Source organism: Procambarus clarkii, chromosome 22 (assembly GCF_040958095.1).
Source record: "Procambarus clarkii isolate CNS0578487 chromosome 22, FALCON_Pclarkii_2.0, whole genome shotgun sequence".
Lineage (NCBI taxonomy): Eukaryota > Metazoa > Arthropoda > Malacostraca > Decapoda > Cambaridae > Procambarus > Procambarus clarkii.
The window spans coordinates 41,713,599-41,975,766 of NC_091171.1; the positions used below are offsets into that span (position 1 = coordinate 41,713,599).

At 42.0% G+C, this 262,168-nt stretch overlaps 7 protein-coding genes across 18 annotated transcripts in view; 5 read left to right on the forward strand and 2 right to left on the reverse strand.

The window, feature by feature from the left end:
- Window positions 1-6,309, forward strand: part of oaf (out at first) — a 14,793-nt gene extending 8,484 nt beyond the window's left edge. The window contains exons 6-7 of one of the 2 annotated variants that reach the window (XM_045745286.2): window positions 1,960-2,161; window positions 3,967-6,309. In XM_045745286.2, the coding sequence (XP_045601242.1) occupies window positions 1,960-2,118 (159 nt within the window). In that variant the 3' untranslated portion in view covers window positions 2,119-2,161; window positions 3,967-6,309. Of the gene's footprint in view, window positions 1-1,959 lie in introns of both variants that reach the window. The other variant, XM_045745276.2, reaches the window with a different exon arrangement.
- A 6,544-nt stretch (window positions 6,310-12,853) lies between these two features.
- Window positions 12,854-52,465, forward strand: LOC123761327 (uncharacterized). The gene is made up of 12 exons (XM_045747284.2): window positions 12,854-13,044; window positions 17,127-17,304; window positions 22,489-23,731; window positions 29,501-29,696; window positions 32,025-32,157; window positions 33,954-34,057; window positions 37,329-37,368; window positions 39,118-39,261; window positions 46,979-47,070; window positions 47,372-47,549; window positions 48,669-48,752; window positions 49,811-52,465. The coding sequence occupies exons 2-12, from the start codon at window positions 17,140-17,142 to the stop codon at window positions 50,702-50,704; spliced, it is 3,273 nt and encodes a 1,090-aa protein (XP_045603240.2). The 5' UTR covers window positions 12,854-13,044; window positions 17,127-17,139; the 3' UTR covers window positions 50,705-52,465.
- A 2,990-nt stretch (window positions 52,466-55,455) lies between these two features.
- LOC123761336 (interaptin) lies at window positions 55,456-73,302 on the reverse strand. Its single transcript, XM_045747296.2, has 6 exons — window positions 73,091-73,302; window positions 71,953-72,075; window positions 70,025-70,235; window positions 65,678-65,867; window positions 64,035-64,913; window positions 55,456-58,369 (listed from the first exon to the last, which is right to left on the reverse strand). The coding sequence occupies exons 1-6, from the start codon at window positions 73,161-73,163 to the stop codon at window positions 55,691-55,693; spliced, it is 4,155 nt and encodes a 1,384-aa protein (XP_045603252.2). The 5' UTR covers window positions 73,164-73,302; the 3' UTR covers window positions 55,456-55,690.
- Window positions 73,303-76,978: 3,676 nt separating this feature from the next.
- Window positions 76,979-101,147, forward strand: LOC123759999 (epidermal retinol dehydrogenase 2). Of its 5 annotated transcripts, none has more exons than XM_045745341.2 (10): window positions 76,979-77,052; window positions 77,590-77,738; window positions 90,182-90,327; window positions 91,073-91,162; window positions 91,338-91,445; window positions 93,227-93,358; window positions 94,909-95,038; window positions 97,267-97,381; window positions 98,165-98,290; window positions 98,866-101,147. In XM_045745341.2, the coding sequence occupies exons 2-10, from the start codon at window positions 77,726-77,728 to the stop codon at window positions 98,915-98,917; spliced, it is 912 nt and encodes a 303-aa protein (XP_045601297.1). In that variant the 5' UTR covers window positions 76,979-77,052; window positions 77,590-77,725; the 3' UTR covers window positions 98,918-101,147. The 5 variants fall into 5 exon arrangements, with proteins under 5 accessions (XP_045601297.1, XP_069184994.1, XP_045601288.1 ...); XM_069328893.1 differs by having other exon boundaries at window positions 76,987-77,392; XM_045745332.2 differs by having other exon boundaries at window positions 76,987-77,738.
- Window positions 98,890-180,568, reverse strand: lsn (vacuolar-sorting protein SNF8). Of its 4 annotated transcripts, none has more exons than XM_045745374.2 (7): window positions 180,429-180,568; window positions 178,719-178,854; window positions 169,989-170,136; window positions 104,893-105,058; window positions 104,615-104,750; window positions 103,738-103,921; window positions 98,890-99,462 (listed from the first exon to the last, which is right to left on the reverse strand). In XM_045745374.2, exons 2-6 carry the CDS (start codon window positions 178,818-178,820, stop codon window positions 103,739-103,741), a joined length of 735 nt encoding a protein of 244 aa, XP_045601330.1. In that variant the 5' UTR covers window positions 178,821-178,854; window positions 180,429-180,568; the 3' UTR covers window positions 98,890-99,462; window position 103,738. The 4 variants fall into 4 exon arrangements, with proteins under 4 accessions (XP_045601330.1, XP_045601320.1, XP_045601311.1 ...); XM_045745364.2 differs by lacking the exon at window positions 98,890-99,462 and adding an exon at window positions 99,523-100,299; XM_045745355.2 differs by lacking the exon at window positions 98,890-99,462 and having other exon boundaries at window positions 99,523-103,921.
- LOC123759991 (uncharacterized) lies at window positions 137,904-165,646 on the forward strand. The gene is made up of 8 exons (XM_045745298.2): window positions 137,904-138,403; window positions 159,871-160,004; window positions 160,241-160,378; window positions 160,631-160,730; window positions 161,874-161,968; window positions 162,135-162,312; window positions 162,462-162,683; window positions 163,054-165,646. The coding sequence occupies exons 1-8, from the start codon at window positions 138,364-138,366 to the stop codon at window positions 164,160-164,162; spliced, it is 2,016 nt and encodes a 671-aa protein (XP_045601254.2). The 5' UTR covers window positions 137,904-138,363; the 3' UTR covers window positions 164,163-165,646.
- Window positions 180,569-180,851: 283 nt separating the features above from the next.
- On the forward strand, window positions 180,852-212,779 carry LOC123760022 (protein Spindly). 4 transcript variants are annotated; one of them, XM_069328897.1, is made up of 12 exons: window positions 180,852-180,909; window positions 183,623-183,845; window positions 185,845-186,009; window positions 189,174-189,341; window positions 190,252-190,431; window positions 192,545-192,754; window positions 193,988-194,149; window positions 197,205-197,269; window positions 207,006-207,196; window positions 208,461-208,634; window positions 209,457-209,617; window positions 211,835-212,779. In XM_069328897.1, the coding sequence occupies exons 2-12, from the start codon at window positions 183,678-183,680 to the stop codon at window positions 211,964-211,966; spliced, it is 1,776 nt and encodes a 591-aa protein (XP_069184998.1). In that variant the 5' UTR covers window positions 180,852-180,909; window positions 183,623-183,677; the 3' UTR covers window positions 211,967-212,779. The 4 variants fall into 4 exon arrangements, with proteins under 4 accessions (XP_069184998.1, XP_069184997.1, XP_045601389.2 ...); XM_069328896.1 differs by having other exon boundaries at window positions 180,858-180,930; window positions 211,835-212,110; XM_045745433.2 differs by having other exon boundaries at window positions 180,869-181,047.
- The last annotated feature ends 49,389 nt before the right edge of the window (window positions 212,780-262,168 follow it).

A 262,168-nucleotide genomic window follows, 5' to 3' on the forward strand; every position in this document is an offset into this window, starting at 1 on the left:
TCTTACCATGTCATGATGTAGTAGTCTAGGGCACCAGCTTGGGAGTACCAAGTGAGCAGGTTCGAAGAGCATTAGGAGCCGTGAGCATCACGGCTCCTAATGCCGGCACACGCAGCATGAGCTCGCAGCACTGCTGTTCAGCTTGTGACCACAGCATCGCCTAATAATGTCAAAATATATATATAACTTGTATTATTTAGCCATGATAGTATTACAGAAGAGCCTGAGTGTGATAATGACTGTGCACAATGTTCAAATATTAGTGATTCAATGCTGTTCACAATGTTCACAGCGCTAGCCACAGCACCACAGCATTATTTCGTCTATCTAGGAATCTTCAAACGACTTCTTAGGTTCCTTTGCAAAATAAACTTGTGGTCAATTATGTATGTACAAGATTTAGTGACCAGTATTGTGATAACAGCAGGATTGTGGTGGTGATAAGCACTGTGCTTAGTATTGTGGTGAGGGAGCGAGGGAGAGAATCGAGGTAATCTCACTGTGTGGCAGCCACTCTTCTTTTACTCATCATTCTAGCTTAGTGGTACGCTATGGTGAACACATTTGTACATGGGTATATACAATGTGTGTGTGTAGTGTAGTAACAGCAACAGGAGTATGTTGGGAGGAGCTATTTTGTTGATGGAGGTGACGTAATCGTAGCGTCGTCTGCTGGCTGCTGTGTGATTTCTCATGCAGTGTATCGTGGCCACTGTAAGGTTTGGACACAATACTGGCTTACTTGCATAGTTCTGGTGAATAAAACGTGTAGATAGGTATACATAGCAAGTGTACATAGTGTAATACAAACAATAACAGTATGGTGGGAGGAGGAATGTTGGTGAGTAAGATGTTGGAGGAGTGAGGGAGAGACTGGATGTTGGAGGAGTGAGGGTGTGGCAGCTGACACTCGCGGAGTTCTGAGTGTGTTCATGGTGAATGTATATAGTGTGTGATAGTGTATAGTGTGTAAATAGACTATATATATACATAAATTAGCATAATACAATGGAAATATGTGCCGGATATGTGTACACATGTCATGCACGTAACAGTGTCTTCGGACAGTACGGATGTTCTACTGCCATAATATAGTGTATGTGTTCATTATACATAGAATTGGCACGTAAAAGTATATAAAATGTATTTGGAACTGTGCGCAGAAAATGAACAAAAATATATTCGCGGCAACTTGCACATCCTGCCCCGAGTGACCTACTGGCCCTGGGGGCATATGCCATGGGCGACCAGGGAATGATGACATCACGCACGAACTTACGAACCCCATAGCAGCTAAAGTACTTACAGTTTTGACCTTCTGTTACTATACCCTTACTCAGGGAAGGGTTTTTGACACTTAAAAAACAAAGTAATTTTTTCCAGAGATTTTATTTCCTGTGCACTGCGGGGGGGGGGGTTATCATATTTGGAGGTTGCGCAGTATTAAGACTGTGTGTGATGGAAGAAAGATAAATGGTAAAATAAATCTTAAATTATGCAGTTAAAAAAATGTTAAGTTTAATGCACAATAGAATAGCATAAAGATCATAAAAGCAGAATGAGAGAATAAACTATGGTATGGTGACTTTTTAAGGTGTAGTTCAGGATTCTTTTGAGAGTAGTTAACATTCTTTGTCTTAATTTTCATGTTCTTGCTGGTGACTGCCCGCTTCTTGCCCACCTTTTCCTTTTCATGTACAGGATTTTGTAACTTTTTCCTTCTTTAGATGCAATTTTACTTCTTACTAAATTTGGTTCAGCCTTAAACTCCACATGGAATTTCTCACAAGTTCACAGTGTGTGTGACATTGTCACATTAGTTAAGAACAGATAATTCTCACAGCACTCGCCAGAGATGCTCACTCATGTGATTGCTCACCATAATATATCTTAAAAATGATTAGACTTTAAAGTTTTGTGTATGATAATACTTAGTGGACAATTGTTTTTCTATTTAAGGTATGCATTGCATGGTATCCTTGTGGCCTGAAATACTGCAAAGGAAGGGACAATTCTGGCAAAGCTGTGTCATACCGCTGTGGCATTCGCACCTGCCGCAAGTGTCGGAACTTCAGCTACTTTGTGCCGCAACGACAGCTGTGCCTTTGGGATGACTAAATTGAATTCTCGAAGTTGATTAGTTGCTTCAGATATGTCCCTGGTAAATTACTGGTGTGAACCATGCTGGAATTTATCTGGGATATTATTAGCTGCATACTAGTTTTTGTATCGGTTTAGGTTTTTGCTGCTAATTATATCGTGCCATATTAAATTTTATTTTTGTACAGTACTGTAGTAGCTTTTATTTTTAATAAATAAAAAAGCATTTTAAATAAAAGATGGTATTCTTTATACAGTATTTGTTTAAAGAATCCACCTTTTTATAATTTTTGTACAGTACAGTATAACTAAGGTTTTAACAGAATACTCCTAGTACAGTCTCCCTCTGTATTGTAACTTTTATATAACACCAGTGTTGCTTCCCATGCATGAAAGTTATATGTTAACCTAGTTCTCAACCAATTTTTTTATCTTTTTAGTTATATTGAAGTGTTATTTAAAGTATATATGGGGAATCTTCATGATTGTCTGTAATTAAAATGAAAGAAGGTCAAGTAAAAATGTTTATTAAATATTTGTAAAAAATAGAAAATGAGAGTATCACTGGTTGTTCAGGCAGGTTTACAAGCTATCACAGTGAGCCTGAGAAAACACACTTTGGCTTGCCTCTGCACGCAGCTCAGCCAATGAAAATAGGGTGTGGGGCAGTAGCTAATGGTTGTAAGCATTAGTGCAATTGGTGTCGTGTTGCAATTTGTCTAGTCAAAGGTCTTTTTAACACCATTTTTGAAGCCATGTGATATTCACATTATAGAAATATAGCTGTTCTTTCTAGATCAGCATAATAGAACTGCATCAGGGTGATGGATAGTTATTTTACTTTACCAAACTTTACTTTAATTAAGAGTTTAATTACTAATAATAATTAAATCATTGTTGGGGACAGGTAGCCAGTTTATACATACAGTACATGTTAGGCTTATATCGAGGTCCTCACACGGTCGAATTACTGGCCCTCCCCAGGGTGCAATCCCACAAGAAGCTGATTAACTTCTGGATACTTATTTACTGTTAGGGAGACAGGGACATTAGGTGATAGGAAACGTGCCCAACCATTTCTGTCCTGCCCAGGATTCTAACCTGGAATTCTCGACTGTGAGTTTAGAACGAACCCGACTTTACTACCGGGACCCTAACTGGCATATACACCACACAAAGGGACCATCCACCCCCCTTGGTGGCCGGTGCCTTGATGTGGTGAGGGGACTCACATTTGCCACCTGCAGGTAAAGCGACGGCCTCGCTTCCTGCAGGTTGATGTTCAGTTCCCAACCGTCCAAGTGGTTGAGCACCATTCCTTTCTCCTCGTCCCATCCCAAATCCTTATCTAGACCCTTTCCAAGTGCTATATAGTCATAATGGCTTGGCATCTTTCCCTGATAATTCCCTCCCTCCCCTCTCCTGCTTGCTGGAGCAGTGCACAAGCTAAGTATGTCCCTATATGTTGGCCATGTATGGAGACCTGGACATGTCCTTATGTTCCTTCATCTGAGAGTTGAACCTACCCAGTGGTCTCCCTGTAAGGGGGGGGGAGGCAACATGTTGCTTATGTGAGGGAGTGGGGATAACATGGGACATTTAGTGTGACCCCACCTCAACCAATTTGATTGTCTAGCTTAGCCCTTCCTAGTTAGACATCAGGTCAAGTGAGCATTGTGGAGTTGGTGTATGTATCGGTCCCTAGGATACTGTTTGACCCCTCAATGCTTACTCATATATACTGTTCCAGTTACCCCAGGTGTTGCTTGCCCATGTGCTCTCCATGGTGATGTTGGGCGGCGAAGTCTTTTTCAAATTACTTGTATGTATACGTACAGTACTTCTAACCCTCTTTCCTCTTCTCAGAGTCGTGAGGTGGATGACCAGGTCCCCGAATCAGACCATGTTGGAAGTTTGGACTCCATGGCTCCAACTGTGGTGGGCCTAAACCTGGCTTAGTCTCAGACTATCCCAAATGACCCTTTCTGTTCCCCTCCTATTTGCTCTTTGGCAGGGTTGAGCTCAAAGTGCCTGGTGGTGAGTACCTCTTCACTGGGTGTGGTTGTGTCTTTTATTGGGACAACTTTGCTGTTTACTCCCCCTGGTTCATGAGAGTTTTGGTACCGTTGCCACATTTGTGTGTTTTTCTTCTATCTCTGCTGCATTCCAGGATTTGGCTCTACTATGTGGCCTAGGTATTTAAATCTTTGTCATGGACATACCTGACCTGACTTGCACAGCCATTAGCATTTGGTTGACTGTGGATTCCCAAGTTACTTTTAACCTCGCCCTGGACTGGCATTCGTGTAGTTGTGCCCCTTCTCCGATATGTGGCTAAAAGTGTTCCCTGTGGCTCTCTGACCATCATTTCCAACCTTCTTTCTCACTTGCCAGGTTAGTGCTGCTTCTTTACTTCCTCCTTCTCTTTCCTCAGTGCCCTCTTTCACTTTTCCACCCCATCTTTTCAGTCTTCCTTACTTGTCATTTGCCTTTCCCACAACTGTCTGCCCAACTGATGTCCACCCTCCTCCCAGTCATCTTCATGTTGTCTACTCTTGTTCTCCTTCTCCAACTGAAACTATGTTGACCAGTGCACAGTACATCGCTACTAGAATGCTTATCTAGCTACAAACAGAAATCTGGTTCCTCTCCCTTTTACTCTTCGGTGGGTAAGAAGGCTTCTGTCCTTCCCCAAATTTCCCCTTCCGCCTTGGTTCCTGCCTCTCCTCCCATCTCGGTAGGGGAGTAAGCCGATTTAGCTATGGAACTTCCCGTAGCCCTTGAATCTCCCTCTGATACTGTCCCTGATGAAGTGCTCACTGCTGTTTGTCATTGTTCGCCCACCCTCCCTACAACAATTGTCTGTTGCTGGGTTCCCAGCCATATTGGTATTGCCTTAAATAAGCGTGTGGACATAAACACTAAGGGGGCTATCCACACTTGTCATTCTTCCCAAAAAGCATTCCTCCTTCAGATTTCTAGCTAATCATTCATTCATTGATCAGAGATTATTGGCAAGGTCGTTGGTCTTTTGTTACAGGTAAACTGAGTGCTCATAAGTGCAGCCTGTCCTCTTGACCATCCTCCTACCACCATAATTGGCGGCAGGAAACGGCTCTGGTTAAGTTACATATTAGCCATACGTGATAACTTGTAGGTACTTGATGGAATGCTGCCCTGTCCCCTTATTATTTGAATTGAATTGTTCATCTTAGTCATGCACCTCATTGTAGAATGTCCCAATTTTCAGGATGTCTTGCGTGTCTTGCTTCCCAAATGTCCTTTGTGATCATTTGTCCTTCAATAGAATCCATAGTGAATCTGATATCTTATCACTTGCCTTATGTACTTTTGTTCCTGTATTGGCATCCTCAGTAATATTTAACACCTTATGAATATCCAGTGTCACTGATGATGCTACATAAGTCTCCCCCTGCTTGGTGATGCCTTTTGATAATTACTACTTACTAATAATGTCAAGAAAGAACTGACTGCTGCTTCTGCAGCACAAGGGACCAGGAACACAGGAAATATTCCATAAATATGTACAATATGAAATCAAAATAATAAGTCAATGATACAAAATTATATATTATACAATGATGATACACAAATTAGATTGCAGTCCCCTTTTAGGTTGAAGTCATTTCTGACTACCTCTGACTCTTCAGAAGAACTGCCCAAGGTCTAGTGAATCCATTGTTATACGAGGCACTGTACTACTGTTAAGAGCATTCACAGATAATAGCTGTAACTTCATACTGCTCTGAGGGCTACAGACTAGTCACTGATCTTTTAGATTATTTTACAAATAGGCCACAAACACCCTTGCTTGTCTGCTTGTTTTATAAGAAAAGTTACTCTAATAAGTCAAGAGAAATTGTGTACTCTACAGTAACACTGTGACATTAACATTAAAGTATGTAGAGTGGTTATATTTGTTATTGTTGTTTACTTATGTTTCAAAATTGCAGGCAAACTTAGATAGGTCTCTTTTTTTTTTTTTTTTTTTTCCCAGTGAACTATTGTTATATGTAATGACATGGTCATTACATATAAGTGTAATACTCATTACTGCAGTTTTATAGTGGTTGCCCAGGTAATATTCCTGTGTTAAGAATTATGTACAAATTCTCTCAACAAACATTACAAACAAAATTTTATGAATTTTGTTGTGTTATGAATTTCTAATAAAAATTACCTATAATATATCTGAAGTTTAAATGTAACGACAGTACTGTACCTATATTTATGAGGATCCACACTAGCAGTTTTCCTATCTAAAAGAAAAAATGCATCCCATCCTTCAAAATTGATAGAACCTATACCCAGTGGGTACAATATCTAAGGGCAATGCCATTTCAATGCCAAATCATTGTCATAAACATTGATTCAATGTTGAAATAATGTTAATAATGTTGATTCAGCATTGAACCAATGTCACTCTTGGATAATTAGCCTATTGATTATTTACTATGGATAGAAGAATATAGACCTGCATGGAGAAACTATTCATGTTGTGTACAGTTGAAATTCTAAAGGGCATAACACAGCAAAACTAACTATAAACCTATAGAAACCTGTACTAGGCCTAAATTAGTAATCCTAGCCCTAACATATGCAATATAGGCATATTTTAGTACATGTTTTAGGCCTAGGAAAGTTTGTTTTGTTGCCCTCTAAAAAATTTATAGTACAAAACAATTTTTTGTGCAAGTCTATATTTTGTATTTGATCCATAGTAACCACCCAGTGGGCACAATATCAAAGTGTTATGTTGAATTTACTAATGTAAATTCTCTTGGATACCGTGCTCACTGGGTATAGGTACCATCACCCGGATGACAGGTGGAAATAATAATCCAGTAATTAAGTACAGGTATTTTATCTGAATTTAACAGAGCCACTAACACTAGTGGCATTGGTGAGGCCAGGAAGCTGATGGCATCTGAAAGGTCCCCTTCCCATAGGAATATTGGTTGTTTATTCTTGTTTTTCTTTGACCATAATATGAGAAAAAGTGTTCCATGTTTTCTTTGTTTTATTAGCTTAGATTTCTTTCTTTTAAAAGATGAAATTTATCTTCATAGTAGGATGTCTTGGCATTTTTTATTATCTTAGAAAGCAGTGAGGAATACGGCTTAGACAATTCTCTGGGAATGACCCCTAGCCTGTGTTTCTTTTCATATTCATGTTTTTTTTTTATTAATTGATGTAAGTATCCCTTTTGTGGGGCAAGAATTGTTGGTCCTTTTAGTTGTGATGTTAGTAAATAAATGACAAAGAGCATTATAGAGGCTTAGTTATGTGAAGACATGTCTGCACACCTAAATTGAAGTCAATTAAAATTGATTACAGAGTTCAGTTTCTCACTTAATATTACCAGCAGCAGCAACAAATTTACTGTGGAAGCTCCAGTATGCAATCTAAAGCTCATTTTCTTGGTTTCAAGAGGTTTAAAAATACATATTGGTTAGGAGAAATATTGGGTATTTGTCTGTTGTATCATCAGTGATTATGCCAGAGTTAGTGGAGAGGTTATGTTAGTCCAAATGTGGTCAAGGGTGGAGGCAGTCATTCAAGTAATTCTGGTGAGTTTAGTTATCATGGGCAAAAGAATACAGTTTGAGGAAGCTAATAATGACATCAGGCTGGCATATGTCAATATTGAAATCTCCAGTTAAAATTAAATGTTTTTTGTTAAACTTGTTACTTAGTATTAATATAAAATTAAGTTTCTAATATTGGAGTTGAATTCAACTACATCAGTGGTAGTACAGTACTAGTAATTCTGTAGGCAGCTCTCAAAGGTAAGTTGGCATTAAAGCCCTTCATTTTGAGCTGGGAAAATATATACTCTCCATGATTGTCTCAAGACTCGGCAAATATCTGCTATCAGAACTATAACACACTGTCTTCAGTTAACACACAGCCCCTCTATTTAAGTCCCTTAACATGCTAAACATATGCACTCCACACATTCTCATGTGATATCTACATGTACAAAACCTTGTTCCTAAATGCTAATCTTGATCTGAAACTTTTCCTTCATAGGTGTAATAGAACCCATGAGCACCACACCAGAAGTAAATATTTCTTTCATATTTCCAGATTCAAACTAAATCTGTGCTAACACGCCATGCAAATAAAAGGAAATAAAAGGGCCCAGTCTTTGGAACTCACTCCCTAATGAATTAAAAAAATTGTCCAACACATCCCCTTGTTCATAAGTAAAACCAAAAAGTACCTAATTTCATCCTCAGTTTCCTACCTTGTTCTTCAAACTTTCACTGTATCTTGTACTACCCACTTCCCCAATATTAGTACAGTACTTAAGACATATCTTTACCAGTGTAATCACTTCTATCAACTTACATTGTAGCTATTTGTTATAAAACCTTGCTACAACATACCTTTTCATCTTAACTGATATGTTAGATTAAGGACCTGCCAAAAAAGCTATGCGTGTTAGTGGCTTTGCATGAATGTAAAAATACCAATCTTATGCAATCTCACCAACCCATTGTACCGTCTTGCAAATAAATTATTATTATTGTAAGATAACTTTTGAGCACAATAGCTCCTTGTGGTAATAAATTACTATACTGCCACTTTGTTTAGGTCTACAATTGTGCATAGACGAATAACTAGAAATATTATACAGAGTTGGGTTGGGTCATCCCGGTACGCCCTCTTGTGCAACTTTCAGTGAATGTTGGATTCTGACTCCAAGGTCCTTTTCTTCATCAATCTACTGCAAGGTAATGTTAATTTTGTAGTTGTGACATGGATTGTTATGTCCCGCATGTAAGGTCTTGCACTTTAAGATATTAAAAATTATTTGTCAGTCTTATGGCCATTTGTGGAGTTTATGTATATCTGTATGGTCTCAATATCATTTTCACTTCCCACTTTTTACTGGTCAATTTGTTTTTTATGTATAATGCAAGTACTAGTAGCATCACTCCAAAAAGACAGCACACACGGCTTTCCCTTGGTTGTTTAAAGAGAGATTTGGCTAAAACTTTTGATAATTTTGAGTACACATACTCAGTAATAGCTTATGTAAGTTTAGTTTAGTTCATTTATTATGTACCCCATACCCAATATGTGGGCAGTAGTGGAAAGGGTTACAGTGGCACATAATGGGCTCAGGGACTGAACCCCACAATTCATGAACTAAGCAAGTTAGTCTTGATGAGTAAGTTACAGAATTCAATGCACATCATCACAAACAGTGGGCTCGAGCCCAACCACATGTACAGTCTCTAAATTAAGCAAATGACATGTGGAGAGCTATAGTGTCATAATTGATATGATTAGCCTGCGTACTGCCCCTTACAGTGGGCAGTGGTGGAAAGGTTATGTGACATATGATTGTTACATTGTTGGGTAGATTAGATACACAGTGTTTAGTGGGTTTTCATGTTTATTTAGTAGTCTTAGTTACAGCAGTCGATTGTTGGCAGTGTCGTAGATGTTGAGACGGACCCTCTAGCAGCACAGAGAGCCGAGTGTGACTAGAGTCGCGGAGTTCAATGCGGACGAGAGCGCTGAAACTTGATGAGGCTGAGAGCTTGGGAGCTCGATGGGGAACAAGAGCATGAAAGCTCGAAATAGGTCGAAGTCTGGCTGTCTGCTCTGTGTCAAAGCTGAAGTGTCTTAGGGTCGGTTGGAACAGAATACATTTGAGTGCTACATTCTTGAGGTTGAAGGTGTGGGGTAACTCGAGCATTTGTACTAAAGTTAACTTTTTTTTTTTTTTTTTTTTTTTTTTTTTTTGAGATATATACAAGAGTTGTTACATTCTTGTACAGTCACTAGTACGCGTAGCGTTTCGGGCAGGTCCCTGGAATACGATCCCCTGCCGCGAAGAATCGTTTTTTCATCCAAGTACACATTTTACCGTTGCGTTAAACAGAGGCAACAGTTAAGGAATTGCGCCCAGTAAATCCTCCCCGGCCAGGATACGAACCCATGACATAGCGCTCGCGGAACGCCAGGCGAGTGTCTTACCACTACACCACGGAGACTGTGAGAACTGAACCATTGTTGAAATTATACTGATGATTACTTGACTGATTGATGAAGATTAAGCCACCCAAGAGATGGCACGGGTATGAATAGTCCATAAAATGATTACTCATTTCTTGATTGCTTATACAGTACTGTACTGTGTTATTGGACCACACCTCACCTCATCGTCCTCCAATAGGTTTGAAGGAATGTTAACTAATTGGGGAAGAGGTATGAGTTTTGTCATTAGTGCTGATGAGAGTTTGTGTTAATCTCATTAAGCTAATGAGAGTTTGGAGGGAGTATATTATTTACATAATATACTCGCTACAGTTACAATCACCCACAGTTACTACCTACAGTTAGCAAACTAAAATATGAAAAAATATACAAAAATGATAGTGCTTAAATTATTGTTAAAAAAGAATGTATATTTAATATGGTCAATAATATACAATGTTTCAGGCATAATTCAAAATAATTAAATTGGGTTGTTTAAAGGTTTGATGAGGTAGACACTTGTTACTAAAGAAATTTTCATGAAATTTGGGAATGGCTTCAAGCTTAACAAGCCACACTGTAGGATTGAAAACGGAAGATGCTTTTACTCTCATCTATATGCAGTTGTCCTCAGGGAGGAGGTAATCACTTCAAAATCACTGCGTAATTAGTGCTATTATCTGCTTTCTATCCATGGTTATGTTAGGTTAAGGTTACATTACATTACGTTTCATGACATTTGGTTATGTTGATATGATGTATTATTCTCAAATGTGAAATGTGAAATTCCAAAACTATTTGAGTATCCCCTAGAATTTCATTTACAGACAAATTCTTCAGACAGCTTCAAACAAGATAAGTTAAACATGTACTATATTACACTCACAAATCACAATGGTGTGATGCATCAAATGAACAAATCCACAAGGGCCATGATGAGGGTTCGAACCTATTCCCGGGATGATCCCAAACGCAACTTAGTCTACTATGCCATGACATAGTTAAAAGAATTGCAACCTGGAGTGCTACTGCCTTCACAAGGATCCCGGTCTGTGCTTCAGAGAAGCTGCGGGATCCTTGTGAGGTCAGTAGCATTCCAGGTTGCAATTCTTTGAACTATGTCATGGCATAGTCGACTAAGGTGCATCTTGGATCATCCCGGGCATAGGTTCGAACCCTCATCACGACCCTTGTGGATTTGTTCAATAGACTATGTATTAAACCAAATATTTATTTATACAATAAAGTTATAACTTCAGAATATTCTCTGTTTAGGACAACGGTTCACTTGCCAGTTACAAGTAGATTATTACTGGAACTGTAATATGCTTTCAGACCATCACAAATATCTAGATAACTATCCAGTTGGTTTGAGGGGGGTGTGGTTTCTCATGGTAATGTTTTTGGTCAGAGGACGAGTTCATAAATATAAATGTCTATCCATTCCAGGTTGAAGGGGAGAGGGGGGACAGGAGGGAGATGTGAGAGGGGAAGGGGAGATGATAGTTTAAAGACCTGCCCAAAATGCTGCGTGGCTTTGCAAGAATGTAATGCTCAAGCACAAATGTTATGTACTCTCACAACCGAATGTACCATGTTGTATGTATATAAGTAAATAAATAAAAAAAAATGAGAGGGGAAGCAGGAAAGGGGTGGAATTATCATGGAAAAGCGCCAAGCCATTACTACTATATAGCACTTGGAATGGTACGGGGGGGGGGGGGGAATGGTAAGCCAACCCCTTGGACGCCGACTTTCATGAAGCGAGACCGTCGCTCTACCGTCCAGTCCAAGTGGTGGATAAGGGGAAAAAAAAGAGGGGTGGTAGGGGAAGAGAAACTATTTTAGGCACAAACTGGGTACCTCTCTTAGTATAGGGAAGCGAGATTTCATCCATAGGGTTATAAACACACACAACTGCGTATACGCTTAAGTCGAAAATGCGTAATCGCTGCTGAATTGCAAGATACAGCTCAGTGCAATCATTAAGACAAATGGGAGACCTAACAAGCCGCACTCTTCCTGTCCTTGTCAAGGCCACTATAGATATAATGGCCCTCAGGTAATCCCAGGGAAACAGCCTACCCGCAGAAGCAATAAATGCCAAAACATTGCTGTATCAAATCAAATCAAATGTTTATTCGGGTAAAAGGACATGCATACAAGATTACAAACATAATATTGGATTTCTAGAAAGAGCTAGTACTGTACAGTACATATAATGCCTGAAGCCACTAATACGCACAGCGTTTCGGGCGATATACATCTTTGTAATTCAAAATCCATCTTGGATAAAATCAGGACGAATGGGGAGGACCTTCGATAAGCCGCTGGCTTCCTGTCCTCGTTAAGGCCCCTTGAGATGGAGATACTAGACGAACTCCTAGCTTTCACCTGAATTAACCTGAGGGGCCACTATAATACGAAGACACTAGGAAGCCAGCTTTTGATCTATAGTGTAATCCTTCATACAGAGCAGCACATTGCTGGAGGTACCTAAGCATTCATCGGATTTACCTCATGTTAATAATAAGTACGGTAATTATTAAAAGAAGGCACCAAGCCCGGAAGGCTATGTAGCACATGTTAATAAGTAAATAATGATTACAAAAAAAAAGACTACAGGTGTATTAAGAAGTCTCGGGTCTTGCAGAAGGTGCTGCTCGGGCGCCTCCTTAGTCTCTTCAACTTGCTATACATCTTTATAATTCTTCAATTACTTATATATACTGTACGTACATATATTATTAAATCCACGACTCTGTATATCCATATACTAATACACTTGTTTTGTGTTTTAAACGTGTATAATTGGTGGTGTGGTAGTAATTAGGTGGAGAGTTAGGACGATGGCCTTGTGCGTGTACCAGGTGTAGTGAGGTGGCCGCTGCTGGGGGGAGTCACGCCTCGCCTTGCCCTCTTCTTCAGGTAAATATACCTGTACCTGTGTCCTGTCTACTGCCACGTGATGAGCCACACTCCCAACTATCTCCCTCCCGCCCGGGATTCCCGAGTGGGAGTCAAAAAAGGGACCAGGAGCCACATTAGCTCCACTTTTGTTAGAGGACGTTTCAGGCCCAGGGCCATCTTGACCCTGGGGGCCTCTACCCAAATTTGAATTGAAATTGTGTGTATTTTACCTCAATAAACTTATTTCAGAGGGATGAGGTAGCTCAAGCTATCCTCGCCCCGTTCAGTACAACGTGTTCATACGTGTATAGACACACATCACAAGCTATAAACATATTACCGAATATTCTTGAGTGATAAATGTATACATTTCTTCCTTTACGCGTGTAATGTGTTACCAGACGTATACATACATACTTATACACTACCCAGATGATGGGCACTGGGGGTCACTTACCCAGATGATGAGCACTGGGGGTCACTTACCCAGATAATGAGCACTGGGGGTCACTTAGCCAGATGATGGGCACTGGGGGTCACTTACCCAGATGATGGGCACTGGGGGTCACTTAGCCAGATGATGGGCACTGGGGGTCACTTACCCAGATGATGGGCACTGGGGGGTCACTTAGCCAGATAATGAGCACTGGGGGTCACTTAGCCAGATGATGGGCACTGGGGGTCACTTACCTAGATGATGGGCACTGGGCGGTCACTTAGCCAGATGATGGGTACTGGGGGGGTCACTTAGCCAGATGATGGGCACTGGGGGTCACTTACCCAGATAATGAGCACTGAGGGTCACTTACCCAGATGATGGGCACTGGGCGGTCACTTAGCCAGATGATGGGTACTGGGGGGGTCACTTAGCCAGATGATGGGCACTGGGGGTCACTTAGCCAGATGATGGGCACTGGGGGTCACTTAGCCAGATGATGGGCACTGGGGGTCACTTAGCCAGATGATGAGCACTGGGGGTCACTTAGCCAGATGATGGGCACTGGGGGTCACTTACCTAGATGATGGGCACTGGGCGGTCACTTAGCCAGATGATGGGCACTGGGGGTCACTTACCTAGATGATGGGCACTGGGGGTCACTTAGCCAGATGATGGGTACTGGGCAGTCACTTAGCCAGATGATGGGTACTGGGGGGGTCACTTAGCCAGATGATGGGCACTGGGGGTCACTTACCCAGATAATGAGCACTGAGGGTCACTTACCCAGATGATGGGCACTGGGCGGTCACTTAGCCAGATGATGGGTACTGGGGGGGTCACTTAGCCAGATGATGGGCACTGGGGGTCACTTAGCCAGATGATGGGCACTGGGGGTCACTTAGCCAGATGATGGGCACTGGGGGTCACTTAGCCAGATGATGGGCACTGGGGGTCACTTAGCCAGATGATGGGCACTGGGGGTCACTTACCCAGATGATGGGCACTGGGGGTCACTTAGCCAGATGATGGGCACTGAGGGCCACTTACCCAGATGATGGGCACTGGGGGTCACTTAGCCAGATGATGGGCACTGAGGGCCACTTACCCAGATGATGGGCACTGGGCGGTCACTTACCCAGATGATGGGTACTGGGGGGGTCACTTATCCAGATGATGGGTACTGGGGGGGTCACTTAGCCAGATGATGGGCACTGGGGGCTACTTACCCAGATGATGGGCACTGGGGGTCACTTAGCCAGATGATGGGCACTGAGGGCCACTTACCCAGATGATGGGCACTGGGCGTTCACTTACTCAGATGATGGGTACTGGGGGGGTCACTTATCCAGATGATGGGTACTGGGGGGGTCACTTAGCCAGATGATGGGCACTGGGGGCTACTTACCCAGATGATGGGCACTGGGGGTCACTTAGCCAGATGATGAGCACTGGGGGTCACTTAGCCAGATGATGGGCACTGGGGGTCCCCTTACCCAGATGATGGGCACTGGGGGTCCCCTTACCCAGATGATGGGCACTGGGGGTCCCCTTACCCAGATGATGGGCATTGGGGGTCACTTACCCAGATGATGGGCACTGGGGACCTCTTACCCAGATGATGGGCACTAGGGGTCGCTTACCCAGATGATGGGCACTGGGGCCTCCTACCCAGAAGATGACCACTAATTCCCTATACCCAGATAATGGGCATTAGGGCCCCTTTCGGTAGGCTGGGCACTGGGGCCCCTTACCCAGATAATGGGAATTTGGGGACCCATACCTAGATGATGGCTTCTGCCTGTCTGCTACAGGCTTACCCTCAAATAGTTATGCACAAATTATTTATTTACCTGAATTTACTTGAAAGCTACTAACACACTAGTGGCTTCGATGAGGAATGGAAGCCGGCGGCTTGTCAAAGATCCCCCCATTTCGTTCAGTTGGGTTCGTTCTTGACTGGCAAAAAAAAAAAGTGATGAGTTTGAATCCCAGGTGGCACAGAAATGGTTGGGTGCATGTCCTTTCACCTCATGCCCCTTTCCTCCTAGCAGTAAATAGGTACCCAGGAGTTAGTCAGCTTATTATGGGGGGTTGCATCGTGGGTGGGGTCAGTAATTTGACCCTAGGGGTAGGGGGGTTTAGGGGGGTACCTTGGTATAAGACTAATATTTACTGTATGTATAACCAGGCTTCCTGTCCCCTGACATAATGGATTATTATTATTTGCCCTGATGATTTTTGTCCAGTTGGATTATAAATTTTAACAGGTTTGGCATTTGCAGCTTTGGCAGGTAGATAGTTCCATGGGTTTATAACCATGTGGGTGAATGCAAGAGTATATTAAGACTTTACTCCTACACACCTTTACTTATTTGTTTTTTCCAAATTATTTAAAGTTTTGCCTGAAATGTTTTGTGTAATAGTGGCTTCATTAGTTTGTGTAACAATGGTAAATTCAGGTAAATTCCTGTCCCCACAATTGTATATTACTTCTATGTAACTGGATTATACCTGGATGGGGTTCTGGGAGTTCTTCTACTCCCCAAGCCCAGCCTGAGGCCAAGCTTGACTTGTGATGTTCTTTATACACACATTCTTTTGAATAAAAATTTGAATTTTTAAGGCATCTCCTGTTTTCAGTCCTACATTGGGGTTTGTTGACCTTGAAACCTTTACTCATTGTCTGTATCACATCTGACCTACTGAAGAAATTGTCTGGATGAACATCCTCCAAATTGTTCAGTACAGTATTTTAAAGGTTTCGATGAGATTAGCAGTGTTGTTAGTTTTCAACCATTCACAGTAAGAGAGTTTGGTTCAAAAATGATTTTAGTCGTTGTGGAACTTTCTCCAAAGCTGCCATGACCTGAAGATGAGGTCCCCATGCTTGGATACAATAATCCAAGTGGGGGTGCACCAGAGATGTATATTATAAGTATAATTTGAAAGGGGAATTGAATCCCAGGCATTTCCAGTGGGAGGTCGAGTAATTATCCATTCTACCAAGAGATCTCTTGTGAACAATATGGCAGCATGGGGACCCCTAGAATCCTTGGTTAGAGTGCAACCCTAGACACAACTTGCCTTATGGTTTCAATGCAGCCCTGGACACATCTGGCTATATGGTTACAGTGCAGCTCTGGACACAACTGACTGGCTTGGGTACAGTGCAGCCCTGGACACAACTGACTTTGGTACAGTACAGTCCTGGACACAACTGGCTTTCTTGGGTAGAGTTCAGCCCTGGACACAACTGGCTTTATTGTGTACAGTGCCACCCTGTACATAACTGGCTTTATTGTATACAGTGCCACCCTGGATAGTAGTGACTTTTTTGGGTACAGTGCAGCTCCAGACAAAACCTGTGGCTTCATAGTGACTTGTTGCATAATAGTGGCTTCATAGATTGTGTAACTCCTGTCCCTACAATTGTATATTTACTCTTATGTTCTCTGTACACACATTCTTTTGAATACACATTTATTTTATTAAGTACGGTGCAGCCCTAGACACAACCAGATTTAATTAATTTGGATAATTGAGACATTACTGTAGCCTTTAGTTTGTTTATTTTTAATTTTGTAAAATAAAAAATGTTTTCATCAACATATTTAGTTAATAAGGATTTATGATACATTACTAATATTCTTCCTCTTATTAGTTCTAGTTAGCCAATGATGGAAAAAGAAACAACTTATAATCAGATGTATGAACCATCCTACAAATATTGTGTTGAACGGAATTCTGAAGATTTACAAAATGAAGAAGCAAAGGGTAGGCCTACCGAAGAAAAGACAGCAGTGGCTGTTAAGATTACAGAAGCACCATATAATAATGAGGTAATAGATTTACTCCCATAGCAAAAATCTTATTTGGTAATAATACGTAATAATACTTTCTATTTAAAAAAATATACTGAAGAATATGTTACATTGGTTACAGAGTACAGTAAGTATATATATTTATTTAATAAGGCCACTGATATGCAAAGCTTTTCAGGCATACAGTAACAAAATAATAAGTTAGGTTGCTCAAAGGTTTGATGAGGTAGAGAGTACTAAACAAGAAACAAGCTAACATATAAATTGATCAAGAAATTTAGCAATGTAAGGACACGAGCTTCAAAGCCGTATCCTAGAGTACAAACTATTGAAACCCGTCCTTCCTGCAATGGAAAAATAAAGGCTCCTAGGGTATCTAATACTAACAGTAATTGGTTTTATGAGGGTCGGTGAGGTACCTAACTGGTTCGACTTTCTCATTTGCTATACGTGACTGGTTTTTCTGAATGTGTGTATTGCTATTTGTATGGTTATCAGGTGGCTTCTTTGATGGTGTCCCATCTGTGGTCTTCTTTTCAGCAACAGTACAAGGTTTCTTGACAAGCTTTCTATCATTTTCTTTCTCTTCGTCAAGTTCTGTCGGTGTCGGACAAGGTTATTTTGTCCTTTCTCTCTTGGCTTTTTCTGGCTTGGCATGTCATGCCAAATACTGTCGCTTCTTATCATGCGGCGTTGGGTGAGCCGCTGCTGCTTGTGTTTGGGTTGGATGTCACTTCCGCCCCGTTCCACGTGCTCTCTCTTGCGTTTTTTCACCTCCAGCCTGCTCATGCGCCGCCTGAGCCTTCTTGGTTTCTGGACCAGTTTCTTTTCTTTCTTTTTTCACTTTGGTGTGTGGTGGTCCCTTCTGTTCATGATTGTTTCTGGAAAGCTTTGTTTTTGTTGGCTTTGCCTCTGGGGGAGGGGGTTGTGTTGGGGGATCTTCATGCTCTTCTCCGGCACAAGGGGTCTAGTTTGTTTGGTCCTGGTGGTCGATTTGTTCATTTGCAGCCGCTCCTTCTTTTCTGGTGAAGAATGAGATGGCGGACCTCCGGAGGGTTCCGTTGATTGTGGATGCTTGGAAGGTTCAGCCAGAGGTGCATCATGTGCTGTGTTCAATTAGTGGCTTTGCACCGCTTCCTGCAGGCCACTGGTTCTGTATCAGTGGATATGCTCTGGATTGATTCGAGTTCCCTGGCTTCCTCTTCCAGGGCACGTGTGTCTTAGGTTGTCCACTGTCATTAAGTAAAGCCAGCCTGTAGTCTACCCTCATGCTCATGATGTTAGGAAGTAGTGTATGCCGCTGTTTCGGCTGTTTTTGGCAATACGTCTTGAGACGATATTCGGGTGCAGGAGTTTTGGAGGTCGAACGGGGTCCTGGCTACCAGGTATCTCTTGAATGTCCCAGGTCCTCTGTGACCTTGTGTTGCTTTGGGATGCCTGTTGTGGCCATCTGTCTCTTCCTCGCATTGAGACCTGCGGTGCTGCCACCTCTCTGGTAAGTCCCTGTTTTTCCTTCTCTGTGGGTAGTTAGCTTTAGGGAGCCAATGGAGCTTCCCACAGAAAACCAGCATTGAATGTAATGAAACGCTAGATTCTGGGTGAGCCCCTGAGGCTCCCTGACTTTCTTCCCTCCCTCCCTCCCTCCGGTCGGTGGCTTTCATCATTCAAAAGATGGAGAGTGGGTAGCCGGCCTCACCCTCCCTACTTGGGAGGGATGGCCCTAGTGAGCATGGGGGCTAGTTGGACAAAGTGTTTCTTTCTGGGGGAGTTCTTTTGCTATTTTGAGAACGTAGGTCGCAATGTTCAACCAGACAGTGGTCTGTTTTGTTTCTCCTACTTTTCTGGGTACCTTTCCTGGTCAATGGCAAGTATGATATACTTTAAATATAGTAACTGAAAACTCACACCCCAGAAGTGTTCACACTTTAAATATAGTGTTCATTGGCCATTGCTCCCTGCATCTCTCTGAGGGCGGGGGGGAGGGGGGGCAGGATCTGGCTGTGGTCACCGGTAGGCAACAAGAACTCTGCGACTAATGACCTCAAATAAGATAGCACTATATCAGTAGGATAGCTTCAGGGTTCCTTTGGGGACTCCCCCAGAATCTTGTGTTTCATTATATTCAAAGCTGGTTTCTTGCGGGGAGCCCTGTCGGCTCCCTGGAGCTATCGAACCGATGCGATATATTAGTCTGGGGCATCAGTCAATTGGAGTTCAGACTACCGGGGACGAGCCAGAACCTGGCCCCCTCAGAGAGGCAAAGGGAGCAATGACCTATGGAAACCCCCATGTGGTTGGGGGCATTCCATGTCTGCCATCAACGAGGGTTAGGCACCCAGAAAGGTAGGCATAACAAAACAAAGGCCACTTGGTAAAAAAATTGCAATCGAAGACCGAACAGAGAGGCAGAACTCCCCCAACACCCAAGGAAACAAGCAAACTGTCATAAACCGCTGCCGCACCGCTACTCATACTCAGGAAAAGGAGGGAGCCACAGACCCCCGCGCCGGCTGCTCACACCTCCAGTTCGTTGGCTGATGTGATCTGGGCCGGTTGTCAACTCTGGCCTCGATTTCTTGGCAGTGTTTTGCCTTAGTGGTGTTCTCTGCTGTTTTGTGATGTGGTGGCCAGGTGTAACTTCAGTGTACTGGGGGCTGCATGCGCTTAACGCTACCTTCCCTAAGTGCCCAGTAAGTACTACCCTTGGGTGCTAGCGTTGCTTTCCATAGTGCCTTCGGGATTCCACTTCTGTAGGGGTTCTTGCTGCTTAGCATTTACCCTGCCTTTGGGCCCATCTGGGGTTTTATGGCCTTTGTTTGGCCTTATGTGGGGAATTTTATTCAGCAGGAGTTTATTTGAGTACTGTTTAATTACTAGTACCTTGAGATTACCTTGAGGTGCTTCCGGGGCTTAGCGTCCCCGCGGCCCGGTCGTCGACCAGGCTTCCTAGTTGCCGGACTGATCAACCAGGCTGGTGGACACGGCTGCTCGCAGCCTGACGTAGTAGAAATCTACTTTAAAATTAAAGTGGAATGTATAATACAAATGGACTGTACAGTATTACATTGACTAGTTCTGCCCTGGAAATCCCCGTCGGGATTCAGTAGACCAATGGATGTGTCTCCTGAGTTCCAGCTCGCCTTGTGCGAGTTAGAAGGTTGCTTTGTGCCCTGCCTCAGGGTGATAGTCACTTTTTCTGTGGCGAGCCCCTTTAGCTCCCTGGAGCTATACCGGTTTGATATGCATATATTAGACCGTGGCAACAGTCAATTGATGGAGTTCTAGGCCTACTGGAGACCAACACTAGAACCTGGTCCTCTCAGATGAGGCATGAGGAGCAATGGACTGTAGACACGTCCATGTAATTGAAAGCAGTCTATGTCTGCCATCTACCAGATCAGGCACCCAGAAAGGTAGGAATTCCAAAACAAATACAGCTGGTTAAAAAATTGTAAACCGAAAGAAAACTAGCAAATAGAACTCCACAATCAAAAACAAGTAAACAAGCATGACGTCATCACAGCCGCCGTGCAGCCGTCCCTGCAACTCCCCCCTCCCTGGGAGGGGGGGGGGGTCCCAGACCTTTGCTGGCTACACCACCTCAATTCAGAAGGCTGTTGTGTTGGTGGCAGTTGATCGACTCTGGTTCCATCCTTTGAGCAGTGCTGCAGAGCGGTATTGTTCTGTGTTGGTGGTTTGCAAGCCAGAAGTAACACAAGAGTATTGGGGCTGCATGCACCTAGTTGGCTCTACTGGATGTACAGGCTCCTGGAGGTGCACCTCTTCGTGTCGGCATGGGCTTGGCGTCTCCCGATATATGTAGGGCCCTTTCCCAACTGCGGAGCCATGGGTCCCGGCTCGGTGGGAGACTTACCATGGGAGAGTCATCCTGGTGGGCCCCTTACCTGGTTGATACCTGGTTGATGGGGTTCTGGGAGTTCTTCTACTCCCCAAGCTACTCCTACTCAGCCTGTTAGAAGAGTAGCTGGAGAAGAGTAGCATTGTGAGTACCTGTAGTATTGGACCTGTGAGAAGAGTAGCATTGTGAGTACCTGTAGTATTGGACCTGTGAGAAGAGTAGCATCACACCTCCAAACTGGAGGTGTGAGAATCTAGTGCAGTGGGTCTGGGGCTTCCCCCTCCTCCTCCCAGGGTGGGAAGGGCTGCACGGACAAATGGTTCAGTGGTGGTTTATGACGTTTGCTTGTTTACTTGGGTGTTGGGAAGTTCTGTCTTTGTTTGGTCTTTGGTTGCAATTTTCTTACCAAGTGGGATTTATTTTGTTATGGCTTCCTTTCTGGGTGCCTAACCCCAGTCGATGGCAGACATAGAATGCCCCAACCACATGGGGGTTTCCATAGGCTAGTGCTTCTTGTGCCTCTCTGAGGGGACTAGGTTCAGACTCGTGGTCCCCGATATGTTGAACTCCAACTGACTGATGCCCGAGACTAATATAACACATATCAGTCTGATAGCTCCATGGAGCCTCTGGGGCTCACCCAGAAAATGGCGTTTCATTACATTCAATGCTGTTTTTTTACTACCTACCTTGAGGTTACCTTGAGGTGCTTCCGGGGCTTAGCGTCCCCACGGCCCGGTCGTCGACCAGGCCTCCTGGTTGCCGGACTGATCAACCAGGCTGTTGGACGCGGCTGCTCGCAGCCTGACGTTTGAGTCACAGCCTGGTTGATCAGTTATCCTTTGGAGGTGATTATCCAGTTCTCTCTTGAACACTGTGAGGGGTCAGCCAGTTATGCCCCTTATGTGTAGTGGAAGTATGTTGAACAGTCTCGGACCTCTGATGTTGATAGAGTTCTCTCTCAGAGTACCAGTTGCACCTCTGTTTTTCAACGGGGGTATTCTGCACATCCTGCCATGTCTTCTGGTCTCATGTGATGTTACTACAATACAATTATATTCAATTTATTTTCTGATAAATTTTTATGTGTCATTGATATTTTTTGTTTGATGTATTTTTCTTGCATAACACCTGAGGAAGGTTTGTGGAACTCCAGTTGAAAAAACACTAGGATAGAATAATGTCTCTTCTTTTAATTCATACCGTAGGTTTCATTTAATAACGTAATAATTTTTATTTTGTATTCCACAGGCAACAGCAGTAAATTTTAAGTGGGTGGATACAAATGATTCTACCCTATATGATCTACGTCAAAATAAATTTTAATTTATTTTATATTGCAGAAGGTTTGGTCACAAGCAATGGGACATTCTGATGATGAGAGATATCCCACTGAAGGGAGACATCCTCATAAAGAAGTATGTCAACATAAAGACAGGCATCTCCATGATAAAAAACAATTCCATGAAATGGAGCTTCCTCGTAGAGAAAGACAGCTTCATAATGAGATACATTCCTATGAAGGGGGACATTACCATGAACAAAAAAGTCACCATGACATGGGAAGTCCTCACGAACATAGATATGGCAATGAGCAAAGAGAGAGCCCCATGAAAATAGACATCCCTAATAAAGTCAAACCACCTTGTGAAGTCAGACAGCCACATGAAGCTAGACAGCCCTGTGAAGATGGAAAACTCCATGAAGTCAGACAGTCTTATGAAACCAGACAACCTTATGAAGGCAGACAACCTCATGAAATCAGACAGCCTCACCCTCATACACCTAAACAGCCCCATGAAGATAGAAACCTCCATACACCTAAACAGCCCCATAAAGATAGAAACCTCCATACACCTAAACAGTCCCATAAAGATAGAAACCTCCATACACCTAAACAACCCCATGAAGACAGAAACCTCCATACACCTAAACAGCCCCGTGAAACCAGACATCCCCATGAAATCATACAGCCCCATGAAGATAGAAACCTCCATACACCTAAACAGTCCCATAAAGATAGAAACCTCCATACACCTAAACAGCCCCATGAAGATAGAAACCTCCATACACCTAAACAGCCCCATGAAGATAGAAACCTCCATACACCTAAACTGCCCTATAAAGATAGAAACCTCCATACACCTAAACAGCCCCATGAAACCAGAGAGCTTTATGAAGCCAAACAGCCTTGTGAAGTTAGACAGCCCCATGAAGATATAAAACCTCATGAAGACACAAAATCCTATGGCAGCATACCCTCTCACAGTGACAGACATTTCCATGACAGCAAACATTCCAATGATGACAGACATTCCCATGACAGCAGACATTCCCATGATGACCGACATTTCCATGACAGCAGATATTCCCATGATGACCGACATTTCCATGACAACAGAGATTCCCATGACAACAGACATTCCCATGATGACAGACATTCTCATGGTGACATGCATTTCCATAAAGGTACATGTTTCCATAAGAGTACAAATCCCCATGAGGCCAATGATTTCCCTGATAAAGGACAGCACCATGGAATTGAAAATCTACAAGAAATGAGTTATTCCTTAAAAATCAATAGTGGTAAGTATAAGTGTAAAGTATACAGTTTGAAGAACATGTCTATATATTTGTTATCTACTAATTAGGTATCCTCAGTAGGAATACCATAAGTTTTTCACCACTTTGGTTTCAGTGCAATTTTCTTGACTAAGGATCTCGATAACACAGTTGGGTTTGTTCTCCACTTGCAATCAGGAATCCCAGGTTCGAATTCTTGGTGGAACAAAAATGGTTGGGTATGTTTTCTTTCACTTAATGCCTCTGCTTACCTAACAGTAAATACTGTAGGTACCTGGGTGTTAAGTCAACTGTTATGGAGTTGCGTTCTGGGGAAAAGTTATCTTGAGATGATTTCGGGGCTTTAGTGTCCCCGCGGCCCGGTCCTCGGCCAGGCCTCCACCCCCAGGAAGCAGCCTGTGATAGCTGACTAACTCCCAGGTACCTATTTACTGCTAAGTAACAGGGGCATCAGGGTGAAAGAAACTCTGCCCATTGTTTCTCGCCGGCACCCAGGATCGAACCTGGGACCACAGGATCACGTGTCCAGTGTTCTGTCCGCTCAGCCACCAGCTCAGTAGGGTTCAGTAGAATTTATGCCAAATTAGGATGGTAAAAGGAACATTGAGAAAATCAATTGTAACAATAAGGTGACTTAAACCAGTGATCACGATACTCCCAGCTGTGCACCTTACCCTTGGGACTTCTTTGCTTCATGTTCTAATCTTGTTGTTGGTCACTTAGTGTGTCTTTTCTGTGGGGAGCCCCCTTGGCTCCCTGGAGCTATCAGACTGAAATTAACTAAATTAGTCGGGGGCTTCAGTCATACAGAGTTCATGCCTACTGGGGACCACGAGCCAGAACCTGGTCCCTCTCAGAGAAGTGCAGGGAGCAGTGGCCTATGAAACTCCATTGTATGAGAGTACTATATATTCAATACAATACAATACAACAATACAATTTTATTTAGGTAAGGTACATACATACAATAAATATTTACAAGGATTGTTTGACTTATAGGTATAGCTAGTACATACAATGCCTAAAGCCACTATTACGCAAAGCGTTTCGGGCATGATAAACTTAAATGACAAGCTTAATACTAATTGAGCATAATGAGTAGAATGAAAACAAGAAATGAAAACATAGATGAAAAAGCAGCACAAATACAATTATGTCGACAAACAGCGCTCTTTAAAGAAAAAAACAGACATTGGTTGACAATAGAAGGGTAAGGTAGGTTACAGGGAATTTATTAGGTATAGCTTCGCTTTTAACTTAAACTGGTTGAGAGAGGTACAGTCTTTAACATGGTTGGGAAGGTCATTCCACATTCTGGGCCCCTTGATTTGTAGAGCATTTCTAGTTTGATTAAGACGTACTCTAGGAATATCAAAACTGTATTTATTTCTGGTGTGATGCTCATGGGTTCTGATACAACCTTCTATGAAGCTTTTGAGATCAGGATTGGCATTATAGTTTAGCGTTTTATATATGTATAATACACATGAGAGAATGTGCAGTGACTTAATGTCTAACATATTCAGAGATTTAAGTAGGGGTACCGAGTGATGTCTGGGGCCAGAATTGGATATTGTCCTAATAGCAGCTTTGTGTTGAGTAATTAGAGGACGTAAGTGATTTTGGGTAGTAGAGCCCCAAGCACAAATACCATAGTTGAGATATGGATAGATAAGGGAGTAATAGAGAGTCACCAGGGCAGGGCGTGGTACATAATATCTGATCTTAGAAAGAATGCCCACAGTTTTTGAAACTTTTTTTGATATGTTTAGAATGTGTCCCTGGAAATTAAGCTTGTGGTCAATGAGAATGCCAAGGAATTTGCCATCTAATTTGTTACAAATTTGGGTATTGTTTATTTTGAGATTTATTTGATTAGAGGATTTATTGCCAAACAGAATATAGAAGGTTTTGTCAATGTTAAGGGTGAGTTTGTTGGCAGTTAGCCACAGATGGACTTTATTTAGCTCAGTATTTACTGTGGCATTTAGAGCAAGGGGATCAGGACTGGAGTAAATGAAGGTTGTGTCGTCAGCAAATAGAATTGGTTTGAGGTGTTGGGAGGCATTTGGAAGGTCATTAATGTAGATGAGAAAGAGGAGAGGGCCAAGTATGCTGCCCTGGGGAACACTATAGCAGACATTCATGTCTGCTATCGACCGGGGCTGGACACCCAGAAAGCTATGCACCCCAAAACAGACCCCTCCTGGTAGAAAAATTGCAACCTGAGGCCAAACAGAGGCTTGGAACTTCTTCGAAGGAAGACAGGATAACAAGCAACATGTCATAACACCATCCACCCCCACTGAGCCAAACTCCGGACCGCTAGTTCGACGACTGAAGCCAACTGGGGCGGATGTTTACTTTGGACTCGATGCCTGTCAGGATTTTGACCCTAGTGGTGATGCCTGCTGTGCGTTGGAGCGTTGCCCAGGGGTCAAGTACCCAGGGCTGCATGCGCTTAGGGCTCTCCTCCCTAAGTGCCCTGTAAGTATATCCTTTGGGTTTCAGGGTTACCTTCCCTGGGGTATTCGGGTTCCCAGACTGAGGTTTCTAGTTTTCCTTTCTGGTATTCACCTGTTATGTTACTGATTTCCTTGCCTGCTCTGCTCGACCGGCTTCCAAGCCTTCGGATTTTCTTCGTACTTCGTCCGTGTTAGCAATGGGGCTTGTTTTCTTCATTCTTCTGTGATATGCAGTTACGACCAGTGAACAACATACTCCTTTAAAACAAAACACCCTCGCTCCACATTTTTTCCAGCTTTCCTGTCCCTTGGCGATTGTTCATTCCTCTTGCATTTTCTCCACTGGCAAATATGGTAGATAGGGCTCCCCCCGGGCTCGTTTCTGGGTGTTCTTTGGTTCTCGGATTCGTCCTAGGGAGATTTTCATCCTCTCGGTTTGCCTTTGCGGGGGTTGGGAGGCTCTCAGCTCATGCTTCCTGTGAGAACCGGTTTTGAGAGTCTCAGCTCGCTTGGTGGTTGCTTGAGTGGCTGTGCTGGAGTTAAACTTCACCAGGGTAGTTTCCCTACTGGGTCGGGTTTGGCTTCGGCATCTGTTCTGGTTCCTTTGGGGCCATCCCTTCCACTGCTCTCATAGTCGCTGGGTTCGTCCTCTGGGTGCCTTGTGTTGGTTGCTGTGTCTCCGGCTGTTTCTTTGGGTTTCGGGGCCTTGGCACCTTCCAGAACCCTCTCACTCGGTGTGTTCGCAGATGTGTCGTTTCGACTGGGATTTTGTGCAAAAGTGCTCCCCAAGCCACCCAGGGGTGGTGGGCTCTGTCAGGCTCACAGCAGGGTATGGGTGTTTGCAGCGGTGTGCCCTTCGCAAGCGATGGATTCAGCTAGCTTGGGGTTTTCCGTTGTACCCCGGGCTGTTTCGGGCTGCACCCCTGTGGTTCCTTGCCTGAACAGCAACGAGTCTCTTCAGTCCTTGACTCTTTGGGGCTGGTCAATTTGAGTGGCTCTTCTGCTCTCTCAAAACTCTCCGTACAGTTCACATCTGGTGTGTCCACGTCCTGGTGGTCGGCCTGTCTCGGTTCTTTCCTCTGTCCACGGCCGGGACGATTCGACGCCGTCTCCTTCCGTTGGCTTTGCCGGATATTCGGGTCCCTGGTAGTGGGCCTCTTCGCGTTGGCGTTATCGTGGCATCTCTCTGTCGGTGGCACCCCTCCCCAGCTGCGAGGCTGTCGCGGTTGGTGCTTTTCAACAGGACTGGTCGAAGTTGGGGTATTTGTGCCTCTTTTTACCAGGTCCAGCTATTGCTCCAGGTTCTGGCTCGGCTGGAGTACTATTAGGGTAGTATGGAAACTCCTTCTTGCCCCTTGGTTTCGGGAGCTGCTTGCTTGGTGTCTGAATCTGGGGCATTTTCCACAGCTCCGCCTCTTCCGGCAGATCGGACTAGTACGGTACCTTGCTGATTCGATCTCCTCTTCCACTCTACGTGTCTGAGATTTCTGACGTGTGTATATCTTTGCTTGGTTGGTGATCAGGTGACTTCTCTTAAAGTGTCCCACCTGCAGTCTTCTTCATGGCGACAGTATGAAGTCTCTTTATGTTCTTTTTGTCATTTCCTTTCTCTTAATAGGTTGTCTTTGGTTTCTGATCGTGTAGTTTTGTCCTTTTTTCTTGGCTTTTTCAGGACTGGCATCTGCTACTAATATTGTCGCCTCCTATCGTGCGGTGCTAGCAGAGCCACTCCAACTTACGCTCGGGGTGGATGTCACTTTTGCTCTGTTCCATAAGTTTTCTTGTGCGTTTTTCCACCTGCAGCCTGCTCATCCACCTCCTGAGCCGTCCTGGTCCTTGGACTGGGTGCTCTCCTTTCTCTCTTCTCTTCGTTTGTGGTGGTTTGTGGTGGGTTTGTGGTGGCCCCTTCGGTCCAAGACTGATTTCAAAAGGCTTTTATTGACTTTGGTTTCTGGGGGTCGGGTCAGGGAGCTTCATGCTCTCCTCCGGCACAGGAGCTTCTGCTCTTTTGGTCTTGGTGGATATTTTGTTCGCTTCATGCCGTCTCCTTTTCTGGCGAAGAATGTGACGGCTGGCTATCCGGAGGGGTCCATGGGTAATTGATGCTTGGTTGCTCATGCCGGGGTACATCATGTGTTGTGTCCGGCTTTACGCCGTTACCTGTGCCTCGTTCCCTGTTCCAGGGCTCGGGTCTTTCAGGTTGTCTGCAGGGTTATTAGGTCTAGCCAGTCTGCGGTCTACCCTCGTACCCGTGATGTTTGGAAGTTCGCAGCTTTTTCTACTGTGTTTGGAAACATGTCTTAGAATGACATTCGGGAGTGGGGGTTTTGGAGATCGAAGAGGGTCTTGGCTGCCCATTATCTTGTTAACCTTTAAACTGCGCAAAACGTCATATGATGTGTGACATTGAAGGGGGGGTATAATTAAAAAAATATTTGAATTATGTAAAAATTACTTACAAATGTTAAACAAATCTCCAACTTATTGGCTTCAGATTCATGAAAATTTCATCAAAATATTTGATGGCCTGCAGGCGCATTGCGCTGTTCAGTGGTTAAGGGTTAATGTGCCGGGCCCTCGCAGTTTTGTCGCCTTGGGTCGGCAGTTGCAGCCAGTTGTCTCATCTTCGTCATGAGTCATGTGCTGTGGCTGCCTCCCTGACCAGTCCTTATTTTCCTGCTCTTTGGGTAGCTAGCTCCAGGGAGCCGACGGGGCTTCCCACAGAAAACCATTGTTGAATGTAATGAATCGCTATTTTCTGGATAGAGTCCCGGGGGGCTCCCTGGCACTCCCTCCCTGCGGTCGGCGGTTTTGTTTAAATTTGTCAGTCTCTGAACTAGCAGTCTGGCAGTCACCGACCCCCCCCCTCCTCCCCATCCCAAGGGGGGCCTCTACTCTTCATTAAGGAAAGGGGGAGAAGATTTGGTAGTGATGATAATAATGGTGTGTGTATACAGTATTTGAGCTAGTTTATGCTTTATAAAAATATACTATGCTTTTTTATACAGTATAGTATAAGAAAATGTTAATCTTTTTTATGTAAATGCTGTACTTTTCTATTTTGAATGAAAACATGAGTGCAGATGAGAAGTCACAATATCGTGGCTGAAATATGTTGACTAAACCACACACTAGAAAGTGAAGGGACGACAACGTTTCGGTCCGTCCTGGACCATTCTTAAGTCGACAATGGACCGAAATGTTGTCGTTCCTTCACTTTCTAGTGTGTGGTTTGGTCAATAACATGAGTGTTCATAAGTATAATTGTACTTTTAACTTTGTCTCAGAGTTCGTAACTTTTCACCAGATGTTGTGGCTTGGACAATTAAGGAAATACACACTCTTATTAAAAGAATGAATCACATGGCCTTTAATGTAAAGAACAAGTCCTGTTGGGCCGCAGTCAAGAGTGTCGATTGGGAGAAAGTTGCTTTTGATCCTTATTCTGCTGAAGACTGTAAGACAAAGTTTCGATTTTTACTGAAAAGAATTGGAGCAACAAAGTAAGTCACATTGGGTTCTGTAGTTTTGTGTTACGTATTACCTAATTGTTGTTACCTGCACTTACTTTACCTGAGGTCCACCATTTCTAGTGGCCTTTACAGTGAAAGAAGGCTGGGGGGGGGGGGGCATGTCAAAGGGTCTTTCTTATTCCTGAAGATTTGTCCAGTTGAATTTTGAACTAGTGTAGTATTTTGGTATTTATCGCTTTAGCAGGTAGAAGATTCTATGGATTTATTACCCAATGGGTGAAAAAGCAATGAAAGTGTTGCATTCTTGTAAAGCCACTAATATGCATAGCATTTTGGGCAGGTCCTTGAGGTAAACATTTAAAGTAATAATAGGATCATTGTAACAGAATTTTAATTCAACATAATAACTACATTGCAAATTGATATACAGTAGTAGATCATACTTTGAAGTTGCCTGTTTTAAGTACTAAATTGGTTTTAGCACAAGGTGGGGAAACTATGAGGATGAAGTACCTTTTGGTTTTAATTTTGAATAAAGTATAATTTGAACAATGTTTTAATTCATTAGGGAGTGAATTACATATACTGGATCCTTTTGTTTGCATGGAGTACTTGCACAGATTTAGTCTGACTATAGGAATTATCAGGGAGATATTTATTTCTGATGTGATGCTCATGGGTGCTGTTACAGTACATACATCTATCAAAGAAGAGTTTCAAATCCAGATTAGAATCAAGGAATAAGGTTTTGTAAGTATAAATAGTACATGAAAATGTGTGGAGTGAGTGTATGCTTAGCATGTTTAGGGATTTAAACAGAGGGGCTGTATGTTGTCTGAAAACAGAGTTTATTATAGTTCTGATAATACCATGCACAATAAACATAAAAAAGAAGAAAGAATAATGAAAGAAATAATCCATAAAGGAGTAAAAACCACAACTCCTAATGAAAACAAAGACCTAATCATATTCTATAAAACAAAGAAGACTACCGACCTCCTCATTAAAAACAGCCCGAAGCCGACAGAGAACCCTTTACAGCAGTCAAACATGGTATATATTTACACCTGCCCCCACGAAGGATATAGTCTTCAATCTAAGTACATAGGTATGATGTCGACCAAGCTGACGAGGCGTTTGACCTGTCATCTTCAATCACGTGCCCCTGAAAATCACATGAGACAAGCCCATGACATCACCCTAACAAGAGAAATGTTGAATAGAAACATTTGTATAATAGACAAAACCCAAGATGTAAGAAGATTACAAATTCTCTAAGCAATCCACATAAAAATAGAACAATCCACCATAAATACCCAAATTATGGAACTATTCACTCTACTCACCATGAGAGTAAGAAGAAGACCGGAACACGAAGCAGACACTGCTCAAAATGCCATGCCCGCTACACCTGATTAATCTTTGTAGATGCTTTCTCCCTTTTTTTCACTTTATTTGTCCACCATAAAGGGCATAAATGTACCACCACTACCAGTTTCCTGTCCCTATCATGGCCACTAAATAAATATTAGGCCTCGGGTAAATTTATTAATAGTTACTTTTATCATGTGTATGATGAACTTTTCTGTTTTGCAGACTGAGATATTAATAAATGAACATTCATTTATGAGCAACATAAATGTTGCTCATAAATGCTCATTTTAGTGTCTTTTCAATTACAATTATAATTATTAAGGCCATTACTAATGCTATTGATGGTATTGTCATTTTCATTTCTTCATCCCCATGGATATGAATACAGTATTGTCTGTAATGTAATTCTTATTTTTTTCAGTATTTTTGTACAATAATGATAAATAAAGATTAAAACAATATTAAAGATAAAGTTACAATAGAGATATGTAACTTTATCAATTCTGATATAAACATGACATAATATACAGTTTATGTCGATACAAAAAGTTTAAACGAGGTGTGTGTTAGTCTCTAACTTTTCCGATTCTGTTACTCTTTCAACCAATGACTTCAACGCTACATCTTATTGGTTGTATTAACCACTGCACTGTCCTCCTGTTTTTGGCAAAAACTTCTTAGTGCAATTGTCAAGGACATATTTTTGTTATTTTTATAAATGTTCAGGTAAGGTTAATGTTAAAATGTTTCAAAACTCAACTACAGTATTTCCATTTCAAAACACAAAAGAGTAATGAAAACATTAAAAAACATTAAAATATAGCCTAATAAAAAAATTAACACCTCTGAGAGCACTTATAAACGTGCACAGTGTAGTGGTTAAAATATAGTCGCATAGAATGGTGGTGTTTTCTTCAGATTTTGGGTTAGCTAAAAAGAAAAAAATCCATTTATACGTACAGTACTTATTTTTGTTATTTTCAGAACTATGACAGCGCTCCTCTCAGAAATGGAGGGGAAGATTGCCAGTGGAGAGATAACAAAACATCTAGTTTTACAACCAAAGAATTTGTTTATAAAGAATTTTTTAAAAGTTAATAAAAATATTGAGCCGAAGGTAAGTATTTAATTTCTATTATTAAGTTTTATCTGTTAATATAAAATTTGACAATTTTTCATGCATTTTATGACATAAACTTTTTATCCTAATAACATTTACAACATTTCTTGTTGTAAATTTCTTTTCTTGATCACTATTGCAGAAATAAAATTAAAATGTAGGAGAACTTCCTCTTAATTTCTTAGATATTTGTTGACCAATTTGACTTTTATGACAAGAAAATATAGATACAAATAGATATAGAAAATACAAGGCTTTGGTTGAGAGCCTCAGGAACCCAAGTTAACAAATGGAATGCACAAGGCAGTGATGTGGAGGGGGTAGACTCCATACATGGTTTCAAATGTAGATACAATAGAGCCCAATAGGCTCATGAACCTGTACACCAGTTGATTGACAGTCGAGAGGCGGGACTAAAGAGTTCAACCCCCTGCAAGCACAACTAGGCAAGTACAGCTGGAAACTCTCGCACAGTAATGTGAGCCGGACGTAGGCTCATGGGGCCCCAGACCAGCTTGGTGAACACTGGTCACAAAACCCCAACTGAGATCAGAGGCTTCTGCAAGGCCATTGAGCAAGGGCAGAGGAAGGCACCTGGGAACCAAACCCCGAGGAGGAAGCTGGCAATGCAGTAACTGGCAAAGTGCTCCCAGTGATTGCGGCTGCAGTAGAAGAGCAGCCGCTGCAGCCGTTTTGGTTTCTCCAGAGAAACCAAAACAGCCTCTGAAGTCAAACCCTGCCCGAGGGTAAAATGAGGAGGGCAAAGTTGAGGCTACTGCACAGCTGCTTGAGCAACCTCCCAGTCATCCAATGCCCACTCAACACCAACAGATGGAGTTGCTGGAGGCAGAGACAGCGAAGTCGACTGAGAGTCCCAAACAAGGCCTAGCCAAGTCTGAACCAGGGACGGAAGCAAATGGGACTTCCTCCAGTTCATCAGAAACCTGAGCCTGGCGAGCTGAGAAAGAACCAGATCCCTGGACAACAGACATGTTGACCAGCTGGGGGCCCACACCAGCTAATCATCGATTGTAGGCCAGAACCCAAACACCAAAAAGACATGGATGAGACATCTCAACCCAAGCCAAACAGGTAAAAACATGAGGAGCCAGGTTAAGCCCAAGCAGCAGGACCTGAAATTGGTATGCCTATCGCCCCACAACAAAGCCAAACCGTTCCCCTGAACCCTGGATATATAGGGAAATGCCAGAACATGTCCTGGAGGTCCAGAGAAATCATCCACATGCCCAATTGAAGAACGAGACAGACCTAGAACAATGTGGTCATCCAAAAGGAGGGGCAAGGAATGTACCAGCTCAACCCATACAGATCGAGGATGAACCAGTGATCCAGAGAATCCTGTTTTGGGATCAGAAACAGGTGGGCACCCCACCAAAGGGACGGGGTCATACTGACCACTCACAAAGACACCAACTCTAAAATAACCCAACCCAACAATCTATATTCAAGTTGGTCCTAGAGGTCTGGTGCAATTCTGTAATGCTTGGCATCTACAGTATTGTATCTACGGGAATCTACTGAATGGCCTACCAGAGACGGGCATTAATTACACACAATGCTTAGTTTATTATACCCTCTGTACTCCTTATACAACCATGTATTTATTACTCCATCCGAGTGGCCCTTGCACACCTCGTAGTCATTGCACTTTACTCATTTATTAACCTTGTGTGTGAAATATGCTAGGCTCCGTAATACCTTTTGCAAGTTCCCTCGTCTGATTTTTAATTACTTTTTGTACTGTATATGATAATAATTTTTTTCTCTTCTAGAACTTGTTTTCTGCGGCTCATAAGGCATGGGAGAATTTACCATCAACAGAAAAGGATGCTTATGCTAAGTTTGTCACCAAAGCTAACAAGAATGTCATCCCATCGTAAGTTTATACTTTGTATAACTTTACAGTCTGAATTATTATCTAATTTTATTAGATAACATATTAGTTATCTAATTTTTATTAGATAACAGTGCCATCATGGTAACATAATCAAAGAAGAACATGGTTTGTATATTTTTAAACTGTAGCAATAATAGCAGTTCCCCATGGAGCAGTAGTAACACAACACACTCGCCCCGAGCTTCACAAGCAATTTGCTCTAGGTTTGTATCCAGGCCGGGGAGCATTGACTAGGTGTCAATCCTCGCAAATTTAATAAGTCAATATTGACTTATTAAATATGTGCATAGGTGACATACTTAACATAATAGATACCCTTAAAAAGATTCATAGAAAACACCGACCGTACCTAACCTACTTAGTATGTTAAGATAAGCATCTTATTGCTTCGTAATTACAATTATTACCTAACCTATAATAGGTATTGGTTAAGTAATAATTGTAATTACGAAGCAATAAGATGCTTATCTTAAGATACTAACAAGGTTAGGTAAGGTCGGTGTTTTCTTTGAATCTTTTTAAGGGTATCTATTATGTTTAGTATATCACCTATGCACGTAGTTAATAAGTGAATATTGACTTTACGAATTTGCGAGAACGGGTTGCAATCCTTAACTGAACACCTCTGTTCACCCAGCATTGAATGGGTAACTGGTTGTTAAACACTTGGATGGGTCGTATACCGAGGAAAATTAAGATTAACCCTTAACCCTTCTGCTGCTCTGCTAAGAGCCTTCAACATTGCCAGATGCAATAAATAACAAAATTCAAATTTTAGTTTTTTTCGTCTTATGAAAGTGTTCATTTGTGTTTCCCGATCACAGGAAAAAAAAATAAAAAAAATCGTAGATGACATATTTTGGCTGCAATAGGGCGGGGAAGTCTGGCAAAGTTGAGGCGTTGACAGATTAACCCTTAACCACTTAACTGCGCCAACCAAGTATTCTCGGTAGGTGGCAAACTGTGCTAACCGAGAAAACTCTTTTTGATTTTTTCATATCCATTCTAAATGTGTGCGAGGTTGGTTGTGTACGAAATGAACTCTTAGGACCTCCAGTGAGAGGCAGCCATCTTGGAAAAAATCCCAGAATGCCCTAGGGCTGCTGGCTGGGTTAGTACTGAGTGAGCAATCATGGGTGATGCACGCGCCTCTGGCTCCCAAACACCTGTCCGATGTGGTGTTGAAAGATCGCGCGCTGTCAGTGAAATTCAAACTTTATTGTTTGAAGAACATAAGGGTCATAATATTGGTGAAGCTATGCGCAATAAGGACCTAACACAAGGCTCGGATGCAAGTTATCCAGCACCTATGAGGACGATACAGCGAGCGTATTCAATTGTAGCTCTGAGCGCCTTCTTTGCCCACCTATGCTATGCAATCTCCAATTTATTTAGATGATACATAGATGAATCGTTTTCTGCATTCAGTGATGATGCATTTGATACAAGTAGCATAGATGAACAGTGTTAGCGGCTTCCATGGTGGTGTTTTCCATTGATATTTTCAAGAATAGCTGAATTTTTTCTTGACTGAATGACACCCGTTGAGACTTGCTGAATCTCTTACAGACTGATGGACACTCTTTGAAGCTGGCTGAATCTCTTCCTGTGTGGGACCTTACAAAGCAATCTTTTCACGACTTCCTTACAAATTGATCTTTTCCTGTAATCTTTTCAAGACTACCTTACATTTTACAAGCTTGGCTACATACCACCTACAGGTACTAATGTCAAGGGTGTACGTGAGTTCGTTATTTGCAAGCACAAAGAGCGAAGAAACAGGAAGCGAAAATCTATCTGTACCTGGTGCAATGAGAGCGAAGTCACGCTGTGTACCATGGACTACTTCGTTGATTATTACACACTTCCGAAGTACTGACTGTGTAATACAGTGTTTTACTGTGTAAATAGTGTGTGAAACTGTACATATTGTAATTTTAGTGAATTTTTAACACGTAATATTGCTACAATAAACATTTATTGTGGGCACATTACTGACACATGGATCACAGTTTGATGGAACATTATGAACGTTCTACTGTAAATATATTGTAAAGGTCACAAATATGCATCATATACGATAAAAAAGCAAATAAAACCGCATTGGAAATACATAGAACAAATAATTGAAAATATATTTGTGGCAACACCCGGTGCCTGAATGACCTGCGCGACCGTGTCTGGGCGAGTCACGCACGGGCGACCAGGCCCTGATGACGTCATGGCGCACCTTGTCCAAGTCCCCACAGCCAAAGTAAGTGGAATTTGGTATTTATTTTTACATAGACATGTTCAGGGAAGGGAACTTATCATTTTACGAAGAAAAAGAATTTTTTGGGAACACTTTATTTAATGCACACAGGGGGAATTTCACAATAAACTCGGCACAGCACAGTAGTTAAGCTGCCTGCCTTATGGCCTTAACCACTGGGCTGCTCGGCTTCCAAATATGGCACCCCCTCCCCCCAGTGCGCAGTAAATAAATTCTCTGGAAAATATTCTGTGTTTTTTTGAAAGTGTCAAAAACCCTTCCCTGAGTATGGATATGTTAACAAAAAGTTTAAATTGTACTTACTTTGGCCGCTATGGGGTCCATAAGTTCGCACGTGACGTCGTCAATCCCTGGTCGGATTGATGCGACATACGCTCCCGGGGCCAGTAGGGCGCTCGGGTCAAGATGCGCGAGTTGCCACAAATATATTTTTGTTAATTTTTTTGCACACAGTTCCAAATACATTTTATTTGTTTTTTCGTGCCAATCCTATGTATAATGAACACGTACACTATATTATAGCAGTAGAACATCCGTACTGTCCGAAATTTTTTTACAGTAAACTATACTGAAAACCTATATTCTAAATATATAAAAATGAAGATCATATGCTATTCTGAGAGTATAATAACACCAAATGAACAATTGGTGGCATTTTATATTTTTGCAGCTGATTTCAAAATCTGAAGTTTCCAATATTCAATTTTATAATTATTTTTTATTTTCTTGTTTTTCAAGTTACACTGGTATCATTTAGACAAAGTTGGAGCATTTGCCTAGTAGATTATGCACAAAACATTTGAAAAAGTTTCAGAAAATTTTAAATACCCAGCTCAATGTCACACATCATATGACGTTTTGTGCAGTTTAAGGGTTAAAGTTCCAGTTTGAACTTATTACAGTGACACTGTCTATGATATAAAGAAAATGAGTAATGTAGTAAATAATATTTATTAGAGTATTTATTTTTAATTCCAGAAATGATGAACCACCTTGTATTCCAAAATCACCATTTGAGGTAAGTACTGTTTTAATGTTTATATTTTATGAGAGCTTTTTATCTACATACAACTTATTGGTAATTAAAAAGAAATTATGCAAGCATGTACTATTGCCTTCAATTTTATTTTAATTAATAATTTGCAGATATTGTACTTGATGAACTACTACATCAAATTGTATCTTCCGGTAATAGTAAATAGTATATTGTCCTGGGTTTGTATCCTGGCCGGGGAGGATTTACTGGACGCCAATCCTTAACTGTATCCTCTGTTTAACCCAACAGTAAAATGGGTACCTGGTTGTTAAACGATTCTGCGGGTCGTATTCCAGGGAACATAGGATTAACCATTGGGCTTCTCAGCTTCCAAATACGGCGCAAACCCCCCCTCCCCCAGTGGGCAGGAAAAAAATTCTTTACTTTTTTTAAAGTGTCAAAAACCTTTCCTAGAGTATGGATATGTTAACAAAAAGTAAACTTTTGGGAAAAAAGTAAAATGGGATCCGTAAGTTCGTGCGTAACGTCATCAATCCCTGATCGCCCGTGGCCTTTTCATGCAACTGATTATTATTTAGTTGCTTCAGTTATTTTCAGTTGGGCATGCTCCTGATCTGGCCTGACTACTTTCAAGCTAAGCCTCTATTGTTTGGTGCCAAGCTTATGTTCTGGTGCCAATAGCTTATGTTCTGCTATTTCCTGAGTTTACTCACCATGAGTTAGCAGTTCACATTGGGTACTGGATTCACTTGGACATTAAAAAAAAAAATCCTAATTTTTATGCTCCATAGCTTTATATATGAAAATTAAATTAAATATATGTGAAAAGACCATATTAAATGTTCCTTACCATGGTGGGATACAAGGATGTTGACAGTGATACAAATCCTGAGGTAGAATCCTAGGCTCTGGCTCATGGGAACTGTTCATGCCTTAATTATCCATTGAATTAAGTGGTATTTAATAGGCCTGCAGTACTGTATTGTATAATGTGATGGTAAAAGGACTAGGAGCAGTGGCTTAGGGCAGATGGAATGCAAAGCACATATAAATAAAACAAAAAAGTAAAACAAATTCAAATAAAACTGCTATGTTGACAGCTTCACTGTGTAGCAACTGCAGGATAAAGTACAAAGAATGGAAAATTTTAAATACTTTACTGGAAAAAAATAACTTTAACAAAATTACAAAAATAAAAATAGTTCCTCCAAGACTTGGCTTTATTACAGTGTGCAAAATGAAAAAAAACAATCAAACAGACAAGTTAACGTTACGTTAGAGAACAAGAAATAAATGGTGCTGAAAATACTGAATACTGGGTACAGTACTAGGCTGCGTAAATCTACCACCACACAGGGTAGTGTGAGAGTATTTCCAGCAGGTTTGAGCACTGAGAATATTCCGACTGGTGGAGGCTGACTGGCTTCTATATATACAGGAAAGTGACCGTCCAGGTGGCCCTGTTGTCTCGATAATTGGAAGCCGGCAGGTGCGAACTATTAAGTTGCTTGTTCACCAGCTAGTGGCGTGATCCTGGAGACACCATATGTGCTGGGGGGGGTGGGGTGGAGTGGTTGACTCTTGTCTAGACGTATAGTTGTTGTCGTTCTTGCTTGTTAATTCTCTATTCTTGAAGATGCAGACGTTACATGGTTGAACAGGTGATGATGGAATAGGCTCAATCTCCTTTTCTAGGGAGATTCTTGTGACAATATGTACAATGTTTGTGATTATACAGTATATTAATTAAATAATTTTAAATTTTTTCAGATATTTTATAATCATCAGTGTGCAAAGAATAAGATGAAAAACTTGGAGTTCAAGAAATTAATGAAAGCAAAATATTTCTCTCTTAGCCCAGCAAAAAAACTAAAATACATTAGTTTATCAGCTCAGGATCTTTACATTTATGAGGTAAGCATTAATTTTTTAATATTATAAATTTGAGTGGACCCTCATGTATAAAATTTGTATATAAGACATGTCATATAAAATGAAGAGCATCTTGATAAAAAAAAACAGCAATGAATGTACATTAATGAAATGCCATTTTCTGAGTGAGCCCCTACAGCTCCCCCTGGAGCTATCAGGCTGATATGTGTTATATTTGTCTGGGGCATCAGTCAATTGGAGTTTAGCCTACCAGAGACCACAAGCCAGAACCTGGGCCCCATCAGCGAGGCAAAGGGAGCAATGGCTAATGGAAACCCCCATGTGGTTGGGGGCATTCCATGACTGTCATCGGCACCCAGAAAGGTAGGCATAGCAAAATAAACCCCATTTGATAAGAAAATGGGACCATGAAACCAAATAGGGAGACAGAACTCATCCTACAACGTAAGGAAACAACTAAATGTCACACCTCACCGCCACGCCGTCTGTCCATGCAACTACCCCCTCAGAATGGGGAGGAGAGGGAGAGCCCCAGACTCCCCACACCAGCTTCCCAAGCAAGCCAGTCAGAGGCTGAGCATCAAAAAAGGAAATGAAACTGCCAACCAGAGGGAGGGAGGGTTGCCAGGGAACCTCCAGGGCTCACCCAGAAAATGGTGTTTCATTACATTCAACACTGGTTTTCTGTGAAAGAGCCCTACAGCTAACTGGAGCTATATCACCAAAGAGAAGGAAAGAGTGACTTACCCGGGAGGCAGACAGCACTCGCTTCTCAACTCCAAGTCGAGACAGCTGGCTGCAACCTGCGACCCAAAGCCACACATGGGTGCCTAGGACCAGGAACGTTGACGAGATAACGTGCATCCAGGACCCTGGTCGGCCTCCAAAATTCCCGCACCTGAATGTCAACTCAGGACATATTGCCGGAGAGGGCAGTAAAAGCAGCAAACTTACAAACATTGTGGGCATGAGGAGAGACCACAGGCTGGTTAGATTCAATGACCCTGCAGATGGGGAACTCAGCTGAGCCGAGTTCCAAAGCTCAATTGTTCCCTGTGTCCTGGAACAAGGAACAAGGGAAACCGGATTAACCCAAAGTGTATCCCCATAAACAGGTGTGCCAGTAACGACGAAGAGCCGCAACCGGACACAAAACATGATGCATCCCCGGCCTGACCAACCAAGTATCAATTACCCAAGGACTTCTTTGCAAAGCGGCCGTTCTTTGGCTGCTTTTGAAGCGGCCGAAGAACTCATTCTTCTCGTTCTTCGCCAGAAAAGGAGGCTGCAACCGAACAAACCTACCACCAGGACCAAAAGAGCAGAAACCCCTGCCAGAGGAGAACATGAAGCTCACCAACTTGACCCCAAGAGGTCTATGCCAACAGAAAGAGAGCTTTGGAAAAATAATCGTGAACTAAAGGGGCCACCACAAACTGAGGTGAAGATAGAAAAGAGAGCACCTTGTCCAAGGACCAGGACGGCTCAGGCGGTGCATGAGTAGGCCGGAGGTGAAACAAAGCACAAAACTGCTTATGAAACGGGGCCGAAGGGACATCCACTCCAAATGCAAGCAAGGGCGGCTTCGCCAGTGCCGCACCATATGAGGCGACAGTATTTGGCATCAAATGACCGTCCTGAAAAAGCCAAGAAAGAAAAGACAAGACAACCAAATCAGAAACAGGAGACAACTTACAAAGAGAGATAAAATGGCTGAAAGAAGGCCAGGAAATTTCATACAGTACTGTCACCAAGACGAAACTAGCAGGTGGAACACCATAAACAAAGCCACCTGATCACCATACAAATGGTGATAGACCCACATGAAAAAAAACCAGACGCGAAGAGTGGAAGAGAAGACCGAATCAGCCAGGTACCTGACTGGACCGATCTGCTGAAAGCGGAGCCGCAGAAAACATCGCGGGTTTGGACACCGAGCAAGCCGTGCTTGAAACCAAGGCTGGGCCATCCACCAAGGGGCCAACAGGACTACTCTCCTCCTGGTAAGTCTCTCAACAAGCCAGGACCCAAAGCAACAGCTGAACCGGGGAAAAGAGGTACAGGTAACCGCTCCTCGACCAGTCCTACTGAAAGGCATCTACTGCGACGGCCTCGCTGTCGAGGAATGACACCACACAAATATTGGGAGACACTGTGACCACGCCGAAGCCAAACCTACACGGTGGATAAACCAGCACGGCGAAGTTCAGACTTATGCACAACTGCTCGAGTAACCTCTGAGTGTCTCGGATTCCCCCGTCCCTCCCCCGAAACAGCTGAAGGCAGCACTGCAGCCGCAGCAATGACTCTGGAGGGAAAGACAAAGAAGCGGTCCGGCAAAGACAAGGAGTCCCACACAAGACCCCTGGGGCGGAACCAGATGGGACTTCCTCCATTTCACCAGGAACCTGAACCCAGCAAGCTGGGAAAGAACCACACCCCTGGTGAGCAGACAAGCAGACCGACTGGGAGCCCACACCAACTATTCGTCGAGGTAGGCAAAAACTCGAATCCCAAGATGCCGGCTCTGAAGGCAACGTCAACTCAGAAACGGGCACCAATGGCCACCTTTACAGGAGGAGCCCCCAAGCTCTGGCACGACCCTTTTAATTAAGAAGGCCGAGAACAGCCACCCCGGAGAACCGACAAGTCCGACATAGGACGACAACTAGAAAAAGCCGCCTGCAGAAACTGTGTGACTGCAGTCTCCGTAAAAAAAAAAATGGTGACGATAACCTAAGAGCCAGGCCCAAGCAGATTCCAAAGAGAGAGTGAGCAAAGTCTGACGGCACATGAGGCGAGAAGCAGAGAACAAACGCAGCCTCCTTGAGAATCGGCGCAAACAGTTTCAACAGTGGGGTTGAAATCCTAGCCGCCAAGGCCAGCGCACCAGATAAAGGCTCGGCACTCAACGCTCCCATATCCTCCTCAAGCCAGATCGAGACCAGCTTGAAAAAGGAAAAGAAGTGCAAAATTGAGGCCCACGGGCGCACAAATCCTTGGCAACCAAAGACGCCGAAAGGGTGGAACTGCACGTGCAGCTGCACCAGGCCAATCCAGTGGAATCACAAGGGTGAACAAGCACGCATTAAGGTGCTCAAACTCACCCCCAGGTAAACCTGCAGAACGGTATAATTTTCTCACCACTCAAGCATGTTGGTCTGACAGAACCCATGCCACGCCCCCAGTGAAAAGAATAGGCAGTCTGCCAGCTGCGGAAAACTCCGGAACCTCCAAACGCACCCAATATGGGGAAGAAACTGAACCAGGGCAACACCTTCCCACCTCACCACTAGCCTTCTGCTGTTTAAGAAGAACTCAGCCATGACCGAAAACACATCTCCAACCCAAGGTGGAAAGGCCACCGAACTTTCAAGCCTCCTCTCTCCACATCCAGATCCTCTTCCAAGAATTTCACCGTCTCATCCTTCTTTTCCCTGCCATCTTTTCCAAGCCCTGTGGACATCAAAGTGAAAGTGAAAATGGGGAAGAAGAACCGAATTCAAACAAGGAAGGATCCATCACAGAATAAAAATCCGGGGTCTCGCAGGAGATAAGCAGCAAGCAACTCCTGAACCTCCTTTGATGAGATACAAGTGGCAAAAAACCTCTGGAAAGAGAGAGCCGAGGAACCCAAGGGAACCCGGAACCAAACCCGGGGAGGAGCCGACCCCAAATCATACTCACACAGGGAAAGGGGGGGTGTAAGAAAACCCCTTCCCCTGCAATAACAAGTCCTGCGAAGAGGGCACCAGCACCCAAGTGAGGTCAAATATGGCCCAAGCCCTTTTAAGTCAACTTCTCCCCAGTCCCGGAATTCTCCAAATCAGGACCCGGGACTGAGTCAAGGCGGAAATGCAGAAAACAAGGGGGGCCTGCTGGTGAGACCGAGAAGCCTCGGCAGGAGGAACCGGTTCGAATGCCATCGTCCCCAACCCAAATGGGGCAGCCTCTAAAGCTGCCCTAGTCTCAATACCAACTAAACTCTGCCCCGACTCTGAAACCCTCAGACGTTTGGGAGCCGGAAGCAGGGAAGGGGGAACAGGATGAACAACAGGGGAAGGACCAGGGAACGCAAGACTGTACCAAAGTCGAAACGACTAACGCTCCCAGGTTCAGGTCCCTATAACTAAAATGGGGCAGCCTTAGGGCATTTGGGTAGGCAACCAACCTAGTGCGCTGCAGCAACTTAAACCGTGCATGCAACGTGGATGCTGCCTGAATTAGAATATCAATATCATCAGAATGCGTAAACTGGAAAGCAAACAGAGCACGATTCGCAAGACTCCGGGTCAGAGGTGTTGGTGACCCAACAGGCAGCACGACGGAGGCAAAAACAGTGACTGTCACCCTAAGACAAGAGCACACAGCAACTTTCAAACTCACACGAGGTGAGGTGGAACTCAGAAGATGCATCCTTAGGTCTAATGAGCCCCAATGTTGATTTCCAGGGCCCACAGGCTGACTGTTAAGGGAAGCTAAGGCAAGGTACTGCAAAACTGGCTGGGCCCAAACTAACAAGGGAATCTGCTAAGGCTGAACCCCTGCGACGTGTCCAATCCTGTGACACGGCCTAGATTGTCACATGGCCTCCCAAATAAAAGAAATGGACCAATAGCCAAACCAGGCAGACACCCCTCCATGCAAGAAAACAAAAATATAAGAAAAACCCAGTAAAAGGAAAACGTCTCCAAAAGGAACAGAAACCAGCCACCGTGTAGGTAGGCGAGCTACTCAGTACCAGCAAATGATACCACTTCCAACCCAAGGCCAAACAAAAGCCACGAAAACCCCAGCTGGTCCCAAGGGCAGGGTAAGAGCCAAGCGGCAAAGATCCCTACAGAAGCAGTTCTCGAAAGTTCTATGGAAGGCAACCCATAGAACCCAAGGGTTGTACTTAACAGGGCATCCAAGGAAGAGAACCCTAAATGCATGCAGCCCCAGTATTATTCAAAGTACACCTAGCTACCATGCCTCACACAGCAGAAACACACCACTAAGGCACACAACTGTACTGGAATCTGAGGCCAGAATCAACATCTGCCCCAGACAACATCAGCCAACAAACTGAATGGCTTGGGTTGCTGGCAGGGGGAAGGGGGGCTGCTGCCCAGACAGGCAGTGAGGTGTGATATTTGCTTGTTTCCTTAAGTTGTAGGATAAGTTCTGACTCCCTGTTTGGTTTTCAGTAGCATTTTCTTACCTAGTGGAGTTTGTTTTCTTATGCTTACCTTTCTGGGTGCCAACCCCAGTCAGTGGCAGACATGGAATGCCCCCAACCACATGGGGTTTCCATAGGCCATTACTCCCTTTGCCTCTGCAAGGGGGGACCCAGGTTCTGTCTAATGGTCCCTGGTAGGCTGAACTCCAATTGACTCATGCCCCAGATTAATAATACAACACATATCAGCCTGATAACTCCAGGGAGCCGTAGGGGCTTCCCACAGAAAAAAGTGTTAATGTAATGAAATGCCAATTTCTGGGCGAGCCCTGGTGGCTCCCTGAAGCTACCATCTTTGATGCAGGTGCCATCAGTTGCAGAGTTCTCTGGCTTACCAGGAACCCAATGCCAGAACTTAGTTCTGGCATTGGGCCCTTTCTCACAGAGGTGAAGGGACCTGTGGCATTTATATATTCAATTATTTATGCCACCACCGAGGAAGGCATCCAGAAAGTCAGCGAGTCAAAACAAACCACATCTGGCTGCCTTCGAGACCTGCAGGCTCAAAAAACCAGCGTTGAATGTAATGAAACGCCATTTTCTGGGTGAGACCCGGAGGCTCCCCGGAGCTTTACCAGACTGATATGCTTATGTTAGACTTTGGCAACAGTCATGTGTATGGAGTTCTAGGGCCTACTGGGGACTACGGCCAGAACCTGGCCCTCTCAGAGAGGCAAGGGGAGCAATGGCCTATAGAAACCCCCGTGTGGTTGGAAGCATTCTATGTCTGCCATTGACCGGGTGAAGCATCCAGAAAGGTAAGCATTCCAAAACAAACCCTTATTCTGATTAAAATTGCTACCAAAAGCTGAGCTAGTGGATAGAACTCCCCAACAGAAAACAAGCAAACTAGTATGACGTCACACGTCACCGCGCCGCTGTCTGCACAGCTCCCCGCTTCCCGGAAGGGAAAGTCCCAGACCTCTCATGCCGGCTTTCATTACATTCAACACTTATTTTCCTGGGGGGAGCTTCTTGTGGCTCCCTAAAGCTAACTACCCACAGAGAAGAAAGAAATGGGCACAAACCAGGGAGGAGGGAGCACAGCAGGTATCACAACAAAGAAACCAACAGCCTAGAAGTCGACCCAAGGCCACATAGAGGTGGCCTTGGCGACCCTGGGCTCCATAGTTCCTCATCAACAAACTGGGAACTTAAAATATGATGTGCCCTAAGAAACATGGACAGTAACACTGGTTGGTTCACCCTTTTGTGATGGTTAGCATAATAATACATGTAAAAACATGCATCATCAGGTTTTCTGTACATAATTAACCTTAAAAGTTCTTCCTATTTTATGTATCATTGTATCCAAGAGTGATATTCATTAGCCCTGCTCTACTGCAACTGTAAACTTAATTGATGGGATTAACGGTAACTCTGGATAGAAAGATCTTTTACCGTGTTTACATTAAAGATGTAAAAACTAAACTACAGTGGCACCTCGACTTATGACTGCTCCTACTTACAAATTTTTTGAGTTACAATGTAAATTTCGTCGGAAAATGCGACTCGACTTACGACCTTTGCCTCGACTAGTGACTTTGTTGATATGCGTATGGGTCGACCACGTGGTTTCCTGGTGGCACGGCCGATCCCACCTCAGTTTACCAGAGCCGCTCGCTTAGTGACGATCGTGCTTGTAAAGAATTTCATTATTTTGTGCTTTTTTGTTTTTTGAACATAAAAGTAATTGTTATATATCATGCCATGGGGTCCCAAGAAAGTCAGTGGTAAGGTTCAACCTAAGAAAACACACGTGAGGATGACCATAGAGGAAAAACAAGAGATCATTTGTAAACATGAAAATGGTATGAGGGTTGTTGATGTAGTGGAGGATGTCCCTTCCTCATTTATGAAAAAAAATGTGTGCAGTATGGGAAGAATTGCAAAGTTTTTGCTGAAAAGTGTCACCCAAATCAAGCTGTAGTAGGCCGTTTTGTTAACCTTTTTAATGACAATGTGATGTCTCACGTCAGACAAGTGTTACAATGTAGGTAAAAACAAGTGTCGCTAGACAGGTTTTTAGTGAGAAAACAAGCAGTGAGCCACAAGCAGGTCCTAGTGGTATGCAGGCAAAACGTAGGAGAGAGAGTACGCCAGAAAAGTCATCACTGCCTGATGTTATAATGGAAGGGAACTCCCCTTCCTAACACTAACACCTCTCCTCCTCCCCTCCTCCTCACCGTCTTACATACGCCAACAAGAGTCCTCATTCAAGGTAAGATATACATACAGTACTGTATTGTAGCTAGTTCAAAATGAGTGTTATTCGGTACAAAATGCATTTTTAAGTTAATGTTTTTGGGGGTGTGGAACGAATTAATTCAATTTACATTATTTCTTATCGGAAAATTTGTTTCGACTTGCAAATTTTTTATTTACGACCCATCTCTGGGAACAGATTAAATTCATAAGTTGAGGCCCCACTGTACATTAAAAGATGTAGTGCCAATTTATACTGTATAGTACATGTATATCAGTACCATATCTGGATATGTTATTCATTTTTTCCAGCTTGAAGCTTCCAAGTATCGTGAAAGACATCCTGAGTGGATTTGTAATATAAGAAGAGGACCCAGTAAAGAAGAGAGTGAAATGTACCTGAGGTAAGTGTTAAAATTATATGAAATTTAACTTCTACTATCATCATTTAACTTTTGTAATATACTGTACTATACCTGGTAGTGTAAAATAGGAAAAAAAAGTGATCACATAACCTATTTGGGTATAATTAAATAAAAATAATGCTTGTCTAATAATAGGAATTACATTACTGTATATATGTATATATAGGCCCTCTTATCTCAGCACTCTTATCAATTTCAGTGTACCATATCCATTCAGTACATGTATTAATAATTTTAATTTATTTTATAGTACATTTTCAAATACTTCATTGACCATCAGGTACATTGGAATGCCATCTCGCCCACCAAGAACGGCTTTCTTGTGTTACTATTATGAAATGCTCAAGAAAGGCAAGTATAATAATGTCCAGGCAATGCTGCGACAGTTTTATGCCTCTGAGGACTTCAGAAAATTATCTCCTGATGAGAAGGAGATGTACAGAAGAATATCTAAGGAGGTTTGTAGTTTTTATATTGTCAGATAAAAAAATATCTTAAATACAGTAGTGTCATTTAATAAAATATTTACTTAAGAGTGGTATTAAAATAATGGAGGATACTGTATTATAGATCCTTTTCAAAATTTATTACCAACTAGCTGTACCCGGCCACGCATTTTTGTGGCTCAGTCTGGTTAAATGGAAAAGAAAGAAAATTTTAAGCGCATGTTTCTAATATGTTTAATTTCACAATGCTTGTGTGTATACAATATTTTTTGTTCCATTATCTGTAGAGATATAGAAATTGTCTGGCTTGCCGACTCTAGAACTCCCGACCCTCCCCCACCATTTCCCGTCCCCTTGTTCACCTCATTATTCCCCCCCTTCCCATTCCCTCGTCTTCCCCGCCATTCCCCCTCTCCCCTGTCCCTTCGTCCTCCCCACCATTTCCCGTCCCCTTGTTCACCCCATCATTCCCCCCCTCCCCTGTCCCCTCGTCCTCCCCACCATCCCCCCTCCCGTCCCCTCGTCTTCCCCACCATCCCCCCCCTCCCCCCTTCCCGATGTCCCCTCGTCCTCCCCACCATCCCCCCCTCCCCCCTTCCCGATGTCCCCTCGTCCTCCCCACCATTCCCTCACATTAAAAACACTGTTTAAAAAACATTTTTTACCTGTCACAGGTGTGATGTCTATATACTGTAGTAGGTATATAAAAACACGTGTGTATTCGAATGCAAAGGTGTGTCAAATTTTCAAAGCAATCGGTGAATCACTTTTGGAGATTTCCCTCACATGAAAAACAGTTAAAAAAAAAGTTTTACCTGTCATAGGTATAACATCATTATACAGTAGTAGGTATATAAAAGCACGCACGCATTTGAATGGAATGTTGTGTTAAAATTTCAAAGCAGTTGGTGAAGACCTTTCTGAGATGTAAGATTTTGAACAAACGAACATTTAAATTTTTATTTATATAGATTTAAGATTTCCCACTTTTTATATAATACATTTATATACTGGTTAAACCTGTTGTAAAGGGTTAGCTTTTGAATGTTATTCTATTTAACTAAAGAAAATTTTTAAATCAAGTAGCTTTAATCAGGTGAATGCATGTGCTCATATAGCGTTCATCTTCAGAGACAGGAAAAGTATGTTGCCGAGTTTTCAGCATGGAGAGAAAAGCAGGATGTCAGTGATCAAATACTTGCAGACAAATTCTTAGTAAGTTCTTTTATTTTTACCATTTACTTAATTTCATGTAATTAGGATATGGACTGAGCACTTTTCAGTAGAATCACTGTACATCTGATGTGTCTGCAGTAGATTGCCTTTTTTTTCCCCCCCCAATATTTTTTTATATTTTCCCAAAACACCCCCCCCCCCCCCCCCCCAATATTAATGTGTGTGTGTGTGAGAAGAATGTAAAAATTGAATGTGGATTAAAGTTATGGTATTGAAGTGTTGGATGTGTTATTGATAAAAATATTCATGTACTGTACTGTATTGCACAATTAACAAGGATCACCGAACACAGGGTCTTATGACAGAGTGGATGCTGCTGTAGATGATTATTGGAATGTGGCGGTGTTTGTTTATGTATTGGGTACACGAAGCATGTTAGGTTCCTAGCGGTCTCCCTAGGCTAACTGACCTTTTCCAGTATGCTCTACAACAGTTGCCTAACTGCCAGGTACATATTTACTGCTGTGTGAAATAGGTTCAAGGAAACATGCCCAAACATCTCGTACAGCACAGAAATAAAACCACGAACCTTTTGATTGAGATGATGTGTTTAATTTCTTTTTCTTGACTGATGTCTCCCAACTCCCATGAAAGTGGGGTAATAATAATGTATTGTACAGGTATGTATGTTTAACTGTACTTCTACTCAGACTATATGAAGTTTACAATTCAGTTCATATTTTTATTTATTTTTTTATTTTTTATTTTTTTTTTTTACTTTTTTTTTACCTTTTTTTTTTATTCAGACTTTTTGTGGGTGATCCTGTATCTTTAATTTGGGATATATCCAGGCCACGTGGTCATTTCCCTCTCATTCCTTGAGGATTTTGATAAATTGTTCTTTTTATATTGAATTATTTGGAAGTGAAAATGAGAACTATCTGTGAGGAGTGGAAGAGGAACAACAAGAGTAGGAGAGTGTGAACATATGCAGTATCATGGTTTGTAAGTGAGAATAAAGTATGTAATTTCTTGCAGACATAACTAATATTCTATATAAATGTGTGATATTAATAAGTATTCATCTCTTTTCTTAGAATAAAAAGCAAATCATTGAAGCTCCACTTATCCCTCAACCTTTGAAGAAAACTTTGTCCAATTATGTGGGGGAAAATGTTTACCAGGGCCTAAAGAGAAAGATCTTTACAAGTTCAAATAAAAATTCATCTGCAGATTCAGAGGAAGAGCCACTTCATGGTCCATGTAAAAGTGCATTGTCTGGTACACATAAAAATGTTTTTCCTGGTCCATATAAAAGTGAAATACCTGGTCCATATACAAGTGAAATACCTGGTTCATATATAAGTGAAATACCTGGTCCATATATAAGGGAAATATCTGGTCCATATATAAGTGAATTTCCTGGTCCGTATAGAAATGCATCTGCAAATTCAGAGGAAAATGCACTTTCTAATGTAGATAAAAATGCTTCTACTAGTTCAGTATATTCCCGCCAAAAACAAATAGAACATGTGCAGTGTCCTAATATCATTAAAGAATCATCATGTATTTCAAAACAAATTTTAAGTGATAATAAAAGGGCTAAAATGGAAACAGAGATGATGGGTCGAAATAAAGAAATTAAAAATTTATCTTCCATTGTAACTTTAAATGATTTCATTAGGCAGTTCATGCCTAAACCAGAAGAAGATTTGATATCAAAGATAGATAAACTGAAACAGTGGAAAATATTATCTAGAGAACTTCAACTTAATAATGAAGAGGAGCCCATGCTTAAGGATTGCTTGAAGCGATTAAATGATAATTACGAGAGATGTATCTATACAGATGTTTCAAGGTTAAGTACAGAGTGCAGGAGAAGATTTTTTAGTTCATATCGACATATGTTAGAATATTACTTTGGATATGATATTTTTGAGAATATGTATCCCTCCACAGAATATCCACCTTTAAAATATCCTATATTTTAACAAAATTTCCTTTTGTTAAAATAAAAACTGAAAGGCCTAATAGTAAATAAATACTGTAGTAATAATGTTCCAGTGATTTTAAAAATACTTCATTGTATGTTGAACTGCTATATTATAACAAATTATTTAAATAATATAACCTTTGAAATGGTAAATAATTATTTATAATATTTTCAAAATATAATAACTTATTATTATGGGGGCCAAGCACTATATTAATACACTTTAGTAGTAAAACGGACACACTGTAGCCTGTTATTTTGGTTGATCTTCTGGTTATTATCGACTCTCTTTTATACATATACACACATGTATAGCATTTATGATGTCATCTTTATTATTTTTAGAAACTCATTATCTTTTAACATGACAGAATTTTTAAGTTACAGCAGATTGGAAAATAATTATGTAATATATGTTGTAAATAAGGAATGCACACTTTAACATAATCATTGCTTTTGACTTCAAATTTATGTATTGAGCACTAAGGAACAATCTATTGTTGTCATATTATAACTGGCAGATTTAGGTGTTTCTCAATACAGTGCACTTCTGTTAACTATTTATATTTTTTTCATTTTACTATCAGTTTCACATGTACAGTACTTTCATGAAAAACAATATAATTCTATGCTTTATGGTACAGGTATGTAATCTTGAAAGCCATTCACTCGTGTGTGTGTGTGTGTATGTATGTATATATATATATACTGTATATATATATATATATATATATATATATATATATATATATATATATATATATATATATATTATATATATTATATATATTATATATATTATATATATTATATATAATTATTTATTTATTTATTTATTTTAGTAGCAGTCTTTCTTGTAAACATATGTTGTTGAATATGACTGAAAGGATACGATTAATAATTCTAACACGAATCTTCACAGTATTTCTTACATTTTTCTTCACTCTTGAACAGTGAAGAAAAACATAAGAAGAACACTACTCAGCCTTGCATACTAGGCTGAGTAGTGCATTCTGGCTATAAGGTACGACATATAAGTATTTTTTATTGTAAATTATATTTAAACCTTTGTGTACAGTAGATGGCAATTTTTCTACCATTCATTCATTCTTACCACCAGCACCATTCCCACCACCAGCACCATTCCCACCACCAGCATCATTCCCACCACCAGCACCATTCCCACCACCAGCACCATTCCCACCACCAGCATCATTCCCACCACCAGCATCATTCCCACCACCAGCATCATTCCCACCACCAGCACCATTCCCACCACCAGCACCATTCCCACCACCAGCATCATTCCCACCACCAGCATCATTCCCACCACCAGCACCATTCCCACCACCAGCATCATTCCCACCACCAGCACCATTCCCACCACCAGCACCATTCCCACCACCAGCATCATTCCCACCACCAGCACCATTCCCACCACCAGCACCATTCCCACCACCAGCACCATTCCCACCACCAGCATCATTCCCACCACCAGCACCATTCCCACCACCAGCACCATTCCCACCACCAGCACCATTCCCACCACCAGCACCATTCCCACCACCAGCACCATTCCCACCACCAGCACCATTCCCACCACCAGCACCATTCCCACCACCAGCACCATTCCCACCACCACCATCATTCCCACCATCAGCACCATTCTCACCACCACCATCATTCCCACCACCACCATCATTCCCACCACCAGCACCATTTCTATCACCATCACCATTCCCACCACCACCATCATTCCTACCACCAGCCTCATTCCTACCACCAGCCTCATTTCCAACACCACCAGCCATTCCCACCACCAGATCATTCCCACCACTAACATCATTCCCACCACCACCAGCCATTCCCACCACCAACATCATTCCCACCACTGGCATCATTCCCACCACCGGCATCATTCTTACCACCAGCACCATTCCCACCTCAGGCACCAGTCCCACCACCATTCCTACTACCAGCCCCATTCCTACCACCTACACCAATACTTGTATCAAGCATTTTGTGCCAAATATCGATCAAGTAGATTGTACAGTACAGAAATAGGAATCACAATTTTGCTGTTGATGCCAAAACATACAAATTGTGTTATACAGTATAATTATATCTTGGTTTAGCCAATTCTTTTCATAGTTACAGTACTGTGTGTTTGTGCTGCAGTGCTTGCTTCAAGTCACAGTTTGATCTCTGTTCAAACTGTATGGTCTATTGCAATTTATTAGAGAGATGTTTTAACACCAGCATTCCGAATACACTAAAGAGTCCGTACTCTGACAGTAAACGTTCTAGTAATGCTAAAATGTATCAATCATCTAAAAATTCCTGAAATTCACTTAATTTATGAGGAATGTTGAAATCATACAAATTTGCATATTCAGCACTGTGATGCAAATTCAATTATTAAATCCCATTTTGTTTTGCATCTATATGCTAGCAAGTTCATTTGCAAACATTTAATACCAAGTTTATAGTAATAACCGAAAAACTGAGAAAACTTTCAGTAATAGGTATTTATCAGAAGAAAGCCCCCTAGCCATTACGACTATAAAGCACTAGGAAGGGATATGAGTACGGTATATGGATTTGGGATAGGACAGAAAAGAACGATTCCCAACCACTTTAGGTCTTGCCGAGTGAGTGGGATCCTAAGATGCTTGGAACGTTTGTTGTCGGGAATGTGCCAACAGGTAGGAATGCTAAAGCGTTAAAACCATTTAAGCAGAGATATAGTATAAATATGAGTAGCACATATAGTCAGTGATCAATTTGAATATTTCTTGTGAATAGGATAAGGTCTGTGTTATTTTTATACCATTAATTTTCATGTTTTTGTAACAAGATACTGCATATGTAGGACATGCTTCTTTTGTGATTGATAATTATGTCAATACATCTGTTTAATACTTAATATCATATCAAGTGTGCTTAAAGTTTGCTTGATACAGTGCCATTAGTAAAGAGTTAAGTGCATATACCTTAATGCTGATTTTTATCTTTGTTAAATTTATTGATTTATGGAAATCTATATTTTTACATTATAAAATTCTTAATGTCCGTGACGGGCGTTTCTATATTCCTACTTATGGTAATTTTAAAATACATTTTTCTTTTACCCCCATAGACAGTATTTTATTGTAACCCCTATTATTCAGACTCAATGATACTATATGAGTTCATTTATCCAGAGCCTGTTTAGTGTCACCTTTGAGTTATCTGGTTAAAATAGTCCCAATTTTGGTCTGCCATATCTGGACAGAAATCTAGATAACCGGGAATGGCATCAGGCCATACCGTATTAATCCTGTACAGAAGTTGCTGGAGGCGTGGGGAATGGGAGGCATCAGGGTGGGTGGTGTTGGGGGATAGTCAGGAGGGACTATTTGAGGAATATGAGGCATGTGGATTACTGAACAGTATAACAAAATTATATTTAAAACACTTCATTAAGGTATAAAACCAACGTTGAATGTATTGAAACTCCGTTTTCTAGGCAGACCCGGAGCTATTCAGGCTGATGAGGATATATTAGACTTTGGCATCAGTCAATGTGCATTGAGTTCTAGGCCTACCAGGGACCACGAGCCAGAACCTGGCCCCCCTCAGAGACACGAGGAGCATTGGCCTATAGAAAGCCCCTTGTGGGCGGAAGCATAATATGTCTGCCATCGACTGGGTCAGGCACCCAGAACAAACCCCTATTCTGGTTAAAATATTGCTACCGAAAGCCGAACTAGTGGACAGAACACCCCAAATGAAAACTAGCATGATGTAACCACATCGCCATGCCGTTGTCTGTGCAACCTCCCCCCACACCCGGAAGGGGAAGCCCCAGACCCTCACGCTGGCTATCCATCCTGCAGTTCTGAGGCTGGATGTACAAACACGCTGCCGACCAGAGGGAGGTAGGGTTGCTGGGGAGCCTCTGGGGAGCCTCTGGGTCTCACCCAAACCCAGAAAATGGTGTTTCATTACATTCAATGCTGGTTTTCTGGGGGTGGGGGGAAGAGCCCTGTCGGCTCCCCCGGAGCTACTTACCCATAGATAACACAAGAGGGACAAACCCGGGAGGCAATCGCCAACACAGCAAACATACAAACGTCACGGGAACAAGGATAGACCGCAGGCAGGTTGGCCCTAAGGACCCAGCGGACAACCTGGGAGACCAAAATCCCGGAACAGGGAAGGGAAAGCGATCAACCCAAAGCGCATCCCTGACCACCAAGGCCGTGGCGCGCTGGAAATGGCAGAGAGAAAAAAAAAAAAAAAAGTAAAGGTAAATAAACATTGTATTTCTTTCATATTCACTTTATTTATGAGAAGCCAACATAAAAATTCAATTTGACGTATTAACAGTTCTTCACTACAAATATCAAAATAGTTACATAACGACTACAAAATCATTAATTAGAGTATGTATAGAAAACCTGCTAATGCTGTCATTTAAATAGTATGTTACTCTTAAATTAAAATTGCTACTCTTCTCACCTAATTGGGCTTGCAGGGGGGGTAAGTTTCAACTCTGATCCCACATGATGTATGGGTTCTTGAACCTACTGGGCTCTTATCATATTTACATTTGAAACTGTGTATAGTTTATGCTTCCACCACCTCACTTGTTAGTGCATTCCATTTGTTCACTATTCTGAAAACAAATTCTTTCTAAACAATAACCTGTCAAAACTACCCTTCATTATGTTTCAATAAAGCTCTTCATTATGAAAGTCCACTGTAAAATTATTTAATTTACCACTAAATAAATTTTTAACCTACTGTAATTTGCTCTTTACCTTGTAATAAATTAATGACAACTTTATTTAATTTGAACTGTAATAATTGCAAATACAGTACAGTATATCTGATTTATACTGTAAGACCGGAAATGAATTCTGCAAACTCTTTCTACAAATAATTTAACTATTGAAACTTGTCTAGCCCTAGTCCAAAAGGATAATTTTCTTTTCTTTTTTTAAATATCATAACCCCTGAATTGCCACAGATTGGCTCCCTTAAAAGCTTGAGCACCTGAAAGTATTTCATTATTACTTAAATAGTTTTTAGACACGTGTTTATTTTTTCCCTTGCCACTACGAAACTTCCCCACACGAGTTCTGTTCATGCCACGTACATTCGTACAAGATTCGTAATCACTGTTCATGAACTGTTTTTTATTTCCATCATTTTGAATCCTAGTATCGCATTTACTTCTGACCTTCTTCTTAGTAACGTAATTAGTATTTAGGGAACCTGATTCATGCTTTATAGCGTCTTTAGCTGCAACATTAACCTGGTCAACTTTATGAACTTGAGGAGCCATTCCACTCTCCCAGCAGCTGTCTGCACGACTCTCTCCTCTATCTGACGTACTCTTAAAGTACACAACTTTCTTATTTTTTTCTATACAATCTAGAGGTGTACTTTTAGTTTCAGAACCCATGAAATTATTTTCATGGCTGATATTTTTATTGCTTATGTCATTAGCAAAATCATCAAGCTTTTTCCTGAACATTTTATTGATGATGCTCAGCTTGCTATTTAAATCACTAATATTTTGGCTTTGTTTTTTGCATCTTTCCAAAGGGTCATTATTTTCCGGACATGCTCTCGATTCTGATAATGTCGTAACATTTTTAATTAACTGATTTTTATTTTTCTTATTCTTTGTGAACTCTCTCTTTTTAGGCTTTAGGTTGTGCTTTAAATCCCTTTCTGGCTCTACATCTCCCAAGGTTTCCTTTGTTGCTTTAGTTTCGTAACCTTTACATTGCCACAGATTAGCTCCCTTAAAAGCATGAGCACCAACTCCCACAAGTATTTTAGACTTTCTTCCTGGACACACCCTTGATTCAGCTAAATTCATTACATTGTCAGATAACCAGTTTTTTTCCTCTTCAGGGCTAATATTTTTGCTAGATAATAAATGTGAATCCTTAATGAATTCTTTCTTTTTAGGCTTTAAGTAGCAATTTTTTAATTGTCCTTCTGGTACTACATCTTCCAAGGCTTCCTGTCTTGCTTTAGTTTCATAGCCTCTACAATCCAACAGATTAGCTCCCTTAAAAGCTTCAGCAACTGCAAGTATTTCTTTAGTTTTTAATTTACTTTTGGCCATTATTATTGAATCTTTCTTTAAGTTACTGCAAAACTTCCCCTCATAATTACTGTTTACATCATTTTCCTTTAGAGCTGATTTAAATTCAATATCTATGGATGTACCATTCCTACTGTCACATTTGCTTTTGACCTTCTCTACATTAACATAATCTATATTTGAGGATGCTAATTCATATTGTTTATTGGTTACTCTATCTTCCACATAATCCTGATCACCTTCAAGACATTTCAAGTCACTCTGCCAGCTGTGAGTGATGTACTCTTCCTTCTCTGCTTTACTGTCAGGGTTCGCAACTGTTCTCTCTCTATCTACCAAATCCAGTCGTGTAGTTTTTGTTTTAGAGTTCATGATACTACTACTATCACTAAGTCTATTTTCATCAATACCAGGACCTAAATCTTCTACAAATCTATCCGGATTTTTCCTAAAGAGTTTATGTATACCAATAACTTTATTCATTATTTCAAGACTATTTTTGCTTCTACGTTTACTACGAATTTCTAGCGATTCACGGGCCTCTGGGTAAATGCTAGATTCTGAAAATTTTATAACATCAAGATCTAGCCAAATTTTATTTTTCTTGTCGTTAAAATTAGCTGTACTCTGATTACAAAGTAAGTGTGAATTTTCATTCTGCTTCTTAGGCTCTGTTTCTACATCTTCCAAACTTACTTGCTCTTTCTTTTCCTTATCCTGTTCTTCCTTGTTATTTATTTTTCCTTTTTCTTTGTCATTTATTTGTATCTGGTGTAAATCATTTGGTATATTCCCATCTTTGTAATTTGTTACTTCTATGTTACCTTCACTTTGTTCAGGTATATTCTCTCTCTTTTTCTTCTTTTTCCTTCCATGACTTTCTGCATTAGCTGCATCACTTATAAATATGCTTGTTTGATTTATTTCCTGTTTCTCACTTTGGTCTCTGCAACTTAATTTCTTTTTCCTTTTTTTAACAGACTTTTCCAATTGTTCAATATTGTCCCTCTCTGGAAACTGACAACCTTCATTCTCTAACAATTTTGCTTTCTTTCTTTTCTTTTTGTTACCTGCCACAGTTTCTTCTATATCACTTTCCTGTGAAACAACTTCATCTGCGTAATTCTTATATTTTTGTTTCTTTTTTCCATGTTTTATATAACACTCATCTTCATGTGTAATAGTGTTGTTTCTAATCATACTTACATCTTCAACATTTCCTCTATCAAAAGAATTATTGATTTTCTTATACTTCAATTTAGGTGACAGGCTTTCTTTTTCACTACTTAATTCTTGTCTTTGTTTCTTTTGGCAACATTCTTCTACCTCCACTTTATCTTCAAAGGATGACTCGTGTTTTCTTTTACTTCCTTTTTTAGTTCTGAATGTTTTATGATCCCTGTTGTGTGTTTCCTCTTCCTCATTTGAACTATTAATACAAACATTAATTCCTAGTGTCTTTCTCACCACTGGCTTGTTCTCTTCCACATTTTCTTCAGCTGGCAGTTCTGGCAACACTTTATTCTTTGAAGCTGCCATTTTCTGTGCAAAATAATCCTGTAATAAAAAAAAAAACTTACTAACATAAAATGCTTATATCTTCTTTTTCTTTTTTTTGCAGAAAATCTCTTAAAATTTCAAATTAAAACGTTTAAGATGAAAGCAACCAATTTACACCAATACACTTCAGAGACATGTGTTGGATACCATGCATAAAATTCAATTATTGCTTAAATGGTTATGCAGGTAATACATGGGTGACCAAATTAACCTTAGCTGTGGAGCTTGTGTGCTCAGTGACCTCACAGTCGCAACACCGGGATAAAACTCTGATCACAACACCCAGGACAATTAGCTAATTCGAGGATGCATAAATTTTCATTGCATACACTTATGAATAATTTTTTTCTAATCTGGTCTTAAGAATAATTTAAATATGAATCTTGCAGAACAATTTCATGTAGATATTAATATCAGTAATCTTTGTTATAAATTGAATTATAAACAACTCTTATTGTTAGTACTGTACAGTAATTTACAATTTGTACGATGACTGGAAATGAAAACAATAATTAGTGAGAACAAGATTTAAGATGTGTAGTTATAGTGCATGAAGGAAGGACTGCACAATGAAATCACACGAACGTAATATATCCATGAGAAAATATTGAGGGCATTTTGATTGCATTTTGTGATAGGATTGAACTCTCATCCCTGGACTCTCCAGGCAGTCAGTAATACCTTGTTCCTACCTTGATGGGGTTCCGAGTTCTTCTACTCCCTAAGTTTGCCAGGCTGAACTTGTGAGAGCTTGGTCCAACAGGCTATTGCTTGGAGAAGCCCGCAGGCCCACGTATCCACAACAGTCAAGCACTTCTTGCAGAAAACTATCCAGTTTTCTCTTAAAGATGTTCTTTTTTGTTCCGGCAATATTTTTCATACTTGCTGGGAGGATGTTGAACAATTGTGGACCTCTGATATTCATGCAGTGTTCTCTGATTGTGCCTATGTCACCTTTGTTCTTCACTGGGCATTTCCTTCCACATTGTTCACTCCAATATGTTGTTATTTTACTGAGTAAATTTGGGACTTGGCCCTTTAGTATTTTCCATGTACTGTATATATTATTTGAAACATCTCTCATCTTCATTATAGAGAGTATATTTGGCAAGCTTCGAGATGATCCCAATAGTTTAGGTGTTTTATTGGGTCTGTATGCTGTATATGTTCTCTGTATTCCCTCTATATCAGCAATCTCTCCTGCTCTGAAGGGAAAAGCAAGTATTGAGCAGTACTCAAGATGAGACAGCAAAAGTGACTTAAATAGTACAACCATTGTGATGGGATCCCCTGGACTTGAAGGTTCTCGTAATCCATCCTAGCATTTTTTTTGGCCGACGCAATATTTGCTAGGTTATGCTCCCTAAACGTTAAGTCGTCAGTCATCATTATTTCCAGATCCTTTACATGCTGCTTTTCTACTGTGGGTAAATTTGATTACATTTTATACCCTGTATGTTGTTTAAGGTCCTCAATGTTACCATACCTTGAGGTTACCTTGAGGTGCTTCCGGGGCTTAGCGTCCCCGCGGCCCGGTCGTCGACCAGGCCTCCTGGTTGCCGGACTGATCAACCAGGCTGTTGGACTGGTTGATACCATACTAAAGTACAGTACCTGAAATTTTTCACTTTAACATTGTGTTATTTTCTGCTGTCCGGTCAAAAACTTTATTAATATATATTTGTAGTTTTTCAATGTCTTCAACTAAAGTAATTTTCATGCAGATTTTTGTGTCATCTGCTAAAGATAATATAAAGCTCTTACTTATATTTTTGTCTATATCTGATATGAGAATAAGGAAAAGCAGTGGTGCAAGGACTGTACCCTGCGGCACAGAGCTTTTAACTGCATTTGAATACGATTTGATTTGATTTCCTGTTACCCTTTGCATACTATTTGAAAGAAAATTTAGTTCAACACCAAGGTATGTTTGTGAAAAAGACTGCTTGGAACCACACGCATTAAAATCAATTTACAAACAGAAGAGATGTAAAATTTGCTAAGGAAAGTATAAGATGGTTTGTTTTCTGGCAACTAAATGACTCCCGGAACAAAAAAACAAGAGCTACAAGTTGAGGATAAAGGTATTAACACTTTCGCCCGGGCATGACGCAGCATTGCGTCATCCGTTTACTCGCGGTAATTCCGGGGATGACGCAGCATTGCGTCATCCACTTTAAATAATCGCCAAAAATCAGGTTTTTATCTGATTTTTTGGGGACTGGTTTTAAAATGCGCGCCGATGTCTTCCCATTTTCTTTGTTGAGCCTCATGGCCCTCAGGCAGCTTGGCACATGCCGTGGGCCCATTGTTTTCGCTCCACTGTTGTGCCAATGTCGCCTCCCCTCGCATCTTAAACGTGTGAACATTTCGGCTATTTTCCGTGGCTATATTTCTTACTACGGCTTTAGAAACTATCTACGCTTACTCCACGATGGATAGTGATCATGAACAAGGCCCTTCCAGGAAGAAAATTGTGAAAGAAAGGCTTGAAAAGGGCGGGAATTGGGAGTGTAGCTGGAAGGCGGCTGAGCACTCACTCGCGGCTAACGCGTGGCCCGTCTTCAACTCGTTGGCGGTTGGAACGTGACCAGGTTTTTTATTTTATATGCTAATGTTCCTCTAGAGAATTCTATTGCGAACCCATTGAGACCAAAATGAAAGACTTAGGATAAAAATTGAGGTGACCAGAGTGAAAATAGTGAAAATATTTTATCGCGTTTGCGCGCTCCTGGGTAACTCGTTTGCACTTTCTCTGTTTGCTGCGGGTAATTAGCCGGGCTTTTGGAGTTTATATGCATTTAGTGCTGTAGAGAATTCTATTGCGAACACAATGATACCAAATTTAATCTCGTAGGACGAGAATTAAGGTGGCAAAGTTGAAGAGAGTATACACTTTTCAAAATTTACGCGCACTCCCGTGACACCCTGGGTCCCATATCGCACAGTTGAGGGGTGGCGAGCGGGGTGCACCAAAGTGTTAAATATGCCAAAACTAGAAAATAGAAGAAAAAGAAGCAATATGATCACTACATACAAAATAGTAACTGGAATTGATCAAATTTATAGGATAGAATTCCAGACTTAGAACTTCAGGAACAAGATGTCATAGATTTAAACTAACTAAACAAAGCTGCAGAAGAAATATAAGAAAATTCACTTTCGCAAACAGTGGTACAGTTGGAACAAGTTTGGGAGGCCTAAAACATCAGTACAGTACTGTAGTTTCAAAGCATTATATAAGAACATAAGAATCAAGTTAACTGCAGAAGGCCTATTGGCTCATACAAGGCAGCTCCTATTTATATCCACTTAAACTCACTCATGTATGTGTCTAACCTACGCTTGAAACAATCAAGGGATCCTACGTCTATTAGATTACGCTGTACAGTATTTGGTTCCACAAATCGACAACCCTGCTACCGAACCAGTATTTACCCAGGTCTTACTTATATCTAAACTTATCCAAAACAAAATGATACAAAAATCAAGAGGGAAATAAACATGGAAAGAGTTATGATCACTTCAATACGATATAAATAAGGTTTTGAAATGGTCAAAAGATTGGCAGATGCAGTTTAATGCCAGCAAATGTAAGGTTTTGAAGTTAGGTAATGATGATAAGCTTTAGATACAAGCTAGATGGTGTTGAAATTGCAAAAAGGATCTAGGAGTTATGATTAGTAAGAATTTAAACCCAAAAAATCAATGCATAAATGTTTATAATAAGGCAAATAGGACACTGGGATTTATTTATCGAAGCATTAGTAATAAGACACCTGGTATTGTTCTTCAGCATATATCTTGCTCTTGTTAGGCCCCATTTAGATTATGCATTTCAGTTTTGGTCACCATACTATATAATGGATATAAATTCACTAGAATGCGTCTAGTGTAAGATGACAAAGTTAATCCTGCAAATTAGAAACCTGTCATATGAAGAAAGATTGACAAGGCTTAAATTAGTCTCTAGAAAGGCGAAGAATTAGGGGTGACATGATAAAGGGGGTTACAAGTGGATGAATGGGCATAACAAAGGGGATATTAATAGGGTACTAATTAACTGCTCTGCTATATATATACTGATGCAGGATACTAACTGCACCTCCCAGTAACGAACAGCAGTTCAGCGGTTTCATGTGATTTAACAGAGGATATGATGATCCTAATTTTATCTGTGTTATCTCTTCTGTATAGGTTTATTCATAAATATTGAAATTCCAATAAAGAAAACCAGAAATGTTGCCATTTAATTACTGTATTAAGAGTGAATAACAAACTTATTTAAAATATAACAAACGAGTTGATTTTATCTTTATTTTCCAAATCATGATCCAAAATACATATGCATTTCAGCAGCCGTAACAAAATATTGGGAAGGGAATTAACAAGGCAAGATAACTAAAAAATGGAAGAATAAAGATAGATTATACAATAGATCAAATGTTTGTGCATACCAAAAAAAAAAAAAAAAAAAATACAAGGCAAGATTATAATGTCATATGGAGCATTAATACCTGGAAAATATTTTAGCATGACATTTGTGGAATTTATGGGAGGGAGCACACCAACGTGCAGCATGTCTGGCTAATTAGCCAGCCCATTTTCACAATTCATCGTAATGTACAAAATCCACCATCCATTTCCTAACAAGAAATGCACAACCACAAGACACCCATCTAGTCTAACCAACTGATACAGACGTGGATTTTGGTGAGCCACTACTTTTCATGGCACGTTTCATTAGGTACGTTACCTTAATAATGTAGCTGAAAAGTCATGTCTCGTTGCACATTTATTGCACAAATGTGTAAATACAAGAAATACTAGTATTTAAAATCAGCCAATTATCTATAACTTATTGATAAAAGAATTGCCACTACAATAGTGTGGTTATTACTGTAACTTATACATCACTTTGAAATCACTACAGTTTTTCAGAGTAGCAGTGTGGGGTCAGAACGATGGGGGTGGTAGTCCAGGTATGATCAGGACAGACAGTGAGGGGTGGTAGTCCCTAGGGAACCGGTGGCTGAGCGGACAGAACACTGGACACGTGATCCTGTGGTCCTGGGTTTGATCCCGGGCGCTGGCGAGAAACAATGAGCAGTTTCTTTCACCCTGATGCTCCTGTTACCTAGCAGTAAATATGTACCTGGGAGTTAGTCAGCTGTCACGGGCTGCTTCCTGGGGGTGGAGGCCTGGTCGAGGACCGGGCCGCGGGGACACTAAGCCCCAAAATCATCTCAAGATGGTAGTCCTAGGTATGGTCAGAACAGAGAGAGAGGGTGGTAGTCCCAGGTATGGTTAAGTATGTAATTATCAAAAGAGCACTAAGCTGGGAAGGCTATTTAGTATCATCTGTGTCAAGGGATATTCATAAGGTCTTAAATATCATTCGGGCTGCCAATGCTAGAGCATAAAGGCATAAGACGAGCGATGTCAAAAGTATCAGATTTGCAAAGGATGTATGATCAAGAACAGGGACCACCACAAGGGTGGTGATCCCAGGTTTGGTCAGAGAATAAACATTTAGGGAGGATAGGGTTATCCAAAGAGGTGGAAGCATCACAAGGTTCTCATCTTTATTTTTCAAATTATGATCCAAAATACATCTGCATTTCAGCAGCGGCAGTAACAAAATATTTTGCATCTATTGTTATCCTTCTTCATTTGTCTGTTTCCTGTTCTTTTTCTTCTTTTTCTTTGGATTATCTGAATGCTGGTTGTCAATATCTTCATGACACATTTCACTGTTGACTTTATCCTGCAAGAGACTACCTTGTGTTTTTTTATTTCTATTCTTTGGTTTTCCATCTGGGTCCGTGCTGTCCTTATTGGCACATTCACTAGACTCCCTTTTCCTCTTTTTCTTGACTTTATCTGGATGACTAGACTGTTCTACAAATTCTAAAACAGATTCTTCTTCATTAAGTGTATGAATATTATCTCCTAATGTTGGATCTCTCTTCTTTTTCTTTTTCTTCTTCAAGTGTGATTCACAGATTTCTTTCATTTCTACTAATTTTGAATACTCAGCATCAAGTTCATCTTCAATTAAAATTTTCTTTTTCTTTTTGCTTTTCTTTTCTGTATTAACTTCTGCGGGAGAATCCAAACTCTCACAGCTCTCATTATTCTCACCTTTGCCTTTCTTTTTCTTTTTTCTTTTCCTCTTTTCACCTTCTATACTTTCCTGTAATTCCTTATTCTTTCCAAATGTCTCTTCAGTACCTACAACACACTGCTCCAGGCCCTCTCGTTCCTTCTTTCTCCTCTTCTTCTTTTTTGGATTTTCTTTATTTTCTTCTACTTCCAGAGTTCCTCTTCCTATTTTACTTTCCGTATCTTCTGCATTTCTTTCAATGTAATTTACAGAACTATTAGGATTGACTTCTTCATTCTCAGTATGCAGATCAAATCCATCTTCAGCTCTTGCTTCAAAATCCTCTTTCTCCTCTGTACAAGTGTTTGTCTCCATGGCTGAGGTATTTGCAACTGTTTTTCTTTTTAGTGCAGCCATTTTCTTTGCAAAGTAATCCTGAAATTAAAATATATTATCAGCAAACAGACAAAAATTATTCTCAATTTATGAGGTTCCATATCTTCTTTAAATTTATACCTTAGTATTTTTCAGCATTCCCTTCAGTGTTCCACCATCAAACTTGATTTGACGCTGTTTCATGATTTTTTTTTGTGTCAATATTTTTGTTATTTTCAATATCCAATATTATAAATATTTTTATGTCAAAGTTCCTCTTACCCCAGTGTGTGGTCAATGTAACCACAGTCAGTATTGCTGCTGCACATGGCTTCAACTTGTAAATATTGATATATCAGCAGAAACACCAGTGAAATTATCAGAATAATGAACCAACCAATAAATATGCCAGACCAAACCAACATATGAAGAAAACACATCACAGTAGGTCTGGTGGATGTCTCAGAAAAAATCATTACTACCCTTGAACAATGTATACCATAGTACTGTACAAGCTTAGAAAAACATTCATAAAAAGTAAGTGCCTATTTTGAATATGAATAAAAAAGCAAGATCAGAAAAAATAAGAAAAAATGTAACATCATGAAAACTACTTTATAGAGTGAACAAACAATAGGGTTTCATTCCGTTCATTCCACATTCCCTTCTGAATCTTAAAATATTAAATTTAATTTTTCAAAAGATTAAATTTGAGCTATCCAAAACTTTGTGCACATTTTATCCCAGCTAGTTGGAAGTAGCAATAGTAAAATTGACAATACAGTATTAAGGTTACAAAGCAAGCTGATGAAATGTCGACTCACCTGGACACTGCAACCCTTAATGGTAGTAACACCATTAAGTTTATCTACATGCCCAATCTCATCAACGATGGAAGTGGATTCTTCAATAGACTTTGCTTTGGCTATTTTTGCCCTCTTAGAGCCCAGAATGCAGGCAATGTCATCGTCATTGTAGCGACTTAGGTCTTTACCTCTCGTAAACTTGTGGTAGCTGTAAAGAGTTAATACAATATTAGTGCAAATAGTGTCTCATGAATTAATGCAGCATATTAACCAAACATTGTGCAGTGGACCCATATATAATGCACTAGTTGTATAACATGTTGTTTTCCAGGAATATAAGTACAGTGGTACCTCGGAATACGATTGTCCCTGTATGCGAGATTTTCGGAAGGCGAGGTGTATTTACTCCAAAAATTTGTCTCGGAAGGCGATGGTTACTTCGGGAGTCGAGTTTGAACGCGAGTTTGTTGATACGCGTACAGCCGACCTAGCGCGTGGTCGTTCGGCGATCGTCGCCCCTCTGCCCCGCTGCCCCTCAGTTCACCATTGTCTCGCGCGCAGTGACTACCCCCACATCAATTCTTGTCGTGAATTTTCAGTGTTTTGTTGGATTTTTGGTGATTTGTCTATACAATTTGTTATTATATATCTCACCATGAGTCCCAAGAAAGCCAGTGGTAAGGATAAAGGCCAGAAAGCTCATGTGAGGATGACAATAGAGCAGAAACAAGAGATCATTCGAAAGCATGAGAACGGTACACGTGTTGTTGATCTTTGTAGGCAGTACAACAAAGCGACATCAACAATATGCACTATACTTAAGAAGAAAGATAAGATTATGAGTGCTAATGTGGCAAAAGGAGTAAGAACATTAACGACACAAAGACCACAAATACTTGAAGAAGTGGAAAAGTTGTTATTAATTTGGATACACGACAAGGAGTTGAGGGGTGATAGTGTTTCGGAGGCCATTATTTCTGAGAAAGCCAGGGTGTTGCACGAAGACCTTCTAAAGAAGACCCCTGCAACGAGTGATGCAGAAAAGAAAGAGTTTAAGGCAAGCAGGGGCTGGTTTGAAAAATTTAGAAAGAGAAGTGGTATCCATAGTGTTACAAGGCATGGGGAGGCAGCCAGCTCAGACAAACCAGCCGCTGGACGATTTATTGACGAATTTAAAGAGTTTGCAGAGGCTGAGGGATACCTACCGCAACAAGTGTTTAATTGTGACGAAACAGGACTGTTTTGGAAAAGAATGCCTAAGAGGACATATATTACCAAGGAGGAAAAATCCTTGCCTGGACACAAGCCTATGAAAGATAGGTTTACGCTTGTGCTGTGTTCAAATGCGAGTGGCGATTTAAAAATTAAACCCTTGCTAGTGTATCATTCTGAAAATCCAAGGGTTTTCAAACAGTATAATGTGCAGAAAACCCGTTTGTCTGTGATGTGGAAGTCTAATAAAAAAGCATGGGTGACTAGGCTTATTTTTTCGGAGTGGGTGAATGAAGTGCTGTGCCCTGCCATAGAAAAATATCTGCAGGAGAAACAATTGCCACTCAAAGCCGTGCTTCTCCTTGACAATGCTCCTGCTCATCCTCCAGGCTTGGAAGATGATTTGATGCCTCAATGCAATAAATTCCTCACAGTTAAATTCCTTCCTCCTAACACCACTCCTCTAATTCAGCCTATGGACCAGAAAATCATAGCGAATTTTAAGAAACTGTATGAAAGGGCACTTTTCCGGAAATGTTTTGAAGTGACTGAAGCCACAAACCTCACCCTCAAAGAGTTCTGGAGAGAGCATTTTAACATTTTTAGTGCTTTAAAACTCGTTGACAAAGCCTGGCAAGAAGTGACTCAAAGAACCCTGATCTCTGGCTGGAGAAAATTGTGGCCTGAAGGTGTGAGAGAACTAGACTTTGAGGGGTTTGAGCCTATAAATGATGCGCCTATTGTTGAGGAAATTGTTAGTCTAGGCCAGAAAATGGGCTTGGAATTGGATGGTGATGATGTGGAGGAGTTGGTGGAAGAACACAACGAAGAACTGACCACCGAAGAACTCCTAGCCCTTCAACAGGAACAGGAAGCCAACACAGCAGCGAATGATTCTGCAGTGGAGGAGGAGGTGGTGGCAACAGCACCAGCGAATGTCCCTTCTGCAGTAATGAGGAAGGTGTGTCAGATGTGGGAAGAGATTCAAACAACTATTGAACACACTCACCCAGACAAAACTGTAGTAGGCCGTTGTCTTAATCTTTTCAATGACACTGTGATGCCTTACTACAGAGAGAGCTTGCGAAGAAGGGAAAAGCAAGCTTTCATGGACAAATATTTGGTGAAGAAATCGAGCAGTGAACCTCAACCAGGACCTAGTGGCACTCAGGTTAAACGTCCCAGGGAGAGCACACCAGAAAGGTCCTCACTGCCTGATGTGATTATGGAAGGGGACTCCCCTTCCAAACACTAACTCCTCTCCTCCTCCCCCCTCCTCACCATCTTCCATACGCCTACAGCACTCGACAGTAAGGTAAGTAATAACTGGAACATACTTTTGTAGGTTTATTTAGATGAATTAGGTATAAAAATTTAGTTTGATGTGGGGTTTTTGGGGTAGTCAGGAACGGATTAATTCATTTCCCTTTATTTCTTATGGGGAAATTAACTTCGGAATGCGAGTTTTCGGAAGGCGAGGCGTCTCCAGGAACGGATTAAAATCGTATTCTGAGGTATGCCTGTAAATGTACTGGTTTCCATATTGAGCCAGAAGGAAAGAGCACAAAAGTGGCAAGCTATATGTAGAGCTTCCCCTTCCCCAACTAACAATTAAATATTTATTTTATTGTATTTATTTACAAGAAAGTACATTGGGTTGTGAGAGTACACAACACTGGTGTTTGAGCATTACATTCTTGCAAAGCCACTAACAGGCATAGTGTTTTGGCCAGAAAACTAAGTATTGTATATATAAATACAGAAACACAGTATATAAATACTAAAACCTCACTTTTGCAACAATTATATTAAAAATATACAGTACTGGTATTCAGTACACCGTACAGTACTGATATTCAGTACACCGTAACGTCCAAAATTTGGTCCATATTGCCCCCAGGCCCAATCTGGCTTTCGGAATACTGTAATTGTTCATTTTTTTTGGTTATCACCAAATTTTGAATATTTTTTATGTACATGTACACTCAAAATGAAAACTAATGATGGAATTTTGTTTAAAATATGCTCACTGGCTATCCCAAGTGAACATACGACCTTACACAGTCAGCTGGTGGCTGCCGCCCTCAAGGCCAGAGTTTTCACCAACTGTTTCTCCTAGTATTGTGTACACTTGCAAAAATTTTAATATGGCTCCAATTGTATTTTTAAGAAGTTATCATTCATACCCTAATTTTTGCCTAACTATGGACCAATTTCACTGAACTCAACTTTAATTTCATTGTATCATCTGATGGAAATCCACCAAGAGAACCTGGTAAGAGATTTTACCCTCGTCTCCAGTATTGCCCTGGTGCCGTCCCTTATGGCATATTTTTCAAATCTAGGGCCATGTCTCCCAAATGGTGTGAATGAACCAGGTCCACCGAGTATCCCATACGCTAGGGTCATGTCTCCCAAATGGTGTGAATGAACCAGGTCCACCGAGTATCCCATACGCACAAAGATTACATACACACATCACATTAAAGTGATGTCTCAATGAGAAAATCAATAAGGGCCATGAGGAGGATCCAAACCTATGCACTGGGTACTCCCTGGCAGGCTCTACACCATGACATGGTCAAAAGCATTGCAACTGCATCCTCTAGGGTTCCCGAGGTTTCCACTGAAGCCTCGGGAACATTTGACAAGAAACAAAGGTTACTGGACCATGAACTAGAGTGCATGTGGACATTGTGAAACCCTGATTAGTCTTCAGTGGCAGCCTCAGGAACCCTAGAGAATGAAGTTGAATCCCAGGGTGCAATGCTTTTGACCATGCTGTGGTGTAATGAACAGGAGTGTGCCTGGGAGTATCCAGCACACACATTCAAATCCTCCTCATGGCACCTACAGATTTTCTCAAGAGTTCAGTATCACATACCAAAACTTTTTTCTAAAATATTTTATATGAAATATCTTGGAAACATTTAAAAAAGTAATCAAAGACAGATGGTTTCACAGCTATTTTCAGTATAGCTTTTCTGGAACCATCACAAAACTAAATTCAGATCTTCATTAAACAAAACATGCTACTTCCAAAATAAACATTTCTGGCACCTCAATTAACGTAAACTTTCACCTCCATTAAATGATAAAAATGAATGATGACAAATAAATTTAAAATAGTATTGAGAAATTTTAGCCACTCACTGAACTCTAGCTCGAGAAACTTTTGATCGAGCTTCCAAGGATTTCACATCCTTCTCTTCCGTTTCTTCATCACTGACGGCAGAACTGTTGCTAGCCGAGTTAGTCTTGGAATTAGCAGCACTGTTATGCTCGCTATTGAGCATGGCCAAGACATTTTCGAAGCCTTCGTAGTGTTTAATCCACTCATCATCTTTCCCCTTGTACCCAAGACCTGGAGAAATATAAGTCAGGGCTAAAAATACTGCATAAATGTAAAATCCAAGCATAACTTTATTCAAATATGTGTACAGGTATTAGAAATATAAGGGAAGATTATTCAGGGTAAATTGTATTTCAAATAAAATCAATGCATTTAATTGTTAAAGATGCTTGAAATATATCTCATTATATCAACACTATTGTATTTCTCTTTTTCCTACAGTGGGGAGGCAGCATCATGGCATGCAAGCCACTCACAATAATTATCAACAACGTAAAATGCCTAGAGCAACAGCACAAGATCCTGCGGAGATCATGCCAGATATAGGTTGTGTCCGATTTCCACCTGGAGATGTAGGAAAAACAGGTCGGTTCATCGAATTTAGAAGATTCAGTGCTAGACAATAGGAGGTGGCCTTTATTCACGTGAGGGGTGGGAGACGGGAAACAGGCATACAGTGACGATTGCTTGTAGTCAACCCCAAGCAAGACCAGATGGGTACCTGCTCCACTCCACAGTGACTCTGGGAGGTGTACCCCCATCTATGAACATGCAGGCTAGTTGTACAACTGCCCTCATAGTATAACCAGACATCACACATCGACAAACAACACACAAATTCTTAACTGCTGGCATGATTCACACAAATTCACACAAATTCTTAACTGCTGGCTGGTTACCCTCAAGGTAACTTATGATTCCAGATTCATAGACACCCAACACAATGGTATTTGTGTCCACTGATAGGTGAAACCAATGCTCAATACACTGCCTGTGTAGAGTTGCTCAGCAGTCTAGCTGTGAAAACCCGTTCTCTCACATCTATACTTAGGAAGTATAGATGTGAGAGAAGTATAGATTAGTCAGGAAGCTAATGGCCAGTTCAGATCAGGGCACTGTGATGTGATAGTGCCATACTCTGGTGAGAGTTGGGAGTAGTGACCTAGATTGGGCTATTTAGGAGCCTTATTTGGTCAGGTTTGATGTGGAGAAGAGCTTAGAGGAGTTTTTATGAATGATCTTAATGGAGGCATTCAGTGATGGATTTAATGTTCTCTAGTGATGCTTAGAACCAATATTCCCTGCAAGAGCTTCTTAAAACTGACCCTACCTAAGTTAGTGCAGTGTATTTCCTCCCTGACTGTACACAACCTGTTCTGAGCTAGTTGGAACTTACTTTAGAAATCAACCAAGGGAATTAGTTCAAAATATTTCAGAATATTATTTTCCAACTATTATCAAAATTGTCTCCCTGCTTGTATGCAAACAAACAATACATCATTATTTAGTTTTTCTTATGAAATGGTAGATCTGTATTTAAAAGTATATATAGAAAATACATAAAAAGAAAACCATTTACCCTTATTTTGGCCCAGACAATGGTCAACATTAATTTTTACATTAATCTGCATTACATTCCGATGTAAGTTAGGACAAAACAAAAAGTATGCAAGTATATTTTTTTTAAACGAATATACTCAAAATTATGAAAAAGTAAAAAAAAAAAAATCAAAATATAGTACAGTATATTCTGTGAAGCTCTTTATGCTGGCTAAAGTACTATGACCATTGGAGGTACCAAGAGCTGAAGTTTGGCTGCGTCAATTAGATTGGAAACATCCATGTATTTAGTAGCATATTTAAGTATGAACATGCAACCTTAATATTAAAGGTATTCAGTTACCATAATTTTGAGACGGGAAAATCCAGTACTGTATAAGCAAATTACCTTTGTTGTCGTCTTTACACCTGACAGAAATGTGCTCTGTATGCCCTTGCTCTTCTCGTCCCAGACCTTTGCCTTTTGACCAGCCCATCTTCTCCATCAACTTCTGACCAAACTTTTGGTCATCTGAAATTAATTTTGTTCCAAAATAATTCATAAAATACATATAGGAAACATCAGCTGATATACAGTATTTTACCTATAGAGTGATACAGTATTGCAAATGGGGCACACAAAAGTTCTGTACAGCTGAATAACTACTTTTTTCCTTACAGTCAAAGGTTGTTTGATTATTCATAAGATTGGTTTGGCATTTTTTTTTTACTGGATCTCCTAGTTGCTAAGCAAATTGAATGGGATCAAAGAGCTACTAAATGTTTCATCCATCTACATCATCGCTACTCTTTAAACACCAGACCCAGTCCAATCAATCCTATCTTACCTAATGATCACAATGTATAATATTTGTGGTTGGGTCTACTATTATCCATAATGTGGGTATTAGTGGACCCCATAGCCATCCTGTGGTCGGTAGTGGACCCCATACCCATCCCATGGTCATTAGAGGACCCCATACCCATCCTGTGAGTAGTAGTGGACCCCATACCATCCCGTGAGTAGTAGTGGACCCCATACCCATCCCGTGAGTAGTAGTGGACCCCATACCCATCCTGTAAGTAGTAGTGGAAAACATTACAGAGGCACACAATGGGCTCAGGAACTATAGTGGAATAAAGTCATTTCGGTAACCCTTAATATTTTCTGTTATTTATATATATAAGAGTATATATAGCATAGAGTTTCGGGCACATCCTTAATCCTAATTTTTCACTGGAATATGACCTGCCAAATCCCTTAACAACCAGGTACCCATTCACTGCTGGGTGAATAGAGGCTACAGTTAAGGACTGGCACCCAGTCAATCCTCCCTGGCCAGGATACGAACCCCGGTCAAAGCGCCGGGCGAGTGCTTTACCCCTGCACCACAGGGACCCACAAGGAATATAATTCTCAACATTTCATGTTACAAGGTGTTGATGTTAATATAGTTTAGGCTGCCCAAGGCATACCTCTACAGCCGTGGGCTGCTATTGACATAGAGAATTGTTATGAGGAATTAGAGAGTAAGATGTGCCCGTACCGTTGGCCCAGAGTGATCCCCTGGGGTTGAGGGACCACCTCTGCTTCCTGCGTGGTTCAGCCAGCATAGACATGATGGTAGAGACTCCCAGCAACCAGCAGCAGGAGCAGCAGGTAGAGGGGTGGCAGCAGCCAGCAGCAGCAGGAGCAGCAGCTGGAGCAGCAGCAGGCCTCACCACCACCGCGTGTACGGCTCCCTCGCCCCGCCGCAATAACTATAATATATACCAACATCTCTCTTCTTACTGATTGGCCAGATAAGAATATATATAATATGTCGAAATGTGATTTTAATGTTAAATAATTATTTATTTATTTGTTTACTTTTTGATTTATTGACTTATTTATCTATTTATATATGTATATACAAGAAACTACATTGGTTTTATGAGAGTATTTATTTATTTATTTATTTATTTATTTATTTATATATATACAAGAAGGTACATTGGGTTTGTGAGAATACATTGGATAGTACAGTATTTACATTCTTATAAAGCCACTAGTACGCGCAGCGTTTCGGGCAGGTCCTTAATCTAGCAGATAATTTTAAGTAGGTAATTTCTATCAGAATTGATAAATGATAAAGATACATTGCAAGAGAAAAATGAGATGAGAGAGCTAAGTAAGTATATTAAAGCACATTGTTATATTAAAGCTCTGATTGATTACATTGACAGCTTGATTAGTAATTTAAACAAGATTAATAGACACCATACAGCAGATTGACAGCACATATAAGACAGCAATGATAACAATGGTAAAGATGACGATACAAACTGAATAGATCGAATACTAATGACCCAAAGTGGATAACAAAGAATTTGAAGAACCTTATAGGTAAAAAGAGAGCTTGGTACAAAAGGATTAAAAATGGGGAGGTCACTTTAGAACAGGAATTCGTACAACTGGTTAGAAATGTTAAAAAAGAGATAAGGAAAGCAAAAAAACTATGAAGTTCACATAGCAGGGCAAGCAAAGACAAATCCTAAAGGGTTTTTTTCAGTTATATCGTACTGGTTGATGGGGTTCTGGGAGTTCTTCTACTCCCCAAGCCCGGCCCGAGGCCAGGCTCGACTAGTGAAGACTAAGACTAGTGAAAGGATAGGTCCATTAAAAACTGAGACAGGTCAAATAACAGATAGTGATGAAGAGATGAGTAGTATTTTTAATAAATATTTTGTACCTGTATTTACTAAAGAGGAACTTAACAATATGCCTTCAGCCGAACAAGTCTATGTGGGTGGGGACGAGGACAGGTTGACGAGTTTAACAGTTACCAGGAAGGATGTTCTTAAACAAATAGTAAAACTCAAACCAAACAAATCCCCAGGGCCGGATGAAGTGTTTGCCAGGGTGCTTAAAGAATGCAAAGAGGAGCTTTGTGACCCACTGTCAACCATATTTAATAAATCAATAGAGTCAGGCAGAGTGCCAGAGTTTTGGAAAGTTGCTAATGTGATACCAGTTTTTAAGAAAGGAGATAGATCACTTGCGTCTAACTATCGACCAATTAGCCTAACGTCTATTGTGGGAAAGTTACTCGAATCTATAATAGCAAATAAAATTCGTCTTCATCTTGAAAAACATAAATTAATAATTGAGTCGCAACATGGTTTTATAAATGGCCGTTCATGTTTAACAAATTTGTTATCTTTTTATTCCAGCATTGTTGAGGCAGTTGATACTGAACCCCCAGAGCTCGTTTAGCTAAGCAAGTGACAATCTTGTGAAACTAGTTACACAATTGTTAATGTTATATATCCTCGTACTTTTAAATCAAATTATTTTATTATGGTTTATTTTATTATTTAATTATTTCAGATGGTAATCTTGGGCATAGTTATTTTATCAAATCACCTCATTTTTTGGGGCCACGTGAGCAACACAAAAGCAAACAAGCCTGAATGGTCCCCAGGCATGTATGCAATGGTCGTGATAGTCAATTGGTTAAAAAATTAAGGTCTCCTGTACACCAGTTGCATAGTGCCCCTGGCAGTATGGGTTCGAGTCACTTCTGGGGTGTGGAGTTTTCAGTTGCTTATATGCCTGGGCACCATTCAGGCTTGTTCGCATTTGTGTTGCTCATGTGGCCCCCAAAAATGAAAGGATTTGATAAAATAACTATGCCCAGGATTACTATTAGAGTGCCATCGGGATGATGGGCAAATAGCCTCGGCTACCATCATCTTCTGTACGGTCGAGTGGTTAAGGTCTCCTGTACACCAGTTGCATAGTGCTCCTGGCAGTATGGGTTCGAGTAATTTCTGGGGTGTGGAGTTTTCAGTTTATGGATTCTGGCTCCCAGGTGATACACATCATGCCTGGTTCTGTTTCAGCTTTCAGGGAAGTGTTTATAGTCAGGATGAACATTGCAGTGCAGAGTTTTATACATGTAGAGCACACTTGCCAGGATATGCTGTGACTTGAACCATAAAACATGTACATGTTAAGTATCCCCTAATATCCCCATCTCACAGGATGGCTAGTCATTCATGTTATTTTTATTTATTTATTTATTTATTTATTTATATAAAAGAAGGTACAATAGGTTTGCGAGAGTACAAAACATTGGTGTGCTTACATTCCTGCAAAACCACTAACATGTATAGTGTTTCGGGCAGCCCATTAATCTAACAGATAAGTTTATTAATTTCCATATAGCAATTTTGAGTTTAACATACTACATATGAATTGATGACAATTATTACACCAGGTGAAGTTGCATGTCTTAAGTACTAATATTGGGGAAGTGGGCAGTACAAGATACAGTGTGAGTTTGAAGCACAAGGTAGGAAACTATGAGGATGAAATTAGGTATTTTTTGGTTTTACTTTTAAATAAGGCGTAGGTTATCAGGAGAGAACGTGAAATAAGAGGCTGATCTATTAGTCTGCACTAGCACACTATGGGTAGAGCACAATAGTATCTTCCAATATTCATGAGTGTATGAAATAGTTACAGAGCTCAAAGTGCCTCATACCATGTAGTCTGAAATAATTGATAACAGGGCAATCACAGATATAGTGTTGAAGAGTGAGTCCCAGCTCTTGTTTACATACATTACAATTGGAATATTCACCGTTGTAAGACTGAGAACAGGAGCTGCTTTTTCACCCACAGGGTTATAAACCCACGGAACCGCTTACCCGCCAAAACCGTAAATGCCAAAACTGTGTTGAGTTTTAAAATCTACCCGCAACGATCCTCAGGAGCAAATGTGGGGACTTTCGACAAGCCGCCGGCTTCCTGTCCTCGTCGAGACCACTAGGGTTAGTGGCCCTCGGGTAAATCAGGTAAAATCAGATAAATCAATTCCTGCAGCTTCCTGCCATAGATATCGTCTCAGCCTAATTCAATTAATGCGAAAAACTAAATTACGAATATTGCAACAAAATCTAAATCTACGTTATAAATATACCCTTTTTTTGTCAATAAATCAGTTACTTTATTATTATTATTATTATTATAGATCATGCGAGTTCCCATAACCTTATACATGATAGGCCTACATGCAGTTGAAAACTGTTGCACCAATCTCTGTATAAAAGACGTTTTCCTCATAACTAGTGAACATCACACATCAAGCCCCACGAAATTTTAAATTAAATGTAACACAACATACTTCTCAAGGTACTTTTATCAGAGCTTTGGAAGCTGTGATTGGCCACAAACGGGTTTTCCTGCTTAAAATTATACTGTGTAAACAAAAAAAAATGACTGGATAAAGGCTTTGTTTCTAGTCATATTTCTCGCCTATATTATAGAAGCACATATAAAATATAGAAGCACAAGTCTAGAGAACTGATAACATTAACAATAGCACCCATCATCGCCAAATTATTCGTCAGTTAAATGTTTGGTATTGTGAATGCCTATACCTCCATGCAGGTGAGGCGAGGTACTCAGTGGACCTTGGGCCGCCGGCCAGTGATAACTGTTGAGCCTGGGACCACCTGGCTGGTATAGCTGTGTTGATCCTGTGACCACCTGGCTGGTATAGCTGTGTTGAGCCTGGGACCACCTGGCTGGTATAGCTGTGTTGTCCCTGTGACCACCTGGCTGGTATAGCTGTGTTGAGCCTGGGACCACCTGGCTGGTATAGCTGTGTTGAGCCTGGGACCACCTGGCTGGTATAGCTGTGTTGAGCCTGGGACCACCTGGCTGGTATAGCTGTGTTGAGCCTGGGACCACCTGGCTGGTATAGCTGTGTTGAGCCTGGGACCACCTGGCTGGTATAGCTGTGTTGAGCCTGGGACCACCTGGCTGGTATAGCTGTGTTGAGCCTGGGACCACCTGGCTGGTATAGCTGTGTTGAACCTAGGACCACCTGGTTGATATAGCTGTGTTGAGCCTGAGACCACCTGGCTGGTATAGCTGTGTTGTTCCTGGGACCACCTGGCTGATATAGCCGTGCTGTTCCTGGGACCACCTGGCTGGCTGATATACGTATGTATAGAACCTGTGTCCCCTTGGCTGATACATCTGTGTTATCCCTAGACTCTCCAGACTGACTGATAGAACGGTGTGTTGGACCTGTGTCCGCCTGGAGGCCACCTGCCGACGGTAACTGGATTACAGCATACCTGTGGCCCCTCCCTGCCTCCCACACGGCCTTGTGGGGGCTCCTGCCATCATGGACCCACGAGGTAAGGCAGAACCCAGCCAAGGCAGGGAATTATCTGAATTGGCATCCTATATAAAATGAAGAACCAGGGTGAGAGACAAGTCTGAGGATCTGAGGGTTGCAACCCGTTCTCGCACTTTCTTTAAGTCAATATTGACTTATTGAATAAGTGCATATGTGACATACTAATTTATTGTGAATATTTTAGTTTACCTTGAAAAGCTTCATAGAAAACACCGACCTTACCTAACCTTCTTAGTATGTTAAGATAAGCATCTTATTGCTTCGTAATTACAATTATTACTTAACCTATGAGGTCTGAGAGTGAAGAGTGAAGAGAGTGATCTGAAGAGTCTGAGAGCTAGGTCTGAAGACCTAGCTAGGGTGAGAGCAGCCCATCTTCCTGTTTAGATGGTACTTATAGCAACGATGAGGACCATTCGAACATATATTGATGTAAAAAAGACAATTGGAAAGTAGAAATCGGTACTATTGAATTTGGACAAACCGGAAAAGTTTTTGTATTGATTTTGCATATAAACGTAAGCTAACCTAACCTTCCTAGCTCTAATACACGCTATCTCAGGTCTAATATAGTACATTTTTGAGCTATATTAGGTTTAGGGATATTTAATTTTGGTTTTTAGCTTTATTTTTTGCCGAACTATAAAGTGAATAGTAGCAAATTCTACTGTCTTATTATCAATTAAGTCTATGTATGTACGATGGCCCACATAGTCGCAAAAATAACTATTTAAACAGAAGGATGGGTTGGTGAGAGACACGTCTGATGACCCAGAGTGAGAGACAAATCTGAAGGCGCTGGGTGAGAACCAAAGTCTGATAACCCAGAGAGATAAGCGACAATCGGAAGGTGATAAGAGACGAAAATTGGATTAGGCTACTCCTCCCCGTCCCATACTAAATCCTTATCCTGACCCCTTCCCAGTGCTATATAGTGGTAATGGCTTGGCGCTTTCCCCCCTGACAATTCACTAGCCCTATTACTATTACATGCATGGATAAATGTTCCATGCATGTACTGTTCTTTTATAATAATAGTTAACGGCTCCGAAATGTTAAAAATGCCGTATTAAGGATATTTCCAAAGTTAATTCGGGGCGTGAGAGGTTCATCTTGACATACAAAATATAGTTTGTTTGTGAGTCTAAGGTTCGGGAGGGCAGACTCTTTAGGCTAGCTTCATCCAATTTTCGAAGATGAATCATAGGGGATATGGGAACGTCAGAGGCCAGTCGGGGTCGGCCCTAGTGCCACCCTTTAATAAATATCGGCATTTACAGCGACCTCTGCAATTTTCTTGAAGTTTGAAATAAAATGAGGGTTGTGGCTTTATGAACGTGTTATCGAAACCAGTCCACAACTTTATAAGAAAGTAGAATTCAGTTATACCCGTAGTAGTCACAGTTTAAATCACCACAGTACAGATCCGCCATAGTTGTTATAATATATAGACTTATTTTCTGGCAAATTAATTATTTACTTGAATTATGTGTATAATGAGATACCATTGTAGGAGTACCCAGTGGAATACTGAATCATTTGTCAGTGATACACTGTACTTTAATATTATTGTAGATCCTGCACAACTGGACCTTTTTTTACTGATCATTATATTGTGTGAATGTTATATGTGGTGTTGGATTGTATGTTGTATGTGGTGTTGGATTGTATGTTGTATGTGGTGTTGAATTGTACGTTGTATGTGGTGTTGAATTGTATGTTGTATGTGGTGCTGGATTGTATGTTGTATGTGGTGTTGGATTGTACGTTGTATGTGGTATTGGCTTGTATGTTGTATGTGGTGTTGAATTGTACGTTGTATGTGGTGCTGGATTGTATGTTGTATGTGGTGCTGGATTGTATGTTGTATGTGGTGCTGGATTGTACGTTGTATGTGGTATTGGCTTGTATGTTGTTTGTATGTATTTGTCCATAAGTAAACTGGTGAATGTTAATGAGGGTTCTCTTATCCGCACTTATTACATATTTGTACTCTTGTGATAAAGGCGATCAGGTCACCTGGGATAACTCTGGGGGAGACTCAGGTAGATTCGCGAGCTACACTCACAGGGCACATATAGTCGTGTTTCACGTAGTTATATAATTATAATAATTATTATTATTATATATGATTATTATAATTATAAATTATAATTATAATTATAATTGAAAAAAATAGGGAGATGGGAGGAGAAGGAAGACAAGAAGGTGAATAGGACGGGAGAAGGGGGAAGAGGTGAGAGAGGGGATGATGTTGGGAGAGAGAAGGAGAGGGGGGGGAGGGATGATGACTAATCCATACACTAGACAATGAAGAAACGACGACGTTTCGGTCCGTCCTGGACCATTATCAAGTCGATTGTGATAATGATCCAGGACGGACCGAAACGTTTCCGTCATCATATCTTCAGCCACGTTATTGTGACTCATCGTCTGCAGGAGAGGGGAGTAAAGGAGGGATATGAACAGGGAGATAAAAGAGGGGAGAAGGGGAGAGATAGAGAAAGAGACACTGGGCCCAGCTGGGTATCCCAGATAGTTAGCTATAAAATCGGCATTAAAGCTTTTATAATTGACGTAATCTGTATGTTCACCCTACTTCAAGTGGCAGAGGATAATAATATTAATAATCAGGAGTAATAATTAATAATTATGATAGGAAGAGGGGGTGGGAGAGGGGGCTCGAGTGCTTCGAAGCCTGTGAAGCTGCAACTAACCCGTCCCTCCCCGTCAACAATTAATTCTGTTCTGCTTTGGGTTCTGACGCCGCCCGGACAAGCCTAACCTGGGGACACGTTGAGTTATGCATAGGTTTGCTTATTTATTTATTTATGATTCTTGTCATCCTAGGTATTCACTGGTTCTGTATGTTCCCTATCATCCGAGGTGATCACTGGTTCTGTATGTTCCCTATCATCCGAGGTGATCACTGATTCTGTATGTTTCGCTGCCATCTTCTGATGTGTCATTCAAGCCTGGTGAGCCGCATTAGCCTGGGAGCTGGAGTCCTTACATTGTCACATTATTTCCTCTGAAACTATCTACGTGGTTAAGTTATTTTCTCTGAAACTATCTACATGGTCAAGTTATTTCCTCTGAAACTATCTACATGGTCAAGTTATTTCCTCTGAAATTTGCTACATTCTGATACTATATTTCCCCTTGCAAATTTCTTGATAAAGACATTTATCTTGAAACTAGTTGCATTATTGTTATTAACTCGTGCTTGCTCTGTAGGGTCACTATTTAAGGTAATGGAGTGCCAATCAATGGGGGTTAGGCAAGGACAAACATATCAGTTGTGACACTAGTTCTCCACATATGTCAGTTCCTTAATTTAGAAACTGTACTTGTGGTTGGTCTCGAGCCCATTGTTGATGTGACGATGTGCATTGAATTTTGTAACTAGCTCATCAAGACTGTAACTTGCTTAGCTAAATGAATGCGCCTCTGTAACACTTTCCACTACCGTCCACAGGATGGGGTACCTGCTTGAAGGGGTTCTGGGAGTTCTACTCCCCAAGCCCGGCCCGAGGTCAGGCTTGACTTGTTAGGGCTTGGTCCAACAGGCTGCTTGGAGCGGCCCGCAGGCCCAAATATCCACCGCAGCCTGGATGGTTCGGCACTATCTAGTTTTCTCTTGAAGATGTCCACGGTTGTTCCGGCAATATTTCTTATACTCGCTGATATATTATACTCTTATACTATTCTCATACTCTATATTATGCTATAGAAACTATACTACTTATACTCGCTGGTGCATAATAAATGAACTAAACTAACTAAGGCGTCGTGCCCTTATTGAGGCGTCCCCTGTTCAGCACTGCCGTGGGTTCACCTGCGACGCCAGTTTGTTCCGTCCTGTGGGTGCACAGGAAGTAACACGCTGGCGAGCCACGAACTATAGGTGCCGAGATGTAGAGTGCGGCGCCTCGATCCTCCCCCTGCACAAGTTGGAATCTGTCCCCTTCTCGTCCTGGGATGCAGCCGCCCACCAGCTATAGGCCCTGGTTGGCTGCCCTGCAGGGTTGGGGGCTGTGCGTCAGTGGCCTGCTGTGGCCTGCAGGCGTTTAGGGAGCTCCGCCGGACAAGGCAATACAGTGTTACAGTATTTTTTTATTTATTTATATATACAAGAGTTCTTACATTCTTGTACAGCCACTAGTACGCATAGCGTTTCGGACAGGTCCTTAATTGTATATTCCCCAGAATACGACTTGCCAAATCGTTTAACAACCAGGTACCCATTTTACTGTTGGGTTAAACAGAGACTATAGTTGAGGATTGGCGTCCAGTCAATCCTCTCCGGTCAGGATACAAACTCAAGACAAATCACTCGCGAAACGCCAGGCGAGCGTCTTACCACTACGCCACGGGGACAATTACATTGTTAATTTACTCAAGGTAGCACTTTCACCAATGGAATTCCGCATTGTTAGACTACCCTATGGAATATACACATTGTTAAATTTACCCATGTCACACTTTCCAAGTTTAATATACAAGGTTAATCTTACGATGTTAAACTAACTCAAGTCATTTTCATTCAACAAGTTACAGTTCATTCTTAACTTACAACGTTATGTTATCACAAGTTATTTCACCCAAGGTAAAACTTTTACCAATGTAATTACCCCTTATTATACATTCAAATTTATATAATTTATAATTTAATTGATTAATAAATAAATTGACTAATATACTTTTATCACAATAGCGTATTTGAATCACCGAGACGAAAATGTGTAATGTGAATGAGTCAGTATTACGCACATAAATCTTTTCTCAGCGGCGGATGTTTAAATCTGGTATTAACTAATTTCAATCATGTACTGTAGTTGTAATACAAGTTCTTGTGCCACTGACCCCTCTGTACTGTTGGCAGGGAGGCTGCCTTTATCTGAAGTGCTCTCACCGACTTGATAATTCATCCTCATTTGTCACTTAATTATAAAATGTATGATACTATTCTATAATTATATTCTTATGTGCCAAGATACATATATTTCTTTGTATGAAGAGGATATTGATTATCATAATTGTGAAGAGATATATTGAAAGCCTCTCGAGCTTTTTAATGTGGAAATTTATATTGTTTTATGAGAAACTCGTTACATAACTTTCTGGTACAAGATATTCATATTCCTTATATTTTGTTAAGCTCGGTATTATTTAAATGCGTTAATCTTCATCCTATCTACCACATACTCCTATTATACTTACATTTTGCGTTAGGCTCTGTATTATATAAATGCCTTAATCATCAGCATTGTTTCTACCACATAATCCTATTCCTTGTATATCGGATTAGGCTTCATTTTTACATGAATGCGTTTATTTACAGCATTCCTACCCGAATATGTTTTAGTTATATGGACATGGACTGCCTTGATCTAACAACGATACATGGGACCACGATACACCTTGGGGGGTAGAAATAGCCTAAGCTACTCTATCCCTTTGAGATGTATTTTTTTTCTAGTCTCAATAAACTTACTTGAACTTGAACTTGAACTTGATACACCTTTTTAAATAAGAAACAAATACCCATGTAACAAACGATTTACTCAGTTGTCTTAGTGCCAATCGTCCCCACTTAACAACTTCCTCAGACCTTGAGAGTCAAGTTGGCTGTGAAGAGTCTGTATTATTATTATTATCATCTTTATTGACAAAATTAATTACAATTTTGCCTAATCTGAGGATTTTGATAGTCTTATTAAATTGAGGTTAATGCTAGTATTCACTGTCACGCAGGACAGAGGGTCATACATAAGACAATAGGTCTAAACTGTAGGCTGAAGCACATATATATCACGGTTACAATCAATGTTTTAATGTGTGGATATGTGAAAACAACTTTCTATTGTGCACTGCCACACAAGGGCAGGGATGGGTTCATAAGTGATTCAGCTTAGAATATAAATAGAAATTGTTCTTCATTCTTTAAAATGGACAAGCAAATTTTGGGTAAATTGTTAGGATGTCGTCCAGAACACCTGAGTCAATAAAATAGTTACACAGTTGGTGGTACAATAGGCCAGGAGGTCTAAAGTCCTTTACGGTTTCACATTCATCAATATAGTGTTCTAGTGAATGAGTCTGGAATAGGAACGAGCAATGTCTGACCCAACACTAGCGTTGCCTCCCATACCAGTCACGCTACGGTTAAGAAGTAAGGTGTTACGATTAATTAAGAAGGAAGACGTTACAGTTAAGAAGAAAGCTGCAATCTCGGTAACTTGAAGACATTGAGCTAAAATGCAGTGAGGTGTGACTTAAGGGAGCGTCCTCAGCTTACTGGAGGCTGGTTCATGGGGCCTGCCGCCCGCTAAGCTGGGAAAAGCTTCATGACTAAACCCAGTCCAGACGAATTAATGTGTCGTCGTCGACATTCCTCGTGCTCCTTCATGGTGTGGGATCGAGGACCAGCGCCGTTCACAGGGGCCAGCGCCGTTCCAGAGTACTAGCCCCGTTCACTAGTACCAGCGCCGTTCACAGGGGCCAGACCGGTTCACAGGGGCCAGTGCCGTTCACAGGGGCCAGCGCCGTTCACAGGGACCAGACCGGTTCACAGGGGCCAGCGCCGTTCACAGAGGCCAGTGCTGTTCCAAGTACCAGCGTTGTTCACAGGGGGCCAGCGCCGTTCACAAGTACCAGAGCCTTTCACAGGGGCCAGCGCCGTTCACAGGGGCCAGCGCCGTTCACAGGGGCCAGCGCCGTTCACAGGGGCCAGCGCCGTTCACAGGGGCCATCGCCGTTCACAGGGGCCAGCGCCGTTCACAGGGGCCAGCGCCGTTCACAGGGGCCAGCGCCGTTCACAGGGGCCATCGCCGTTCACAGGGGCCAGCGCCGTTCAGAGGGGCCAGCGCCGTTCACAAGTACAGCGCCGTTCACAAGTACAGCGCCGTTCACAAGTACAGCGCCGTTCACAAGTACCAGCGCCGTTCACAAGTACCAGCGCCGTTCACAAGTACAGCGCCGTTCACAAGTACAGCGCCGTTCACAAGTACAGCGCCGTTCACAAGTACCAGCGCCGTTCACAAGTACAGCGCCGTTCACAAGTACAGCGCCGTTCACAAGTACCAGTGCCGTTCACAAGTACAGCGCCGTTCACAAGTACAGCGCCGTTCACAAGTACAGCGCCGTTCACAAGTACAGCGCCGTTCACAAGTACAGCGCCGTTCACAAGTACAGCGCCGTTCACAAGTACCAGCGCCGTTCACAAGTACAGCGCCGTTCACAAGTACAGCGCCGTTCACAAGTACAGCGCCGTTCACAAGTACCAGCGCCGTTCACAAGTACCAGTGCCGTTCACAAGTACCAGCGCCGTTCACAAGTACCAGTGCCGTTCACAAGTACCAGCGCCGTTCACAAGTACAGCGCCGTTCACAAGTACCAGCGCCGTTCACAAGTACCAGTGCCGTTCACAAGTACCAGTGCCGTTCACAAGTACCAGCACCGTTCACAAGTACCAGCGCCGTTCACAAGTACCAGTGCCGTTCACAAGTACAGCGCCGTTCCTAAGGACTGGCGCCATGCTCGCGAGGATCAACGCTTAAGGCCTATAAATTCTGAATTGGTTAAGTGCCACCTCGTCCTAGGCACTCGACACAACATCAAATTGTTTGGTTGTGTGATAATGGTATGATAGCTATCCCTTTGCCTAAGCTACTCTATCCCTTTGAGATGTATTTAATTGTCTAAACAAGCGTACGTGAACTTCTTCAAGGGACAGACACGTTCATTAGAATACTGTAGAAACATACAGGCCTTTTCATAAGTATTTCACAAAATGATAGAATAGACCTATGTATGCTTGGACATTTGTATCCACCATAACAATATAATAAACTATATTAACCTGTATTTGCGGCAGCTCCTATTTATACCCACTCAACCTCAGTCATTTATTGCAATGATTGTTGCATAATTGTATGCTCTCTCGTGCTTGTGGCCGTGGTTGCAAGACGCACTGATCAACATGGAAAGACTTGGAGAGGAATAATTTATGCGAATATTCTCAAAAAACATTTTTTTTTAATGTCACAAATTGAAAAATCACCCTGCAATGACGCTCAGACTCCCCGGGCGACCTGAGGCAGTAATCCTCAGACCACACCCATGCCTCCACCGCCCCCCAACACCCGCAGAAATCATCATTACCAGTCATGCTCCGAACCTGACCAGCCGGCGACATGCTCAGCCATCTGGTCATTAAGGGCTAAGATCATTTACTCCGTGGTGTCAGCGTCTTCCCTATACGCGCCGGCGTCCCGCCACCTTGCGGGATGGAGGAGACCAGCGGCGGGCTCAGTGTGAGGCAGAGAGGCGCCATGGTCAGTCCTGCAGAGGAAGTCGTCAACGATGGACACCCACATGACCCCCTCGGGGGGAAACACAGTGTAGGCCTACAGGAAAATCACGTTACTCCTGGACATTCACAGCCTACAGGTTTCATTAGGAGATATCTGACTGATGAATTTATTTCAAGTAAGTCGTATTGAAAAATGTTAATATTGGATTGTCATTAAATTTCAAGCCATGAGAATGTCATATGCTTCATGGGAATTCCCGATGAAATTAATGAATTTCTATGAAACTTTCTTTCTTTTTTTATGAACAGGCTTAGGTATACACAGCGGTGTGCTGCTACCCTATCGCATAACAGTGTACATCAAAGGCTAGCTATGAGTTCATCTATAGTATCCCAATCTCACAGGATGGCTAGTCAGTTTTTTTCAGTTTAGTTTAATGTATTATGTACCCCATACCCATCCTGTGGGCGGTAATGTAAAGTGTTACAGGGGCACATAATGGACTCTGGGACTAAACCCCAAAATTCATCTAGCTATGCAAGTTACAGTCTTGATGAGCTAGTTACAAAATTTAATGCACATTGTCATTAAGCCCAACAATGGGTTTCGAGACCGACCACAAGTCGTTTCTAAATTAAACAACTGACGTGTGTGGAGCGCTAGTGTCACAATTGATATGTTTGTCCTGCACACCGCCCCCCATCTAGTGGACAGCGGTGGGAAGGTTACAGTCACCCACATTTACTACCAATAGTTAGCAAACTGAGCGTACTTGTCTAAAATTTCTGGTAGCAGATCTGAAATATTTGACACATTTCTTGTACATTTGTTATAGAGTTGTCTCTAAATTCACGGATCTTTTCGCACTCCATCACATAGTGACGGAGGGTGTGCGAATAATTTTGTTGACACAGTTTCCATTTGGTCAGGTCTACATCAGCAGATAATGAACATTCCCAGAAATACTTGTAACAGAGTCTAAGCCGAGCAGTGGTAACATCTAGGAGTATGCTGATTTTATTGAATGAATCAGATGTGTGACTTTTCTTGCATGATAGTATGATTAGTCATACATACACTCATACAAGACATTTGCCTTGTATGGCGTTTCGCGAGCGCTTTGTCCTGAGTTTTTATCCTGACAGGGAAGGATTTACGCGGGGCGTCAATCCTTAATTGTAGCCTCTGTTTACTCAACAGTAAAATGGATACCCGGTTGTATTTGGCGGGGTCGTATTCCGGGGAATATTAGGATTAAGGACTTGTCTGAAACGCTACGCGTGTTAGTGGCTGTACAAGAATGTAAGAACTCTTGTATATATAAATAAATAAACATGGAATCAGGAGAGATGCGAGTCTAATCTACTAGCCTCCAGTAGTAAACTCTGGGCAGAGCACAAGAAAAACTTCCAATATTCGTGAAGGTATAAAGTAGTTACAGAGCTCAAAGCATCATATCTTAACAACCCACAATGTAGGACTGAGAACAGGAGATGCTTTTTAACCCAGAGAAATATAAACCCATGGAACCGCCTACCCGCCGAAGCCGTAACTGCCATAACTGTTAAATTTTAAAGTCCAACTGAAAAAGATCATCAAGACAAATGGAGGTACCTTCGACAAGCCGCCTGCTACCTGTCCTCGTCGAGGCCATTATTGTTAGTGGCTCTCAGGTAAATCAGATTCCAGTAACATATAACATTTGGTCTGAAATAATTGATAACCGGACAATTACAGATATAGTGTATTAGTGTGTGAGAGTATGTCCCAGCTCTTGTTCACATAGTTTACTATTAGAACGTTCACCATTGTGGGGATTCATATAACAAGCATCTCGAACAACCCATTTATGATTTGACGACTTATACTGAATTTTGTAACTAGCTCATCAAGATTGTAACTTGCTTAGCTAAATGAATTGTGGGGTTCAGTCCCTGAGCCCATTATGTGCCTCTGTAACCCTTTCCACTACAGCCCACAAGATGGGTATGGGGTGCATAATAAATGAACTAAACTAACTACAAAAGCAAAGTGAAACATCTGAAGGCATGGTAGAAACTTCATACATAGCGAAACTATGTATGAAGTTGATAAAAAACAACTTAATATTGGAATATGGAAACATTTTCAATTTAAGAGCATAAGAAGTTAAATTTTTGGTGTAAGATTTTAATTGAAGGGCTTCAAATTTTCGGTTTCGGGCATCACATTTTTACCGGAGCTCTGTACTGAAAATGAATATTGATCATATAATGCACCTCTGCATTTATTTAAATACTGTATCCTCAAAGAAGAGCAGCGCTGCCCTCACTAGGAAAAATGAACAGGCACTACCAAAGCATCAATTATATGTAAGATAGAGATCTTCAGGAGCTTTTTGAAAATCTCAGCACTTCCAAGTTTTTCAAATCTAATTTTATGCTTTACAAGGCGTGGATTCCAAGTGAGAGCTGCATAAATAAATAAATAAATAAATAAATAAAAATGTTTATTCAGGTAAGGTACATACATACAAGTGATGTTACATTAATGGATTGATATATAGATAGAGCTAGTACATACAATGCCTAAAGCCACTATTACGCAATGCGTTTCGGGCAAGAAAAACATTAATATCTAGAACTTAATACTAATTGAGCATAAAGAATAAAAAGTGTTGAAAACAAATACAAATAAAGATAAAAAAAAGGGGGAACATGACTGAAAAAGCAGCACAAATACAATAGGTTGACAAACAGTGTTGATTAAAAAAAATCAACACTGTTTGTCAATATTCTAATACTGGTCTCACGCAGGCTGTATAGATTGTTTTGAAAGCACCCTGGTTAGGGTTTAAATGTTCATATGTTCAGGGTTTAAATGTAACTCATCCTTCTGTAATAATTGTATTTTTAATAACTATTTCTATAATAACTAATAACTAATAATAACTATTTAATAACTATTTTATTCATGCCCGAAACGCTTTGCGTAATAGTGGCTTTAGGCATTGTATGTACTAGCCCTCTCTATAAATCCATCACTCTTTGTAAAATCTCTTGTATGTATGTACCTTACCTAAATAAACATTTGATTTGATTTGGTCGAAAGAAGATGTGTAGGTACTCGCCTAGTTGTGTTTGCGGGGGTTGAGCTGTGGCTCTTTGGTCCCGGATCTCAACTGTAATTGTTTTTTGGTGGTTGAGTGTTGATGAGTGTGGGTGCAAGTTGGGTGGGTGGGATTTGTGTGGGTAGTAGGTTGAGGGCAGGACGAGCAGGAGGTTGGTGAGAGTTGTGTATGTTGGGTGGGTTAGGTATGTGTCGTAGATGGAGTGTGGTTGTGTGGGTGGGTTGTGTATGGTTGCAGTGGCTGTGTGGTGGTCTTTGCATGGGGTTGGCTGGGTAGTGGGGGGAATGTGGGTGTGGGTAAGGAGGGGAGTGAGTGTGAGTGGGAAGGCGGAGATGGGCATTTTAGATCATAGGTGGGTGGTGGTGGGCCTGTTTAGAAAGCGTGTGGGTTAGGTGGGTGGTGTTATTTTGTATGTGTGGGGGTGGGGGGTGGGCAGATAGTGTGTATATGGATTGTGAATATGTGCGCGTGTGATGGAAAGGTGACAATCATATCCATGCATTATCTACACCAGGCAAACCTTGGATACTTGGTTAATATTTCTACTAGTACATCATTAGCAAATATTGTAAACATTCTTTGAACATTTGTGAGAGCAATCTCTAACTAGTTACATGTCGTCACCTGGCATCACACAGTAATGTAGGCTGGGCGAACAGTGGAAGACACTCTATTAGCAGAGTAAGCATTACAGTGACATCTATAGGAGTCTGCTGATTGTATTATACGATCCATAGCTATCTAAATCTTAAAAAATGACTTGGTATATGTAAATTTCCTTTTTGCCGATGATAATGATTGTATATATGATACTGCAGTTCCTCAGAGGTCTTGATATAAAAATAGGATCCATATTACTGCAACCCGTTCTCGCACTAGCTTATAGTCAATATTGGGTTATATAATAAGTGCATATGTGACATACTAATTGATTGTGAATATTTTAGTTTAGTTTTACTGACAATAATACTTTGGTTTCATATCTGTATTAATCTTGCAGTATTGTATCTACAGGCGCCAAGATAAAGGTCTGGGAGGTGATGGTCGTCCTCACTAGCTTTATAATCCTCAATGTGAAGGCTGTTATTCTCCTCTTAATGGATGTTTACCGCCTCATCATACCTCCGGGGGAGAAGTCACTGCTTGGCCAGCTGGTGGTGGTGAGTACAGGTGTACAGGTACTAATATTGGGGGAGTGGGTAGTACGAGATACAGTGTGAGTTTGAAGCACAAGGTAGGAAACTATGAGGATGAAATTAGGTACCTTTTGTTTTTTTTTTGAACGGGGCATGGGTTGGACAATTTTTTAATTCATCGGGGAGTGAGTTCCAAAGACTGGACGCTTTTATTTGTATGGAGTGTTTGCACATATGAATACAGTTGGTGCTGGTGAGTATAGGGAAGCACTCCTGGCCTGCTCCTCAAACATTAGCTTCTCAGTTGCTTGCAGCAAGCTAGAGGATCAGCTCTAGGGTTCTCACACCAAATTTGATTTATTTGGTGCCGCTCTGGGTACAGAGTACAAATGAACAAATTTGTTCAAATTTGAACAGTGTAGTGTAAGCAAGAGTTCTGCCCCCTTTAGTACCCACAGCGGCACCACATACTCAGCAGTGACAATAGTGGGTGAGCAAACAGCAGGAGCAGTACTGAAGGAAATGCCGACGAAAAGACACTGATACTAATAGCAGGTTTGTATGTATGTAAGTATACATACATACATATGTTGACGTTATTGTTATATATACAGAACGAATTATGTAATCCAGAGGTGTGCAGTTAATCTGGATTAAAATATATACCAAAATTAATATTACAATATGTTTTAGCCAATGGAGAGTACAGTGTTGTTGTTGATGACGAATGCTGATGATAATGATGTACAGTACTACCCGTGATGTACAGGTGACTGGGGCCGGTCAGAACCTGGGCCGAGAGTTGGCCTTGCAATTGGCCCGTCTGGGGGCCAAGACAATTCTTTTGGATATTAATGAGGTAAATGTTGATCGGATATCGTCCGTATTTGCTTTAATACACACACACATTCCCGCCATACTTGTCCTTATTGTATGCATAGTAAGCTAAACCTGAGAGTAATATGTTAAAACCTACCTTTGTAGCAAATAAATTGGGTTTAAATCAGGATTCCATATGATATGGTGTTCCACAGGAGGAGAATAAGATGACTGGAGACATGATTGAGGAGGCTGGAGGCGAGGCCCACACCTTCACCTGCGACGTGTCGGACCAGGAGGCTGTGGCCGCCGTCGCTGCCAAGGTCAGTACTGGCACGTCACGAAATTGAAATAAGTTTATTGAGGTAAAATACACACAAAGGGATGAGGTAGCTCAAGCTATTCTCACCACGTTCAGTACATCGTGTTAATACATACATATAAACACATCACAAACAATAAACATATTACCAAACATTCTGAGAGATAAACATCTACATTTCCAAACGTCACGAATGTTGTTATAGATTCAGCTACTTGGAACAAGTTCCAAGTAGCACGGGCTATGGTGAGCCCGTAGTGGACTTACCTGGCACAGGAGCGGTGCGCACGCCACGAATATTTTCATGTTTTATATTTCATTTTAGTCATACGATACTTTGCGCAAGTTATAAAGTGGTTATACCTCTTGGGTAAAGTAATTGTTTATTATGTAGAGCTACTATGTAGATGGTGTGCCAGGGTCTTGCTTTCCCATCTCCCTGTTCTGCCCATCTCTCTCTCTCCTTCCCCCTTTCTTTCTCTCCCTCCCTCTCTCCATTCGTCTCTCTCTCTTTCTCTCTCTCTCTCTTCCTTCGTCTCTCTCTCTCTCTAGCTCTCTCTCACTCTTCCTTCGTCTCTCTCTCTCTCTCTCTCTCTCACTCTTCCTTCGTCTCTCTCTCTCTCTCTCACACTCTTCCTTCGTCTCTCTCTCTCTCTCTCTCACTCTTCCTTCGTCTCTCTCTCTCTCTCTTTCTAGAAAATAATACAAAAAAATTAAAACCTACTGAAAACTCTATGGATTTCAAGTCATTAAAATCGCAAAAGGGGGGGGGGGAATAGATGCCGACATTCCTTAAAGGAAATGTAGGCATCATTTCCTCAATGTGGCCGTCCCTCATTATAGCCTATGACATTCACGACCCACCCATGTGTCTTCTTGAAAAGTTGGGTAAAGCTAACCTCTGGCCTCCAACTTTGAATAGAGAAGTCACAGACATTCTCTTGTAGAGTAGTTACAAGAAGCATTTCAGGCATGCAATTCTTAATGGGTATAAATGGTTTTGGGTCCTGGTAGTACAGTCGGGTTCATTCTCGACGCACAGTCGAGAATTCCGGGTTCGAATCCTGGGCGGAACAGAAATGGTTGGGCACATTTCCTTTCACCTAATGCCGCTGTTCACCTAGCAGTGCGTAGGTACTCGGGAGATATAGTCAGCGTGTTGTGGGGGTTGCATCCTGGGCGGGGTAAGTAATTCGACCTTGGGGGGGGGGGGGGGGAGAGGGAAGGACCTTGATATAAGCCTAACGTGTATGAATACACTCTGGCTTCCTGTCCCCCGACACAATGAATTATTATAAATAAGATGAATACAAATGAGTAGACATATATGAGTGGGTTTGACTTGGTATATGTCGGAGCTGCCTTGCGTGGGTTATTTATATATGTTGTTGGGGGGGGGGGAACTGGAACCCATACTGCCAGGAGCACTCTGCAACTGGTGTACAGGACACCTTCACCACTCGACCATCACGACTGTTCAAAAGATGATGGTAGCCGAAGCTATTTACCCCATCATCCCGACGGCACTCTGATGATAATCTTGGGCATAGTATTTTATCAAATCACCTCATTCTTTGGAGCACACATGAGAAACACAAATACAAACAAGCCTGAATGGTCCCCAGGCATATATGCAACCGAAAGCTCACTCCCCAGAAGTGACTTGATATTTTGCTGGTTTGTATGTGATTACAGAAGTTGAATCTCTTGTCTATGTACTTCATTTGACAGCTAATGAATCTGATGACTATCATACGAGTATACATTATTTATTCTGTACAGGTGAGGAAAGAAATTGGTCACCCAGGATATGTGTTTAACAATGCTGGAGTGTACGAGCACAAGCCATTCCTCTCCCATACGCCTCAGGAGATTAAAAGACTTGTTAATGTTAATCTTCTTGGAAATCTTTGGGTAAGTGTAACAACTATCTTCAATTATATATTGTTCCACCAATGTAATTACTTCTCGTTTTTAAGTATCGAAGCTATAGTCTTTTAAGATCATTGTTTCATTCTCTTTATGAAATCTTATTTGTGTCTTGGCATTTATTCTTATTCTGGTAAGGGCTTAATGAGCCATTTACTGTATTTTATTACTGTTGTATTTGCTTTCATAAATTCATCATTTCTTGCATCTCAAAGAGGGATGAATCTTAATTCATTTATTAATTTTGCAACTGGATTAAAACTATAAATACGTATACTAAATGGAACATCAATTAATTTATGTAAGACAATTGCTTTTGCATTAAATATTAAGTTTTAACATAACCCACTGTGCCTTGTATATAAATAAAATTAAATACTTTTAATGGGTGCCCATCAATACATGGAATTATTTCAGCGTCATCTGAAAATCTGACGTGGAATCAATGAAAGAAATGCAGCTGTAAATACTAGTATAAGTGGCCTTGTTGGTGTAGAAGGAAAGCAAGATATGCATAAAACCAGATGATGTCTCCATGGACAAGATAACACGGGTGTAATACTTTTAAAATGTGAGAAATCATCACATGTGGATGATGTGCACAATAATAAACTATAGTGAAGAGAAAGGTTTATAGTACAGTATATAGTATACTATATAATAAATAGTATATAGCACCAGATGATGGAAAGAGCCATGACAACTTTGTTGTATAAACAGTTACACTGCCAGCATAAAAACTATAATGGTTATAGTCTCGTGTTATGAATAAAGGGGTAATGTGTATGACACGGCACCATTTGAAAGAGTATAGAAAATAACTGACAAACTAGCAAGTATCAACATGGTGGATTTCATAACGTTTTGGATCCAAAATTTGAAGCAAGAAAAATATATGGTAGGATACAGAAAACTGCAGAAGGTATCCTGAATTTACCCAAACATATATTTAAATTGAATTATGAAATTTAGGCCTATTCCTATAGCCGAGTACTGGAACTGTAAAACAATCAGTTTGAGTACATAAAAGTTGATAGCAGTGGAAGGTTTTGTAAAACAGTCTGAGTAAGATTAACATAATGTGATTATTTGTATGTAATGTAAGTCCTATGTTATCCACAGTCCAGATACGGGCCATCTTAACCTTGGCTCATCATCAAGGCACTTCCTGAACAAATCCACAAGGCCCGGCCTAACACTTCCTGGTCTAATACATTCTTCCTACTTTTTAACAATAGAATATACCATAACATTAAACTGGCACTGTACCCTTTCATTAGTTATTATACTGTAGATATATTTTTCTTGGTTCAGTTTTCTAAGATCACACCATGAAACATCATTTTCTGTATCATTCAACATCACAGATAAGGCAGGGTACATAAAGAATTAAATATCATACGTGTATTAGAGAATTGGTTCGTCTTGGATGATAATTAGCTGCATTGTCAATTATCTTTGTTATTTGTATGTTATGAGTATTATAATTTTTGAGGCCATGTCCTAGATACTGTACTTCATATTCTTTTTGGCAGGTGACAAGAGAATTTCTCGGACATATGATTAAGCACAACCGTGGCCACATTATCTGCATATCCTCGGTGTTGGGATATATTGGCCGAAGTAATGTTGTACCATATTGCTCATCCAAGTTTGGAGTTAAAGGTACTTGTAGCCCTAATATTTTTTTTAATATAAGATTTGTTGAGCAACTATCTCTCCCCTTGGCATAACTGAAGTGATTTTTGTCCATTACCAATTTATTAAGACATTTGCCCCAATTTTTTATTCACTGTGCAGTGTACATTTCACAAACAAAAATCTTTAATTCAAACCTTTAAATGTTATTCTTGTTTGCAATGGTATAATTAGAGCTTATAAAAAAATTGAGAATCCATATTGCTAGCACTTATTTTAAGCACTGAACACCACACCACACGCGATATTGTCCAGGCCCAGAGAAGCCACACAGACAAGTACAGTAGCTTTAAGTTCCACACAGATGTAAAGAGATCAACTTAGGGAAATGCCAGTCTCGTTACATATTTACTGAAAGGAGTCATCTATCACCATATTTCATCCAGATTGGAAGGTTCCTGTCTTAATCCTTCCTTCATGGTCTGACTTTGTCACATTGTTGATCACGTGTAAATTTCTTAAATACCCCTCTTTACAAAATTTTTTATATACGAGGTCAATTTCCTTGTAAAATTTGACTCGATATTAGAGTTTGCCTCGGTTTCCGAGTTTGTTGATACATGTATGGGTTGACGAGCACGTGGTTCTGCTGGGCACGGGGCAAGGCACACTCAGTTTACCAGTGTATCCCGCCTAGTGACTACCACGCTTGAATTCTTTGTGAAGAATTTCATTGTTCTTCTGCTTTTTGGTTTTTGAACATAAAAGTTATTATTATTTATCATGCCATGGGTCCCAAGAAAGTCAGTGGTAAAGTTCAACCTGAGAAAATAGTTGTGAGTAGAGAAAGGCCCTTCCTCATTAAGAAAATGTATACAGATTGAGAACTGCAAAGTTTTGCTGAAAAAAATTGCAGATAAAGCTGTAGCAGGCTGTTGCATTAACCTTTTTAATGACAATGTGATGTCTCACTATAGACAAGTGTTAAAACATAGGGAAAAACAAGTGTCTTTAGGCAGATTCTAAGTAAGACAAGCAAGCAGTGAGCCACAACCAGGACCTAGCGGTATGCCTGCAAAATGTAGAAGAGAGTGTACCCCAGAAATGTCCTCTGTGCCTGATGTTATAATGGAAAGGGGGAGTCACCTTCCAAACACTATCACTTCTCCTCCTCCCCACCTTTCCTCATTGTCTTTCACATGCCAACAAGAGTCCTCAATAAAGGTAAGATGTAACTTGTACATAGTGTAGTACTAAAAAATATTTGTACAGTAGTATTATGTATGAAATGTATTTGTAAGTTAATATTTTTGCGAGTGTGGAACGGATTAATTCAATTTATATTATTTCTTATGTGAAAATTTGTTTCGGTTTATGAACCTTCTCTGGGATTGGATATATACTGTTCATATATATATATATATATATATATTTACATATAAAGAGAGAGATATACAATCCAAATTAAAACTGACATTTAATAAAATAAAAAGTATGAAATTAATACAGATAAAAAACTACTGATTACAACCACACCATAACTGGGGTCCATCGTGAAAGACTACTCAAAGGAAATTAAACCAGCTTTTGTACGACTGTGAGAATAGGCAGCATCTGCCCACACTATAGTGCATACAGAACAGCAGAACAAGAAACTACTTATGAGGGATGAAACCTTCACACCAGAACTACTACCTCGATTACGCTACCCCTACCTGAACCAACCCATCCCGAAAGAAGAGCACAAGCTCAAGCTCAAACAACCAGCTAAGCTGGGAAGGTAAAAGGCCCTTGGTATACCAAGGGCCTTTAATTTAAGGTTATGTGCAAATTGGGAAAGTCTTTAAATCCAGTGCACAAGCCTGGACATGCAGCCGACATAATGACATGGTCTTCAAACATGTCATGTTTGACCATGTCCATGACAAACATGGCATGGTCTTCAGATAAAGTGTACATTGTGTTAAGTGGGAGGGTGTGTGAGTTGGGGTAAAACACTATCAATGCATCAGCTAAGAGTATAAAGTGTATTGAGCTGAAGCATCAACAATATAAATTTTTTTTTATTTTATGTGACGAGTGGTCTTGTACATTTAATTTACACATCTTTATAAAGAAGTTAGATAAATGACATGTAAATATAATTTACATAATTTTAAAATTATTTAATGAAAGATTTGGTTTGTTATGAACTTTATCACATGTTAGCCTCAGTTGTGAAATTGCTACCTGGTACAGAGTGCATATTACTGCAGGAATGACGGAGGCTCTCGCTGAAGAGATGAGGATGGAGAGGCGTTCTGGAGTGAGAGTTACAGCAGTTCATCCATTCCTCATATCTAATATTGAAGATGTTGCTCCTAACCTCAAGTAAGGAACACGTGAATGTGGTATATTCTGCATCACTCTGACATATTACAGCTTTATTTTAACATTAAATAATGTAATACTATACTGATTTTTTAAGTTGCTACCATAATTCTAACATCCTCCGCACATTACTGCTTTTGTTTCACATTTAGCATTTTTCCTTGCAATGTAACTGATTATTTTAGTTGACAATGGCCTCAGAGCAATGAAAAAAATATAACTGGAAATATTTAATACAACTAAAATGTTATACAAACTCCACTCAAAATCCAGTTAAATTTTCCAAATTTGTCTCCAAGCCAAACTCTGGGTTTGTCAGACTTGACTGAAATACAACAGGTCTTCATCTAAGAGACAAGGACTTTTGCCAAGGTGACTGTCTTATAAATAGCTCTGTCCAAGTTGTGGTTTGAGGTGGCTTTCATGACTACTACTTTCAACATACTCCTCTTGTTGACCACCCTTACAGCATATGATTACTTCCCTGAGTTACTTCAACTCATTTGTATTTCCAGCATCCACCAATGTTCTCTTGTCCTATTCTCTGTTTAAAAAGGCTGTCCTTGTCCACACTGTGTTGCAGGAATGGTGCTACAGTAAGAAAAATAGTTTAAGAAAAACATTACCCAAGCAAATAATGCCTTCAGTCTTTTATTAAATTTCCAGTTCATAAAATCTGCTTGCCTCTTCTATTCGTAGAATGTATCATTTGGGATACTTTTCTTGATATATCTCCTCTTAGTGTCTCGCTAATGTATAGTTTAAATTTATGTTTTTGTATAGGTTTCCATGGCTCTTTGAAATCTTGGAACCCAGCGATGCAGCATCAAGGATCATCAGGGGTGTCAGGAGGAGTCAAGAGGAAATATTTCTACCAGAAAAACTGAAGCCCCTCATGGTGTTCTCAAAGTGAGTCAAAGGCATTGAAATTTTTGTCATAAAGTTGCATGGTAAATATTCTCTTTAAAAGAGCACGGAAATCATTTCAAAATTAACCAAGATTTCAAGCACAATGATCAACCCCTTTGCTGTGATAGTCAGAATTGTGGGGTTATTTGAGTTAATTTATTTGGTTTAATTAGGACAAATGCTAAATCATCTTTACTTTTCTTACCTTTTCACCTTCCCTTTTTTATCTGGTCTATTTTTTCCTCATTCCTATTTTTCTTCCTCTTCAATTTTTGTATTTACTAACTCACTTTCTTGGTTTTCATTTTCTGTCCTTTGTTTTAGTCATTCTTACTCTCAAAAAATCATGCAACCCCCTCTCCTCTAGACACTCTTGGGTATGGTGCTGCCTGGTCCACATTCCGTGTACAGGTAAGGCATTGTGATAAGTGAATAAAATGGATTGTCATCAACACTGTGTTGCAATTACTAAGCTTATGGTTCACTTTGTAAGAGCACAGTAATTCAAAATAAACAGAACATTTTGTTACAGTACAAGTGTATAGGTGTTTCAAATAAATCTGCATTTATTTCAGGGTATTACCAAGAAAACTACGTCGCTTGTTTGGAGATTATATGGAAAATTAGAAAAACTTCTTTCAAACAACCAACTGATTTATCAGCAAGTGATAATTAAAGAACTCGGGTGTTAATTGCTCTCATAAAAAATGAAAATGTGCATTTTACCATAAATGAGTTTTTAATAGTTCAATGATCATTTACTAAATGCTGTACTCAAATTTTCAATAATATTTTATTGTCTGCAGCCGTGATGTGTTTTATAGTTTGTAACATATTGATATGACTCCGTGTTGTCAGGGACGGCAAACTTGCACTTAGATTTATCAAGGTTCCGCCTAAACCAACTTCTTACCTTCCCAGTGTTGTCACCCGGTTACCTTGTGTTTATTTCGGGGAAGCAATGTCCCTACAGCCCAGTTTCTGACCAGGCCTCCTGTTGTGTAACCCACTAAAGTTGTTTAATTCCTGGGCACTTATTACTGCAAGGTGAGCAGAGGCATCATGTGAAAGGAAATGTTGGCCAACTGTCTGTCCTACCCTGGGACTCGAACCTAGGATCCTCAGTTGTGAGCCGACGACATAGATGATAATGGAATAGCTTTTCAAAATACCTGTAGAGTAACAAGAATCAAAGATGTGGACAAACAATTAGGTACAATGATAAATCGCAGTAAAATAAATCATTTACTAATCAACAGCCTGACACTACTTTCAATATTTTGTCTAAATCTGAATTTCTGGATTAAAGATTCAAATTCTTGTTCTGTATTATGATCATCATGCCAGTATCTTTTCACTAAAAATATTACCAGGGTGCAGAGCAATATGTACAAGGTGTCCCAGAATTATCTATTTCTATGAAATTGAACAAATCTTTTAAAATCCTACATACAGGTAATGTCATGTTTTCACCAAATTTTGATACAAAGAAATTTATAAATCATAGGTCAAATCTTTATTGAGAACTTTTAATATGAGCTCTGTCTGTATCCCTGCATATTTAAAATCTAACTAACATTGTGAAACACATTTTGAACAGATCCAATTCTTTTAAATTTGCTAAAGCTCACGAATTGCTTTGTCTGTAGGACAGATCCTGTGAAATTTCCCTGTAAATCTTTCTCTTATTTCATTATCACAATTCTTTAATATGGGATGACAATAAATGTGTTCTTGTGTATTTATTATTAAGGTTAGTGTTTTGAGAGAGAGATGAAATAATTTAGAACTTTTTAAATTTTAATACATGTTAAACATAATAAACATCAATAAACTTAAGTTTTGAACAAGTTTGTCCAATTTCAGAGAAATATAGCTAATTCAGGGGCATACTGTACAGTATACAGTGTCTGCACAACACATAACACGCACATCTCCTGTACCAGGCGAGTACGACGGGCTCATCATAGCCCATGCTGCCTGGCACATTTTGTTCCGAGTGGCTGAATCTAAAACACCAAAAAGTGTCCACATTACTATATAGTGTTAAAAATTGGATTTTCTCAGCTTATGTTGATTTTTTGTTATAAGGAATTACAAGTACAGTACTGTATTGTGTTGCAGAAAGATCTGTTTGAAGTAGAACTATTTTTTTTATAAAATTTACGATTAAATAAAAAAGTACAGTAATGATTTTTCTAAGACTTAGATAATATTTCAGGAATATCATATATATATGTAATTAGACAAACAATATTGCTAATTACATTTAATGAACTTATCTAGATATTTAAAGAATTATATAAAACATTTGTCTTGCTATATTTTATTTATCTTTTTATGGTCATCTTGTTTTAGTGAGCAGCAAGACATATATACTGTACCTGTACAAACTTAAGGAGGGAAAGGTTAGTAAAAGTAGTTTCATTAGCTTTGTCATGAAGCTACAAACACATGCAGACATTTGTAATGAAAATCACAAAAATTAATAGACAAGATACAGTATCTCCATACATAGAAGTGAATTATATATTTTGGTTGCAACCCTAAATGTAAAGCCAAAATTAGAGAGGATCCGTGATGCAAGTGAGCAGTTGCATCACATTTCTCTTGCTTTGGCATCCTTGCAGGTACAAATGTATTTCACTTATATTGAGAGTGCGGAATTCTGTAAGTGCGTGTTCAGCATCTTGACTACTTCTATCATGCAAAGAATCGCCTGTCATGGCTATTTGAAATATGCATTCAGTATGTTTCCCGAGCTGCTACTCTATTAGATATAAGAGGCATTTTATATTGTCAATGTGTCTAAATGTGAACAATTATAAAGACTAACATTCAAATAAATATTTGTCTAGCACATTTTTCAGTATACCTAAAAATCTAAACACCTAAAAATTTTGTAAACAGACTGCATTAGTTTGAATTATATTGTATTAATTTACTAAAGTTCAAAGAAGAAACCATGAATCATTCAAATTAATATATAGTAATTACTTTACAGGTGTGTTTGCAGTGAGCATGGGAGGGAAACTGGTATGGTTAATGCTTGTACAGTAATATGTGAATATACAATACTGTATATATAATACTTTTATTTGTATATACACTACACTACTGTAATTTAAACACTGTACTATAGATACATTCACAAACAAATATCATTTAATTGACAATGGATTACACAAATTTTCAAATTACTTGAAAACTTAAAGTTAATAAATTACTAAGAAAATCAGCCTGAATTTGCATATAACAACATATGTATGGTCTTTAAATTGCAGTAGTTTACAGCAATATATCAAGTAGCTTTTTTCGATAATGAAAGTACAGTGTACTTAAAAATTTTCTTACAGCTATGATTATATACTTAAAGAACCATAATGCTCTTAATAGAAATAGAATATTTTAATCCTTTCTCAGTGTATCCGTGCTTGGACCATTTTCTTCCAGTTACTGTACTTCTGCTGATTGGAACAGCTTTCTTTTTTACCCACATTTAGCAAAAGTTATTGTCAACCAAAATACTGTATTTGGAAACTGCTATTTTAAAATCATGCCTCAGAATTCACAACTGCCAATAAACAGTCAAATCTGGTTATCTTCTTCAACAATGTCTTAATGAAAATAACTAAGTATGAATACAGTACTTTAATAGGGTTGTGAAAAAATATATGAATATTAAGTGAAAATAATTCATTTATATGAACTTCACTGGTAAGGCATCCCATCTGAGCACCATGTGATACATGGTCATTTACTAAATCCAGATTTGCATCACACAACTTCTTTCCAAAATTTTGCTACAAGCTAGAGTACAGATTCCTTACACCTAATGCCTTGGTTCATTCAGAAGTTACTAGTTTCCGAGGAGTTTGTCAACTGTTGTGAGTTTTCCTGAGGAAGGTCAGTTATTTGAGTTAGGGATCTTGATAAGCCTAGCAGGTATTCTATCACAGACAATAATAAACCATATCTTATTAGCATATTCTTTTACCTTGATGACCAAACCACAACGCATAAGATGGAGACGCTGTTGTTATTTGTGTGTTATTTATCCCATTATCACTTGATAATGGTCCAGGACGGACCGAAACGTTGTCGCTTCTCCATCTTCCGAGTTGTGATTTGGTCATCTTTTTTCAGCCACTTTATTGACTCATCATCATTACCATTTACCTATTTTAAGCCCTCCTTCCTCATCACATCGTACAGTCAAATCCGTCACCTTCTCCATTGTAACTTTTCAACTCTTCCAAGCTCCTTCCAGCAAGATACTTTCCTTTAGGCTTCTGCTCATCTGAACTTTATTCTTGCACAGTGGTATTATTTCTGCCTTTGTTCAGTTATATGGCACCTACATTATTCTCAAAGTGGACACACACTTTGCCTAAATGTTTTACATATAACTATATAACCCTCACCCTCTTGGAGAGTCGATGGGTCGCCACAGTCACACCATTCCTCCTGACACATTACACCTGACTTTCCTCCTCAGCTCTCTCTTGCCTATTTAATGCCTGTCCCTACCTGTCCTCATCACAATCGACTTGAGAATGGTCCAGGACGGACCGAAACGTCGTCGTCCCTTCAATTTCTAGTGTGTGGTCTGGTCAACACACCATTCCTCGTTTCACTTCATCAAACCCCTGTACCTTATTATACATTAGTGTAAATATATATATTTACTTTGTGTTTGTCACCAAAACTAACGTAACAATGAAATGTTATAATAGCATTCCTCACACCAGCTTGGTATTCAATACCTTCTTCATTATTAAATTTGTAAGGCTATACAGCATATCAGTGATTTCTGTTTACTTCCACATATCATTCATCTTCCATATGTATATGAATGCACTGAAATTTCAAGGACAAATTAATCTCTAGACAAAATTCATTAAGAAAATCTACACTACATTTCTGCCTAGTATTTCCTGTTCATTAAAAACAGAACTTGACATGAGTTTTTCACTCTTGCAATCATGTACACTTAGTGATTTATCACCCTCCATTAATAGAATATACTGTACTGTACAATGTTTTATCACGTACAGTATTGTTTCTTTTTACCTCATGTTTGGGCCTTGTCTATTATTCTGTTAAAGACATTTTTACTTTTATCTTTAATTCCAAGAGAAAATCTTATTTGTTCCATACTCTCTTGTTTTAGTACAATGATATACTGAATGCTTGAAAACAAACAGGACTTTCTCAGGCAATTACTATACTGTACTTTGTGTACCACTTAAAAAAGAAAAAATTACACTTGAAAGCAGAAGATACATTTGATAAATTTGAGGTCACCCCTTCAAGAATGAAAACTAACAGAGAGAGTATAAATATAAACCATTAAAGAACATACTTCATTGAAACAAAGTAAAAAGCAACACACAAGCAAATGAATATCTATCAGTCAGATACCATAATATAATCCATAAACATACATTATTCAGCTGCTGTACACTGCTGAAAAAATGCTGGAAACCAATATGAGGGAGGACGGTCCTGGTCATCTCGCCAAGCAACACCCACTCTTAGTAGATGATCCAGTGTACGGCTAACACGTTCCTGTGTCCACCCCAGACTTGATGTTGCAGTAAATACAGTCATATGGCCAACATTTTCGGCCTGAATATTAGAGAATAGTCCATGAATAGTATTAAACTTTAAAATTATATTTTTTTATTTGTAACAAAAAATAACTGAAGTTTATGGTAAACCAGTGTACAATATTTCCCAACTAGACCTGCTTTGAATGAAGCTGATTAAATTATAAGTATTGTAAAGGAAAAATGAACGAGTTCTTAGACAATAATTACTGTAGTGTAAAAAAAAGGGGAGGATAATTAAATAGTCATTAGCCTTCCAGGCAACTTTAAGCATGCTGTCTGAATGTCAAGTGCTGGAACTTGAGTTATTTATATGTTTTGGGTGTAAACAAACGATTCAATTTGGATTCAGTGTGGGGCAGGAAATGGCAATCACATAGGAAGGACATGAAAGGAAATTGGTCTGATAGATTATGGATGCATTCACACACATGTACAGATATGTTTAAAACAGAATACATACATTTTTCTGCTTGAAATCATAAGTATATATATATGCCCAAATTAAATTTAGCATCATAAAAATATCCATAGAAGTTTTCATTAGTATCAGGCCAACAGTTCTCGAGAAAAATACATTGTAGTACTGTACTAAACTAGCAAATAGACGAGTTGTGAGAAGATAAAGGCATCAGTATTTTTTGTATTATTAAGTAATAGGTAAAATGAAGGATAAGACTATTGTGAATGTAAGCAGAGGGTGCATACATACATGCTGGAGGAGTGTAGTGTGGTCCATTGAGAGTTCACCAGGGATGGCGTATATGAACTGAGAGGATCCTGTAGCAACCACCTCCATGCCTGACCCAAGCACGTGTAGTTTCTTTACTGCCCTCACCAAGTCATCACTGAAAAGAGTAATAATTATGTGCTGTATTGCTACAAGTGAATATGTACTAGATTATGTAAATATTAAGTACTTTGTATTTAAATATACCTGAAAAGTAAGATGAAGAAATTGCAGTAAAATGGAAAGTGGTAATGACTCACGCGCTAATCTGGTTATCTGGTCTCCTCCTGTGGTTAAGTCTCCGGAGTGCCTCGTCCAGTGAGATGACGCCCCCATTGCGATGGCTGGTGGCAACACACAGCTCCACAATCTGAACACCCAGTTCATAGTAGAAGTCACCCACACCAAGCATCTCACACCAGAACCCTGGAATTAACATCATCTACTCAATGCTCCTAGAAATAATCAAGCATACTTTCGACTTTAAGAAACAGAAGGTAGTTATTCAACTGTACAAATCACTTAAGATTCAACCTGTTCTTTTACAAAGAACGTCGCATTTCGCAAGTATGCGTTACATAAGGCCAAAAGTTGTCGTACTAGAAAATGGAAGCAGCTCGCGAAAGTGACGTACTGTCCCGTTATCTGTTTCGGGTCCTCTGGTAGGTTAGGAGAGACCACTTTAATTTAACCGTTTTCTTGACGTTGGGAAACCTTAGAGGGACGGGCTGTATGATTATTGTATCCAAGCATGGAGACCACATCTTCAGAAGGACATAGTTGCTTTGGAGAAAGTTCAATACCGGGCAACAAAAAATCATTCGTCTAATTATGCTCTCAGTTACAGGAGAGCGTAAATTACTACGTGACTACTGCAGCTGACAGACTTTACATTTGGTCAGCACTACGTTAGCAGGTGGTGTAAACTCCTTAACTTAGCGTAATAAAGGCGACTAATATATATATGGGAAGTACACGTTTTGAACACCCAGCCCTACACCCACCACATGTGTAAGGGAACACCCAACCCCACACCCACTACAGGTGTGTAAGGGAACACCCACTACAGGTGTGTAAGGGAACACCCACCACAGGTGTAAGGGAACACCCAGCCCCACACCCACCACAGGTGTGTAAGGGAACACCCAGTCCCACACCCACCACAGGTGTAAGGGAACACCCACCACAGGTGTAAGGGAACACCCGCCACAGGTGTAAGGGAACACCCACTACAGGTGTAAGGAAACACCCACCACAGGTGTAAGGGAACACCCACCACAGGTGTAAGGGAACACCCGCCACAGGTGTAAGGGAACACCCACCACAGGTGTAAGGGAACACCCGCCACAGGTGTAAGGGAACACCCACCACAGGTGTAAGGGAACACCCACCACAGGTGTAAGGGAACACCCGCCACAGGTGTAAGGGAACACCCGCCACAGGTGTAAGGGAACACCCGCCACAGGTGTAAGGGAACACCCACCACAGGTGTAAGGGAACACCCGCCACAGGTGTAAGGGAACACCCACCACAGGTGTAAGGGAACACCCGCCACAGGTGTAAGGGAACACCCACCACAGGTGTAAGGGAACACCCACCACAGGTGTAAGGGAACACCCGCCACAGGTGTAAGGGAACACCCACTACAGGTGTAAGGGAACACCCACCACAGGTGTAAGGGAACACCCACCACAGGTGTAAGGGAACACCCGCCACAGGTGTAAGGGAACACCCACCACAGGTGTAAGGGAACACCCGCCACAGGTGTAAGGGAACACCCGCCACAGGTGTAAGGGAACACCCACTACAGGTGTAAGGGAACACCCCCGACTCAACCCCTTAATATTCGCTTACGTAAACATCAGGAAATCATACAGCAACATTAAATCTAAACAGCGACTGTTGTAAGTATAAATATTTTGATGTCCCGTCAACCTTGGGCGGAATCACGCCTCGGGGCGGCCCAGGACACAGCCCGCACACCTCACCACTTAACATCCTCATACACAGTCAAGGCAGGTGTATACACCTGACTTCTCAGTGTTATATACGTGTATATACACTGAGGGTGTATTTTTGTCCGGGGACTATAGAATATCTGCCAAACCTTGATAAGCCTTAACGCTCACTAACATTAAAGACATGACAAATATTACATTAGTTAATGTTTACAAAAATAAAGTCAGTGTTGGAGATAGGTGTTGAGGAGGGAGGGGGGGGGGGGGGGGAGGGGGGGAATTATAATCCATTTTTATTATTATTATTTTTTTACAGTTTTGTTGGGTCCCGTTATTGCTTAAGATTGTGCAAGGTGCAGTGAGTACAATGACCCGCATGGTGACACTTGGCGACCCCCAGTGTGGTCACCACCCACCTGCATTCACCATCACCACCCACCTGCATTCACCATCACCACCCACCTGCACTCACCATCACCACCCACCTGCACTCACCATCACCACCCACCTGCACTCACCATCACCACCCACCTACACTCACCATCACCACCCACCTACACTCACCATCACCACCCACCTACACTCACCATCACTATACAACACCTCTCCACCTACAGGTACACCATGCCCCTCCACGCCCCTGGCCTACTGAATGATATCTACGAGAGCAAGAGAATGAGAGACATTTCTGGGAAGTTAGTCAATGACCAAGATGCCTGGAAGGCCACTCTGGTCCGGAAACTGCCAGGAATGTCCGACCACTGACGGTACTTCGTCATTGTGTAGTGCGGCTGCAACTGTCAACCTGTCCGGTGGATGGTATATTGCACTCTTAGCTTGTGGTTGCTTGCAACAAGTCATCAGTCGCCACAAACACCCACTCACTCACTCTCTCGCCACAGCTGCCCTGGCTTGGTCACATCCAGGAAGCTTCCCCTTTCTCCAGACCTGTGACGCGCTCGCAATTACTTTCGCAATGACTCGTGCTTCATATTTTCACTAAAACTCCCAACTAGTTATTTATAGAGCTTGTCTGTCACTGACGACACCGGTTTGGGGGTTGGGATGAAGGCCTACCAACCGCGGGAGGGTTATTAACACCGTGACACTTGGTTTACTCACAAATCAGTCCTAATTAACTCGAATAGTTGTAAACTTCTCACATTTTCCAGTTTGCTCTGCGCTTCCCGTGGCGGGATTCCACGTGTGTGCTGCATATTATAGTACTGAGATACCTTCAGCTTAATATGTCTTGGATGGTGGGGCTTCCAATATATTTGTGACCGTTTGTATGACTTTAGAGTTTGCATATGCTGCCGATGTTATCCTGTCTAATTACATCCCTAATGTATTACTTTCTTTCAGATTCGAGTACTTGCCATTTCCTTATGGTGTTATATCCCCACGTACTTGGACTGGTCGGTACAGCTGCTGCCTTGCAGGTCGGAGTTCAATCCATGATGGGCCAAATTGTTAGCCACCATTTCTTCCCCTTTAATTTAATTGTCATATACCAGTTCCTTATAGCCAAGTGCTATCCAGTTGTACTGGCTTAGTTCTTCCTCCTCATAATTACCACTAACATTACCTGTTTGGTCTGGCCCTTTTACCAATAGTCCTTACCTTACACTTAGGGTTGAACTCAATGAGCCATGTGTCTGCTCATTTTTTAAGTTTGTCAATAGCTTTGCGATCTTACGTTCCACGTTAGCTTAGCGTCGTGTGCAAGCGCAGACGTGATGGGGTTGGGCAGTTTCTAAACGCACTACAATTGTTGTTGTTTAAGATTCAGCTACTCGGAACAACAAGTTCCAAGTAGCTTCCCTCCCATGTCAGTCTTTCGACGATTTACATCGTAATCATGTCTCCCCCGATTCTTCTCAAACTTGTTCAGGGTACAGAGAAATGTTCTTATGCCTGCCAACGGTGCCCAAGTCAGTGATGTCACTTAGTTAACATGCGACGCAAGACAGCCCGGAGTCTACACGGGCTATGGTGAGCCCGTAGTGGACTTACCTGGCACAGGAGCGGGGCTGTGCCCTGCAACTGCAAAACTGCATCAAGGCCAACAGGGGTGTACACACCCGATCCATTACTAATCATTTGGACGCACAAGTGAATGTCTGGAACCAGTACTAAACGTCCGGACGCACGACTGGCCAGGACTATGGCACCCCAAGGAACCTAGACAATGAATTTACGCACGGCAACACCTTCAGTTCCAAGTCCCAAGTACACTAACGTGCGCGTCACGAAATGGAGTTTTTTTTCAACCACAGACATGGTTACCTTGAGGTGCTTCCCGGGCTTTGCGTCCCCGCGGCCCGGTCGTCGACCAGGCCTAATGGCCACACATTTACAATGCTAACCAGCATATATACATTTTCTTCTGTCCTCCATGGACAGGGTTAGAGATCAGTTAAACATATAATTCAGGGATTTATTGAACAATCAACCACAGAAGGTGATTGTAGTACTTTTAAAATGCTAATCTAACCTACAGACATAACTACACAGATTTGCGTCTGTCCTACATAAAGCAGTGTTCGAGGTGTCTTTTTTACATAGCGTCATTAACGTGCTTTGACAAAGTGAAATGCAATCGCAGGTTAAAATTAATGACGCTATTCACAAGAGTGGGTGACGTGGACAACTTTCACCCCCACAGGGACCCCCGTGGCGGACTTCTCAGAACGCGGGGAAAGTTGGTAGTCTGGTGAGGGGGGCTCTTCCCACCTGACCACTACTGCGAAATTTTATGTCGTTCGCTAAAATACTTTGATTAACTTGAATATTTGCGTTTACAAATTTTGAGAGAGAGAGAGAGAGAGAGAGAGAGAGAGAGAGTGTGAGTGTGAGTGTGTGTGTGTGTGTGTCCTGACTACCCTTACACTGAAGAAGTTACATATCAATGCCTCTGTGGCTCATTAGGATTACAAATCCTTCCACGTCTTCTTGTTCTGGTCCCTCCCATGTCAGTCTTTCGACGGTTTACATCGTAATCATGTCTCCCCCGAATTCTTCTCAAACTTGTTCAGGGTACAGAGAAATGTTCTTATGTCTGCCAACGGTGCTCACTTAACACACACAACACTTAACTGGAACGTGTCTCTTCTACTCTCCTCCACCGATATTAATTACCTTGCACTTCCTTGGGTTGAACTCTAACAGCCAAGTATCTGACTGTTGCTGTAAAGTAACTATCAAAAGAAGGCACCAAGCCGGGGAGATTATATAGCACCATCACTGTGGATGTCAGCTTCCATATATACTTTATACACATACATATACATACACACACACACATATGTGTACATATATGCATATATGTATGTATACATATATGCATACATGTATACATACATATATGCATACATGTATACATACATATATACACACACACATATGCATTCACATATCAATTACAATTCACCTTTGTAAATGCACATTAATGACACTATGTAAAAGACACATCAAACACTTTATGTAGGGCATACGTAAATCTGTGTATCTATGCATTTACGTATGTAGGTAAGCTTAGCATTTTAAAAGCACCGAATCACCTTCTGTGGTTGATTGTTCAATAAACCCTTGAACTATATGTTTAACACATCTCTAACTCTGTCCATGGAGGACAGAAGAAAATGTATATATGCTGGTTAGCATTGTAAATGTCTGGCCACGTCTGTGGTAGAAAATAATAATAATAATAATAATAATAATAATAATAATAAAAAAAACTGTGGATGTCAATATAAGAACAAACACATACGGCGAGCAAGATCAAACTAAGGATTTAGTTAGACTACATAGCTCTTGAAATAGAACATTCTCTAACTAGCTGACACTAATTATAAGGTGTGAAAGACAGATGAATTTGCTAATGTAATAATCTCCGTTGAGGTCTGAAAAAAACCTTTTGTGCCCTCTGTAATGCTTTTTGCGCTACCGCTCACAGGATGGGTATGGGGTGCACAATAAACTATATTGCAACAACAATAAAAACATCTGACTCGCTAAGAATTTTGTCTGAGCGACAAATGTCCTCGAGAGACATTAGGGAAGCAAGAGATACGATTGTCTTGAAAATCTGGACATTCCACAAGGAGCTGCTCGCGTGTAAGTGGGGCGTAGTTTGTTAGTCTTAGTTTGTTTCCAGAGTTTGTAGAACTTTACTCTGGAAATTTAAGGAAATACTCGTGCACTGAAAGAAGTTGTTGTAGAAGCCACCACCATTCACAGCCTTATGGCCAGAAACAACAAGGAATTCAAACCTTAGTAAAGTTAAAATATAGCTCCAAGGCTTGGACCTAACTTTCGGGTACTGACTGTGGTGGGCAAGTACCTAATTGTACTCACCTAATTGTGCTTGCGGGGGTGGAGCTCTGGCTCTTTGGTCCCGCCTCTCAACCGTCAATCAACTGGTGTACAGATTCCTGAGCCTACTGTGCTCATGGAATCCTGGGTGTGTAGTGGTACATGAGTGAGGGAGGAGTGAGGTGGTGTGGTACGGTATGTGAGGAATGAGGAGGCCAGTGAGGGCGGGATGAGGTCAGGAGGCAACCCTTCACTCTCCGTGCACCTCACCCGCCCCACTTAACATTCCCAACGTATTTCGCACCTCCATCTCCCTCCCTCCCTCCCGCCCGCCCGCTGACACACTTCTCCTGCAGGTGCAACCTTCCTGCCAGTGCCTTCATTCAATGACGCACAACAGACGGTCACAGTGAACACTACTCCTGCAGGAGAGCCTCCACCAGTTCAGCCCGTGACCTCGCACAGGGTTCCCGGACACACACCTACGCCAGAGCCTGGGTGCGTGTGGCAGGGCCCGCCTGCGTGCTCTCACCATCGACCCCCGCCTCCTCCGCCACCACTGCTGCTAAACTCTACTTGTGCCAACACTTGCAAATGGAATTATTTACTCTCCACATGCTGAACTACACACACACACACACATATATATATATATATATATATATATATATATATATATATATATATATATATATATATATATATATATATATATATATATATATATATATATATATGCTTTGTGTGACGGTTGAGTGGACAGCGCTCGGGATTCGTAGTCCTAGGGTCCGGGGATCGATTCCTGGCGAAGGAGGAAACATGTGGGGTAGAGTTTCTTTCACCCTGTTCACCTAGGAGTAAATAGGTACCTGGGAGGTAGACAGTTGCTACGGGCTGCTTCCTCTCTGTGTTTACTAGTTGTGTTTTGCGGGGGTTGAGCTTTGCTCTTTCGGCCCGCCTCTCAACTGTCAATCAACTGTTTACTACTTTTTTTTCCCACACCACACACACACACCCCCCAGGAAGCAGCCCGTGACAGCTGACTAATTCCCAGGTACCTATTTACTGCTAGGTAACAGGGGCACTTAGGGTGAAAGAAACTTTTGCCCATTTGTTTCTGCCTCGTGCGGGAAACAAAGTCTGTGTGTGTGTGTGTGTGTATGAAAACAAAAGTTGATTGACAGTTGAGAGGCGGGGCCAAAGAGCCAGAGCTCAACCCTTACAAACACAACTAGGCGAGTACACACACACACACACACACACACACACACACACACACACACACACACACACACACACACTGGGACACCTGCAGACGCCCGCCGGCACGCTGACACACTCCTTAACATGTTTACATCCCGCAAGCTGTCACAACTTACGTTATTTTCTATTTATGGAACTTTCCTTCCCTTTTACCCCAAACTCAACCAAAAGAAAAATATTAAATAAGAACCATTGGAGTCGTGGACACGCTCCCGCCTCTGGCCGCCGCCTCCGCCACTCTTCACGGGTTTAAAGCTCGCAATTTTTAGTGGTATATTTTATACACTAAGATATATTCTTCTTCGTGTTAAATGTTAATATTTGTTAACATAGGTCTCGGTAATATTGAGCCCCGTTGCATATTTTTGGACTTTTTCTAGTTTTACTGTTTGTTTCGAGTCGACCAACATTTACGCTAGAGATACGCATGCGACTTCCGTATTTTTTTCTGCAGGGGTAGAAACTCTCTCTGCTAGTTAGTCACATAAATTATTATTAACAAAAGTTTCAAGACTTTATTCGTATATTACTCGGTAAATCCGATTTAACTTCGAACCTAAGAAATGTTTCTGTTCATGTACAGACATTCTGAAGGTCACGTCGTAACTCTTAAACGTCCTACGACACAGACAAGGCTATTTTTTTTTTTTTTTAGATATATACAAGAGTTGTTACATTCTTGTAGAGCCACTAGTACGCGTAGCGTTTCGGGCAAGTCCTTAATCCTATGGTCCCTGGAATACGATCCCCTGCCGCGAAGAATCGTTTTTTCATCCAAGTACACATTTTACTGTTGCGTTAAACAGAGGCTACAGTTAAGGAATTGCGCCCAGTAAATCCTCCCCGGCCAGGATACGAACCCATGACATAGCGCTCGCGGAACGCCAGGCGAGTGTCTTACCACTACACCACGGAGACTATGACCATACAGGCTCTGCGCTTTCTTTGGATACATGCATTCCATTCGTATGGGTGACTTGCGTATTTTGACGCGTTGGTCGGTGTAAGACCCCGACCGTTACCCGCTCACAGGCCACAAAAAGTGACCTTGGGTCAACATTGATTCGGCGTTGTTCTGGGACATTGTGTCCTCTGGGCAGGCAATGGCGCCCTCGCGTCAATCATGGTCCACGAACAGAATAAATCAGAGGCTGTATTCGCCACCGCTTGGACAACTGTGTCTGCCACCAGGCGCGCTGCTCTCTGAGACATTAAGGCACAGGTAATGAAGCCTATCATTGTTACCAAATATGCTGACAGCTTGCGTAGAGCTGCATTATACCCGTTAGTGACTCATGGGTGAATGTGGGGGCACCGGGGGGGGGGGGGGGGGGGGGGGGGGGGGGGGGTCCAGAGGAGACGGATGGTAATGTGAGATATGCCCGTCTCCAGCTCTTCCGTACGCGGTCTGCTGCCGCCCTTCTCATTTACCTGGATATAGGCTGTGTCGAGGAGAAGGAGACAGAAGAGAGATGGAAGGGACAGAGGAGAGATGGAAGGGACAGGGAAGGGGTAGTGGAATGAATGGGGGGGAGCGCAGGCGGGAGAGATTCATAATAATTTACATGTGGAAGATATTAGGTGAGGCTGGTCTCAAACCTGCACACAGAAATAACATCACATGAGACCAGAAGGCATGGCAGGATGTGCAGAATACCCCTATTGAAAAGCAGAGGTGCAACAGGTACTCTGAGAGAGAACTATCAACATCAGAGGCCCGAGACTGTTCAACACGCTTCCACTACACATAAGGGGCATAAATGGCAGACCCCTCACAGTGTTCAAGAGAGAACTCGATAAGCACCTCCAAAGGATACCTAATCAACCAGGCTGTGATTCATACGTCAGGCTGCGAGCAGCCGCGTCCAACAGCCTAGTTGACCAGTCCAGCAACCAGGAGGCCTGGTCGGGGACCGTGCCGCTGGGACGTTGAGCCCCGAAATCATCGCAAGGGGCTGGGAAGAGAATGAGAAAGGGATAGTGGATGGGAAAAGAGTGAGCATAGGTATATGTGACAGTAAGAACTACTGCTTTCAACATTTAATCAATATAGTCGCTTGTTCCTAAGCCTTCTGTGCTTATATATATATATATATATATATATATATATATATATATATATATATATATATATATATATATATATATATATATATATATATATATACTTATAAAACTTTATAAGAAGTCTCCCTCAAGCCCTTCACCCCCGAGCGCACTGTTCACTACAAATCTCGTATGACCCATTTCGTATGATCCCTCCTACGAGACCCACCAGGTATACTGAGAGGTGAATAGTGTACTAGTTAACTAGCAGTGGTGGTGAATAGTGTACTAGTTAACTAGCAGTGGTGGTGAATAGTGTACTAGTTAACTAGCAGTGGTGGTGAATGGTGTACTAGTTAACTAGCAGTGGCGGTGAATGGTGTACTAGTTAACTAGCAGTGGTGGTGAATGGTGTACTAGTTAACTAGCAGTGGCGGTGAATGGTGTACTAGTTAACTAGCAGTGGCGGTGAATGGTGTACTAGTTAACTAGCAGTGGTGGTGAATGGTGTACTAGTTAACTAGCAGTGGTGGTGAATGGTGTACTAGTTAACTAGCAGTGGTGGTGAATGGTGTACTAGTTAACTAGCAGTGGTGGTGAATAGTGTACTAGTTAACTAGCAGTGGTGGTGAATAGTGTACTAGTTAACTAGCAGTGGTGGTGAATGGTGTACTAGTTAACTAGCAGTGGTGGTGAATGGTGTACTAGTTAACTAGCAGTGGCGGTGAATGGTGTACTAGTTAACTAGCAGTGGTGGTGAATGGTGTACTAGTTAACTAGCAGTGGCGGTGAATGGTGTACTAGTTAACTAGCAGTGGCGGTGAATGGTGTACTAGTTAACTAGCAGTGGTGGTGAATGGTGTACTAGTTAACTAGCAGTGGCGGTGAATGGTGTACTAGTTAACTAGCAGTGGCGGTGAATGGTGTACTAGTTAACTAGCAGTGGCGGTGAATGGTGTACTAGTTAACTAGCAGTGGTGGTGAATGGTGTACTAGTTAACTAGCAGTGGCGGTGAATGGTGTACTAGTTAACTAGCAGTGGCGGTGAATGGTGTACTAGCCAAGGTCGCCAGCTCATACATCGTGAGCTGCAGGGAATTACGCCTCACCTCTCACTGCTGTTATTTAGACAACCTCACCTCCCCCTCCCCCTCTCCTACATCTCCCTCCCCATCCCCCACCCCTACATATACACACGCCCCTCCACCTCTTTCCCCTACGTCACCCATCCTCTTCCTCACTCCCTCATTTACCTACCGTCTCTCTCCCTCCCTCTCAAACACTCCTTATAGTGTTGTTATTCCGTGTCCTCCTCCTCCTCAAGGCACTACGGGATCACCATAGCCTGTGCTACTTGGAACTTTGTTCCAGGTAGCGAATATTTAACAACATAACATCCTCCACCTGTCTCTTACACCTAGAGTTTTCCATTTTCCAGGAGACGGAGCTACTGGGTGGAGGTGCAGTCTGGCCTGGTCGAGGGCCTGGCACATGATGGGTTCAGGAACTGAGCCCCATCTTGTCTTACAAGGACGGGGCTCGGTGCCCGGCCAAGGAGGAGAGCTGCTCAAGTATCACAGACAGTTCTTATGATGAACAGTTCTGGCACATTAACAGGTAAACAAAAAATAATGCAAGTTTTTCGCTTTGTTGAGTAAACACGCAACCCACTGTAGGTGGGGGAGGGGGATAGGGGGTGGGGGTGAGGGGGCTAAGGGTTCTCATTGGATAGAATGGGGTGAGGGGGGGTTGAAGAAAATGGGTAGAGGGTTTTAAAGTACAGGGAAAGGGGGGGGGGGGTAGGTGAAAGCTGTTGGGGGTTGAAAATAGAGGGGTGTGGGGTAGGGGGGTGTTTGAGGAAGAGGACGACAGGTTTTTGGCGAGAGGTTCACCACTGGCATTTCCTCAGCCCCCCCCCCCCCGGGACGACCATCAACACACCACAGGATCAACACTACCTGTATATTCAACACTTATACACCTTCCCCTTCATCTCTACCCATCTCCCATCCCCTAACCCCCCCCCCTCCCGGCCCCATAAAAAAGGTCCTTATGTTATCGGCTTTTGTACAATATTTTGATTTATACATTTTCGTAATATATGTGTAAAATTTCCCTGCCCTAAACTAGTTCTCATGTATAATGTATAACTGTATTTAAGTGAACAAAATGTATCAAGCTGTTTATACACCGCCTCTCATTATGTAACCTATACTTTAATGTGTGTGTCTGTGTGTGTACTCGCCTATTTGTGCCTGCAGGATCGAGTTTTAGCTCTTGGACCCCGTTTTTCATGGCGTTAGCCTCTATAACCTGCTCCTTTAGGTTATTCAGTTTACTCACTACCCTCATGCTAAAAGAAAACTTTCAAACCTCTCTATGACATGTCTGAGTCACAGGTTTCCATCCGTGCCCCATTGTTCTATTGTTATTCATTGTAAACATTTCCTCTCTTTCTACTTTGTCAATCCCTCTAAAGTATTTTATACGTCTGTATCATGTCCCCCCTCTCCCCCCCTCCTTTCTAACGTCGTCAGGTTTAGTTCTTTCAGTCTGTCTTCGTACCTCATCCCTCGCAATTCAGGGACGAGTCTCGTTGCAAACTTCTGCACTTTTTCGAGCTTCTTTATGTGTTTTTTTAAGATGGGGCTCCACGATGGTGCGGCATACTCTAAGACTGGCCTCACATAGGCGGTGAGGGGGGGCGGGGGCTTGGAGATATATATGGGGCATAGAGAGAAGGAAAGGGGGGGGGGGGGGAGGCGGACTTTCATGAAGTTGTTTAGGTACCCAAGTACAGATTCATCTGCTGGTACCCTACCCTCTTGTTGGGTCCGGGATTCAATGTCTCCGCGGCCTGGTCTGGTCAACCAAGCTGTTAGACGGCGCAGCTTGCAGTCTGATGTACGAGTCCCAGCCTGCTTGATTAGGTATCCTTTGAGGGTGTTCATTAGGTTCTAGTTTGAACACCATGAGTGGTCAACTAGTTATGTTTATAGGGAGAGTGTTGAAAAGCCTAGCTTAAATTGTTGATAACAGAATAGCATTTCAGCGCACCTATTGAAATAAGTTTATTGAGGTAAAATACACACAGAGGGATGAGGTAGCTCAAGCTATTCTCACCCCGTTCAGTACATAATAATAATAATAATAATAATATTTATTTAGGTAAAGGTACATACATAAAGAGATTTTACAAAGTTTGTTGGCTTTATAGATAGAGCTAGTACATATAATGCTTAAAGCCACTATTACGCAAAGCGTTTCGGGCAGGAAAAAACACTAATGACTAAAGCTTAAAACTAATGGGTAAAAAGAACAAAATGTGTTGAGTACAAATAAAAATAGAGGTAAAAGAGGGGGGAACATTGTTGAAAAAGCAGCACAAATACAATTACAAATTATTACAGAAAAGTACATTCAAACAGCGTAGATTTGAAAAAAAAAAAAAAAAAAAAACATACATGGGTTGACAATAGAGGGTTATTAACATCGTATATATATGTATTAACATCGTGTTAATACATATATATATACACACATCACAAACAATAAACATATTACCAAACATTCTGAGAGATAAACATACACATTTCCTAGCGCACCTATTGCACCTCTGCTTTTCAACGGGGCTATTTTGCATTTCCTGCCATGTCTCCTGGTCTAGTAAACAAACCAAAAAAAAAATCTGTGAGCAGATTTGGAACCAATCCCTTTAATATTTTCCAAGCTTAAATCATTATATATCTCTCGCCCGCGCTCTAGAGAATACAATTTGCGAAATTTTAAGCGTTCCTAATAATTGAGAAGGTTATGGAATTGAATCGACAGCCGTTGGAAAGCAGAGGTGCAATAGGTGCGCTGAAATACTATTCTGTTATCAACGATGCAAGCTAGGCTTTTCAACACTCTCCCTGTAAACATAACTAGTTCACCTCTCATGGTGTTCAAACTAGAACGTTCACCAGATCAGCAGTTTCTCCAGTTCCGAATGGCGTTGTTAGTGTGCAACAATATTCCACCCTCGTCTGTACGAGCAATGAAACAGTATATCTTGAGGTTATCTTGAGATGATTTCGGTGCTTTTTTTTAGTGTCCCCGCGGCCCGGTCCTCGGCCAGGCCTCCACCCCCAGGAAGCAGCCCGTGACAGCTGATAGGTCAAAGATTTCGTCTAATATCCTCATCGTTTATTCTACACGGAAGAAGATAAGATGTGAGTTCAATATACCCAGACTGTACCCGCATTCTCTGGGCACACGACGACAAAATGTCCCAGTACGACTGAACGAAATGGCTGCAGAAGCTCAATGTATCTCTTACCATCTGGTCTAAAAATCATTGACAACGATACACTCGCCAACGCAGTGTTGAAGAGTGGGTCTCAGTATGAGCTAAGTGAACGCGAGTGTGAACGTGACCTCAGAGTGGGTCTTAGTTCACGTTCACATACTTTACAGCTGACGCCATAAGTTTATTTATTTTTATTTATTTATTTATATACAAGAAGGTACATTGGGGGGTTAAGCGAGTACATAGTAATGATGATGATTTTCCATTCTTGTAAAGCCACCAGCAGGCATAGCGTGTCGGGCAGTGGTTCTTGGTTCTAAATATATCATTGTTCTTCACACTTGTGTTTTCCGGCTCTCCAATGTCAGTCTCGGAGGATGGTTCTGGAGCCGGTTAGGGGGTGGCTCGGGGGGATGGTCCAGGGGGTGGGCTCAGGGGTTGGTCTAGGGGGTGGCTCAGGGGTTGGTCTAGGGGGTGGGCTCAGGGGTTGGTCTAGGGGGTGGCTCGGGGGGATGGTCCAGGGGTTGGTCTAGGGGGTGGGCTCAGGGGTTGGTCTAGGGGGTGGCTCGGGGGGATGGCTGTGAAGATGGGTGGGGGATGATGTCTCACGGGGATGGGGGTGGAGATGTGGGTGATGGAGCGAGGCGTGTGGACAGGAAGGAGAGGTGACGGGACGTAAGCCTCACTAACCGCTGCAGGAGCTCATCCGTCTCCCGCCGGTGGTATCAGACACCGCACCACGCCATCTACAGCGCCCTCTACACCGCCCTCTACAGCGCCCTCTACAGCGCCCTCTACAGCGCCCTCTACACCGCCCTCTACACCGCCATCTACAGCGCCCTCTACACCGCCCTCTACACCGCCCTCTACACCGCCCTCTACAGCGCCCTCTACAGCGCCATTCACAACAATTACGCGTATTTAAGCAATTTATTGTCTCAATTTTGTTGATTTTATTTCAAGTAGAGATCAACTGCTTTTCCAATAGATATCGAGATGCTTCCTGAATACAACAGGCGGCTATCTGCCCTTCCGGCTGGGGTAGAAGAGGTCAAGATAACCCGTTATCTGCATCACCAGTAAGGGAGTTACACGATTGAAATTTATGGTATCCGACAATTAATTTACCTGAATTTACCTGCGGGCCACTCTCTAGTGGCCCGCGGTTTGTCAAAGGTTCCCCCCTATCCCATTTGTCCTAATGATTCGACCGAGATGGATTTTTGAATTGTAGCAGTGTTGTGGCATTTACGGCTTCGGCGGGTAGGCTGTTCCATGGATTGAAAACCCTGTGGGTGAAAAAGCCTCTCCTGTTTTCTGTCCTGTATTGTGGCTTGTTGAGCTTGAAGCAGTGTCTCCATGTGTGTGTTACATCTGACCTTTTGAAGAAGTTGTCTGGGTTAATATCTTCCAACTTGTTTAGTATTTTAAAGTTCCGATGAGATGAGCCTTGTCATGTCTGGTTTGTAGTGTTGTCAGCCCTGTGGCCCGCAGTCATTCCTGGCGTGAGAGTCGACTTAGTTGAGGAATGACTTTTGTCGCCCAGTGTTGAACTTTCTCCAAAGCAGCTATATGTCCTTCTGAAGATGAGGTCTCCATGCTTGGATACAATAATTCAAGTGATTTATTTGGATTTATACAGATTTATACTAGAGATTTATACAGTTGAATGTTGACATTAAGACTGCCTGGTATGTTGTGGAGGATGGCTTTTAGTTTCGTATCTCCCACAGACCTTACAAGTTAGCTACAATGTTAACCAGTGTATATACATATTCTATTACTCTCGTTGATAGTTTCAAGTCTGTTAAACCACGTATAGTGGTACTGGTTTATTGAGCATTTGATCTTGGACGGTGATTAGTCACTTTACAAGCTCTTTATAATTAGGTATTATTACTACACCATGACGTAGCCATTTCTTTACAATGGTAACTGGTAAATCCTCACATTCTCCCGTCCTGGGTGGAGAGGGCCAGGGATGTGTGGACTGTATGCCCTGAGGTGCGTGCGTGAGGGGGACGGAGAGTACCTGGGATGGGGAGGAAAGTACCTGGGTGAATGACCAGTGTCCCGGCCTCTCACACCACCTGCACACCCTCGGCCCACCTCACCACAAAACAAGCTGCCTCTTATAGGCCTATATGTAAGCCCAGGCGCGACCCCCCCCCCCCCCACAGGCTAACCATAGCCCGTGCTTCTTGCCCCGCTCCTGTGCCAGGTAAGTTACGGGCTCACCATAGCCCGTGCTACTTGGAACTTGTTCCGAGTAGCTGAATCTATAACAACAACAAACACCCCCCACATGCTCCTAGTCATCTTCAGTACACCGAATGCCACTATAAAGAGTCCAGATACAAAGTACTCCAAATTGACAGGAAAAAAAGCATCACTTGACAAAGATGGAAGAAAGCCATAAAACCTTTTATCGAGGCTGAGATCCCCCAGTGTACGTGAGAGGCCGCCGGCAGCCTTTCCCCCCCCTCCTCCAACACCACCAACAAATACAACAAGAACACTGCCGACAACAACAACAACAACAACAACTACAAGGTGTTGTGTTTGAGGCTCTGGTATCGTGTCTAGCAGTCATGGCTGGCGAAGCGGTGTATTGCGTCGGTGTCACAGCCATGGTTGGTAAACTGTGTACCCGTCGCCCGCCCGCTCACACGATGGGTGCGGGCCCCATAACACGTGAACTACACTAAAACAACCCCCCCCCCCCCACACAACAATAGCGGCACCATCCTCGACTAATACACACAATAATGTTACTGTTTCTCACAAGTCAAGGAGTACAAGGGAGTAGAAGAACTCCCAGAACCCCATCAACCAGGTATCAACCAGGTAACAATGGTACCGTGTCGTGGTGCAGTTGACTAGAGCGCGTCTGGGAACACCCAGTACATAGGTTCGAACCCTCACAATCAAGGCTCCTGTGGATTTGTTTTTTGATATCACGTTAATGTGAGTTCTGTGCGTAATAGACAATATTAGAGCGTCAGATACAAGACTCCATAAACAATAGTGTATACACACCTCAAGTTCAGTAGTTATTGAGAAGAAAAAGGTTAAGCCAGTGTGTGTGTGTAGAGTACTGTGTGTTACACAGTACTGAAGAGTGTCTTAAGTACTCTCAGGGTAAAGAGTACTTAGCGTAAAGTGATTCTAATCACCGGCCAGCCGCCCTGCTTACACACCTGGATATTTATCTAGATATTTGTGAAAGTTTGAAACCATATTACGCACCAAGTCACCACCGGCTGGACGAGGACTGTCATCACCACAGAGGCACCAAGTCACCACCGGGTGGACGAGGACTGTCATCACCACAGAGGCACCAAGTCACCACCGGGTGGACGAGGACTGTCATCACCACAGAGGCACCAAGTCACCACCACAGAGGCACCAAGTCACCACCACAGCAACACAGTACACCCTTCACCATTACAACTACACCAAGTCGCACCCGTATAGCCTCCGCGTCTAACATTTCATAAAACATAACTGGAAATGGTGAACAAATATTGGAAAAATAACATTTTAATCCAAACAAATACACAATAAAACTCTAAAAGGTTCACAAATATACACTCTGAACCCTCGCTGATGTTATCTATTAGAAGTAACAAATAAAAAGACTGAATATTCACCCTCGTGTGTGTGAATATAGAGTCCTATAGGACCACGTACACCCCCCCCCCCTCCCTCGCCCCCACTCCCTGAGTGGAAGAAAACCCCGCCCGGTTGTGGAAAGATAAACAAAAAGCAAACTAAACAGTTTTCCTGGTGAGTAAGTTAGGTGTTGTGGGTGGTGATGGTGTCACCAGTCACCCCCCCCCTCCCTCACACGGGCGGGCTCCCCCCACACACCACACACTCAGGGGCGGCACACGCCCACACCACAAGCACACGCGGGTGTGGCCTGGGACCAGTAGCGCACACGCCCACACCGGCACACGCCCTCACCACAACAATGCCGCGCGGAGGGGTGGGATAAGGGTGGTTTTTTATACCGAGTGCCAGATTGTAGAGTGGCAGTGTTGTGGTGTGTGGCTCGTGTCACTTAAGTTGGCTCCAGACACTTCCTGGCTCGCGGCCTCCTCCTCCCCCCCCCCCCAACACACCCTATACTCCCCTCCCCCCCCCGCCCCCCTCAGCACACGTCCTCCCAGCCGAGTGGACACCGTTCTGCACTCGTAGTCCTAAGGGTCCGCGTTCGTTTCCCGGACGACGCAGAAACAAATGGGCAGAGTTTCTTTTACCTGATGCCTTTGTTCTCCCTCCAGTAAATAGTTACCTAAGGATGAAATAGGAATTATCAGGGGAAAGCGGCAAGCCATTACGACTATATAGCACTTGGAAGGGATCAGGATAAGGATTTAACCAACGGTTAGAAAGGCCGGGGCCCAAGAGCTAACGGCTCGATCCTACAGGCACAAAAGGTAAGCACACACACAAATACACTACAATTAACAAATCTTCTTGTTTGAGATGTTCACTTGAGACAGTTAAGCAAGTCCCAGCTGTGTCTGGGTACAAGTGACAGGATGAACAACCCAGCGGGTTTTCTTCCTATTGGGGAGTGTTGTACATGCTGCTATGGCGGTGTGTTCACTCACAAGATGAGTGGCGCTGCCCAATACTGTCACTATGGCGGTGTGTCCACTCACAAGATGAGTGGCGCTGCCCAATACTGTCACTATGGCGGTGTGTCCACTCACAAGATGAGTGGCGCTGCCCAATACTGTCACTATGGCGGTGTGTCCACTCACAAGATGAGTGGCGCTGCCCAATACTGTCACTATGGCGGTGTGTCCACTCACAAGATGAGTGGCGCTGCCCAATACTGTCACTATGGCGGTGTGTCCACTCACAAGATGAGTGGCGCTGCCCAATAAACTCGCCCCCTCGGGGCAAAATTAAAAAATTAACAAATAGAGAGTAAGCTTGCAATTGCAGAAGCAACAGTCAAATTACGCATCCTGCAGCGCGGTGTCTCGTGAGGAAGATCACCAATACTCTCACACTTCCGGCGTGGACCCGTGAGAGCACACATGAGGTACCTTAATGCCTCCTACACTCGCCCCAAGACACGCCACTCTTCTATACCAGCTCAAACAGCTTCAGCTTACACCCCTGACTCATTCCCGGAAGGTGTCATAAGTCTATCATTACCTCTCCTGTGTTTTCTGCGGGGTATGACTGACATGCCCCTGAGGCAGGGTACACACACACACACACACACACACACACACACACACACACACACACACACCAGGATGCCCCTGAGGGAGGGTACAGACACCAGGAAGCCCCCGAGGGAGGGGTACATACACCAGGAAGCCCCCGAGGCAGGGTACACACACACACACCAGGAAGCCCCTGAGGGAGGGTACATACACCAGGAAGCCCCCGAGGGAGGGTACACACACACACACATACACCAGGAAGCCCCCGAGGGAGGGTACAGACACACACACACATACACCAGGAAGCCCCTGAGGGAGGGTACATACACCAGAAAGCCCCCGAGGGAGGGTACATACACCAGGAAGCCCCCGAGGCAGGGTACACACACACACCAGGAAGCCCCTGAGGGAGGGTACATACACCAGGAAGCCCCCAAGGGAGGGTACACACACACACCAGGAAGCCCCTGAGGGAGGGTACATACACCAGGAAGCCCCCAAGGGAGGGTACACACACACACACATACACCAGGAAGCCCCCGAGGGAGGGTACAGACACATACACCAGGAAGCCCCTGAGGGAGGGTACATACACCAGAAAGCCCCCGAGGGAGGGTACATACACCAGGAAGCCCCCGAGGCAGGGTACACACACACACACCAGGAAGCCCCTGAGGGAGGGTACATACACCAGGAAGCCCCCAAGGGAGGGTACACATACACACACATACACCAGGAAGCCCCCGAGGGAGGGTACAGACACACACACATACACCAGGAAGCCCCTGAGGGAGGGTACATACACCAGGAAGCCCCCGAGGGAGGGTACATACACCAGGAAGCCCCCGAGGCAGGGTACACACACACACACCAGGAAGCCCCCGAGGGAGGGTACACACACACACACACCAGGCAGCCCCCGAGGCAGGGTACACACACACACACCAGGAAGCCCCCGAGGCAGGGTACACACACACACACACCAGGAAGCCCCCGAGGGAGGGTACACTCACCAGGAAGCCCCCGAGGCAGGGTACACACACACACACCAGGAAGCCCCCGAGGCAGGGTACACACACACACACACCAGGAAGCCCCCGAGGCAGGGTACACACACACACACCAGGAAGCCCCCGAGGCAGGGTACACACACACACACCAGGAAGCCCCCGAGGGAGGGTACACACACACACACCAGGAAGCCCCCGAGGCAGGGTACACACACACACACACCAGGAAGCCCCCGAGGCAGGGTACACACACCAGGAAGCCCCCGAGGCAGGGTACACACACACACACCAGGAAGCCCCCGAGGGAGGGTACACACACACACACCAGGAAGCCCCCGAGGCAGGGTACACACACACACACCAGGAAGCCCCCGAGGGAGGGTACACACTCACACACCAGGAAGCCCCCGAGGCAGGGTACACACTCACACACCAGGAAGCCCCCGAGGCAGGGTACACACACACACACACACCAGGAAGCCCCCGAGGGAGGGTACACACACCAGGAAGCCCCCGAGGCAGGGTACACACACACACACACCAGGAAGCCCCCGAGGCAGGGTACACACACACACACCAGGAAGCCCCCGAGGGAGGGTACACACACACACACCAGGAAGCCCCCGAGGCAGGGTACACACACCAGGAAGCCCCCGAGGGAGGGTACACACTCACACACCAGGAAGCCCCCGAGGCAGGGTACACACTCACACACCAGGAAGCCCCCGAGGCAGGGTACACACACACACACCAGGAAGCCCCCGAGGGAGGGTACACACTCACACACCAGGAAGCCCCCGAGGCAGGGTACACACACACACACCAGGAAGCCCCCGAGGCAGGGTACACACACACACACCAGGAAGCCCCCGAGGGAGGGTACACACATACACACACCAGGAAGCCCCCGAGGCAGGGTACACACACCAGGAAGCCCCCGAGGCAGGGTACACACACACACACCAGGAAGCCCCCGAGGGAGGGTACACACTCACACACCAGGAAGCCCCCGAGGCAGGGTACACACACACACACCAGGAAGCCCCCGAGGGAGGGTACACACTCACACACCAGGAAGCCCCCGAGGCAGGGTACACACACACACACCAGGAAGCCCCCGAGGCAGGGTACACACACACACACCAGGAAGCCCCCGAGGCAGGGTACACACACACACACCAGGAAGCCCCCGAGGGAGGGTACACACACACACACCAGGAAGCCCCCGAGGCAGGGTACACACACACACACACACACACCAGGAAGCCCCCGAGGCAGGGTACACACACACACACACACACCAGGAAGCCCCCGAGGCAGGGTACACACACACACACCAGGAAGCCCCCGAGGGAGGGTACACACACACACCAGGAAGCCCCCGAGGGAGGGTACACACTCACACACCAGGAAGCCCCCGAGGCAGGGTACACACACACACACCAGGAAGCCCCCGAGGCAGGGTACATACTCACACACCAGGAAGCCCCCGAGGCAGGGTACACACACACACACCAGGAAGCCCCCGAGGCAGGGTACACACACACACACCAGGAAGCCCCCGAGGCAGGGTACACACTCACACACCAGGAAGCCCCCGAGGCAGGGTACACACACACACCAGGAAGCCCCCGAGGCAGGGTACACACACACACACACCAGGAAGCCCCCGAGGCAGGGTACACACACCAGGAAGCCCCCGAGGGAGGGTACACACACCAGGAAGCCCCCGAGGCAGGGTACACACACACACACACACCAGGAAGCCCCCGAGGCAGGGTACACACACACACCAGGAAGCCCCCGAGGGAGGGTACACACTCACACCAGGAAGCCCCCGAGGGAGGGTACACACACACACACACCAGGAAGCTCCCGAGGGAGGGTACACACACACACACCAGGAAGCCCCCGAGGCAGGGTACACACACACACACCAGGAAGCCCCCGAGGCAGGGTACACACACACACACCAGGAAGCCCCCGAGGGAGGGTACACACACACACACACCAGGAAGCTCCCGAGGGAGGGTACACACACACACACCAGGAAGCTCCCGAGGGAGGGTACACACACACACACCAGGAAGCCCCTGAGGGAGGGTACACACACACACACACCAGGAAGCCCCTGAGGGAGGGTACACACTCACACACCAGGCACCACCACACACACAAACAGGAGGGCCCGGCCAGCGTCATGTCCTGTGCCGCGTCTGGACCTAATGATAGGCAGGAACACCCGAGCATAATCACTCAATACCGACAACACACTCCCTTAGTAGGAGAGCCAGCCAGACTCCCGGGGGGGGGGGGGGGCACAGTAAGGAGACGGAGGGAGAGAGGGAGGGGGGGGGGGGAAGAGTGAGAGTGAGTGAGTGTGAGCGAGTTTAGTTTATTATGCACCCCATTCCCATACAGAGGAAAGGGTTACAGAGGCACATAATGGGCTCAGGGACTGAACCCCACAAGTCATTTAGCTAAGCAAATGTGGAGAGCTATAGTGTCACAATTGTTATGTTTGTCCTGCACACCGCCCCCCATCCAGTGGGCAGCTGTGGAGAGCTTACAAACACTCACGTTACTAGCCCCCCCCCCCATTTAGAACTGGGATTCCTTTTTTTCATGCAGATCGCGAGCGAGCAAGAAAATGTTGGAGGGAGCGCGGGGGATGGCCTGTATGGTGTAACATGATGAGAGGCAGCTGGTGCAGGAAGTACTTGTGCACGCCTGGAGTTCCTCAACACGCACAAGTGTTCTAACGTGCATACACACACACACAAGATACGACACATGTATGAAAACATACATCGTGTATACCCGAGAGCATACATACAATGGCTACTAAAAGAGGGAACGTAAGCACTATGCTTGCCACTCTCCATGGTATATAATATATCACTGGCAACATGAGAACTACCAAAAAGTTGGAAGACTGTTAATGTGGTTCCAATATACAAGAAGTGAGAAATACAGAAGGTATTGATTCTTGCAGGATTTCACCTCCCAGATAGTAACCGAGTGTTCGGCCTCCTGCTTCCTTCACTTGATTTCATTACTTTACACTTTCCCGAGTTAAACTTTAGTAGCCATTTTCTAGACCATTCCTCCAGTTTGTCTAGGTCGTCCTGTAGTCTGTATCTTCATCTGTCTTGATTCTTCTCATAATGTTTGCATCATCAGCAAATATTGAAAGGAATGAGTCTATACCCTCTGGAAGATTGTTTACCTATGTCAGAAACAGGATGGGTCCAAGTACAGAGCCCTGTGGGACCCCGCTGGTGACATCTCGCCACTCTGATGTCTTCCCTCTCACAGTTACTCGCTGTTTCCTTTTGCTTAGATACTCCCTTATCCAATGGAGCACCTTACCTTTTACTCCTGCCTGTTGTTCCAACTTTTATAACTGCTCTTATGGAGTACTGTGTCAGGCTTACTGACAGTCTAAGAAAATGTAGTCTGCCCACCCTTCTCTTTCTTGCCTAATAATTGTCGCCTGATCATAGACACTGTGAGGCACGATTTACCATCCCTTAACCCATGCTGATGATGTGTTACGTCTCTCCAGATGTTCTACAAGCTCTTTCCTCACGATCTTCTCCAGCACCTTGCATGGTATACAAGTTAAAGACACCAGCCTGTAGTTCAGCGCCTCTTGCCTCTCACCATTTTTGTACTTCATACAAAAAATCGTGATTTCTTCACTCCTACGTTGTGTCAGCCTTCGTACTGTGTCAGCCTTCACCACATCACTGCCTAATGGCATTTGTAAATTTGTTGTTCTGCCATCTGTTAACTACCCTGACATGTAGTTTAGGTATGTAGTTAGTGTTGGTGTGTCGAACAGTCCGCAGAGGAATGTCAGTGTGAGCCTTGTTTGTTTACTATAAGGAAAAGCATTGGCCGGGTGACTACGTGCTCACCCGGCACAGCCCCGGGACGGAGACCTCCCACGCCACCATGAGGGCTGCGTGCAGGATGGGCGGGCCAGAGGGCGCCTGGAGCGTGGGCGGGCCAGAGGGCGGCTGGAGCGTGGGCGGGCCAGAGGGCACCTGGAGAGTGGGCGGGCCAGAGGGCACCTGGAGAGTGGGCGGGCCAGAGGGCACCTAGAGAGTGGGCGGGCCAGAGGGCACCGGGAACGTGGAGAGGCCAGAGGGCGCCTGGAACGTGGAGAGGCCAGAGGGCGCCTGGAACGTGGAGAGGCCAGAGGGCGCCTGGAACGTGGAGAGGCCAGAGGGCGCCTGGAACGTGGAGAGGCCAGAGGGCGCCTGGAACGTGGAGAGGCCAGAGGGCGCCTGGAACGTGGACAGGCCAGAGGGCGCCTGGAGCGTGGGCAGGCCAGAGGGCGCCTGGAGCGTGGGCAGGCCAGAGGGCGCCTGGAACGTGGGCAGGCCAGAGGGCGCCTGGAACGTGGACAGGCCAGAGGGCGCCTGGAACGTGGACAGGCCAGAGGGCGCCTGGAGCGTGGACAGGCCAGAGGGCGCCTGGAACGTGGACAGGCCAGAGGGCGCCTGGAACGTGGACAGGCCAGAGGGCGCCTGGAACGTGGACAGGCCAGAGGGCGCCTGGAACGTGGACAGGCCAGAGGGCGCCTGGAACGTGGACAGGCCAGAGGGCGCCTGGAACGTGGACAGGCCAGAGGGCGCCTGGAACGTGGACAGGCCAGAGGGCGCCTGGAACGTGGGCATGACACATTACCGACAAGTTCCCCGTGAGGACACATTAAACAGGAAGTAGAGCGCGAGACGGAGTGGTGTAGTGCAGAGTTGGTGTTTACACCAGTCATCCTGTATTATCATGAATACACACACACTCTGAGGTGTTTATCTTGCTTCAAGGTGTATATATAGACTTTACTTCAGTCCTGAACTATGTTTAAAACTGAAGTATTCTTGCTGGTCAATTGGCTGTTGTGGTAGCCTGTATAACCCCCTTAAGTCGAACACCAAACAAAACAGAGTATTAATTGATGAAGACGATGAACAGGGAAGCCTATTTAGTCTTGAGGATGAGAACTCCCACCACTCCCACAGTCAGGAGGCGGCCCCCTACTACTCCCACAGCCAAGAGGCGGCCCCCCACCACTCCCACAGCCAGGAGGCGGCCCCCCACCACTCCCACAGCCAGGAGGCGGCCCCCTTACTACTCCCACAGCCAAGAGGCGGCCCCCCACCACTCCCACAGCCAGGAGGCGGCCCCCCACCATTCCCACAGCCAGGAGGCGGCCCCCCTACTACTCCCACAGTCAGGAGGCGGCCCCCCTACTACTCCCACAGTCAGGAGGCGGCCCCCCTACTACTCCCACAGTCAGGAGGCGGCTCCCTACTACTCCCACAGCCAGGAGGCGGCCCCCCACCACTCCCACAGCCAGGAGGCGGCCCCCCTACTACTCCCACAGTCAGGAGGCGGCCCCCTACTACTCCCACAGCCAGGAGGCGGCCCCCCTACTACTCCCACTGCCAGGAGGCGGCCCCCTACTACTCCCACAGCCAGGAGGCGGCCCCCCTACTACTCCCACAGTCAGGAGGCGGCCCCCTACTACTCCCACAGCCAGGAGGCGGCCCCCCTACTACTCCCACAGTCAGGAGGCGGCCCCCCTACTACTCCCACAGCCATGAGGCGGCCCCCTACTACTCCCACAGCCAGGAGGCGGCCCCCTACTACTCCCACAGCCAGGAGGCGGCCCCCTACTACTCCCACAGCCAGGAGGCGGCCCCCCTACTACTCCCACAGTCAGGAGGCGGCCCCCTACTACTCCCACAGCCAAGAGGCGGCCCCCTACTACTCCCACAGCCAGGAGGCGGCCCCCTACTACTCCCACAGCCAGGAGGCGGCCCCCTACTACTCCCACAGCCAGGAGGCGGCCCCCTACTACTCCCACAGCCAGGAGGCGGCCCCCTACTACTCCCACAGCCAGGAGGCGGCCCCCTACTACTCCCACAGCCAGGAGGCGGCCCCCCTACTACTCCCACAGTCAGGAGGCGGCCCCCTACTACTCCCACAGCCAGGAGGCGGCCCCCCTACTACTCCCACAGCCAGGAGGAGGCCCCCCTACTACTCCCACAGCCAGGAGGCGGCCCCCTACTACTCCCACAGCCAGGAGGCGGCCCCCTACTACTCCCACAGCCAGGAGGCGGCCCCCCTACTACTCCCACAGCCAGGAGGCGGCCCCCCTACTACTCCCACAGCCAGGAGGCGGCCCCCTACTACTCCCACAGCCAGGAGGCGGCCCCCTACTACTCCCACAGCCAGGAGGCGGCCCCCTACTACTCCCACAGCCAGGAGGCGGCCCCCTACTACTCCCACTGCCAGGAGGCGGCCCCCCACCACTCCCACAGCCAGGAGGCGGCCCCCTACTACTCCCACAGCCAGGAGGCGGCCCCCCACCACTCCCACAGCCAGGAGGCGGCCCCCCACCACTCCCACAGCCAGGAGGCGGCCCCCCACCACTCCCACAGCCAGGAGGCGGCCCCCTACTACTCCCACTGCCAGGAGGCGGCCCCCCACCACTCCCACAGCCAGGAGGCGGCCCCCTACTACTCCCACAGCCAGGAGGCGGCCCCCTACTACTCCCACAGCCAGGAGGCGGCCCCCTACTACTCCCACAGCCAGGAGGCGGCCCCCTACTACTCCCACAGCCAGGAGGCGGCCCCCTACTACTCCCACTGCCAGGAGGCGGCCCCCTACTACTCCCACAGCCAGGAGGCGGCCCCCTACTACTCCCACAGCCAGGAGGCGGCCCATCACCACTCCCACGGCCAGGAGGCGGCCCCCCACCACTCCCACAGCCAGGAGGCGGCCCCCCACCACTCCCACAGCCAGGAGGCGGCCCATCACCACTCCCACAGCCAGGAGGCGGCCCCCCCCCCCCACACACACACTCCCAGTCAGGAGGTATACAAAGTTTTGGATGATTCCTAACAAGTTTCTAAATGCCGTTCTTATGTTGGTAAACCTGGCATATGCCGCTCTTGTTATCCTTTTGATATGGGCTTCAGGGGACAGGTCTGGCGTGATATCAACCCACAGGTCTTTCTTTCTCTCTGAATCTTGAAGTATTTCATCTCCCAGATGATAACTTGTGTCTGGTCTCCTGCTCTCTACACCTATCTTTGATGGTCCTGGGTGGCATATTATTTGGGTGACATCGTCAGCGTATGTGATGTATTCTCCATGTTGGGGTTGGGGTAGGTCAGCTGTATATATGTTGAATAGAGTGGGGGAGAGGCAGCTTCCTTGTGGTACTCCACTTTTCAGTTCTATTAAGTCACCCTAGTAGCTGCCGATATTGAGCCAAGCTGTCCTGTTGCCTATATAGCTTCAGAGAGTAGCAGTAAATCCCTGTGGGAGTCCTAGCTCAGATAACTTATAGTTTAGGCCTGTGTGCTAAACTTTGTCAAAGGCTTTCGAAACGTCTCTAAGCACTATATTACACTGATTCGACACTGCGTTGGCTATATGCTGGTAGATCAGGGCTATAGCTGTATGGGCCCCTCTGCAGTTTCTAAACCCATGCTGCCTGTGTCGTACTTATCTTCCTTACTTCATAAGTCTCTGATTAATTATGTTTTCGAATATTTTACCTGGTACTTCGAGGAGGAAAACTGGTCGGTAATTTTCGGTTTGGGTTCGGGATTTTCCTGTCATGGGGATTACTCAGATCGTGGCATTTTTGAAGTAGGATGGGGAATAGTCAAGATGCAAGAGCTGCATTTACTCTACGTGTGTATTGATGGAGTGCAGTCACTGGTTGTTTTTTGTATGCAATTCTTGTACAGCCACTAGCACGCATAGCGTTTCGGGCAAGTCCTTAATCCTAATTTTTTCCTGGAATACGACCCGCCAAATTGTTTAACAACCAGGTACCCATTTCACTGCTGGGTTAAACAGAGGCTACAGTTGAGGATTGGCGCCAAGTAAATCCTCCCCGGCCAGGGTACGAACCCTGGACAAAGCGCTCGCGAATACCATTTTATTAATCCTGCTGTTGCCCGGCGCCTTGTTCTTGAGATCTGTAATTGTTTTTGGACCTCTGCAATGGTTATGTGTTTCATAAGGTGGCAGTCATTGCGAATGTTGTTAAGGTCTATTGTTTGCGTCGGATTAAGTAGTATTGCAGCTCTGTTAACGACTCGAGTTGTAATTCAAGTTCAAGTATGTTTATTGAGACAAGCAATAAATACATCTGAAAGGGATAGAGTAGCTTAGACTATTTCTACCCCCCTAGTTGTAATTTCCCTTTCATCAATGGGGCAAAAGTTTAAATTTTTTTCCGGGTTTATCCTGAATATTTTTTCCCAGAATTTCCTGAATTCCTGTTCTTGTTCTCTCTCCTCATAGAGTTTATTTCCTGATGCGTCTATGATGTAAGGTGTTTCCTCGGCTGAGTTTCCCATCAGGGTTTTTACTTTTTTCCTGAACTATCCTGGGTTTCTGTAGTCGACTTGATTTTGGATTGTTAGGTCATCTCATTTGTTGGTGTACTGTGTTTTGCATAGATCTTGCAGCTCATCTTGTACTCTTTTGGGCTCGTCTGTCCACCCATATGTGGAAGCTGGTCAGAATTGCATTTAACCTTTGTAAACGCACATTAATGACACTATGTAAAAACAAACCTCGAACACTGTTTATGTAAGGCAGACGTAAATCTGTGTATTTACGTATGTAGGTTAGATTAGCATTTTAAAAGCACTACAATCACCTTCTGTGGTTGATTGTTCAATAAATCCCTGAACTATATGTTTAAAAGATCTCTCACCCTGTCCACGGAGGACAGAAGAAAATGTATATATGTCGCTTAGCATTGTAAATGTCTGGCCACGTCTGTGGTAGAAAATAATAATAATAAAACCATTGGGCGTTATGAGTTGTAGAAGATTGTTATATCTGGTTTGCCAGTGTTGTGAGTGCCTCAGTGGCTGGGGGGGGGGACGGGGGAGTTATATGGTGAGCTACGGGGAAGTTAGTTTAGTTCATTTATTATGCACCCCATATCCATCTTGTGGGTAGTAGTGTTAAGGGTTATTGAGGCATATAATGGGCTCAGGGACACGGGGGGGATATGATCGTTCATTAATTTTTCTATGGTGCTAACCCATGCATTGGAGGAGTGGGGAAGGAGGGGGGGAGGTGTGGGGGTGATCCAGCCAGGATGGAGCTAATATGGGAGGGCGGCCCGTGAGGGTTTACGGGCTATTCATGCCCGTGCCACCTCTTGGCTGGCTTAAATTAAGCCTCACCAATGACCATGAAGGTGTTGGGTCAGTCCGGGCCGCCAGTGTTGATACCCAGGGGGGAGGTTCTAGGGGGGAGGGGTTGGGGGGGAAGAGGAGGGGGTGTCAGGAGGGTTGTGGGGGGGGGGGGGAGTGTCTTGCGTGGGGGGGGGGAGTGTCTTGCGTGGGGGGGGGAGTGTCTTGCGTGGAGGGGGGGGAGTGTCTTGCGTGGAGGGGGGGGGAGTGTCTTGCGTGGGGGGGGGGAGTGTCTTGCGTGGGGGGGGGGGAGTGTCTTGCGTGGGGGGGGGGGGAGTGTCTTGCGTGGGGGGGGAGTGTCTTGCGTGGGGGGGGGGGAGTGTCTTGCGTGGGGGGGGGGAGTGTCTTGCGTGGGGGGGGGGAGTGTCTTGCGTGGGGGGGGGGAGTGTCTTGCGTGGGGGGGGGAAGTGTCTTGCGTGGGGGGGGGGGGAGTGTCTTGCGTGGGGGGGGGGGTACTTGCGAAGGTCATCTTCCATTTCACCAGTTACGTCGCTTTTTTTTTTTTACATTATCGTAATTAAGGTTGCTTAAGAAACCTTAGTTACCCATAAAAAAACAACCCATTAAAAAAAACGGTAATGGCTCTCACAAATATTTGCGTTTTCTATGCATCGGACTCGCTATAGGTTACGCTGGCTGCTTAATTAATGGGTCCCTACGGCTCTGGACGGGCTAAAAAGGTTGAATTTTTTTACGGAGTGGCGAATCGAGAGAACGAGGTGAGCATTCACGGCACTCTGGGAGGTTTGACCAAAATGTGATCTGTGTTAATTAATTAAAAAAAGTTAATTAATAGTTTTATAAGTGATTATCTTGTCAATCATTATTATTATTTAATGTTTAGAAAACTGCTGCAAGTGTGAACTACTCCAATGTATTTATGAACAGATAAACAGTGCTTTTTACGCTTTATGTAAATAAGTCATCAATTGCTATACTGGATGTGGGCGGGACAAGATGTCCACTGAGGTGACTTAAGAGCAAGCATTACGAAGCCCTCATGTCTACGACGTCCAGTTCCAGCTGGAGGGTGGTAGAGCGCTCCCTGTGTGGCCAACCTGTCCTCTTAAAAAGAACGTCGCTTTTGGCCGTTTGCCCGTATGGCCGAATTTGGACGTAATTTGAAATTGAAAAAAAATATGAAAATAAATTTGGGATTTTTTTTTCAACAACAGTAAGTTAAGGGTCCTCTGATAGGTTAGGTGGGCAGGAAATTCTCATAAAGTTTCAAAACGTTATGAAAAACGTTAATTTAAAGTGCCCTCTTATAACCTCTGCGCGTACGCCGGACGACTCAAATAGAAAACGGAACAGAACGTCACTTTTGTGAGTGGATTTCATTTCAAATTACGTCCAAATTTGGCCATAGTGCGCATACGAGCCAAAAGTGACGTTCTTTTTAAGAGGACGGGTTGGTGTGGCGTAGCAAACCTCCACCACCACCACCACTACACTCCTTCACTGTCTTACACACACACACACACACACACACACACAGAAAGAACTTTTTTAGTGTCAGAGTGGTTGACAAATGGAATGCATTAGGCAGTGATGTGGTGGAGGCTGACTCCATACACAGCTTCAAGTGTAGATATGATAGAGCCCAGTAGGCTAAAGCTCAACCCCCGCAAGCACACAGACACACACACACAGAAAGACCTGGGGGTTGATATCACGCCAGACCTGTCCCCTGAAGCCCATATCAAGAGGCTAACATCAGCGGCATATGCCAGGTTGGCCAACATAAGAACGGCCTTTAGAAACTTGTGTAAGGAATCTTTCAGAACATTGTATACCACATATGTCAGACAAATCCTGGAGTATGCAGCCCCAGCATGGAGTCCATATCTGGTCAAGCATAAGACTAAACTGGAAAAGGTTCAAAGATTTGCCACCAGACTAGTACCCGAGCAAAGAGGTATGAGCTACGAGGAGAGACTACGGGAATTAAACCTCACTTCGTTGGAAGACAAGAGATAGGGGGGACATGATCACCACATTCAAGATTCTCAGGGGAATCGACAGGGTAGATAAAGACAGGCTATTTAACACAAGAGGCACACGCACACGGGGACACGGATGGAAACTGAGTGCCCAAATGAGCCACAGAGATATTAGAAAGAACTTTTTTAGTGTCAGAGTGGTTGACAAATGGAATGCGTTAGGCAGTGATGTGGTGGAGGCTGACTCCATACACAGTTTCAAGTGTAGATATGATAGAGCCCAGTAGGCTCAGGAACCTGTACACCTGTTGAGTGACGATTGAGAGGCGGGACCAAAGAGCCAGAGCTCAACCCCCGCAAGCACAATTAGGTGAGTACACACCATTCACCATTTACTACAGCTCGTAAGAGACCACCCACTGGCCCTACCGCCCTCCACCCACGAGGGAGGTCGCCCCTCCCTACACACACCTGGCTCTCCTCCCTCGTACGGCACACACCTGCCAACACTGACCATCCACCGCAGGGAAGACGACCATCTGGGTTGCCTGGCGTATCCCCCAGGCTGACTGCCAGCGTTGCCGCCCCCCACTACCACCTGCCTGGAGTTGGATTTCTGAAGCTCATCATAATCCGTCAGTCGCGAACGGTGGATTGTGTGCGGTAGGAGGTATGTTCCCGTGAGGTCCCGTGAGGTCCCGTGAGGTCCCGTGAGGTCCCCTGAGGTCCCCTCAGTCCTGGGAGGGACCCCGGACCCTGGGGAAGGTCAGGGGCCCTGTGACCACGTATAACATTCAAGTTTGTTATCTTAAGGTTATCTTGAGATGATTTCGTTTTTTTTTTTTAGTGTCCCCGCGGTCAGGTCCTCGACCAGGCCTCCACCCCCAGGAAGCAGCCCGTGACAGCTGACTAACACCCAGGTACCTATTTTACTGCTAGGTAACAGGGGCATAGGGTGAAAGAAACTCTGTCCATTGTTTCTCGCCGGCGCCTGGGATCGAACCCAGGACCACAGGATCACAAGTCCAGCGTGCTGTCCGCTCGGCCGACCGGCTCCCGTTGTTTGAGACAAGAAAGAAATACATCTCAAAGGGATAGAGTAGCTTAGGCTATTTCTACCCCTCTTCGTATAGCATTGTTACCTGGTTGATGGGGTTCTGGGAGTTCTTCTACTCCCCAAGCCCGGCCCGAGGCCAGGCTTGACTTGTGAGAGTTTGGTCCACCAGGCTGTTGCTTGGAGCGGCCCGCAGGCCCACATATTCGTTTGTGGGCCTGCGTTGTCAGCCTCCTAATCGAGTATTCTCCGTTCCATCCTCTCAAGGTTGTTCAATTTCTCCTTAAAATAACGCCCATGGCGTTGTTAGCCAGCGTGTATAATTATACCGTTTGTATAATGTATATTTGTAAATATATAAATATAAAAATTTCAATGTCTTGACAATACCATCACTAACGGTTAAGCAGCGTGAAGAGAAAGACTAAGGAGAACTGTGTGTGCGGGAATGACGCAACCACAACAGTCTAATGAAGCAGGTGTCTCCCAGCAACAGCAAGTGACCCATAAAGCAACAAATACCACCGTCCCTCCTCCCGCCTACCTGCCCCCCGTGACGTCACACCTTCCTCCCGCCAACAGAAAACGCGGCAGTGAGACACAGGAAATTCCAGGAACCTCCGCCCCGGTGAGTCATCCCGCGCCATAGCAAAGTGTCGCCAGTCAAAACCTTTCGCTCTTATTTCAACCATTTTCGAGGCCAAGAGTATCCATTATAACCAGATTGTCTGGCATACTTTTGTTTAATATAATTAACGATGTTCGTGTATACTATAGAGTTTAGGTGTTGCAATTTAGGCTAGATTATAATTATGTTTTTAAATGAATGATGAGTAGGAGAAAATAATTGTATTGTGTAGTGAACGGAGCTTGGTGGTAGGACTGTCAGCCATTTAGAGAGGCAGGAGTCTCGGGTTGAGGTCCTTACATACGGGAGCAGCCAGCCAGGAGATCAGTCCCCGCGCGGACGTCACAGCGAGTGGACGTGTCGTTACCGCTCCTCCTCCTCCTCCAGTGACGCAAACATACGCGCGCTCCAACACTTGTTGCTACTCAACCCCAGACAAACACGCATTAAACTTTGCGAAGCAAAAAGCTGTAGTGGTCATTGGCATAACACAAGATATACAAACGGGAAGTTTAATACATAGACAAATACGCTAGTGCTGTGGAAATAAATGGCACAGACTTACATAGTGAAGATCGCAGAAATTACCTCTTGGTCGAGAGAGAACAGAGCGATTGTGAGAAGAGTTATGTGAAGGATAATTACATTATTCCACCAGTGATCGAATTTATACATTTGCTGCTACAGAAGTCAAGGCGAGTGGTGGAAGTCAAGGACTTACATACACACAGTACAACGTGTTAGACCAGTAACGAGGTCAAGCACCCACCGTGACCCCAAGATGACCCGTCCTGCGTGTGTACTCTCCTTCACTCTCTCTGGTCAGTTACTACCCCAATTAGTTTGGTGCTGGGCTTATAGGCCTATCAACAGGGCTGATAGGCCTATCACAATAGCTTAATAACCGGCCAGCAGGTATACCTTAGTCTTGAACATACTTCAAGACTAAAGTATATTCGGTATATATATACACTGAGAAATGTGGTGCACCTCTGAGTGTGTGTGTGTGTGTGTGTGTATATATATATATATATATATATATATATATATATATATATATATATATATATATATATATATATATATATATATATATATATATATATATATGTCGTACCTAGTAGCCAGAACTCACTTCTCAGCCTATTATGCAAGGCCCGATTTGCCTAATATGCCAAGTTTTCATGAATTAATAGTTTTTCGACTACCTAACCTAACCTAACATTTTCTGCTACCTAACCCAACCTAACCTATAAAGATAGGTTAGGTTAGGTAGGGTTGGTTAGGTTCGGTCATATATCTACGTTAATTTTAACGCCAATAAAAAAAAATTGACCTCATACATAATGAAATGGGTAGCTTTATCATTTCATAAGAAAAAAAATTGAGAAAATATATTAATTCAGGAAAACTTGGCTTATTAGGCAAATCGGGCCTTGCATAGTAGGCTGAGAAGTGAGTTCTGGCTACTAGGTACGACATATATATATATATATATATATATATATATATATATATATATATATATGTCGTACCTAATAGCCAGAACGCACTTCTCAGCCTACTATTCAAGGCCCGATTTGCCTAATAAGCCAAGTTTTCATGAATTAATGTTTTTTCGTCTACCTAACCTACCTAACCTAACCTAACCTAGCTTTTTTTGGCTACCTAACCTAACCTTACCTATAAATATAGGTTAGGTTAGGTTAGGTAGGGTTGGTTAGGTTCGGTCATATATCTACGTTAATTTTAACTCCAATAAAATAAAATTGACCTCATACATAGAGAAAAGGGTTGCTTTATCATTTCATAAGAAAAAAATTATAGTAAATATATTAATTCAGGAAAACTTGGCTTACTAGGCAAATCTGGCCTTGAATAGTAGGCTGAGAAGTGAGTTCTGGCTACTAGGTACGACATATATATATATATATATATATATATATATATATGTCGTACCTAGTAGCCAGAACGCACTTCTCAGCCTACTATGCAAGGCCCGATTTGCCTAATAAGCCAAGTTTTCCTGCATTAATATATTTTCTCTAATTTTTTTCTTATGAAATGATAAAGCTACCCATTTCATTACGAATGAGGTCAATTTTTTTTTATTGAAGTTAAAATTAACGTAGACATATGACCGAACCTAACCAACCCTACCTAACCTAACCTAACCTATCTTTATAGGTTAGGTTAGGTAGCCGAAAAAGTTAGGTTAGGTTAGGTTAGGTAGGTTAGGTAGACGAAAAACAATTAATTCATGAAAACTTGGCTTATTAGGCAAATCGGGCCATGCATAGTAGGCATAGAAGTGAGTTCTGGCTACTAGGTACGATATATATATATATATATATATCCATCCCTGTGGACGTGGAGAGATATTTACTAGCCCCTTACGTGTAGCTTTTCTAACATAATTAACATAACCCATTTACTTCACGCCAAGGTACCTTGCTAATCGTTGTGCAGTTAGCTGGCAACATTGTTATTATGACTAAACACCATATACCCATTACAACTAATTCTACACACACACACCCTGAAATTTGTACACACATACACAAAGTGCGCATTGTTACATATCAATATACATTGTATCATTGCTACATATCAATATACATTGTATCATTGCTACATATCAATATACATTGTATCATTGCTACATATCAATATACATTGTATCATTGCTACATATCACTATACACTAGTTTGACCTGGCTTGACCCGTTCTAAAGGGACTGGCAGATGTGTGACTCCTTATCAGTGCCAACGAGGTCTAGCTCTTGGCCCCCGCCCTCCCCCCACTTAGTAACTACAGTACCTGGCGCAATATCACACATCTGACTTTCTCACCCACTGCTCGGAGCAATGAATGGAAGAAGCTTTTGCGGTCAATGATTACAGCTGATTTGACCCATTAGACTGCGTGGGCTGTGTCGGTGTAACGAGGTGGGGGGGGGGAGGGGGTTGATATTGTAGTGGGAGTAAAGATCACTATAAGGTCAAGGTGTTTAGGATTTATTTGTTCTTGTCACTACACACATCCAGAGCCTCACCCACACACCTGTCACTACACACCCCAGAGCCTCACCCACACACCTGTCACTACACACCCCAGGGCCTCACCCACACACCTGTCACTACACACCCCAGAGTCTCACCCACACACCTGTCACTACACACCCCAGGGCCTCACCCACACACCTGTCACTACACACCCCAGAGCCTCACCCACACACCTGTCACTACACACCTAACCCAAGTCTCACCCACACACCTGTCACTACACACCCCAGGGCCTCACCCACACACCTGTCACTACACACCCGAGCCTCACCCACACCTGTCACTACACACCCCAGAGCCTCACCCACACACCTGTCACTACACACCCCAGAGCCTCACCCACACACCTGTCACTACACACCCAAGAGTCTCACCCACACACCTGTCACTACACACCTGTCACTACACACCCCAGGGCCTCACCCACACCTGTCACTACACATCCCAGAGCCTCATCCACACCTGTCACTACACACCCCAGAGCCTCACCCACACACCTGTCACTACACACCCCAGAGTCTCACCCACACCTGTCACTACACACCCCAGAGCCTCACCCACACCTGTCACTACACACCCCAGAGCCTCACCCACACACCTGTCACTACACACCCCAGAGCCTCACCCACACACCTGTCACTACACACCCCAGAGCCTCACCTACACACCTGTCACTACACACCCCAGAGCCTCACCCACACACCTGTCACTACACACCCCCAGAGCCTCACCCACACCTGTCACTACACACCCCAGAGCCTCACCCACACACCTGTCACTACACACCCCAGAGCCTCACCCACACACCTGTCACTACACACCCCAGAGCCTCACCCACACACCTGTCACTACACACCCCCAGAGCCTCACCCACACCTGTCACTACACACCCCAGAGCCTCACCCACACACTTGTCACTACACACCCCAGAGCCTCACCCACACACCTGTCACTACACACCCCAGAGCCTCACCCACACACCTGTCACTACACACCCCAGAGCCTCACCCACACACCTGTCACTACACACCCCAGAGCCTCACCCACACACCTGTCACTACACACCCCAGAGCCTCACCCACACACCCCAGAGACTCACCCACACACCTGTCACTACACACCCCAGAGACTCACCCACACACCTGTCACTACACACCCCAGATCCTCACCCACACACCTGTCACTACACACCCCAGAGCCTCACCCACACACCTGTCACTATACACCCCAGAGCCTCACCAACACACCTGTCACTACACACCCCAGAGCCTTACTCAGGCCAACCACAGGATACAATATTAAAGGGATGTAAACAGCCTTGGCCCTGAGAACGTAAACAAAACTCTACACACACACACACCAGCAGGAGGCCAGGGGCCAGATTCACGAAGCAGTTACGCAAGTACTTACGAACGTGTACATCTTTCCTCAATCTTTGACGGCTTTGTTTACATTTATTATACAGTTTACAAGCATGGAAACTTCCCAATCAACTGTTGTTATGGTTATAAACAGCCTCCTGATGCTTCGGAGCTCACTAACCGTTTAATAATTGTAAACAAAGCCGCCAAAGATTGAGAAAAGATGTACAGGTTCGTAAGTGCTGGCGTAACTACTTGATGAATCCGTCCACCGCTAACATGGCTCCTGACGTAACCTGCCAGGAGCAAGATGGCGTCACTAAACACCCAAACACTACACCGTGGCCCGTACGACACGCCGTAAATAGCCATGATGCCTCGCTCTCAACAACTGGCTACTCTATGCTGGCCATGTATGTCTCTATACCATCTCCAGCGGCCCATAGTCACTATAACTAGGCACGTCCAGCCTCCAGGTGAACCCTAACACCCCCCTAGTACCACCCTAGTGGGTGTGTGTTCTTAACTGGGGGTATTTGTACCCCTTGCGGACATGGGAACCAAACAACAGGGGTGTGGGGATCAAATAATGGGGGAATGGGAACCAGACAATGGTGGTATGGGACTAGCCTTGAAAAATGTACAAAAATATATATTGCCAGATTAAAATTATCCCCGTTTTTTCTATATGATAAAATTGTGTGTGTTGTGGAATTCTATATTTAAAATATGACACAAAATGGGGGGGGGGGAGGGCACAGCGGGGCACAGACAACTTGTGGTGGTGGCACTGAGTAAGGTTATACCCCAGACACAGCCACAGTGCCAAATACATCAAGGTCCGCGTCCAGCGTTTGGCAGTGCCAGTGACTTTATGAAATGACATCAACACTTTTAGAGTAAATGGATATTCCCAGTGCGGGTGTTTCCCGCCCTCCCTTAGTGCCGCCATGTTTCCCGCGGTGGGGGGGGGGGGCAGGAGGGTGGTGGCACTTCTGCCACAGGTATGGTGCCAGGGTTACCCCAAGGTCTTCCCCAGTGGCACTTCCTCAACTGACGCTCCCCCCCCCCCTCTACTCTCGTCACCAAGAGATTGATGAAGATTAAGCCACCCAAAAGGTGGCACGGGCATGAATAGCCCGTAAGTGGTGGCCCTTTTGAGCCATTACCAGTATCAATAGCTGGAGATCTGTGGAGGTAATCACCAAGAGGTGTGGTTGGACAATATGGGAAAGGAATTGGAAGCGAAGTGGCAGTTGTTAATTTATGTTTGAAGGGGGGTCGAGCTTCAGCTCTTTGGTCCCGGCTCTCGCACAAAACTGACTATCGCTCAGATATCAACCAGGTAAGGTGGCCCCAAGTGAGGTCAACCAGGTACGGTGACCCCAAGAGAGGCCAGCAAGGCCTCTCAAGGCCTTAACTGGCAAGGCGCCAGATGCCTCACACTGCCTCTCCGTAACAAAATACAACTGTTGTACCAACCCACGAACGTACCAACCCAAGCAACCCACCTAACCAATCGAGGTCGACGCAGAAAAAAACGTCCATATTACGGTGCTTTAAGTTTTTACTACTATATCCACAAGTAACAAACGTTTTCGTAATAAAACAAGCAAATAACGGTCGACACACTTCAGTATTCCTAGCAATGACGTCACTGAGTAACTCGCACAATTTTCTTGTTAGCAGAGGACAGTTTCAGCACTACATGACGTCACACTGCTCTGTAAGCCAATAGGAGAGCTTCTCCACCGGCAGTCACCGACGTCATCACACAAGGCCACTTACAAGCGCTCTCTCTGTGCTATATTACTGCGTCACTTGTGTACCAGCCAATCACAAGGCATCTCCGGCGAAGCTATTTACGTCACACCTGCTGGGGACCAATCACAAGGCATCTCTGGCGGAGCTATTTACGTCACACCTGCTGGGGACCAATCACAAGGCATCTCTGGCGGAGCTATTTACGTCACACCTGCTGGGGACCAATCATAAGGCCTCTCTGGCGCAGCTATTCACGTCACTCCTGTGAGTGTGAAAGCATGGAGATAAATATGCCTTCACAACACATGATATAAACAAGCGACATAAAAGTCAGAGCCAAATGTTTAGTCTAGACATCCGGCATCCGGGTAACGTCAAGCACGCCAGCAAAAGATGGCGTGCACGCTCCCTCCCTCCCCCCCCCCACACACACACACACACGCACACAACAAGGTGGTGCCGAAGGTCAACGCCCGCAAGCACAACTAGGCGAGTACACACGCGCGTGACCCAGTCAAGTTAGTAGGGCAGGGTACTGTCATTAGCCCCCCCCCCCCCCTCCGACCGTCCAAGTGGTTGGGGCACCATTCCTTTCCCCCGTCCCATCCCAAATCCTTATCCTGACCCCTTCCCAGTGCTATATAGTCGTAATGGCTTGGCGCTTTCCCGTGATAATTCCTTCCTTCCTTCCCCCCCCCCCACACACCTGCTCCAATATCATGCACACGCTCGCACGCACGGACACACACACACACACACACAGGGTCGACAGGGTAGATAAAGACAGGCTATTTAACACAAGGGGCACACGCACTAGGGGACACAGGTGGAAACTGAGTGCCCAAATGAGCCACAGAGATATTAGGAAGAACTTTTTTAGTGTCAGAGTGGTTGACAAATGGAATGCATTAGGGGGTGATGTGGTGGAGGCTGACTCCATACACAGTTTCAAGTGTAGATATGATAGAGCCCAACAGGCTCAGGAACCTGTACACCTGATGATTTGACGGTTGAGAGGCGGGACCAAAGAGCCAGAGCTCAAACCCCCGCAAGCACAATTAGTTGAGTACACGACAGGACTCAAAGAAAGAGTGGGATCTTAAGAGAGACTAACGGAAGCATCTACACAACAGCGTGAACATACAGGTAACCTTTAACACCGCCAACAGTGAACAAATACCGATATACACATTATGTCAGGTCAGTCCTAGAGTACGCAGCACCAGCGTGGACCCCCTTGGTGCACAAGACGACTGAGAAACTCGATGTGTGTGCTTCGAAAGTTGCGGCATCTTAGTTCACCTATGAAGAGACCCTTCGACAGCTCAATCAACCATCACAGAGAGGAAACATACTCACAACGTACAAGATACTGAGGGAGGACAGATGTGGTGGGCAAGGAGAGTTTATTCAACATAAAAGGGAGACTCATATCGTCGCTGGCTAAAATGGACAAACATGTCCGACAGACACAAACCGCAAAGATAAATGCAGGCACACATCTCTCCCGCTGTCCAGGTCTACTTGGAACCTGACAGTGTGGACATTCTTGGCGGCTGGCGAGCGGGGAGGTCAGAGGCGGTGTGATCCAGCTGAGGCGCTCTGGGTGAAGACCCTGGCGCGACACCCTGGCGGACCAAGTCCGGTCGGCGGAACATGGCGACGCCTGTGTGGGGTCCACACACCCCCGCCCACACACCCTAGCACACGCCTGTGTGCTGTCCCCAGCTCCTTGTCCACATCCGCTAAACCCCCAAGACTCCTTATATAGAACACAGTATAATCAACCCATCCTCCTATAATGAGAAGAATTATAGTAACCATTTGATGGAACGCACCCATACGTGTTGTCGGACCCCAAGACGAGGCCACGTTCCTACTATTACTTCTACAGTGTACCAGAACAAAGCTAAACCCCAAAGTTACATTCCTAGCATAGCACATATATGTACTGTATTGGCCTACGAATGATTGGGCAGGTTAGGCGAGGTTGTTTAATTACATCCCAGTTTCTAAAATGCCATCCGGTCTAATTCAACAATACAAAACGTGAACAAATAGTTTCTACAAGTAAAAACATTTTACGAGGATGTACATTATAATCAGGTTACGATAGCCGACGAACGCGAGTCTACCATCTATGGTAGATGGAGGCTGTGCCTCGCGAGTCTACCTTCACGCAACGCGAAACCGGTGTTACCGGATTCGCAAGCTGTAGTCAGAATCATTATTTCCATTTGTTGGAAAAGTTACCTAAAGATTGTGAGTGAAGTGTATCTTGGGCCCCGTCCGTCTTGCTACTGTGACGGGCGGCTGTGATGAGAGAGGAATTGATTGATTGATGAAGATTAAGCCACCCAAAAGGTGGCACGGGCATGAATAGCCCGTAAGTGGTGGCCCTTTGGAGCCATTACCAGTATCAAGAGCTGATACTGGAGATCTGTGGAGGTGCGACTGCACCCTGCGTGACGGGAGATGTCTCCCGTGGAGAGAGGAAGGTGCGGGGAACTTAGTGAACCAAACAATAAGACAAACTGCAGACGACCTATTAGACTCCCAACATCCATTAATCCCTTGGTAATATCTTCCATAAATCAACAATCCTATTTCAAAAAACCAGTATTTACCGAGGTCTTCCCTGAATTTAAACTTCAACTATTTATACCCAATTACTGATAAGGTTGATAAACTGCTAGAAAACCCATCTTAGTCCATAGATCAGGTATGATGGTGGGGATGTACGCGCCCTGGGTTCGATCCCGGGCGCCGGCGAGAAACAATGGGCAGAGTTTCTTTCACCCTATGCCCCTATTATCTAGCAGTAAATAGGTACCTATTTCAGCTGTCACGGGCTGTTTCCTGGGGGGTGGAGGCGTGGTCGAGGACCGGGCCGCGGGGACACTAAAGCCCCGAAATCATCTCAAGATAACCTCTACACTGAAATCAACGAACACATATGGGTGTAATCTGAGGGAACCCGACCATCAGCAGGGAATAGTCACCAAGTTTCGCGCACAAAGTGCAGACACAGCAAATGTAATAAAGGATACGCAAATGCTCAAATGACAATTTTGTCTGCTTGTTGTGGCTGCACACGTGGTGCTCGTAGCAGCAGGTGTCTGCTGCTACAGCCTATCTGGTGGAGGTGGAGGCAGAGAGCACAGCCGTACTCGGCCGAGCATAACACCACGTGCCAAGGTCGCTGTCATTATTTCTCCCACGCTCCCGTGCCGCCTGTAATAGTTAATGCTGACCATTTTAGAAGTCCAGTGTAAACGGCGTGGGTGGCGGGGCGAGTGGAGGCGCGGGACGCTGATGGCGGGGCGGGTGGAGGCGCGGGACGCTGATGGCGGGGCGGGTGGAGGCTCGGGACGCTGATGGCGGGGCGGGTGGAGGCGCGGGACGCTGATGGCGGGACGCTGATGGCGGCGGTTGCTAATAAACATTCAATTATCTTTCACCTTCACTACAGCATGGAATGGTTCAAGTCAGTCCAAGGCAAGGGGGAATAAAGAATGTTTCGACCGGCTTAAATAAACCTGTGTTAAAGTCCTCCGAGACAGTTGTATCTAGAGCACCAGAGGTCAAATGACCAAAGACTAGCCCTAAAGAAGACGGGAGTGGTCGGTCGTGGTTCGTGGCGGTGCATGAGGTCACTGCAGTTCGCAAGGTCATTCGCGGTAGTGACTGCAGTTCTATTATATATCTGTAATGCGGTGCAGGGCGTGGCGCTGAGCCAGGCTAGCTGGGCCGTCTGTCCCTCCGTCCTCTAGCCTCTCCAGGCACTCCACCCCACAACTTCATTCTTCATTCCTTCATTCATTCTACTTTGCTCTGATGGAAGGCGAATTAGCCGAAAACGCGTTAAGCATTCTCTATTTTTCACATGTGGTTATTCTGCATACTTGGATCATTGTTGCATATTATATATATATACATACACACACACTTCTGGCTGGAAGAAGGGGGACCCATAGCCTCGGAGGAAACCACACATAACGCATTAGAGGAAATGTTTAGGTCCCCTCCAATACAGTTTCTGTGTGCTTTTCTCCTACCACCCCCTTCCTTTTGATTTTGTATATTATATATTTATATATATATTTTATAAAAGGGGTACTACCTCACCACCTCATATATATATAAAATCTGTACAGTATATGTAAAGCGAAATTCACAACGGCATGGAGGAACAATATTAGGAAAATGAACTAGACTTTATGGGATTATCTGGAAACCCATTACACCAACGGAAGTAAAAAGCTTGGCAACCGGATCACCCCCTCCCTATACCCCCAGTTTGGATGGCCTCTATCTAGCACGCCTCCTGGGTAAATACTGGTTCTTCGGTAACAGGGTTGTTGATTTGTGGAACCAATTACCGCGTAACGTGGTGGTGGGGGGTCCCTCGATTGTTTCAAGCGCGGGTTGGACATGTATATGAGTGGGATTGGGTGGTTATAGATAGGAGCTGCCTCGCGTGGGCCAATGGGCCTTCTGCAGTTGCCTTTTTTCTTATGTTCTCCTTACCTTCTTAACTCCATTCCAATGATGCCGGCAACGTGGTTTTTAAGTCCATCTGCCACAAATATATAATAAAACGCTAGCAACGACGACACAATGTATTTAAATGATTTTATGACGTACATTTAAGATAATCGTCAAGAGTAAATCAGGTATAGTGTGTATTTTTTGTACACTAATGTTCACCAGACGTGCAGCTGCCAAACGACCGCAATGTTCCGTATATTAACTGTTACTTGGGGGAGATGTACCGCTCCTGTGCCAGGTAAGTCCACTACGGGCTCAACATAGCCCGTGCTACTTGGAACTTGTTCCAAGTAGCTGAATCTAAAACAACAACAAAGGTGGAGATGTGCGAGTGTGAGCTCACCCAGTGAGCTGGGAACACCACTCTCCCCCAGAGACTGCCGCAACACATGCTGGGTGGAGCGTCACTTCTCCACCACACCTGCCGGGTAGAGCCCCCAGAGAAGCAATCTTCCTGTAATAAGTCCTCGCGTCCTTGAGTAAACCACATTGACCACTACTCCAACCACCCAAGGCCAACTTATTTACGCAGGTTAACACCGTATAATAAAGTACACAGGCAAATAAAGATCATGTCACTGCTAAATCATGATATATGAGCAGCAATTCACTTTTTGAAACACTGAACAGAACTTGAAGTGCAGGCGAGGAGTCACAATAACGTGGCTAAAGTATGTTGACCAGACCACACACACTAGAAGGTGAAGGGACGACGACGTTTCGGTCCGTCCTGGACCATTCTCAAGTCGACCATTCTCACAATCGACTTGAGAATGGTCCAGGACGGACCGAAACGTCGTCGTCCCTTCACCTTCTAGTGTGATCTGACCAACAGAACTTAAAAGTGTGTATCTATCTAGCACGCATCATCCTCTTCTTAAATCCATTCCAATGGTGCCGGCGACGTGGTTCTAAGTCCATCTGCCACAACGCGATGGAGGTGGGGTCCCTCGATTGTTTCAAGCGTGGGATGGACATGTATATGAGTGGGATTGGGGGGTTATAAATAGGAGCTGCCTCGTATAGGCCAATAGGCCTTCTGCAGTTACCTTTGTTCTTATGTCTATAACACGATACAAACTTTATGATTTACCTGTTAATTTACGACGGGAACTCTTCATGTATTAAGAAGATTTTAATGTAGTTGTAATTATTTCATTGCATTTTCACCACACACAAAAGGAACTATGCTTTAAATAGAAATCAATTAATATTTAATGGGAACAAGTAATCCTCACTGTTTTTTAAATGTTTTATGTATAAAACTTCATTTAAGAACAGTTCTGCCTTAATTTACAGAATTCAATTTATAAATGTAAATAGAAACCCCCATTATCGAGTGTAAAAACAGCACAATGTGATCATGAGCATTGTTCCTACAACTGAGAAATACAAACACGCTGGTGTGTATGTCTTATACAAAATAATATCCCATATGAAACTGTTGCCGAATTATGAATATAAGAAAATACAATTTGTAAAAAAAAAAAAAATAATCCTCATAAAATTTAATACTTAGGCTAACAACAGTTGCACTTAAACTGGAAATGTTCTTAGTTAATGGAAGCCACTAACATTTATAACCCCTCCCCTCCCTCGATGTAATGTTTATTTGTATATATATACAGAAAATAGTTTATATTATTGTAGATTTTGGAGATAAACTGGTATGATTTTAATGTATGATTTTAAATGATGATTTTTTAAATCATGATAAAAGTTTGATTTTAAACTGGTATGGATTTATTATCTAAAAAAACAACGTTTAACATTTTACAAGTTTACAGCTAAAACATTTCCGTCTTGGTTAATATCTCCTTTTAAAGAAAACCAGAGCAGACCAATTATTTGCCTTTAATTTTGTTACATGTTCAAGGACCTCCTTGCCCTCTTGCTCCCCGAGTGAGGGCTCGCTGTACCGTCTTCACTGGACCGTCCTTGTCTGCCTGTATGAGACGGGGCTCAGATTGAAGAGGTGAAAGCGACCTGAGAGGTATTCAGTTTCACCACATGTTGGCCGCATCCCAAATGCCTTCAACACCATTCCCTTTCTGCACAGCCTTGGCGGTTTGTGAAACCCAGAACCGTCTCACAGACTTGCAGTGCACGATAATGTGCGGGTTTCCGGTGAAGTCGAGACGCAGCAGTCAAGTCAACTAATGATGATGGTTTGTTGACAGCTTGCCACAGTCAAACAAGCCAGGCTTGTTGACTGTGGCAAGCTGTCAACAAGCCAGGCTTGTTGACAGCTTGCCACAGTTAACAAGCCAGGCTTGTAGACAGCTTGTCACAGTCAACAAGCCAGGCTTGTTGACAGCTTGCCACAGTCAACAAGCCAGGCTTATTGACAGCTTGCCACAGCGGTGAGGTCACGTACCAGATTCACTTGGCATCTTGCTCGCTCACTCAAATGTTAACGCTGCTATTACTGCCTTAAACAGTTTTGCCATTAACGTCGATGCTATTCAACCCATGACATCGTAACACTGGTCTGATTTCAACTAGTCCTTAAAGTACGTGTACCAACGTTTTAACACAATGATAATCCAACGTAATCAAAACCTACTTAATAATTCTCCACACGTCCTGGTGAAGCGTTCGTACAAGCGGATGATATGGCCTACAAAAGAATTTGGATATCTATTATAATACATCGAAATGTTCTTTGACAGTGAACACCAACAGTTGCTCAAGCATCTATATCACGTAGCTATAGACACTGTGTGTATTAGTGACATCCACAAGCTGAAGGAATTGCTGTTATAATGAACACACCCACAGAGGTGATAGGTCTATGGCAGCCCATACACGACGACGACCAGTGCTCCAGACCAAGCAACAGTGTGCTCCACTAGAGCTCCAGACCAAGCAACAGTGTGCTCCACCAGTGTTCCAGACCAAGCAAGTGTGCTCCACCAGTGTTCCAGACCAAGCAACAGTGTGCTCCACCAGTGTTCCAGACCAAGCAACTGTGCTCCACTAGAGCACCAGACCAAGCAACAGAGTGCTCCACCAGAGCTCCAGACCAAGCAACAGAGTGCTCCGCCAGAGCTCCAGACCAAGCAACAGAGTGCTCCACCAGAGCTCCAGACCAAGCAACAGAGTGCTCCACCAGAGCTCCAGACCAAGCAACAGAGTGCTCCACCAGAGCTCCAGACCAAGCAACAGAGTGCTCGGCGTGTGCCCTGTCATGGCCGGCAGAAGAGGCTGCAGTTGAAGAGAGGCAGGACATGGGTGGTGCAGCAGAGGTGAGGATCAATAAGACCCCACAGCCTCCCCACACACCACCACAATTATCACTGTACAAACACTACGCTCTCGAGGAAACTTGTATGGCCGTGTTAGGCTCTCCGACCCTGCCGAATTCACCATATTCAGTAATATGAAAGGTCTTATGAGAATAACTAACGAACATAAATCGAAACACTTTATATATGTAGGTTGAAAATGTGTATTCATGCTTAACTACTGCCTCATCTCTTCATCCCCCCCCCCTCCCCTTCATTTTGGGGATTGGGAATCTACCTCTACTAACCTGCACGTAGGTTAGTAGATGTTAGTAGATGGTGGAGGTGGGTGTAGCCTAGCATCCTCAGCAGGACGACCCAAGCCGCCACAGAATCCATCACTCTCAAATGCTCGTATTTAATTACCCATTTCGAGGCATACAAAGTACAATCACTGCCTGCATGATTGTACGATCACGCATGGCAAGGAAGTAAACAATTAACCTCCACATTGTTGTTTCAACACACGCTCCCTTCCACCCCCAACACACACATTTAACAAGATAGTTGTTTAACTAAAGTACAAGTTACTTATATTTTCGCATTAAGAGTATGATGAAACTACAGCAGTTTGACCGAAAGAGCAATAAAACGCTTAAGTTTCAAAATATGGCGTCATTCGTAACGAGGCGTGATTGAGAAACATCAAATATTTGTAAACAATAACCCCCCCCCCAGTCACCAAAGATGACAAAGGCTGTTGGAATTGTGTCCGTGCACACCGCAGCTTGATGATGATTTAGATTTAACTACTCTCAACGATGTGTCCATGTAGCACGGGCTATGGTGAGCCCGTAGCAGCTTGATTGTGTCATGGCATTATATACATGTCAACTGTCACAAGGATCACCTGTCAGTCACGGCTGCTCGTCGCTTCCTCATCCAAACTAATTCTCGTAAAGAGCTTAAAAAAGCATGATTTTGTAGTTTGTCGTAATTGTTAACGTCCTTTACTGCACACAGCTACATATTTCAAGTTAACGAAACAATTAAAACCAACACAAAAACCGGTGGTATACGATTAGTGTGGAAGTTTTACCTGCGTGAGTATATAGTCCTTAGGATATAACAATAAATAAATACGGAAGCTAGGCAAACGTATACGCCAATTAACATAATTACTCGGGGGGGGGGGGGGACGGTCGTAAATTAGGTTGAATCAATTCTGTATTAAAAAAAACTAATTTATAAAAGATTTACAGTGCCGTGAAACGCAGGAGAAAAAAACAGGAAATGACTTCACCCAGACATTGTGATGCAGGCAGGAAATAGGGAACCGTCTGGCATATGCTAACTTTGGAGACCTCTCCTGGACCCGTAGCGTCGCTACAACACCACATTACACACTTAGTACAATTTTTCAACTGCTTTATATAACTATATGTACACAAATGGATGAACGACGCAGACAAGGTTATATTATATAATCAAGACTAGACTCAAAACAATGAATTTAACTTAAGACAAGTTTCCATTCATGACGTGTATAGGTATGAGAATTAAGGCCTCAAGCCACGAACTGGAACCAGATTGGTTATTCAGCGCTGTTTTTTCCGGGAATACGACCCGTCACAAGTTTTACATTCCAGTCCCCAATTAATGCCGAGAGCACAAGGGCAGATATGTGAATTAGGAAGTGTCCAATGATCTTCCTACTCCAAGGTTCGAACCTGGATTGTACTGACTCAATAGGCGAACATCTTAACACCAGAGAAAGAGAGAGCTGTAAGAGAGAGAGAGAGAGAGAGCAGGTATTTGTTTGGTAATAGTTGTATATGACGAAACACACAGTCATGTTGGATCACCGAAGCAAATAAATTGGACACTTTATATATAAAAAAACGTTGAATACGAAAATAACTAAATAAAACTAGTCTCGCATGACTTACTATGTTCCAGTAGGCCTACTAACGTTCCTTTGTTATTATATTAACATAATATGTTCAGATACTACTATCGTAAAAAAAAGTTAATTAAATTGGACGACATCACGACTGTATATCACGTCAGAACCAGGAAAAGTGCCCACGTGGTCGTCACAGCCAGAATTCCCAGTGTAGTGTACCACTTTAAATATGATCACTGACTCGTATCACTGTGTCATACCACTTTAAATATGATCACTGACTCGTATCACTGTGTCACACGTATCGTATGATCACTGTGATGTGCTAATCCCAGGCTGACCAATCACGTGCCGTGTCCTGTGTTTCTCCAAGCGGTCAGTACACAAACGACTACAGCAACTAAACAAGCTGTGTCGGCAATCAAGGAAGGAGGAACTGGCAAGCCTTGTACAGTAAGCGACTCTTCTCTCAACAACTTGGCCCGAGGCCGCCCACACTACCGCCCGAGGCACAACTAAGCAGCCTTGTTGTCTCAACATAAGGCAGGTGGTGATTCTTGAGTGCACGAGTCTTCTAAGAACTGGACCAAACGATCTAGACAACTTATAAACTCTTCTGATGTCAGTAACTAGTAACTGGACATCTAAGAAATCTAATGAACACAACTACTCGAAAATACAACAATAAAATTTATTTTTCAATGCCTTAACGGGCAAAGGATAGCATACCTGTTAATTCATGATTCTTTTCATATGATAATTGTCTACTTGCTATTTTATCCTACGTTTGATGTCCATAGGGAGAGCCATCTCGTCGTGTGAAGATGACAAGGGACACCGGGTCACTAGACCATACTCCAAACAGGAAATGTAGCAACCTCGTTCTCAGGGAAGAACGGCTTCTCTGATTCATGAGGAAATTCACCTTCCATGACTTGATACAATCGAAGAAACGTGTCGCATAGTAGGTGTCGGATTTTTATGGAGATTGATGGTCAAAAGGCGGGGAATCGTGAGTTAGCATTCCATTTACCACATTTCAAAAATAGGTTGTGTGGGAAGCCAGTTGTCGGGGCCGCCCGAGTCCCAAGAGTAGCCTAACTGTTTAATCTTCTTGGGTTTCCTGTGTTTAAGTTTCATGATGACAGTTTTAGTGTTATGATTATATTATAGACCACACAATGTTCAGCATTACAACATGTCCCATGACGGCAGTCAAACTTTCACTCCCATATTGGCTGGGTAAGTCCTGGAGGGAGGTTGACGGCCAATACAACTACACCCTCATGCTATCCTGTATTTCAAGCTCACTATTTACGACAAAATTTGTCTTTGTTTACAAACTGGGATTAATTTGATTATCATCTGTGATCATACTTGTGTATACACAACTGTACACCGTATTTTAGAATTGTAAGAAAACAGGCAAGTCTTCGTACAACGGGCAAAGGGAAGTATATTTCCATCAACGTAAATGAGTAATTCTCTGGCCGATAACAAATACGAAAGGTCCATTAAACTGAGTTACGCGTGTGTCGAAGCCTAACTACTAGGATTTATATTGTGTTCCCGAGGACGTCTGGATTCACAACCTTGAAAACATTGCCCCAAACGTTTTAGCACCGCATGTCAGCAATGGTCTCCTTGTAATGAGGATATAATTAACATATTTTAAACATGAACGCGTGTCTGAAATATAAACTTGTGCGAGAGACCGTCTCACAAAACTTACAAAGAAAATATGATGAATCATAAGTTACATCCGTGATATCTCTTATTTATAATTTTCAACTTCTTTATTATGCGCCTTATACCCATCCCGTGGGCGGTGGTGGAAAAGGTTACAGAGACATAACTCGACCTCATAGTTCATTTAGCTAAGCAAGTGACAAGCAAGTAAGATAAGAATTATGTGGGTATCCCAACCCTTCCTCCAGCCCAAGTCAGTCAAATACTGACCTACTAAGATTTTAATGTCAATATCTGGAATATACAGCATACAGCCAACTGATAGGCTGAAACCCGACGGCCTTTGGACCATCAATGTGTATCGTGTTCTGGGAAACAAATGGATTCAATTTGCACGTATGCTGTGGGAGGACAAGCTCTTAGCCTACACAGAAGCAAACATCTACTCCTATAATCTTTAAATTATACAAAAGATGTCCAACCCCTCCCACCCCAACGCAACTTTCTCGACAGAAAACACCTACAATCAAAATGCTGACTGGAGTTGGCCTTAATTAAATTAACATGTTAGATAAATCATCTTTAACTCTTACGAAGGGAAGGAGTAAGGCGCATCCTAATGACTTTCTCAGACGCAAGCAGCAGTTTCGAGATAATATCTTCCTGACAGCATGAAATACGGCACAAATCCTATTCACTCCCACACGAAGTTTTCAGGCCCCCAGAGTTCTGCTTTTCAACTTACCTTACAAACTCCAGTAACAAGTTTTGTGAATTTCTGTACTAGTGCTCCCAGCGTACACTTGAAAACACGTGAAAGGTCGCCTGGGTTAGGGTGGGGGGTGGGGGGGGGGGCGAGGCTTGAGATCCATCTGGCATGGGAAGTCGCTTGGAGGCCTGGTCGACGACCGGGCCGCGGGGACGCTAAGCCCCGGAAGCACCTCAAGGTAAGGTGGAGGTAACTGTAGTCTGCCACTAGCGCAAACACTACCATTGATCATAAGTAGGATTAAATATTTAAGTCAATTACAAATTACAAGTAGGCCTACTTTGTGAAAATTGCATTTATGATACCACATGTCATACTGCCACATGTTTGGCAGTATTCCTGCTGCCAAACCTATAAAGTTTAGAGAATTGTAGCTAGCACGCGCACACAGCACCACTCCCGTGCCAGGTAAGTCCTCTACGGGCTCACCATAGCCCGTGCTACTTGGAAACTTGTTCCAAGTAGCTGACTCTATAACAACAACAACAGCTAGCACGCCACACTACCCCCACCCCATTATATCAACATAACCAGCATACAACCACCACCGTCAGTAATATTCAAAACACAAGATTTTGTATCATATCAAGTAACATTTATTATGGAAGAGTTGATTGACAAACTCTCCGCCAGCTCGAGCTACAACTCCAACATGGAGAGGTGGACCGGATGAACCGGCATAGACTCATCATTACTCACCTGCGCCACTCACCAGGCGGAGATGAATCACCCTACCCCCCCCCCCTCCCCTAACCTGACTGGAATGACCGCAAGAAGTTCATAAAACAATAATTAAACCAGAACTGTACACATAACTAGCTAGAGCAAAATATATTACCAGAGCCGAAGATGTGATTGATTTGATTTACAATTACCATTATAGCATATATGTGGAGAATATATATGTACTGTACATAAATCAGAGCGTCATACTAGTATCACAGTATCACTTTCACCTATTACAACTAAGCATCCAATTCCCCAACCAATCACTTGGCGGATGGTAGAGCGACGGTCTCGCTTCATGCAGGACGGCGTTCAATCCCCGACCGTCCTAGTGATTGGGCACTAATATTTCTCCCCGTCCCATCCCAAATCCTTATCCTGATACCTTCTAAGTGCTATATAGTCAATGGCTTGGAGCTTTCTCCGGAGGCTAACCATAGCCCGTGCTACTGCCCCGCTCCTGTGCCAGGTAAGTTACGAGCTCACCATAGCCCGTGCTACTTGGAACTTGTTCCGAGTACCTGAATCTATAACAACAACAACAAGCTTTCTCCTGATAGTCCTCCTCTTTCCTTTCACCATCGCGCGCACACTCAAGCACACGTACATTCACTTCCTTTACTAGGAAGTGATGTGGTGGAGGCACACTTCATACACAGTTACAAGTCTAGATATGATAGAGCCCTGCAGTAGGCTCAGGAATCTGTACACCAGTTGATTGACGGTTGAGAGGCGGGACCAAAGAGACAAAGCTCAACCCCCGCAAGCACAACTTGGTGAGTACAACTTGGCGAGTACTCAAATCTCCTTCATAGAAAGAAAACCACTTGTAAAGGATCTGGGAATGTTAGGCATTTTACTTTGTTATAATTAATAAATAATTATAATTAGAAAAGTGAATGCAGCAGCAGCCAGGAAAATTATAGGATGGATTAGGAAAATTATTGGATGGATTATGAGAACCTTCAAATCCAGGGATTCCACCACAATTGTTTCTACTTTACAACTTTAAAATCAATTGTTTCTGAAATAGAGCGAATACAAGAGTACATAAAATGACACTATGACGCTCTCAAAATGTACTCTAGAAAGGAGACGAGAGATATCATATACGTACAAAATGCTGAAGTGAAAGATACAGTAGGAAGCGTAAAAGGTGAAGAGTAAAGGTGTCATGGGGATATGCATATCAGAGGTCCACGACTATTTACTATCCTCCCATCAAACATAAGGAATATTGCTGGTATATAAGTGGACGTGTTCAAGTAAATTAAGACACGTTCCCGTGAGAAGTGCCAGACTAACCGTGTTGTAGTAGATATGTGGCCTGCAGGCTGCTCCAAGCAACAGTCTGTTGGACCAATTTATTAAAATTCTAGTCTGACTCCCCCCTACCGCCCCCCCCCCCCCAAGATTGGCTTGGCGACTTAACTTTTAAACTCTGCCGTTCATGAGTTGCTCATCCGCTCCCCAAACCACAAGCCTAGCTTGGGGAGTAAAGAACTACCAGAACCCACTCCAGATCTACTCTAATAGACATTCTCACACACACAATAATTGTCGGCTCACAACCAAGGCTGTGGGTTCGATTCCTGCAGCAGGAGAGATGTGTACACGCAAGTGTGATCTTCCCCCCCTCTACCCCCCCACAACACACACTACAGAACCTTTATCAGTCCCTCATAAGCGATCTGATCACATAGTTTGCATGCTGATTTTAATAGTTTCTGGCGAGTAGTAGTCTAACAAACAGCTTGGTTATTAATTATGATTCCACAAGGTTTAAATACTGTATATGCCATTGTTTCGGTGAAGCATATAATGATATTGAACAAAACACTACATTAAGTGTTGTGTACATAGTTGCACTTTATCATGAACGACAACACCTTATAGTCTGCAAGGCCATATGTATGAAGAGTATATATTCGTTAGAAAAACGGGCACAAAGGCAACAGTGGGGCTAGAGTGATGGAATGCATGTAAGAAAGGATATACTGAGCAAGGCACAGTTGGACTGGTCTATGCAGGTTCCACAACACACTCATGGTGACACAAACACACTGTAACATATAGAATGAAACAACATGTTACGTGGACAATGTGTACACTATACTGAATGTAAAAGCCAACTTGTGTCCAGATCAATCTACATGAAAAAAAAAATGCCTAAAACCGTGAATAATAACTCTCAGCAACATTTTGCACTGCATGCCCACCCATGATATACCACTACATGAATAGGCCCACTATAAATACTTCAAGCATTATTAGTGATTACACTAAGAAACCATGCTCCCTCTTAAACCACCTGGATATCTTGAGGTTATCTTGAGATGATTTCGGGGCTTTTTTTTAGTGTCCCCGCGGCCCGGTCCTCGACCAGGCCTCCACCCCCAGGAAGCAGCCCGTGACAGCTGACTAACTCCCAGGTACCTATTTACTGCTAGGTAACAGGGGCATTCAGGGTGAAAGAAACTTTGCCCATTTGTTTCTGCCTAGTGCGGGAATCGAACCCGCGCCACAGAATTACGAGTCCTGCGCGCTATCCACCAGGCTACGAGGCCCCTCTACGTAGACCCCTACGAGGCCTACGAGGATAGTTATCTAGATATTTGTGATGTCTGAATACATACTAGGGTTCCAATAATATTCTACTTGTGAATTGGCAAATGAACCCTTGTCTTAAACAGAGGGTAGCGATAGCCTAAGGGAAGGCTAAGGGTAGGTGAATGGAATATTTTCAAGTTATAACTATATTGTATTGTAACTCTAGGGTTTAAAATATAAGTGTCTGGCAAACAAACCTTAATGCCAATGTTTTCTTTAATGTCAGATACTAGGGGATACTCAAATAGATTTTGAATTTCATATTTCACATTTGAGAATAATACACCGTTTTAACCTAACCCAACCAAACCTAACCGTGGACAGGGAGTAGATAATAGCAATTATTATGTAGTGGTTTGAAGTAATTACCACGAGAGCACATACCCTCTGAGGACAGGTTGTATTATCATCTCAACCCATTACAACTCTCTTGTTTATAATTTGTTGAATTTATGTTACATTCAAGTTATGTTACAGTAATTTAAAAATGGCTAGACAAGTGGCTTCTCATTCTCATCCAGATTATTAACAATGATCAAGGGGGAAAACTCAAATTGTAAAGGAGAGTGCAACAAGCAAAGCACACATATACATCCTAACAAAATATGACCTTCCACAGTGTGCATGGCTGTCTGGAGACTCCCGGGAGTGACATCACAGCTACAGCCATCTCCATCCCCCGATTCAGATTTTCTCATACAACCCTCAAACATAACTGTTCCAGAGGGTGAACGGGCTGTCTTCAAGTGCCTGGTAAGTATTTACTCAACTATTCCAACATAATTACAGCCAAGATGAAGTACATCACTAAATCATTTAGCATAAAATACATTATTATGGCACAAGATAGGCTATGAAGTCCAGTGGAACTGATCATATTCTTGAGTATTTATTAACATTTGTAATTTGTGTACAGTACAGTAGTACTAATGATATTCCAACACTTATCATGACACCTAATCAAGTTATTACATTCTCTTCCCTTATAGCTTGCGGGTCCAGTTCACTTATGTCGCTGGTACTTCCTGGAACTGGGCTTTAACTTCTTTGATAAACGTGTATCACCTGTATTAGTCAAAGAGTTTAACCCAGCCCATGAAAGGGACTGCTCCATCAAAATTAAACAGGTATACTAAACAAGTTTACAAGTACTGTTCTGTATTGTGATAATATGTTTTGTACAAAGTAGTAATGTTTGCCAAGTTCTGATTACTCAAAATAGATAACTGAATTCTGCATAAACTTTTTTTACACACACATTTCCAGCAAATTTAAGGTCCATTTGCATTACAAATTTAAAATTAGAGGGTGAGGTTTATTATCTTAAATTTTTATCATAACAGTATAATCCATTTTTTTTAACTCTGTCCTTTCACTAGGTTCGAAAAGTTCAAGAGGGACAATGGTTGTGTCAAGGTCATAATTTTCACTCTACAAGATTCCACATGTCCAAACCAGCTGTTCTCAGAGTTATCACTAGTGAGTATCATATATTTCTAGAAAAAGTAACCATCTTCAATAGATGGTCCATTAAACACTAATGGGCACTAATCAGATTAGCTTAACACATGACATTTAAACAAGGGTAGAAATAGCCTAAGCTACTCTCTCCATTTGGGATGTATTTTATTATTTCAATAAACTATCTTGAACATGAATGACATTCAAGTCCAACTAGAGAATAATCTTACATGCTGTAACTATTATAGTCAATGTTAAAGTAACAAACAATATTGTATAGTAGCTTCTCGACAGTCTGGATTGTAACACTACTGTATGCAAACTCAGATGGTCCAAAATTAATTTACCATCTGAACAAAACTTTGCCAACAGTAAAAGGGTGTTAAATGACCAAGTACATTTCATATGAATGAACTGAATGTAACAGTGTGTAGGGATCCCAGCAGATCATACGTCTTCAATGTTTACTATTCTCATCCCTTTTGTAGTGAATATTTACAAGTAAAGAAGTTTTAGAAAATGTCATGTTTGGTGCAGTGAAGGACTGCAATCATTTTTCTGGAGAGGGCAATATATTTTTATTTGTACAATTTGGTATATATTGATGTGATTTGTAACAATGTGATTTAGTCTCTATTGCCTCAACCTGCACCCCCAACCCAAATTATGTTGTACTGTATATTATTATATTCAAAATGCATTGTTTATATATTATTTGTATGTGTATAAATGCACAAGAATGTAATATGTATTTTACACTAAGAAAACTTAAAAACACTTGATTATAAATACAGTACAGTACATAAAATACATAAATCTAGATTGTCTGAAAACCTTGATACTGTACTGTAGTTCAGACAGGTCCAGTCCCACAGAGGCTGGACAATTGAGTTCCCACTAAACTTTGATATAATATTGTACTGTATTTAGAGAATGCTAAAACTGTAATTACCGGTATATTTTTACCTTAGATAGCAATTTTAGCTTTATTTTACTATCTTGAATGTCCATTGCTACACTAGCCATGTAACAAAGCCAGCACGCATTGACTTCAAGGACACCCCTTGTCCCTAACAGGATCTAGATGCAAAATAACTTATAAACTGTTTTAAAGTACTGTATATAGAATACAAATATAAGTAAATTACAATTAACCAACAGAATCTGAAAGTGTCACATGGGAACCCCCCTCAGACCACACCCAGTTAACTTCTCGTGAGGGTCGCAGAGAGAACAATCCTGAAGAGGGATCAGAGGTAAGCTAGGGTGAATTTAAGCCACTGTTAAATATGCAATCTTGGTCGTGTTTGAAGTAAATCTTACAGCATCCTCTTTCAATTTATTATTTTACAGATGCAATTGAATTTATGTTTATTAATGTATTCAGTATTCTCTCATCCTAATACTGCACTTCATTTTCAGTATGACCAACATGGTGGGAAAAGTTTGAAAACCCACATATTATTTGATTCCACTCATGAAGACTACATCCAGGATGTTCCTATTGGAGAATCTGCCACTCTCAAGTGCCAAATAAATAAGCCCATCTCTTCATGTTCTTGGATCATGCCCCATGGAGATATGTTTAATATGTCACAAGGTAGCTATTGAATAAATTTAATTGTCATACTAATGCTGCGTCACTTGCTTTATAACATTATTTTACATGTAACAAACAACTACACTACTTCAATCAAACTGTAGACTGATAAATTGATTGTTGATACAAGTGGTGTTTATTATTTTCAGATGCAGAAGACACTAACAAACCCTCCAAGTATACACGAGACTATAGACTGGAGGGTGACTTGAGTGAAGGAAATTGTACTTTGCGTCTCCGTGAGGTACGGCAGCAGGACGAGGGAAACTGGCGTTGTGTGGTACATGTGGGAGAGGAAGCGAGTGTGTTTCAAGGGCCTCTTCTGCACCTGCATATTATTGACCCTGACAATGCCTCCCTTCATGACCATGGTAAGTGTTCTACTGATCATTTTAATGTACATGTATTAAATTAAGGTAAAACTTCTAAAAACCATTTTCTTGATAATTATACAGTATATGTACTGTGTATATACAGTACTATACATATGTATGTAACAAACAAATACAGTATTATATATTTCCGTCTCATGAAACCTAATAATATATATATATATATATTATATATATATATATATATATATATATATATATATATATATATATATATATATATATATATTTTATATCTATCTATCTATCTATCTCAGCAAATCTTTGTGGTTAGTTTGAATATATAGAATCAACACAATACTGTAATGTACATGTTAATAAGATTTCTTTTCTTTTCTTTTCTTTTCAGAGGGTACACCTTTGGTAGATCCTCAAGGCAACTCATCGAACTTCCTGGTGATTGGTCTTGTATTAATAACAGCCATTCTCCTTGTCCTTGTCATCATGCTTTTCACTTGTCTGTACCGTCGAATGAGTGCAAATTCTGATGAAACTCGGAAGATACTTCAGATATCTCCTTATAACAGTATGGATCTTCCTCGCAAAACACTGCCAACCACAGACTTCACAGCTACTTCAGTTATGGCTGTAGAACCCATTAAGAAACGTCCACAGCAGTATATAGACTTGGATCATTATAATCAGTACTTGGATATGACTGGAACTGGGTCAAATGCTGATGGATACATTATGATGCCAGGCTCTAGCATTAGATCTTCAACATCATCCAGAACAACACTGTCAACAGTGTCTACTCTTCCTATTGGCCGTTCTCGGTCTGCCAGTAACAGTACATCAGTGAGTGATGGTACACCACATTGGAGCACAGCAATAGACAATCCTTCCTATAATCCTGATGTTGATTTTGATAAAAGCTTTCCTTTAAATCGCCCAACCTCTGTATACAGTACAGATCATGTCTACGAGGAAATAAAGGAAAAGAAAGATAATTCTGGAAAAATGGAAAAAATAGTTGAAGCCACAACACCTGAAACTCCAACTTACACAAATATTATAGAGGATTCTGAGGGCTATATGATCCCCAAACAGAGTCCTTCCAGTGAGAATCAACCTGTGGCACAGTTTCCCGACACCCAAAAATCCATTTCTAAGCTTCCATTACCGGCACCACCACAGGCCATTAACACTAGTATTATTCCCATTCAATCACAAGCATCTACTGGAAATCAGACTCCTCCATATTCTCGCTTGGGTCAAAGTGGTCTGGTGCCTGGAAGTCCAACATGTCCACCTTCGAGTAATCTTGGCCCCGGATACTCAAGAATTGGCTCTTTGCCTGACCTCATGGAAAGATACGATACTCCACGTCCCATCCCAAGTGACCCCATGGAACGATATGACGTGCCACGCCATGTTCCAACTGAGGTTACTTTTCCATCTAACATTCCCATATCAACAGAGGTCAGTGTAAAGGGACTTGATGGTACAGTTGTTTGAACCAGTTATGAAGGCTGGATGTAATTAAAAGAACAGTAATATGACACTATTCTTCTATACTGTTTATGTGAGAGTTCATGATGCACATTTACAGTTATTTACCTCTTATCCGTACCAGTTAGGACCAACCATTCTTGAATAGTTGGTAAGTTCTTATAAATTGCCTCTGCCCCACCCACTGTCTTGATGAAAAATAAATACTGAATTCATCAAATCAGATGCATTAGAAAACTCGTGTTCGAATAAAAGATGAATAACTGTAGATATTTTAGCAATAATAAATATGAATGCAGACATGAGCAGTACAGTATTATTATGAAAATAATACACACACAAGAATATGGTACAGTATGTATTTTAATAATGGCAATAATAAAATGCAAGAAGTAAACAAATAATAAATTAACAAGACAATGTTGATGTTTTTATATGATGCCACATGTTATCACTTTCCCATTCTGATGATGGTAAAATGTGTCGTGCATACTTTAGACAGTAAACGATTCGACAATGCTAAAATGCATCATCCAAGTGCTATTCATATACATTTGTACAGTATATTCATCACCATTGTGCATTATCTATTATAAAAACGCTTTTGATTTTGCATTTGTTCACTAGAGAATTCATTTGCAAATATTTTGACACCAAATTTACAGCTATAACCCAACAACTTAGAAAATGTAAAATGATTGTGACTGCCAGTATTTTAAACGCTGCTAAGTGCAATCTGCTGAACCTGCTATGTTTATGGCCAGGAATACACGGAGAGGAGCATAATCTATTATAAATACACTTTTGCTTTTGCATATATTCTCTAGAGAATTCATTTGTGAACATTCTGACACTAAATTTATAGTTATAACCCAACAAATAACTTAAAAATTGTAAAAAGATTATATCAAATTTTTGCATCGTTGAGCAGCCTGCAAGTTGGCTGGGGGAGCCCAAAACGTTTACAGTCAAGAATGCACAGAGGTGCCAGATCACCAACGTGTTAGAAAACATTACAGGGAATGCCAACCTTGACATACAATATATCATGCAATTTTGCCACTTTCAGTACAGTACAAGTACCTTAATCCTTTGGTACATTTACTGCACTAGATCTCGTTTAACTGAGGACAACAAAATAAAAGCTGTAAGATCCAGGGAATACATACGTTACCTCAGAGCTATTAGTTCATGTTACTGCCTTGTCTAGTTGATAGTGTTGCCTTCTTAAAGAAGCTATAGCAATGTCTTCTTGTAAAAAAAAAAAAGTCAGGTTTGCAGTGCAGTACCTCTTATTCTTATACAAATAACACTGTTCCAGCAATATATAAGAGTATGCGTGTAAAAATAATTTGTATGTATGTACGTAGTCTTCCTCTCATCCTCTCCCATGAGCATTAACTGCTGCCTCAACACATTGACTCCATTCTTAAGTCTTTATTCCTTTCAATGTAAATATTTATAATAAATATATCTATTTCAAATTATAACTTCTAATTATTTCCACCTTAAAAATTTGAAGTCAGTTTCACTATAAAATAAGGTAATTTAGTGTGAGGATATATATTTCTGTAATGACTGCAACTCCATGCAACAGTACCAATGATTATGGTGGTCACCCTACAAGCTATCAATTGGCATAAAACAAATGTGAGACCAACCACAAAGATTTGCTGTACCTCAAGCAGAGAATGGGATGTAACACCACACCAATCTCCAGACAAGTATACAGGTATCTGTATCTCATGTCACTAAGTCATCAGCCTCACTTCATTGCATAAATGCTGCTCCAGAGAAATGACTCGAGTCATTTCTCACTCTCAAATTCTTACACCAAAAATTTACCTTTTGTGTGGTAGTGAGCAATCGGGATCTCGAAACTCGGCGTTGGTATCAACAGTTACCTTCGTATTGACAATGGTAGAATAAGTTGCATGGGCAGTACTGTACTTAGGAAAATGCTGACAAAGACACTGGTATTAATAATAGGCTTATTCAATAAACACAGGGAGCTGGACATTACTCTAACCATGAGTGTCACCACAAAAATATGCAACCATACACAACACAAATTGTTTCCCACTGTGCTAGTACGAGGGGATACTCAGTCTCTGCCCTCCAGCATGGGTCAATTGTTAACTACCAGGTAATTGAACACTGGTGAACACACTGACAATTACTGTATAATGACACTTTCAATATCAAGGGACACTGAATGAAGTTCTGCACTGAACACTCAGGCAGTACACAACAATACCATAAAATGTACATTGTCACAATCAGTGAAATAAACACGTATCACTGAGACAAGAATAAATCCATGAATTAAACACGTCACCAAGGCAATAAATGTGTGGTGTATGTGAGGTACCTCCTATACCAAGAACAAGTGTCCCACATAGGTAAACATCTGACACTTGGGAATCACCTCGATTGTTCAACCCCCTCACCTATTGCAGGTGGAAAGGAGGTATGCTTAATCAGCTGGCTAATCACCGAGATCATCACAAGGAAACTAGGGATATAATCGAGATTTGGTCTTACAGTTTGCTGACCTTGAGACTCACTCACTATAGTCATGTCCATACAACTTGATGATGACCATAGAGCTGCACTGGCACAGGCTCAGCATAGCTAGGCACGTGGGATATGCAAATGGAAGTCTCTTCTTACATCAATTTCAGCATGACAGCATGTGGTTGAACATGCAAGATTCACACAGAATAGGAGCTGGATCTTCTTGCTACAAATCCACATGTGTTATCTTAACAAGATTACTCGTGAAATAGAGCAGGTGGCAGCTGTAAGGAACATGTGTGGCATGTGTAAGAGACACAGGTGGTAGGGAATTCCCATGGTGGAACAATGCACTTGGCAGCTTGGGGCGCGAGGCTGAAAATGGACCATGGCAGCTCGTTTGACACGCTCACACAAGGGCACTTTTTACATAACAAAGCACAGTTGGGCATCAAGTCCAGATTCACTCCAAATCTTCCAGGAATCAAGTGGCAACAATCTGTATATCACATACTGTATATCACTTTGATAACCTCAACTCTTTACTCTGTACATAGTTGGAACAGATTATACCCAATCACACTGGATTTCAGTCTGTTACTGTACTTCTGATTAGCGGTCATGTGGTTATATCCCTATTTTGAGTTTCTCACCATTATGACTTGATTTTAAGTAAATTACGCAGTAGCAATTCTGAAGACAATCAATAGTTAACGTGAATGCAAGTACAATAAGTTTAACAATCTTAGGAGTTTCTATGAGGTGATCAACACAAATTTGGTCATTATTAACGAGATGCACATCCATTTAAAATGAACTCTTAATGGAGAAGTTTTGTATGAATGGACAAATGTTTCAAATCAACTGAGAGGATGGGAAGAGAGATAAGCTGCTAGCACTCAATAGGAAGAGGAAATCCACAGGAGCTGTGATGAGGATTCAAACCTATGTGCTGGGTATCCTCAGATGCACGCTCTAGACGACTATGCCACGACATGGTAAAAGAATTGCAACCTGGGGTTCTCCTGAATCCACGAGGATTCCTGGGGCTTCTACTGAAGCCGAACCAAAATTTCACACAATTCCCGCATCCACTCTGGCTCCGTCATCCAGTAATTCTACCTCTGACACCCCTCTTTCAATACACACAGAAATCACAGTAACGGGGTCTTGTCAATGAAAAAATCCACAGGAGCCGTGATCACAGGTTTATTTTTAGTGTTGGCCCCACTGACCTTAATTATTATACAGAATACTCTATGATTTGTTATGTTCCAAACAAAATGTTATGAGAAAAAGAGCCCAGTTGCTTTCCTAAACTACACCTTGTTTTTCCATTCTCACCTCATTTGCATACATTTGTTATTTTCCATGAACGTTCTCCCTTTGTTAGCTTATTTCTCCTTTTGTATTAAGTGTTTTACCCCCTCACACATTTTGTTAAATTTTTGTCTACTTAGTTTTTTGTTTTGGCCGAATCGCTTTGTGTAATAGTAGCTTCATAGATTGTATAACTCCTATCCCTACAATTGTACATTACTCTTATGTTCTTTGTACACACATTCTTTTGAATAAAAATTGAATTGAATTGAGTCAGCATTAAAATTTCCCCCGACAATGGAAAATCATTAATTTGAGAAGCTGGATTTTTCATGTATTCAGCTTGGTGGTATCTGTTCTGATGGCACTATGAAAATACTTGCATCACGTTTGGGTTTTATCATAAAGAGTGAAGAAGAAGAATTCAAATGTTTTAGGTGCACAACATAATAAAACGTGAAGCATTAGCTTCAAAAGATGCTCACCCAAAACTTATTTGGTGCTGAAAAATATCACCAAGATGTAAAAAATAAAAAATCATGTCAAAATGTCACCTATGTAAAAATTAGAGCCCAGAATATTCAACTGTTCAAAATCACTATACCAGGACGCGGATTCTGTCTATCAACTTTTGTTGTTCCACACACGACTCAGTTGGTTGCCTAAGGTCAATATGCCTGCATACATTTTAGAATTATTTATCAAGAACTGGGAAATGTGTTGGGAGCTCAGGGAAAACATGATGAACAGTGTTTATGCATCAATGAGAGCTTTGTGTTCTCGTTTGCCTTCCTCACAAATATCTTTCAATCACTGAATAAAGTAAATATGAAGCTTAAAAGGTTGGGAAAATCCATCATCACCCACACCAATTCAATTGAGCTTTCATTGTGATGTTGAACTAAATTTGAAAGAATTCTAAAAAATCTGCATTTCTTCGTAGACAGGTTTAACCGATACTTTTCTGGAATCGAGGTAAATAGCACCGTTATGGCACTCGAAGAATTTATTTTAGATGCCATGAAGATCAACAGCATAACGAGAATATGCAGGAAGTATTCTTGGACCTCATCACTGATAGCACCTATATGGACAGGTCTGCAGAGGACAAACTATGCATATTTGACACAGACAAGTACCATAGTGTTATTTTTTTGTTTGCAAGGTTAGTCATCCCACTCTAGGAACTCTCATTACCTTCTCTACATAGCCCATCTATATAGGCATATTTGCTATATGCTTCCCTGCAATATTATTTGATGAAGACAATACCACTCAAGTTAGGCACTGAACCTGATCTTTGATATGCCTTAAGGGTCACTTGGTCAAACTTACCAATGCTAATACTGTAGTAAAGAAACAGTATGCACAACAGGTCACACTGATTATCATTGTTTTTCAGAAATGTTGAAGTGAGACTGATCAAATTATTTATGATATACAGTACAGCACTATTACTAGTATTTATTTTGTATTGTATTTTCCCACCAACATACCACGAATTTGTTTAGTCTGAAGACAGAATTTAGCTACAAGCACTTTGCAATCTATACCTACACTAAATGAGCACTTTAGTTTTAGTAGTTGTTCCTTCACCTTTTAAACACATTAGAAATGGTCCACAGATAAAGCAGTCAAGTAAGAGCAGTGTACACACGTTTGCAATTATCATGGACAGGGAGCCTGATAGGTTTATTGACGTCCCCCTAGACCAACCGGCCTTAACCACAACAGTTACCTTAACTTCCAGGTACCTATTTACTGCTAAGTTAACAGATGCATCAAGTGTAAGGAAATGTCCCCAAAAGTTTTGCATTGCTCAAGAATCAAATTCTGGTCCAAACGGTTGCAAGCCAACTGTGCTTACCTCTGTTCTAGATCATTGACTATCTCCCTTGAACATACTGGGTTGGGAGGGAAGAAGGGGGAAAACAAATACATTTCCAGACCAAATAGTATGCTGCCCATTTATAAAAAGCATAACTTGATACTTACCCTTGCCAGAAGCGAGAGGATCAACACCAATGGAAGCACACATCTCCTGGAACTGTTTCCTAAACTGAGGATTTTTCTTGATCTCGGTTTTATGCTTGGCAGCAAATTCTTCTAATTTTTCACGAAATTTCTCCATTTGAAGAGTCATCTGAAAAAAATATAAAGTTTTGTGTGAGAGGCATCACACATAATCACAAATGCTACAATGATATTCTCCAGAATTAATTTTTCTTCAGCAACAAGATTCACAGAACAAAAATGAGTTTATATGTATACACCTTTATTTTTCATAATTTCTCTTAAAATTAGTACAGCATATTGTTCCACCAGCACATAAGCTATAATAATGTATATGGCCTCTAGTTTTAAGTATCACTGGTAACCTGAAATCTGTTATGCCAGCTTGGCAAACTTGCTGCAATACAGTATAGTACTTGTACTTCTAAAATTTAACCAAAGCTGTCAGTGACTACGTATAACATAATAAATTCTAATAGCTTTAAGCCTTTTACAAATTACTGAGTGTAATTTGGGGCTTTCTTTAACATCATTTTCACTATGATATTATGTATACAGTATACACCAATTAGATAACAAAATATGCTTCTTATTGTTAACACTTTCGCCCGGGCATGACGCAGCATTGCGTCATCCGTTTACTGTCGGTAATGCCGGGGATGACGCAGCATTGCGTCATCCACTTTAAATAATCGCCAAAAATCAGGTTTTTATCCGATTTTTTGGGGACTTGTTTTAAAATGTGCGCCGATGTCTTCCCATTTTCTTTGTTGAGCCTCGTGGCCCTCAGGCGGCTTGGCACACGCCGTGGGCCCATTGTTTTCGCTCCACTGTTGTGACCAATGTCGCCTCCCTTCCCATCTCAAACGTGTGAACATTTCGGCCATTTTCCGTGGCTATATTTCTTACTGCGGCTTTAGAAACTATCTACGCTTATTCTACGATGGATAGTGATCATGAACAAGGCCCTTCCAGGAAGAAAATTGTGAAAGAAAGGCTTGAAAAGGGCGGGAATTGGGAGTGTAGCTGGAAGGCGTCTGAGCGCTCACTCGCGGCTAACGCGTGGCCCGTCTTCAACTCGTCGGCGGTTGGAGCGTGACCAGGTTTTTTTATTTTATATGCTAATGTTCCTCTAGAGAATTCTATTGCAAACCCAATGAGACCAAAATGAAAGACCTAGGACGAAAATTGAGGTGACCAGAGTGAAAATAGTGAAAACATTTTATCGCGTTTGTGCGCTCCTGGGTAACTCGTTCGCACTTTCTCTGTTTGCTGCGGGTAATTAGCCGGGCTTTTGGAGTTTATATGCATTTAGTACTGTAGAGAATTCTATTGCGAACACAATGATACCAAATTTAATCTCGTAGGACAAGAATTAAGGTGACAAAGTTGAAGAAAGTATACACTTTTCAGAATTTACGCGCGCTCCCATGACACCCTGGGACCCAAATCGTACAGTTGAGGGGTGGCGCGGGGGGTACGCCAAAGTGTTAATAAAGGTGACCAATATAAGAAATGATGATAGTGAAAAAGAACACAAATCATCAATATAAAAAAGTAATAACTAGACATGTTTCAATTGCAGCCAATTGAGAAAGCCCTGGTCCATATACCAGGCACACCACACACAATACAAATTTTATATGTCAATTCTTAAAAATGTTTCTCTAACTTTGTACTTAATGCATATAAAAGTATGTACATAGAAGGATAGAATGAATGTGTGCTGTGCTTTGGATGAGGTGCACATGTGGGGTGCCCTGGTGGGGGCTCGGGTATGAAGGACAGAAAGGACAACAAGAGAAAATGAGAGCAGAGAGAAAATTGTATTTGGGATAGATGAAGAAAAGTGAAAAAATTGCGATAGATGAAGACCTCGTAACCAAAGAAAGGTCCGACTAGAAAAGAATCTATAGATATGAGAAGGGAAAGCATCGCTCCCTAATCACCTCTCACATGACGACAAAGGTTAGAAGGGAGCCTAGAAGAAACAAAATGGTTGAACAAGCTTTGGAGCGAGGAAGAAAAATGGAGCATCGAGTGTAATGTAGTGCACATTTCTGTATGCCTCGTCAGTATCTACTGGCAATCAAGCCTAGAGCATTTGTATATTTCCAAAAATTGTATGGAGGAAGGTATCATCCACAACAAACTATTAAAAACAAACATCTACATTATAATACAAATAAAAAACTTGCAATATTTTTGCAATTTAGACAAATGTAGAGCCATTTAATTTCAGAAAAAAAATTATAAAAACTAAATACATTGCATAACAATACACAAATACTGTAGTCTTGAATATGATGAAACATCAATCTCTGTAGGGAACTCCAAGTGTCTTCTCTGAGCTAAAGGCACCAAGTTAAAAGGACCAATAGTAACAATCAGGCCTCCTACAATTTTCATTGGCCTGCAGAGAACACAATCCAAATCTGGTTCTCTCTACAGCTGTGAGAGAAGAGTTGGGATAAAAGGTCAACCTACCACCAAAGAATATCACATAGTGCAAAGCATCACCAAACAAACAAAGACATGTTTGTTGAGAAAACAGATAAAACAATAAGAAAACACTGACAGTTGGCACAAGTAATAACCCTTTCCCAGTCTCCCCCCTGACAACCACCAAGCAGTGCACTGGCAGGGACACAGAGAAGGCAGTGCACTGGCAGGGACACAGAGAAGGCAGTGCACTGGCAGGGACACAGAGAAGGCAGTGCACTGGCAGGGACACAGAGAAGGCAGTGCACTGGCAGGGACACAGAGAAGGCAGTGCACTGGCAGGGACACAGAGAAGGCAGTGCACTGGTGTTGGCAAAGAGGAGCCAGTGCACTGGTGTTGACAAAGAGGAGCCAGTGCACTGGCAGGGGCACAGAGAAGGCAGTGCACTGGCAGTGGCACAGAGAAGGCAGTGCACTGGTGTTGGCAAAGAGGAGCCAGTGCACTGGTGTTGACAAAGAGGAGCCAGTGCACTGGCAGGGGCACAGAGAAGGCAGTGCACTGGCAGTGGCACAGAGAAGGCAGTGCACTGGTGTTGGCAAAGAGGAGCCAGTGCACTGGTGTTGGCAAAGAGGAGCCAGTGCACTGGTGTTGGCAAAGAGGAGCCAGTGCATTGGCAGGGGCACAGAGAAGGCAGTACACTGGCAGTGGCACAGAGAAGGCAGTGCACTGGTGTTGGCAAAGAGGAGCCAGTGCACTGGCAGGGGCACAGAGAAGGCAGTGCACTGGCAGTGGCACAGAGAAGGCAGTGCACTGGTGTTGGCAAAGAGGAGCTAGTGCAATGGTGGTGGAATGGATATCACAAACTGATGCAAGAGAAGAGAACCCTACTCAAGTGACCGGGCAATTTAAAGCACTTGAGACTCAGCATGGTTGGCATAAACCCCTATGGAAGTGTAAAAATAATACTAATCACAACAATGGCCTCTGCATAGGATTCTGTCATCCCAGGAAAGCCAAAAACCGCTTCACTTTTATAAAAGCTACATCTACAGTTCCTGCAGAGGCATTACTACAATAATAAACTTGACACGTAAATGAAAGCTGTGCTGTTAACAGGCTCTGGTGGGGATTGGGGAAGGTTGAGCAATTGCTGTTACTGATGACTACTTAACGGTTATGTTTTCATATTGTTTCACTCGTCTTCTCTATGGGTGGTGATTTGTTTTTGGTGATGCTTTACTGTTTGTGCTGTTTGATTTGTTATTGGTGATGCTTTACTGTTTGTGCTGTTTGATTTGTTATTGGTGATGCTTTACTGTTTGTGCTGTTTGATTTGTTATTGGTGATGCTTTACTGTTTGTGCTGTTTGATTTGTTTTTGGTGAGGCTACCTTGAGGCTACCTTGAGGTGCTTCCGGGGCTTAGTGTCCCCGCGGCCCGGTCGTCGACCAGGCCTCCTGGTTGCTGGACTGATCAACCAGGCTGTTAGACGCGGCTGCTCGCAGCCTGACGTATGAGTCACAGCCTGGTTGATCAGGTATCCTTTGGAGGTGCTTATCCAGTTCTCTCTTGAACACTGTGAGGGGTTTGCCAGTTATGCCCCTTATGTGTAGTGGAAGCGTGTTGAACAGTCTCGGGCCTCTGATGTTGATAGAGTTCTCTCTCAGAGTACCTGTTGCACCTCTGCTTTTCAACGGGGGTATTCTGCACATCCTGCCATGTCTTCTGGTCTCATGTGGTGTTATTTCTGTGTGCAGGTTTGGGACCAGCCCCTCAATTATTTTCCACGTGTAAATTATTATGTATCTCTCCCGCCTGCGCTCAAGGGAGTACAGATTTAGGCTCTTTAGTCGGTCCCAGTAATTTAGATGTTTTACTGAGTGGATTCTAGCAGTAAAGGATCTCTGCATGCTCTCTAGGTCAGCAATTTCTCCAGCTTTGAAAGGGGCTGTCATTGTGCAGCAGTACTCCACTCTAGATAGCACAAGCGTTTTGAAAAGTATCATCATCGGTATAGCAACTCTAGTGTGAAAAGTTCTTGTTATCCAACCTGTCATTTTTCTTGCAGTTGTGACGGCTACTTTATTGTGTTCTTTAAAGGTAAGGTCTTCCGACATGAGTACACCCAGGTCCTTTACATTGCCTTTTCGTTCTATGTTATGATTTGCCTGCGTTTTGTACGTGGTTTCTGTTTTTATATTTTCAATTTTTCCGTAGCGCATGAGCTGAAACTTATCCTCGTTGAATACCATATTATTTTCTGTAGCCCATAGAAAGACCTGATCTACATCTGAGTGGAGGTTTGCCGTGTCCTCTATGTTGCCAACTCTCATGAAAATCCTAGTGTCATCTGCAAAGGATGATACAGTGCTATAGGTTGTGTTCTGGTCTATGTCCGATATGAGGATGAGAAAAAGTACTGGAGCAAGCACAGTACCCTGGGGGACTGAGCTCTTCACGGTTGATGGGCTGGATTTTATTTTGTTGACTATTACACATTGGGTTCTGTCAGTCAGGAAATTGTAGATCCATCTGCCTATTTTCCTGGTAATTCCTTTTGAACGCATTTTATGTGCAATAACACCATGGTCACATTTATCAAAAGCTTTTGCGAAATCTGTGTAAATTACATCAGCGTTTTGTTTGTCTTCCATAGCATCTAATGCCATATCATAGTGGTCCAGCAACTGCGACAGGCAAGAGCGCCCTGTTCTGAAACCATGTTGTCCGGGGTTATGGAGATGCTGTGATTCCATGTATTTTGTGATCTTACTTTTTAGCACTCTCTCAAAAATTTTTATGATGTGCGATGTTAGTGCTATCGGTCTGTAATTTTTTGCCTCTGCCTTATTTCCTCCTTTATGGAGTGGTGCTATCTCTGCTGTTTTTAGTATGTCAGGGATAACGCCAGTATCTAGGCTTTGTCTCCACAGAATGTGAAGGGCCTGCGATAGTGGTTTTTTACAGTTCTTGATGAATATGGAGTTCCAAGAATCCGGGCCTGGTGCAGAGTGCATAGGCATACTGTTTATGGCTTCTTCAAAATCTAGTGGGGATAGGGCGACGTCTGATATGTGATTTGATGTTGGTATCATATCCATGAAAAATTCATTTGGGTTATCAATCTTTAGTGCATTTAATGGCTCACTGAAAACAGAGTCGTACTGCTTCCTCAGTAACTCGCTCATTTCTTTGTTGTCATCTGTGAAAGTTCCATCTCCCTTTCGCAGGGGCCCGATACTAGATGTGGTTTTTGATCTTGATTTTGCATAGGAGAAAAAATATTTCGGATTTCTCTCTATTTCACTGATGGCCTTTTGCTCTCTTTGCCTCTCCTGGGTTTTGTATGATTCTTGTAGCTTGAGTTCAATTGTTTCTATTTCTCTACCTAACCTTCTTCGCCGTTCTTGAGATAGGGTGCGACTCTCAAGTTGTTCCGCGATTCGTTTTCTTCGCCTATATAGGGAACGACGTTCCCGTTCCAATCTGCATCTCTTTCTCTTTTTTCTTAGGGGTATGCGGTTTGAACATATTTCTAGTGCTACTGAGCTTATTTTTTCCAGGCACTGGTTCAGGTTTGCATTTCCTAGCTGTTCTTCCCAGTTTATTTCTGTGAAGTCCTGGTTTATTTGCTCCCAGTTTATCCGTTTATTATTGAAGTTGAATTTGCTGAAATCTCCTCCACCGGGAATCTGGACTGGTTTTGAAGGTCCATTCCCCATGGTTGTCAGAACTTCAATTAAGTTGTGATCTGAGTAACAGGCATTTGTAATCATTATGTTCCCGATCAACTCATCATTATTAGTGAAAATGAGGTCCAGCGTGTTCTCCTTCCTAGTTGGTTCTACTATTTGCTGGTTTAAGGCAAACCTATCGCACATCCGTAGCAGGTCATTTGCATGTGCCTGCTCATTTAGGCTACTTCCTGGTATTCTTTCTGATATTACTGTATTAGCCAGGTGCTTCCATTTCAGGTGCCGTAGGTTGAAGTCCCCAAGCAGGATGATGTTCGGAGCTGGATTTGTGAGGTTTTCCAAGCAGTGCTCTATTTTCATTAGTTGGTCTTTAAACTGCTGAGGGTTTGCCTCCGGTGACTTATATACAAGGACAACAACTACATTTAGGATCTCTATTTTGACTATCAGCACTTCCACCATATCATTTGAGGTGTTTAGCAGCTCAGTACAGATGAGTGTGTCTTTGATGTAGAGGCTGACCCCACCCTGAAGCCGGTGTTTCCTATCACATCTGAAGAGATTGTATTCTGGGATCCATATTTCACCATCAAGGTAGTCCTTTGTGTGAGTTTCCGTTAGGGCTGCAAACACTGCATTTGCCTCATGAAGGAGACCATCTATAAAATGAACTTTGTTGGATTTGCGTGTTTTTATACCCTGGATGTTGGCAAATATAAATGATGTTATCGTGTTAGTGGAAGTGCTGGATGCTTTAATTGGTGTTAATATCTGAGGCTCTGGTAAGGAGGCCACTGTGTTTGCGTCCTCTCTAGCATTTGACCGAGTTGGTGGTAGAGTCTGGTCATTTTTAGCCATTCTTCTCCTCCTCCTCTTGCTAAAAAATTATCCCGGTCGATGGAGTAGTGGCTGTTTTCATAGTGGTAGTCTGTCGGTTTTATTCGCCTGGTACCTCTTATATGAAAAGCTGGGCATTCAGCATTGAAGCACTCTTTCCTGTCCAAAGAGTTCTTGCAAATTTCTGGGTGAAAGAATTCACAGCTTTTGGTACATTTACCTGTATTGAGGAGGTTTCTGCACTTTCTAGGGTGATCGTGTGTACATGTTCCATTTATTCTTCCCGATTCCCCATGCTTACAGGTAGCCCATCTGTAATACCAACAGATTTTGGGGCCTTGTTTTGTTTGTTTCCCTCTGCCAGGGACCGCACTCTGCTGCGGCGCCCCCGACACTGTGCCCTGCTCCGGTGCCTGTGACACTGTGCCCTGCTCCGGTGCCTGTGACACCGCGCTCTGCTCCGGTGCCTGTGACACCGCGCTCTGCTCCGGTGCCTGTGACACCGCGCTCTGCTCCGGTGCCTGCGACACCGCGCTCTGCTCAGGGGTCCCCGACTCCGTGCCCTGCTCAGGCATCCCCGACTCCGCGCCCTGCTCAGGCATCCCCGACTCCGTGCCCTGCTCAGGCATCCCCGACTCCGCGCCCTGCTCAGGCATCCCCGACTCCGTGCCCTGCTCAGGCATCCCCGACTCCGCGCCCTGCTCAGGCGCCGCTGCCACAGAGCTCTGTGCTACAGCTGGTTGTACCTTGGTGTCAAGTACAGTTTGTTTGAAGACATTAGAAATTGCTATGCAGGCAGTAATTAGTATTTCTCTGTTTTCGGCGGGAGTTTTATCCAGGATTTCCATCAATTTCAAAAAAGTTACATCATCCTTTTTGCAGAGCCAGTACACAGAGTGGTCACTGGGACCATTTCTCCTTGAATTGTTAGTCATGTTGGCACATTTTTTGTGTATGGCTGCTGAACAGAGTTGGCATTGAAAGCTCTGTTGGTAATCTACCTTCATGTTGCATTCTATGCACGTTTTTATCAAAGCCATTTTTTGAACACTTCTGTTCAGTGGTGATGGTCTTACAAGGTGGGGTGTTGACCGGTGGGGGGGTTGACCGCGGGTGCTGGCCGTGGGAGCTGGCCGTGGGTGTTGACCGTGGGTGTTTACCAACTTGAGATAGGCCTGGAAGAGGCTGTATGGACGGCCAATGTTGCTACCACGTGTCGCACTCTTAATTTGTTTTGTTCACTTGTTAGATTACATTACTTGCATTTTCCCACTAGTTATCATACAGTAGAGGCGATGTATCATACAGTAGAGGCGATGTATCATACAGTTTTGGTGATGCTTTACTGTTTGTGCTGTTTGATTTATTTTTGGTGATGCTTTACTGTTTGTGCTGTTTGATTTGTTATTGGTGATGCTTTACTGTTTGTAGGTTCATCTACAACCTGTACAGTATTCTTTTTTTCTTTCTGAAGAACCAGATTTTGGTCCTGCATTCTCAGCAGGCCTGATAAGGTCATGAAAGGCCTTGTTACCATCAACCCTTTGAATCAGTGCCTTTAGATCTGGGGATCTGAATCAGTGCTCTATGTGTTTCAAGCCCATAAATATCAAATTCCCAAATTCATGCCAACAAGAAGCAGAACAGGTAGACCAAATAACACATCTTGACATACAGTTTTGTAATGTACTTACGAAGACAAGAAATTGTAATAAATCATTCCATCAAGCAATATTACCTGTTCCAGCTGATTTTCTTGAATTTCACTTCCTTTTTCCTTAAACTTATCTTGCTGGATTTTTTGCCTCTGAATAGCACCAACACCTGCACGACGCCTCATTTTGTGATTGGTGGTGGCAAGTACAATGTGTGATCTGAAATAAATTATACTATATTATGAAAAGTCAAGCACTGTACCTCAGTGTAAATTAAAAATTTGCATGAAAATTATATTTGGAACATATAGTATAGTACCTATATCTTCATTTTAATACACAATTCCCTTTAGGAAAGTTATTTCTTTTAGAAGACTGCTATACAGTATACTCAAAACAAGGTCCAAACCATGAAAGAGCGAAGGTATGCTCCAATTGTGCTAAAAATTACACTGGGTGTAATAGGACTACTGTATAACAGTTCCAGAGATTAATGTAAAAGATATGTTATGTTAGGTTTGGAGAAATACAGTATTAATTTAATTTGATGCATATTGGAAACAATGTAACAAATAAAATAAAAATTGGCAGGAGACATATTAATTTTAATACATAAATAATGTTCTTCTAAAAACAATTTAATATATCAAACGTTAGCAACAATTATTCTTGATAAAATTTAGTTTTTAAATTATAAAATAACTTCTTTCTTTCTTGCTAACTTAATACATATAATCAGTTTAGTACAATGACCTTACTGGCCAGTGACAGGTATGTGAGGCCTGGGGGGCCCTACTGGCCACTGACTGATGAAGATTAAGCCACCCAAGAGGTGGCACATGCATGAATAGCCCATAATACTGGCCACTGACAGGTGTGTTGCCTGGGGGTCCGTGCCGACTGCTGACGGAGGTGTAGGATGTGGGCCCTACTGGCTGTTGACGGAGGTGTGGGATGTGGGCCCTACTGGCTGTTGACGGAGGTGTGGGATGTGGGCCCTACTGGCTGCTGACGGAGGTGTGGGATGTGGGCCCTACTGGCTGTTGACGGAGGTGTGGGATGTGGGCCCTACTGGCTGCTGACGGAGGTGTGGGATGTGGGCCCTACTGGCTGCTGACGGAAGTGTGGGATGTGGGCCCTACTGGTTGCTGACGGAGCTGTGGGACGTGGGCCCTACTGGCTGCTGACGGAGGTGTAATATGAGGGGCTCTACTGTCCACTGACAGGTGTAGCACAAGGGCCCTACTGTCCACTCCCAACAAACACACAGCGAAACTACAACGTTGGTACAACGTTTGAACAAGTTTTAACACCCAACAAGTTATAACAATCAATATAGCAAGTTATAACAACGTTCTAATACGTCATAAACACGTTAAGCCAAGATGTAACAACTTGATTACAAGTTGTAACAAGCGGAAAATAGAGACAGATACGGTTTGTGTTTCCAGGGCTGACAGGTGTAGCACAAGGGCTCTTCTGCCTACTGACAGACGTGTTGCACGAGGTCTGCAGTGACCTCTGATGAATGTGTAGCACGAGAGCCCTGCTGACGAAGGTGTGGCAGGATTGCCCTAGTGGCCACCGACGAAGGTGTGGCAGGATTGCCCTAGTGGCCACCGACGAAGGTGTGGCAGGATTGCCCTAGTGGCCACCGACGAAGGTGTGGCAGGATTGCCCTAGTGGCCACCAACGAAGGTGTGGCAGGATTGCCCTAGTGGCCACTGACGGTGTAGAATGAGGTTGTCAGTATTGATGACTGGCAAAAGTGTAGCAGTAGGGGTCCTACTGACCACTAATGAAGGTGATGACGGCTGTATTGATGACTCTTGACCTCTCACTTGGAGCGGTGACCACACTGGCCGGAGTGACAGCTGACCGAGCTGCTGCTGTTTGTTTACTTACACAACAAGGCTAAAACAAGCACCCTTTGTATAATGTAATCATTAACATAGTAGATGTATATATTAATATATATTAAAAATTATTTTGATATATTTAAAATTAGCTTATAATCCTGGAATTATTACATTTTCTAAATATCAAATCTTTGTAAATTAAAGTTAAGCTGAAATTGTATATATCTTCCTTATATATATTTTTTTTTATTTAGGAAAATGAATATAAATTCTTGATACATTAAAAATTTCAATCTTATGTAGATATATATATATATATTTATATATGTATAAAGAGACCATTCACTTTTGAAAAGTGTTAGCCCGGAGGCACCAAATTTGAAGTCACGACAACAACAGTGGAACTCCAGCTTGAGTAGCGACCCCGATATTCCGGGTTATTTCCCACTTGTATAAACCTTGGCGCGATCTTTAAGACTCTGTCTCTCTCCGGCAATTGTCTCTAAACACGAGGGGTCAGTTTTATGCGAGGGGGTTACGGGTGTTATGAAGGGTAAGTGGAGTACTGGCGGCGACTCGTGTACCTTGAGGGCTGGGTTATGGCGCCTGTGGCTCCAACTCTCAACTCTTAGAAGAAAATTGCTGGACCATTAAGAAGAAAATCCACAGGAGCCGTGATGAGGACTTGAACCTATGCACCGGGTATTCCCAGATGCATCACCGCGGCTCCTGTGGATTTTCGCGTTGATAAGTCTGCCCGAAACACTATGCGTGTACAATGATGTAAAAACTTCAATGCTATGTACTCTCATAAACCCAGTGTACCTTCTTGTATTTAAATAAATATATCATGATAATGTGATTTTTCTGTGTATTGCTGGACCATTCTTTCATTTTGTCCTGGTCATCCTACAGATGCACTCTTCCCTTGCATTTATCCTCATAACTTTTGCACTAAGTTTAAGGAGTCTGTCCCATAGGGTCTCCTCCAATACTGACTCATGTAGCACACCACTGGCAACATCCCATTTACTGACTACAGTCCAAAAATATACAATCTGCCTTCCTGTCTTATTCTTTCTTATTCTTATTCTGTCATTATTCTTATTATTCTGCCTTATGTCTTCCTGTCAATCAGTTCTCTGTCATATATCTCAGTTGCCAGGGAATAAAATGTCAAGGCAGGATTTACCAGCCCTGATCCATCTGATATATTACAAGGTATCTTCTCTCCAGATGTTTGTCTCTTTCTTATGGTCATTATCACCACCTTGCATGATATGAAAGTAATAGACTCAAACCTTTAGTTTAGAGCTTTCTGTTTATAATGTTCTCTCTGAGTAACTTCCAGTACACATCTTAATTTGGTTCTATCAGTCAGGCAGTTAATTAATGATGTGTAATTTTAGGGGTGTTTTGCTTAATACTGTATTAGGAGGCCAGTACAGTCGTACCTCCATTTACGAATTTAATCCGTTCCCAGACGGGTCGTAAGTCAAAATGAATTTTCTCATAAGAAATAATGTAAATTGAATTAATCCATTCCACACCCCCAAAAATATTGGGGGTGTATACAATTTGATATAAAATGTATTAAAAATACATTTTATACCAAATAGCACTTTTTATACTAGCTACAATACAGTATGTATATCTTACCTTTATTGAGGATTCTAGTTGGCGTATGGAAGACGGTGGGGAGGTGGGAGAGAGGAGGAGTCCCCTTCCATTATCACATCAGGCAGTGATGACTTTTTTGGGGTACTCTCTCTCCTACGTTTTGCCTACATACCACTAGGATCTGGTTGTGGCTCATTGCTTGTTTATCTCACTAAGAACCTTTCCATAGAGACTTGTTTTACCCTACGTCTGAACACTTGTCTGTGGTGAGGCATCAGTGTCATTTAAAAGGTTAATGCAAAGGCCTTAATTGTTGATTTGGATGAGTCGTTTCAACAAAACTTTGCATTTCTTTCCAAACTGCACACCACTTATTAATTGTTGAAGAAGGGACATTCTGTACTGCCTCCAACTCCCCTGAAGAAATTTCCTCAGCTGTCTCTTGTTACTGCTCATTGTGAAAGGCTAGGAGTTCTTCTGTGGTTCCTCCACCAACTCACAACTCTCACAACACTATGAATGCCACTTCTTTTTCTAAATTTTTCAAATCGTCCCCTGCTTGCCTTAAACTTTTTCATCTGCATCACTTGTTCCAGAAGTTTTCTTTATAAGATCTTCATGCAATAGCCTTGCTATTGCTTTTTCACAAATGATGGCTTCTGAAATGCTATCACCCACTAACTCCTTGTGTATCCTAATTAATAAAAACTATCCTCAAGTGTTTGTGGTCTATGTTTCGTGAATATTGATAAGCCTTCTGCCACTTGAGCACTCATAATGTCCTTTTTCTTTGCAAGTACGGTGGATATCATTGACATAGATTTGTTGTACTGCCTAGCTAGAATCTCTTGTTTTTTCTTTATGGTCATCCTCACATGTGTTTTCTTAGGTTAAACCTTACCACTGACTTTCTTGGGACCCATGGCATGATATATAATAATTACTTTTATGTTCAAAAAACAAAAAAGCACAAAAACAATGAAATTCTTTACAAGCACGATCGTTACTAAGCGGGCGGCTCTGGTAAACTGTACAATAAGATACAGTGATGAACTCTGTTCTTACATGAACAGTAAGAACTCTGTTCTTACATTAACCATCAACCATGGGGGTACCCCATGGTTGATGGTTAATTGCTGTTCTCATGTTTCTCTCAAGTGCTATATGAAGTACAGTAGTTGTACTAACTTGGTACATTCTGTTGATAATTACTTTGCCTTACAAGTGATGTGGAGACACTTTGTTTTGGTGACTTGAGAGCCTGCTCCTACATTTGCAGCAAATCTTGGCATCAATGCCATTTTCCATAGTGCACTTTTCTAGGTCTGCGTCCTAGTCATTGTACTGCCTAAAGATTTTACATCTGCCTATGAACAAGAAAGAATTAAATATAGTTTAAAACCTTTTATTTAAAATATAAAATGTCTTAACGTTTTAAATTTGTATTGCAACAGACATAATCATTTGTTAGTGCTATTGATATCTAATGGTATTTTTTATAAATACAGAACCTGCTCGTTGACAAAAATATATCAAGTTTACACGTGTTGACACCTGTTCACAATGGATGAATGTCAGAACTCAAAATTAAATGACCTGCAGCAGCGTCTACAGGAAGCAGAGAAGAATGCTATTTTAGCAGCAACATACGGCAAGCAGCTTTTGGAAGAAAATCATGATCTTCATACTAAACTTGAAGACACTTTCAAGGAATCTACAACTAAAATAGAGGTCTGTGTATGCTAGTTTTTGTGTAGGCATGTTGCTGTTTTGTTTAACTGTTATTATCTCATGATTTTTAATGAAAGGTATTCAATCTCGATGATCTTTATTAATATATATAATTATTATTATTTTGCACAGCTATATTCTAGACATTTTTAATTAAAGTTGTAACTTTTAATTAAAAATGTTGAAACAAACTTTTAAATTTGAAAGTTTTTTCAAAATTGAATAAAATCTAGGTGCTGACACTCTAAGTCTTAAACAAGGGTGTTTTGAGATTTGAATCTTCTCACCAAAAATGCAGTGTCACAAGTCCTTAACAATATTATTTTTAATTATAACATACCTGTACTTAGGTACTTTCCTACGATTTGTATTTAGTTAAATTGAATGTTTTATGTTTTCATAGCAAAAAAAAATTTAATGGTTGGCAACTTGCCATTATTGCAAGATTTTCTTGCTTCTAAATAAAATAAAATTAAAATAGTTAAAATTTACAGATTCTAGATGAAGGTAGTAAAGGTAGCATATGTTTGCAGCACATGAACATGAAGGTATACTGTACTCATGCTTAAGAAAGGTTGCCTAAGCCTTGTAACAGCTTCAAGATGTGGATCGTGGGTCAAGAAAACATTGACCTCTGATTGAAGAGTTAGTTTGCCAAAAGAAATATCAATCTGCTCAAAGACTCTGAAATGGGAAGGGAGCACACAAAAGACTACTCCCTGAACCAACAATCTTAATCAAATTTTTATTTGAATTTGAAACAGAGATGTAAATCTTGAAGTACATTGGGGTGGAGTGTCAGTTAGCTGTGCTTACTAAAATTGGGTTTTCCCGCAGACATTTGAATACATTTACTGTACAGTACTAAAATTTGCATAAAATATCCAAGACAAACGTAAAATAACATAAGATAATATAATATTGGTTGAACGGCATATAATGAAGAGTATTTTCATATCTTGAATTACTTTGTAATACAATATTGAATTAGCAGGACAGATACTGATTATACCGAGCTTATACGATGCAGTGTGATTGTATTACATCCATTATAATATTAAATTTTTAATAGACAACAATAAGTAATAATGTGCAGACGAGGAGTCACAATAACGTGGCTGAAATATGTTGACCAAACCACACACTTCACTTTCTTGTGTGTGGTTTGGTCAACATAAGTAGTAATAATTTGTTTCATAGGGGACAGGCAGCCTGTGAATATACATATATGTTAAGCTTATATCGAGGTCCACCCCAGGGCCAAAGTACTGATGTTCCCCAGGGTGGAACCCCAGGACAGTTGACAAACTCACAAGGACCTATTTTCTGCTAGGTGAACAGAGGTACTAGTACTTTGTGAAAGGAAACATGCCCAGCCATTTGTGTCCCATCCGAGATAGCTTAACTCTGTTGCATTAAGACATAAGACATTCTTATTGTATTGTATTATAAAGTGCCATTTAGTGAAATGAGCAACGAAAATGTGTTCATGTTGATGGCTGAGAGGCAGTTTATTCCATAATGGACAACGTAAATGTAAATTATTTGTTTAGACTTTGTGGGAGTGTCAGGTTAATTCTGAATCTCAGGTGGTGTCGAGATGAAAGCCTGTTCAGTCCAGGAGAAAAGTATCTAGACCAAAATCCAAGTTAAGACGCTGGAACCATGCCTCTGGAGCATACGAGTTAATTAAATTTGACGTTAGCCTCCTCCTCCCACTATTAAGTAATCTCGAATGATCCCTTATCACTCTATATGAACCTGTTTGAATGTTTGAAAACTGCCTGTAGGGTTAGTTCCTGGACAGTGTACTGCTTAACTGTTGATATAATCAGGATCTATTAACACTGAATTGTGCCTTAAGATCCAACCATATATAATTGCTTAATTTTTTTTTTAATGCATTATATTATCCTTCTGTTATAGTATCCTCATATTGTATTATTGTTCTGTATATGAAACTTTATGAACAAATGATTAATTGAAGGCATTTAAACAGGAACTCCAACAGCAAAATCACTGCATATCTTTGAAGTTAGAGGCCAAGATTGCAATAGAACGCTCCTTGTCACAAGAGTTGGAACACCTTCGTGCACAACACAAACAAGAGCTCTCATCTCAAGCTCGCAGCCATGGACAAGAAATTCTTAAGCATACTAAGAAGGTATTGTTCTTGTGAATACTGTAATTCACACCGCATGCTTGAATGATACATTACCATGGATCTTTTTTGACACTTTGTTAAGCAAGTTGTGCTTGTAAAATATTTGTTGCATTTGTCTCAAAATAGTTATTATAAAATATATGAATATTATAGTTGATAACATTATTTTGTTAAATGTTTTGAGGCGATGAGTCACAATAACGTGGGTGAAGTATGTTGACCAATCCACACACTAGAAAATGAAGGGACGATGACGTTTCGGTCCGTCCTGGACCATTCTCAAGTCAATTGTGAGACTTGATTGTCACAATCGACTTGATGTAACACGGGGAGGGGTGTTCTCGACTGATCTTTCCTTCTTCTTTCCCCCCTACCTGTATTCTTACTTTTTATTCTCTACAAGGGACTCCAAAACTTTACTAAAGCCGACTCCACGCCACGTGGTCCTAAGACGATTGACCGACTTAGGATTCTACAACCCATATGACGTGACATAGACTTTGAGCAAAACCCTAGAGTCGCCTCCGCCGCCACCACCAGACCAGTAACACTGAGCAATGATCGAGGTCTGGATCGATCATGCTAATAAATCAACCTTGGGGCTTGATCCCCACTATAACCGAGGACCTTGAGTGTGGAATTAATTACACGGTAAAGATGACTTCCGATTTGGTGTTAGAATCGGCGCCCAATTCAACTCTGCCTCGTAGGGACCACGTGACCAGGACAAATTCATATAAATAGAACATACACATGGAAATAATAAAAATGCAAATTGTTAACTAATTAATTTATTAAAAGAAAAACTAAAACAAAATCTAAAGATGTTCACTCCCTACTTGACCTGAATGGCAATGAGTTGACTATCCCTATAAAAACTCATAAAGCAACTCTACCTTGGGCGACCAGCTCAGCTCAGATGTTGGGGCTGGTCTTGGGGGAGGTAAGATGGTTGACCTCTCCCAGCTGATCTCGAATCCACACTGATCTCCCTCTCTCTGGTCTTCCCCAGACTAGAGCATTGTATTGTTCCACATCGCTTACCAAGTTACTTAGCAAGGTTTAAGTTATAACAATTAACTTCTGTTGTACTTAATTGATCCAGACTGGTTGAATTATTTTACTGAAGTTAAATTACACAAGCATCTAACGGCAGAGCTGTTCCCGATCACCAAAATGGTTATTTGAACTTTGAGAAATAGTGGACATATCAACTCTGATGACCTATGACCGCCAGGTCACTCCGCCTTATAACTTAGATCTGATTCGTGACGTCAATGATGGTGACTTAACTCAATAATTAGAATACTCTTGATATTGTACCCAGTAATATTATACAATACAATTTTAATACAAAATGAATAAAGGCTAATTTCTCTAAATAAGTGAATACTATAGACTGGTTCATTATACGCAACTATGAACAGAGACGCCCGCCATTTGTGACTCAGACCTGCTAATCCCCAGAGGAATGTGCATTGTTGAGGTCAGGTCCCTACACAAAACTTCTGGAACCTTCTGGAATAATTCTTACAACCAGCCTAGTTTGTTACATTGAGAATGGTCCAGGATGGACCAAAGCGTCGTCGTCCCTTCATTTTCTAGTGTGTGGATTGGTCAACATTTGTGTTTTGAGTTTCTTTTCTATAATAAAATACTCCTTTGCATACAATTCTCTTGAGTTTTTTCTCAAATTGATTTTACTACCACAGTTAGAATCATCTTGAATTGAGTAGTAATTGATGGGCTTTATCCTTGAATGATACATTACCATTCAAGCATAAATTTCTGCTAGGTGAACAGAGGTACTAGTAAAGAGTTACTAGTACCTCTGTTCATAATTCTAGTGTAAAAATGCATTACTTCCAGTGCCAGTTTCTGAACTATGATCCCTCAGTTGCTTCCTGAGCCAGGCCTTGTGGTTTACCCAGGACTCAATTCACACTTCAGGCTCTAGTTGACCATTCTGGTTCTACACCAGGCCTTGCTTTTGGTGGTAGTGCTCTGTGTTTTCTTCTCTTGATTGCTTGTGGGGCATCACCACTTTTTATTGTAGTTTCATCGTAGCGGCCAGTGCTTTCATATCCACTGTCTTGGGTGTTGGGCTCAATTTGACCTTACCTTCTTTCCTCAAAGATGAGTTGGGTTGTTTCCCTGCCTAAATCCTGCTCATGCACAATTGGAATTTCCACTGTTTCTGCATTAAATTTTAATCCATCTTTAATTACTTTAAAGTAATTAAATTTTATCTACTTTAAATTTAAAGTATGTCTTCTTGCTTTTGAGTGTCTTTCTTTTGAGGACGTCTGATCAAGGCTGTCTTTTTATTCCCACTGGCCACAGGTAATTAGCAATCAGTCCCAGAAGTCAGTTTGTATAGGTTCTGGCTCAGAAAAACAGATGAACCACTCATAAAGTAGTATTTCATTCCAAACAAAAATCCAGCTTTACTAATCAGTCTAGCTGTGATGCACAGTAGCAAAACTACTGGTAAAGCTTGTTATTTACATCTGATGCTTTTGACTTTATTACAACATGTGGCAGCATGACATTTTCAAGAGATTCTTAGACCTGCAAATGCTGTACATAGGCGGTGTGAGTGTTAATCAAGTGATGCTGGGTGTTGAGAATGACAATTATGCCGCTGCACAACAATAACTGAACTCTGTATTGCTTCTTGGTTAGGCTAATAAGGAATTATGCATTACAATATTATGATATGTTGGTACTCACCTAGTTGTGCTTGCAGGGGTTGAGCTTTGGCTCTTTGGTCCCGCCTCTCAACCGTCAATCAACTGGTGTGCAAATTCTTGAGCCTACTGGGCTCTATCAAATCTACATTTGAAACTGTGTATGGAGTCTGGTGGTGAATGATCAGTGCCTACCAGTATACTTACACCACCACTGCCTACATATACCCACATTCATTCATCCTGTTTATGCCTATATTTTGATATATACAGTGCTGGCATATGTACAAATGGGACATTTATATTTTAAAAGATATTTATTGGTTGTATTTGAAATTTATCTCAAAAGTGCTCTGGATTCGTTTTGGAGCATCTGCGATGGAAGTGGCTCTAATAATACTGTTCTATACTACTGTACTGTATCTTTTAGGAGCTTATTGATGATGGCATGATATTAAAGTTAATTTTCTCTAGGTGTCGGAGATGGAAGCAGCTGCAGAGAGCCAACAGATGAAGCTTAATCAAATGGAAGAACACATTGTTCTGTTAAAAACACAGCTTAAGGATGTTCAAGAGAAACTTGAGATGTGCAATTTCTCCATTCATGAGCAGTCAGTTGATGAGACAACAGCAAGCATGCAGGTTATTATCAACATCAATTCAGAATAAAAAATTTGAAGGTGTTAACAAGTAAAAGGTTGTAAAGTGAATGATGTAGAGAAAGTTAAAAATTGTTATCAAGCTTGTTATTGTCTAACTTAGCATGTAAGTGCATTTAATAACCTCTGCCTTAGAGGGAGGGGGAGAGTGGATTTTTTATATTTACCAAATGTTCCAATATTTTTTAATCCTTACACAACCACGAATGGTCTAATCATTTTATTTTTACTCCTGGGGAAGACAAGCCTAATGTTAGTCTGATTGCGGCACAGCTGTATTTAGTGCTTGCATTTGCTAGAGTAAATATGTTTTGTTCCAATATTTTTTAATCCTTACACAACCATGAATGGTTTAATCATTTTTATTTTATTCCCTGGGGAAGACAAGCCTAATGTTAAAGTCTGATTGCGGCACAGCTGTATTTAGTGCTTGCATTTGCTAGAGTAAATATGTTTTGTTTTATGTAAAAATGGTGCTAATTCATGTTATGAGTTAGTGTTACTATATCAAAATAATAATAGGAATGTTCAGTAGAGGAAGTTCCAATGCACAGTATACAGTGTATAATCTTTTGAAAAGAAAACTATGCATGTTTGCTGGCTGGTGCTTATATTCAAGCACATCACCACACATTGTTTCTATCCACATCTCTCAATATTTATTTTAATAGAAAAACCACCTGACTACCATTTCTGACTGGTAAACTTCACATAGATTCAATATGTATGTGATTAAAATTAATAATAACTATTCCAAAAACTAACGTTTTGGCATTCATAGCAAATTGGAACCTTTCTTTACTTTGAGCTTCAATAGCCAATCATGGCATGATGTGGGCTAGGAGGGACTTTTTGTTGAGGATCCTTATAACATCTTTGTTTTAATTCCACAGAGTCAAATTATGACCTTGTCATGTGAGAAACAGGAATTAGAGGTGCAAATGTCATCTATGAAAGCTGAGATGAAGACTGACAAGCACAAATTGGCTAAAGCAGAAGATGCTATAACCAGACTAAAAGCAGAACTAGAAGAAAAGGAATGTCAGTGTACTTCATACTACAATGCACTGGAGGTAAGTTGCACAACATTTAGCTTGTTGTGAGCAAAATAATTGCAATGTTGTCTATTTGGCAACAAGTTATGTTTTGGTGTCAAGTACCTCTTGTCATTGTTTACTCAGGTTAGGGCCAAGCACCTGTGTTTACTTCTTTACTCTGGTTAAGGCCTAGTATGTTTGCTTACTCATTTACTCAGATATATTCATGTTTGTGATGCATTTACTCAGGTCTATGCATGTTTGTATAGACCATGCATAAATGCATCTATGCATTTACTAAACTTGGGGTCCAAGCAGATTTGTAAATTTATTCATTAGTTCGGCATTTAGTTCTTCATAGTAGTAATAGAAACGACATTTTAAATTGGTGATTATACTCATTTTCTTCAACCTTTTCTATATCTTATATTTTGTTATTTTTTGTATTTTTTTCTTGTGAGAACTAGAGATTCTCATGTGTAGAAACAAAATGAGAAATTAGACTGTTGTATGGGGTGATGAAAATCATGAGATACTGTTTATATATATATATATATATATATATATATATATATATATATATATATATATATATATATATATATATATATATATATATATATATATATATATATATATATATATATATATATATATATATATATATATATATATATATATATATATATATATATATATATATATATATATATATATATATATATATATATATATATATATATATATATATATATATATATATATATATATATATATATATATATATATATATATATATATATATATATATATATATATATATATATATATATATATATATATATATATATATATATATATATATATATATATATATATATATATATATTTTTTTTTTATCATCATATAGGTATAACCTTTTGTACACCCTGAAACCATTCAAGCCATGGAAACTAGACATGACAGGGCTGGTCTCTTCGAGATGATTAAAGTACTGAACAAATTGGAGGCTATTAGCCCAGACTACATCTTTAAAGGGTCGATGTAATGCAAAAATGGGGCAACAGCTTCGAGGTCAACAAGCCTAAATGTAGGACAGAAAACAGGAGGTACATTTTCACTCTAGGATTTTAACCCATGGAATCGCCTACCTGCTGAAGCTGTAAATACCAAGACATTGCTACCTTTTAAAATCCAGCTAGAAAAAATTCTCGGGAGCATTGGTGGGACCTTTGAAAAGCCACTTCTTCCTGTCCCCATCGAGGCCACTAAAGATGGTGGTCCTCGGGTAAATTCAGGTAAAACATGCCATGCCTCTGACGACTCACAAATGTCTGCTGGCTACCAAGACCAGAATCTGTTCCACTCAAAGAGGCTAAAAGGAGACTGCAGATCAGAGATCACCACATAGCTGACAGAAGAAAACAGAAAGGTGCAGCACTCCATAGAAAGAAATTGCTTGAAAGCATTTGTATTCCTGACTAACCATGTGATTGCTCGTTACCATAGCTCAATCATTACCTCATTACTTCTACAACCTAAGATCCTAGCCAGCCATGTTAAATAAATATTAGAGTAATGGAAGCTGAAATAAGATAGAGGATAATGAGTAGGATAGTGGTATGAGAGGTGAATCATATAACGAAAGGAAGGAAGGAATGTTGGTATGAGAGTTATGAAAGGAATGAAAGCTAGTAGGAAGTGAAACTGGAGTATGGAAAGACTCAAAATGCTACTGCCTTGCACCAGGAATAGGAATATGTGCTGGGCAGTCCATCTATTGTGCTGGAGCAGGATGTAACCCCTAGCCTGAGTCTTATGATCCACTCCTGATGAGGCCAGGATATCAAATATACACACAAAAGGCTAAGGCCAGATCCTTGGGGTTAGCCTCACCAAACTTTGCAGGGTGACTGGAGGGTGTAGGGGGACAGTCATAAGAGTTTTGAGATCAACCACCATGCTCCCTTTCATGAAGTTGATGGAGATGAAATGATCATAGTTTTATCATTTGTAAATTATAATATTCAGAGGGAATACATAAGTTGTGCAACTACTTGGAGTTGACCTGGGCACAGCCAGGTACCTCATCTCACATATACAGTAATTTAAAGATGCATTGTGATTAAATACATTTGTAATTTTTCAGCAAAATAAAACCGACATGCAGGAGCTTAGAATGGAAATTGATAGCCTGAGATTGGCAGAGACTGACCCAGCCAGAAAAGGAAACTCTCTCTTTGCTGAAGTTGAGGACCACAGACAGGCTATGGAGAAGCAGTTACTCAGTTACAAAACTAACTACACAATAGCTAAGAAGCAGAATGAACTGAAAAGTCAACAGATTAATAAAATGAAGGTATGTAAGTTTTCAGTTTTTGTTTAAGCTTTCATAGCAATGAGCTTAATATTCTTTAAATGTAGAGTGATCAACCATAGAGTTTTGTTGTACAGGTATTTAGGAACATTTGTAACTGCTGTTGCACATATTTTCTCCTCTCACAAAAATGTTTGTTTTAATGCCATATTTCTTTAAAGCTTGTATTGCTCTGATCTTTGCCCCGTTGACCCCCCTTTTCTGTGGGGAACCCCTTCGGCTCCCTGCAGCTATCAGGCTAATATGCGATACATCAGACCAGGGCATTAGTCAATGGAGTTCAGTCTACCGGGGACCACAAGCCAGAACCTGGGCCCCCCTCAGAGAGGCATAGGGGGCAATGGCCCCTGGAAAAAACCCCGTGGTTGGGGGTTTTCCTTATCTGCTATCGACTGGGGTTAGGCACCCAGAAAGATGGGCATAACAAAACAGACTCCACAGATCTTTCATAAACACTTGCTTTGGGGGACCAACCTAGTGAGATCAGGCCTTGAGTGTACTGCACATTACAGTACGTGAAATGTTCCTTTCTGAACCGAACACTGTTGCTCCCATTCTCTTTCTTCTCTCCATGCCTTCCCTGTAATAAAGGCTTTTGTCTTGGGTCACTTAAAATAAGAGAAATCTGAAGTCAGGTAACCCTGTTGTTGTTTAGGTACTGACATCTGGGGTAAGAGTAGAGACCTGGTGGATCAAATAGTACTGTAATTGGTGTGCTGCATGACAGTCCCAGTAATGCCAAACAGTGCTTGGTAGAGCTTCAAGTTCACCTGAATATGGGTCAAATCTAGCTGAACTGAACTTCCTCCAATTTCCCTAGCACATGTTTGACCCAACAGAGATCTTTGGAAAAATTCCAGCTGCAATAAATGAAAAATATTGACTTGTAACTGCTTCAGATTCTATCTATAATGCAAGTAAGATCTTGTTGTATGAAGAAATCATGTAGCCTGTTCAGAAAGAAGCTTTTCATGTACAGTACACTTAATGCCTGGTTTTACTTCATATAGTGTAATTTTTTCTGGGTTTCTCGAGTACAGTGTAGTAGTCACAGGAAAGAATATGAATAGGAGGAGGAGTACCCTCATATTTGCTTCCATGGGTGACCAAAGCCTACTGGTACCTAATCATAGATCAATATTAATAGATATTTTGGTATAATAGCATTGTCATCTATACAGTAATATTGATATAGAATATTTCTTATCTTTTCAGCTGCAGTTGGCTTCATTACTAAGTTTGAGCAGCGTTAAATCGGATGGGGATTACCTCACTCGTCTCGAGGAATCACTGGCAAGTGCAAGAACCCAACTAGAGAAGTTTGCAAAGAGGTGTCAGGAGCTAGAATCTCAACAGGATACCACTTCTAGTTCTCAGGTGGGCAAATATCGCATGTTAACTCATTTGTCTTGTACAGTTTTGGAGATTGGTTGCATCAAGGCCTGTAACAGATCATGAATTAATTTTGCCCGAATCATTACTCTTCATAAAATCTGAGAAATATACATGCATGGTTTTCAAATGGGCATTAAACCTCTCATACTTGCTAGCCTTTTGATTTGTTGGGAACAGCTATCAGCATGGTCACTTCGCAGGCTCAACAGAGACAAAAAGTTTGGTTATATTAGGTTAATTATTAATCTTCTATTTATTAGAGTTTAACTGAATTGTTTTTCATTTGCGATCCCTGAGATATCTGAAGACTGCCTTTGCGTATCAGCTTGAAACTTTCAAAGACTTTGTACAGTGATACAAAGGAGATTTCTGTTGATTTTGGGCAAGTTTTTTAATAATTTAGAAATCATTGAATAGTTGTGGGACCTCGACTTGTGTTGTAATTCTGTTCACGGTACTTAAAAATAAGGATTGTTTCTTCAACAGTTCCTTAGGCAGTAGGGTAGAGAAACCAAGAAAGGCAATAGTGCCAACAAGAGAACTTAAGCTGATAATCAGAGATCTGTTTTATTAAATGGTTGAAAACTATTATTACTTTGTGTACACAGGTCAAAACATACAAATGGAACATCACTTGCCATATACAAAATAAAAAAATATAAAATATTAGACATACTGTACATACCTTCTAAAATCCACTATTATATACCTCCACTTATTAATACTTATTACCTTCAGTTATTAATAAAGGTATACTGATATCAATATTTTGACCAATTACCTATACAGTACTGATATTTTGATAATATAAAAGTACTGATACTCTGATATCGATATGTAATATTGTAAGATGTTAGGCCTTTTTAGAGAACTAGTCCTGCAAAACCCATTAAGTGAAACTATGTTAAATGTACTCCTTTTGCTGAAGGTCACCAGTGATTATTAATTGGTAGCTTTCAATAAAAAAAAAATGGGTCTTTTGCACAAACACTCAGTCTTGGAGAGCTATACAATCGCTTTCTCATAATTTCCTTTCCTTCAGTCTTGGAGAGGTTTTGGTTAAGATACCTTACATCCCCACTATGTTCAGTTAGAAACTGAATAGAATTGTGTGTGTGCTTCAGAAGAATAGGAAATATCCCTTTACAGTACAAAATATGTTATAACACATTTAAGATATTCTACTTACAACTTAGGCTGAGGGGAGATACCAAAATGCTAAAGTTCAACCCCCCACTAGCATAACTGAGTGAAGCAGTAGATGGGTAGAGGGTAGAAGAGGGTGGTAGGTGGAGCAGAAATGGGTAGGTGCTAGGATAGGTTTGTGTGTGTGTGGGAGGGGTATGTTAGGATTGGTTAAGTTAGGAGTAATTACTTGATCGTGCTTGCTGGGTTTGAGGGTTGACTCTTTGCCTTTTCCACTTACCCTTTAACCTCTAAACTGTGCAACTCCTTAAAAGTACTATATCAGGGTGTGCATGACTAAAAAATATTTAAATCAAATAGCAGTTGGAGCACAGGGGATAATTGCAGATAGCAGGTACAGCAGTGCAAGTGTTATTCAACTGGTTTACAGGTTCCTGAGCCTATTGGGCTCTGACCTATCAACATTTCTGTCTCTGTATGAAGTCTGCCTCCAACATTTCATTTTATAGTGCATTTGGCACTACAAAATGACACTAAAAGGTTCTTTCTAATGTCTTTGTAGCTTATTTGGGTACTTAGTTTCCACCTGTGTCTTCTTGCTTGAGCATCTCCCATTCCTAATACAGCACAGTAATTTGTTCTCGTCTTCCCTGTCATCTTCTCTTGATAATTATATGTTATAGTCATGTCTTCCCAAACGTCTGTCTTCCAGTGACGTGAAGTGTAATTCCTTTAGTCTCTCCTCATAACTCATCCCTCCAAGAAGTGGTTGACAATTGGTCACTATTCCTTAACTGTTCCTTAACTGTTCACTCAGGAGTAATTGAAGCTTGGTTGCTAGATAATTGGCAGATTGTGCTCCAGTGAAAATTGATAGGGTAAGGCTCAAGATATACTGTGGGCAAGAGCACTCTAAGCCTGCTGATATGAATCAGAAGTCATTCCATTTTTTACCCGTCTGTGTAAACAAAAAATTAGGTTTGAAGAGGTATCCATTGAAATACAGCACTGTAAAAATAGGCTAATACCACATAAACCGATCCCAATATGCTGGTACATCTCTACTTATTATATTTGTATCTTATCTATCCAAATTTCACTTAAGGTGTCTGTGCCAGGAATTCTACAACCCAAAAATTGCCTCAGACCAATAAGTACTCAACAAAAGTCAACAGTTAAAACAATAACAAACTCAAACATTCGGACAGCATGCAGCATCCTTATTGAACTCATTAAACATGCTACATATAAAAGCTCTACTTGCGTGCTCATGCATGCTCTATTTCTTCAAAACTTGAATCTGTAATATTAATCCTGACACAAAGAACAATTACTGTATCTGCCATAACTAATTATTCTTATCATACTCAAAGTATAATAAGAATTCTCACTGATAAAACCAATATTTACCCTAAAAATTCAAGTAAAACTTATAGTATTAAATATCAATATAAAATGTATTTATTTGTAGGTATTCTCACAATTCTTAGGTAGAAACATGAATTTATCTTCAAATATGATGTGTTGGTGATGGGACACCTATTGGTGCCTACGGCGGTGAGGTCTATCACCACCTTCCCCACCTAATAGTTTTGTACCTGTTGTATTTTTTCAAATACAAATTTTCAAAAGTTTCAAATCTGAGTTTCAAATTCTTTGTCAAATCTTGCCTTAAAGTTGTGGATGTTAATTTAGCCAAAATATTTGATGTATTATTAGTTGTTGTAATATTGTAAACTCTGCAGTATGTCCATTGTATATAATTTTGTTAATGAGCATTATATTTATTATTGTTATTATTTACTATCATACAGTACAGGTGTAGGGAAAATGTACAATTATCAAATTAATTTATACCAGCATGCGATTAACACAATTACCTTTATTTCAGATATATATAGGGAAAGATGGAGAAGATAGGAACAGTTTGTTTCAAGGTTTATATTCTGAAAGTCAGTAAGTAAAGAATTTTACCATAGTATTTATAATAATTCTTTCAAGGTGACTAATTAGGTTCTGCTCTTAGGAATGCCACATAGTTCTCTATATTGTAGTAAGTACAATGAAGGTCTCTTTCAGCACATACAAGACTTTACTGTAATGTTATGTAACATTGTTGGAGTATTATGGGACTGGAGAACTGAAGTTTTCAGTTGCAACTTCATTGCAACATCTAGATTAAATATTAAGATACCCAACCCACACGTCTAAAAATAAATAGCGAAATAAAAAATAAAAATAAAGAAAAAAGGTGACATGTGAGTTGGGTGTCTAATTTTCAACCACATTGTGACTTGCTGTTTGGAGGACAATTACTACCATGTTGACTATGGTAGTAATTTATGAATGGTTATATCAATTTTTGAGAGGTGGGAGAGTTTGAACAATGTTTTGTGTAGCTACACAAACAGTTTCTGAAGATTCCATGATGGCAGGAGCTATGCTTAGTTCTCAAGGTTGCCACCAGGATTTATATTACTTCTACTTCAAATTGTCTTCTCATCATCCTACTATTGATGTAAGTTTTGCTAATATTTGTCTCACTGTCCTACTGGATAACCACACATTGTTATCACCATTCAGATTGTTAGCTAAATGTTGTTCACTTAAATACCCAAGTTTGATTTACGCAGGCGATGAGTCACAATAACGTGGCTAAAGTATGTTGACCAGACTACACATTAGAAGATGAAGGCCGTTTCGGTCCATCCTGGACCATTCTCAAGTCGATTGCGAATGGTCCAGGACAATCGACTTGAGAATAGTCCAGGACGGACCGAAACGTCGTCGTCCCTTCATCTTCTAATGTGTGGTCTGGTCAACAAGTTTGATTTACATTGATTGCAAGTGTTTAATCCAGCCACAATTGTAACAATTTGTATAAGTTATGAATAAATTTTTAATTCTAACATTAGAAAGTTTTGCAGCAGAGTTAATTATGGTCCAGGATGGACCAAAACATCATTTCTCAATTTTTTCAAAACCCATATTAGGAGATATTTAGGAAAGTGGTATAACAACAACAACCGCAAGAGCAAACAACCCCTTCCATAAAAAACTATTATTACAAATCCACTATGAGCTCACAATTAAACACTGAAGAAAGAATAATTAATATAATTTTAAATGGAGTGAAACTGACCACTACAGACCAAAGATTGGAATTCATTATTCTCGGCGGGCCACCCGCATCGCACTGGAAGGCAGGCTGAGCATTGCCGGTGAGCATACAACCCAGTGTCAAACCCTTTCACTTGCAATGTTTATATTTAATAATAAGACTAAGCAAAAATTCATGCATGACACTGCATCATCACGCACTGCATGTATTGTTTTAATGACACTGTAACGTACAATTGTGTTACGTTGTTGGGTAGATTAGATATACAGTACAGTGTTTAGTGAGTTTCATATTTATTTAGTAGTCCTGGGTACAGCAGTGTCGTAGACGTTGAGACGAAGCCTGGAGCAGAGCAAAGAGCTGAGTGAGGCCGGAGTCGTGGAGCTCTATGTGGGAGAGCATGGCGGCTCTCTTGTGAATTGTGAGTGTCTGAACTCGGGGAACAAGAGCGTGGCGGCTCGATGCGGTCGTAGTCTGCTGTCTGCTCTGTGTCGAAGCTGTAGCGTCTTGGGTCAATTAGAACTGTACACGCCGAGTGCTACATTGTTGACTGTGGAAATTGTACTGTTTGTTTATCTGGTGATTACACCTCAGCTCCCTCCAACAAGATGAGAAGAGTATTACCTGTAATTGGGGAAAGAATTGTAGCTTCTGTAATTAGTGCTAATTAGTTATGCTATTATGATAATGAGATAATGGAGCGAGTATAAGCTTACTTGCTACAACACCAAGGGAGTCATCAGGGCACAAAAGTGTTAATTAAGACAGCCCCAATAAACCATACAACCCTCTCCAAAAAGCAAATGTGGTATTCCAATTTACATGCCCCAGTGAAAGATGTCACCTTCGATCTACTGTACTTATATTGGCATGACCACCACAACGCTTTCAAATAGAATGACCTGCATCTATAAGCTGGTGACCCTAGAAACTATATGCAAAGTATACATAACACAACACTCACTAGGAACATGCGAGTAGAAAATACAACAATCCTACAGTCCACCACTGACCAGAGACTTTTGCAAATACTGGAAGCTATTCTCATGAAAGAAAGAAGACCCACCCTAAATATATAGAGAAACGACTTCAATACCTGGATATCTCGGATCCAGACCTCACTATACAGCACTGTAAAGTGACATCCCTACCGAGTTCTCCCCACCCATCGCCTTCCCCAGTGTTTAATTGGCATCCATCCCCATTATTTTCCTATTTTTGCACTTATTTGTGATTACTTCACCTTACCCCTCACATAACTTCATCTCTTTCACATGTGTGTATTTAAGATAAATTTGCACCTTTTATATTCATTCCTTACCCGAAGATGTTCCAGAGTAGAACGAATAGTTGTAGAAAATATACCCTTCAATAACCATTAGTTTCCTAACTATGAATTTTGGTAACTTGATTGCTCTTCTTAATCCTGAGAGTAAGAAAATATTTAGAAGTATAGAAAGCTTATACTACTGTATAAGATCAAATGGTAGCAATGGAGTTATGTATTCACCTACTGTTCATCTAGTTGTGCTTGCGTGGATGAGCACTGCTCTTTCGGCCTGCCTCTCAACTATCAATCAACTCTTATTAACTATTCCCCCCCCCCCCACCACCACCACCACCACCAAGAAGCAGCCCATAGCAGCTGCCTAACTCGCAGGTACCTGTTTACTGCTAGGTAACAGGGGCATCAGGGTGCAAGAAACTCTGCCCATTGTTTCTTGCCGGTGCCAGAAATCAATCCCTGGACCACAGGATATAATATATATATATATATATATGTATATATATATATATATATATATATATATATATATATATATATATATACATATATATATATATATATATATATATACATATATATACATAATAATCAAATAATCAAATTAACAAATTATATATATATATATATATATATATATATATATATATATATATATATATATATATATATATATATATATATATATATATATATATATATATATATATATATACACATACTTACATACATATACATATATACATATCAGTGAGGCAGTACACATCAAAAAGTCAAGACCAGCAATCAACAACCAGTTAACACATAATTACATCCTGCCCACTTCAAGACTCCGAACTAACGCGGAGACAGGATCCAATAACCCTGCCTTAGAAACACAAGTAGCTGCAAGTACATAGCCTGCTTATGTTGATGAGTGTAATACCCTATCAATATCCCCTATGTTATGCCATTCATCCACTTGTTCTGTACCACCTTACCCAAAGAGAATATAAGCATGATAAATTAGTCTTTGAGAATGTAAGGAGTGGCCTTGCGAAACGCATCCCTAGGCTTCAGACCAAAAATAAAAATATGAAAATGAACTTGTTAATTTTTCAACCTCCCCTGACAGTGAAGAAAAACATAAGAAATATTGAAAAGATTTGTATTAGAATCATTAATCTTACCCATCTGTCATATTCAACAATATATGTTAAGAATGCAAGAAAGACCTAACAAAAAATATACTATATATAGTATAGATATATATATATATATATAGTATATAAATATACTATATACTATATATATACTATAGTATATACTATAGTATATACTATATACTATATATATACTATACTATATATATACTATATATATATACTTTATATACTATATATATATATAGTATATAAATATACTATATATATATATATATATATATATATATGTCGTACCTAGTAGCCAGAACGCACTTCTCAGCCTACTATGCAAGGCCCGATTTGCCTAATAAGCCAAGTTTTCCTGAATTAATATATTTTCTCTAATTTTTTTCTTATGAAATGATAAAGCTACCCATTTCATTATGTATGAGGTCAATTTTTTTTATTGGAGTTAAAATTAACGTAGATATATGACCGAACCTAACCAACCCTACCTAACCTCACCTAACCTATCTTTATAGGTTAGGTTAGGTTAGGTAGCCGAAAACGTTAGGTTAGGTTAGGTTAGGTAGGTTAGGTAGTCGAAAAACAATTACTTCATGAAAACTTGGCTTATTAGGCAAATCGGGCCTTGCATAGTAGGCTGAGAAGTGCGTTCTGGCTACTAGGTACGACATATATATATATATATATATATATATATATATATATATATATATATATATATATATATGTTTCATTGAATATGACCGCATATTCTGTATTTATTATTTTCTGGTTTAGGGCTTCTATCCCTCTAACTATTTTCTTAGCATCAGGGCTTAATTGAAAATAGAAATGATGCTAAGAAAATAGTTAGAGGGATAGAAGCCCTAAACCAGAAAATAATAAATACAGAATATGCGGTCATATTCAATGAAACATGTTTGAAAGAAAACCTGCTGCCAGTATACACCAATATATATATATATATATATATATATATATATATATATATATATATATATATATATATATATATATATATATATATACACACACACACACACACACACACACACACACACACACACACACACACACACACACACACACACACACACACACACACACACAACATAGAGAACATAGAGAACAACATAGAGCGGATAGAGGTGTCTAGAGATGAAGTGGAAAATATGCTAAAGGAGCTCGGGAAGAACAAAGCAGCTGGCCCAGATGGCATTTCACCATGGGTTCTGAGAGAATGTGCATCTGAGCTCAGCATTCCACTTCACCTGATCTTTCAGGCATCCCTGTGTACAGGAATCGTAGCAGACGTGTGGAAACAGGCTAACATAGTTGCAATCTACAAAAGTGGCAGCAGGGAAGACCCCTCAATTATAGACCTGTATCATTGACAAGTGTAATAGTGAAAGTATTGGAAAAGCTAATCAAAACTAAATGGGTAGAACACCTGGAGAGAAATGATATAATATCAGACAGACAGTATGGTTTTCGATCTGGAAGATCCTGTGTATCGAATTTACTCAGTTTCTATGATCGAGCCACAGAGATATTACAGGAAAGAGATGGTTGGGTTGACTGCATCTATCTGGACCTAAAAAAGGCTTTCGACAGAGTTCCACATAAGAGGTTGTTCTGGAAACTGGAAAATATTGGAGGGGTGACAGGTAAGCTTCTATCATGGATGAAAAATTTTCTGACTGATAGAAAAATGAGGGCAGTAATCAGAGGCAATGTATCGGAATGGAGAAATGTCACAAGTGGAGTACCACAGGGTTCAGTTCTTGCACCAGTGATGTTTATTGTGTACATAAATGATCTACCAGTTGGTATACAGAATTATATGAACATGTTTGCTGATGATGCTAAGATAATAGGAAGGATAAGAAATTTAGATGATTGTCATGCACTTCAAGAAGACCTGGACAAAATAAGTATATGGAGCACCACCTGGCAAATGGAATTTAATGTTAATAAATGTCATGTTATGGAATGTGGAATAGGAGAACATAGACCCCATACAACCTATATATTATGTGAGAAATCTTTAAAGAATTCTGATAAAGAAAGAGATCTAGGGGTGGTTCTAGATAGAAAACTACCACCTGAGGACCACATAAAGAATATTGTGCAAGGAGCCTATGCGATGCTTTCTAACTTCAGAATTGCATTTAAATACATGGATGGCGATATACTAAAGAAATTGTTCATGACTTTTGTTAGGCCAAAGCTAGAATATGCAGTTGTTGTGTGGTGCCCATATCTTAAGAAGCACATCAACAAACTGGAAAAGGTTCAAAGACATGCTACGAAGTGGCTCCCAGAACTGAAGGGCAAGAGCTACGAGGAGAGGTTGGAAGCATTTAACATGCCAAAACTAGAAGACAAGAAAAAGAGGTGATATGATCACTACATACAAAATAGTAACAGGAATTGATAAAATCGACAGGGAAGATTTCCTGAGACCTGGCACTTCAAGAACAAGAGGTCATAGATTTAAACTAGCTAAACACAGATGCCGAAGAAATATAATAAAATTCACCTTCGCAAATAGAGTGGTAGACGGTTGGAACAAGTTAAGTGAGAAGGTGGTGGAGGCCAAGACCGTCAGTAGTTTCAAAGCGTTATATGACAAAGAGTGCTGGGAAGACGGGACACCATGAGCGTAGCTCTCATCCTGTAACTACACTTAGGTAATTACACTTAGGTAATTACACACACAAGGTAATTGTGGGGCCTCGTAGCCTGGTGGATAGCGCGCAGGATTCGTAATTCTGTGGCGCGGGTTCGATTCCCGCACGAGGCAGAAACAAATGGGCAAAGTTTCTCTCACCCTGAATGCCCCTGTTACCTAGCAGTAAATAGGTACCTGGGAGTTAATCAGCTGTCACGGGCTGCTTCCTGGGGGGTGTGTGTGTGTGGTGTGGGAAAAAAAAAAAAATAAATAAATAGTAGTTAGTAAACAGTTGAGAGGCGGGCCGAAAGAGCAGAGCTCAACCCCCGTAAAAACACAACTAGTAAACACACACACACACACATACATCGTACCTAGTAGCCAGAACGCACTTCTCGGCCTACTGTGCAAGGCCTGATTTGCCTAATAGGCTGAGTGATTTTCTTTATTTTCAATAAATTGTTTCCATTTAGTGTATTTAAATTATTATTATATTATATTAAGACCATAATTTATTGACTTAGTTGTGATAGTTTAAGTTAGGATAGGTTAGGTGGAGTTGGTTAGGTTCGGTCATATATCTTCGTTAGTTTTAACTCAAATTTAAACAAATTAACTTATACATAATGAAATGGACAGATTTATCATTTCATAAGAAAAATTTAGAAAATTATATAAATTTAGGAAAATTGGCTTATTAGGCAAATCGGGCCTTGCATAGTAAGCGAATTACGACGTTCTGTCTACTAGGTACAACATATATACATATATATATATATATATATATATATATATATATATATATATATATATATATATATATATATATATATATATATATATATATATATATATATTAGTATATTTTGGTAGCAGTCTTTCCTGTAGACATATATTATTAAATATGACCGAAAAAGTAAGATTAATAATTCTAACACGAATTTTCTCAATCTTTCGTACATTTCGTTTCACTGTTGGAGGTAAATAAAAAATCAATTCTCCAAAATTCATTTTTATTTCTAGTCTGACGCGACACGAGCGCGTTTCGTAAAACTTATTACATTTTCAAAGACTTTAGTTCACAAATACACAACTGAATAGAACTTACGCATCTCCGATTTTATATCTACATTTGAGTGAGGTGGAAGGGGTGATGTAGCATTAACACAAGACAGAACAAGATGTGGTATTAATAGGGTATTAATTTCATCAACACAAGACAGAACAAGAGTATTAATAGGGTATTAATTTCATCAACACAAGACAGAACACGAAACAATGGATATTGAATAGAAGTGTTTGTAGAAAGCCTATTGGTCCATATTTCTTGTTGCTTCTATATTGGAGCGGAGTCTTGAGGTGGGTAGAATATAGTTGTGCAATAATTGGCTGTTGATTGCTGGTGTTGACTTCTTGATGTGTAGTGCCTCGCAAACGTCAAGCCGCCTGCTATCGCTGTATCTATCGATGATTTCTGTGTTGTTTACTAGGATTTCTCTGGCGATGGTTTGGTTGTGGGAAGAGATTATATGTTCCTTAATGGAGCCCTGTTGCTTATGCATCGTTAAACGCCTAGAAAGAGATGTTGTTGTATACTGGGTTTTTTATATACTGGGTTTTTTGGAGCTTACAGTCCCCAAGAGGGCATTTGAAGGCATAGACGACGTTAGTCTCTTTTAAAGCGTTCTGTTTTGTGTCTGGAGAGTTTCTCATGAGTAGGCTGGCCGTTTTTCTGGTTTTATAGTAAATCGTCAGTTGTATCCTCTGATTTTTGTCTGTAGGGATAACGTTTCTATTAACAATATCTTTCAGGACCCTTTCCTCCGTTTTATGAGCTGTGGAAAAGAAGTTCCTGTAAAATAGTCTAATAGGGGGTATAGGTGTTGTGTTAGTTGTCTCTTCAGAGGTTGCATGGCTTTTCACTTTCCTTCTTATGATGTCTTCGACGAAACCATTGGAGAAGCCGTTATTGACTAGGACCTGCCTTACCCTACAGAGTTCTTCGTCGGCTTGCTTCCATTCTGAGCTGTGGCTGAGAGCACGGTCGACATATGCGTTAACAACACTCCTCTTGTACCCTATATGTACTCCTCTATATTCTACCCACCTCAAGACTCCGCTCCAATATAGAAGCATCAAGAAATATGGACCAATATGCTTTCTACAAACACTTCTATTCAATATCCATTGTTTCGTGTTCTGTCTTGTGTTGATGAAATTAATACCCTATTAATACTCTTGTTCTGTCTTGTGTTGATGAAATTAATACCCTATTAATACCACATCTTGTTCTGTCTTGTGTTAATGCCACATCACCCCTTCCACCTCACTCAAATGTAGATGTAAAATTGGAGATGCGTAAGTTCTATTCAGTTGTGTATTTGTGAACTAAAGTCTTTGAAAATGTAATAAGTTTTACGAAACGCGCTCGTGTCGCGTCAGACTAGAAATAAAAATGAATTTTGGAGAATTGATTTTTGATTTACCTCCAACAGTGAAACGAAATGTACGAAAGATTGAGAAAATTCGTGTTAGAATTATTAATCTTACTTTTTCGGTCATATTTAATAATATATATATATATATATATATATATATATATATGTCGTACCTAGTAGCCAGAACTCACTTCTCAGCCTACTATTCAAGGCCCGATTTACCTAATAAGCCAAGTTTTCCTGAATTAATATATTTACTATAATTTTTTTCTTATGAAATGATAAAGCAACCCTTTTCTCTATGCATGAGGTCAATTTTTTTTATTGGAGTTAAAATTAACGTAGATATATGACCGAACCTAACCAAACCAACCCTACCTAACCTAACCTAACCTATATTTATAGGTAAGGTTAGGTTAGGTAGCCAAAAAAAGCTAGGTTAGGTTAGGTTAGGTAGACGAAAAAACATTAATTCATGAAAACTTGGCTTATTAGGCAAATCGGGCCTTGAATAGTAGGCTGAGAAGTGCGTTCTGGCTATTAGGTACGACATATATATATATATGTGTGTGTGTGTGTGTATGTGTGTGTGTATATATATCATGAAAATAAACACGTGATTAAAAATATGACAGTGTCAGGCCACGGAGAAAAATTGAAACAGGAATTTCCTTAAGTACTTTCGTATATTAATACATCTTCAGAAGGAGTCTCCTTCTGAAGATGTGTATATATATATATATATATATATATATATATATATATATATATATATATATATATATATATATATATATATATATATATATAAATATAAATATAAACTAAATGACCCATCCAGGATTTGAACCCATGACATCTAGGATCACCCTGAAACATACACAGTACTATGACCACCGCATCATTGATCGTTTCAGTGATGCAGTGGTCAATTTTTTTCTTGATATTTGTGTACTAAATAAAGTAATGCTTGAAAATCTAATATATTTAAAAAATAAATATATATATGTTATTTTCTTATAGAACAAAAATTGCCGAGATTGGTCAAAAGTTGCGCACAGCAGAATTTGACAAGGTAGTGTTGAGTGACCGTGTACTGCAGTTGCAGCGAAAGCTTCGGCAGGCTGAAGTCAATCACGATGCATCCCGGGCTGAAGCAATAAGGCTGAGGGTCAGACTGGAAGAAATGGCATCAAAGAAAGGCGAAAAGATGTGTGAGTAAATAATTTGTGAAACTGTAGTTCCACAGAAGTATTGCAGCCCCATCATGCCAGGCAATACAAGAAAACCTAACCTAATCTTCATCCTGTTTTTATACACAGAGTAATCACGCTAACGTGACTGCATCAGTAGACCCTGGAGTTCTACTGAACACAAGGATTTTCTGAGGTTTCTACTGAAGTCGAAGATACATTTTATACAATCCTGCTATGAACTTTGGCTCTTTCATCTAGAAATATTCTACCTCTGATGCTCCTCTTTCAATACACAGAGTAGTCACACTAGCATGATTGCATCAATGAGAAAATTCGTAAGAGCCGTGATGAGGGTTCAAACCTATGTGGTTGGTGTTCCCACGCACACGCTCTAGCGACTAGACCACGACCGGTGTCAGTAGAAGCCTCGGGAAATCCTTGTGTGTTCAGTAGAACTCCAGGTTGCCATCCTTATACAATGGTCTAGTCGCTAGAGCGTATGTGTGGGAGCACTCATCATATAGGTTCGAACCCTCATCATGACACCTATGGATTTTCTCATTTCTTTTTCTTAGTCTTAATTTTTCTCCTCGCCTCTCATCTCACTCTCTTACCTTATTTATTTGTCTGTCCCTTCCTCACTTCTATCACACAACTTGATAATGGTGCTGGACAGACCAAGACATTGTTGTTTCTTCATTTTCCGACGTGTGATTTAGTCACCTAACCTAAAAAAAAAAAAAGTTTTCCCCCAATCAGCACACAAATGGCAGTAGATTCTGTCTTCCAAGGCTACATTATACTGTATATAGTTTGGTTTTGTACTTTTTGCCTTTTTCTGTAATGATTCAAATTTCCCTTTATCACTAGAAATTTAAGGTGGTTTTATGAGAAGCCTCTACAAAAGTTCACATAAAACAAAATCATTAGAATTTGTCTCATGACAAATTCTAATGTAGATTAGAATCCACAGTGTGGAGTGTGGAGTCTTTAAAATGTGAAGATACAAGTTTTAGAGCTTAGTAAGGGAAATGAGTCCTGTGGGAACCATTTGGCTCCTGGCCTGGGAAAACCTCCCTGGGATTTCAGAAAGAATTGTTTAGTTCCCTCAACATTTTACTTTTTACCATACAACAGCGCAATCATTTGCAAACATATATATATGCAATACACAGTTGAATAAATGTAAAATTATTCTAAATATTTTGTGGCAAATATGTTAACTTACAATTTCAGATCAAAGATTTTCTTTTAATTTATTTCAATATAGCTATATTTTCAGATCCTAGTATAAAAGAACAGAAAGTGTATGTTGAGAAAATTCCTGACTTCGAGAAACTTGTATCCCATACCACAAAGTCTCAAGTTATAGTCCCTGAAGAGATTGTTCCTCTAAAAGAGAAATTGTTGGACCCAAACACCATGAAAGAAGTTGACAAACCAGTTGAAAAATTATGTAAGTGTGTAGCAGGTACTGTAACTTATGTTGCTGTACTGAACAACTTTTGTAATGGGTTGTAATAATTGCTTCCGTATGAACAAATGATCTGCGGTTACACATGGGATGGATACAGGGAATATTTAGTTAAAAACACCTTGTATGTGTGTGTGTTAAGTCATACACATTTGTGTAGGATGAGGGGGATGGAAAGAGCAGTTAAAAAGGAACAAAACCAAAGTGGATTTGTAAGTACAGGCATACAATTAACGTGAGAGACAGAGGCAGAAAATAGGAGAAAGGTGTGAGAAGATTATAACAAAAAATTAATGATCAGTTACAAAGGAATAAATTAAAAAATAGGGAGCTCTTTAGGGAAGACGTTAGATGCTTGGCAACGTGGCAGTAATTTGTGTGAAGATGGTGCAAGTCTGATTTTTATGTAGCAACCCACGAGGAGCACTGCACATGTATTTTGAAGCAGTGCAATGCTGGAGTGTGGTGTACTTATTTATGTATGTAGTGTAAGATATGGTGAAAGATTTAATGTAATTTTAGAATATCCATAGATTTGTTTCCACTATTGAGTCCCTTTTCCTCCACAACACGAAAGTGGGAAATGTGGTAACGATAATTAATCCCCTGACCAAATTACTTCTTTCAAATTGGCATGAAACTGTTCCTCAGCCCCAAGGGTTACTTAAAAATTTACATCTGCTTATGTTATGGTGTTAACAATTAAAAACTTTGCAACTTTAATAGTTATTCTGGTAACCTTTATTGCAAAAATTGACTTTTAAAATGTTTGCATGAAGTGACCTGGGCATTGTACCTTTTCAGCCATCTCAAGTACCAGTGTTGGAAATGGTGTGGATAACAGTAAAAGCCCAACTGCGGAAAATCAAGAAAATGTTCTGTCGTGTGCCGTGGAGCTTCAGAAAAAACGGAAGAAATGTGTTCGCATGACTGAAACTGCTTCTATCCAAGATTGTGACGGTGAAGTAAGTTCTGTTATTTAATAATATTTAGTCATTTATACAGGCTTCGTTTTGCACAGTCACTAAGTCACTACAAAATCTAACTACTTGTTACAACTGAGTCTTTAATGGAGTATCACCCACTGCATAACATCCTGGTCTTATGATGCTATTGGGCTGCCCCATTAATAAGTAACTTCAAGAGGCAAGCCCCAGGTTGAGCTATGTTAGGCCTTTCCCCCAGGTAACATAATTCCAATATGAAATGTCTGAAAGTACAGTCTATGAAGCCCCCCCTGCACAGAAAGAGGATTAATAAATATAACATTTTACTAATCAATGACCACTGCTATAACAGAACATTTGCTATTCTTATCTGACATTTACTCTACTTTCAATACACCACATAAGCAGGAGTATAAATTACATAGGGTTACCAATACACCTAGTAGCAGGCCTCCTGTGAAGGAGGCATACACTTGGACGTTATCCCTTAACCCTCAGTCCATACAATCCTCTCTGGACTTAAACCATACAACACTATCAAAGTGGGTAATGACCAGAGTAGCATAACATAACATCAATAATATGAACAAATCCACAAGGGCTATGACGAGGATTTGAACCTGCGTCCAAGAGCATCCCTGACGCCGCCTTATTCGACTGAACTACGACATGGTATAAGAATTGCAACCAGAAATTCTACTGAATTTACTTGGGTCCTGCAACCTCTCCGAGACACAAACCAGGATTTTACATAATTCCCCCATGCATTCCCATGAGAATGGAAGTAACTGCAGAGGGCCTATTGGCCCATACGGTACCTTGAAGTGGGTAGAATATAGTTGTGCATTAATTGGCTGTTGATTGCTGGTGTTGACTTTTTGATGTGTAGCAATCAACAGCCAATTAATACACAACTATATTCTCCCCACTTCAAGGCATCATATGGGCCAATAGGCCCTCTGCAGTGACTTCCATTCTCATGTACCCACCTCACTCAAAACCTTTGTGTCACCTCACCCAAAACAAATATATATACAGTATATACAGTACATATATATATATATATATATATATATATATATATATATATATATATATATATATATATATATATATATATATATTATATATATATATATATATATATATATATATATATATATATATATATATATATATATATATGTGTATGTTGTACCTAGAAGCCAGAACGCAGTACTCGGCCTACTATGCAAGGACCGATTTGCCTAATAAGCCAAGTTTTTCTGAATTTATATATTTTTCAATTTTTTTTCTTATGAATTGATAAAGCTATCCATTTCACTGTGTATAAGTTCATTTTATTGAATATGAGTTAAAACTAACATAGATATATGACCGAACCTAACCTACCCTACCTAACCTAACCTAACATATTTTAACCTAACCAAAACTAACATATCTACATCAATAATTTATGTTCTTAATATGCAACCCGTCCTCCGAATTGACAGTACGATTTAATACTAAGTGTAATAAGTACACTTTCTAATTGTCATAAACAGTGCATAATTGCACTTATGGGGCTGTTACATTTACCCAACTCCCTCCCCCAATTTAATTCTTCTCGTTTTCTGTTAAGACACTCAGAATTTTAGAATGAAGATTTCAACTTCAATTTGCAATACACAAGTTTTAAATATCAGGAATTTCTTTTTCAGGTTTATTAAACAATATAGATTTTATACAATATTTTAAAATATCCTGAGTTACTTTACAATTTATTGATATATTTTAGTTTTGTTTTATTAGTTTTATAAAACTGTAATATCAATATAGCTTTAGGTTAAGTATTAATTGTAATTAAGAAGCAATAAAATTATCTTCAAAAACTAAGCGGGTTAGGTCAGGTTGTGGTTTTCTATTCAGTTTTTCAGGTAAACTCAAATATTCACAATATATCTGACAGTACGATTTAATACTGAGTGAAAATAAGTACAATTCCTAACTGCTATGAATAGTACATAATTGCACTTATTTGTCTTCTTACATTTACCACCCCATTTTTGGAGGACGGGCTGTAATATAATATAATAATAATAAATCAAATAAACTAATTGGAAACAATTTATTGACAATAAAGAAATTCACTCAGCCTATTATGCAAATTGGGCCTTGCATAGTAGGCCGAGAAGTGCGTTCTGGCTACTAGGTACGACATATATATTTATAATATATATTTAATAACTTTTCTAGGTTCAAGAAACCAAACTGAAATTTGAAGAAGGAAAGAAAGTTGAAAAGAAACCAAAGGTGCTGAGAAAAATGGAAGCTCCAGTGATAAGGATCCCCAAGAGTGGACCATCAGAGGAGTGTAAGCAACAGTAACTACAAAAGTATAAAAGATATACTAAGTGCAATTGTTAAACCATAGTATATGTATATATTTTCTTCATTGACCTGTTAATGCATTGTAAATATACTGCATATTATAAATACTATGCATTCTATCATTTTCAAATTGGTATTCAATACTGTATTTAAAGCAATGGCTATTTTTGTAAGACTATAATTTGTAAACTATTTTGTATTTTGAAGGGAAGGATTGTTTAAAAGAAATACATTTAGAATCCACATGTCGAGAGCTCCATGGACGGTGACAAATTTTTTTTTAGTAGTAACCCATCTGGCCTATGTTGCCTATGGACATGTTACTGTACTTATATCGGCAATAGAATGGCTTCGGCTTCCCCTCACAGATGATTGTTTACCAAGCACACTGTAGTAATCTCTTAATAGTGTGCTACACTTGTGCTGTCACACACACATATATATGTCAAAAGTTCTCCCACTCTTCATCTTGCCTGCAGTATCTGCCATTTCATATTGCTTCCCTACAACTCCTACTGTTCAAAACTGTCCTCAGGAATTTTCCACGCACCTTTTTTTAACGTGAATTTGAAATTACTTTAATTTTTCTGATCGCTAGGTCAGTGTAACATTCTTTCACAAACATTTTTAATGTGTACTCATGAATCTTTAATAAATAATTTCAAGCACTCAAGATATTTGAGGAAGAATATATATGATACTGCATGTGGTCACTGAGGTTATTACATGTTATATATGTAAGTACAGTATATGAAACTATAAATGTACAGGTACAGTATATCAGAAATAATAATACATTTTAAATTATAATTAGACTATTTTTATCCTCTTTGTTGATGAATGGGACTTGAAGAAAATGTTATCACATAGTCACTGTTCAAGTGCTAGGAGATAGGTAAGATAGCAAAGTTCCCAGTGAAGTAAAACCAGCATTGAATGTAATGAAATGTCTTTTTCTGATAATCACAGTAAATTTAAGTTGGTTGAGTTTTGTTGGGTTCCCAGCCATATTGGGGTGTCTTTAAATAAGCGTGCGGATGCTGCTGCCAGGGAAGCTGTCCACTCTTGTCCCATCTCTCGTAAAGGTATTCCTTATTCCAACTTTTACCCGGTTATCCATTCCTCCATCCTTACCCGTTGGCAGGCTTGTTGGTCGTCTGTTACTGGTAACAAACTACGTTCTCTTAAAGGTTGTGTGTCCTCGTGGCCGTCCTCCTGCCACCATAACCGGCGATGGGAAACGGCTCTGGCGAGGTTGCGTATTGGCCATACTCGCTTAACTCATGGTCACTTGATGGAGCGCCACCCTGCTCCTTATTGTCCTAATTGCATTGTCCCTCTTACGGTCATGCATATCCTTGTTGAATGTCCTGACTTCCGGGACGAGCGTGTGTCTTGTTTTCCGACCGTCCCTCGCGGTCACTTGTCTCTCAATAGTATTCTCGGTGACTCGGATACTTTTGATATCGTTCGCCTTATGCGTTTCTGTTCTCGTATTGGCGTCCTTGGTGATATTTAGCGCCCTCTGATTCTCCCGCACATTTGATGGTGCTACATAACCTTCCCGGTTTGGTGCCTTCTTTTTGATAATTACTTACTTTTTCTGATAAAGCCTCGGTGGCTCTCTGAAGTTAATGTACTGAGACGGCCTTCCAGTCTACTGAGTCAGATCAGTCATTGGAGTCCTGTTTGACCAATAGGGGACCAAAACCTGTACCCCTCAGAGGCACAGGGAACCTTGGATCGTTATAATCACCTACATTGAGAAAGCTTCCAGAAAATCTACAAAACCATACAAACAAATGCAAGATTCACAAAAAAATGAAGAGCCAAAAGAGACAGAATTTCACAAATGACTCATTCAAACCCAAGTGATTCACTCAGATTTGCTCAAACTTTTTAGTGCAAATGGTTGTTAACAAGTGGCACCCCAGGAGTGCCACTTGTTAGCAAGTGGTACAATTGCAAGTGCACCATTAGTACCAAGCAAGTGATACTAATTGCTGGGGCGGAGCAATTAGTCCGGAGGTGGAAACCACAAACCAGTGCACTTGGTAGGGGATGAGGGAATCTAGAAGCCATTGAGGCTTTACCAGAAAGAGCCATTTCATTATCAACGCTTCTTTTTTGGTGGCTCCCTGCAGCTATCCAACAATAGAAAAGGTGGAAAACATAAGGCTTATCAGAGTAGGAGAGCAACAGTTATATTCATGAAAACAAGACACGGGGACTGGGAAACTTGACTCAGTGCAACACAAGCCTTATTGGAAATAGGAATATTTTCCCTATAAGCTACCAGGACCATATTAGACCTCCAGAAACCTCAAACCCCAATATCAGCCCATGATATATTAGCAAACACAGCAGCCAAACTGAAAAAATCGTGGATCTGAGGGTAGCCCACAGGCTGACTAGATTTAATGGCACTGCAGACAACCTGTGACAACCAGGCCCCTGAGCAAGAACCAAGGGCACCCAGTCAACAAAAAGGGCATCTTCCGAGGCAGAGGTGATGTGTAGGTATAAATGAACTGCATAATGGAATATAACAAATGATTCCCCCCCCCCCAGCCTGATAAAACCAGCATCAATCACCAAAGGGCCTCTTCAGAAGTGAACCATCTCATTCTTCACCAGAAAAGGAGATGGCTGCAAGTGAAGAAACTGCCCAAAAGGACAACCCACGCCTCCAGAGTAGAGCACGATGCTCCACAACCCGTCATGGGTGCCTGACAGCTGAGTGGACAGCACTTCAGATTCATAGACCTGAGGTTCCAGGTTCGATCCCCGGTGGAGGCGGAGATAAATGGGCAGGATGTTTCTTTCACCCTGATGTCCTTGTTACCTAGCAGTAAACAGGTACCTGGGAGGTAGATAGCTGCTATGGGCTGCTTCTTGGGGGGTGTGGAACAAAAAAAGGAGACCTGGTCGAGGACCGGGCCGCGGGGACGCTAAGCCCCGAAATCATCTCAAGATAACCCGACAAGAGGTGAGGGCTAAGAAAACCAACACCTTAAGACAGAAATCCCTGACCAAAGGGGCAATTGTAAACTGAAAGGAGGAATTAACCAAGAAACCAAGATGGTTCAGGAGGTGAAAGGATGTCCAAGACAATTTGTGAAGAGATGTCAATGCTGAACACAACAATAGCAGTTCTGCCAAAGCCAAACGATAAGAGGCGACAATATTAGGGATAAGATAATGAACAACAAACAACCAGGACAAAAAGGACTAAACCACCGGAACAGACATAGTAGAAACAGGTGAAAGGAGCATCAGGAAACTTCCTGTGTTTACTACGACAAAAGATGCAGATGGGATACAATTCCGATGCCTGTGAACCATACAAATGGGGATAAACTTGTGTCAGAAACTTGAGATGCATAGATCAGCATAGAAGACTGATCCGATTTTATATCTACATTTGAGTGAGGTGGCATTAATAGGGTATTAATTTCATCAACACAAGACAGAACAAGAGGTGGCATTAATAGGGTATTAATTTCATCAACACAAGACAGAACACGAAACAATGGGTATTGAATAGAAGTGTTTGTAGAAAGCCTATTGGTCCATATTTCTTGATGCTTCTATATTGGAGCGGAGTCTTGAGGTGGGTAGAATATAGTTGTGCATTAATTGGCTGTTGATTGCTGGTGTTGACTTCTTGATGTGTAGTGCCTCGCAAACGTCAAGCCGCCTGCTATCGCTGTACCTATCGATGATTTCTGTGTTGTTTACTAGGATTTCTCTGGCGATGGTTTGGTTGTGGGAAGAGATTATATGTTCCTTAATGGAGCCCTGTTGCTTATGCATCCTCACCCCATCCACCTCACTCAAATGTAGATATAAAATCGGAGATGCGTAAGTTCTATTCAGTTGTGTATTTGTAAACTAAAAGTCTTTGAAAATGTAATAAGTTTTACGAAACGCGCTCGTGTCGCGTCAGACTAGAAATAAAAATGAATTTTGGAGAATTGATTTTTTATTTACCTCCAACAGTGAAAAGAAATGTACGAAAGATTGAGAAAATTCGTGGTAGAATTATTAATCTTACTTTTTCGGTCATATTTAATAATATATGTCTACAGGAAAGACTGCTACCAAAATATACTAATATTAAAGCGCACGACCCAGCAGCAAGGAATCAAGCCTTCACGATAAAATATCGCCAGGATCTGATTCGTGATCAGATATACAAGGCAGAGAATGAAATCAAAGACAACAAAACGCAACTACTTCATGCTACAAACGAGTGGAGAAATAGCAACATCGACGAAAGTATCCGTACCCGCATTGAACAACACCTCGACATCCTCACAGACCAACATCACCTCAGCACTGAAACAAGGATTATCAAGAAACTAACAACATTATATGGAGGACCTATGGCAATTCCACGACCAAGAGATGGCTTCCTGAACCTTGCAGGAATTAACCTCACTGAGGACCAAGTCACTCTCCTAAATCTGGGCATAAACTGTCATGTTATGTCCTGACCGAGTGAGATGGCCCGGAAAGTAGAGTTGGAAATTCTGTTGGATGACATATTCGACCTCGAGACACAAAAGAAGGTCACTACCAAAGATACCTTACAAGCAGAACTTATTGCAGAAGGAGGAAAGAATCGAGGCAATTACAGAAGCACCATACTGTCCCCCGAGCTCAAAGCGGCAGCTAAAAGCCTTCGTGAGAACAAGGAGATAGTTGTCAGAAGAGGTGACAAGTCGCCAATATATGTAATTCTTAAAAAAGACGAATATCTGGCGAAAATGAACATCATACTCTCTGACCAAACTAAGTTCCAAAGAGTAACGAAGGACACTACAGCCGAATTAAAAGCAAAGGTCAACAAACTGATCGAAACTGTGAACGCCAAGAAATCCGGACTCCACCTGCCAAAGATCATTGGGGAATATAAACCTGGATATGCGTATGGAAATGTCAAGACACACAAGCCTGGAAACCCACTTCGGCCAATCATTAGCCAGATACCCACACCCACGTACAGACTGGCGAAGCGACTCAACGGCCTGCTGACTCCTTATGTTCCCTGCGCCTTCAGCCTGAAGTCTCTAAAGGAATTTGTTGACTTACTGCGGGGCACACGGGCCACAGGGATAAGAGCCTCGTTGGACGTAGAATCGCTGTTTACCAACGTACCTGTGGACGAGACAATCGGGATGATAGCCGACAGAGTGTATCGTGATCCAGCCTGTACTCCTCTTGACATACCAGAAAATATTCTGAGGAAACTACTCCAAGCTTGTACTAAAGAGGCACCCTTCTTGAGCCCGGATGGGCACATGTATAAGCAAGTAGATGGGGTCGCCATGGGTTCTCCCCTAGGTGTCCTGTTTGCAAACTTCTACATGGGTACCATCGAGCAAAAAGTCTTAGTCGACATGAACTTGAAACCGGCCATATACTGCAGGTATGTTGACGACATTTTTACACAGGTACCTGATGTCAGACATCTGCAGGAGCTGAAGGAGGCATTTGAGCAGAGTTCCGTGCTGCGTTTCACTTACGAGATGGAAAAGGATGGGAAGCTGCCCTTTCTAGATGTAACAGTCATGGAAAAGAGCGGAGGTTTCCACACTGCAGTCTACACTAAGGAAACGAACATAGGAATGTGCCTAAATGCCAACAGCGACTGCCCAGACAGGTATAAGAGGAGTGTTGTTAACGCATATGTCGACCGTGCTCTCAGCCACAGCTCAGAATGGAAGCAAGTCGACGAAGAACTCTGTAGGGTAAGGCAGGTCCTAGTCAACAACGGCTTCTCCAATGGTTTCGTCGAAGACATCATAAGAAGGAAAGTGAAACGCCATGCAACCTCTGAAGAGACAAATAACACAACACCTATACCCCCTATTAGACTATTTTACAGGAACTTCTTTTCCACAGCTCATAAAACGGAGGAAAGGGTTCTGAAAGATATTGTTAATAGAAACGTTATCCCTACAGACAAAAATCAGAGGATACAACTGACGATTTACTATAAAACCAGAAAAACGGCCAGCCTACTCATGAGAAACTCTCCAGACACAAAACAGAACGCTTTAAAAGAGACTAACGTCGTCTATGCCTTCAAATGCCCTCTTGGGGACTGTAAGCTCCAAAAAACCCAGTATATAGGCAAGACAACAACATCTCTTTCTAGGCGTTTAACGATGCATAAGCAACAAGGCTCCATTAAGGAACATATAATCTCTTCCCACAACCAAACCATCGCCAGAGAAATCCTAGTAAACAACACAGAAATCATCGATAGATACAGCGATAGCAGGCGGCTTGACGTTTGCGAGGCACTACACATCAAGAAGTCAACACCAGCAATCAACAGCCAATTAATGCACAACTATATTCTACCCACCTCAAGACTCCGCTCCAATATAGAAGCATCAAGAAATATGGACCAATAGGCTTTCTACAAACACTTCTATTCAATACCCATTGTTTCGTGTTCTGTCTTGTGTTGATGAAATTAATACCCTATTAATGCCACCTCTTGTTCTGTCTTGTGTTGATGAAATTAATACCCTATTAATGCCACCTCTTGTTCTGTCTTGTGTTGATGAAATTAATACCCTATTAATGCCACCTCACCCCATCCACCTCACTCAAATGTAGATATAAAATCGGAGATACGTAAGTTCTATTCAGTTGTGTATTTGTAAACTAAAAGTCTTTGAAAATGTAATAAGTTTTACGAAACGCGCTCGTGTCGCGTCAGACTAGAAATAAAAATGAATTTTGGAGAATTGATTTTTGATTTACCTCCAACAGTGAAAAGAAATGTACGAAAGATTGAGAAAATTCGTGTTAGAATTATTAATCTTACTTTTTCGGTCATATTTAATAATATATATATATATATATATATATATATATATATATATATATATATATATATATATATATATATATATATATGTATATATATATATATATATATATATATATATATATATATATATATATATATATATATATATATATATACATATATATATAAGAATAGGTACATATTGCAAGGGAACAATGAACAAATAGCACCACTACCCCAGGGGAAACTTCTCACCCTTATCACTGTTGTTTGACACCAGCTGCTCTAATTCCCTCAATAAAAGATAAAATATTAATTTTTCGTCAAGCAGATAAAGAAGCAAATCGCAAAATAAGAATAAATGACGAGAAGAAACCTTCATTAGACTGAAATTGTTTGTTGAATTTGGAAGTGTTCTTGCATGAAGTCAAATTAAAAATATTGATTTGACTTACTGAATTTTGTAAGCAGCTCATCAAGACTGTAACTTGCTTAGCTAAATTAATTGTGGAGTTCAGTCCCTGAGCCCATTATGTGCCTCTGTAACCCTTTCCACTACCGCCCCACAGGATAGGTATGGGGTGCATAATAAATGAACTAAACTTGAACTTGAACTTAGGAGTAATGTAGCAAGTGGGGTTGACAGCCTGGCATTGTGTCATTTATTAAAATAGATTTTAGTACTATTAAAATTTATAAACAAGTGATGGCCTGACACTGAGCACATAGACCTACTGTAAGTTACATTAAAAAAAAAGGTCATAGCATAGGCTTCCAACGTAAATCTTACTATATCACCGTAGATATATTATTAAGAATTGAAATCTAACGCATCTAAACCAAACCTAACCTATGCTTTCTTACCAAACTGTAATGTTAAATAATATGTAATTGAAAAGGCTTTTATCAATACGGACAAAACTTCACTTTTTAGCGTTTCCACTGTTCACAATTATGACACCCTGCGTCTTTGTAACTTATTTCAGTAATTATTTTCCACCTGTTTTCCTATGCTTGTGTACAATCCCATTTCAAGGGAAGGGAACTATCAAGGGAAAAGCGCCAAGCCATTACCACTATATGGCACTGGGAATGGGTCAGGATAAGGAATTTCAATCAGTTTTGTTCTGCCCTGTCAATTTTTTACGGAGAATTTATATGTTGTTATCATGTCCCCTCTGACTCTTCTATCTTCTAATGACGTGAACTTTAATTTATTTAGTCTTTGCTCATAACTCATAACTCTCAGCTCTGGGACTAGTCTAGTCACATACTGCTGGACTTTATTCCCATCTCACAGTTAGTCATACATGGAATCAGGAGAGAAAATACCTGCCTCAATACAAATAATAAAGTAAATTTGACTAAATAATAACTTTACGATTTTCTTAAAAGCTAAGCACTGAATCGTGGAAATATTATATTATAATTATTTTTACCATTTTTCTTTTTTATGACTGTGCAGTAACTTGAGCCGTCTTTGAACGCGCCGAATGATTGAAATGCTGTAACTTGTAACCAATAAGGATTGGGCAAGAAGTGTAGATAGGAGTAGGAAGAGGAGGAGGATGTGGATGGGTAGAGAGAGTAGGAAGAACAAGAAGAGGTGGATAAATAAGAATTGGAGGAAGACGAGGCAGAATTTCTTAAGTTCGGAAGGCCAAGAGAAGGAGGAAGGGAGGTACGACGCGATGTACTTTAAAACAAATATTACAAGGCTTTTATCTTATCAAACCCCAGTCTTCAAGTCAAGGTGAGCGCGCATGTTCCCTCGCCTCACTCTTCCTGCGTCTCTGACAGCGTTGTCTTCACACTTCTCCCTCCCAGCGTCTGCGACAGCTGAAAACCTCAGGTAATTCACAAAGCTGTGGTGCCTACTCTTCTAAATTTGTGTATCTTCGTTAATTTCGCACGTCGGAAGAAAACTATACAGAGGAACCAGAAATAATCCTGACGTAGCACTTCCAAATTCTATTCAATGTTTTGCAATGGTGAATGCCTATTTCGCGGAACAAGGCGATAAAAGGTGCCTGTAAGCTGTGGAATCGGCGACCATGCAACGGAACACGTTCTTTGTTAGAGAAAAAAATGATGGCGTGTGTGGACGGGTTACTGTGTTAATCGTTCTCTCTTTGGATGTTGTTGTTTTAGATTCAGCTATTCGGAAGTTCTAAGCAGCACGGGCTATGGTGAGCCCGTCGTACTTATCTAGCACAGGAGATGTGTGCATAATGTGCATAGTAGTAGGAGTAGTGGTAGTAGTAATTGTTGTAGACGTAGGAATCAACAGAGAATAGGGAAGAATTAATATATCAGTTTAGTTCATTTATTATGCACCCCATACCCATCTTGTGGGCGGTAGTGGAAAGAATTACAGAGGCATTAAATCCTTCTTCCATATCTTCGTGGCTTGCAGGAATGGCAGACAGCAGAGGTGGCGTTGTGAAGTCCTCGTGGTGGTGGTGTGTGGTGGTGCTGGCGGCGACGCTGACGGTGCTGCCCTGCCTCCTGGAGGGGGTCCAGGCGTCACCGGCAGGCCGCAACAAGAACCAGGTCGCCGAAGGAACCCGCTGCATACGTGAGTACTAGAAATCAAACGTACTGAAAGTTGTCTCTCGCTTGTAATCGAGGGCACGCACCAAGGATACAATTAAGTCACATTGTACACACAAGACGGGTTTGAAAATCTACCCAATCTATTGTAACCCAACCAAGCCTAATATAGCTTAAGGTAATACGTTTCAACAATATATACGGTTTTGTCAATAAACGTGCTTTTGTAAAATCGTCTTGAGTAATACTCGATCACAGCCCACCTGCCGTACCATGGCTGGACGCTCTGCACTGTCAGCATTGTTAATCCCAAGGTTAAGACGGGGACCTTATGAATACTGAGCTAAAGACTCATATTTTGTCATTGATATTATTTTTTGATTATTATTAACCATTTTTCTATTTTACATGCCACTGGTTTCGATTTACTTAGAAATTAGCTTGCTATCAAATCAAATATTTATTCAGGTAAAGTACATACATACAAGGTGAAATACAAAACATTGATTGATTTAACTGTCCTTTTTGTGTAGTTATTTGCAGCAATGTGAGGGATTCAGTATTGTTTTTATTATTATATTTGACATGCCGGGTAATTTGTGGCTATTGCAAGCTAGAAGTATATGATTTGTGTGCAGTTACCAATGTTATATACTACAAAACCTTCACCTGAATTGTAAATTTATTCATTAAAGTAATGCTTTAATGCTGTAATTGGCTTAATTCAAATTTTCTGTTATTATTCATTAATTTACAACATATTTGACTGGTCAAAGTGAATGCTTTTGTTTGTAATTGCCGGTGGCCAAAGCAAGTTCCATAATTTTGGTGTCATCCAGAAATAATCGCAGCTATAGGTGGAACCTACTAAAAATGGATTTTCGCACAAATAACAACACGATTTGTATTTTAATTTTGTAGAGGGCCAGAGAAAAATTCCACAACCAAATCTTACTTTTTCCAGGCCCTATCCTCCGAATTGACAGTACGGTTTAATACTAAGTGTACTTATTTCATTTCCTGTTTAGAATAGTACATAATTACACTTATGCCGTTACATTTACCTCCCCATTTATTCTCCTCGTTTTCTGTCAAGACGCTCAGAATCTTAGGATGAATTTTTCAAGTGCAGTTAGAAGTGAAGCGAAAATGTCCAAAGAGCTGACAAACAGGGGATGGAAGATGCACGGGAAGGATTTAGGAAAACATTCGATATAAATAAGTTTTAATTTAAATATCAGGAATTTCTTTTTCAGTCTTATTAAACAATAGAGATTTTACACAAAATTTTAAAATATTCTGAATTACTTTACAATTTATTGAAATATTTTTGTTTTGTTTTATTAGTTTAATAAAACTGTAATATCAGTATAGCTATAGGTTAAGTACTAATTATAATTAAGAAGCAATAAAATGTTAATCTTCAAACACTAAGAAGATTAGGTTAGGTCGTGGTTTTCAATTCAGCTTTTCAGGTAAACTCAAATATTCACAATATATTTGATTGTACGATATAATACTAAGTGAAAATAAGTACAATTCCTAACTACTAGGAATTGTACATAATTGCACTTAGTTGTGCTGTTACATTTACCTCCCCATTTTTGGAGGACGGGCTGGGCACACATATGTACTTAATTAGGCCTAAGATTGGGTATATTAGGCCTGGGACAGGTTAGATTAAGTTTATAGTTATTGTTTCATATTTTAGCTTGTCATTTAGAGCATTCCAATAGCAACAAACGTGATTTTGGTTTTGCGTTCATGGTATATTTGTGTACGTCTCACCCAAAGTTGGTATTGTGCTCTAATTTGTGGTGGATGAGTTGACTCATGAAATTAGTCAACGTCGTCGAATTAATATCTTCTTGGAAGGGTGATTATACTATCGCATGTGACAAGTTAAAAGGTGTTTATCGACGAAATTGATAGCAAGAATAAAACAAATAATATGAAACCCGTTTTGAAAAGTTGAATTTGTTCACCAACGAAAGGAGAAGCTGGACTTTATTATGAATTATTTCAGCTTGGAAAGTCGAAGAAAATTAATTGATTCCATACAAGTATTCAAGATTATCAAACAACGCATCAATCTCAATTCACAAACATACTTCAGTACTGTCTAGTTAAACATGTCGTATATAAACACAGAAAATAATTGTAGGCATACTATTTTCAAATGACGTTATATACTCTTTTGTTGTTAAGAAAAGCTAAATAAGAAAATCTTTTGTTGCTAAGAAAAGCTAAATAAGAAGACGTAATTGAGAACATCTTCCCCCCCCCCCCCATCCCCCGTATACACTTCAAAAAAATAGATTGAATAAATACTTTTCTTAAAATCCTCATCCTCACATTATCAGGCTTCTGCATCCAGAAATGTTTGAGTTCATTTGTATACCATATGTAGATGTCTATTTTTATTGATAGGCATTAAATATATATATTATCATTATTTAATTATATCTGTAGCTTCTTGATATTATTATACACATTTTCATATATATACACATGTATATATTATTTTCAATGAGAAAATAATTTTTCGGCAATGGGGGTGACACCTTAACCTAGACCCATGTACTCTTCCCTGATAGGACAAAGGCCAATAGATCCGCCTATTGTAAACACCATTACCCCGCAGACCAGAGTGTAGGCGGGCCAATCGTAAAATCCTGATTGGGCACGAGTTCGGGCCTCCAAAACCGCCCAGTGAATTCAGTAGAGTTCCTGGTTGGTTGACTTTTGTTCTATCGTGACTGAGTGGGTAAAGGCAGGTGACTAGGAAACATCAGGAGGCTAGTTCAAGTTACTCCATTGCCCCCCCATAATGATTTTATCACATATATATGTACATATACATATTTATTTATTTATTTATATATATATACAAGAAGGTGCATTGGGATTGTGATGATACATAATATGGTAATTACAATCTTGTAAAGCCACTAGTACATAAAGAGAGAAAGGGAGTAACATTAATGTTAAGAGAGAGAGATATATATACATATTGGGAGAGAGTAATTATGATACTTATATTGTTCCAGTATGCGTGCCAGGAGGTTGTCCCACTTGCTACTTGCCGGATGCCAATGGTAAATGTAGGCGCATCTTTGGTTGTAAGCCCTAAACCCAGACTTATATTATATTTAGATTTCAATATATAATTCCCCTTCCTCGTCCTATTCCCCCCATCCCCCCTCACCGTACCTCTTCCATCAACCCTCCCCCACCCCTTTCCGTCTCCTCTTCCACTCGTTTACTTGTTCTAAGTGACAACAACTCTACCACCGCACCATTCAAGGCCACTGATGGTTGGTACCCACACCACGTACATGCTCACCGGCAGTATGGAATATATTCTACGTTCAAGATCACTTGATTAGAATATATGTCACGTACAAGGGCATCTAATGACTGGGGTATACGCTACCCGAAAGCTCACTTGTTAACCTGAATATAGGCTACATAGAAGCTCACTTGTTGATTGAAATATACGCCAAGTGCAAGATCACCTGATAACTGGAATATACGCCACGTACAAGATTACCTGATAACTGGAATATACGCCACGTACAAGATTACCAGTACACAAACCATTCTGCACGTAAATCACGGATAAGATCAGGCTGTGTCGGTGTCTGGACCGACAAAGTGAACGACAATGTCGGCTGCCTTGTGTGTCAACTCAATATAATCAGTCTTAGTGTCACATTCCGACAAACTTTACTCGCACATTATGTCAGAACTATTATCAGTGGCTGTCATATTTAGTTAAAACTCATTGATTAAACGACAATGTCAAAATCACTGATAACTGGTGTAAAACGTCTTTTTTTCTGAATAAGTGTAAGGAATGTGTGAATTATTATTATGTTTATATGCAGTCAAAATAATGTTATTTTCAGTCCAAATTAATGTAACTGTATGTAAATACTATTCCAAAATCAATGTAAACATCTGCTAAGTAATTACAGGCAAAAAATATAGTTCCAAACTTATTTATTTATTTATTTATTTATATACAAGAAGGTACATTGGGTTTGTGAGGATACATAGCATGGTGTTTACTTTCTTGTAAAGCCTTGTATGCGCATCGTTTCGGGCAGGTCCTTAATCTAACATGTAATTTTAAGTAGGTAAATTCTAGCAAAATTTATATAATGATAACAGGTACATTGCAAGAAAAAAAATGAGATGAGAGAAATTAGTAGGTATATTAAAGCACATTGATAGCTCTGAATGATTGCATTGACAGCTTGATTGGTAATTTAACAAAGATTAATAGGCACAATCAGCCCGTGTAACAGCCCCATAAGTACAATTATGCACTGGTTATGACAGTACGAAAGTGTACTTATTACACTTAGTATTAAATCGTACTGTCAATTCGGAGGATGGGTTGATGGGTTGGCACAATACAGCATAATGATAGCACATAGAATACAGCAAAGATCACAATAGTAAAGTTGTTTGGATTAGGTACATAAAGATTGGGGGATTGGGTAGCACTAGATACTGCAATTTTAAAGCACAAGGTAGGAAACTATGATGATGAAATTAGGTACTTTTTAGTTTTGTTTTTGAATGAGGCAAAAGTTGGACAGCTTTTCAATTCATTAGGGAGTGAGTTCCATGGACTGGGTCCCTTTATTTGCATAGTGTGTTTACACAGATTAAATTTGACTCTGGATATATCAAAGAGCTATTTATTTCTGGTGTGGTGATAATGGGTCCTATTACATCTGTCCAGGGAGAGTTTCAGAGCAGGATTTGCATTTAAGAACAGGGTTTTGTAAATGTAGTTTACTGAATGTTTCCATCTCCTGCGACTGTTACATAATGTCAGTATTCCGCTAAGGGAGATCATTTCAATTACTTTCTCTATTATGCACCCCATACCCATCCCGTGGGCGGTGGTGGAAAGAGTTACAGAGGCACATAATGGGTTTAGTAACTGAACCCCCTAGTTAATAACAATAACATTTTATTTAGGAAAAGTACATACATAGATGCAGAGTTACAAACATACTGTTGGATTTATAGATAGAGCTAGAACATGGGAACATGGCAAAAATCAACAATTGATCAAGTTGGTCAACAAACAGCATTGTTTAGAATAGCAAGACAGGGGTTGACATTTATGGGGTAAGGTAGGTTACATGGAGTTAATTAGGTAGTACTTAGTTCTACTCTTAAACGGGTTGAGAGGCACAGGCTTTGACATGATTAGGGAGGTCATTCCACATTCTGGGTCCCTTGAGTTGTAGAGCATTTCTAGTTTGGTTAAGTCGTACTCTTGGAATATCAAATAGGTATTTGTTTCTGGTGTGGTGCCCATGGGTTCTGTTACAACATTCTAGGAAACTTTTAAGGCCAGGATTGACATTGCAGTTCAGAGTTTTAAATATATAGAGTACGCATGAGAGGATGTGAAGTGACTTAATATCTAACATATTCAAAAATTTGAGTAAGGGTACCGAGTGCTGTCTGGGGCCAGAGTTAGATATTGTTCTAATAGCAGCTTTGTGTTGAGTAATAAGAGGACGTAAATGATTTTGTGTAGTCTAACCTCATGCACAAATAACATAATTGAGGTAAGGATAGATGAGAGTAATAGAGCGTCACCAGGGCAGAGCGAGGTACATAATATCTGATCTTAGAAAGAATGCCAACAGTTTTAGAAACTTTTGCTATATTTAGAATGTGTCCCTGGAAATTCAACTTGTTATCGATGAGAACACCAAGGAATTTGCCATCTACTCTATTACTAATTTGGATATTGTTTATCCTTAGATTAATTTGATTTCAGGATTTATAGTCAAACAAAATATAGGTTTTGTCAATATATATATATATATATATATATATATATATATATATATATATATATATATATATATATATATATATATATATATATATATGTATATATATATATATATGTATATACATATATACATACATATATATATATATATATATATATATATATATATATATATATATATATATATATATATATATTTTGACAAAACTTTCTATATTTTGTTTGGTTATAAATCTAGTGCTATACAATCATTTACACAAATACATATACATATCGATAATCTTTTATTATCACAAGTGATTCAACAAGAGGCTCACAAGTCATTGTATAAGGCACTTTACATCTATGGTGAGTCACACAGTTACTAGTCTTCCTCCACACCCACCCAACTGGACGGCAGCTTTACAGTCATGTGCTCCACACCCACCCAACTGGGCAGCAGCTTTACAGTCATGTGCTCCACACCCCACCCAACTGGGCAGCAGCTTTACAGTCATGTGCTCCACACCCCACCCAACTGGGCGGCAGCTTTACAGTCATGTGCTCCACACCCACCCAACTGGGCGGCAGCTTTACAGTCATGTGCCCCATACCCACCCAACTGGGCGGCAGCTTTACAGTCATGTGCTCCACACCCACCCAACTGGGCGGCAGCTTTACAGTCATGTGCTCCACACCCACCCAACTGGGCGGCAGCTTTACATTCATGTGCAGGCTACACCTACAGTAAGCAAATTTTGGATACTTCGCTAAGATTCCCGGCAGTACTTTATTATGAATGAAGTACTTACACATTTCTTGGACACCATTGATGGTGTTATCTCTGAATTCCGCGATTTTTTTCACATTCCATTATATAATGACACAAAGTATGCGAATAGTTCTGCTGACAGAGTTTACATTTAGTCAAATCTACATCAGCAGATATTACAAACTCCCAGAGGTACTTGTAGGGAGAGAGGCGGTAGAGATAGTGAATAAAAGTATATATATAAAAAGAGAGAACATGAAGAGAAAGAGATAGATAATATAAGTGCTATTGTGTATTTATATATTTACTTATGGCAAGTAGATTAACAATAATTAGAAAACTATTTTACTTTTGCAATAAAATTATTTTGGTGAGGATGTAGCCTACTAAGATGGATTACTCTATTTCATAACTAGAAAAGATGGTAAAGTTAGGTAAAGTTAGACAAGCTATGATTAATACTTACTAATTTAAGATGTATAGTAATGAAAATTTTGTATTATACTATTAAGAATGACGTTGATTTTCATAATAAATTAATAATATTTATAATCTTTATATCTGTATATCCTACCTCTTATTACCACAATGTAAACATATTTATATATGTGATCACGTGTAGCTCTAGTAATGCAGTTATTGAATTAGAATGAAAAACAGACTTACATCCAGATCGACTTTTATATATTTTATATATGCTGTCGATTACATTACTTTGTTTACTATTTCTAATAAAACAGCTTCTAAAGCGTGAATATATATATATATATATATATATATATATATATATATATATATATATATATATATATATATATATATATATATATATATATATATATATATATATGGGGTGGCGCCATATATATATATATATATATATATGGCGGTGGGGTGGTTCAAATAGCCTCGGCTATCACCTCATATATATATATATATATCACTAAGAACTCCAATTGACCCGGCCAGGATTCGAACCCATGCCGTCCAGGATCACCCCTAAACGTACACAGTACCGTGACCACCGCACTAATGATCGTAGACAATCAACACTCATATATAACAATCAACACACACACATATATAACAACCAACACACACACATTACAATCACTGTTCGAAGACCTCATCCAGCTCTTCGGAGGTTGGGTGTGTGCCCAAGATACAGCAAGCATTTCCTCTCTGGATCGCGACACTGAGGCTCTGGAACAGGAAACTGGCCGCTCTTGAGTCTTTAGTTTGCCTAATGAGTTCCTCGTCCCCTTTAGGAATTTAAGTGTACATTTACCCCAGGCGCTTAGAGTCTCAAGAGTCTATCTCTATCGGCACGAACCTGTAACAACGTTCTAGGTCTCTGTAGTTGTTGGTTTTCTGTGTCTCCCTGAAGGTGGTTGCCCCGCCTCCCTCAGCTGTACTGTGAGGTAGATAGGTATCAACTAATGTAGACACACACGTGTAGGCCCATTATAGTCCCATGCCCTATCCCCTCCATGGCTGCAGGGTGACTCCATCTGGGCGTTATATATATATATATATATATATATATATATATATATATATATATATATATATATATATATATATATATATATATATATATATATATATATATATATACATATATATATATATATTTGGATACAAATATTTGGATACTATATATATATATATAGTATATATATAGTATAATATATATATATATATATAGTATATTTGGATACTATATATATATATATATATATATATATATATATATATATATATATATATATATATATATATATATATATATTTGGATACAAATATTTGGATACTATATATATATATAGTATATATATAGTATAATATATATATATATATAGTATATTTGGATACTATATATATATATATATATATATATATATATATATATATATATATATATATATATTATATATATATATATATATATATATATATATATATATATATATATATATATATATATATATATATATATATATATATATATATATATATTAGTATATTTTGGTAGCAGTCTTTCCTGTAGACATATATTATTAAATATGACCGAAAAAGTAAGATTAATAATTCTAACACGAATTTTCTCAATCTTTCGTACATTTCTTTTCACTGTTGGAGGTAAATCAAAAATCAATTCTCCAAAATTCATTTTTATTTCTAGTCTGACGCGACACGAGCTCGTTTCGTAAAACTTATTACATTTTCAAAGACTTTAGTTCACAAATACACAACTGAATAGAACTGATTGATTGATGAAGATTAAGCCACCCAAGAGGTGGCACGGGCATGAATACCAGTATCAAAAGATGATACTGGAGATCTGTGGAGGCGCAACTGCACCCTGCGTGACGGGAGATGTCTCCCGGACCAAGTGGTGACCAAATGGTGGAATAGAACTTACGCATCTCCGATTTTATATCTACATTTGAGTGAGGTGGAAGGGGTGATGTGGCATTAACACAAGACAGAACAAGAGGGGGCATTAATAGGGTATTAATTTCATCAACACAAGACAGAACAAGAGGTGGTATTAATAGGGTATTAATTTCATCAACACAAGACAGAACACGAAACAATGGGTATTGAATAGAAGTGTTTGTAGAAAGCCTATTGGTCCATATTTCTTGATGCTTCTATATTGGAGCGGAGTCTTGAGGTGGGTAGAATATAGTTGTGCATTAATTGGCTGTTGATTGCTGGTGTTGACTTCTTGATGTGTAGTGCCTCGCAAACGTCAAGCCGCCTGCTATCGCTGTATCTATCGATGATTTCTGTGTTGTTTACTAGGATTTCTCTGGCGATGGTTTGGTTGTGGGAAGAGATTATATGTTCCTTAATGGAGCCCTGTTGCTTATGCATCGTTAAACGCCTAGAAAGAGATGTTGTTGTCTTGCCTATATACTGGGTTTTTTGGAGCTTACAGTCCCCAAGAGGGCATTTGAAGGCATAGACGACGTTAGTCTCTTTTAAAGCGTTCTGTTTTGTGTCTGGAGAGTTTCTCATGAGTAGGCTGGCCGTTTTTCTGGTTTTATAGTAAATTGTCAGTTGTATCCTCTGATTTCTGTCTGTAGGGATAACGTTTCTATTAACAATATCTTTCAGGACCCTTTCCTCCGTTTTATGAGCTGTGGAAAAGAAGTTCCTGTAAAATAGTCTAATAGGGGGTATAGGTGTTGTGTTAGTTGTCTCTTCAGAGGTTGCATGGCAACAGGGCTCCATTAAGGAACATATAATCTCTTCCCACAACCAAACCATCGCCAGAGAAATCCTAGTAAACAACACAGAAATCATCGATAGATACAGCGATAGCAGGCGGCTTGACGTTTGCGAGGCACTACACATCAAGAAGTCAACACCAGCAATCAACAGCCAATTAATGCACAACTATATTCTACCCACCTCAAGACTCCGCTCCAATATAGAAGCATCAAGAAATATGGACCAATAGGCTTTCTACAAACACTTCTATTCAATACCCATTGTTTCGTGTTCTGTCTTGTGTTGATGAAATTAATACCCTATTAATACCACCTCTTGTTCTGTCTTGTGTTGATGAAATTAATACCCTATTAATGCCCCCTCTTGTTCTGTCTTGTGTTAATGCCACATCACCCCTTCCACCTCACTCAAATGTAGATATAAAATCGGAGATGCGTAAGTTCTATTCAGTTGTGTATTTGTGAACTAAAGTCTTTGAAAATGTAATAAGTTTTACGAAACGCGCTCGTGTCGCATCAGACTAGAAATAAAAATGAATTTTGGAGAATTGATTTTTGATTTACCTCCAACAGTGAAAAGAAATGTACGAAAGATTGAGAAAATTCGTGTTAGAATTATTAATCTTACTTTTTCGGTCATATTTAATAATATATATATATATATATATATATATATATATATATATATATATATATATATATATATATATATATATATATATAAAATTGTGAGAGCACCACCTCTGGTGCAAATGTGGGGACCCATAGCCTCGGAGAAGAAAATAAGGAATATTCAGAGAAGACATTGTGGATTTTCGCTGAACACTTTAATATTTTCTTCTCCTACCACCCCCATTCTTTTGTATTTATACATATATATTTGTTTTATTTAAACTTCGTTACAAAAAAGGAGTTACATATAGGGCACAAAGATGATTATGATAAGTTGTCGAGTTCCTCCAGCTCATCAGATGGCGGGCAGGAGCCCTGAATGCAGTGTGCATTTCCTCCAGGAGGGAGTCTTGGGAACCAGCTATGATACCATCGTCCAAGAACCAGATGTTAAGCTCGCTGGACAGGACCTCTGTGACTTGTTTGAAGACTTAGCAGAAAAGGAGGGATTGCAAGGGGGACGCCTTCTCGCGAGTCAATTTCATATTCGCCAAAAAAGTAGCTTTAGATCCATACTGTAGCAGGAATGTATAAAAGGGTAGAGGGAAGGGAAATGACGATGAACCGGCCGGAGTACAGCATCCCTCCGCACCAATCAGGGCCTTTTCATGTGATGTTAGGGACGAAAGCTTGAGCTGCGTGAGCTGCCGCCTCGCACCCTTGTGGAATGCCGAACCCGAGCTGTTTTGGCTTTAGCATGTTTGCGCTGCCATGCTAGCTGTTCTCGCAGCAGCCTTTGCGACGAGACGCCGGAGAGAATTGCCCACAGCTATTGGTCTGATCCCTCTATCCTTTTTCTTTAGAACACAGAGAGATGCTCCAAAAAAGATAGGTCTTTAGTTTCGCTGGTATGTTGCCAGCTAGACATGTGTTGGTGAATCTGGTTAGTTCCACCAGGAGGCTCTGTGCAATGTCACCCAGTGCAGGGTTGAACATTTGTTTGATGTGGTTGGGTTTTAGTCCTGTGAATCCACCTGTTGATCCTGTTAGGAAGGACAAGGCTGTTTTATGAACCACAGATTCGGCCACTCAGAGAGGTTCTGCTCCAGTAGCCCTCACTTGTAGAATGTCGTCCTCACGGGGAGCCCTGGGTGGGTGTTTCTCCCTTAGGGCTTGAGCTGTTGTGGCATCTCTGTCAGCAATTTAGACCTCACTGGTGATGATTCTTATTGCGCCTATGACTCTTATTGCGCATACATAAGTTGCACTTGTTAGTTTTACATAACACGCAAGTAAACTGTAGGCCTTCTTTTTTTTCATATTTCCTCTCGAGTTTGCATGCTAGAATGACATAATTTGGTGTACAGTTACCTTTATCAATGAGGATTCCATACTTAATACCATTGGGTATTATTAGCCATTTATTTACGCGAGTTTTCGGATGGTAAAAGCTTAGAATTGTTGTGTTTGTGTGAAGGGAACATCAATCTTGCTGTCACATATCGCAGCCTTTGTTTGGTGGGTTATTATTATGGCAGAGACTTGTAGAGATGGTGAGTTGTACATCAGTGAGCTGTTGTCCAGTCTTACAACGTTACCGCACATTTGATGCCCCCTTATTGTCCGTTCTTATTCATGACATTGGCATATATGCTTCCCTTTCAGGGAGAGAGTCAGAAAGATAGGGACCGAGAGAGAGAGAAAGTTAGGCTTCAGATAAGCTGATGTAGGATAACAGCTATAGTTTCCCTAGGTACATCAATGACAGTCCTAATGACCCTAGCCTTAATTAGAAAAGAGTTAAGAGAGAGACAGACAGACAGATAAAGAGATAAAGTGAGGGATTGAGCTTGACGCTGATCGACTGTAATAAACATTAAAGCCTAAGTTTACTTTCTAACATATTAACACTCTTTTCTCCAACAGTTGTGAAGTAAAGGCCGGCTCTCACCGTAAGTACCACATGGAAGAGTAACGGTGCCACTTGTCTCGTTACAGTGTGTGGTCCTGGAGACTGTCCCACCTGTTACATGGCGGACGCCAACGGTGTGTGTCGCATCATCTTCGGCTGCTCGCCCTGACCTCCTCGTCTGATTCTTCCAAACGTTTCCTCCTCCTCTTACGCTCTCTCTTGTGCGTTTATCTTCGGTTAGATCATTCTCTACGGGAAATGCGAGATCATCTGATGAACTAAAAGTAATTTATCAGGTGATATATTAGTTTTAGTTCTAAAAAACTAATAATTATTCAATTGCCACTAAAACTAATTTATTCAATTTTATCTATCCCCGACCGTCCTAGTGGTTGGGCACCATTCATCTTCCCCGTCCCATCGAAAATCCTTATGCTCATCCCTTCCAAGTGCTATATAGTCGTAATGGTTTGGCGCTTTTCCCCTGATAGTTTCATTCCCTTCCATTTTATCTGAACCTCAGAGAAAGCCTATTATTTTTTTCTATACTAGAGCAAGAGCGTATATGCAACACAGGAGATTACTTTTGTATGTTAAAATCAGTGTCACTCTTCGGCAGATTCTGATAAAATTAGTCTGCAACTACAATGTCAAAAATAATCAACATTTTCTTATTCATATTTAGGTGATTGACACTCGATAAAAATCATTAATATTTGGTATTAAGCGCCCATAAAAAATGGTGTAATAGATCGTTGACGTTAAAAAATGGCTGAAGGCTTATCAAATTCTGTCAACATTAATGTTACTTTCATTGCCTATTTTATTAAATTCTGTAACAATCGTTGCAAATAATGCATATTTTGCTTTGCTTTATATATCGCAATATTAATTTGTGAAACGCTCCAAGCCTTGGAAACGTCACATCACATCACGGTATTTCCGGGGAAGCCCTTGGCGGCTCCCTGTATTTATATGTGGGAGACTGCTCCATACTTCAGCCACAACAGTCACCAGAGGTGTGTGTAGCCTATCCCAGTCCCAGGCTCCCTCACAGAGACGCAGGAACTAAAGAATCCGCCAGTTCACCATTGTTGATGTGACGATGTGCTTTGAATTTTGTAACTAGCTCATCAACACTGTAACTTCCTTTTGCTAAATGCATTTTGAGGTTCAGTCCCTGAGCCCATTGTGTGTCTCTGTAACCCTTTCCGCTACGGCCCACAGGATGGGTATGGGGACCACTACCGCCCACAGGATGGGAATGGGGTCCACTACCGCCCACAGGATGGGTATGAGGTCCACTACTGCCCACCTCATACCCTTTTCACTACCGCCCACAGGATGGGTATGGGGTCCACTACCGCCCACAGGATGGGTATGGGGTCCACTGCGCCCACAAGTTGGGTATGTGGTCCACTACCAGCCGCAGGGTGGGTATGGGGTGCATAATAAATTAACTAAAGTAGCACCGGGAAAGCATCCAGAAAGTCAACGAGGTCTTTCTGGAGGACTCGAAACCTCAAAAATGCCAAAGAACTCCCTAAACGATTCAGTCAAAACAAAAGAAATCACTCAAAACTAGGTAGAACCCATTAATAATATGGTGAATGCCTATATCTGTATTATTTAAAATATATGTATTACAATTACAGCCTTTTATTTATCCGGGATATAAACGTGAGGAGATGCGGACTCCTGTTAGTGTGGTCCAGGGGACAAGACGAGGAGGAAGCTGTGCGGCGCGCTCCTCCTGCAGGCTTGACTCTTAGACTGTTAAGGAGCGTCTGAAGTTAGCAGGGTCGTGTGCCAGTGTCATTTGTCACCAATGGTTCGTGTCAGTGTCATTTGCCACCAATGGTTCGTGTCGCCAGTGTCATTTGTCACCAATGGTTCGTGTCATTTGACACCAATGGTTCGTGCCAGTGTCATTTGTCACCAATGGTTCGTGTCAACAGTGTCATTTGTCACCAATGGTTCGTGTCAACAGTGTCATTTGTCACCAATGGTTCGTGTCATCAGTGTCATTTGACACCAATGGTTCGTATCAGTAGTGCCAGTGTCATTTGTCACCAATGATACGTGTCAACGTCAGCATGTGTCAGTAGCAGTGTGTGTGAGGCTTGTCATGAGTGATGGGTGTCAGCATAATGCAGTATAGTGTGTCATAACAAAGGGTCCCGGTAGTGCAGTCGGATTCGTTCTCGAGTCACAATCGAGAATTCCGGTTTCGAATCCCGGGCGGGACAGAAATGATTGAGCGCGTTTCCTATTACCTAATACTGCTGTTCACCTAGCAGTAACTAGGTACTCAGGAGTTAGTCAGCTTGTTATGGGCTTGCATCTTGGGCGGGGTTAGTAATTTGACCTTGAGGTCGGGAAGGGGGGGGGGGGAAGAGGATCGTTGATATAAATCTAGCATGTATTGTATGCATTAACTAGCCTATCCTCCTGTTTGGGTACTTCTTATAATGACGACATACTTTTGCTGTTGGCACTGCCAGACTTATGAACTCGATATGCTAAATATTAAGTACAAATCTTATCACTGGCATTGATTGAGTACACACCTACATCTTGCAAGTATCACACATATTTCTATTCTCAAAAGCAAACTTTATATACAATATAATATCTGGATCCCATCGTTAAGTCTGCCAACCCGAATATTCTTCATGCATTAAATTTCTGCTCTTATGATATGGTAATTGTGTATTGGTTGCATAATACTTTTACAAATAGTTATGCAAATCAAAAGAAAATTGCAATTTACGAAACAGGACATGTAAATTAATTTAATACCCAAATTCATATGCCTATAACCTAATTTGTATATGTGATTCTAATTAAATAATGTTATTTCACAAAGCAAAATAAAAAATGATTAACTAAACAGTCACTGTCTTCTCTTTTAATTCAAATTTATCACCTACTGGTCAATTTGGAAATGTCTTCATTATGCTTATAGAATTACTACCTAACTAAATATATATTGAAGATAATATTAACATATCTAATCCTACTGCAAAGAACGAGCAACAATAAGCACAAGACATACAATGGTAAATTAATTAAATATCTATACATAGGCTTTCAATACAATGGTACGCAAATGACCGAGTTAATCTGAGGCTTTCAGTTCAGTCCTAACACACCTAATTTATAGTTATAGATAATAGAAATAAGGTCAATTATAAAAAGCTGCTTTATACATGATAACACAGTTCAGACATCAATAACTATTACAGTTCCCATCAACATTTTTAGATATATTTTAAAATATATAACAGAAAACTGAATTTAAAGTCAACTTCTTTTTATAATGAGAGGTTGTGATTTCTGATTATGTGTTTTAGACACTTTAAAAACCTAGATTGCTAACAATGAGGTGAGGTGTATAATGGCTTGTGACGATAATCTCCTTCAAGAGATTGAGCCTGCTCTTCCCTCCAAAAATACGTCGATACATCTATATAAAACTACTATGGAAGAAAAATCCAACAACGACAACACCAGCAAGGTTTGCCAGAGCGCAAAACGTATGCAGCCAGGAACACCTGCTCCACCTCAAACCGCCAAACTACCTGTCTTGTCGCCTGCTCCTCGCTGATTGGCTGCGGGTCTAGCTGCAACTGCACTCTACCCACCATACTACTTGATGTCTGGGGCCGCCACGACCTCAGTCTTCAGAATATCCCGTGCTTTCGACAAGTTAACACGTCTCGTTGGTAGACTAAGCCCCAGGCTTATGTGTACTAAGAGAAGTGATAGCTTGAAGCCAATATTCCTGCGCCTATTTACTTTGTTTGCCACACACTTCTTATTTGTTCACTTGTCTTAACGTAACTTTTCATTTTGCCATTTGATTATTCTTATTACTTTGATTTTATTATACGAATTTGTATGTCCATTTTATTCATGTTTTGCTTTCTTTAACGTAATTAAAATTTCATTGTTAAAATTTACTTGTGTTTTGTGTGTCTTCTCCTTACCTTACCACAGACGAAGTTCCAGATTTTTCTATTTTTTTTTCTATATGTGACGAGGCCATACCCCTAGCTTTGAACAGCCGAACACCAACGCGTTACCGTCACAGGCTAAAAAGGAAAATCAATCTATATCTTGACAAGAAAACCTTGGACAAACAGACAAGAAAAAATGTCTGCCAGTCCAAGGTTAGAATCAGCCGCTTGGGGCTAGCCTCATCCAACTTTGCAGGGGGGATGGTCTAAACTACAGACGGACATAGGCTGGTCGGGGCTCACCAGAATTCAAGAGGGAACATCTTGCCAGAGGTCACATTCTAATCCCACGACGATTTTTAGCACTGATCGTTGGTTACACCTATCTAAATATTTTGACAACTAAAAATGTCAAAACTATTTTATTTCTTAAAGTAATATGCACCCCTATTCACTGAGCTTTGGAAAATTAATATAATTTTTCCGCTATTCATACTATGGCCATAGTAGCATAAAATAAACGAACCTCCGACAGCTTCTAAGGCTTCTTTACCCCCTACCACTTTCTCAAAGCAAACAGATAACTATTATATCTTCGTTGAATTTCACACTGCTAGGCTCCTCCATCCAGCTGACTATGCACATGTAAATGGTAGGGAGAGATAGACAGACAGACAGACAAACAGAAACAAAAAGATATCAGCAAAAAGACAAAGTCAAAGATGGACAGACAGAATGAGAAAGAGGCAGACTGTTATGACCTATAATGTTCCTTGTTATTGGAATATGATATATTGAAAACAGATAGTGTCCATATTTTAAATCTGGGAGGAGTTGAACCTACAATCCTGCCAAACGTATGAATGATTAATTCAATGTTTATTTTTTTATTTATAAAATTTATTATACAAGATGGTACATTGGGTTTGTGAGAGTACATAACATTAAATCTTACATTATTGCAAAGCCAATAACATGCATAGCGTTTTGGGCAGGTTCTTAATCTAACCGATAAATGTATTAAGAGGTACATTGTAGAAAATTTTTAGTTTAACATAATAACTACATATAAATTGATGGAAATTATTACACTGGTGAAGATGCGTATCTTTAGTTAAAAGAGTATTTCACTGGAGAACTTGCATGTCTTAAGTACTAATATCGGGGAAATGAGTAGTACAAGATACAGTGGGAGTTTAAAGCACAGGGTACGAAACTATGAAGATGAAATTAGGTACTTTTTGGTTTTACTTTTGAATAAGGCATAGGTTGGACATTTTTTTAATTCACTAGGGAGTGAGTTGCATAGACTGGGTCCTTTTATTTGCATGGAGTGTTTGCACAAATTTTGTCTGACTCTGGAAAGTCAATATCTTACATAAACTTTGTTAATTTAAGCTCCTGACTAGTTTTAAGAGAAGTTAGTGAATAGTTAATTAAGAGAGAGCAAGAAAGTTACATCATATATTGTGTGATATTACAAGAGATTTGTGGTGGGTGAAGGGTGTCAGTATGAGAGTTAAGGCAGTATGGAGCAGCGCGGGAATACGGATTCAATGTGAAGATGGACTGTGTCTATGGAGGACGTGTTCTGTTGACTGTTGGGATTTCACTTCAGATAAGTCCATGTTTTTCATCCATGTACTGGCCACCTTTCTTGTTTAATATAACTTTTATAATCTTATGCAATTTGCGTCCTTCTCTACGTTTGTTGTGCTTTGTGGGAGTAAGGCTGAAGAGGATTTATATGTACTGGGGGGATAAGGGACATTCCAAGTGGGCCTCCTTTAAAGGTGCAGGCCTATCTAGAGTATTTTGTTTGTAACTTTGTAAGCCTTTATCTCTTTCCAAAGGGACTACTGTGTATAACGTAAATGTCATCAGGCCGTGCAAGAGGGTTTGTTAATGGTGGGTATGAGATTAACAAAGCGTTACTAATATAAGTGATTTTGCTATGAACTAGTGGAGGATTAGAGTTGACCACTTACCAGCAACCTGTTATATTTCGTGAGGATTTTCCTGGGGGCCGGGCCTTACTTTAATTCTTGTTGGTGGCCTGATTTTCTTAATCAGATAGTGTGGGTAAACAGCCAGTGGCACAGTGAAAAATTTTCAGGCAAATGATTATCATGCTGTTGCAAAGAGACTGAGATTGGTCCAAACACCCCGCCACCATAACACAGAGACAAGTATGGCTGCAGAGACGTCGGGTAGACCATGGCACAGAGAGAGAGAAACAGAAATACAAGAGACAGACAGACAACAACGCACAGAGGCAGACGAAGAAAAACAGGGACAGACAGACAGATAAAGACACAAAGATAGGGATAGAAGGATAAGCGAGTGGATACTTAAAGAGAGGGAAGGAGCATGGGGCAGTGGGGGATATTTGAAGAGAGAACAGGAGAGAAGGGGAGGAGGGAGGGACAATTGATAGATGCGAGAAGTGGGAGAAGAGAAAAGTGGAGGAAAGGGACGGAGATGGAGGAGAGGTGAAACAATTGATGAAGGGGAAGCGGGAACAGAGGGGGGGGGGCTAGGGAAAGATAGATGAGAGAGAGAGGAGGGAGAGCGAGAGACCCGGGCACAGCTGGCTATCCTCCTAGTAAGATAAACACAAGTTAAAATATGAGACCTATTGACTAAATATAATATGCATTTATTGACATTTGCACAGGTCCTGAAACGTTACATCATCAACTTAGGATAGGTTTCAATAATAATAATAATAATAATAATAATAATAATAATAATAATAATAATAATAATAATAATAAGAAAAATTATATGTACAGTACTGGACAAGTGTACATCTATATGATACATGAAGACAGAAAGATACATAATTAAGACAAGCACAATGCATACAGCCACTAATCCACTGTGTTTTTCGGGCATAACTCGTACAGTTAGGCTGATTCAAAGTTAGATGAGGTAGACAATTACTAAATAAAAAAAGTAAGCTAACATATAAATTGCCCGAGACATTTAGCAAATGATATACAGCTTTCAGTGAGAGCATAACACAAAATAATTCGAAGGAAATGAACAAGTGTAATTAGGGAACACTTAAAATTAGACGAGATATATGGGGAACCCTTTTGAAGTGGTGAAAGATCTGAAAATAATTGACAATTATATTAGAGATATTTGTATACAGCAGCTGCTTTAACAGTTCATATAGTAGGTTCAGGAAAACAATCCCTATTAAAGAAACCTATGAGAAAGCATATATGTTACAAGTAAAAAGTAATGTATTGTACCAAATAAAAACAAGTAATTAATATTCGCTTAATATACAGAACTGAAAATAACCTAATGTTACCTAGATTATTGTAACTAACCAATCCTGATTTTTTTTTATTAATACATTAGGTACATCTGCATTTGTGCAGCTACCCTAGACTATATGAAGGGGAGTACAGTGTGTCAAAAAGCTAGCTACGTGATGCTAAAAAATCCCCATCACACAATGGTTAGTCATACAGAGGCATGCAATAAGTAGTTTGCACTGACAGACTCTTAAGTTAGTTATGAGGATATCATGAACACAAGAGTGAATAAGGCAGCAGTGATAATAAAAGTCCCCATCTCGCAAGATGGTTAGTCATACAGGGCCATATGTTTAGTAGCCTGCACTGGCAAATTTTAGGTACACTGTGAGGATATCTTCAAGAATACGAGAGTGAACAAATCCACAAGGGCCGTGACGAATTTTCGAATCCTCGTCACGGCCCTTGTGGATTTGTTCATTTGATACATCACGCTATTGTGATTTCCGTGTGTAATACGAGAGTGAATAAAGTAATTGCAAAGCTCCAGGTACCTCATGCCAACTGGTCTGAAAGGTTTAATAACTGGGCATTCGGTGATGTAGTGTAGGAGATCGTGCCGCTGTTCCTGCTCACAGAGTTTGCAGATCCATCAATCTTTCACTTGATGATTCTGTTCACCTAGCAGTGAATAGGTGCCCTGGAGTTAGGCAACTTTTGATGGTGGCATCTTTGGGGCAGGTCAGTAGCTGACCAAGAGGGACTTCGATAAGGTTTTTCAGGCTTCTTACTATCGCTAACTACGGGAAACCAACGTGCTCAAGAAATTCTTTAGTTAGTGCTTAACACAAAATATTTTCATTTTTCTTGCTTGGGTTTCCATGTACGTTTTCTTTTCCAGCAAACTGTTTATGGGATAACATGAATAAAATTGAATTCACGACTGATTATTTATTTATTTATTTTTATTTTATTTATATATATTCAAGAAGGTACATTGGGTTTATGAGAGAACATAGCATTAATGTTTTTACATTCTTGTAAAGCCACTTACACGTATAACGTTTCGGGGAAGGTCCTTAATCTAACAGATAATTTTAAGTAGGTAATTTCTAGCAAAATTGAAAAACCATTTAACAGATACATTGTAAGAAAATTTGACAAAGATTAGTAGGTACATTAAAGTAAAAATTTAGGATTATCAACAGATACATTGTAGCATAATTTGAGGATTATTTCCAGATATAATGCAGTAAAATATATATTCAATATAACCATGATACAGTCTAAGATGATAGCAATGATTACAATGGTGAAGTTGTATGGCTTAGGTACATATATTGGGGGAGTGGGTAGCACTAGATACAGTGCGGCTTATTCGCATTCAGGCTCGTTCACATTTGTGTTCCTCACGTGTGCCCCAAAGAATGAGGTGATTTGATAAAATACTATGCCCAAGATTACCATCAGAGTGCCGGCGGGCTGATGGGCAAATAGCCTCGGCTACCATCAGCTTTTGTCCGGTCGTGATGGTCGAGTGGATTAGGTGCCCTGTACACCAGTTGCATAATGCTCCTGGCAGTATGGGTTCGAGTCACTTCTGGAGTGTGAGTTTTCAGTTTATATATATATATATATATATATATATATATATATATATATATATATATATATATATATATATATATATATATATATATATATATATATATATATATATATATATATATATATATATATATATATTTTGGTAGCAGTCTTTCTTGTAAACATGTGCTGTTAAATATGACCGAAAAAGTGAGATTAATAATTCTAACACGAATTTTCTCAATAGTTCTTATGTTTCTTTTTACTGTCGATTTCAGAAGGGCATATAGCTGCTCTGGAGAAGGTGCAACACCGGGCAACAAAAGTCATTCCAGAGCTAAGTCATCTCTCGCATCAGGAACAGTTGAAGGCCACAGGGCTAACATGGACCTCTGGCCTAATACCTTAATTTGGCCTACAAGGACAGAGACAAACACCTACAAGGACAGAGCGACAGACAAACAACAACACTCAGGACATTAATATACATACATACGTGAATATACAATCGACAACAGGGGAATCAGATCGTCCAAGCTACATAAGCCTTAGTCGCCGTGTTTAGTATTCTGAGCGTCGGCCCGGCAAGCTGCCCCGAGCGGCGGGGAAAGTTGTCCCGCCTACTCCACCCCCCCAACACAGTCTAGCTGCCTGCCACCACCTCTTTCTCTCTCTCTCTCTCTCTCCACCACCACAACCACGATTCTCTCCACCACCACCACCACCACCATTCTCTCCACCACCACCACCACTCTCTCCACCACCACCACCACCATCGCTCTCTCCACCACCACCCCCACCACCGCTCTCTCCACCACCACCACTCTCTCCACCACCACTCTCTCCACCACCACCACCACCACCACCACTCTCTCCACCACCACCACCACTCACTCCACCACCACCACCATCACTCTCTCCACCACCACCACCGCCACCACTCTCTCCACCACCACCACCACCACCACCATTCTCTCCACCACCACCATTCTCTCCACCACCACCACCACCACCACCACCACTCTCTCTTCGGAAGCCAATGAACTGGTTAAAGGCTTACTTGAAGGACAAGAGGCCATGGCGATGTATCCAGCAGGAAGAATGTAGCAAGGGAGGTCCCGCAAGGCTCGGTTCCCGGACCACTGCTGCTCCTAATTTATGAGAAGGACCTACCCGAGGGAGTGAGCTTCAGTGTCACTGTTGGCAGACGATGCAAAACTTATGAGGAATATAGACACAGAAGACTGTAGAAACGTACAGGAAGATCTGGACAAACTCCAGGAGTGGGCAAACAAATGGTTGTTGGAGTTTAGTCCCAATAAGTGTAAGGTCATGAAGATGGAAAAGGGAGAAAGAAGACCCGGTGACTATACCATGAATGGAAGGTAACTACAGGAATCAGAGAGAACAATTTGAGAGTGGGTATAACTCCACCAGCAATGCCAGCGGCGCGCACAAGAATGGAGACATCAGCAGTTATGGAACTGATGAACTTTTGACCCTCGTTTAGAATCCTAAATCAGGACTTTTTCATGGCACTCTATACAGCTTTTGTTGGACCAGTAGTGGAATATGCATCGGTCTGAAATCCCCGCCTTGTGAAGAAGAAAACTAAAATGGAAAACTTGAGAGGTTTGAAACAAGATTAGTGCCAGAGTAAGGACAGTTAAGCTGTGAGGATTGGTTGAGGAAAGTGGACTTAACAACCTTGCAGGACAATAAATAGGGGAGATATGATCGCAACATACAAGATGCTGAGGGGGAAATACACGGGGAGGACAAGGACAACCTCATTAAATCGAGAGAAAGTAGGACAAGAGGACACAAAGTGGACGCTGGAAAATATAAACGAGTCAAATGAACAAATCCACAAGGGCCGTGGCGAGGATTCGAACCTGCGTCCGAGAACATCCCAGACGCTGCCTTAATCGACTAATCTATGACACGGTTATAAACGAGTCTCAGACATGTAAGGAAATGCTCGAACCCCGTCCGGGTGGCCAGCGGGTGGAATGTGGTGCATGAAGTAGAAGGTGTGGGAGCCACCTCCATCCACAACTTTAAGGACATTTTCGACAACAAATTTGAGCGTCAGAATAGTTAAGCATTAACGCAATAGGTACAACACTGCTGGAAGGCGGCGCATACAGAGCTGGACCTTGCTTACTCCCATCACCATCACCATCACTCCACCACCCTCCTCACCATCACCACCACCATCACCATCGCTCTCCACCACACTCCTCACCACCACCATCACTCTCCACCACCCTCCTCACCATCACCACCACCATCACCATCGCTCTCCACCACACTCCTCACCACCACCATCACTCTCCACCACCCTCCTCACCATCACCATCACTCTCCACCACCCTCCTCACCACCACCACCATCATCACTCTCCACCACCCTCCTCACCACCACCACCATCATCACTCTCCACCACCCTCCTCACCATCACCACCACCATCACTCTCCACCACTACTCCCACTCGGCCTCCACCAAGCGGTCTGACTCTTCCTCGAGGAAGTAAATCCATGTCTGACGGTGGAGGCCACAGGGGGAGGCTGGGGGTGGTCGTGGGAGCAGTGGAGGCCACAGGGGGAGGCTGGGGTGGTCGTGGGAGCAGTGGAGGCCACAGGGGGAGGCTGGGGTGGTCGTGGGAGAAGTGGAGGCCACAGGAGGAGGCTGGGGTGGTCAGGGAGGCAGTGGAGGCCACAGGGGGAAGGCTGGGGGTGGTCAGGGAGGCAGTGGAGGCCACAGGGGAAGGCTGGGGGTGGTCAGGGAAGCAGTGGAGGCCACAGGGGGAGGCCGGGGGTGGTCAGGGAAGCAGTGGAGGCCACAGGGGGAGGCTGGGGTGGTCATGGAAGCAGTGGAGGCCACAGGGGGAGGCTGGGGTGGTCAAGGAGGCAGTGGAGGCCACAGGGGGAAGGCTGGGGTGGTCAGGGAGGCAGTGGAGGCCACAGGGGGAGGCTGGGGTGGTCAGGGAGGCAGTGGAGGCCACAGGGGGAAGGCTGGGGTGGTCAGGGAGGCAGTGGAGGCCACAGGGGAAGGCTGGGGGTGGTCAGGGAAGCAGTGGAGGCCACAGGGGGAGGCCGGGGGTGGTCGTGGGAGCAGTGGAGGCCACAGGGGGAGGCTGGGGTGGTCAGGGAAGCAGTGGAGGCCACAGGGGAAGGCTGGGGTGGTCGGGGAAGCAGTGGAGGCCACAGGGGAAGGCTGGGGTGGTCGGGGAAGCAGTGGAGGCCACAGGGGGAGGCTGGGGTGGTCGTGGGAAGCAGTGGAGGCCACAGGGGGAGGCTGGGGGTGCTCAGGGAAGAAGTGGAGGCCACAGGGGGAGGCTGGGGTGGTCGTGGGAAGCAGTGGAGGCCACAGGGGAAGGCTGGGGTGGTCAGGGAAGCAGTGGAGGCCACAGGGGGAGGCTGGGGTGCTCAGGGAAGCAATGGAGGCCACAGGGGAAGGCTGGGGTGGTCGGGGAAGCAGTGGAGGCCACAGGGGAAGGCTGGGGTGGTCGGGGAAGCAGTGGAGGCCACAGGGGGAGGCTGGGGTGGTCGTGGGAAGCAGTGGAGGCCACAGGGGGAGGCTGGGGGTGCTCAGGGAAGAAGTGGAGGCCACAGGGGGAGGCTGGGGTGGTCGTGGGAAGCAGCGGAGGCCACAGGGGAAGGCTGGGGTGGTCAGGGAAGCAGTGGAGGCCACAGGGGGAGGCTGGGGTGGTCAGGGAAGCAATGGAGGCCACAGGGGGAGGCTGGGGTGGTCAGGGAAGCAGTGGAGGCCACAGGGGGAGGCTGGGGGTGGTCAGGGAAGCAGTGGAGGCCACAGGGGGAGGCTGGGGGTGGTCAGGGAAGCAGTGGAGGCCACAGGGGGAGGCTGGGGGTGGTCAGGGAAGCAGTGGAGGCCACAGGGGAAGGCTGGGGGGTGGTCAGGGAAGCAGTGGAGGCCACAGGGGGAGGCTGGGGGTGCTCAGGGAAGAAGTGGAGGCCACAGGGGGAGGCTGGGGTGGTCGTGTGAAGCAGTGGAGGCCACAGGGGAAGGCTGGGGTGGTCAGGGAAGCAGTGGAGGCCACAGGGGGAGGCTGGGGTGGTCAGGGAAGCAATGGAGGCCACAGGGGGAGGCTGGGGTGGTCAGGGAAGCAGTGGAGGCCACAGGGGGAGGCTGGGGGTGGTCAGGGAAGCAGTGGAGGCCACAGGGGGAGGCTGGGGGTGGTCAGGGAAGCAGTGGAGGCCACAGGGGGAGGCTGGGGGTGGTCAGGGAAGCAGTGGAGGCCACAGGGGGAGGCTGGGGGTGGTCAGGGAAGCAGTGGAGGCCACAGGGGAAGGCTGGGGGGTGGTCAGGGAAGCAGTGGAGGCCACAGGGGGAGGCTGGGGGTGCTCAGGGAAGAAGTGGAGGCCACAGGGGGAGGCTGGGGGTGGTCGTGGAAGCAGTAGAGGCCACAGGGGGAGGCTGGGGTGGTCGTGGGAAGCAGTGGAGGCCACAGGGGAAGGCTGGGGTGGTCAGGGAAGCAGTGGAGGCCACAGGGGGAGGCTGGGGTGGTCAGGGAAGCAATGGAGGCCACAGGGGGAGGCTGGGGTGGTCAGGGAAGCAGTGGAGGCCACAGGGGAAGGCTGGGGGTGGTCGTGGGAGCAGTGGAGGCCACAGGGGGAGGCTGGAGGTGGTCGTGGGAGCAGTGGAGGCCACAGGGGGAGGCTGGGGGTGGTCAGGGAAGCAGTGGAGGCCACAGGGGAAGGCTGGGGGGTGGTCAGGGAAGCAGTGGAGGCCACAGGAAGTGTGCCATCAGCCTCCTGCTGCCAGCTCACCCTCAGCAACTGTGCTGGACGATGACAACACTGCCCCTGCAGGCGTCTCATTCATTGTATACAAAGATCAGGTGTCTGTACTCGCCTATTTGGGCCTGCAGAATCGAGCTCTTGCTCTTGGACTAGAGCTCTAGCCGTTCATTGTCTCAGCCAAAGGCTCCTGACCTATTTCTCTATCATACATGCTTTTATGGTTATGAATGGAGTTAGCCTCCACAACCTGTTCCTTTAATTCTCTCCATTGTCCAGTATTACGCTAAAGGAAAACTTTCCAGCATTCCTATGATGTTAAGGATGATAGGGATCTATCATCCTTATGGTACACACGTGCGTGCGTGCGTGCGTGCGTGCGTGTGGACGCATTCATACATATAGAAATGTTAGAAAGTTTTCATTTGGCGTAATACTGGATAATGGAGTGAACTGAAGGAGCAGGTTCTGGAAGATAATTGTATTCATAATTTTACATCTAGATATGATAGGTAATTAGGCCAGGAGTTATTTGTATTAGACAAAGGACAATATGTGTATTGTTTGTTTCAGTTAGGAAAATACCATTTGTCAAATATACTGTTCTTAAGAGATTTTGCACCCGCGAGATAATGTAAGTACTTAAAGGTTGACAAATGTTAATCTTCTTGTTTGATAAACTGTTCACTTTAGACAGTTAAGTAAGTAAACTGTTCACTTGAGACAGTCCCAGCTGTGTCTGGGTACAAGTGACAGGATGAAGCGGGCTTTCTTCCTATTGGGGAGTGTTGTACATGCTGCTATGGCGGTGTGTCCACTCACAGGATGAGTGGCGCTGCCCAATACTGTCACTATGGCGGTGTGTCCACTCACAGGATGAGTGGCGCTGCCCAATACTGTCACTATGGCGGTGTGTCCACTCACAGGATGAGTGGCGCTGCCCAATACTGTCACTATGGCGGTGTGTCCACTCACAGGATGAGTGGCGCTGCCCAATACTGTCACTATGGCGGTGTGTCCACTCACGGGATGAGTGGCGCTGCCCAATACTGTCACTATGGCGGTGTGTCCACTCGCAGGATGAGTGGCGCTGCCCAATACTGTCACTATGGCGGTGTGTCCACTCACAGGATGAGTGGCGCTGCCCAATACTGTCATTATGGCGGTGTGTCCACTCACAGGATGAGTGGCGCTGCCCAATACTGTCACTATGGCGGTGTGTCCACTCACGGGATGAGTGGCGCTGCCCAATACTGTCACTATGGCGGTGTGTCCACTCACAGGATGAGTGGCGCTGCCCAATACTGTCACTATGGCGGTGTGTCCACTCACAGGATGAGTGGCGCTGCCCAATACTGTCATTATGGCGGTGTGTCCACTCACAGGATGAGTGGCGCTGCCCAATACTGTCACTATGGCGGTGTGTCCACTCACGGGATGAGTGGCGCTGCCCAATACTGTCACTATGGCGGTGTGTCCACTCACAGGATGAGTGACGCTGCCCAATACTGTCACTATGGCGGTGTGTCCACTCACAGGATGAGTGGCGCTGCCCAATAAACTCGACCCTCGGACCAAAAATTAAAAAAAAATACAACTAGAAAGGCGGGGTCCAAGAGCTAATGTTCGATCCTGCAGACACAAATATGTGAATACACACAGCGTAGTAGATCAAGTCGTCGACTTACATCCAAGGGTCGTGGGTTCGATCCCGCGTCAGGACAGAAGAGTTTAGTCCACGTCTTCTTTCACCTGATGCCTCTGTTCACCTAGCAGTAAATAGGCACCTGCGAGTTAGACAGCCTTTATGGGTTGTATCCTGAGAATAGTTCAGCAGTTGGTCTAGTAAACATGATAAAATAGTTCGGCAGTCGTTACATGAGGCAACTGACAATTGAAAAGGCGGGGTCCAAGAGCTAATAATTCATTGCGGCGGAAACAAATATGTAAATACACAAATGGTCGACTGCCCACTCACACACACATAGCTAAAGTGGTGCTAAATTGGTGCCAATATATAAAAATGGCAGATTTGAACCAGTAATCAGCAGGTCAGTGGCCAAAACAAACTCCTTGAAGACACTAGACTAACTAGAGAGAACGAGAAGTAGTCTCCTGGTAAATTATCGGAGGTCTAAAATAACAGAAACCAAACACAGAGACAATCTCACTCAAGGTAGAGAAACAGGCTGGTGTAGACGGCACAGTATTATCCCGAGTATCTCTCATAAAGGAAGCAGAGGGGATTATAGTGAGAGTGGCGATATCAGAATGAAGATAACGAATCATGTACCACAAGCAACCCGTTCTCGCAAATTCGTAAAGTCAATATTGACTTATTAACTACGTGCATAGGTGACATACTAAACATAATAGATACCCTTAAAAAGATTCATAGAAAACACCGACCTTACCTAACCTTGTTAGTATCTTAAGATAAGCATCTTATTGCTTCGTAATTACAATTATTACTTAACCTACACCTATTATAAGTTAGGTAATAATTGTAATTACGAAGCAATAAGATGCTTATCTTAACATACTAAGTAGGTTAGGTAAGGTCGGTGTTTTCTATGAATCTTTTTAAGGGTATCTATTATGTTAAGTATGTCACCTATGCACATATTTAATAAGTCAATATTGAATTATTTAATTTGCGAGAACGGGTTGACCACAAGTGATGGCACTACGGCACTGACTTTCTAAAATACGTCATCAGCCTGACAGAGAATAAAGGCTCCTTCATAACAGTGTTGCTGATAAGGAAACACTATGACTGGAGAGATCCTGATATATCAGGATCCATATATCCAGATACCAGATATAGATATATATATAGATATATAGATATAGATATAGATATATCCAGATCCATATATCCAGATACCCATATATCAGGATCTGATATATATGGGTATATCAGGATCTCTCCATCAATACATACATTAACAATTGGAGATTAGACATATCATAAGCACTTCACATCAAGCACTTATCGCCCCTCCGCCTCCACTACTGCCCCAGCTGGCCAATGAGAATGTATAACGAGATCACCCGGTCCTCTCAACAGGGTAACCACCTGTTTGGAGAGTTAATGTTTCAACTTCCTTCTCAAATAAAGAAGAATCTTATAAATATAGAGAAGATTCGAACTCCACTTGATAAAAGTCTTTCTATCATACTCAATGACAAAATGACACAAGCAACACTTCATGTAAATATATAATGCATTTACATGAATGGTGTAATAATTCATTAGATGAAACCGGTTGTCTTAAGAAGCCGGGTTCTGTCCTTGCCGGCCATGCAAATGTTATTGCTAAACCATTGCAGCTTGTGTTCCTGTTGTGAATATATGCATACGATGTATTAGGTTAAGAAACACTGTGTTGAAAGCTCATCGTATCTTGCCCTTTCTAACGTATCCACAAAGCGTGTGAGAGGGGGGGGGGGGCAGGGAGAAAGGTTCATTGAAAGGTGAAGAAAGGGTTGCTTCATCATCCTGGGGCTTATCCTTCCTGGCGTAGGTAAAGGTTGATCATTGATGCGAGTTTTGGCATTTTGCAGCGGTGACCTTTTGCCGTCGCGGGTTGGCTAGGGGTTTTGGCCCGGATTTAGTAGGCTATTACGGTATTTGTCGTCGGGACATATGGGGCCACTCGTGCCATGATCGGGGAGCAGATGGGCCACTTGAACCAAGTACTACTGTTTGAATATTAATGCACAAGGGTCTGGCGACCGTTCTTGACTCACTCCACCTTGATATTTCAGCCCGCGATCAAGCCGGGGTGTAGAATCTCTGAACAGCTTTCAGTAACAGGATCATATGATCATACTTCCTAAGACTGGACTACGTCACAGGACCACTGTTGAAAGATCTATAATATTTAAAAAGCGGTACAAATGGGTGTTCTTGCGTCCCACACACCAGAGACTTCACACACTCTCGCCACCACAAGCAATTATCAGAATAGTCAGTATGACTAAATGGTAGTTACCAGGGATATAAGAACAGTGATGGGATGGTGTCACACTGACCATTTGGTCACCATTTGGCCCGGGAGAATTATCAGTAGAAAGCGTCAAGCCATTACGACTATATAGCACTGGGAAGGGGTCAGGATAAGGATTTGGGATGGGACGGAGGGAAGGAATGGTGCCCAACCACTTGGATGGTCGGGGATTGAGCGCCGATCTGCATGAAGCCCGTCACGCAGGATGTAGTCGTGCCTCCACAGATCTCCAGTATCATCTCTTGATACTGGTAATGGCTCAAAAGGGCCACCACTTACGGGCTATTCATGCCCGTGCCACCTTTTGGGTGGCTTAATCTTCATCAATCAATCAATCAATCGGTGTCACACTCTCTGGAACATCGGGGATCGATCGCGACCTTGCTAGGAGCGAGGCTGTCGTTGTATCGACCAATCCAATGGAATAAATCCATCGCATTGATGTATTATTCAGACGCTTGAAAAGATTTGTTCACTGAGATATTTCGTCAATAGATTACATAAGCTCGAGTCAACCAGTTGCCGGTAGTTCGCTCAAGTTAATGTATGCATTGAAATATAAACATTTTGGCAGCACTGTACACAATGTTTGTTGTGTAGTTACAGGCGTCACGAGGCGAGGGAAGCTGTATTCTAACCGCTGTAATGACCTGTAACGGGCCCTTCTGACACATGTGTAACTGTCTTCCAGCGACAAATGTTACAAATGTCTTTCAACGTCGTGAGGTTCAGTTCCCGTAGTCTCTCCTCATAGCTCATACTCTTTAGATCGGGTACTAGTCTAGTGGCATATCTCTGAACCTTCTCCAATTTAGTCTTGTGCTTGACGAGATACGGACTCCATGCTGGAGCTGCATACTCCAGGATTGATCTGACATATGTGGCAAACAAGGTAATGAATGATTCCTTATGCAAGTTTTTAAATGGCGTTCTTATGTTAGTCAACCTGGCATATGCCGCTGATGATATCCTCTTGATGTGAGCTTTAGAAGACAGGTCTGGCGTGATATCAACCCCCAGGTCTCTCTCTCTCTCTGATTCTTGAAGAATTTCACCTCCCAAATTCTGCCTTAGATCTTGCTTCTTGGGCCCTACATCTATCTTCATTATTTTACATTTGCTCGGGTTAAACTCTCACAACCATTTGTTGGACCATTCCTTCAGTTTGTCCAGGTCATCTTGAAGCCTCAAGCTGTCCTCCTCTGTCTTAATCCTTCTCATAATTTTGGCGTCATCAGCAAACATTGAGAGGAGTGAGTCTGTACCCTCTGGCAGATATGATCACCAAATCCCACATCAGATTCCAGAAGATAAAGAAACGACGACATTTCGGTCCGTCTTGGACCGAAATGTGTGTGTGTGTGTGTGTGTGTGTGTGTGTGTGTGTGTACTCACCTAGTTGTGTTTGCGGGGGTTGAGCTCTGGCTCTTTGGTCCCGCCTCTCAACCGTCAATCAACAGGTGTACAGATTCCTGAGATACCTGTGTGTGTGTGTGTGTGTGTGTGGGTTCAAGCCGTTAGCTCTTGGACCCCCATCTTTCCAACCGCCAATTGTCTAGCATAATAAGTCTAAACATATATAAATTAAGTACCAATCACAGGATGAGTATGGGGGTACCAGCCGGGGGTACACAGTAAACTGCCGCTCATAGGACGAGCGGCACTGTATGAGTAAAACAGTTTACTCACAGGATGAGTATAAAGATAATATTCTAACCGCTGTTGGCGACAATACCAAAAAAACAGAGCTTAGGTAACGGTAACTATTGGTTGATGGTAACTATTCTTCGTTACCATCAAGTTAATGACATGCAAATATGTTGTACTCTTTCTTCTCTAACAGCCCTTTCCAGTGTCTTTACAATTACACTTGTCAATAAGACTGGTCTACAATTAAGAGGGTCGCCCTTATCATTGCATCAATACCAGGTTTTTTTTTTCCATTTAATTCCTCTCTTTTTCCCTCTTGGAGTGACACAGTAGAGTGAATACCTCCGCACATTCCTTCAGGATCACCGCTGATCTTGGCATACTGCTTCGTTTTTGCTTATATCCAACATGTTTCATCACTCGATATAAACAAAACACTATGGATCCCAGTTAGTTTGGTTATGACATGAAAACTGAAACACTTAAGTTATTTTTCTTGACAAATATACATTCTGAAATTTTATGTTTAATGTCTTTCATATTTCTTCCTCCGAATTTGAGGATTTTTTGTTGTTGTTTTTCAAATTTATTTGTATCTTATCTTTAAGTATTCAGTTGACGCTTAATAAATTTAGGAAGTAAGGGTGTGTTTTGCGTAACTGTTATCTTCTATTCCTTTTTGAAAACTTCATTCTCCGTCTCTTTTGTATCTTAGTAATCTTACCAATTATTTTGTGGGGAGTGTTGCTAGGCTTGTGGACTAGGCTGCTGGATGTTGGATTTAAATTATTTGCTTTCTGAACTGTTTTAAGCTTTGTTCTTCATTCGTCACTTTCAAGCAGTTGTTGTGATACCAATAACTATATTTTTTGCCTTCTTGCTTTTGTATAAACTGTTTTTCTCCTTATAATTAATACATATGATATTGTTCAGTTTGTTCATCGTTTCCTGGTAATAGTGGATGCTATATAATAATATAGCACAGTTAATGGCTATCCATAATACATTCTTTCCCTGTATCTCTGTTTCATTCGATCTCTTGAAAGCGTTGGGTTTAATTATGTCCATCTGTTCTGGTAGTATCCTATCAAATTCATAATTATCATTTTTTTTCAATCGTAATTTGTTGCATAATCCTTTTTTGTGGCTGACGATCGTAGCAAGGCCAAGTCTACACTGGACGGTATATTGGGTTCTAGTCATGCTGTGTGTCACATGGGTCAATAGATGATAGATCCGTCATCAGGTTGTGGAACTCTATTAATTTATGCACGCAAGAGTTCATACATTCTTGTACAGCCACTAGCACGCGTAGCGTTTCGGGGAAGTCCTTAATCCTCATGTTCCCTGGAATACGACCCGCTGAATCGTTTAACAACCAGGTACTCATTTACTGCTGGGTGAACAGAGGCTACAGTTAAGGATTGGCACCCGGTCAATCCTCCCTGGCCAGGGTACGAACGCAGGCCAAAGCACTTGCAAAGCGCCAAGCGAGTGTTTAGCACTGCGCCACGGGGACTGAACACTTGTCTGCTGCTTTGGCCCCTCACATGTTGCCTAGTCTATCTGCTTGAAATGTTTGTGTGTGTGTTTGTGTGTGGGAGCGGGTGGGGGGGGGGGAGGGGGGGTACGTGTCACCACCCCACACCCACAGAGGCACACGCACATCACCACGCCCACACTAGGGGCACACACACCACGCCACGCCACACTAGGGACACACACACATCACCACGCCCACACTAGAGGCACACACACATCACCACGCCCACACTAGAGGCACACACACATCACCACGCCACACTAGAGGCACACACATCACCAAGCCACACTAGAGGCACACACATCACGCCACGCCACACTAGGGGCACACACACATCACCACGCCACACTAGGGACACACACACATCACCACGCCACACTAGAGGCACACACACATCACCACGCCCACACTAGAGGCACACACACATCACCACGCCCACACTAGAGGCACACACACATCACCACGCCCACACTAGGGGCACACACACATCACCACGCCACACTAGGGACACACACACATCACCACGCCACACTAGAGGCACACACACATCACCACGCCCACACTAGGGACACACACACATCACCACGCCACACTAGAGGCACATACTTCACCACGCCACACTAGAGGCACACACATCACGCCACGCCACACTAGGGGTACACACACACACATCACCACGTCCACACTAGAGGCACACACACCACGCCACGCCACACTAGGGACACACACACATCACCACGCCACACTAGGGGCACACACACATCACCACGCCCACACTAGAGGCACACACACATCACCACGCCACAATAGAGGCACACACACATCACCACGCCACAATAGAGGCACACACACATCACCACGCCCACACTAGAGGCACACACACATCACCACGCCCACACTAGAGGCACACACACATCACCACGCCCACACTAGAGGCACACACACATCACCACTCCCACTAGAGACACACACACATCACCACGCCCACACTAGAGGCACACACACATCACCACGCCGACACTAGAGGCACACACACATCACCACTCCCACTAGAGACACACACACATCACCACGCCCACACTAGAGACACACACACATCACCACGCCCACACTAGAGGCACACACACACCACCACGCCCACACTAGAGGCACACACACATCACCACGCCCACACTAGAGGCACACACACATCACCACGCCCACACTAGAGGTACACACACATCACCACGCCACACTAGAGGCACACACACACATCACGCCACACTAGAGGCACACACACCATGCCCACACTAGAGGCACACACACATCACCACGCCCACACTAGAGGCACACACACATCACCACGCCACACTAGAGGTACACACACATCACCACGCCACACTAGAGGTACACACACATCACCACGCCACACTAGAGGCACACACACACATCACGCCACACTAGAGGCACACACACCACGCCCACACTAGAGGCACACACACATCACCACGCCACACTAGAGACACACACACATCACGCCACACTAGAGGCACACACACCACGCCCACACTAGGTACACACACACATCACCACGCTACAATAGAGGCACACACATCACCACGCTACAATAGAGGCACACACATCACAACGCCACACTAGAGGCACACACATCACCACACCCACACTAGAGGCACACACACATCACACCACGCCCACTAGAGACACACACACATCACCACGCCACTCTAGAGGCACACGCACACATCACGCCACGCCCACACTAGGGACACACACACATCACCACGCTACACAAGAGGCACACACACATCACACCACGCCCACTAGAGACACACACATCACCACGCCACACTAGAGGCACACACACATCACGCCACGCCCACACACATCAGTGTCCAATCTCAACATCCACGTCAGAGCTCCTGGGGGTGGTAGTAGTAGTGTACTGCCACAATCAAACCCAGTCTGACATCTTCCAGCTAAACACCAAAAGGCCCCCTCCACGCGTCTCACCATTGCCACCTACAATTTCTCCAGCGCACGGAGACCCGAGTGAGATAAGACCACGGTGCAGGTCTCTCTCTAGAGATTACGAGAGCCGACCACAAGGCTTGGGGAACACGAAGGCACTTGCGAAACCATCAGGGCGTCGTCTGGCTCCTGCCTGACAGAACGGGTTATCGTCATCAGGCGAGGGACGCATGCAGAGCTGCCTCTCGGCAGTAAACAACCGTGACTAGGGGTAAATTGGTGGCTTGTACTCCTGGGGCACGTCTGACGAAAGTCTCTTAAAGTGCTTTCTACTGTTTTACTTGTTCTCCTTCGCGTTTTCTCGGCTTTTAGTTAATAGTATTGTTATGCGCCCTATATACCCACTTTGTAAGAGGCAGTGGGCCCTATACCCATCCTGTGAGCGGTAGTGGGTCCTATACCCATCCTGTGAGTGGTAGTGGGTCCTATACCCATCCTGTGAGTGGTAGTGGGCCCTATACCCATCCTGTGAGTGGTAGTGGGCCCCTATACTCATCCTGTGAGTGGTAGTGGGGCCTACACTCATCCTGTGAGTGGTAGTGAGCTCTATATCCATCCTATGAGTGGTAGTGGGCCCTATATCCATCTTGTGAGTGGTAGTGATCCCTATACCCATCCTATGAGTGGTAGTGGGCCCTATACCCATCCTGTGAGTGGTAGTGGGTCCTATACCCATTCTGTGAGTAGTAGTGGGTCCTGTACCCATCCTGTGAGTGGTAGTGGGCCCTATACCTATCCTGTGAGTGGTAGTGGGCCCTATACTCATCCTGTGAGTGGTAGTGGGCCCTATACTCATCCTGTGAGTGGTAGTGAGCTCTATATCCATCCTATGAGTGGTAGTGGGCCCTATATCCATCTTGTGAGTGGTAGTGATCCCTATACCCATCCTATGAGTGGTAGTGGGCCCTATACTCATCCTGTGAGTGGTAGTGGGTCCACTTAATTAGTAGTGGAAAAAGATTATTAATAAAACGTAACGGACTCTGAACTCCTTGTACTATTGTATTATTTTCATTGCATTTGTATTTTCTCCATATTTACTAATTATTTGTATTTATATATTACGCTTCTCGTTCTTTGTCTCCAATGGACCAGTGTTGCTGGGAGTGGAGGAATGGGACTAGTCTTGCGCTTAAGTGAGAATGATGTTGACTAGGCTGCTGAAACGCGTTGGCTCCCTCAGAAAAATATGTACCCCTCAACGTCATCGCTACTCCTGTCGTATCATTAATGCAAACACTCAAACGTCAAGGTCGACGAGTACTCATCAACTGGGTGCCAAGTCATGTGGGAATAATAGGAAATGACATTGCAGACGAAGCTGCAAAACTTGCAACTATGAGAAGAAATGTAGATATTTACATACCACAGAGTCTATCACAGATTAAGAAAGTAATTAGAAACAGAGCAATGCAAAAGCTGTACAGTGACCACAACACAGCAGTTGCAACATCAGGATCTGCGGGTTGGTACAAGAATTCAACCAACTACGAACCACTTAGTTTGATGAAAGGGAGCAGTAGAGCAACAGAAGTACATTTACATCGCATCAGGCTTGGATACCCATGTGCATGGGAAATAGGCTTACAGGTTCCGGAAGATGAGAGGAAATGTCAGCACTGTGGAGAAATGCCCGACAGACCACTGGAACATTATCTAACACAGTGCACAGTTACAAACCCATTAAGATTTCAACTTAGATTCAACAGAGCAGAAGAAGTTGTTAAACACATATGGCAAAATCTTACTGAAGCGACCATACGAGTCATAAATACTCATACTCCGCCCAAGTAAAACAGAAACAAGCAACACTTAGTGGGCCAGCCAGAGGCTTAGGGCCCGCGCAGGAATATCCCTGCAAAAAAAAAAAAATCGCCACTCCAAAAAAATCTAATTCGACTGATCCTAACTGTGTCTACCCTGGCCGAACCTAACCTAACTGAATTTAACTCTATCTCCCCCTAGCCGAACCTAACCTAACGAAAATAAGAGATCAAATTTTGTGTTTTTATATTTGGTGCGCACCAGGTGCGTGACGTTACTATCACGTCATATAATGTTTATCCCGCTACAGATCCCACAGGTCGCGAGCCCCGGCTCTAACCTCGACTGTCTTTACCAGTGTGACATGTCTCTAACACTGCGACATGTCTCTAACACTGCGACATGTCTCTAACACTGCGACATGTCTCTAACACTGCGACATGTCTCTAACACTGCTACATGTGTCTAACACTGCGACATGTCTCTAACACTGCGACATGTCTCTAACACTGTGACATGTGTCTAACACTGCGACATGTCTCTAACACTGCGACATGTCTCTAACACTGCGACATGTCTCTTAACACTGTGACATGTCTCTAACACTGCGACATGTCTCTAACACTGCAACATGTCTCTTAACACTGTGACATGTCTCTAACACTGCGACATGTCTCTAACACTGCGACATGTCTCTAACACTGCGACATGTCTCTAACACTGCGACATGTCTCTAACACTGCGACATGTGTCTAACACTGCGACATGTCTCTAACACTGTGACATGTCTCTAACACTGTGACATGTCTCTAACACTGCGACATGTCTCTAACACTGCGACATGTCTCTAACACTGCGACATGTCTCTAACACTGTGACATGTCTCTTAACACTGTGACATGTCTCTAACACTACGACATGTCTCTAACACTGCGACATGTCTCTTAACACTGTGACATGTCTCTAACACTGCGACATGTCTCTAACACTGCGACATGTCTCTAACACTGCGACATGTCTCTAACACTGCGACATGTCTCTAACACTGCGACATGTCTCTAACACTGCGACATGTCTCTAACACTGCGACATGTGTCTAACACTGCGACATGTCTCTAACACTGCGACATGTCTCTTAACACTGCGACATGTCTCTAACACTACGACATGTGTCTAACACTGCGACATGTCTCTAACACTGTGACATGTCTCTAACACTGCGACATGTCTCTAACACTGCGACATGTCTCTTAACACTGCGACATGTCTCTAACACTACGACATGTGTCTAACACTGCGACATGTCTCTAACACTGTGACATGTCTCTAACACTGCGACATGTCTCTAACACTGTGACATGTCTCTAACACTGCGACATGTCTCTAACACTGCAACATGTGTCTAACACTCGCGCCACACCTCATATTTAGCACCACCCTCGGTACACACCCACGCATTTGGCGTCAAGCAGATGATAAAAAGAAGGTGAAGCCTAATTTCCTGGAAAATTATGCTGGGTAGGCCTAATCGCCTGGGAAAACTATGGTGGGTAGGCCTAATCCCCTTGAAAACTATGCTTGGTAGGTCTACTGTGAAAAATATTGTTAGGTAGCTCAGTTTCCTGGATTTTCTAGACAATTATGCTCTAGTTCAAATCTACTGAATCTTTTTTTTCTTGGATAGGCCTATATAATCCCCAGGAAAAAGTGTAGAGATGAACATGAAATTATCCAGCTGTAGAGTCAAATGTGGAAGAGCCGTTCCAAGAGGTGATTAGCAGCAGTGTGAAGAGAAAAGACTCAAGAGTGCAGAGGTGAAGGCTTAGAAGTCCAAATGACGACGATAGAAACAAAAGAGCACACAGAACAGCTCTTAGTTACTTTGGGCGGGCATGAGTTACTTACCTTTGGGCGGGCATGAGTTACTTACCTTTGGGCGGGCATGAGTTACTTACCTTTGGGCGGGCATGAGTTACTTACCTTTGGGCCTTATCATCTCTCTAGTGGCCTCGACGGGGACTGGGAACCGGCGGCTGTCAAAGATTCCCCATTGTTCCTGAGGATTTTTTCCGGTCTGGATTATTAAACTTCAGTAATATCTTGGCGTTTATAGATTTGGTTCCATGAGCTTATAACACTATACTAGTGAAACAAAAAAGCATCATCTGTTTACTATCTTACATTATTGAGGAGCGTTTGAAGCTATTGCCCCTTGTATGTATTACGTTTGACCTTTTAAAGTCAGACCTTTGCAAGTGGCACAGTCTTGCAAAATGGCTAACGTGCATAGCGTTTCGGGAAAATAAAGGTATACTGCGAAAGATTTATTGACCTATACTATTTAAAACCCAAGCAAACCCATTAATATACATGTCTAACCTACGCTTGAAACAATCAAGGGATCCCAAGTCTATTATGTTACCGCGGAAATTTGTTTAAAAAAAATCAACAACCCTTCAAACCAGTATTTTTATCCATGTCTTTCCTGAATCTAAACTTATAAAATATATATCCAGCGTTTCATGTTCTATTGTATTTTGACAGCCTCATGTCAAGGACCCCGCGACCATGACTCGCGCGGCAGGAAGGAGCACTCAAGGATCAGGCAAGCACTCAAGGATGTTGTTAAGGATCAGGGAAGGACTCGTATAGAGGAGCTGGCCGGCAGGGATACTAGCGTCAAAGTTCTCATTACAATCAAACGGCACAGCGTGTGACGCAGCGTGTGACACAGCGTGTGGCACAGCGTGTGACACAGCGTGTGGCACAGCGTGTGACACAGCGTGTGACACAGGGTGTGGCACAGCGTGTGACACAGCGCGTGGCACAGCGTGTGACACAGCGTGTGGCACAGCGTGTGACACAGCGTGTGACAGCGTGTGGCACAGCGTGTGACACAGCGTGTGACACAGCGTGTGGCACAGCGTGTCAAAGTGTCCATACAATGCAACAAACAGCTACAAACCATAAGCCGGATGTGTCAACAATGCCAGCTGGCAGCCCATATATACCGCTCACCCCTTAACACTGTTCCAATTAGATCGTTACCTTCCCATATACCGCCCCTTATGGTCCCATACTCGGGAACACGACGCCTGTTGGCTGTTTTCAGGATCCCCAGAGTTCAACTACTAATGACCTTCCCCAGGATACAACTCACAACAGTTGACTAACTCCTGGGTAACATGAAAAGAAACTGTGCCCAAACGTCTCTGCCCTGCAGTGGAACTGGAATTAGGGACATATCCAAGTTGTAACCAGCGCTGACCACTGCGCTACAGGACTGTTACCCGGGAACATAATTCTGCAGACCAGATGAGGGCAGAGCCGCTCTTGGTGTGCATACACCAGTACACACCACTGGTGTATGCACACCAGTGGTGTCAACAGGTGGTGACAACAGTGGTCAATAGGTGGTGTCAGTAAGGGGTGACACCAGTGTCAACAAGGGGTGACAATGCTTTATATGACTGGTCTCTACCACCATGGATGGCTACAGCCAGCTATGAACTTACCATCCTAACACACACACATTAGGGGGAAAAGGTCACGTCCAAAGTTACCCCTAACCCCCACCCACCCCCTTGACCCAGGATCTGACCTGACCCAATCCACCTGGTGCCTTACCTGTAGGGAATCGAAGTTAGCGAGGGGTCCGTTGGTAATGAGTGAGTTGGTACCTCTTAGACTTATATTACGGGTAAGTTCTAGACGTCATAATTATAATTAGATGACCACGTCCTCAGACGCAGAGGTGAGAGATATTCCTCACAGTTGAGGGACTCGGGTACACAGTTGAGGGTACATTCCCGGATGGGACAAATCACTGTTAACGGGTAGATTAAACGGCTCACGGCAACATCATTTCTACCCCTTAGTAT

Coding starts and splice junctions, on each gene's coding strand:
- LOC123761327 (XM_045747284.2), top strand. CDS start 17,140: ATGATGGAAAAAGAAACAACTTATAATCAGATGTATGAACCATCCTAC. Junction 17,305..22,488: donor AAGCACCATATAATAATGAG/GTAATAGATTTA, acceptor TTTATATTGCAG/AAGGTTTGGTCACAAGCAAT. Junction 23,732..29,500: donor TTCCTTAAAAATCAATAGTG/GTAAGTATAAGT, acceptor ACTTTTCACCAG/ATGTTGTGGCTTGGACAATT.
- LOC123761336 (XM_045747296.2), bottom strand. CDS start 73,163: ATGTCTATGCTGGCTGAACCACGCAGGAAGCAGAGGTGGTCCCTCAAC. Junction 70,236..71,952: donor GTGTAAAGACGACAACAAAG/GTAATTTGCTTA, acceptor ATATTTCTCCAG/GTCTTGGGTACAAGGGGAAA. Junction 58,370..64,034: donor AACAGACAAATGAAGAAGGA/TAACAATAGATG, acceptor TTTTTATTACAG/GATTATTTTGCACAGAAAAT.
- LOC123759999 (XM_045745321.2), top strand. CDS start 86,032: ATGGAGGAGACCAGCGGCGGGCTCAGTGTGAGGCAGAGAGGCGCCATG. Junction 91,446..93,226: donor TGGCCGCCGTCGCTGCCAAG/GTCAGTACTGGC, acceptor TATTCTGTACAG/GTGAGGAAAGAAATTGGTCA. Junction 97,382..98,164: donor GATGTTGCTCCTAACCTCAA/GTAAGGAACACG, acceptor GTTTTTGTATAG/GTTTCCATGGCTCTTTGAAA.
- LOC123759991 (XM_045745298.2), top strand. CDS start 138,364: ATGACCCGTCCTGCGTGTGTACTCTCCTTCACTCTCTCTG. Junction 160,005..160,240: donor GGGCTGTCTTCAAGTGCCTG/GTAAGTATTTAC, acceptor CTTCCCTTATAG/CTTGCGGGTCCAGTTCACTT. Junction 160,379..160,630: donor GCTCCATCAAAATTAAACAG/GTATACTAAACA, acceptor TCCTTTCACTAG/GTTCGAAAAGTTCAAGAGGG.
- lsn (XM_045745374.2), bottom strand. CDS start 178,820: ATGAGGCGTCGTGCAGGTGTTGGTGCTATTCAGAGGCAAAAAATCCAG. Junction 170,137..178,718: donor AAGAAAATCAGCTGGAACAG/GTAATATTGCTT, acceptor TATTTTTTTCAG/ATGACTCTTCAAATGGAGAA. Junction 103,922..104,614: donor ACACTACACTCCTCCAGCAT/GTATGTATGCAC, acceptor TCTAATATTCAG/GCCGAAAATGTTGGCCATAT.
- LOC123760022 (XM_069328897.1), top strand. CDS start 183,678: ATGGATGAATGTCAGAACTCAAAATTAAATGACCTGCAGCAGCGTCTA. Junction 190,432..192,544: donor CATACTACAATGCACTGGAG/GTAAGTTGCACA, acceptor GTAATTTTTCAG/CAAAATAAAACCGACATGCA. Junction 208,635..209,456: donor CAAACCAGTTGAAAAATTAT/GTAAGTGTGTAG, acceptor GTACCTTTTCAG/CCATCTCAAGTACCAGTGTT.